Source organism: Pempheris klunzingeri, chromosome 12 (genome assembly GCF_042242105.1).
Source record: "Pempheris klunzingeri isolate RE-2024b chromosome 12, fPemKlu1.hap1, whole genome shotgun sequence".
Lineage (NCBI taxonomy): Eukaryota > Metazoa > Chordata > Actinopteri > Acropomatiformes > Pempheridae > Pempheris > Pempheris klunzingeri.
Genome location: NC_092023.1, coordinates 20,712,989 through 20,960,380, shown reverse-complemented (window position 1 = coordinate 20,960,380; position 247,392 = coordinate 20,712,989). Strand labels below are relative to the sequence as shown.

General features: G+C 40.7%; 5 protein-coding genes across 10 annotated transcripts in view; 2 read left to right on the top strand and 3 right to left on the bottom strand.

Annotated features, from left to right (window-relative positions):
- The first annotated feature begins 7,122 nt into the window (after nucleotides 1-7,122).
- ltbp1 (latent transforming growth factor beta binding protein 1) lies at nucleotides 7,123-142,299 on the top strand. Of its 5 annotated transcripts, none has more exons than XM_070840547.1 (31): nucleotides 7,123-7,710; nucleotides 19,049-19,119; nucleotides 31,334-31,670; nucleotides 44,420-44,568; nucleotides 55,343-55,510; nucleotides 64,942-65,148; nucleotides 67,444-67,745; nucleotides 71,713-71,815; nucleotides 77,965-78,024; nucleotides 85,354-85,476; nucleotides 89,157-89,324; nucleotides 93,283-93,456; nucleotides 98,372-98,391; nucleotides 98,874-98,976; nucleotides 105,068-105,154; nucleotides 105,332-105,457; nucleotides 107,221-107,346; nucleotides 108,921-109,040; nucleotides 113,317-113,439; nucleotides 116,615-116,740; nucleotides 116,848-116,976; nucleotides 119,826-119,954; nucleotides 128,110-128,247; nucleotides 131,082-131,243; nucleotides 133,639-133,728; nucleotides 134,500-134,628; nucleotides 136,463-136,603; nucleotides 138,380-138,556; nucleotides 139,370-139,531; nucleotides 141,540-141,689; nucleotides 141,776-142,299. In XM_070840547.1, the coding sequence occupies exons 1-31, from the start codon at nucleotides 7,349-7,351 to the stop codon at nucleotides 141,946-141,948; spliced, it is 4,635 nt and encodes a 1,544-aa protein (XP_070696648.1). In that variant the 5' UTR covers nucleotides 7,123-7,348; the 3' UTR covers nucleotides 141,949-142,299. The 5 variants fall into 5 exon arrangements, with proteins under 5 accessions (XP_070696648.1, XP_070696647.1, XP_070696651.1 ...); XM_070840546.1 differs by having other exon boundaries at nucleotides 98,369-98,391; XM_070840550.1 differs by lacking the exon at nucleotides 89,157-89,324 and having other exon boundaries at nucleotides 98,369-98,391.
- A 31,261-nt stretch (nucleotides 142,300-173,560) lies between these two features.
- On the top strand, nucleotides 173,561-191,604 carry rasgrp3 (RAS guanyl releasing protein 3 (calcium and DAG-regulated)). Its single transcript, XM_070840457.1, has 14 exons — nucleotides 173,561-173,616; nucleotides 174,849-174,980; nucleotides 176,684-176,831; nucleotides 179,906-180,079; nucleotides 183,642-183,758; nucleotides 183,898-184,176; nucleotides 185,262-185,342; nucleotides 185,619-185,732; nucleotides 185,878-185,993; nucleotides 186,231-186,378; nucleotides 186,891-186,927; nucleotides 188,793-188,942; nucleotides 189,037-189,410; nucleotides 190,643-191,604. The coding sequence occupies exons 1-14, from the start codon at nucleotides 173,612-173,614 to the stop codon at nucleotides 190,649-190,651; spliced, it is 1,884 nt and encodes a 627-aa protein (XP_070696558.1). The 5' UTR covers nucleotides 173,561-173,611; the 3' UTR covers nucleotides 190,652-191,604.
- A 2,930-nt stretch (nucleotides 191,605-194,534) lies between these two features.
- On the bottom strand, nucleotides 194,535-207,924 carry LOC139210475 (B-cadherin-like). The gene is made up of 18 exons (XM_070840459.1): nucleotides 207,755-207,924; nucleotides 206,606-206,720; nucleotides 204,180-204,268; nucleotides 202,155-202,372; nucleotides 201,398-201,530; nucleotides 200,889-201,044; nucleotides 200,515-200,659; nucleotides 200,108-200,280; nucleotides 199,749-199,877; nucleotides 199,087-199,272; nucleotides 198,687-198,931; nucleotides 197,614-197,756; nucleotides 197,410-197,504; nucleotides 197,146-197,278; nucleotides 196,699-196,917; nucleotides 196,132-196,262; nucleotides 195,625-195,768; nucleotides 194,535-195,536 (listed from the first exon to the last, which is right to left on the bottom strand). Exons 1-18 carry the CDS (start codon nucleotides 207,803-207,805, stop codon nucleotides 195,321-195,323), a joined length of 2,721 nt encoding a protein of 906 aa, XP_070696560.1. The 5' UTR covers nucleotides 207,806-207,924; the 3' UTR covers nucleotides 194,535-195,320.
- Nucleotides 207,925-230,093: 22,169 nt separating this feature from the next.
- Nucleotides 230,094-244,682, bottom strand: LOC139211170 (uncharacterized). Of its 2 annotated transcripts, none has more exons than XM_070841446.1 (8): nucleotides 244,470-244,682; nucleotides 236,662-236,807; nucleotides 235,945-236,545; nucleotides 233,934-234,576; nucleotides 232,737-232,804; nucleotides 232,530-232,623; nucleotides 232,322-232,440; nucleotides 230,094-231,258 (listed from the first exon to the last, which is right to left on the bottom strand). In XM_070841446.1, the coding sequence occupies exons 1-8, from the start codon at nucleotides 244,668-244,670 to the stop codon at nucleotides 230,731-230,733; spliced, it is 2,400 nt and encodes a 799-aa protein (XP_070697547.1). In that variant the 5' UTR covers nucleotides 244,671-244,682; the 3' UTR covers nucleotides 230,094-230,730. The 2 variants fall into 2 exon arrangements, with proteins under 2 accessions (XP_070697547.1, XP_070697548.1); XM_070841447.1 differs by having other exon boundaries at nucleotides 233,934-234,303.
- A 648-nt stretch (nucleotides 244,683-245,330) lies between these two features.
- The window catches only part of fam98a (family with sequence similarity 98 member A), a 5,837-nt gene continuing 3,775 nt past the window's right edge, over nucleotides 245,331-247,392 (bottom strand). Inside the window, exons 7-8 of the mRNA XM_070840970.1 lie at nucleotides 246,993-247,160; nucleotides 245,331-246,706 (exon numbers count right to left, since the gene is read on the bottom strand). Coding sequence (XP_070697071.1) covers nucleotides 246,038-246,706; nucleotides 246,993-247,160 — 837 coding nt within the window. The 3' untranslated portion in view covers nucleotides 245,331-246,037. The remainder of the gene's footprint in view (nucleotides 246,707-246,992; nucleotides 247,161-247,392) is intronic.

The following is a 247,392-nucleotide window of genomic DNA, read 5'->3' as shown; positions in this document are numbered from 1 at the left end:
ACATTACATTGAGAACAATGAGACCTAAACACAGTATCAGCCACAGTCCCATAATTCCCTCTGCCCATGAAGTAGCCATTTTGGACCCTTGACCATTTTAAAGTTTAGTTTTTAACAGCACCTCCACTTTGTGGGCACTGAGATTTAAAAGTCCTATTAAAAACTAGAGTCACACTCTGATGCTCGGATCATTTCCTGACTCCAGAGATGCTGAGTGCACACACACACACACGCTCAAACACACACACACACACTCAGTAGTAGTCAGAGGCCTGCTCATCCTGCTGCCCTGCAGTAAGTGCAGGGAGGATCACATGATCTTCCCTCCAATTTGTTTCCTCACCCAGCAGGAAAATGACCTTGACATTGCTCAGGCTTTTTATCTCACTTGTTTCTTTTTTATAGTGGAGCTTGTGTTTTATTTTGCCGGGGCCATTTTATCACAGCACACAGAGCCTCTGCCTCTGCTTTGAAGGGAAAGCCTGTTGTAGCCGACTGATAAGAAAGAAAAGGACGTGTTAAAGATAGGGATAGGGATTAATGCTATTTATGAAAGCCACTGTTCATGGATGATACAGCTGTTACCACGTGAGGGATTGGAATGTTTCTGCAATATACAGGTACTGCATGTTGAATATTAACACTGATTTTATCGCTACACTCTCCTCGTTGCAGCAGATGTCAGCATAGCAAACTGTATGACTAACCCAGGTTAGATGGCGTTAGATCCAAGAAATAACCCGTTTCAGGCCCTGCATCATCCATTCATCAGGATCAGTCAGCAGAGGTGGCTGGTCTTCTTAATGGGACTGTAAATTTCCCAAATGCTATTTCTAGATAAACCATTAAAGAGTGATTCGCTGCTGCTCTGTCATTGCCCAGAGGACAGCTTTAAGAGAAGAAAACCCAAACAGACGTGCTTGTTCTGCCTCTGACTCACTCTCCCAGAATTCCTGGTAATCCTCAGCATGCTGATGTCACCACTCGCAAAACTCACATTATGTCATATTCAGTGAACATGGGAGAAAGACTATTTTAGCTTGGACAGATTCTCATTCTCAAGGTACATCAAGGACAGCTGACATCCTGCACTGGGCGGATCTGAGGGGGCGGGTGGCGAGACCATGGAGAGATCTGTAGACTGTTAGAAGTATTCTGAACTGTTTTTCATGTTGTGTTTTAATTCACTGTAGATGATTATAGTTGAAGTTTAACAATGAGGTGTTCATTTCCACTTATAGATAGATAGATAGAAATACTTTATTGATCCCCGGGGGGAAATTCTTGCATTACAGTAGCATAGAAAAAGTGACCACCATAGTGTAATAGTGTAATATACACAGTATAAACAGTACAAAGTGTACCAAATGTAACGTGCAACCCAAATGTAATGTGCAGAGTAGAACAGTACCAGATGTAATGTGCAGGGTAACACTAATGCATGCATGATCCATGTAAGCTCATTATCACTCCATATTTGATACATCAGGCATTTGAACCTGCATCCCAACTCTTTAGTTTGATGCTGTAGGTGCACTGATAACACTAAACCACAGTGTGGTTTGATTATCTCTCTGCTCACTCTGTTCTCCACAGGTTTTATCCTGCCCAATATGAGCAGGCGTTCACATTATTTACACTGTACCCACGTTAAAACAAGCTGAATATGGCATCATTTACAGGAAACTGTTTTGCCAGTCAATTGTGTGAGCAAAAAGGGCCTCTTGAGAGTAGAATGAAAGTTGGGCCACCTCAAAACCCTGGAACTCTTTCTGAACCAGAGCATTTGTATGGCACCGTTTTGTAGGATCTACAATAAATATTTCTAAAAACCCCTATATGTACAACTTAAATGTACTCTATGTCATAGTTTCATTTATTCCCATACTAGTAAACTGGTTTGGAGCTGATGTGGAATCAGCCTGGTTGTTTATGTCATGTCTAAACCTGCACAGGAAACACGAACATCACCTTTTTAAGTTGTTTTGGTGAAGCAAACTGTGGCTTGTTTCCACAACCAACAGCTACCAAGCAGCAGAATCACTTAACTGGAGTTGTGTTTGTCTCCACCTCACAGATTTCACTTTGTTTCTGGTCTCTACCAACCCGAGAAAAATCTGTGGTTCTTCAGCTGCTCTCTAATTGCTGTGCAGGTCGTGTACAGTGGGCAGTGCTGGGTATTAAATGATTACATGTAACTAGATTAAAGTTACATCGGCAAGAATTACTTGATTACATTTTTTAATTATGAATTTAAAATCTGATCATTTTAAAGCACACCTGATCATGGCGCTTTATAGACAACAGACAAACAGCTGCAACCAGAAATGACACAAAGGAAGCAGCATCCTACATGTTACTCCTGTTGTACCAGTGCTGCCTCTGTAGGGGTCATATCAATTGTATTTTATTTGCACTGAAAATGTTTCAACATGTTTGAAAAGGAAAAAGAATATTCGTGGGTGCAGCCAGTTTTAGTACTGGCTGCACTCCACTGTTTCATTTTGAAGTAATCAAGAAGTATTCACATCAGACACTGTTTTGCCCTCATTATTACAGCACTAGTTACAGTACTGACCATGTCATTAGTATTTAGTAACCGACTATATTACACAACCTTGACAGTGGCTTCTTCAAAATGTTTTTGCAAAATGCTTTTGCAGCAGGCAGCTAAGCAGCTGCCTGCTGCCGTTGGAAGTCAGGTTAAATGGTAAATGGACCATAGCGACTTTCTGGTGTTCTGACCACTCAAAGTGCCATCATCCCAGTCACACACACACACACTGTTGGCACTGCTCATCAGGCTCTAATCTGAAGCTCATTCATACGCACTCACACACTGATGGCCCCGGCCTTAGGAGCAATTTGGAGTTCAGTATGTTGCCCAAGGACACCTGGACAGGCAGACTGATCAGACCGCTCTACCTCCTACCTTCCTAAAGGAAGTGCTGAGACTGAACAATGAGCTGAAAGACTTAAAAAAGCTCTGTAGCGCTGAGAGGGAGCGCAGAATCTAGTGATATTTCTGTTAGTTTGTCTGACACCTTTCTAGTTCCACTTGGCTGTTTGGCCTGTTGATATAAAAACCCTCTCACTGGATTAAACATAACATCCTAAAAACTAGATTGTCTTTTACTTCAGGACAATGTTGGAGTTGATTATTAAAACCACAGAAGAAAGACATGACATTCTTCTTTACGTTTGATGGTTAGAGGATGTAACACAAACCGAAGAACAACCAAAGAGCGTTACCCCTAACAGGAAAGCACCTTTACATTCAATTGACGTGTGTTTGTGTAATTTGGAAGAAGAGATTTACACTGAAACTATCATCTTAGGCCCCACCAGAAGGAGTCGCCACCGTAGTGTCTGCTGCAGCTGGGAGTTGGAACCTGCAGAGGCCCAATGTGCCTTTAGCTCTTAATGTCATTTGATGAGTTTATCATAGAAATACATATTTAAACTGCTTCCCTTAATTTCTTCTGTGTTTCGAATATGATTTTCTGTGATGAAAGACAGCAGTGGAGGATCTTCAGATCATTTATTTTAAGCACAAACATCACACTAAAAATACTCAACAGTCCAAACCTCAAAATTATTAAAGATAAATGAAAAGAATTTGAAAAGAAAAGCACATTTCTGTTAAGTCACTGTGTCAGCTGTACTTACATCTGTCAGGTAAATGCAGTGAAGTACAAAGTACAACCATTCCCTCTGCTGTGGTGGAGTAGAAGTAGAAAGTGGTATGAAAAGAAAATACTCAAGTACAAGAACCTCAAATTTGTTCGTAAGACTGTACTTGAGTAAATGCCCACCGTTACTTCCTCCCACTGATGAAAGCAGCCTCAGTTGATCTGGGCTGGTCGACTGAATGAATGAACTCTCTGCCCGCATTTTGAAACATTACATCATTTGTGATTACACATCACGGCTGCAGCCTTCCTCAGAGCCTTGCCATGTCTTTCCCCACAAGTTTGGCAAGGGGCTCCCAGCCTCCACCCTGTTTCCCAAGGAAGCCATTACACAGTCTGTCTGCGGGCTCTGCTTACCATCACCCTTCATGGTTCCAAATTCGGCTGCAGGGTCCACCACCCAGATCTGTCTCACACTATGCGACCTTCGAACAAACAAAAAAGCACACTTTCCTCTGAGATAATTGGAGGGAAAGTATTTTGGTTGTGAAAACTTTCTCACGCAACCAAAACGAGAACACATGACATCAGTAATCAGATGTAGTTGATATAAGAAATGAAATGAGGCTCATGTGGAATCACTGCTCTGTTTCGCCGTGAGTTACCCACTATTGTGCCTGTACTCTGTGGTGGAAAATGGCAAAAAATCCAAGAGGCAGGAATTTACCAAAGAGACACTCCAGGGCTCAAAACCCATGCGTGGACCATTTCCCATTTATTGGGCGTTTTACAGAAACATTCAAGAGATGCTCTTCTCCTCAGCGTACAAATGGTGCATGCTCCACTTCATAGCTACCAGACGACCATGTAGAGGAAACGAACTGCTGACCCTTCTGGAGAGCTCTGGAAGGGAGAGGGTGATCCCTCACTTTTCCTCTATGGTCCCACCTTGAGGTTGACATTTTTGATTTGGAATAAAATCTCATGACACCTCCTGACTTTCCATATAGTGCTACCACAGGTCAAACATTCATTGTTTCCAGGTGATGACCTCATGCACCACCATGAGGATGGTCGCCCCAAAGGACCACATGAGGCCTGTTCTAAAAATAGCACAACTCACCAGTGAGCTGCGTCTAAAATGTAATTTTTTTTCTGTTGCTATTCTTTTTTAATCACACTTGCATTTATATAGATTTGAAAATGACAATATCTTAAAAATAAAAGAATTAGTTTAGATAGTTTTAGGTGAACTCTGACATATTCGAGTTCAAAGGTCAGCATTGTGCGCATAACAATACGTTGGCACTGGTGGAGAGTAAGCTAGCAGGCGCAGCGGAGATGGGGAGCTGAATGCGGTTTCTAACCCAAAAAACATGGCAGAAAAAAGAAAGAAAACTCATCATTTTCACAGTGAATGGGACAAAGAGTTCTTTTTTTACTACTGTGAAAGCAAACTGCGTGTCTCATTTGCGGGGCGACTGTGGCGACGACAAAGCGGCACAATGCGGAGAGACACTTCACTACGTGTCGCAAAAGCTAGCACGCTAACTAGCATCCTAACTGCCCACCGGGAAGCGCGCGACAGGCAGAAACAGCAGCTTTGGGTAAGCAGCAGTCTTTTTTCACGAGGCCGGCGAAAAAATCCCAAAAAGCAGCTGAAGCCTCGTTTAGAGCTACACATTTTCTGATAAAGAAGAAGAAGGAGGCATTTTCAGGCGTAGAAGTTATCAAAGAAGCAATGATGTTAATTGCTAACACTGTACTTAAAGACGAGAAAAACGTCACCGATCTAATCTCCACTCTCTCCGATGGCCAACTGGGGGCATCTACGATGGCGAGACGACTGTCAGCTATGTCGGGTAACTTGGTTGAAATAAAAAATATTGAAAAATTGTGTTCAGTTCAAAAGTGTGTTCATAAAATGTAACAGATATCATTTTGTTAAATATGTCGCAGGTTTGTTCATTAGTTTAAAATGTGATAAGATTTATTTAAAAATATGAAAGTTGATTTTTCTTAAACATTACATAATTGATAACTTTTCCAAACATGATGCAGCATAGTTGATGATGTGTTAAAAGGCTCTTTGTCAGTGGGCAGTGAAAGTGGGACATTTGTTCTATGAAATGTTGTAGAAGTGATCATCTGAAAATTTAAACAATTGCTGAGATTAAGAGAAATTAAATGTGTAATATTGATATTATCTGTTTCCCACCTTGTTAAGTCATTGTTGATCATTATTGTGAGAAATCACTAACGTGATCAGTGTCTTCACATAGATGAGTATCATTAATCAATAATAATATATAACTAAAGGCAAACTGAGCAAATGTGATATTTCAGAGGAGTGTGACAAACTGGTAGCCCTTCGTATGACTCAGTACCCATGAAGTAGCTCTCAGATTCAAAAAGGTTGGTGACACCTGCTCTACACTGACCGTGGGTGTGTGTGAATGGTTGTCTGTCTATGTGTTGGCCCTGTGATTGGCTGGAGACCAGTCCAGGGTGACCCCCCCTCTTGCCCAAAGTCAGCTGGGATTGGCTTCAGCCCCCCATGACCCTTAAGGATAAGCGGTATAGACAATGGATGGATGGAAGTTCAAATGGAACTCAACCAAGCACAAGATGACATGGCCTTAATTAAATATTTGTGATTGATGAATTTGTCTTGAATTAAAAACTGCTTATTATTAGCATGTCTATGTTAAAGTGTTGATAAAGCCCTCTAATCTAACAGGACATCTACTAGATCTGTCGCTGTGGACACAGTGGGCATGCACCCTTGTTATCTAAGCTGTGGTACAAAATTATAATTTTAGCATCCCAGCTGCACTGAATTGTAGAATGCAGCTTTGAATGTTAAGTCAGGGTTGTGACACACTCCTCAGTTGTGGCCCTCTCCAACACTGAGTCGCCCAGTGCCATGGGAGTTAGTGTGTTTACACAGTCCTGCACAAAGCAGCTTTCTGGGGGGGTTTGTAAACCAGAGTGCAGGTAAATCTATAATTAGCCTGTGCGTGCTGTAGTCACTGGTTTGAGATGTTTCACTGCTGACACAAAGGAAAAAGAGAAAATGACTTAAATCTTAATGTAGCCTGAAGATAAACATGAGTGCTGATAATTCTGTTGACGTCATGGAGCTGCAGCGTCAGAGGGAACAGGGTTCTCTCTGGGCCCCCATCCTCAGTGACGGCTGCCCCCAGCTGAGCTGACTCACCAGCATACCAAACCATTTCCACTGGGAGCCTGGAGCACTTTACACAAACCTGAACAATGCCTGTGAGTGGGTGGGGGATTTGGTTTGGGCCCCAAGAAGCGTACCCCCCCCCACCCCACCCCTGACGTCACGTCTGGAGGCTGGCTGCTCGCGCGCTGACACAGTTCACCTCCAACAGAGAAACTTTGGTGGAGTTGTGCAGTCAGACCCGCTCCACGCTGCAGACACACACACTCACACACGCACACACACACACACACACACACCCAGGGAACACGGCCAGCCTTACATGCCCACTTTTATTCCCAAGCCTTCGCAGTGAGGCCGGCGGGTTTCCTCGGGTGCTGTGCCTCCCTCAGCGGCGCGGAGCTCTGCTCTTCCAGGAATATGCTCAGGAGTTCGAACGTGTCTTCCTCGTAACAACTTTTCCAAGGAGTCTCCAGTCTTCCTCTTTTTCTCCCACAACTTCTCCCTGTGCTTCGTCCTGGCTGCGGACATGGCTTGGATTAAATGGGGCCTCTTGCTGTCGCTCGGCTTGTTTCTGTCCCCGGTGCGTGTGTCAGCGGAGCAGCAGCAGAGCCAGAGCGGCTTCAGGAGGCTGTACGTGCTGCAGCCGGGGCCGGGGCCCGGGCCGGGGCCGGGGCCGGGGCCCGGGGCGGACGGCGCGGTCAGAGTCAGCTCCATCTCGACGCGGCGCGGCGCGGCGGGGCAGCCCAGCACGTACAACGTGGAGCTCAGCGCCAACTTCGGCGGCCAGGTCCGGACCCGCAGGATGGGGAACCAGGCGGCTCCAGTCCCGCTGTCCAGCCCGCAGCAGCGGAGCGGAGCGGAGCACAAGCAGCTCCTGAAGCTGTCTGGGTAAGAAAGTGTGGAGGGTGACTGAGGGGAGCACAGGCTGCTGGGAGAACTAATGCATTGACTTCCTGGCAGCATTAGACAGCCGAGGCACTGCGGGGCCAGGCGGCACCACCTCAGCCTCACCGAGCCTCACCGAGCCTCACACACGCTCCTCATTTGCAAAGGAAAAGTGGGTGAACCTCTTTGGTTCCTCCTTCAGGGTGCTCAAGCACACTGGTGTCCCATTGTGACCAGCTGCTGACATGTCATCCTCGCTAATCGGAGCAGGCAGTGTTCATTCAGAGTGTTTGCACACTCACTGTGCAGGTCAACCCGTCTGACCTGCTCAGCCCTCCGTGTGTTGGATTCAGTGAACACTGATGGTATTATCTAATTGCACATGGTGGATAGCATGCAGTGAGCTGCAACAGCATGGATACAATACAAACTGTCTACATGAGTTAACCAACTGATAATAATTGATTCATTAGTTTCCAACTTAACTTAATTAACTTAAGCTGTAATTTTAGGAAGAAAATGTACAAATTCTCCAACTTCAGTTTCTTCAGTGTGAACCTTTCCTGGTTCTGCTGACAGTGAACTGAATGTTTCTGTAGACAAACCAGACATTTGAGGACGTCGGGCTTTTGGAAACACTGATTGACATGTTGTGCCATTTTCATCACCAAATAACTGAGAGATGAATCTGGAAAATAACTGAGAGAATAATCAATAATGTAAATAATGATTATTATTAACCGCTTTCCCAACTCACACAGTATCAGCCGTAGAGAGGAGGCTGGTAGTTGTATATCTATGATCTTTGGTTTCAGATGAGGAGGCTCCTGCTCACTAACTGAATTAGTAGAATACTGCGACACAGTGAGCTGCTCTACATGTAGCAGTAACAATGGCTTGTGTTCTACCCACACAGGTGTCTCCATTCACACGGCCTCCTGACCCCCCACCTGAGGCGTGTGGGGGTCTCTGTGGCTTGATGTTTCTTTGTTGCACCTGTCTGGGTGGAGAGGTCAGTCAGTCCTCCTGGTTTGCCGGTTTTGTGACCTTGTAATTCTCTCATAACTCCACACAGCTTGAGCCTGAGCGAAGCTGTAATGGCCTTTGTATCGCAGCAGACATTTTGAGTTGTCCCAGTAGGAAAAGCACTGGTGTTACTCATCTTCACATGGATCTCCCAGTGGGACATGACAAGATGACCATGAGCCAGCATGCACAATGCCAGGGGGCTTGTTATATGTACATGATCCATACCAAAAGTTTACATGCACACAAAAACAGAACTGACGTATAATCTGTGCACGCACAAAGATTTTTATAGTTTACTAAAGAACAACTTAAACTAGGTTCTGAAAAAAACATGAACTAACTGAAGCGATATTGTGTACTTACAAACCAAACTAAACTAAAATAAAGATTTACAAGAAATGTGTGTAGTGATGCTCTTAGTCAGTTAAGTTTGAAAAGTCAACACAACCAGCCTGAAGAGGCACAATAAGTCTGTTTACTGAGCTGGGATGTCTACATGACTGCCTTCACTAAGTGTAAAGTAATCTGCCCCTGACAAATATCTCCCATATTATAAGAAATAATTAAAAAAACAACAAACTAATAAAAACTAAACCAAAACATTGTTAAAGAACAGAAACTGGAGTGAATGGAGCAGACCCTCTCTGGAAACTACCAGAAACTAAACGGAATTGAAAAAAGTAAAAAAACAAGATAAAATCTAATGAAAAATTCAAAACTATATATAACACACACACTTTCCCTTCAATCAACTTAAAACGTGTGCATGTGGTCAAGCCCATATTTCTTCCACTACACTTCCACAATTAACCAGAAATGCTCAAAGCAAATCCGTCATGAACACTGACATGAACACTGACACACAGAGCTCCACGAGGACGGCAGCAGTGTTACAAACAAAAGAAAGTTTAAGAATTGTACAGTCAGTTCAACAAGGAAGACAGTTCCTGAAACTAAACGACATCGAAGTTTATGCCAAGAAGTGCATTGCTGCAGCCAAAGTAGAGTGAACCGTGCAAGCAAGAACACAGCAGAACTCACCACTTGATATTTGTAATGCTTCCATCAATATGAACAGCAAGTTAGTGCTCATTTCTCTGGCAGCATGGCGTTTGCACAAACAAACCTCCTGTGAAACCTTGTGAAAAATGCACAGCTGTATTAAAATAGATGGATTCATAGAGAAATGTACTGTTGCTCCAGGTTCATACAGGCCTATTACATTATTAAATGGGGTTGATGGGAAAGTGAATCTGGATATTCAGCTTGAATATCACAGAAATGTGAGTCAGTCTTTTGAGAATCCCACGACCCCCCCCAACACGTGCTGGCATCATGCTTTATCAGCACTCTGGAGATCTCCAGATTGGGGAAAGTAATGAGCTGCATTTTAGTCCGTTGCAGAGCAGATTAGAACAGATAGTTCAATAATAAATCGCATATGAAAATGATTTGTCTGGCCTGTGTCCTTTTAAATGGGAAGGTTCTTATGGAGTTATTGGTGTCTACAAACCCAAACACAGAAGAGCAGCACTGGCCTGAAGGTCTATTGGGAAGTGAATATGTCATAGTTTGATATGGAATGGAATGTATGATAAGGATCATGATAAAATCTAACTTGTCGTCTGTGCTGCTAGTTTACACTCTCTCCTGAATGGTTGGACGCTCGGGTCACAGTTTCTGTGCAGGTGGACACATCGTCCTGTCAGTGCTGTATGAGGCTTTTTTGTTCAAAGTGGTGAACACGTTTCAAGGCCTATTCTGTGTCGTCAGAAGTTCTTCATGAGAAGGTGTGTTGGTTTCCTGTCGTGGAAGAGTTGCAACTTTATCAGTAAGGCATGTTCATGTTATAGCACCGTGTTTTGGTTGGCCTGTTATTTACCACTCGGGACCTCCTGGTGGCGCCGTACTGAAGCGCTACAGTGCTAGTGTTGCTAGCAGTAGGTTGCTACATTTCTGTGACTCCTACAGAATCTGTCTTTTTTTTTATTGTTCTTGATAAGAAGACACTTTGTTGTTGTACATTTCAAGACATGTACGAAGACAAGTCATTAGTTTTTCATCTTAAAGTCAAAGGAGTGATCAACTGTGACTGGCTGCCCCCCCCCTAAGATCAGTCAGCTTGGTTCAAAGTTCAACACAATGAACTCACCCGGTATGTAGAAGTGCTTGAGGCAGGCTATGCAGCAGTTACTGTACTAACTAGTAGGCACTGATAGAACAAGGCCTGTTCATTGAGAGAGTTCACATGGTGACCAAGAAGCAAAATGAATTTGTGAGCATTTAAGTCAAGTCACTATTAAAGAAACTGGACTTAGATGCAGTTTTTCCACTGTTTGACGCTGGCGCCATTCAAAGAGCACACGACCACAGGTGATACTCTGACTCCCCTCCAGCCCAAATAGGTAAACGCTTGCTTAAATATTTGATTCCACTAAACTGCCTGTATCATTCTAGAAGGGCACTGAGGCCATCGGCCATCGGTCCAGTCTGCTATGATATGCAAAGAACAGCCACTATACATGTCTGGATATATTCCCCAAAGCATAAGAATGATGTCCAAATGTGTTAGTTTAGTCACACCACACCATTCACTCTGCAGTAGACACAGACGGAGTGATAGATTTATTATTTAAAATTGGGAAAAAAATACTGAGAACATATTACACAATGGTGGGCATGTAGCAAACACAGTGAAAGACTATAGTGTGCTCTCAGGCACCGCTCTGCTTTGCTGGGTGACGTCATGTTGTAGCAAAAGTTGAGCCTGGTGTTCAACTTGTTTATCTGATGACTCTATGTTGTTCTGCTGGAGCTCTCTGCAGTGGCTCCCCCACTGTGTCACCGGAGGGGGAGGGAAAACAGGGAGGGAAGATTGCATGAAATGAAAGAAAGCAGGATGGAAGGAAGAGGAGAAAATACTGGTGTGGTGAGATGGACTGTTCTCTACAGCCTTTTTCTGCTGGCCAGTGGCTGAAGCAGCTGAGTTCATTGTTCTTTTTTTACGTTTTAACCAACCATTACTGTGAGTCAGTCGTACCCTCACCTATTGGGTTTGTTATCCGGTTGGGCCAATTGCATTTCAGTCATGCACAGAGTTTTTCAGTGAGAACGAGAAGAGGGAAAACAACGAGTAGAATACCAAGAGGCCACCCGGCTGTGTGTGGTCCGGCAGCGTGACCTCAGCTGTTCCACCAGAACCTTCTGATGTGTGATTAGTGAATACAGTTCAGCTGCTGTTGCTCCAGAAGCAAATGGCTCTTATCAGAAACATTACCAAGAAAAGTGTGTGTGTGTTCGTGTGTGTGTGTGTGTGTGTGTGTCCTTTGTTACACTGAAGAGAGTTCCAGCAAAACAGCTCTATGGTCTGTACCATAAAGCCCCCTGGGGGGCTGCAGAGGAGGGATCCTTCTGCCTTGACAATCAGAGTAAATCCAAAGACAGAACTCGTGGTACATGTAGATTAGAAGTTGAGAATGTGGTTCCAGGACGACTTTGAACATCCTCAGTTGTAAGAAACAGACCAGAGCCACACTACCTCCTCCCCACCATGGAAACCTGGAGGAGGACAGGCCACACAAAGGAACAGAGAGGGAGGGGGTGGACTTACAGAGCTTTTTTATTATCGTCAACAGGACAACATGGATTACAAGCACCAGGGTTAAGAGATTCATTGAGCCTGAGATCGCCCCACTGGACGGACGATGGCTCTGGGTGTGAGGCCTGAATCAATCAAACAATAAGCAGTAACTGTTAGAAACTTTTTCGTCCGGTTCTTATATTGACAGCTCAAGAACTCAACGGAGGTTTTTCAGTCTGGTCTCACAAGCAGTTTATTCTGGTCACAGGTCACAGGTAAAGTACTCGCAGCGCTGGGCTCATGACGGACCCCGAGGGGCCGGTCAGAGGAGCCCCCTCTCGTGTGTGTGTCCCTCTGGTGTGTCCTGTCCTGTTTCTGTCCCGTCTCTGTTTCTGTTTCCAAACATCTCATGTTTAAATGCTTGTTGGATATCATAAAGTACGTAACCATTTCTGGTTAACTGTTTAGGTTCGTGCGTCACAGATAGCACGTTCCTGTAGTGATGTTATGGTAATCCAACAGTTGGATGTTGGTTGCAAGGCGTGTATCTATAATCAAACTTCAGAATATGTTTTGCACAACAAAAGCACTACAATCAAGGTCTGTCTGGTACATTCTGGAGGTCAGATTGACATATTCTGTTCACTCTCATGAGGAGAGAGTAACTTTATTTGAGAAGGCCTGAAACATTCTATGGTCATATTAAATTCTAATTCAACAATTTCCCTTTTGACATGATTTTATCATGTCAATCCAATAAGAAGTAGGAATGTTGTGTGTATTGTGCTGTATTCTTCAGCAGCGAGTCGTCTAGCAGGGCCCCAATCTGCAAACAACCAACCACATCAGAAAGCAGCACAATTACATGGGAGACTTGTCGGCGTCCCTTTTTGGTATACCTTTACTACATCAATATACAATATGTAGGAAAGGCAGTGCAGATTAATGTGACCTATATGTGGGCAAATATGTGTAAGCTGGTCTTAAATTGCAGTTAATAGCAGCAAGCAGTCTTCCTTGCACAGTGCATGTGGAAATTTCTAAACAAAGTGATTGAACCATGTATCTAGGCAGCAAGCAAAACCTTTCTTCCAGGAGAAAACATCTTTGTACCAGGAACAGAACCTCTTTCCCAGGAGTGTATAACCCTCACATCTCAACTGGTAGCAACTCTGTAAAAAGCACAATAAGCAACAACATCTATAAGTATCACGCCTCTAAGTGTGTGGATAGCTGTATATGGGTATGTATTAAATGTTAGCAGTTTATGGTGTGTGCAGCCAAGGGCGGGATCCTCTTCATCCTGAGAGAGAAATCTGTGGAAGAGCTTCATTAGAATGGTGGAGTAATTAATAAAGAGGTGGTGGAAATTTATCATTGATGGAAGCTGTAATACATTTTAGAGGTGCCTGATGCAAGGAGTACAGCAGCAATCACAGAGTTACTGAAAGAGTTACTGCAACCACAGACTAGACTAGATAAAGATAGAGCTAATTAGTGTTTTTATTAGATTGTTTGTTCGCTTACACTTGTTTATTTCAGTGAACTTTGTAAAGCACTATGAGACACTCTGTTGTGATATTGGGCTATACAAATAAAATTGAATTGAATTGAATTGAATTGTTTTTCATGTGCCAAATGTTTTATCAAATAAAGTACAAACACCACCTCTTTCTGCTAAAAGAAAATCCAGGGTCATTTTTGTAGTATATCAGAGTGGACTTAGTTAATCATGTCCACATTTTTGTTTATAGTGACCCACCAGTAGAGAAATTATTCACAACCAACATGTCGGCTAATTTATATTCATCAGGCACACCTCTGAGAATGTCAATTGCATCTATGTGGGTGTGTGAGTTCTAGTAAAGGTTAAATGTACTTCTTTGGGTGTGATAGTGGTGGTGGGAGGTCGTCCCCAGGATCAGGGTCAGTAGTAGAGTCTTAGGTCAGGTGTAGATGTTCTTAAGTCAGTCTGAACCTCAGTCAACGTCCTGTCTTTTTAGGCCTTGTGTCAGGGAACAGTGGGTCTCATGGATCCAGTCATTCAGTTTGTCTGTCAGTCCTCTCTTTAGTGTGAGGCAGCCTTTGCTACCATGTGGGGTCCCTCCCAAGGGGGTGGGAACCAATTGAGCTTGTTGACCTCTCTTAAGGTCCAGTCCTTTATCTCTCCATGCTTGTTTTTATCGTTTATTCATTCGCTTTAACATAGTGAAATATTGTATGCGTATCTGTACAGAATCAGTGAATGGCACAGTGCCCCGTGCCCAAGTGTGGACCTAATCAAGAAGCTTCCACACAGACTCTTACCAGTCTTAGTGCTTGATCGGTAGGGTTTCCCCCAGTCTCACCACTCGTTTTAATTCACAGTAATTCTGAAACGCCCAAACCAAATTGTCCCCTTAGTAATCCATTGCCCCGACAGAGCTGCTTGTTGACCTGGATCAGGTGTTGGGATCCCCAATCAGTAGTGACTGATCAATGCCAAACACCTCATTCAGTTAAAACATCATCCAAGCAGGGGGGTTCAGCAACAGAGAAGAGAGTTACTCTGTAGTTCTTTAATGTTCTGCACACACGATTCCCTCTGTGACTTGTCATCAGGGGTTATGTGGATCATTTGTTTGTAGGGGTTGTACCCTGCTGTTGTCCTTGCTGCCATATCTGACAGCTTTGTGTGACATGGTGAAAAAGTTGTATACGTGTTTTCACAGAGTCGGTGATTGCCCGAGTGAGGACCCAAACAAGAAGCTTCTACACAGATTCTATTAGTCTGTGCGCTTGTTTGCTGGGGGTTCTCCCAGTCTTATCACTCGTTTTAATTCACAGTGACTCTGAGACATCTTAGTTTATGTGTCCTGTTATTCAGTTACAATATCATCCAGGCAGGAAACTGCCCACATTGTCATGGAAAATAACAAACTTGTCCCTGTGTCCTTGTTTGTTTATTATTTTCATTTTATTTACTTATTTATTTATTTTTATTTTTTATTTTTTATTTTTTTAATTTTTTATTTATTTTTAAAAATTCCTCACTCTCATCAGTGGCATCACTCTCATCAGCGGCATCGCCCTTGCGGCATCGGTAGCTACCCGGAAAATATATACACTTATATACAGTGAGAGAAAAGCAAAATGTCCTGCTCTAAAATTCTGGGAGACAACTCTCAATGGTTATTTACCCAGTGAGTTCTATGTCCCTTATCAGGTCAGATTAGCTGTGCTTGGACACTTATTCTCTTTTCCCTCACATGAGACTATGTGATTTTGCACTTTACATGTGACCAAACAATATTTCAATGCAATTCTGTTGTATTCAGCTTGATTAAAATTTTAGCGGTTGGAGGAACAACATTATTCAGACAACTTTGATTTAAATGTAGCCAATATGCAGAAATTCTATCTCAAAAGGTTTTCTGCTTACCATTATCTCCTCAACAGGAGACCATCTCAGAGTCTGCCAATCCGGGTCACGGCACCAAATTGTTAGAAACTTTTTCGGCCGGTTCTTATATTGACAGCTCAAGAACTCAACGGAGGTTTTTCAGTCTGGTCTCACAAGCAGTTTATTCTGGTCACAGGTCACAGGTAAAGTACTCGCAGCGCTGGGCTCATGACGGACCCCGAGGGGCCGGTCAGAGGAGCCCCCTCTCGTGTGTGTGTCCCTCTGGTGTGTCCTGTCCTGTTTCTGTCCCGTCTCTGTTTCTGTTTCCAAACATCTCATGTTTAAATGCTTGTTGGATATCATAAAGTACGTAACCATTTCTGGTTAACTGTTTAGGTTCGTGCGTCACAGATAGCACGTTCCTGTAGTGATGTTATGGTAATCTAACAGTTGGATGTTGGTTGCAAGGCGTGTATCTATAATCAAACTTCAGAATATGTTTTGCACAACAAAAGCACTACAATCAAGGTCTGTCTGGTACATTCTGGAGGTCAGATTGACATATTCTGTTCACTCTCATGAGGAGAGAGTAACTTTATTTGAGAAGGCCTGAAACATTCTATGGTCATATTAAATTCTAATTCAACAGTAACTGAAAGTTAAAGTGAAAAAATAAGTTTAGATTTAAAGGCCTCAGTGGAGTCAGACTGTCTGATGTCAGCAGGGGGGTTATTCCAGAGTTCTTTTGAACTCTGGGACAGAGAGGAGCCCTGTGTTCTGACCGTGCAATGCCCGATGGAGCATTAGGTATATGTGCAACAGATGCTGCTTGTAAAGCAGCGTATAATTAGGATCAATAAAACACTCACACTGTTGCTCTGAATTGAATGGCCCCCATGACTTTTCCTTGGAATGTTGTCTTTGTCTGTGTCATCCCTAAATGAGTTCGATGTAAAAAGCTACGTGGAAATGTTCACAGGAAGATTTTTTAACTGAATCACTTGTAAGAGATGGACAGCAGTGCTGTTTCACAGCTGACTCTCAAGTGTTGGAGCAGACACATAAACAGCCCTCCCCCATCGCTCAGACTGACCATGACACAGGTCAAAGCAGCGTTTGTTGCTGGTATCAGTGGGTCAATGTGTTTCAGCTGGTCCTCCTTCACAACCCTCCTCCCAGCTCTGGGGACCAGGCGTCTGTGACAGAGATGAGCTTCATGGTCAGAAATAGAGTCGTGAAATGTAACTTAATTTGGTCATTGTGTCATGTGATACTGTGCAAATGTAATGGTTGTGCATTAAGGTGAATGAACAAAGGTGTGTTTACTGACTTATTGACCGAATGGCTGAATGAAGTTTTTGTTAGAAGTGCTGTCCAGTCATATTTCCTTCACAGGTCCTATTTATGTTCTGCACATATCTACAACACAGCAATCCTTTATGGCCATTTCCTTGTTGGTTGTACAAAATAATCTCATCTGACATTACTGATGTCACAGATGTGATAGTCATATGATCGGCCTGTGAAGGGCTCCTCTGTCAATGCACTGTGTGATGAATTATAGGAAAGGCTTTATGAAGGGTTTGGATGGTGAGGACCGTGTCCATACAGATGGTGGGGTGAAGCACTGACCTGCCCCTGAGAGAGACTAGTATGCCCCCTTTGCTATTTATATTTGTAACCATTTGTCTGATGGTTTTTTTCACCATAAGCACCAGCTGATGGATTTTGACCTCGTTCTTTGTCTGGATAGACATTAGCGAGGTATCTTATTTAACGCTTTAGAGCATTAAGTTAACCCTTACCCTTACCCTAACCCTCTTTTGTGGTTCTTAGGAGGTTGGCTACACAGCTAACAACAAGCTAACAGTGTGCAGGGTGATAAAAGCTCAGCACTCAGCAGCAACATCCAGTGTCTGGCTCCTATAATTGGCTTTTCTGTCTCTTGTGGTAGTTTCTGTCTCCAGATAGATGGACACATCCAGAACAAGCTTCTCCTCCATTTTCTTGGTTACCAGTGTGATGAGCCACGAAGCTCTTGCCCCATCTAATATATGACTGGCTGCCTAACAAGGAGCAGCGGTGATCAGGGCCATTCTGGAAAGAGAGACTTTCAAGTAGAAGAAACAACAGCAGTCAGACCGCTGTAAATAGAAAAGACGCTTTGCGGCGTCCTGTTGTCCACCAGTAGAGCGACTACATCATCTCGTCTTAACTCTTCAGGGCACAATGAACAGAAATGTTGCCCTTTTTTGGTGTCAGTATTTTTTCCATTTACATTCAAGTTGCAATTGATTTTTATAAAATAAAAGCACACCAATAAATTAATGAAATGAACACTGATAACATGATTGATGGCCTCTTTATTTAGGTGTAATAAAGTAGATTTTTCCTTCCCAACTCCCTCCAGTTTCCCTCGAGTTTGCTTCTGTCACTATAAAGTATTCAGGGCACAGTGAGCAGGAGGTTTCTTGACACTGTGAGGGCAACATCAGTGACAGACTGTCAATAGTAGATCAGAGGCTCTGAAATTAATTACAAAACATGTCTTCCTCCTCTCTGGTGGCCCCTAGGCTCTGACCCAATCTCCTTGATGATGATGATGATGAAGGCGAGTTCGTAGGTTTGTCCAGTTTTCAACAGCCTCAGTCAGACTCAGTCAAATCTCTGTGGACCTTTTCCAAACCAAAGCTGTAGTGAAACTAAGCTTGTGAGATTCAGGTTGTCTTTGCAAGGCTAACAAACAGACCACAAAAACACTACACCTCAGCAACTTCAGCGTCACAGAAAATTCCTGCCTTCCCGATCATATTTAGTATCAGAAGGCCAAACCACATCTCCTGAGCTCTTTGTTTGGGACGGCATCAAGTCTGGAAAACATCTGATGAGAGTTGCTGGAACTCAGCAGATTTGTGCCAAAAATTAGATAACTGTGGTGGAACACAGTTAGAGGAGATGATGATGTATCTCAAACCCCCTGAACCCTGTGGAAAGCACGTTTAAATAGGTGTTGCAGACATCAAATGAAACATGATGTGGCCCATTTCTGACCTCAGATGTATTCAGAAACAGCTTCCAGTTCAAAGATCAGAAGTAAAGAGCACTGACAGTCCGGCGAGGCTCACAGTCATCCAGTCAGGGGCAGAAAGGGTTGATGCTGGCATCTGAATGAAGAGATAACTGTCCGTCATCTAATGTACAGTCTGAAATAACTTACTTGTGATACAGTCAGGTAGAGGGAAGAGGGAGGGAGGGAGCCTGTGTTCCTCTCTGTTGGAGTTGAGTTTCATGTCTGTATCTGAGTGGTTGTGTGGTTGTTTCATCTGCTTCTGCTTGTTTTCTGTTTGCAGGGTGAACGTCTGTGGAGGGCAGTGCTGTCATGGATGGAGTAAAGCTCAGGGATCACAGCGATGCACAAGGCGTAAGTGTACAGTAAACTCCTTTCAACACGGCCGTGTCTCCACATTAACACAGCCGCTGTCTGCACATGAACAGCAGGCGCTGGCCAAAGTGCTCCAGGCACCCACACCAGGTTCTTTCCTATACTTGACAACAGTTTCGACACCACACATTTTCCTCTTTCATTGAATATGTCTTCTTCATAATCTCTTCTTGTATTTGTATGTCATGAATGTAGAATTGGCATATTTACATATGCAGATTTCTCTAACTGTCTTCATAGGGAGAGTGCCTACACATTCTGGCAGTGCCATTGTATTCTGTCATTTAATTTGTACAGACAGTGCCTGCCCTGTGCAGCAGCAGTAGACAGAATTTGCTTCCTCAGAGTTTAGTATCACAATGTGATAATTCAAAAAGCTTTTAATTTGGAGGAAACACATTACCTCTGCACATTCGTTTTGTTGACTGTGCTTTATTTTCTCAACATTTGGGGCCTTTGATACATATTGTATTTTATTGTGTCACTTGAGCTTTGGTACAATATTCCACAGAGCAAAAAAATGATTTGTTCATATCAGTGTCACAGTTGTTCCAACTACACACACATTTTGTTTTCATATACAAACATTTCATAAAAGAGAAAATATTGAGAAATGATGCAATAGTTTTTAGTGTGTGCATATGCACAAGTTAAGTCAAGTCTGTGCATTTCATGAATGAGGCCCAGTCTTTAGACAGTGTTTTTTTGTCACTTGCTGCCTGCCGAGTCATGAGAAGACTCTTATTATACCATCTGACTGGCAAGAGCACGTGTCTCAGAGTGAAAAGAGAAACACATTTGAAACTGATTATACCTCTTGGCCCATACCCATTGGCAAGATCACTTTCTTACTTACAGGGTCTTGCCAGCTTATTATTTAAGAAGTAAAAAGCCTTTCTCCAGTGCTCCATCTGTTGGAGGGAAAGGTTGCTCGCGTACTCTGGAGACCAACTGGACCTCCATGTTTCTGTTAGTCATAGGTCTGACAATGTCTGACTATGTTACTCTGTGACCTTTAAACTATAGTATCAGAGGTATGTCACCTTCAGTGTGGTTAATCCACAGCAAGGAGCACAGTGCAGAAGTGTCTGACATACATTTTCCCTTAGAAAAAGTTAGTGTAAGGACAGGTGGTGCTCTAACATGCTAGACAGCCAGTAGCATGTCACCGCTAATAGTTTGCATGAGGACTGTCAATTGCTCTGACGACCCACTGTTCTGAAACCCCGGCAGTCCGAAAACAATCCTCATTCATTCCTGGCCGACCACTCATGCATTGGGCCTCCAGCAAGCATGATGTTGCCAAACCCTGACCATAGTCCCCCACACATGGAATCTCCATGTTGCTTTGCCTCGCTGCTACGAGTGTTTGCTGCAATCTTGAGTCTTTCATGCAGACAGCGAAAGCAGGGCCTGCACACTCCAGCATGGTCGGTCTCAGGCAGGCGTCTGGACCAATGGGACATTTTTCGGACTATTTGGGTTGTGGAATTATGTGTCGTTGGAACAATGTCTGTAAACCATGCTTATTTTGGGGAGCAGTTAATACCCCAGCAGAGCAGGGTTCTATAAAAAATGGATTGTACAACATAGCTAATAGATAATAACTTTTGGACTCTGTTCCCTCAAAGGTAAGCATTTGTAATCAACGGTGCAAATCAAGCATTCACTAACTCGACTTGATGTGAAGGAAAGAAATGTGGGCATATTTACTTTGCCTCAGTGAGTGAATCCAGTCATCAAGGTTCACAAAAGACATTTTGACATGTCACGGTAGGACAAATACAGGCATCCATCCATCCATTGCCTATACTGCCTATCCGTCAGGGTCGTGGGGGAGCTGGAGCCAATCCCAGCTGACTTCAGGCGAGAGGCAGGTACACCCTGGACTGGTCGCCAGCCAATCACAGGGCCAACACATAGAGACAGACAATCACGCACACACTCACACAGGCAATTTAGAGTCACCAATAAACCTGCGTGGGAGGAACCTTCTTGCTGTGAGGCAGCAGTGCTAACCAATGCACCACCCTGCTGCCCACAAATGCAGGCATAATTAACAATGTTCCATTTAGCACAGTGGTGCGGTGGTTCTTTCCCAAAGGACAGAACAATTTTAGATCAGTTTTTAGAAAATTACCGTCCTTCCCTGAACATAAAGTGTGAACCATATAAATAATGTGATTGTTGAATGAGGATTTGTTATCTCTGCTTTCGGCCCCTTTCGCACACACACTGCAACCCTGACCTTATGTAGACATTACCTGGAGGAGCTGTATGTGTGAATGCAAAGGTCCGAATCACTCACACCAGATTTAAACCTGCCAGCTCCCTCGAGCAATGTCTGCGTATTGTCCAGTGTGTGAATATCAGGAGAATTGTGGGCGTGTTGTTGCACAAAGTGTAGCTGCTTCGTACTTTTCTGCTTACCTATATACTACATTCTACTCTTTCATTGATACGTTCAAACATGTGGTAAATGGTCTGTACTTGCGTTGCACCTCTCTAGACCTTTCGACTACACGACATTCACATTCACCCATTCACACATCATTCATACAGAAGGAATCTAAGTTGGAGGAGAGTTTTCTTCCATACACATTCACACACTGAAGCTATACTTCAGGAGCAACTTGGGGTTCAGTGCCTTGCCCAAGGACACTTACAAGCTCTCTTTTAATGGCTCTGCCATGGGAAGACTTAAAAGCTCTTAAAATATCCTTCAAAATATCCAGTGTCACCAACAGCAAGTTAAATAGTTGACAGTGTTAAGTCACACATAATAATACAGATAAAGCAATGACCTATTTGTCCTTCTTTAAATGGCGTAAGTCAAACTTGTCATTGGTGCAGCAGTCAAACTCTTAAGCTCATGTTATTAATAGCTTTTAGTCAGGAATGTTCCTTGTGTTCTTCCCTGACTGCCATAATTAAGACAGAAATGGACACAGATGTATGTTAGATGTTTGCTCTCTACTTGCTGTAGAGCACAGATTGTTTTTGTTTGCTTGTGTTCTTGGCAGCCGTCGCTGACTACATGTGATTCAGTTATACAGAGCTCATCTGATTCAGGAGAAATGATCAGGAGACATTCCAATTCCTCCTCCAGACTGGATGAAGTTAAATGTCGGTGGATTATTGAATGAGTTGAATGAGTTGAATTGCAGGGCAGAATAGTGCTTTGTTGAATCCGCCCAAAGTGAAGACATCATGGTAATGTCACTGACAAAACATCTTTGTAAATTTGTGGAATTTCTTAGTTTGCTGGAAGAAAGCAGGGAAAAGTACTGGTGTATGGACTGCATTTTCCTCAATAACTGTGTAGATGTAAACTTTAATGATAAATTAAAGCTGCAAGCAGCGTTGGAGGGCCCTCACACCTCCGTGCACGTCTAGGCGTGCGGGGGCTTAGCCCCGTTGCCAGACTCCGACCCTTCCACGTGGCTCAGAATTTTCATGTATTTTGGACAGTGCGTGAAGGAGTTACATGTCACTTCCTGTGTCCCCTATGTGGCTCTAGAGAACAGCCACTAATGATGTCCTATATTCCAGTATATGAATTGTTGACTACACTGTGAAAATGTCGTGCAAATCAAATGATCATCGCCATAGACGTGTTACTTCCTGTTGCCACCAGGTGGCGGAATGACTGTGGTCAGTAATTGGCATCTAGATGTCTTCAGGCCGGGACTGTTATTAAGCATGACAAGTTTGAAAGAGATTGGATAATGTACACTGAAGTTGTAGCAATTTCCTGTTTCATGGCGAACAGCGTTGCCATGGTGACAGCGTCTGACGAAATGTCAACAGCTTCATAACTTTGCATCATCCACATCTTGAGAATGTTTGGTCCAAATTTGAGGTGTCTGTGGATAACCTGCTGAGAGAGAGACGTCCGAGAATAAAACATGCACTTCCCCTCGCCACTAGGTGGCGCTATGACTATGGTTCAAAATTGGCATATACATGTCTTCAGAGCCGGACAGTCATCAAACGGTATAAATTTGGTGAAGATAGGACCTTGTACAGTGGAGTTACAGCACTTTTAATGCTCATGGCGAAGGAAAATTTATTATCAAAATCGCCTGGTCGTCACGGCAACAGCTTTTGACGGAGACTCACGGCGTTCGCTCCAGACCAACATCAACATTTTGAGGCTTCCCTGACCAAATTTGAAGTGGATCTGATCAACTGGCTGGTCTTGAGCCATCATAATGTAAAACATAGCATTTCCTGTTGCCACCAGGTGGCGCTGTGACTGTGAGTGAATATTGACATGTAGACGTCTTCAGGGCGGGACTCTCATCAGACATGTCAAGTTTGGTGCTGATTGGATCATGTACAGTCAAGTTATTAACAACTTCCTGTTTGACTGCGAATCATGGCGAGACACTGAACTTTGACAGCTCGCCACGCCCAAACCGTTAAAGTTTTGTAGAGACCTTTAATAACTTTTCATCGTTGATGCCTTCTCTACCAGCTGACCAAGTTTGAAGTCGATTGCTTGAACCCCCTCGGACTTGTTCGATTTACGTCCCCTGTAAATGGCAAAAACTGTGTGAAAAATCCAATATGGCCGACTTCCTGTTTGGTTTAGGTCATCCCTCCAAGAGACTTTTTTGTACGTCTTGAAGAGATTCATGAACCCACCAAATTTCGTACACGTACATAAAACGCTGTTCCGGGGCTTGACATTAGGGGGCGCTACAGAGCCATTTTGCCACGCCCATTTACGAAACCTTTAAAATACGTAATTTTTCACCACCACTGATGCGTGTGCAAATTTTGGTGAGTTTTCGTGCATGTTCAGGCCCCCAAATTAGCAATTCATTGTGGATAAGAACCAAAAGAATAATAATTCCTTGCATTTCAACTATGTTTTTGGCCCCCTGGTCGCCTGGTTTTTTGCATTTGTCGTATTTTTTCATCCCCTTTGTGCTCGGGGCCTATGAGGTCCGTACACCTCTTGGTTCTTGGGTTCTGGCATGTTTTCCTCCCTTGCATGTTTTTCACCCACGCAATTCACCCACGCAAAATAGGGTCCTCGCACCGCTTGGTGCTCGGGCCCTAATAAAAAATAAAATTAAAAAATAAAGGATAAGTTTGGTGCTTTTAAATCATTTTTACATAGTTTTGGGTTCAAAATGACTGGTGGGTACAGCTTTGGAAGTTTTGGAACTGGTCCAGTTGACGACCATAACTGACAGCAGCGAACAGGCTGCAATGGCTGTAATGTAATCCTTCTGTCAAACTGGTCCACTACACGTGCTTGTTTTTGCCACTAGCCGGCTCAGATTGTAAGGATCCCTACAGAGATAGACCTGTAAGATTCTTTTTGTTTTCCACAAACATCTGTTATATCACTTGGTTCAAAGCCATCACACTCCGTTACCGTGCAGAACAGTGGAGTTGAAGGTCTATTTGTACTGTGACTGGTTAGTGTGTGTTATTGTGTGACTTTGTGGTTTTTTTAAATGGTTAGTTTGGATCCAACACAATAACACAAACTAACCAATCAAGGCAACGGTAGACCATAAACTCCTGTTTCTGCAAGGTCATGTTACTGTTTTTGTCAATGAATGAAAAAGAACTACAGATAATTCCAATGTGTACTGTGCAATGTTCCGCCTTTTTGTTCCATCAACATAATATTATTGATTAGCAATTTTTTCATCCACCCATATCCATTCTTTAGTCCACTAGTGCTGCATCTAACGATTGTTTTTGATACTGATACACTACTTGATACACTGATTAATTGTTTGTTCCATTAAGCATTAGATATCATTGAGCTCATCAAATGTCTTGGTTAATAGTCCAGAACCCCAAAATATTCAATGTATGTAATGCCACAAATGTTCACATTTGAGAACCCGAAAAAAGTTTTTAAGTTTTAGCTTGAAAAAGGACATAAACACTGTCATTTATCAAACTAGTTGCCGTTGATTAGTTAATTAGTTTTCTCTTGATCAACTAACTTAGCAGTTGACTCAATCGAATAATCATCTCCATTGTCCACATTGAAAGACATAACATGGAAAATTTACTTTTAAGCTGCTCTCTCTGTCTCTGTCTCTTTTTCTCTCTTAACCCCACCCCTCTCCAACCCCCCACCCCACACACACACACCAAGAAAAAAAAAGCCCATCTTATTTCCATGTGGGCTGGCTGGAAGAACACCTGGTAACTTGCTGACTCAAGTGGCTTGCTGCTCATTTCCCAGTGGCCAAGCCCATTACAGCTCATTATTGTGTTCATCAGCGGCACTGACACTGGACGGCCCCACACTGAATGCAGGTGTTATAAAGTGAAAGGGGAGGCACAGTAAATGTACAGCAATGTGCCCAACACCTCAGCTCATTGGGCAATGGGGGAGTCAAGTCGATTAAGACATGACTGTCACCGGGTATTGTGTCTGGATGATGTCCACACTCACCCCACTTAACCACCACTGCAGATACAAGTTCTCTGAATTACTTATCCAACAATAGAATGATTTCTTGCGACGAGAGCTAATGGCCCACTGCAGGTAGTAATGTCATTTGATAATATCCAGTACTGGTCACTGTCAATGTCAACAGGAGAGGCCAATTTGTCTTGATAAAATCTCTGTTTTTGTTTTTTCAATCCCATTTTAATGGCTTTCCTTTTTTGCAATGAAAGGGCACACTGCTTTTGAAGATAGGAAAAGCCTCTTTGGCAGAGAAATGCAAAGAATTCATGGGTTGAAGACAGCTGAGAAAGAGATTTAACACACACCTGGAGGCTGTGACATGCCAAGAAAATACAAAAAACATGTCAACAGGATATGGCTGCTACGATGGCACGAAGCTAGTTTGACAAGAAACAAACAGAATCATGGTTACTTAATAGTTGGACTGCGCTGCCATTTTGTTTAGCAATTTCTGTCCCAATCAGCTGTGAGCAGCTCCATCAACGTCACAAAAGTGGACACAAAACTTGCCATTGTTGCTAGGGACAGTTCATGTTTTTCTACATCAATGTCATCCACACTTGTCGCCATTTTTGTGACCACTTTTCATGGAAGCTAGCAACTTCATGTAAGTAGATCCTTAAAGACATAAATGTGTCAGTTGCTCATTATGTCTTGTTATATGTCAAATATCAAGGATCAGATGTCAACTATATTCTATGTTAATATTTATAATAAAATCTCTTTCTTTCCTGGAAAATAAGGTGTATCCATCAATGTAACCAATCAAGTGTGATTTGGTAAATTAACCTCATGTTAGTCAAACTTTTGAAATTGACACAGACAAACAGACAATGACATATATGCAATGCAAATAAGACGGTAGGTGGGCATTGGGCTGGGGTGTCAGCAGGGACCCAAGTCAAAATGTTGTTCAGGGGACGCCTCACAGGTGGAACTGGCCATGCACTCTGGGTCTGACCGTAAACAACATTCACCAAATGGCTTTCTGTATGTGCAAGCAGTTGTGCACCTTGTGATGAATACATCATTGGAGTCAAGTCAAACTGGAATTCGGGAGTTATTGTAAATAATTAGAATGTTTAACATGATAGGGTTTGCATAGCGTCATTGCTGGCCAGGAGAGATAAGTGTTTCTCTCGCCCAGAGGATTAGTGAGTCCCATAGATCCTCAACAGTGTTATCAGAGCTGATCTGAACTCTGAGGGCCAGCAGTGACTCAAATAATGTGGAATTCAATACCTCATATATCGATGTCATATCTTTCCACCGCTACCTACTTCTGAATTCAGTGAACATCTGTCCCAGCCTCATGCAAGGTTAAACAGGCTGTTGCAGTTACCCATAAAGTCTGAGCAATTTTCTTCCCTTCACTTTGGAATTTTAAGGTCTTGCATCAAGGCAGTGACACAAAGAAAATCATTATACCTCCCAGTTTCTGCTTCTCACTTTGGATCCCTACCACTTGAACACTTGCTCATACACACCCAAAATATTTTTAACTCTTGCAGACCCCTAGCAGGCCTTGGAATGGGTGTGGAGGGGCTCCCTGAGCGTCAGGCCCTCAATGGGTTGATCAAAAGGGCAAGGACACCAGCATGACTGATCTCTTTCCTGTTCCCAGCTAACAAGTAAATTACCATCACTTAGTCTGTCGCCCTTGTGACAGAACAGAGCTCTCATGTAGCTGACCTCCGTCCGAGAGAGAGGGAGAGAGAAAACTATTTGCAGAACAGATGGCAGCCTCAGCTCCAGGCCAGAGAGGGGTGGGGGAAATGAAAACTATTTACGCTAGTCGGAAAAGAAAGCAAAAAGCTTCGCCCAAAGTGGAAAATTAACTGTGGGGTTATTTCAAAACGCTAACATAACTTAGCTCTGGGGGGAAAAGACAGCAATGATGTCAGCTTTGAGGTAATGACTCCGTGGAGGGGGAGATAACTCAACCAATGTTAGCTGCTGAAAGTAGACTGTCCTCTTCAATGCATTCTACAATGGAGAACTAGTAAAGGTGTTCCCATGGTGAAACTGAAGACGGGTGTAGACTGTGAAAAGGAAGGAGCTCCTGCGAATCGTCCGTCAGGTATCCTTATTCCAGGCTGTCATGTTTGGGTGCAGCTGCATTGCTAGCTAACATTGGAGCGTTTCAGCCAGGGTGTAGGGATGGATGCTCCAATGTAGAGCATGCTCTCAGCATCATACAGAGGGGTGATGTGCAACGGGGTAAGCACAGCACACTTTCACGTAGCTCTCAGCATCTGAAACAACTCTTATACAACAGTTTGTATAAAGCATAATGATGCGTCATCTGGACCAGATTGCATTGGTAATAAAAAGCTCAGTTTGTGATGGTCTTGAGAAATGTGGACAACCCCAGGGGAGGTAACTTTTCCTCATGCCAGCAGATGTCTTTCGTCAGCCGTTTAGTTTTGCCTTCATTAATCATTTTCACCAATCTCAAAACCACTAATTAGACTAACAAGCTTAATGAGAAGGTGGCACACCCTCAGGGACCCTGGGGAGAATGAGAAGGACCGGCCTCTTTCTCAGTCACTTCTCCTGCCAGCTTTACACACACACATACCAACACACACACTTTCATCGCTCAAAGGGTTTTAAACCTTTAGAGAATGAAAATGATTGCACCTCACTGCTGCAGCACATTAGTTTACAGTCAGGACTTTAGTGTTTGTAGTAATAGTGAGATTACTATTAAGATAATACTTAGGTTGAGGAATGAATACAGTCAATAGAAGGTCCAGGTGTGTGTGTGTGTGTGTTATCTGCTATCAACTTCGGTTGTTTGGTTTAACCAAACATATCTAAGCAGGCATGTGCATGTGTGTGATGGAGTACAGAATGTAAACCTCTGCCATGGTGTCTGTGTGATAGGCTTTGTAGTTGATAAATGGACACCCCCATCGACTGGTTGGCCCTGTATAATTCAGGCTTTTTGCTGCTCACCTGTTCACATCATGCATCGTGCATAACCTTGGGAAAAATAAGACAGCAAGCAGTCCAAAGTTTTTAATTGAAATTGCAATTTAAATTGAATTAAACCCCAGCAATATGATTGTCATACCCAGCATAATCATTAGGGTTGGGTACTGTTTGCTTTTGAACCTTTACCTTTTTTTCAATACTTTCAATACTTGACTCTCTGTTTCATGACTAAAATGTAATTTCAGTTTTAAAAAAATCCAAACTTATCATAGTTACTTATTTAGAGCATTTTGTTATTTAAAAGTTTTTGCATACCACACAAAATAAAACCCCTCCCACCCCCTCTCTCCTCCAATACTCATCTCTACAGCCTCTAGCTTGTCCCAGGCTATCACCATTGTGCGAGAACGCTGTCATGTGTGTCTCGAAGATAGCACATGTGATATCCTCCTTATCGGTGCTGGCTGCAGACGTCCTAACATTAGCTAACACTAACAAATGCTACTCTGCAGATCAAGTGAACACTAAAAGAATGATGAAGGCTCAACAGCTACAGACCTCTTTAGATTATGTTTGGTCCTGATTAGCAGTTTTGCACAGCTAGCACTACAGCTACACCAATTTGAAAACTGATTAGTTTATGGGTAACTACCATACATAATATCCAATCAATGAAATGAATTTCATTTTGATTTGTCTAAGTACGATGTGGTTGTCTCTCTGTGTGTCGGCTCTGTGATTGGCTGGCGACCAGTCCAGGGTGTACCCCCCCTCCTCGCCCAAAGTAAGCTGGGATTGGCTCCAGCTTCCCCGCAACCCTGACGGATAAGTGGTATAGATAATGGATGGATGGATATATTTGTTTTATTCTGTCTCATTTGCATCAGCAGTTTTTATATTGTTTATATTTCTCCATTATAATTTATCGTTCCTCTGGACTAAAGCAGGCGGCACGCAATTGATCGCTGCCTTTTCCCCAACAAGCCTGCCATACCAACCTAAGAGATGATGATGTGTCACTGTTGAGTTCATACCTGGTTTCCACTGCTATCAAGTGGCCAAATAACATAAAGCAATAATGTGCATGAAAGTTTAACAGACATTTCAGACAACACTGTCCACCAGCTGTGTGTCACTCGACCAACACCAGGCTACCCACGTGAAACTGACATGAAAAATCTCCTAGATCATTTATCTAGTAGGGCTGTCACTTTTTCAAAAAGTCAAGTTCGAGTGAATTTAAACTAACATGCCATTTTATGGAATTCATTGGAACTATACAGCATAATGAACACAGGCGCACAAATGATGATATCCCTCAATGTCTAAGTGATATCAGTTGTTGCATTAAAATGCTATAACTGTGTGCTACAGACCACCTCGGTCCTTATCCCGTCTCAATGTCTGTTTCAGCTCAAGTTAAGATCTTATTTGGTTGATGCATGAGGAAAATCAGTAAGGAGCCCACCAGAGTGGATCCACAAACTGACATCCAAACTGCACCCTGTTCGAACACAACTCCATCTCCTTTACTGTTAATATGAGAATTGGCAATTCTCATACTTTTGGCTTGAAACATCTGTGTCACCCTGACCAAACAAAGGTGGAATGAAGGCTGTGGCCATTGCAGCAGAAACAATGCATCTCTCCAAATGTAGAGAGCAGCTGTATGCGTTTTACACACATGGCACAGCAGTGGTAACTTCAAGCTGTTGCACACAGAAAAGTCCAAATATCGTTTCCTCTGGAGAATCACAATATTTTGTTTGACTGTGTTCAGTGGATTTTAGTTTAGGATTTGCTGCTTAAATGCGATTTTTGCTTTAGTGGCATTACTGCAAGCATGGAATTTATCTTATCACTTAAGTTAATGAAAAACAAGGTACCAGACAGTAGGTCTAATGACAAAAACACAGTTTAATTTACTAAGAAAAACTGAAATTCCTGTCAATCAGTATCTAAAGTAACTTATGGTTACTTTCGTAAACCATGACTTCAATGCAATGCAAGAAACAGTGTGCCCCTGACGATGTATTTCGCCAGTATAAATTATTTGGAGTAGACTGTGAAATAGAATAAAACTTGAATATGTTCATCTTTCTCCTTTGTGGTATCTGGTCATTTAGAGATCAAGAGCTTGATTCGACTTGAGATATTAAACTGCATCAATACATTTGAGGTGAATGGAGCTGTGCAGCATAAAAATGACATTTAAGAAATTCAGCAGCAACATTTCTTTCCAAAGATATGTCATTATTGCTGTGGACAAGCCGTATCCACAGAACACTATGTCTACAGTTTTAAAAGAAACTTTCTAACTAGAGAAATGGTCTTCATGACAATGTGATCTGTGGAAACAACCCCATCCATCACACAAATCCCAATTTAACCCTGATTATGAACATTATTAGTCAGGATTCCAACTGGACCCAACATGTCATAATAGATGTTGAACCCATCTCTGTAACTGTAGTTTGAACCACACCAGGCAGGTGTGAAAACACTCTTCAAGGTTTGAAATAGTGATAATATGAAATGTGTGTGTTTTGTAAATTTACCCTTGAAACCTTTTTGTTGTATTGTTGATACATGTATAAATGATTGAGGTGCAGTGTGCATGAGGGTGCATTTAAAACCATGAATATTCAAGTCCAGTTTATCCATATGCTTATATCTACTTCCCTGTGTTTTCATATGTGTGACATGTAGCCATCATCACTCGTTTTCATTCTCCATCTGTTCTCCCTCCACTCTTTCTTTTCTTCTCTCTCTTTGCTCTGTCTGGGTTTTGTGTTGTAGCCAATTGCATCCCTCATTGCCAGAACGGAGGAATGTGCCTCAGGCCTCAGCACTGTGTCTGCAAGCCTGGCTCAAATGGGAAGGCATGCGAACAGAAGACGATGCCCACACATCCCTTTCCAGCAATGCCTGGAAATGGACCATCCAATGGGCAGACCACTGGTCATACTAATGGACAAAATATAGTACCCCAGCGGCCCATACCTCAGCAAGTGGCTCACAATGGTTATGGCTCTGCCCCCCCTCCGTCGAGCAACATGGCCCAGATGAAACTAACTGTTAAGCCGGCTCCCCAGCTTGTACGACCACATTACATCCAACAGCACATCCAGCAGCAGTAAGTACCATGCTTTAATTCCACCTCTTCCGCTTTTGTTCATGAGAAATCAGCTGAGCTCCATACTGTCTTCCATCAACTTCACATTCATGTAGTTGCACTAATTGACTCTGGGAGAAGGTCACTAGAACCACTCACTGTCTTCTAAAGGCTGCCTAAAATTGCTGCTACGGATTATCCTTGAGAAACTCCACTGGAGTGGTTGATGGGTATACTGCTGGGTATAGAGTGAATGTGCAATTTTAGAAACTTGATAAATCAACCACAACAAAAATCAACAAAATCACATAAAAGATGGATTACTCCATCCTAAAGACACAGAAAATCTTTTTCTTAAATGTATCAGTAAAACAACAAAAGAGAAAAGCAAGAAAACGCTACAGTTAATCAGGAAATACGTGCATAATGTTGATTTGTTCATACCCATGTGTCAATCAATCTGTAAATTAGGATTCTTGTTGACACGCTACAGGTGTGGAGTAAGCACAGGAATGGTCTGATTTCAAAATTTTTACTAAGCAGGACATCGCAAAAATATGGATGCATGCATTCGATACATGATTTAGCCTGAACAGACACCTTCAGCATTGGAGAATAAACTGTTGCATATTAGTTCTGCACGGGCCTAAACAAGATCTGAACTTGGATCGCACCCTTTAGACACCCTGACCCAACCCGCCTGTTACAAGTTATACAAGTTATATACTTACCTTAGAACTTACCTTTGCATTTGTGAATGCCATTGTAAAGTTCACTATTTCCAGCACCAGATACATTAATTTAATAGCAACCCCTGGCCTCAAGTTAACTCACATAAGAATGATTCCAGTGAAGGTTTTAAATGCGGGTAGAACACAGCACTCGAATCAGATGCAGCACAGACAGAACAATTGAAGATCAAGAAATAACCGCACAAGTAGCGTAGAATCACCTGTAAAATTATTTGAATACTACTCAGCAATTTTCCAAGCCATATTTTTTCTTGCTGGCGATTTACAAATGTTCTAAAGCCCTGTACTGATATGTGGACCTGGGTTTGGGAACCACTGCCTGAAAAGGACTCAAGTGTCCTGACGAGAAGAAGCTTGGATTATGCCTGCAGTGTATGCTTGTGTCCATGTGTGTTTACTTCACTTTCCCAGTTACAAGCCCTTATCTATAACATCTTGGCCTTTAATGTTTTGGTTTGTCTGTGTAGAGAGAGCATAGAAAATGTAATATAAGGTATAAATCCGCACAGTAGTGTTTTTGCTTCACACCGTCTCATAGTTTACTGATGGAATCCAACAGTACAGTCTCTGTCAAATATTATCCTAACCTTCATCTGTTGATAATCACACAGGCAGTGTGTTTAGTAGCACGCTGACTCTTTGACAGCATAGTCAATGGTAAAGCCTGCAAGCCAACTCTACACAACTGCTGATATGGGCACGAGGAATATTCTGCTTCTTTAAAAAAATGGACCCCTCACTGTGAACGCAGTGTTATTGTGGTTTGCCTGGCCAGTATGCTCTCATTATCACCATCCATCAGTCTAACAATATGTAGAAATTCTCCTGGCACTTTCAGAAGTTCAGTTGAAGTGCCACTAACTCCTGCTGTGGTTAACTCTTAGTTTGTTTTGCCTGTCACTACAGCAGACGACTGGAGACTGTGCGGTTGCATCAGACACAGTAAAAAGGGCCTCAACGCCTTGACAGGTCCAATCGGTGAATGTACACTCAAATCTCTGCTTTTCAGCTCAGTATTACAGCAGCATGTTGACTGAATCTCCCGGCATGGTGTCCAATTAATGTTGGCACAGATCAAACCAGACTTCTGATATTGATGAATGATATTTAAAATGTTAATGATTGCATTTTATGTGCTTGTTTTACATGCACTCTGTGAAACGTCAAGAGAGCTTTTTTATGCTTTGCACAGGCACAAGTAATTGCTACCAGATCTGTGTCCTCGAAAGCTGCTCTCAATTTGCAGAAGGGATTTATCTCTCACAAGGAGCTAGTCTTCTATTGGTTCTAGCAACAGATCAGTTTTGTCATCTGATAGGATAAAAATTTGGCCAATACAGCCCAGGTAAGGAATTTTTTATCAGATCAGTCAGGTGTGCACAAGCAGCTGAGAGAGAGAGATAGAAAAATCTGTCTAAAATCAAATAAAAAATCACGCTTCAACAGATTTTAGACAATATCCAAATAGTTTAGTTGGCTGTTATACTGACATAGATTATCCAGCGCTCTGGTGCCTACCTTTACAATATCAGCCTCTTTTGTTCAGGAACCTGTACTATGTCACAAACCTCTCTGTTTCACATTTGCAGCATTTCATCTGCCCTTTGGTAAACACTGCAAACCATGTCACACTAAATTAGTTTAATCTGTCTGTTTCACTATGTAATTACTTCTCTGCATAGATACGACTGCAGTTTACAGTTCTTTTCTGGTCAGGATAGTCTTAAGGGAAGTGGCAGAATGTCATGACTAATATGAGAGGCAATCAAGGGGTCGTAACCATAGAGTGTATATAAAGATGGACGACACAGTGCTGGAGCCGCAACATCGAGATCCTGTCCATATAGCTGCCTGACTCAATTGCAGGTTTGGATTAACTGTCAATCATGATGTCAACCCCAAATTTTTATATCATCAAATAACTAATTCAAACCAAAAATGAATGCAGTCATAGAGATATTAGACAAAATGATAGTTTGTAGTAGGTGTTGTCACTGTTGGTCTGGCAGAGGATGGTAGCAGACAGAGACCTGCATGAAGACCCAGAGGCAGCTGTTGTGGTGTGTGAGGATTTTCCAACAACTACTAAAAAGTAGTAGTGCTGAAATATTACCATAAAAGAATAAAATCAAGAAAAATATGTATATATAAAAACTGCTGATGGCCATGTGAGAAAACTCCTCCAGAGCTAAAGCATAGACAGGCTTCACCTTCAGGGCACTGATTGGGATTGGTTCAGAGAGATGCTGAAAGCCAGCCGTTTTACCCCTTAAACCAGTGTAAACCAGAGTTCAGCCAGACCTCTCTCTAGGAACAGTGTGGAGATAGGTCTGGTTATGTGAGACAGGCAACAAAACATGTCTTTTCAGCTTGGTGTTAAGTAACTCTTTCAAATCTGAATCTGAATGATTAGTGTCTTCTGCTCAGCAGAGAAGGGCAGACCACCTGTAGATGACTCCGGCCACACGTCTAAAACCATTTGTGAATGTTGTTCATATATTCTATTATACTGTACCATGCTTGCAATTTCATGTTTGCCCTGTACTCGGGCGTGATTAATCAGAAATCATCTGTGGAACATTCAAGAACATCTATGAAGATGTAGTTGAAGTTTAACGCCCACTCTGACAGAGGACCAGGCTGATAAGATGGAAAGGGGGCAGTAAGAGGAAGTGGAGGGTGATGACGCTGATCTTGAAGAATTGGAAGAATTTGGGAACACATGAGGAAGTGTTATTTGAGAACACTGATATAAGGACACAGATAAGAAAACAAATTTCCATCAGCCTTAGCAGACTTCAGAAAGGTAAATCCACCACCATCTCGAGATCAGTTTCATGGACATAGATCATTTTAGGCATTAAAAAAACAAAAAACAATGCATTGTTTTTCTGTGAGGGCGGGGTCCATGTTCTGGTCAAATGCTGCAAATACAGTGTGATGCTCTAGCCCTAGAAGGTGTGATAGCTGAGGAAAAAAGACCAGCACTCAGAATAACTCAATGCTATGTATGTCCCAAAGGAAAAATGTATGCTGGTTACTGGTCTGTTCGAACTGCACCTAGAGAAGGCCCATTGTTTCTGCAGCAGTCTGTTACCCTGGAAAACCTCTCAGACATGCTGAGATTTGTTGGCTGATCTGGAAAATAAATATGAGAAAACACGAAATAAATTGCTTGAATTAACTGAGGCACATTTAGTTTAGTATGCCGATTAAACTACCCAAGATATTAACTCTTTGGTGAATGGGGGGTTGTAATCTACATGAGTGTATAGGTGAATATTTGTGCCAGCTGGTAGGAAACTGAATTTGGTCAACATGTAATCAGAATTTCAAATAAGATTCTAAAAATGGAAATGTTATGCCCTGTTTTGTGCTATTGACAATCTCAATTAAAGTGCAATTTGAAATTTGTTGTGGCATTACATTTTGCATAGAATAAAACAAAAACTCATTTAGCTTGCAGCCACCTCAACAGAAACTATATGGAAAGCAATGATGGATGGTGGCAAATGATGACATAACAGGAACTGATGAGAATTATGCTTTTATTTCAGGTTCAAAACTTAATTTACTAATTCTAAACAGACAATACTGGTTGATTCAGATCACATTCAGTTTGACTCTAGATTTCACAATTTCAAAACATAAAAAGATCCTGTACCTTCTCTTATGACCATCAGCCCATCAGTGCGTCAAGCAATTACAGGTCCCCCCACCCCCATTGGCATTTGCCAAACATCGTGGTTGACATGGCCCAACCCTTGTAAGAATCATGACAGAGTCTCTCTGATCCCTTCAGTCGACCCGTCAGACTCAGTTATCCAGACAACAAAGGACTGACATCCAGTGCACAGATAGTCTTCCTTCCCCTCCCGGCAGTCCGTGTGCCTTGGTTGCTACATTGCTAATATGTGAGAGGGCTCTGGTGAGGTTCAGGGAGTTCATTACGGTAGACCAGAGTATGTCAGCTCTCATGGGGAAGAAGACTTGGACGACCAGAGTTAGAGGTTGGTGGTGGATTATGATTGTGGCCAGAGCAGTGAAGGCCGAGACTGAACAGATTCAGCACCCCCTTTCACACGTATATACACACACCTCACTCCCTCACCCCTGACTCACCGACCTGTTTGTGTAGAAATGAGTAAAATCTCTCTGATATTTAAAACTACCAGGCTCTTGTAACCATTCCTTGGACACCCTCCAAACTCCTCTCTTACTTTTTTCATTTAATGGCTCAGTCATTGCCAATGCACACGGTCATGCCAGATACTTTGTTGAGACTGGAATGAGATCCTGTGTTTATAACTTCTCTCTTGCCGTAACTATTCTCTCTGTCTCACAGCTCAGGTTGGAAGCTCTTTGTTGTTGCCATATTTAGGACTAAGCTTCTATAGAGGTAATACAGTACAATCAGAACTGAAATCCCTTACTGCTTTGGCTTTTTGCGGTCTTGAAAAATGCACTCACGTACAGAGCAAATAGACTGGAACTGGGAAACAGCTAGTCTGGCTTTCTCCAAAGGGAAAATATACGACTAACACCTCTAAATTAATGAACCTGTTGTATTTTATTACTGTATCTTTTTTTATTTGATTTGTACATTCACAGAAATGTAAAAAGGCCATTTGTGCTTCTGGGAGCAGTTATGGGCTGCAACTATTTCCTTGTGAGTGGTGTTTTCTGGACTACAGAACCAGCAGAAAGTCTACTGTACACTAGCTGTCCAGCCAGACAGACATGCAAGATTAATAACGACGTGGTGAAGACAGGCATTTTCTGTAGCAGCTAAAAAGCTGTGTAGCTGTAAAAACTGCTTATGATGCTCCTTGTCTGCTCTATGTCTTTGCTGCTCACACAGCTTTGTTAGGGTATAATATGTCAGTGTTGTTTTTTTAAGCCCCCAAATGTCAAAAAATGTAGACTTCTGCAAAGCCAAATTTGAGAACATCTCAAAACCTGCATTGTCTACATCAATGTTTAAACAAAGCCGATAAAACTCTTTTAGGTGGTCATGTTGCTCAGGTCAATGAAGATGGATGAATTCTTCCAGGCTGCTGAGCTGTAAACAGTGGTAATAAGACAACACGCTCCTTTTGCCTGTCTGAATATAGGTGGTACCCCCCCTAAGCCCTCATAACACTAGATGTCGGTGCGTTCACTGTACTGGAGCATGTATGCACACAGGCATGTTTGCATGCCTGGCAAGCTGTCCAGAAGGATTTACCAGAGGATGATTCTATGGCTATATAGTTGAAATGAATCATATAAACACAATACATATGTAAACATTAAGTTGGCCTATCATATCAGAGATTTGCATAGCCTATACATAGTTACATAACCTAAACAGCAGAGCTATTTAAGATTACATTACATTACATCAAGATTACATTACAGGGTCATAGAAGTGCTATTTACAAGGCTATCACTTTCTGTTTATTTATACTGTGGCAGGAGGCCTCACATGAATGGGATGAAAATATGTCCGGTTGACAAATGGCTCTTTCTGCATGTTTATTATCCCCTTTATGCAGCCCTGCACTCTTCTGCAACTGAACAACCCAGGAGAAGGCCAAACCATTTGTTCTTCAGTGTTAAACCTTTAATGTGTATGTGTTTTGGCCTCTTGACCATAACTTCTAGAGCCACCATTGGGTTGAATTTTGCACTTTAATACTTCACGGCTAGTCTTGTTTTTATTTCCTATATAAACATAATAACATAATGAGAGTGTTAAAAAATAGGTTCAGTTATTTAAAGCTGTCAATGGTCAGGTGCTGGAAATAGACATTTTGTTTGTTTCATGCATTCGTTATCTGTGTCTGTTTCCATTATCACATTTTGTTTTTATCAATACACCAACTTTTCCACCTCAGCCAAGCATTTAACATTTCTGTGATTTAAAAAAAAAAAGTCAGCAATTCCACTCTGGTTTTTTTAATGTACAAATTAAAAGAATTAAAAAAAAACAAAAACTAATTTAATGCATTTAATTTAACAGGTGGATGTAAAAGCACTTATGTCATAGATTAGATCATTACAACCAGAGCCTCGGCCTGTCCAAATCACAGAAATAGATTAACTATATGAGAGAGAGATGATTTGTGACTCGTAGTGGGGTGTGGGTGGGGGGGCACATTGTTGGAATTAGATCTGCCAGAGCCCAGTGTACCTCTACAGCTACAGCTTTTTGTAATGAGTCCTCCTGTCCATCCTGACCACTCAGAGATCCCGTCTTACTGTCATTTCAGTTAAAGCGATGCGGTACAAAATCCACACTCCTCCCTCTGTGTACAAATACTTCACACTAAATACTCAGAAAAATCAAGTAGGTAAAAAAAAAAATCTGCTCTTTGTGTTGCCCTGGACGGCGTTTCTTGTTGAGCTGAAGTGGCAGGAGGGTGACACAAAGACAAAGTGTTGTCCTGCTAATGCCCCATATTAGCTTGGATGCATGTGGACAAGTTGCAGAAACCATAATGTCCATGTTCATATATTGTTAAGACTGGAGAATCCCTCGCATTCATGGCAATAGCTGTTCCCTCTCTCTGTCGGTGAGGAATTGATCTCTGTAATTAAGTTGAGATAAGCTGCTTATCTCCACTAATGTCAGACTGCATGATCACAAATCAGAGCACATGTCACATATTTGGCGGAGTGAAGTGTTCTGTCTGTAATAAACTGGGCTGACTGTTTGTAGTTTATTTGACCCAACTGAGAAGATAAAGCATGTAAACACAATGTACCGCTGGTATTCACACTATTACTTTTGATATTAGAGGATGGAGAGGATGCTTGGTGGTTCCCCTTCCATCATCATCCTCAACAGCTGACCAGACATTGATGAGCATGCATAGATATATTCAAGTTGACTTTTATTTTTAACACACTGGCCAGCCCCCATGCCAGGATCAGGGGGCTGAAATAGACTTACTATTTTTGCTATGTACACAAAATTCATAGAGACAGTCCTATCTGGCAGCATGCTAAGACAAACAAATTCTTAAAGTTAACTACTGACAGTCATCACTGTGTTGGTGACTTCAGTAAAAAAAGACATTTTTAAAAATGTTCTTTGTAGATATCGTGGTCACAACTCTTCAATAACCAAATTCTTTCAACTTAATTGAAAAATGAATATCAACTGATATAACACACTGGTATCATCCTAAAAAGATACTATTGGTTTGGCCATAGTTTGAGGAACTACTAATGAACAGTGGCCATACTCAGTTTGGATTTATGGTACTTACAATGCAGTCCAACAGACGGCTAAAGTTGGGTGTGCCTGACCACAGGATTGTCACCTCGGAGGCCGGCGTCCGTGCCCGTTCTGAGACCAAAAGTCAGAGTGCAGATTTTTTTAGACTAAATCGCATATGTGACTTCACCTCCCACTTTTGTAGTTTCCTTGAAGCACTATAGTTGTGTTAACTGAAAATGTAACTTTATTTTTCAAACCACGAGACCACGTGACATATAATGTTTCCATGACGAAAAATGCCCAGTAACGTTACAGCTCTTGGTGCAGATGTCTGTAATGATACTGGTGAACTGGTAGGTGCCGTTGGCCACATCTGAAGGATTCTCATGGTAATGACAACTGCTGACAGTGATTTTAAATTTAAATTTAAAATGTAGTGATGATGAGATCTACATCCAATACAGTTTGTCAAATTCAGCAAATATTTCCTTATGATGTGGTAGCTGCTTGTGCTGCTTGTGCTGTGTGTGCGTTGAAAAAAAATCAGTGTCCCTACACTGCTGCTCCGTAGATTGGAAGCAAACAAAGTGGCTCGGAGCAAGTCATTCTTATCCATTACATTCAATCAGCAACAGGTGGAGCATTTGTGTAGAAGCTCAAACCTTAGTGATTTTAACAAGGTTAAAGGACTAATATTAAGATATCACAGCTCCCACAGACATTTACCAGAGTAGCAGCATGGTTACTTACATTACTTCTTTACATTTTTCAACCTGTTAGCTGTAATTTCTTCAGTCTAAGAACATCTACACCTTTACACAACCTCTAAGTAATTCTACAACTAGACTTGATTTGGTGGCTTTTTACAATTCAAGTCTTTTATTTTGACCTGTGTGGCTTTGCTTTTACTATACTGTAAAATGGCAGAATCCTCTCAGGGCACATTTGGTGCTGCAGTTGAGAATATAGTAACACTGGATGAGTCACTGCCTCAGGAAGCAGCAGTTGGAGACCAGGGAGTAAGAGCACAGAAATACCCTCTGGTATCATACTGTAACCCTCACTCACTGCTGTCCCACATTAAGATAGGCAGTGCAGGGCATCCTGCTGTCTCAAGGTTACAGACTGTATAGTCAGCTGACCAAATCCTGGGTTTAAAAGCAGCCAGGACATCTTTATTAAATGCATCTTGCTCTGTCTGTTCTATGCCATCTGTCTAATGGAGCTGAAACGAAAGATTTGTAATATGCTGTCTGGAAAAAAAGGAAATTGCATTTCAGAGGATTCTACCCTGCTGCATCACAATTAAGGCGCTGTATTGAAATAATTGTAATATGTCTGACATTTTGTCAATACTGTATAACACCACAAACTTAAGTCCCAAAAACGAGCAGAGTCTAAAAATCACCACTCTAAATCAGTCTCAGCAGACACGAAACCTCAGCTGCGGTTACGTTCACACTGTTCTCTCCCGTTCTGATTGAAATCATTCTGACTGAAGGTTTCGGGTCAACTGTTTACATGGGATGTGATCTCATTCGGTCTGGTGTTTACATGCACTGAGACATTTAATTGGAGCAGCTGTGTGACATGCAAGACTGATGAATACATCATGCATTTGTCTGCTTCAATGGCTACCTTTCAATAATAATAATTCAATAATATAATAAGCAGTTTTCAGACTGGTTTCCGATGGTTTTTAATTTATTTAATGCTTTGGTCTAAAAAATTTTGTGGACTCTTTAGAATAGATAATTATTTCTTATATTCCTACCGTCAAGGTGTCAAAGAATTAATCAGTTATGCTCAATTATGAAAAACTTGAATCTACTTTAAACAAATTAGACTCCATATAGACTTAGCTATAAAATTTTACAAAAGTTGTGTTAGTGTGTGTGTAGCCTTGGTATTCAGACCAGGTGTGACCACCATGAGCTGGATGAGACACATGGAATATAACTGGTGACTTTATTTGTGGGAATTCAAGGCAACATTTTTAAACTTTTGAGCTAGATAGAAATATCTTCCTGTCACAACTCATGTATTGCGCCACAAGACCAGGAAGATATTCCAAATGTCAGAAATCAGCTACAGAAAAGCATGGTCGTCCAGTGCCTTCTTGTGTTGGCATTTGTTACTGTCAGCCTGAGCCCTCAAGTATAGTAGCCTTTCATTGTTCACTCTCAATCAGGCATTTCATTTGATGGTGTGGTAAAAGTCCTAACAGGTATACGTATCCAAAATGGACCAGACCGAAATCCTATCGTCAGAAAGAGGGCCATAAAACAGCGGATTACAGATTTTCGGGAACAGAGGCTAGAAAGCAAGAACATGATGTAGTTCCTAACATTATTTACCAATATTGGCTAGTGGCTAACAAAAAAAGGACACTTCATGGTCAATCATGTTCATCAACACCAAACTGGGAAAAACACCTTTTTGTGGAGTAGGCTTTCTGCATTAGGACCTTGCCACGTTGAAACAGGAAAGAGAGAATTATAAACTGTTGACACAAAGTTGGGGGACCCTATTGTCTGAAATATCATTGCATGCTGAAGAATAAAGATTTCTCATCTTTGGAACGATGGTGCCAATCCCAAACCAAACTCATGTGGTACCTCCTTCACACATCGTCTTTGCTGCAAACCAAACAGCTGATCCTTGGTCTGATGAAAAGAGGTGGTCTCAGTCTGGATCAAACTGAACCAGGGTTTGATAGGTTTCTGATGTGAAACATTTTTTTTATGGTTCAGATTATCAGACCACTCAATTACTGGCAGGCTAACGTCAGAGCCTGAAAAAGCAAAACGGGCAACAAAACAAGAGAGGATTGACAACATGGCGATGTCAGACGCATGTCCATCTACAAACTAATCTATTTCAAGAATAGAAAGACACAGGTCCTGTAGGTGATGACGACAGGACATAGGTATGTCATGTATAGTTCTATATAGTTATACTGCATACTGCATGTATAGTTATAGTGCTTGCATAATTGCAAACCAAAACTAACCAAGCATACACAATGTGACAAAATGTAAACCTTGGTTCGAACCTTAGTTTCGGATGTTCTTGTGTGAAAAGCCCTCTGATTCAGTCTTATAATGTTCCCCACACAGACCTTTGTGTAAAAGCGAAAAACCAGAAGCAGGCTGCACTTTGTATTGCAGTAAAGTATTTTTTTCTGATACTAGTTTAACTGCCAAGCACCACTCTAGACATTTTGCAACACCTTAAGGTGAAGTTCAGGACTTGTGACTCAAGTAGACCTCATTGCTCCTTGTTAATATGCTGTACTAAGGTATGATATTGAACACTTACCCATGATTACTTGGGCCCCCACTGTACTGTACTTGGAGGACACATTCTTTGAAAGGAAACAGTGTTCTCTGCACATCCTCCAGCAAATTGCAGCTTTTAAATGTGCAAACAGACTAACATTTCAATGCTACCATGTCTTCATCAGATTCTGGAAACTGGATAAAGATGTGAGTCAATCAACATACAGTTGCACTCAAAATTATGAGTGTGTTTTAGCAAAATCTACAAACTTTCAGCTGTGTTCAATGAGCAACTCAAACAAGAACTTAAGTATCTCAACACAACTAATATTACAGGTGTTTTCTCCAAATTCAGCACAATATGCCACTTTTAATGACCACTGCAGTCTCAAAATTATTCAACTGCTTCTTGACAAGCAAGTATAGTACTAAGTAGAGCACCCGTTTGTTGTTATGACCTGCTGCAACCGTGATGCATAGCCAGACACCAGGTTCTGACAGCGTTCCTGAAAAATGATAGCCCATTCCTCATGGACAACAACCTCCAGCTCTCTAATATTCTTGGGTTTGTGCGCTGCAACTGCCATCTTCAAATCGCTCCAGAGATTTTCTATTGGATTCAAGTCAGGCAAGTGACAGTGACTGTGAAAGTCACTGTAGTATCTTCCACGACTTTTTCTGAGGTCAAGCCTTTGTGGACTTTGTGGTACGCTTGGGATGATTGTCCTGATGGAAGGTCCAATGATGCTCAAGCTTCAGCCTCCTCAGAGGTGGCATCACTTTTTCTCCTAGGATTTCCTGATACTTGATTGAATCCATCTTGATCTTCAAACACTGGAGGCTTCCAGTGCCAGAAGAAGCAAAGCAGCCCCAGAACATCACAGAGCCACCGCCATGCTTCACTGTAGGCAGGGTGTTCTTTTCAGCATATGCCTTATTCTTCCTCCTCCAGACATACCGCTGATCCATAACCCCATATAACCCCACCATAACCCCTGGTTTGGTTTCATTGCTTGCATCGCAAATATAATATAATATTCAATAATGAATCCAAGGGTGGCACTTGCAATAGTCAGTATCCAAGTGCTCCCTAATTCTCTGAAATGTGTGTCTGTTATAGGGCATTCAAGAACATCACTGAAGATATTGGTGAGTCCGGTAGTGGTCAAGGCTGATAAGAAAGGAACGGAGCAGTTAAAGGAAATGGAGGTTGATGTAGCTGGTCTTGAGGAACTAAAAGAATTTGGGAACACAATTAAAAACCACAGGTTTAAATGAATATGTCAAGTTTTAGGGAGATTGTCCCTTTGGTTATCTTAGCCATAAAGTGCTGAGTACATTGGTACAGAATTGCACTGAAGACACGTGCCTGGCTACTGTTGGTATCTACCTGGAAAACATGAATGATTTTGATGTGTATGGCTATTTGACTTTGCCATTTTGTCACTTTTTGTAGTGTTACCATTTAATTCAAAAGAAATATTACAAACATTGTATTTGCCAACTGATTATGTTTTTCTCTCCCGCCAGGATCCGGCCCATGCCAATTCACCCAGGTCAGAGCCAGCAATATGTTATAAAGCCCAAATACTACCACACACACACCACGCACACACAGACGCATGTCCAATCCCAACCAGAGAGGCCAATCCCCCTAACAGTGGGACACCCCATCCATGGTGAGTAATTCTCCATACAGATCAGTTTTTGAGTTAAATTTGGGTTTCATGTTAATGGTGTTCTTACAGAGTAATAATTTCAAGGGGAAACTTTGAATGAATTGTTCTGCCTTCCAGCTAGCCATTGGTTTACCTTAATGTCATTAAGGTCAGACGATTGACCTTAGAGGTTACTAGTGCCTTTGTTATTACCAAGTGGTACTGAGCTTACTTTTAAATCCAATCCACACTTGTTTGTTGGTGGCTTACCTGAATGCTGAAAGGTTCTTTTTTTCTTTTTATGGGAATCAATTGAAAACCAATGAATTCCTGCAAGGGAGGAAAAAAAACATAAAAAAAACTAAAGCCCTACAACATACTTTGAAAAGTGGTGAGCACTAATTTAAATTATACATAATTTGTAATCAATAGTTTACCACATGTATTAACACTGTTAGATTTTGTTAGGGTGAGTACTGAATTAAACTCTCTAACCACAGTGGAATGATTTATTAGATGTTTGATGAGTAAGTAAACAGAGATGAAATTGTGTACCTGTGGTTCAGATTCGACCCACTGTTATAGAGGTGAATGACTTTTACGAACCAGTATCTGTCTTTCAATTGACACGTATCATCAACCAAACAGGCTAAATAAAGAAAATAGTGTATCATTTTAAACCAGTTGTATTAGCAGTAGGAAAGTTGATGACGGCTTCAGATGTGTTCTATAAGCAATATAAAGAAATCAGTGTGAATTCAAGGATATGCAATGATGAAGGAAGACGTGGAGTTAGTTATTAACTATCTCATATTCCCGTTTGAGAGACACAGGCAACATTTGATATTAGTTTACAATGAGGTCCAGGTAATGATAATATACATACAAACACATTTGAAACCATTACAGATGGAAACCATTCAGCCACTTTTTCTTGGTCTGCTTTGACAATTAAAAACGCAGCCCCTTGTGGGGTACATGTAGCTCAGTGGTCTAAGACACATGCAGTGTAATTGTAATGTCTCCAGTCAGATACCATCTACAGACCTTGATGCATTACACTTAAACCCACAAATATGAACCTCATGGTGGTGCTAGACGAAAAGTGAGGAGATCATCAAAGTTATTGGCATTTATTCATTGGGAAGCATGGATATCTGAACCAAATCTCATGAAAATTCATCCATCATTTCTCAAGATATTTCACTTAAAGCCAAAAAATTTCAACCTGCAGATGATGACTGAAAATAAATCCAGGGAATCCCCAACATCAGCAGGCTTCATTCTCTGAGGACTGTGAATGTTTCTACAAAATGTTATGCCAATACATCTAATACTTTTGGATGCATTAAGTCCAGCCTGGACCAAAGTGGTGGACTGACTGCCATCCCAAGAGCCATGCTGCTAATATGGCTACAAAACATTAAGAATCTACTTGTGTGTCACATTCTTACTATGGTTCAGTGGCTGGAATATGTTTTTATCTGATTAGATTTCACACTTAAGTGCCAGTTTAGCTGTATGGCAAAAATGTTTCTTAGAGAAGAGAATGAAGTGCAGAGAAATATGTAAATAAACTATGGACCCAGTTCAATCAGAGTGGCATAGTGGTTATTAAAGGTGTCAGATTTTGACAAGGGACAGGAATGTGTGGAATATAAAAAGACGATGTTTCTGGTTCTGCTGCATCGATTTTGTGGTTGCTGTAATAAAATATTAATACATAATCAACTAAAAGATCAACTAACTAATGAAAGAATAACATCAGAAAAATATGAAATGCCATTTTATAATTAAATATCCATAGTTCTGTTTTCAGAATCAAACTTTGTTTATGGTGAGAAATCCTAACCTTAATCCTATCCTGGGAAAAGTGTGATATATTCCTGGTAAGTAATCATTTCAAAAACATAGAAAAACCTTCAACATAATTCATACAAATATACACATACCACACACTTGCACAAAAAAGACATCACATCTGCTCTGACATTTTGAGGCTATGGAGCAAATGTGGAGCTTGCAATTGGGTAGTAACAGGATTTGTTCAAATTGCAGCTCTAGCGGTAATGGCATAAAGACTTAAGCATTGCCTGCTGCTTGGGGCTGTCGAAAATGAATTATTAGTCTCATTTTCTGAGGGCAATTTCAGACAAAGGCAGAGAGTGTGAGATTTGGGATGGAAGAGATGGAATAAAATAACTGTGTCATCTGGGGAGATCCCCTCAATTTGCTGGAACAACAAGTGCCTGGATGGATATGAATGGGGGGAGACTGTCTATAGTGGAGACTCTGAATACCTGTTATCTAACCCACAAAGTCTCTCTGCTACTCAACAGCCTTGCCGCACAAGACACATTATCTCCCATTTACAGCTTAAAGTGGAACACAGTGGTAAACGGGTGCTGACACAAAAGACCATGAATAAACCACTGCCAGAGACCCAGAGGCTGACTTTGCATTTATTACTTCCCTGTGCGTTATTTATATCTATAGACAAATGCCTAATATACCATATTTCCCCACACCTTCTGCTATATAAAAGTTAGGTTCCTATGATGGATCCCATTGGCTTCTGGCATTCACATTTTTATGAGACACTTTCATTTCTGTGCTGCCCAAACCATTTAGAGCAGGGGGGTCAAACTCAATCCAAGAAAGGGCCAAAATTTAAAACACGGTCTAAGTCGCGGGCCAGACGGGCTCAACATTTAGTGAAGAGTCTAAAAGTGACTATTTTATTCTGGGATGTGATATAATAATATATATTTTATTCAGAAATATGAATTTAAACAGCCAAACTTACTAATAATAATAATATTTTTTTTCTTTTTTGTACTTATCTTCATGTTTTGTCTCATAGTGTCGTCTTATATTTATATTCTTTAATTATGGCCATATTAGCTCCACAAACAAGACACAGGTTTACCTCCGACATTGACAAACAGGTAAACTTTGCCCCCCACCTGCTGAGAAAGTCTCTGTTTTCAAAGTCCACTTTTCGTTTAGTCCACTTTTTGTTTAGCCATTTATTTTTGGGGGGGGCTAGCTGAAGTGTCGCTATAACAGCGCTGACGATGATGCATTGATCCGCTGATCGGTGTGTCATTATACCTGCGGGAGGAGGGGCTGCTGCACGGGTCTGAACTAGCGCGCCAGCTGTTCAGTGCATTGTGGGATTTGTAGTATGAGAGGTGCGAGTGCTGTTTACCGACGGGCCTTTGTTAATAGTCACATGAAATTATCTCGCCGGCTACCCATTTTTGGGATGGGTAGCACGGTGCCAGTAGCAGCATGAGGTCGCTATGACTACTGTCAACAGAGGAGAGGGTGTTTATGGGTCCTGTACTGATTGAGTATTAGCGGTACATGCGCTGTATAATACCGGCGGGCCAGCTCTAGTAGTCATTTGGTATTGCCTAGCGGACCAAATATAATTACTCTGCGGGCCATATTTGGCAGAGTTTGACACCTATGATTTAGAGGAAGAAGAAAAAAAACGCTTTTTGGACCAACTTTGGCTGGCAGTCAAACTCTTATAGATCTGACAGATCAACAGCTATAATTCACCAGCTCTTGGTTGGTTATTGTGGCTTGTCATAAATTCAAGGCTGTACTCCAACGTCAAACTTGCCAGTATGCATCTATGAATAAGTCAATATTTTTCAAAGAATCTGTAGAAAGCAGTTCGAGTGGTTGTGCCTCTGGCACCAGCCAGACAGACTAACTTGGGGATATTAATGGGAAGGTCAGCAGACAGAACAGTGTTGATGCTTGGCTTTGCAGTACTGCAGACTTAAGCAGACCCAGACTCAATTTCAAAATAACCTCCTCAGCTCAGTTTAATTTCAGCAAGCAGTTTGAAAATGTCAGAGAAATGGCCAGACATCAAAAGGTAGAGAGGGAAATGGGACACAGACACACATAGGAGAGGAGAGAAGGCAGCCACCAAAATTTCTAAATCATTCATATTCAGCACATTTGTGGGGAAGCCGAAGAGAAATAACTGGTTTTCCTGTATTTATATCCAAAATAATTGTTATAGCAAAGCCTTTTCTTATTTCAAGACTAGATGAAGTTCTGTTCTCTGGCCTACTAAATCAGAGCCTTGGGTGGTCTGAGTGTTCATATATTGAACCAATGCTCCTCTCTAAATGAGACACCGTGGTAGTCCCTGGTCTCACAAACACCTAATTTAAACAAGGAAATGTTGAGATATTGTGGACGATGTCTAACAGCAATTTTCTTGTGATTTTGATTTAAATTGTAATTATTTTCTACAAATGAACCTCCAGGACGGTGTTGGTTGTCTACATAGTATCAAACATCTAATGAGTGTGACTGCTATGTTATAGTTTCCACATGAAAAGGATCAAATGAAATGATGCAGTTGTTTGCGTTAAAGCTGACACCAGTTCTTTCAGGTTTTTCAATCAAATGAATCTTATTGTCCTGCCCTAGCACAAACCGTAATCAACTACAGGTGATACATTTTGCCACCTGCAACATTTGTCATACTAACTGGTAAGAGGAATGGTCAGTGCAGCAGAAGCTTGCAAAATACTTAGTCCCTTGCTTTTATCTTGGGAGTGAGGAAAGAGAAAATATTTGATTAGAGATTTGTCCCGGAGCTCGGCAAATCTGGGTGTTTTTGTTGACCTAGAACTGGATCCAAAACAGAACCACCTATGGGAGCCCCAATTCTAAATATACATGATTTTAGTTCATATGTGGTAAGCTCATGTATCGGTGACACACAAATCATTCATCATTTTGTATTTTTTACCTGTATGTGTAGGAATTAAAATTTTGAAGTAAAAGACATGCACAGTATGATCTGTCATTTCAACAACAACATAGTATTAAAGGTTGAGGCGGTGAATTCTTGTGGACACTGAACCACTTTTTATGATACATGTGTGATGGAGGAGAGGGGTTGTGCGTCCGTATATGAAGTTGGGGCCCAACCTCAGGAACCCCTGTCAAATATGTCACATCACCTGTCAGTTTGGCCTACCCAACATTGTGTTCCACTTACAGCAAAATTTTATATTTACAAATAGCACTCAAGGTCTCTGAGCCTAAATTAATGGGAATACCACGGCTGGTTTTTGCCCAGCATGCAGTCAGCACTACACTTTGTGAAAGTTGCAGACGTGTTTGCTCTTCTAAAACAGGAAGCCCGCAGCCTTTCTGTCAGCCTTGTCCCATGCGACAGACAGCCTGTCAGCAACTGGCTTTGGTGCCACATCTGGGAAAGTTATTCCCTGTCTCCCCTCGGCTGTCCCTCAGCTCTCCCACACTGCCAAAACACCCTCAGACAAATGTTAGTAGTCTTGGCCCTGACTGAAAGTTTGGGCAGAGAGGATCACCTCGCCATCACCGCAATGATCTAATGAGAATGCCATGATAGTGTACAATCAGATGATTTTCTGGGACCAACTTGTTTTAGCCTGTGGCTTTACAATTAAACGTTATTGTCCACAAATGTGAAAATTTGCCTTTGGTTTCACCATAAGACATGCCATAGAACATACATACATCAATACATACATCAAATTAACCTACTGTGCAAAAAAACTGCAGCAAAGTCTCTGGAACAACCTCTGTTGTAGTCTTAGATGCAGATAGGTGCACATAAAATCAGCACACACACCCTTCCTGTCAAAAGGCAGAGCTAAGCTGCTCAACTGTATAAAAAATCCATTCAAAGACTTTGTCACAAAATTAAGTCAGCATGGGAAAGGAGCACAAAGACCATCAGTTCTTTAGTAGTCCTGGGGTGCAAAAACAATTACTCTTAAAATGCGTTGTATACTCATACCAATACTCAATCCTGATGTAGGTGTCTTTACTGCACACACTCTGAGGCCTCTGCACTTTTATTCCCTGCCATGGGAAACATCAGAAAAAAAGAAATTACCCCCATGACTTTATTGATACTGAACATATGTTCAGTATCATCCCCCCACTAGACTCTCTTCATCCTCTCTAGCTTCTCTGCAGCCTGGATAAATCTCACCCTCAACATTTTTGTCTTTCAAGTTGATTGATGTCCGTGTTGTGTCTGAGATGTTCTCCTGACTCCCTTTCCATATGCTCGACACAACCAAAGACATCTGCCAGCAACTTATGCACCTACACTTACAGAGGCATAGAAGTTAAGGCAGAGCAGGGAGTAAGGTTTCAGAGGATTTGGAAATGTTTTATCAGCATGGTGGACTAACCCTAGCCCTGCTGCTCAGAGCCTTGTCAAAGTAGGAACTGCTTGAGAAGCTGTCGGAAAACAATACAAAATAAGTTGTGTCCTGCTCTAATTGACCCTCAACAGTAACCGCTCTTACAGTCTATTCAGCAGTTGGTGAAAGAGAGCTGTCTGACTGGCTGTTCATCTCAAGCCAAGTTTACACTACACTGATTTTCTACTTGCAGACAGCTTCTGGAGATCACAGACAAAAGTGCTAGAATGGAGGCAAGTCGTCGGTTAATACTTTGAACAGTCATGCATAACAATCAATGTTCAAAGACGCAATCTGAGAGGTACACTGATGCACCGTGGACACCCTAGATATCTAGCAGGTTAAATGTAATCGTGTGACGTGTTTTAACTGGACATCAATTAACATGTGTGCCTTGTCAAGAATTAATTTGTAGAATTTCTAACAGAGACTTGAGAACATCAGTTGTGTTGTGCAGAGGTTGGTACACAGTTCTATAAAGTGAACTGCCCTATTCGACCACTGTTCTAAATCCATATAATGGCAAGAACCTCTCAACTAAGTAAAGAGAAACAACAGTCCATCATTGCTTTAAGACATGGCTCAGTCAATCTGGAAAATGTCAAGAATTTTTAATGTATCCTCAAGTGCAGTTGTGAAAACCATCAAACCACTATGATGAAATTGGCTCTCATGAGGACCCCCCCAGGAAAGTTACCTCTGATTTACCTCTGCTGCAGGGGATAAGTCTATTACAGCTAACAGCCGCAGAATCCGCAAATTAACAGCACCTCAGATAAAAGCCCACATAATTGCTTCACGAAGTTCAAGTAGCACACACATCACAACATTATCTGTTCATAGGAGACTGCATGAATCAGGCCTTCATGGTTGAATTGCTGGAAAGAAGTCACTATTGAGGAAGTACAACAAGAGGAAGAGAATTGCTTGGGCCAAGAAACATAAGAAATCTGTACTTTGGTCTGATGAGTCAAAATTTGAGATTTTTGGTTTCACCTGCCATATCTTTGAGAAATGCAGAAAAGGTCTCTACATGTGTGGTTCCCACCATGAAGCATGGAGGCGGAGGGGTGATGGTGTGGGGGTGCTTTGCTGCTGGCGCTGTTGGGGATTTATTCAAAATTCAGGGCACACTTAACCAACGTGGCAACAGCATTCTGCAGTGACATGCCATCCCATCTGGTTTGCGCTTAGTAGGACCATCATTTGTTTTTCAACAGGACAATGAGCCCAAACACACCTCCCCGCTAGGTTAGGGCTATTTGACCAAGAAGGAGAGTGATGGAGTGCACAATCATCTGACCTAAACCCAATTGAGATGGTTTGGGATGAGTTGGATGGCAGAGTGAAGGAAAAATAGCCAATAATAATATGCTCAGCACCTCTGGGAACTCCTTCAAGACTGCTAGAGAACCATCCAGGTGACAACCTCATGAAGTTGATAGAGAGAATGCCAAGAGTGTGCAAAGCTGTCAAATGAATGATTTTTGGAGCAAATATATGTGTATTGGAAGGCACAGACAAACTATGCTGCCCTGATAATAAAGACACGATCAGAAAGCACTCATTCTGGAGCATTCTGGAAGGCAGGTGCAAGGTGTTTTTTTTCTTCTAATGCACAACAATTATAGTGAAGCAGTCATTGGCAATGAAAATGTTAATTCTTAGGTCCCTTCAATAAATGTTTTAAACATGCAGGTAAAAGGTGAGGATGACAATCAAAGATATAATTTGTCTGCTGGATAGCAGCATGCACATCACTTTGTGGCTGAGGTGATTGGGTCTTTGATGATCTTATTGCCCTCCTTCCTGCACTACTGTGTGTAAAGGTCCTCCATGGATTGAAGCTCCACCTTGGTGATGTTCTGGGCAGTTTCCACCCCCCTCTCTAATGGCTTATTTGAGGGTGGTGCAATTGCCATACCAGTGGTGATGCAGCCAGTCCACATATCCTCAATAGCGCACGTGTAGAAGTTGCAGAGAATTCTTGTTGAGTCTATAGCCGCGTTTCCACCGGCACGACTCGACTCGGCATGGTTTAGGTTGTGTTTCCACCGGCCCTAGTACCTGGTACCAGGTACTATTTTAGTACCTCCTCGGCCGGGGTTCCAAGCGAGCTGAGTCGAGCTGACAATGCGACGTCACCAGACTGCAGACCACTGATTGGCCAGGGAGCGGCATCACTTGATGAGTCATGAGAGTGACTATCAAACCCGCCGTTTTTAAAATCCCCGGAAACAGAGACCGAGCGTTTTTATTATTTCTGTGAACGAGGTAAACGGATACACGCAAACCAAACGCTCCACGTCCTTAGTTGTGTTTGTTTGTGCCGTATACAAATTACGCTACCGGAGTTTCGGCCCACCTTGCTATGACAACCCCGCCCACGTTTGAGGTGGTACCTGGTGTAATGGAAACACAACCGTACCGTGCCGTGCCGAGTCGAGTCGAGTAGGTCCAAGTCGTGCTGGTGGAAACGCGGCTCATGTTGAGCCTCTTCAGCCTGCAGAGGAAGAAGAGCCACTGTCATGCTGCCTTTGTGATGATGTTGGTATGGTGACATCAGGTCAGGTCAGGTTCTCGCCGATGTGAACCCCAAGGAACCTTAAGTTGCTGACCTTTCACCATGGTTCCACTGATGTGATGGAGGCATGTCCTTCTCCTGTCAATTCCTGTAGTTTACAATCAGCTCCTTTGTTTTGCTGACATTGAGATGGAGCTTGTTGTCCTGACACCAAGCTTTCATGGCTCTGACCTCCTCTCTGTAGGCTGCCTCATCATTGCTGGTGATCAGGCTGATACCATGTTTTCAGTAAACTTTATGATGGTGTTGGAGCTGTGGGTGGCCACGGCTATCCACCGAAGATCTACCTATCAGGAAGTACAGGATCCAGTCGCATAGGGTGGTGCTGAGTCCCAGGTCTCTGAGCTTGGTGATGATCCTGAAGGGGAATATAGTGTCTCATGTGAACTATTGAGTCAACAGCATTCTCACGTACTCACTACACACTCTTGTGCTCTTGTGGTCTAGGCGGGAGAAGGCATTGTGGAGGATCAGGGTAATTGTGTCGTTAGTTGATTTGTTTGGCCTGTATACTAATTGAAGGGGGTCTCGTGACTCAAGGAGTGAGGAAGCAATGACACTTTTGAATAACTGTTCAAAACACTTCGAACAAATGATGAAAGTGTACAATTTCAGTGTTTTGGAACCTTCTATTTACTTTTTTGCTCATGGGGTGTTCCTTTAAACAAGTGAGAAACTCTGCACTTATTTTCCGCTGCCAAAATTACCTTGCCACTCCTTTTTTCCTTATTATTTCTTTTTGGATATAATCTTTCCACAAAAGGAATTGGGCAAACCGTGTTTAGACTTGAAATTTTTGATGTCCATATATGGTCCTGGCAGCATTTCTAAAACCGCCTTTCCATTGGCATTCAGTTGTAACCACTACATCATATTAGGTGCCTCTTTAATAGTTAATTTTTGCACCTATTAGTGAATGTTTAGGTAGCCCGGGACATCTTATCCAGTGGTTTTTCCTGCCTCTCAGGTTTAGAAAACATTCCTCTGGCTGCTTGGCTTTACTCCACACGTCTGCACTCTCTGGTGTGAACAGCTGATAGCCACAGACAAAGCAGTGAGCATTGGAGACAGGGGTTTGGACCTGACACAGGGATACCAAGAACCACCACACAGGGAAGAGATATTAAAAGACTGAAAAAAGTGAATCAAATTGAAAGAATTGGAGGAAAAAGCTTAATATACCTGAAGAGATGTGTGTAAGCTATTTTTGAACAGTAGGTAGAAAGATGAAATCTGTTACAGTAATGCTGCATCCCACCTGAGTACCTCAGAGTTCATTTCGCTAATCTCCCTCCTCCTGTCAGTCGATGCTGAGGGTTGGATTTTATGCGGGTGGGGAAGAACTGGACGGAAGGGGAAAAAGGTAGATAAGCTTTTGTCCTTTGATACGTCTGGAGACTTTTACCTGATCTCTGTATTTAGAACCTTTTTTTAATTTGAGGTGCTAAAGATTCTGAACATAGTTTGCTAGATTTCAACAGTAAAAACCAAGAGAAACAACCAGACAGACACAGAAGCTGAAGGTGGCATACCTGCTGTTTGTCTGTTTTGGAATAAAGCTTGGTATGCTCATATGCCAATATCCACCTCTCAGAGACTTGTAATGAAGAATTGGAAGACATCCCAGAGTTTTGTTTGCTGACTTCTCTCTCTCCTCAATTTTTTTTCTTTATTCCTGCTCACGTTTCAGAGGCGCCACTGGATTTAGGAGCAGTGGAAGAGGAGGAGAAACAGATAGAGAGGAATAGTTGGAAGTATATAAGTGCAGGGAGGAGACACATCACAAGATTTTAAAGATTGAAAATTACATAGTAGATTTTTTTGTTGTTGTTTTGACTGGAGCCTCACCAGCAGATTGTGACGAGCTTGAACTTGCAAGTGATTTAACACTGTCCAATGGATCAAAGAATAACCGAAGTTTGTCTGCTCTCCCTCCCCTTCCTCTTGGTGTGCGCCATGTTTTCTACGGCAGTGGGCAACCATACAGGAAGGATCAAAGTGGTCTTCACACCAACCATCTGCAAACTAACCTGCATAGGAGGCAGATGTCACAACAACTGTGAGCTGGGAAACACTACCACCATCATCAGTGAGAACGGCCACGCTACAGACACCCTGACAGCACCTAACTTCAGAGTAGGTAAGTGGTCTTGAGGTTTGTTTTTTGCACATTTTGTTTCAGGGCAAATAAGTTAAAGTGACACACACACACACACACACAGTCGTGTTTCCATCACTTCAGAGGACATTACATTAGTGAACTGTAGACTTACCCTTACCATACCCACTCCTGATCTAACCCTAACCATTCACTCTCCAAAACTCACATAACCTAAACCTAAGCTAGATCTAACCTAAACCTAACCTTAAACCAAATCTAAACCTTAACATTTAATGATTTATGTTAAGGGGACTTGTGCTCTGTCCCCAAAACGGAACGCGATGATGTTAAGAGATTTATGTCCTCACAACATGTAATACCACACACACACACGTTTGTTGACATCAAACCCTTTCCCTTTTTCTACAGATAAACACCCTTCAGAACTGTCTGCTCTGATGGTGTGCAGGATAGTCCACTGCAAAGTTTCAATTATGCAAACAAAGTGATCTGATGTTAAACACAATGTTTCCGTTCTACATGTGTTTCTCTATCTGCTGTGACGTGTAGACGCCAGGCAGGCCACACTTCTTTATTGTCAAATGTCATTCCAAGTGCAATACAGTGCAATTGTACATTTTTACCTTCTGTTTGTGCTGCTGTTATGCCAAATTATCACATAAAACGTTAAAGCTGTACAAGTCAGTGTTTTGATATTCTAATGAGCATGTAGTCACTAACCCAGTTGTGCACTTCCCCTTTGCTCAATCGAGTGTTTTAGTTGCTTGATTTGGTTTGGTGCCCATAAAATCTGGTTTCTTCAACCATGTTTACAGTTGCAGCTGTTTTTACCAAAAAACATGCGATAAACCCCCTACGCCACCTACCTCCTCAGCACCAAACAACAGATAAAGCTACCTGGTGAACATAGTTGAGCATTGAGTACAGAGCAAAAAATAGTAAATATTAGATGAACATTGATCAGATGGCCAGAAACATGACACCAAATGAAAGCCAATGCTGCTTTGCTTTCACTACAAGCAGGTGCAAAAACATGTTCCAATCAATGTTGTGTCAAAAACAAATGGTAAAAAAGTTACTGTGTATTCAGATGTTGCAGGTGATGTTCACACCTTAAAGTGAAGTTAATGAAGTAGAGTGCAGTGCAGTCACTGTTCCCAGTGTTTGTTGGGCAAGAAGTATCTGGAATGTGTCTGAAAAGACAGACACTTTTAATGCCATTAAGCTAGCAGTGTCACTCGGCTTCCTGTGTTTCTAAGCACATTCCAGACTTATCTCTGCACTGGACAGACACAGATAGACATTACTGTAAATTGACACTAATATTCTCATCTGGCTTTGGTTAAGTCAGATGATGAATTCAGCCATTGCCAGCCATTGTGGTTGAGATGTGTATTCCCCAGATATGTTAAATAGAAAGTGGAAGAACTCATAAAAATGTTAAATTTCAGGCACAGCAGACTTTTCTTGGCCAATAAACTTATTGACTTCAGAGTGACCCTCAGCTTGAGTATAAAAAAGTGCTCATATTTCCTTTAGACATCCAGATGCATTGCCTGTATGTTAGGAAGCAGTTATATAATGGTTAAATTGGTTTGATGTGTCAAGTAGTAAAAGCGTTGTGTAAATGCTCTTGAGTCCATACAGTAAGGCAGCAACCTCAGGATGTCTTGAAGCAGCTCATGTGTAATGGAGCACATGACGTGGGTGTCTCTTTAATGTGTTGCATAGACCAGCATGCCGTGTCTGAACCTGCCTCAGTCCTTACAAGGAGCAGATCAGTGTCTCCGGCTCTGACACATGCAGAAACATGGGATGAGTGGAACAAGATGAATTCCTGTCTGACTCAGCTCAACAAATTAGTTTAACTGGAGTAACACCAGCTCAAATAGAGAAAAATACACCAAGCTGTTAACACTGGGTGACCCCGAAGGATGTTTTTTTCTCTTGTTTACTGGAATTGATCTGCAGTGATGTAAATGGTAAATGGTCTGTATTTGTATTTCTAGTCATTTCGACCATTCAAAGCACTTTCACATTACAACCTCATTCTCCCATTCACACAGGAGGAAGACTTAGACTTAATTACTTACTTATTACTTTTTTACCACAGTCACAGAAATGATGAATCTGTAGTGAACTCTCCATAGATTACTTCAGTTACTTAAATCAGTGCTGTCTTTACTGTGATGACTTCTGAAAAGGTGGTTACACTGGAGAGTCCAATATGGACATAGCTGTTCTTAAAGGTGGCAGTTGTTTGCCACCAGCCGTGATACAGAATTGAGTGTAACCATGTCGCCTTAACAGAGTAAGCGATGGGGTCTTGTAGGAAAGTTCATCTGTATAGCAGATTTCAAACACAAAGGATACTAAAAGTACTGTCCTATAACATGAAATACAGCATAAAAGATTAAAATACAAATTAGAAATTTGAAAAATTTTTACAAATTCAACCTATTGCCTTTTTACTGCAGTCAGGGAAATGATGACTCTGTACTGAACTTTCCAGAGATTACTTCAGTTACTTAGCTCGGTGCTGATGCATCTTGTCTTTCGATTCTCTGTTGTTGGAGCATCAAAACCAAAATAGCAAATCAAACACTTATTGTCAACAAAGCTTTTATGCACTAGCAATAGAGTGTTGTGCTCTCAACCCCCCTGCTGACTGCAGGAGAACTGAACACATTATACGACTGAGGAAGCAGAGTTGTTTGGGTTTGTCACAATCAGCAGCCATCCTCCCTGACAGATAAGTTAAGTCTGTGAATGTGGGGAGAAGTTATCCTGTAAACACCGGCTTTGGGAAAAAATAACATTAGCACGCTGCTTCTGCTGTGTGGAGGAGCTAATTAACCTAGCAGGAATCACTTGCTAGCTTATCGCTAGGTAGCACAGCAAATTCCTGTGCTGTGCAAGCTAAAATTACCGTTTTTGTGAATGGAGTCTGGTGGCTTTGAGGTGAGCAAAGAAAAAACAAGAGCAGCAGCTGTACGTATACGTTACAGAGGTCACTGCAGTAATGACGATTCTTTATTATTGAATTTGTCTGTATCAGTCAGAAATACAGAGACAATACAACAGATTTCTACTATGATATTTTAGTCTTCAGAGAATATTGCAGATTCACCTTGCACCTGGATCTGACTGACAGTGGAGAAACAGACTTTTAGTCTCATGTGCCTGTCCAGGCCTGCTTCATTCCTCCCCTGCCCTCAGTCTGCGTTCCCTTCTGTCCTCCAACTTTCTCGTCTGTGTGACAGGGTGCGGACCTTTGCCAAAGGATTGGGGAGCTGAAAGCTTATTTGCAGCTCAAAGAGCTCAAAGAGGCGAGACAGAATAAATTGTACTTGTCTTGTTATCATACTTACCTGATGAGAGAGGCGGTGAGGGAGGAGTGTTTATGATACAATGAAATGAAGGGGTGGGTCTTTTTCAACTCAGCGCACAGGCCATGATGACATTTTGACCAATTAGCAGAGACGAGCCTTGGAGATCGAGAGATAGTAAATGTCCCCATCGCGGGACTGATAAAGGAAAAGGAAAATTTATTAGAGTTTCAGCAGGTTCTCATAAAGTAAGGGAACATATAAAGTTAAAGGCTGTAGAATGTATGAAAGTGCTTTGTAATTTTAGATTGCCTTGTATTCTGGAGCATTTATAACTAACTTGATTATGATATCACAGTGACATAAACTTTCTTTTCAAAATATGTAGTCTGGTTATATGTTAGATAGATGTCTCAGGGCTTTTCACCAGCTAATCAGCAGAAAAATGCTCCCTGGGACACCAGCCCAGTTCTTCATCCATCTGTCTGACTGGCTGCATATCTGTTTCTCCTTGTCTCTTTTTTCTGTCCTATTATTTAATGCTAAGCTTAAAACAAAATGTATAAACTACTGAAGATTAAAGTTGCATGAGTTGTTTAGTGTACTCTTAGGAGAGGTACTTCACTTGAGGTTTTCAGTTTATGAAACAAAAGCTCCACAATATTTTAGAAGACAATATCACACTTTTGAATTCACTGGGAATATTATAGTTGGAGTTACTAGATCCACTGCTAAAAATCATTGTGTCCGGTGTTTTCTCAGCATTCACTCCCCTCTTGCAACAAGCTTGATGATTTCCTGGTGCTTTTTTAGCTGCACAATCAAACTAACTGATAGAGGCAGCAGTACACCAGGAACTCCTTTGTTCTGTAAAATTGCTTTTTTGGCAAAAGAGCCTGGTGGCCTTGAAGAGAGCGATATAACGGCTGTTTGTGGTGAAACAAAAAGGATCTTAGAGGTCTGTCTCTGTAGGGATCCTTTTTGGAATGTTGTTGGACACTTTGAATAACAATCTGTCTTCTGGGTGTATTTTATTGGTCGCAGTTGCCCCAATGAATTACAATTGCAGCTAGCTGGCAGCCTTGCTCACGGCTCTCGGTTGAGGTGATCTACTGGACCAATTCCAAACATTTGTGTACCTACCAGTCAATTTGCACACAAAATGTCTAAAAATAGGACCCAGACACACATTTAAGCCTTGTGTTAGAAGAGTATTTTTGGATCTTTATCCTGAAGCATACACTCCTCATTCTACGCCAATTTTCTCTTTTCTTAAAAAGAGCATTGTCAGGATCACTTTTCGTGTCACGTGTGTGAAGAGTTTGTTTCTTTGTTGTTGTTATCCCTGACCATATAAAAATAGTTTGGCAAATGTTGGAGAAAATCTAGCTCATGGCAAAGGCAGAGTGAAAACTACTTGGCCCACTGATGATAGTTTGGTGATAACAGAAAAAAGTCAGGAAATGGCTTGATACCACTTATGGCAGGGGTGTCAAACTCAATCAAAGAAAGGGCCAAAATTTAAAACACGGTCTAAGTCGCGGGCCAAACAGGCTCAACATTTAGTGAAGACTCTAATAGTGACTCTTTTATTATAGTATATATATATATATATAAAATAAATAGAATTTTAAATATTTTTTTTCTTTTTTGTACTATCCTGATGTTTTGTCTCATAGTGTCGTCTTATATTTATATTCTTTAATTATGGCCACATCAGCTCCACAAACAAGACACACAGGTTTACCTCCGATATCGACAAACAGGTAAAATTCTGTCCTCCACCTGCTTTGAAAGTCTCTGTTTTCAAAGTCCACTTTTCGTTTAGCCATTTATTTGGGGGGGGCTAGCTTAATGGCGCGTTTCCACTAGTACCTACTCCGTACCTACGCCGAGTAGAGCTGAGTAGGTACTAGTGGAAACACGCCATAAGTGTCGCTATAACAGCGCTGAGCGAGGCATTGATCCGCTGATCGGTGTGTCATTATACCTGCGGGAGGAGGGGCTGCTGCACGGGTCCTGACTAGTGCGGCAGCTGTTCAGTGCATTGTGGGATTTGTAGTATTAGAGGTGGGAGTGCTGTTTACCGACGGGCCATTCTTAATAGTCACATGAAATTATCTCGCGGGCCGTATGTAATTGTATCGTGGGCCGGATGTGGCCCGCGGGCCTTGAGTTTGACATATGTGATTTATGGGGATTATTTTTTAGATCTGAATGATTCAGCTTGTTGTATGTGTATACCATTTGGCCCGCTGCAGCCCCTGGAGGGTGGATTTAGGTGGTATTTTTCCAGCTCCTCTGGCATATTTTCTTCTAGGTGAGTGCAGCGACTCGCCAAGTGCTGAGAGCTTTCTGGCCCTCAGCTCATGCTTCCTTTATTAAAAACGCCTGTAGCTGCCAAGTCATTTTTATCAGTTCTAGTCCAGACAATATCCAATCATTTACGGTTGGATTAAAACAAATAGCTTTTGGTACGGGAGGTGAGTTGAGTATGGGAGAGAGCCAGGAAGGCTTAAAGGAGGAGGACAGGTGTAGCACTTCATTTAGATGAAAGTGGCTCTGCCCTACATTTTATATACAGTAGCTCCTGTGTACTGTATGTGCCATCAGCAACAAACTGGTTTTTGCAGGTCTTTAGGTAACTATTTTACTAGTTCATGCACTGTCAAAATTAGGCAGTGCACTATTATTCTTCATTCTAAGACACTCCGTGCTTGAGAAATAATGACTGGCTTGGATAGGATTTAGTCTGTCAGGGTACATACAGGCTGCAGAGATTTCTGCAGAAACTTCTCAAGGCAGAAAAACACTGTGCAACCTCCTCTGTGTATTCGCAGGAAGAAAAGGTTTAATGTACATTTTGGTTATGTAGATGACAGTATGTAATTATCTTATTCTCCTATAAAGATGCGGGAACTAAAGAAAAGTGCCCTTTGCAGGAAAGATGCAAATATGACACTATGATTGAGATTGAGTCCATCCAAATCAGATTTTAAATAGGTCAGTGCGTTATTATTCAAGTAATTTACCTAGAATTCCTACTGCTTTGTTTTGACTGCCATTATTACAGATGGAAAGCATGGTTAACGTTTATTATGGAGAGCACAATAACCATTTTCATACTATGTTACATATAACTATGTTACAGACAAATATTCGTCCATGTCAGTTCCTTTTACACCTCACAGTGTTTTAAAAGAGGCTTATACACTTATTGGTCATTAAATACCTAATACGAAATAGAGTAGAACCACAATGTTTAACCGTATAATTGCCATTGTGAATGTTGTCACCTGAACATATTCCCAGCATCTTGCCTGCTACAGCATACATCTGTGCTCTGTATAATTCCTTGGGCAGTTCTCGTTTGAGAAAGGGGGAAATTGAATTACAATACAGCCAATCAAATCTTTTTTTTCCTAACACTTGAATCTATTCATTTTTCCAAGTTCATCAGAACAGTGTTAAAAGTTCAGATAGCAGCAATGACAAAGGACAGAAAAAGTCAGTCAAATCTTCCATTAAATGCTGACATCAGTGTTGTATCACAGGCAGAGAGAACCACATGGTGCCGGACAGCTGCTACACAAAACCACAATCTGCTCCCACATTTCCTGCTAAACTCTCCTTCTTTTCTTTCTTACAAACATGAACACACGTCTCATCCTGGACCTCAGGTTGTTCAACGAACCACCAAACAAACATTCACAGGGAAAAGTGCTCCAGAGGGTTTATTAGCAGCTCAGCTGCAGCACATTAAACAGCAGATTAATGTACTTGGAAATGTCACTTGGGTCTGGTTAAATGCTTGTTTGCTCCTTCAACACCACTGACAACACGCTCTCAGCATATGACGTGAAGGCTCCAGAGCAAGTCTGGTTCCTCTGTTTCCCCAGCAGGTCGTCCACTCATGAGAAGATTGGCGGTTCTATTCCCAGCTCATCCAGTGCACATGTCAAAAAACACCTGGCCAAGATACTGAACCCTAAATTGCCCAAGAGTCTGTGCTTCGGTGAATAATGTGTGTGAATGGTTAGTCTCCAACTGATGAGCAAAATGGCACCTTGCCATCAGTTTGTGAATGAGTGAATGTGAATGTAAGCGGTCAAAAAGACTAGAAAGTCGCTATATAAGCGCCTACAGTCTATTTAAAATAACACATTGACATTGTTCTTGACTATAAAGGAAATTATTAAATGCGATTTCAATTGGACTTCAAGGTCTGAAGTGGTGTAGATGTGGCATTCATTGTCTCTTTAGATGAGTATATGTCTGCACATAACATCATAACATCAAGTCACCCACTGGGTCAAGATGTGTTTTAAAAAGGCTGGCGTTAGATTTTCCACTCCATTGTTTCAGTCGTTTGAAGTATGGAAGTGCAGCGGCGGATGAAATGGGACTCAGTCTACCTACACAACAAAAAATGACTGTTTGTCCCACATCTTTACATAGATCTGGCTACTGGATACTTTCGTATAAACTATTAGTTTTTTTATAATTTAATGAATAATATTCATATTCGAAAATCATGGCCCATCCCTTGTTTGAAGCCACAAAATCACATTTTTGGTAAAGTTGTGATTAGAATAGGTGAGAAAACCAAGTGGCCACCACCACAACTAAGCATTGATCTGCCAATCACATCACAGCTTGAAGCGGGGGGAGGTTGGCCTGCAAGCTAAATATATGATACCATAACAACCCACGATGGATGACTGTCGGGTGATGTAAGTAATGGCTGCTGCACAGGGGTTTTGCATGTGAATCATGAAGTATCACTTTTCTGTTCACAGATTTGTGTAATTCTCATCTGACTCTGTGAGGTCTGAGTTTCTTTGGAAAGATGAGATAAGAGGAGAAGAGAAATATATCAGTACTGGAAGGCATGTCAAGTAACAGCAAACAGAACAGTACATAGATATGATTATGCACTAGATTGCAGTATTTCTTCCACATACAATTATTGCTCAAACCATATGGAACAATGCCACATTGAAGTGAATATGGTACATACATATGTATATCTTCACCTCCTTTGCACTGTGTGTTAAAACGTCTTTTGGCCACAGAACAGTGAATTCACTGTGTCCCGCTGCTCACTCTGGCTTCTTACATAAGCAACACACTGCTGTTTGTGCTTGGTTTATCCCCTCTGGATGAAAGAGTGCTGCAGTCTGTTCCATGTGTGCATAGCTGACACCTGTTGCGATATGGTGTGTTCATGGGCTGTGGGAACTGCAACATTTACATAACAGATAATACCTGACGTGTCGTACCATGAAAATCAACCTCTCCTTAACCTCTGGTGTTTCTTAGTGTCACCTATTACAATCATGGAATGTACTAACTTGGATTATCCAGTTTCTCACAATGGCAATAGTTTGTACCATTCCACATGCAATCAAGTTAAAAACAACAACAAGCAAAAAAAAAAAGCCAAATTTCCATCGTGTTTTTCCACCAGTTGACCTTTAAATGAAGCCATCTTGTTGTTTGTCTGCCTCTGCAATGATTTCATTGCCCCCGACTGGACAATGAGCATCGCCAGATGTTTATCTCGATGAACCAACTCCTAATATTGATACAACAATAGTGGTTGTGATCATGCATTAATTCAAATGTTAAAGAACTCAGTAGTAAGGATTATTTGAAGTGGGGTTGTGTGAGATACCTATCTGTGGTTATTAAGTAGCACACTGACTATGGATAAGTACACATACCATTCCAATAACCCACACTGTCCCTTTAACATTTAGATGAAAAGATGTCATTCTTTTCATGACATGTATGATTGCTTCCTGTTTATTTTGATGTGACTTCTGACAACAAAGCCTTTGAATGCAGTGTTGTTGGATGGCAGACACACATCCTGAATGCATCACAAAAAGTCACACAGACGTTTTACTTTTTCCCATCTATGTTTATGAGTGTAGGGGCTTGACATACTTAAGCCTAATTATTGACAGATGTGATTAAAAGCCACGCAAATGCAAATCTTCACACACTCTCCAATGTGTTGATAATGGCATGTCCTTTTTGCGTTTATATTTGTGTGTGTGTGTGTGTGTTACTACATCATCCAATACATCATGTTCTTTTTTTTTCTCTTCGTAGTTGTGTGTCACCTGCCATGTATAAATGGTGGCAAGTGCAGCACAAGGGACAAGTGTCAGTGCCCTCCAAGCTTTACTGGGAAGTTCTGCCAGATGCCTGTTCAGAACGGACGCCAGCAGAACCAGCAGACATCAGGCAGCTACAGCCAAACTCAGGTCCACTCTACACATACACTGCCTCTGACCTACAGCAACAGCCAGGGTCCTGGTGAGTGAAAGGCATGGCTGTGATACCAGTAGTACAATTAAAGGCTAAACAAGTGCTTTTTTGAGCTAGATGGAAAATGTGGGTGGAAAACGTTGAGGAGCAATGCTTTCCTTTACTTATCAGTGAACTTCCTCTAAAGGATGTATTTTTTAGCTCATTTACTACAAGTCATGCATTGCAAAGACTGCATGGAAGGCTGTGAAAAGCACAATTCACAAATGTGAAGTACTGTAGCTCTGGAGTGGAGATTACTTGTAGTAAATGGACTAAAACATGCATAAACATTAACCAAGTAACATAACCCCTGTGTCCTAAAACTGCTTACTGACCAGAAACAAAAGACTGATTGAACAGGAAACGGATACATTCTCACTAAATCATTTAAAACTTAGAAAACACACGACCCTTTTCATTAATAGATAGAGAGAGCTTTACATTCAGTGTTAATCACTGCAATATTCTCCCCACCCTGAATTAGTGGGTCTGGATTTTGCAATGTTGTTTAGATTTTCTCTTTTCTCTCTGGTGCAGTGTTAGAATAAGCATACTTTTACAATAGCTGTACAGTGTCTGTAAACTGTCCGCACTTTATTTGTACATTTTTGGTTTTTAAAGGGTCATACCAGTGATTTAGCATTACACCTCCACGAAATGCAGCTCCATGAAATACACATAAAGGCAAGATATAGCAATAGCAGTTGTGTCCTGTTACTGTAGGCGAGTCTCAGATGAGTCAAACTTACTCACCCCTTGTTTAAGAAAGTGCAAACACCTCTGAAATGACTCATTTGGAAGATTAACGGACAACCTGGGCCCCATTTTTACATATGTTGAATTAGAAATTACAGACTGGTATAAATACTTTTGGAATTGTTCTAGTCGATCAGCTCAGCTGGCACCACCCACGTCCACTAATAAGACTCGTTTTTGCCACTAACAAGTGTTTGACAACATGATGGAAAGGACCCCTACAGAGACAAACCTATCAGTTCCTTTTTGTTTAGCCACAAACGGCCATTATTTCACCATTTCCATTGACAAAACAGTAATTATACCCTGCAGAACACGGGAGTTGCTGGTTTACCGCTGCCTTGATTGTGAGTTTGTTTTTGCTATTGGTTGACTCTGGTATTCTAAAGAGTTAGTTCAGATCCAAGCTAACATCTTAACACACTGAAGGCACAGCAGCTTGACTCCAGTGATACATGCGCTGTGTGCTGTTTTTGTCAATGGAGTCTGATGGCTTTGATTCAAGATTCAAGATTCAAAGTGTTTATTATCATGTGTACAGTGCAGAAACGGGTTTCCCTGTACAATGAAAATCTTACTTTGCCATCCACACTGAATGCCAAAGAGTTTGAGAAGAGAAGAGTTGAGCAACAACACTGCTGTTTCTGGTTAAACAAAAAGGATCCTATAGGTCTATTTCTGTAGGGATCTATTCTGTGATGTTGTCAGTAACATTGCATAACAACCTGAGCCTGTCAATAGCAAAAATAAGCCCTGTTAGTGGTTGCACTTTGAGAATTTGATTTGCTCCAAAGGATTACGTTACAGCCATTATATCCAGTTTGCAGGTTGTTTGCGGTTGCCGGCTGAGGTGGTCTACTGGACCAATTCCAAAACTTTCTGTACCAACCAGTTCTGCACCACAGTTCTGCAGTGCATTAAATCTACAACACAACATACTGTAACAACCAGCTGATCTACCATAGATCTAAACAGTTCCACAATGTTAATAAAGATGCTATTATATATATATCAGACTGCATGTGTCTAGAGCTGAAACAATTAAGTTGATTAACAGTTGATTAATGAATTGTCTATTTTCATAATTGATTTGATTTGATAATAATTAATTAATGATAATTTTAGTCATTATTTAAAACATGAATGCCATACATTATCTAGGTCTAACTTCTCCAATGTGACAATTTGCTGCTTTTCTCTGTTTTATAAACTGAATATGACATTTTAGAGTCAAAGCAATCAATCAATCAAAATAATATCATAACATCAAAATAATAACAGTTAGAATACAACTATAGTACTGACTAATAATTTAATGATTAATAATTAGCAATATGGTAACAGTGACCTAATGAATATGGTGAAAATACTCAATAATCCAATAATCAATAGTTGCAGTGCAAGACATGGAATAAATGGAAGAAAATCAAGAAGCTGAGTTTTTCACAACCTATTCATGATGTTTTTTTATCTAGTTAGCTGTCCACTGCTCAAAATGACTTTCCAACAATTATATTCTTTTTCTAAATCTTAAACACCATCTAGTTTTCAGCCCCAGCGTTGTCAACATCCACATCAAACATCCTCCGGAAGCCTCTGTCCAGGTCCACCAGGTGTCTCAGCTGGACAACTACCACAACAATGGCCACCAGCTGAAGGGCCCCCAGTTGGGCACCTCTTCATCTACCAGCTACAGCTACCACCACACAGAGAGCAGCCAGAAGATCCAGCACCATGGCTACAATATAGTTTATCCTGGCCAGCATGGCTACCAGGTCCCCCAGTACCAGCCTGTCACCTCCAAGAACACGCTGGGTCGCTGCTTCCAGGAGACCACCGGGAGTCAGGTACGCTGCCAGGAAAGTCTACTGTATGTTAGCTCAGTGCACCTGAACACCTGATTGAACAAATAAGGTTTGTGTAACCTGTTGCAAATGAAATACAAGTTAAGTAAGTTAAAACACAACATAAAACAATCAACCAAGCCTCTCAATAGTATTGGAATATGTGTCATAATAACACAAGTCTTCAACTAAACTACAGCCATAGGTTCTTTGGTAGTTTTCTCCCCCACCACTTCTCTTTTCCCTGCCAATATCTGTACATATGTGATGCATATGTTTCTTGAAGGGATTGTGATGAAAGCTGCTGTTGGACGGTCGTGAAATTTTATACAGACACTTATCATTCACAGAGGATGGATCTGTTGACTTTTTCACTGTCACGTCAAAAACGTTGACATTTTTGGTTGTCGAAATGTCTCAGTGACTATTGGATGGGTTGCCATGAAATTTATGTTAGAATCTATGAAGCGCCATCATCTGTACTTCAAAAATCAGTGTGTCCAATACTTTATGCCCAAATACCTGCAGCACTTATTCCCATCAGCCTAAACTGTAATTAGTTTTTTGTGCAAATTAGCGAATGTTAACATGCTAACAGGTTAATCTAAGATGGTGAACATGGTAAGCTTTATACTTGTTAAACGATACCATGTAAGCATTTTTAGTAAGTAAAGTTTATTTTGTGTAGCACTTTTCACAGAATAAAGTCACAAAGTTACAGGAGTTAAAGAAAATAAAAACAATAAATATAATGAAGTCATAAATAAGATCATAAAAACGATCAAAGAAACAATCAGCCATGAGAATGAACAGATATAAAAACACACCAAAACACCCCAATCATATCCCATGAGCATTAGACAGCAGGAGGCGAGGTTGAATAAATGTTTTCAGCTGCTTTTTAAAATCATCAACTGAGACCTAAAAAACCTGAGACCTGAGACTGGAGATCTAATGTCTGAAGGAAGGCTTCAAAAGCACGTTCACCTTTTGTTTTTAGTTGAGTGCGAGGGACTGACAGCTAACCCTGGTCAGAGGATCTCAGGGACCTACTGGTGATGTATGGATGAAGCAGCCCAGAGATGACCATGCAGGGCTCAACATGTAAAAACAAGACCCTTAAAATGAATCCTGAATTTGATGGGAGGCCAATGTAAGGAGGATAAGATGGGTGTGATGTGAGTTGATCTGTTGGACCTGGTTAGCAACCTTGCAGCTGGGTTCTGGACCAGAGATGACTTGCTGAGGCAGGTGATAAGGAAGTTCCGATTGTGAAACAATGGGCCTAAGTTTTGCCATGTTTCTTAAATGAAAGAAGCATGTCCTGGCCAATGATCTGATGTGTTCATCAAAAAACATGGCATGATCTAATAGAACACCCAGATTTCTAAGCTTGTTGAAAAGCTAAAGAGAGGGGGCCAATACACTGGGCAACCTTGGATGCTACATTATCTGGGGCGATAATAAAGACCTCAGTCTTGTCTGCATTTAACAGTAAAAAGTTATTTGCCATCCAGTTCTTAATGGCAGACAGACAGTTGTTTAAGACAGCCAGTTTCTTAGTCTCATCGGGTTTAAAGATATACAACTGAATGTCATCAGCGTAGCAGTGATAAGAAATACCCTTAAAACAGGAGATAATATCTTCTAAGGGAAGCATGTACAAGGCAAATGATATAGGGACTAGGACCAAACCCTGAGGCACACCACAGGAAAGAGCAGCTGATTGTAGGGACATGTAAGGACCAAGTGACACAGATAAACTCCTGTGATCTACAGTATTAAATGCTGCACTGAGGTGCGCTGAGGTCCAGCAGCACCAGCACAGAGCATTATTGTGAGCATATGAGCATGTTGAGGTTAGCATTAATCAGCACAGCCTCACAGAGATGCTAGCATGGCTGTAGACTCCTAGACTTCCTTTTCAACAAATGTGTGGCATCATAGAACTTTAATAAGACTATCTCACATAAACTAGCCACCTCAGCAGCCAGTAGCCATGCATTTACAGTGGGGCAAAAAAGTGTTTAGTCAGCCACCAATTGTGCAAGTTCTCCCACTTAAAAAGATGAGAGAGGCCTGTAATTTTCATCATAGGTACACTTCAACTATGAGAGACAGAATGGGGGGAAAGAATCCAGGAAATCACATTGTAGGATTTTTAATGAATTAATTGGTAAATTCCTCGGTAAAGTAATTATTTGGCCACCTACAAACAAGCAAGATTTCTGGCTCTCACAGACCTGTAACTTCTTCTTTAAGAGGCTCCTCTGTCCTCCACTCGTTACCTGCATTAATGGCACCTGTTTGAACTCGTTATCAGTATAAAAGACACCTGTCCACAACCTCAAACAGTCACACTCCAAACTCCACTATGGCCAAGACCAAAGAGCTGTCAAAGGACACCAGAAACAAAATTGTAGACCTGCACCAGGCTGGGAAGACTGAATCTGCAATAGGTAAGCAGCTTGGTGTGAAGAAAATCCTGCAGTGCCAGACGTGTCCCCCTGCTTAAGCCAGTACATGTCCAGGTCCGTCTGAAGTTTGCTAGAGAGCATTTGGATGATCCAGAAGAGGATTGGGAGAATGTCATATGGTCAGATGAAACCAAAATAGAACTTTTTGGTAAAAACTCAACCTGTCGTGTTTGGAGGAGAAAGAATGCTGAGTTGCATCCAAAGAACACCATACCTACTGTGAAGCATGGGGGTGGAAACATCATGCTTTGGGGCTGTTTTTCTGCAAAGGGACCAGGACGACTGATCCGTGTAAAGGAAAGAATGAATGGGGCCATGTATCGTGAGATTTTGAGTGAAAACCTCCTTCCATCAGCAAAGGCATTGAAGATGAAACGTGGCTGGGTCTTTCAGCATGATAATGATCCCAAACACACCGCCCAGGCAACGAAGGAGTGGCTTCGTAAGAAGCATTCAAGGTCCTGGAGTGGCCAAGCTAGTCTCCAGATCTCAACCCCATAGAAAATCTTTGGAGGGAGTTGAAAGTCCGTGTTGCCCAGCGACAGCCCCAAAACATCACTGCTCTAGAGGAGATCTGCATGGAGGAATGGGCCAAAATACCAGGAACAGTGTGTGAAAACCTTGTGAAGACTTACAGAAAACGTTTGACCTCTGTCATTGCCAACAAAGTAACAAAGTATTGAGATGAACTTTTGTTATTGACCAAATACTTATTTTCCACCATAATTTGCAAATAAATTCTTTCAAAATCAGACAATGTAATATTTTTTTTTTCTCATTTTGTCTCTCATAGTTGAGGTACACCTATGATGAAAATTACAGGCCTCTCTCATCTTTTTAAGTGGGAGAACTTGCACAATTGGTGGCTGACTAAATACTTTTTTGCCCCACTGTACATGCTAGTTACAAAACAGCATGTTTTCTACCCAACTGTAAGGAGACTGCAGATCATTATTCCATGATTCATGTTCATCTCTATGGACACAGTAAAGAAAGAATCTGAAAAAAAGACCTGTTAGGCATGCTGTAGATTAGTGCAACACTGGAAAGCACAAAGACTAGAACGGGCCAATACAACAGACTAATTTATGCTAATGTAGCCAAAACAAAGCAATATGTCAGCCATCCTGGGTAGTTGGTAGTGATATCAAGTCCTGGAGATGAGGGATGTAAAATAAAGAGCAGATTTATTGTCTCATGGTAAAAATTCTCCACTGTGTCAAGTTTAAGAGAAGGTCTTAAATCATGAGTCACTCCATCACAAGGTCACTTTTGGCAGAGCAGTTGTTGCCATAAAGATAAGGTGCTGTCAGTGAGGCAGCCTGGAGAGGAAAAGAAGCGTGTTCTTATCTTCATGTGTGGCCATCTGACTGGGGGTGGATGAGGTGTTAATGTGTGTTGGGTATCACACATACAGAGGAATCAGACAAGACTTATTCACACAAAACTAATAATTCATCCTCCATCTGTGCTACTGTACCTGTGTGTTGCAGTGTGGGAAGGCTCTGCCAGGTCTCACGAAGCAGGACCAGTGCTGTGGGACCATTGGGACATCGTGGGGTTTCCACAAATGCCAGAAGTGTCCAAAGAAACAATGTAAGTACAGCTGTTTTTCTCAGAGGTTGTTCCAACTTTTTGCCTCTGTTGGTTCCTGACTGATTTAAGTCATTTCATTTCCCTTCATACCCCGAAACATTTGTATGTATGCTAGGTAAGCTGTTTGTGGATGTCAGTGATGTTTCAACAGCTTGATAACAAATAATATGAAAGGCCGTTGCTAAATCCAATTTTTACTATATTATTGTATATATTATTTACTATATTGTCATTATTGAGCAGTGTGTCTTCATAATGGAAAATCAGGATTTTGTATGTTTATCATCTATATCATCATCATTATTATTGAAAATAATGGTTTACTCCTGTGCTTACATATAGTACATATTACTGAGTCAACAATCATTTAACAACATCAGAGAACATAGTTGTATAATTTTGCCTGCTAATTAAAAGAGTCATCAGTCAGTTAGTGAGTGTCAGCAGGTTTTAAACCTGTGGTTGGGGGATGCTTTGTTTACATTTGAATCATAAATCATGATGTTTGAAATAGTATTTCAAGCTGACACTGGAAAGATATTTTGGTACCAATTCCACAGAAGTAATGAACAGATAACAACTGACCTTGTCTTAACTTTTATTTTGGGACTATTGTATACTGTCCATACTGTAGGGGCTAGGTAGAATTCCTTTTTAGAAACGGTTGCTTATTTTCATCAGAAGTTTATGAATATTACTAAACGTAACTAAATGAAAGTTTAATTTCTAATCTACTTACCTCTGAATCTGTGACCTAGTGTGAGTTCAGGCAGCATTTATGCTCATAAAATGTTAAAAGACAGTAAATGACGTCATACATCATCGCGTGTCATATGTGTGTTATACATTAAGACCAGTTTAATAAATACTAGTCAGTTTATGAAAAATGCTGTGTAATATCCTCTGTTGCTCCGTGGAAGCTTTGTCAAGTCTGCCAAAATAACCCTGATAACATCACCATGATTATGCTCAGACTGCAAATACAAAGCCTGTGTTACAAACTGGGGATGTGATGTTTGAAGGCAGAACAGGGACGGATGTTGCGATGGGAGATGTAGATACAGAGGTCTCTGCTGCTCAGTTTTTAGAAATGCTTTTATACTTTATTTCTGTAAAGTAATTTTCGTTATGTTAGCCACTGCTGTGCTTTTATTTAGCTGCACTGCAATTCTTGCCTGTTCCAAAGTTGCAGCCATGTGTCCAGGAGCCACTGTGGTACTGTGTATCTGTGTAACTGCTGTATCAACTTTCATAGCAGCCTCATCACCTATTATTTCTCACATAATCTTTGGTAGCAGTCAGAATTAGATCTTCACTCACAGTGTGCGGTTTCTTTGCACAGGTAAGGTAATATGAGGTTAAAAGGACCAGCCTCAGGGCTCGGTTAGGAATGTTCTGAGCTGCTTTAAATCCCTTCCCTGTTAACTGGGTGCTCTCATTTTGGAAGAATTTCACAGAAGTTTTTTTCTTTTGTTTGTCTATTTTTGTTACAAGTGTCTTAGCAGCTCTCTAAAAGACGGAGAGCGTCTCTAAATACAACTAACATTGCTAAAAGGAAAAGTTACCAATTGAAACATAATTTATTTGACGAATCAAATGTAGGCTCAACTCATGCTGAAAAACAGTCAGCGAAATGTCCAGCAGCCTGGAAACCTAGACACTACAACGTGTTTTTACAGCTCTGTGAGTGTCTCGCAATCTCTTGCTTCAGCTAGCATCTGGCAAAATAAAGATGCTGAGCCAGAAATATTATGTGATCATCGTGCTGGACCAGATATTAAAATCACTGGTGACTTTGAGCCCGGGAGTTATTTTCAGAGAGGAAAAGCACTAAATACCTTGGTGGCATACAGTGTTGGCCCCTGCTCCACAGGTTATTTCAGAGAGATTGTTACCCAGCTTAACTTTATGTTCATGTGCATGTGTGACGAATAGTAAGAAAGGGGGTCGCCAGCCTTATGTGCTTTTTATGTAGTAGCTGTCTGTTCAACCGTACTCCTTTAATAGAACGATGGAGCCTCTTTTTGAAGCCAAAGCGACTTGATGTAGAGCACGAAAATACTCTCTAGTGTAAGAGCTTCAGTATTTATGACTGAGGAGAGGGCTGGTGGGCAGTTTCATATGAATAGCTTAAGAATAATTTAATTAATAGATTAATACATAAACCTGCTGTATATAATATATACAGCAGGTATGATATGTAATGTATTATGCACTGAAAATACATAGATTGCCATTAGCCACAGTGGTTAACAACTGTTGGTTGAAGCACTTTAAGGCTTGGATGGACATGAAACTGTAGCAGAGTTCATCAAGTTCATCAGTGCAAAACGTGCTTATCTTGATGTGGGGCATCATGTCATATACTCAGTGTGCATGTTTTGGTGTATTTGCATCTGTGTATAATACTGCATGGTAACTATACTTAGATTCTATATGTATAGGAATATATTGTCTGTTTGTAGAGAGGCCGTGTGCTGCTATGTTCTGTCAAAGGCTCGACAAATTTCTGTCAAGGGAGACAATAAAGGCTCATCAAATCTAATAGAACACATGAGCAGATGTCAAAATGACATGAGGAGGAAGGGTAGCCAAGGTATGTTTGGGTAAGAAAGATCCAGTCACTGAACCTGAAATAAACTAATGTGAAAAATACATTCAGCATTAAAATAAATTCATTTTCAGATTCTTTGTCAGTATTGGATGATTTCTTTAACTTTTGTTGTGCGGCTTTGTTGCAATGACAAGGATGTTTGAATTAGTCTTGGCGCTTATTCATGCCTCTCACTGGCTTTTTCTCCATAGAAAGAGCAGCTGCGGCTTATTTGTATTATAGTGTTTAGACCGATAACCTGATTTCAGTGTACACACAGACAAGTTATACTGGAATGAAGAGAAGGACCGATATGAGGTTTTGGTTGGTCGGTGAAGGTGTGGCAAGGTCAGTCCCTTATGTATTCTATTCATTAACACGTCCACACCGTTCACAGATGATTTAGATTGAGAGCAAGCTCCCATTTTTGGTCATACCATCTTAATCAGCAGTCATTCGTGCCAGCTTTTAGCCCACATTCCTCATAAACACCATGAGAGGGACATTTCAGTCTTACTCTGCACATATTTCAGTGCGAGTCTCTACAAAGCCAGAGGTTTGTTCGTCTGTCTGTTCTCCTCAGGAATGGCATGGGCATGAGTTTAGATTTATTCCTCTTTACAATGAAGTGTGAAACAGTCCATTGTGTGCGGAGACACTGGTAGCTGGTAAATAAATTGGCTTTATGGGTGAAACAAATATCGCCTTGTTGTTTCCAGTTGAGCAAAATATCAATCTGCTTTCAGGTTTTTGGTACCACCTCCCCACTGGTGCCTTTGTCCACATTATAGCAGGACCCAGTCTCTAACCTGCAGCAGAGAATTACAAGTTTGACTTCACAGTCTGTGGATTATTGTGAGCTACTGGCTGTCTGAGCAGCTTTTAGCTGTGCAGCCTCCAGCTCCTTCTCCAGGTCTTTTTCACTTCCAGGTTAACAATAATTTTTTCTTCACTATATTATTGTATTGGCCAGTATATCGGTATATTCTATATGTATACGGATATATTGTCTGTTTGTAAAGAGGCCGTGTGCTGCTATGCTCTGTAAAAGGCTCGACAAATTTCTGTCAAGGGAGACAATAAAGGCTCATCAAATCTAATAGAACACATGAGCAGATGTCAATATGACATGGACAATGTCCATAAAACATGAGGAGGAAGGGTAGCCAAGGTATGTTTGGGTAAGAAAGATCCAGTCACTGAACCTGAAATGTCCCACGTCGTGCGCACATGTAGCTGCAGCACGATAGCGTGAGAAGTCAAAATGTCAGTTTTAGTCAATTTTTTTTTGTCAATTTTAGCTCAGCGTGAGGCGAAGAGGAGCCCAGGCTAAATCTATCAACTCTACAAATTTAATTAACCATCTAAAGATCCGTCATCCCAAAAGTGACGACTTGAGTCATGAGTTTCGACTTTAAGATGTACAGAATGAGCTCGGGATGCTGATTACTAGGCTGCAACAAGATGCCTTTTTACATGATGCAGAGCCTGGTGGAACAGAAAAAGGCTTAGGATGCGTATGCTGCTGATTTTGATCTCCCAGTGACACTGATGGAAAATCAGTGAGGAATTCTTGAAAATATGATCACCATACTCGCCCCCTTCATGCAGATGCACAGGATTCTGCTGCACATGTCATCCCAGCGGTGGTGCCACTCACACGGCTGCTTAGCAAGAGAAGTGAGTCAGACAGCGGTGTCCACACTACCAAAATCCCCCTACTGGAAGCTGTCCTAGCGAAGCTCTTTATTTCATTGCAATCATGCTTGATGCACGCTGCAAAGATCGTTATTTCGGCACGGATAAGAAGGAGGGGCACGCAACCTGCTACTGAATGCCATCAGCGATGATAGTGAGCATGGAGATGCCAATATGGTGTATTGACACAGGCTGTAACACTGCTGGACATGTATGACGAAATCATAGAGGGGACTCTTCTTGGAACATGCCTCCACAAGCGAGGTGACATCACAGGTAATAATTATACACTTTATTTGTGTAATACCTTATAAATAAATACCTTATAAAGATAGTTGTTACTGGATGTAAGTCACCAGTTCTATCAGCAGTGCATGCACCTAGTGCTTAACATTGAATACATATTTAAAGTAAGACTTTTATGAGTTAAATAATGAAGGGGAAGGCAGAAAAAGAAAACTGTGCTGTCTATTGTGCTGATAGTGCTCTCAGGGAAATTTCATATGCTACTGTTTTTTTTCTTTAAAGGTACATGTATACCTGGGCGAAGCCACCATTCCCCCAAGCTGCAAGTCCTTTGGAGCACTGGAAGTCCAACTAGGCCTGCTTCCCTGTTCTTGCCTGTGCGCCCAGCACTAGTGCTGACAGCGAACGGCTGTTCAGTGCTATTGCCCACGTTCTAGACCAGCAGAGAAACTGCATAGTTTGTGAAAAGGCAGAGATGCTAATTGTTGTCCAAAAACACTTGCCTCTCATGCTGGACTCAGGCTCATTCACTAGCCTTTAAAGAGAGGCTGTGTTCTCACTTAAGGCTAAAGCACTTTATTTCTATTGCACTCTTTGATTTTATTTGCACTATGCCGATTGAGCCCAGATTTAAGTTTATAATTTTAGATGTGTAGGCACATAATGGGCTCCTGTTTTTAGTTAATTTTGAACTGAAGCAACTGTCTGTTAACCACATGTAGCATACTAATTGAGGCACATTTACTGTTATTTAATTTGTATTTAATTGATTTACAGTTGTGCAAGGCACTTTTCATATGTTCAATGTGAATAGAGAATGTATCTATTTTTCCCAAGTTTGCCATGGTTCTGGGTATTGCAATGATCGTCTCAGGGACAACGTCACCCATGCTGTTATACGTAGGATAGGATGTACCTTACTTGTTTTGTTTAAGAGTAATTGTCTTGAATAAATATGGCATTTTCAACATAACTTAAGGTTGAAGTATTGTTCTTATTTTGTGCAACATATATATATATATATATATGTGTATGTATATATATTCAGTTCATATATATTTTTGAAGTAAAGGCAGATTTAATTTTACCAGCCCATTTAAAATTATTGATCAAGGACACATTTTTGAAATATGATCGAGCAAAGAATTTATTATTTTCTGGCCTCTAAATTCATTTCAAACATTGATTGGATAGAGTGAGACAAGGGATGTCCCAGAAGCCAGAATCTACAGTATATGTAGAATGATGTAATGTATCATGGAAAACGTTGAAACAAAGTGCTGTTTGAAACTGATCTGAAAGGATCATGCTGAAAATCTACCTATTCCACAACCAAAAGGGATTTCTGAAAATTTGAATTGTTTTGTGGGTGAGTTGCGAGGAAAATCTCATTTAACACTCTGATTTGATATCTGATGATACTTATATTGCCATATTGCTAGAGAAACACGTGTGTATTTTAGGAATATGTAGGAAATCAAGACTAAATTGAACCTGAACTTGTAAAGCACTTGTTTATGATTGTTTAATCATTTGTTGAATATCTGAATGAAAGACCTAACATGTTTGCGCCCATCTCTTTCTTTTATTCTCTACTTTCTCCTCTCATCAGCTATCCCTCTGATAGATTGTCCTCAGGGTTACAAGAGAATCAACAGCTCTCATTGCCAAGGTAAGAGCTTGTGCTTTTGTTTGAGCCACGCTATCGGCATGGTCAGACCAAAATATCTGAACAACTCTCAGGTCCATTGTTCTGAAATTTGGTACAGATATGCAGATGATGATTCCTAATAACTTTTCCTCCACCAGTAGCTCAGACTTTTCACTTATTTTGTGAAATATCTTAACATCTACTTGATGAATTTGCCCAAAAGTTGGTGCCAACATACACTGTTCCCACAGGAGGAATCGTGACTACGGTGATCTCCTGACTTTTCAGCACCAAACCATGAGGTTGACATTTGTGGTTTTAAACATATCAACAACTGCTAGGTTGACTTATGCCCGCCCTCAGAATTATAATGCATCTGTGCTAGTGCCAGGCTCGGACAGAGGCATTGTTATTGGTTTGTTTGTTTGTCCGTCCGTCTGTCCATCCCATTGCTGTGAACACCATATCTCAGTAAAGCGTTTAAGGAATTCTTTTTTCATTTGGTGGAAATGCCCACTTGGGCTCAAGGATGAATTGATTAGTTTACTGGTCAAAGGTTACTGTGGCATCACCACATACATTTTTGAAGAATTAATATCCTAATTATGAAAACATTTCCCATTAATGTCCAGAATGTCAAAGGTGTCAACTACTTTGTCACATCATAATGTTCTGCACTGTGGCCTAACAGCAAGAGGGTTACAGGCTTGAGCCTGCTGGATGGCTGGGACCTTTCTGTATGTTCTCCCTGTGCTTGCATGGTTTGTCTCCGGGCATATAAGCTAAATCCTCTACCCCTTCCCATTCATTCTATCTGGACATGAACAGGAGTCAGTTAGCAGCATCAGATGTGGGGCTTTACAAAGCCACATAGATGCAGAGAAAAGATGAATTCATTATTTCTACTTGAAATGGTGAAGAATAACCAATGAAAGCTGTACTGGCCATTTATGAGTGCTGACGTCACTTTATTCAGCCATTCAGGTGAGCACAAATGCTACAGGTAGTGTTTGAGGAGGTGGTCCCAAATGCATTCAAGTTTGAAAGTAAGCACTTAATTTTATCACGTGATTATAATTCAGAAGTTATAGAAGCCAAAGCACCAAAAGACCTGTACAGACATACTGCAGTAGAGGCCCATTCAGTAAAAACTGACTTATTGTGAGTAAATGAACTTAGATTGGTTCACAGTAAGATGTAGATATGTTCAGTTTGAAGAGCTATGATTTTCTTTATTAAGTTTCTCAGAGAACATTTTGTACCAAAAAGACTGACTCAGTGTTCATACATGCATGACTATTGTCACTCAGCAATTTTATGCTGTTCTATTTGGAAAGTCATTCCTCACAATAATTTGTGGTTCTTTACTGCATCAATAGAGGGTGCTGGATTCACCGTCACCACTAGTAATGTTGGTTCAGTGCCATGTTATTCATGGTGTATGCCAGGTCTGTGGCTGGAAGCGGAAGGGCTCTGTATGGAGAGCGAGAGGGCCTGCTGCCGATTCAGACTGCTGCCAGACGAGTGTATGTGTGTGTTTCTATCCCTCAGGGCTTGCTGGGACTCCACCACATCCTTTACTTCTTAATTATTATTGTGCAAGTGTTGGACAAAGGCCATTATTGTATTAGCACGCTATGGTTACTCTGTTTGTCCATATTCATATGATCTCATAATCAAAGCCTTTGTGAAGAATGATACAACTTTTCGAGACTTTATCAGTGTGTCATGGACCCATCATACCCTGGGAGCAGTTATCCATGTGGAGCAGTTTTTTAAGATCAGAAAAAAATTCCAAACTGCTCTCAGTACCACGCTTTTAACACTGTTAATCTGTCATAAACTGCCCTATATGATGCACGCTGACTCTTTCCTCACCTTCCTTTTCCTACAGTTTACATTTTCGTCCCTACATTTGACCCTGTCTACACATACACCATCATGTTTAGCTTTATCTGCTGCAACTAATAATGCGAAAATATTATAACTAAAAGCTTTAGCCTTAGGCCAATTCATTTTCTCTCAAGAAAATGTCAACTTGTCCTGCGTTTCATGGAGAAGTCTGGACTATTCCTTCTCTAATCTTTATCAGTTAAGCAGGTAAAAGGTCTGGAGCTGATTTCAAGTGTGGCATTCACATTTGGAAGCTTCACAGCATCCGTTCAAAGGAGTTCTCAATGCAAGTGAGCAAGGGAGAAGAACAATTTACTAGAATATGTACCGTAAGAAAAGTTTAAACTCCGTGTACTTGAGTGAAAGGCTGTCCCCCGGGTACTTACAGTTTTACTTGAAGCTATCGCAGCAAGGGTTAACCTACCAGGGTTGGTCTACAGGGTTGTTTTGAAGAGGAGGGTCAGTGCAGAATGACTGATAACTGGCTGTCCACAGAGCAGATGACAGGACGTACTCTCTGACGCACATCCCATTCTTTCCTCTTGGGTACGCAGTTTTTCCCTGTCCTGCTGTAATCTTACAAAAGCTTATGTAAGATTAAAAACTGCTTGGATTTTAGTAACAGGAGAACACGAAGAACCTCAGCAATAAAAGACCAACCAAGAAGGCTGTCAACAGCCTATTAAACCATACTTGCTGAAAAGCTTGAGCTCCCTTTCACCTATAAACTGGATGTCTTTGTGGGATACAGACATGACTCATAGTCTGTTATATGGGCCAAGTGTGTTCTCACTGAAGGAATTTGACTTGATAAATTCACAGTGGAATTTCAAAACACCAACAATGGATGATAAAACAATTCTGCAACATTCGACATGCTCGTAGCGTGTCTGTAGGGATGGCAATATCAGTCTGTCAGTGCCAGTAGCCACTTGGGTCTAGACTGAAATACCAGCAACTATTGGATGGATTGGTTGTTAAACTAAGATGGTGAACTTGGAAAACACCCCTACCTGACATCAGTATTTCAGCTTTATCATTGCAAGCATCTTAGCATGCCGGCCTTAGCATGTAGCTTAGCTATACCTAAGTACAGCCTCACAGAGCCACTAGCATGGCACCAGAGTCTTCGTCTTGTTCGCTGACAAAACTGATCACTGCTGCAGGTAAAAAGTCAAGAGAATTGAATAATGGCTTTTCAACTCTTTTAGATCACATCCATGATCATACTGGATACCAATCTAACAATATCCAATCATGTTTTCTTTATGTAAAATGAAATGTGTTGTGTGCCTCCATGAGCTTCAACCAACCAATGTACTGTATGTATCTGAACAACGGCTCTGTCATAAATCCTTTTGTTTGATTTCACATGTAATCAGACACGGGAACAGATATGTAGGTCATATAGAGGCAACAGTATTAAACTGATAAAATATGATTGGTCTACTTGATACGACTCATTGTTTAACAAATTCAAAGGAAACCAAAATGATATGATTCATACCACCTGGTATACTGCTTATTACCACATTTAATTATCATCTTAATTTAATTGTTAGAATCTACATATGGATGTACCCAAAATAATGTTTTGTGCAGAGGTTGAATGGTGAGCAGAAAATCTACCTCTTGGTAAGGTGGCTTTTTGTTAGTTACCATCTCTATTTCTTGGGCTAATGTTAATAAATATTTTTTTTTAAATGTGTCACAGCAGAGGTAGCACTTGTAAAGTGATTACTGCTGATGCTGCATTCACACGGATTCAGGTAGACGGCAGACAGACAACACCTTCTGGTGTTGTTAAAGCTGCAAGCAGCATTGAAGGGCCCTCGCAAATGTGCGCGCGCCGGGGCGTGTGCTGCCGCGGACGTGGCCACGCGGTTCGGCCAAGGCTACGTGAATTTGCGTAACGTCTGCACGGAAGCCTTCACGGAAGCCAGGCGTACATCATGCCTATCGCATAAATCTGACCATCTTTGTCACGAGAGACTGAGAGATCCTGTCGTCTGTGGCTGTTGCCGTGACCATGAGGCAATGAGGGCACGTAGATGTCCGTTAATCCTTAACTCTTATCCAGCATTTGATGTATGGAAGAATTAGTCAGTCAGTAAGAATGTACACAAAACACGTATAATTCAAAGAACCTGTGTGTTCATGAGATGAGATACTATAAGATGTTCCCTTAATAGTGTTGCAGTAGAGTAACACACACTGAAAACACATTTTTAACTCCTTCCAAAGAGGTTTACATCCATTAGAAAGCCAGTATTGCCCTGTGGTGGCAGATGAAATAAGTACAGAATAAATGTTGGTATTTCTAGTGATTTCTGAGCCAAAGTTGTTTTTTTACCATGCATGTAGTTACACTGAAAGAAGAAAGATTGTCAAAGAAGCATCTTGGAGGATTTAAAAGTTTAAAATGACCACAATTCAGGTCAGTGTAGTTTGTCTGCTTGGAGCCTCTTTTTAGAAAAAAAAATTATAATAATTTTTCTGTTGGTTTTAGGACATGGACCCAAGTGACTTTTTTGTAGGTCTTGGCATTGGCCATATACACAGTGAATTTGAAACATCTGGGTGAAACAGTGTGCGGGGGCTGCTTTGTTACATTTTTGAAAAAATACTGTAGGTGGCGCCGTTGAGCCGTTTTAGCAAATCCAGACTTTTGAACCAGATCAAATTACTCATTTTAGGCCTCTTGATGTTTGTGGCAATTTTCGTGAGGTTTGAATCATGCCTGGCCGTTTTACATCAATCACCAGTTTTATGGCGAAGGAGGTGTGGCCACAGGGACAGCATTTCACGAAAGCTCACAAGCTTCACAACACAGCATCATCAAAGTCTGGGGAATGTTTTCACTACATTTGAGATGATTTGTTGAAGTTTCAGCTGTGCTTGGACACTGTACAGCAACTTTCCATCAACTTTTTGCTCTGAAAACGAAACGCCACGCCACGGCCACACCCTTAAGAATCTACTCAGACTTTTGATAACTTTTCATCGTTAATATTATGGGCACACACACATGAAGTTTGAGGGAGATCTGATAAACCCCCTTGGAGTATTTAGACCATTTACGAACCCTATTTATGGCCAAAAATCCATTCAATTTTTCACTTTATTAAAAATAATAAATTTCCTGTTGGGTTTACAACGTGGCTCCAAGAGACTTTTTTGTAGGTCTCCTAATTCTCTATATACTCACCAAAGCACATATCTGTAGGTCAAACGTAGTGCGGGGGCTGATTTGTTGAAATGTTGCAGGGGGCGCAGTTGAGCTGTTTTGCTACACCCAAACTCATAAACCAGATAAGATTATTCATTTTAGGCCTCCTGATGTGTGTGCAAAGTTTGGTGAAGTTTGAATCATGTTTGACCAGTTTTAAAATAAACATAAGTTTCATGGCGAAGGAGGGGGGGCTACAGGGACAACGTTTCACGAAAGCTCACGTCCTTCGTAACAGAGCATCATCAAAGTCTTGGGAAGGTTTTCACCCAATTTGAGGTGTCTGTGGTTAACTTGCTGGGAGATAATCATTCGAGAGTAAAACGTGACACTTCCTCCCGCCAATAGGTGGCGCTATGACTATCATTGAAAATTGTCCTGTACAGCTGTACAGACCCGGACTGCCATTCAGCACAGGAAATTTGGTAAAGATAGGACTTTGTGTGACCGAGTTATGGGTGATCGAAGTTTCATGGTGAAGGGTCGCACTTCGCCGCCACGCCACACCCCCTCCACGTTGACGAAAAGTCACAGATTTTTCTCCACAGCTTCATCTAAGATGTTAGGATCATTTGACAGTATTTTGAAGTAGATCTGCTCTTTTGTCTCGTCTGTGGACGCCACGGCGTAAAACATGACGTTTCCTGTTGCCACCAGGAGGCGCTATGAGTGTCGGTGAATATTGTCCTACAGATGTGTTCAGGGCCGGACTGTCATCAAACGTGATAACTTTGGTTCAGATATGATCATCTACAGCCGAGTTATGATCCATTTCCTGTTTCGTGGCGAAGGCTAAACTTTGAGGCTCCGCCCACACCATGCCGTTCAATATTCTACTCTGCCTTTGATAACTTTTCATCATTAAGTCTTCGACTACAACATAGTCAAATTTCAGCTTGATCACATGAACGGTGTCGGACTAGATCGATTTTTTATAACCCCAAAAATGGCCAAAAATCATCAAATTTTGACACATTATGCAAAATACTGGACACCCTGTTCCTGTCCCTGTAGGGTCCTCGCCGAGTGTGCCACTCGGTGCTCGGGCCCTACTTATTGTATGGATTACATTATTAACATAGCAGCATACAGCATTATTGCATGTTTGTGTGTGGGGAGCTATGTAACACCCAGTTGTAAAGAATAGACAGCAAAAAATTATTTTAACTTCCAGGCCCATTCTTGTATTCTCCTCATGCCAATAGCCACCTGCTGAGCCTCAGTACATTTAGGTTAACAAATACGCACAAACAAAATACATACCCAATGCACAGCCAGCCCAATTCAAGGTCCACTGGTGGTCTTGTCCTGTGTCACATGGTTGTTATTTCATGAACTGTAGATGTTACAATTTCCTTGTTTCTGAGCACTTTTAGGATTTCGTGTTCAAGTTAGTATAAACAACCTTTCAGCAATTCAGGATGACATTCACGGATGACAAAACATGATGAAGCAAGGTGTGTCCGTCTCTTCAATAGCAGGGGTACAGCTAATATACAAAAGGGGGACTTATTTCAGTCTCCCTCAAATCTGTTGCCAGTGCTGGAAATGCTCAGATGGTTTGCACTCGCCCAAGAATCCTACAGCCTGGGGCCCATACTGCATCAAGGCTCCTAATCAATAACAGTGTGTTTCCACCTCTGCATTAAGAAGGAAACTGTACTTAAATGGCCAAAACAACATTGTGATATGGTTAATTGAGGTCCTGATGTCCAAGTCCCCTGATTTTGGTTGTGGACTTCAAATATACCTGTGGTAAGGATGTGACAATCAAGTTCTTGTGGTCCTTTATATTGGGTAACTAATGATACCTATAATCTATGTGTTTTCCCAACCCAGACATCAGAATAGAGTCAAGTGCTGGTGAAACCATATCAATGTTGTGGAATGAAATGCTCTTGGATTGGCTTTATTTTAGCTGATAACTCCATTAAATCAGTAAAATATGCCCAGATTGGCCCCAACACCGAACCTTAGAAGTGGCTAGGGATATCCCTGGTCTTTGGAAGTCTTTTTGAAATAACATGCCTTTGCAAAGGCACACAATACTCTTGGTTGTTTAAATTATTTTTCAAATGATTAGAAACGTTGAACCTGGAGTGCCTTCATAGATGAATGGTTACATCACATGCTGCATGGTCACAACTAAGTAGTGATATTTTCTTTGTCCTATTTTGCGGTGTTAAGAAATCCTTTGATTATGTTTGTCATTTTTTGTTAATTCACAGATTTAGATGAGTGCCAGATACAGGGCGTGTGTCCAAATGGAAACTGTCTGAACACCGTGGGCAGCTACAGGTGCATGTGTAAATCCGGCTACATCCCTGACCCCACGCTCACCACATGTATATGTGAGTCCAACAATCTAACATTGTCTATCACAGTTTCTTTCTCTCCTCACTTTTTTGTTGACTATCATCTAAACCCAGTGCATTCAACATTGCTCTGTCAGAGTGAGCAGAAATCTTATTATTGACAGAAATGAATGTATTACATTTGCATGCAGGTCTCCGATGTGCCGATTTGCTCATATAAAAGCTTTCATATATGCATTTGATATTTCCTATCACTTAATGACAGAACATGGGAAATATAAGTCATTGTTTCCCCCTACCAAAGTACAAGCATAGCAAAGGCTGTTATCAGTGCTGCTGAAACTGAAGTGTGTGTTCCGTGATGTAATACAATGCATGGTTAAAAGCATGGTGTTAATTGTATAATCAGATTCCCCCATAAGCATGTACTGCAAGGCACAACATACTATTTAGCCAAACTCAACATGTCTCATATAAAAGAACAAGACAGGACAGGGAGGACGGGGAGATAACAGAGACCATGGGGAGAACAGAGAGAAGATATAGTTAGAAAACCAACTGCTCATGTTCAAATGCCAAAGTAATCAATCTTGAACGTGATTGATCACAATTTCCCTTAGTGTTGACATGTTGTGAGCATGTGCTCCCCTGGTTTTGCAGTGCTAAAAGTTCCTCTGTATGTGTGTGTCTGTGTGTGTGTGTGTTTGTAGGCTCAGTCAGACCAGCATTTAAAACTGTAAATATTCTGCAAAGTCAACTCCTTTCAAGGGAATTGCTGAGATCAGTGGATTTACTTGTGGGCCGAAGAAAATGTGAGCTAATATTTTATGTGGAGTTCAACTATGGTGAATATTCCTTCCATCCATTGTCAATACTGCTTATTCTTAATTGTTGCTGGGGGCTGGAGACAATCCCAGCTGACATTGGGTTAGAGGCGGGGTACACCCTGGACTGATCGCCAGTAAATCACAGGGCCTGTGGTGAATATTGGCATACGAATTTGTATTGTTGATTTATTAATCAACAATACAAATTCGAGCTGTCTCAACAGTGCTTACCTTTGACAGGACAGAGAGCTGAAAAGTCCAAATGGAGAGAGTTATCGAAGCCTATTATCTTATGTCTTGCACCTTCCCATTTACTTATGAATATGATATAAATCACATCACGACCTACTGGACAATTCCAAAGGTTTTGGCACCAACCAGCACTCTATTTTTGTAGCTCTATTTTTACATATTTCAAAAATACTGTAGTTAGCGGTTAACTGAATAAGCACGGTAGTCCCTTTCCCCAACTTTGTACACAAGGGTATAACAAAGCACACTTTGGGACAGTCTCTCCTAAATGGCAATTATGGTGTAGCCCTTCATGTTGTGCACAAGATAAGTGACAGAAACAGCTGTGTAAAGAATAAAAAAATAGTTAAAATCCTGTCTACTGTCTCACCAATGCACAGCTGGACAACCACTGCCTGAGGGAGGTGTGATTGCCGTTTTTTCTTAGGTTTGGAAAGTTGTTTTGGATGTTATACAGTGTGACAAGCACTTTGGAGCACAACTGAGGTGCTGAGTCAGAGTTAGTTTTCGTTGAGGACTGTATTTTAGTTTTTTCCCCGTTAACTTAAGTCCCAATCAGACATGGACTCCCTAATGATGAAAAGCATACCCATAGCATGATGCTACAACTACCATGCTGGTTCTTGGCAAATGTCGTGCACATTAAGACCAAAGGGCTTAATTTTTTTTGTCTCATCAAACAGAGACATTTTCCTCATGCTCTCACAGTCTTTTAAGTGCAGTTTGGCAAACTCAGGCTAGCTGTCATCTGCCTTTTACTCAGGAGTGGCTCCATCTACTCACTCTGCCATAAAGCCAGACTGGCAGAGTGCTGCAGGGATAGTTTTCCTTCTGGCAGATTGTCTCATTTCTTCAGACAAACCCTGTAGAAAGAGGCCACTGATTTCTTGGTTATGAGCCTGACCAAGGCTCCCCTTGCCTATTTAGTCATTTTGGCCAGATGGCCCACTGTAAGGAACAGTATTGGTGGTGTCAGACATCTTTTATTTCACAATTTTGGAGTTTACTTTGCTCTTGGGAACCTTAAATGTTTAAACTTTTTCATACCTTTACCCAGGACTTGATGTCCTCCTTTCTGGAGGTTTATGTCAGGCTTCTTTGACTTTGCTTTTGATCAGACATAGACTGTGAATTGTGGGACATTATATAGACATATAGACACACATATGTCCTTGGTATGGTGGCACCTTAAGAAAACATTAAAGTGATTGTTCAACATTTTGGATTCTATGCCTATTTTCTGTCTTTCCAAGAGCAAAATTAGAAGATGGATATCAATCTCATGTCTGTCTGTTGAGTATGTAGCTGGAATTAGCCAAGTTTTGCTTAAGTATTTGAAACAGAGAAACAACTTCCCTGGATCTACCCATGGTTTAAAAATACAACCTACCAACACCTCTAAAGCTCACAGAAATGTACATAATGTACTACAGTTGCTTTTTCTAACGACTTTAGAGAGACTAGAATCCAGAAACCTGAGGAAAGTTAATGTGCTCTAAGTATTTATTGGTTACAGCTGGGCTTAATGACACTTAGGTGCGTTTGCTAGGTTTATTGTCAGTTAGCAGCACCATTTTGATTTAGACTGAAATATATCAGCTACCTCAGTTGTTCTGTGTCCATCATATCCACTAAAGAGAAGCGTGTAGGCACTGTCGTTTAGACCACGCTGGAATGGGTGATGTTAAAATGTTGAAATGGTTTATTACAGAACATGTAGAGAACAAGTGTAATAGCAAACGTCCTCACAGCTGTATGGTTAAGTGGTAGTTATGTGATACAGAAATAAGTAAGGGCCTGAATGTTTATCCGTTTGCTTAACTTCTTCTACAGTGAGGACACTTGTGAATCCTCTCTGTCTGTTTTGTTAGCATTTATGTAGCACTTAAACCATCCATGTGGCAACGTTTTAGCTGAATTAAAACCTCAGAACACTCTTTAGCCAACCTTTTTACAACAGTCACTCCTGATGTTTTCAAATCTGATTATTTGTTGGGAAAATAGGTCAAGTATTTAACTAGTGATTGACTCCAGGTAGTGTCTTTGGCAAAAAGGAAACTTGAACTGAACAGTCTTGTTCCATTTGGAGGTCACTGTTTTGTCTGTGATTCACTTACAAGTTTCCAGCTGGCATTTTGTGAAGATGTTGGAGTACACCATAAGACTTGAAAAACATAGACTGAGCCAAACTCTCCTGCATGCCTTCAACTGAGCCAGTGCTTGACTTCAATAGTGCATGAAGCATTGGCATGAAAACATAGATTTTTGTTTCCATGTTTTTCTTATAACATGTTATTTGTGCTTTGTTGTGTCCAAACGTGTTTCAGTGTTTCGTCTTCGGCTTTAATCGTTTACATATAGTTATTTTTGCCACCACAAAATGTGTGTGCCAGACTTCTCACTGTAAAATATGTGTTCTTTATACATTGGTGTTGTTTTAGAAATAGTTTAGTTAGGCTGTTTGTAGCAGAAGTTTGTTTAGGTGGGAAGGGAAGGTTGCTTTGGTGAAGGGGACCTCTTTATTTCTCCACTCTCTGTCCTCTCTTTCTCCCATGTATATGTCTTCTACACTTTGGCGCACCACTTCCTACGCCTCCCCCCTCCTCCTCTTTGCCCTCCTCCTGCGCACCTCTTCAGCCAACACGCCTGCCGTCCAAGAGGAGAAGGGGGCTTGCTTCCGTTTGGTCAGCTCAGGGAGGCAGTGTTTGCACCCAGTGTCTGCCCAGCTGAGCAAACAGCTCTGCTGCTGCAGTGTGGGTAAAGCCTGGGGCCCTCATTGCGACAAATGCCCCCCTCCTGGAACAGGTAAGGCCCCCAGCCATGTCAGATGTTTATCCTGTCTCAATAGGCGTTTTCGGACCGGAGCAACATTTGGTGAACCCTGCCCTATCCCCTGTTTGCATTGTGTCCACACTGCAAGAACTGGGAACAAGGAATTGTAGATCTTATGACCTTTTAAGGGACTTTATTAGCTCCTACTTTAGAGTAGGTTCTCTCCCAGCAGCAGAGTAACTTTGAGTTAAACAAGTGTATGGTGAGCCAATGCAGCAGGAGCAACTACCATCTTTTAAAACCTGTGTGAAGCCATGTAAGCAACTGACAACACAACACACAAACAACAGCTCATAACAAAAAGGCAAAAAGGCAAAGAAAAGTAACGATTGTGAAGTCCAGGCTTTACTGAGCGATGAGGAAAATACAACATGATTTTTACTCATCAAAGTGTGTCTTTATTATACCCACTGGTGGCTGTTGGATGACTGCAGTGTTCCTATTGGTGGTGTGAGTGCAAAATGAAATGAATGAAAACAATCCCTTGAAGGTTTGTAGTTGTTGGGGGAGCTTCCCAGTGGGCCCCCACAGTGAGTCGCCACAATTGTTTGGTCCGAAAATGCCTAATGAGAGAAGGCTCCAAAATTTCAGCCCAAAACGTTCCTTTCTCACTTGTATGAAGAGAATATCATGCCAAGCACCATTCAGACAATCGTGCAGTTTAGTTTTTCCTTAGTTTAGTTTTAGTTTGCAAATCAGCAAGGGTTTGTATGTCAACACAATTCACAGAACTGTGTCCTGTGAGACTCGGCCCCTCCTTAAAGTTAACAAGTCAGAAGAGTAGAGGAACTGAGTACCAAATTTCTAGACCACGACTTACTTTCTAGGCGTGCATCCTTGTTGATGGACAATCCAATGTTCAATATAACGAGTCACAATGGCCACATTAGTGTCACCTCTAACATCAACAGTGTCAAGTGTTGTTCATTTATTGCTGTTTCTTTAAGTTTGGTTGGTTAGTCAGTCAAACCTCAGTGGTTGGATAACTACTGCACAGCAAACTGAGACTTCCTAAAGTTGCCAACCCAGCTGTGAACATTGAGGTTTTAGGTCATTAGTTTTTTCATGTAGTGGTAAACAAGGCCATGTAGACTTGTTGTTTTTGTGAACGGTTATTGGTATGGCAATTCTTTCTTATAGGAAATGTTTGGTCTTGAGATAACACTGTTAAAACTGCTGACAATCAGTAAATATTCTACAAACTGATCTCCATGGAATGCTGTTTTAAATTGAATGGGAATTTGAGTAGAGTTATTGAAAGGTACAATATATAAAGAGTTACTTTCAGAATTAAGAGGTGGGTTTCACGATGGAATGCTCACATAATGAGAACTCACAACTTTTACAGTGAAGTTGAAGTATCCACAAAAAATGATGTCTTTTATTGCAGTCTTAACTAAGCCAGTACTATGCAGTAATAAGCTCTGAAACATGGAAGTAGATATCCATCAGCGCATTTACTAAGAGCAAGAGCCAATACTGTACTGTATTAAAAGGTCAGATATGTATTTAACTGATGTGTTATATGTGAATATAGTATAAGAAAAAAGAAACCATTCTGTTTTCAACATTTTTACATCATTACAACAACAAAAAGATCCTATGTGTGTCCCATTCTTTCTGTCTGCATGGATTTCACAGCTTGGCTACCTTATGGCTTTTAGAGTTGCTTTTAGATTACATAAGCAAAGCCTTTTGCAGTAACTGTTATCACACCCACTTTTGCTACTGTTCTGTTTGTTTTATTTCCACACAACTCATTACGTCAGTACAGTTCTGTCAATTCAGGAAATTGTTGTTGGTTTCAGATAGTGTCAGTTGCAGCATCCTAACCCTTGTGGCAGGCACACGTTTACCTTTCAAGCTCGTGTTTTGTCAGCAGTTTGTTTTGTGATGATGTGCATGTAGGTTTACGTGGAATAAACCTGTAAAGTATAAAGGTTTACTTGAACTGCTGATGCATTATTTCATGATCAAAGAAACTAATTAGAGTGCTTAGACAGAAGTAAGTTTTGTCTTACAGTTTGTTGATGCGTTAAGTTTAATGTGCATGTCAGTTAGAACTTAGCTGTTCTGTCTAGGGATTCAGACACTTGTTCTTTCTTGACAAGATCATCATTTCTTTGTCCTCATGTTAAGAGTTGCACAAAAAATATTGTATTCTTGCGTGTTGTTGAAAACAAGCCACATATTCCATTATGCAAAGGTATTTATTCCTGGAACAAGCACAACCCTCTTCTCTGCCAAACCTGAACACTCAGCCCTGCCAACATTCTAGGATGCCTCTAAAGGTACTTCACGCAGAAATCAATGCTTGTCTCGCCAGTTCTCAGATGTACCAGCATGATACAGTACTGATAACTGCAAGTGCAGTATCAGTACTCAATTCTTTTAAGTTATTGAATAGATCAAAGATTATTCTCAGCAGCATAGCTGAAATGCTAGTCGATCCCTCTATTTACTTACATTTAGTTTGGAAGCTTCAACAATAACACTTTATAAATGAATAACATGAGGTGACTATTTCCTCTTGACCGTAAGGAAGTCCATTCAAACATAATAGACACAAATAAACACATATCAACAGCTGCTCTGTAAAATCCATTCAATGCCATATGACTGTCATGACTGTCTGCACCACAAAACTGTGGGAGTGCTTCTTTTTTGGGCAGTTTTAAGGGGGGCTATAGTTAAGTCTAATTCATAAGAAATCTGCTCAAAATGAATGATTCAAGGGGGTCAATCATATCTATTTATGCACACTCCTGGAAATGGTGTTCACCTTTAAGGCAGTGTAAAATCACTTACTTATGCAAAAATATTATTTTTATCAGTTTTATTATAACTTTGAAAGTAATGTGAAGCTATACAATACACGGTAATTTTAGCTTATCAAAGACATATTTGTATCAGCACATATGATATCACCAGAAAACTAACAAGAAATTGCAGTGCAGAATGACATAGTACCAGACTGTGAAAATAGTGTCTCGCCTGATGGTTTATTTTTGATGGTAGATGCTCTTGAATCACAAGAAGCTGGAGCTAGTGGACAAATGATCAGACTCACTGAAGTTGGCGTTGTACCTTTTAAGTGTAGCTAAAATAATGTATTATTACTAAGGCAAGAGAAACAGATTTCAGATGGACGTCAAAAACAGATCAACATCATCAGCCTATAAATTGACTTAATATCAGGAAACCCCAGTTGTTCCACTTCAGTTCCCCATGAGATCTCAATGAGAGGTTGTAGAACAATGAAATACATTACTGGGTTTCATGGGCAGCCCTGTCAACTGTTCAGTATGAATCATTTTAAATAAATAACTAACTCAAGCACAAACTTAATCTGCCACACACAGCTGTTTAAGGAGGATGCTAGCCTGGAATGACAATTTTTTGCCTTTCAGTTCTTCTTATTATTTTCTCTCTTTTTAGATGCAGTTATCTCCATAATATTTCTCATCATATCTTATCATGTGGGAGATATGGTACTGGAAAAAAGACTGTATTTTGTTTGACAAGGCTACTGTGGAGAAACACAATATGAACATTGTTAATGTCATGTTTTGTAGTTGTATCTATCTTAAACCATATTTTGAGCCACTAAGTTAGAACATTCAGAGCATATTCCTAGAAAGAGTGCAAGTGTTTCACAAGAGGTTTTATTCTTGTAACATTTTGAGTTTGTTATGAGCTCAAATTGATATAAATTATATTAGAATGTGTGCAGTGTGTAGCTCCATAAACTACAATCTTTCCAACCAAAGTTCTTCATATATAGCTAAATATAGATATATAAATATAATATATATATAATATATATATATATATATATATATATATATATATATATATATATATATATATATATTTGTAGTTCTTATTTTCACTTGTATAATAAGCACTAATATTTTTTTTCATCATGTAGCTAAGTTCAAAGAGATCTGTCCTGGTGGAATGGGCTACACTGTTCTGCCAAATCCATCTGTCATTAAGCCAGTCACCATTAACCAGGAGCCTATTGACCCGCCACCACCCCAACCGCTGCCAACACCTGAGAAACCAGTGGAGGCTTTTGCGAAACCAGAGGAGATTATACCAGGTGAGTCTCTACCATTTAATATTACCGGTGCATATTCAGTTGGCTTAGCTTAATTTGATATGTGTAGCACAGGTGAAAACCTTGCCAACTTTCTAACTGTTTGGAATACAGGTTAATGAAAATAAATGTTAAACAAGCTCAAAACAATGGCAGGCCCATATTTATCCATTTTTGAGACATTTGTCCATCTCAGGGTTGCGATGGCAGCAGGTTTGAGCCAAGCTGCCCAAACATCTTTTCACACAGTAACTTATTTCAGCTTATCCCAGATATTCCTTGGAATACCTAGTCCAGCTCAGAGATGTAACCCCTCTGTTGTGCATCAAGGTCTCTCTCACAAGTATGTCATGCCCAAAACATTTATAAAGGGAAGTAGCCAGGAGGCAGATCAGCTGCCTGAACCACATTTAGTGTATCCTGTCAATGAAAAGGATCCAAGGCCCAAAACCAAGGCTATCCCCAATTATTGGAGTCCTCACTTGTTATCACATTTGGCAACACCAACCACCTTGCAGAGAAACCTCTTAACCACTTGCATTACCAACTTCATGGTCCAATATAAAGCTTGCATTGAAGCATCTGATACTCCTAACTGGCTAACGATCTCACAGTCTTTTTTATCATGACTCATGAATTAGATCCCAAGATAACTGAACTGCTCCACTTGACAGACTGTCCTGTTCTAATTATCTAAGGTAGGCCATAGTATTACTAGGGAGACCTTTGGCCTTTATGCTAGACTTGATGTTAGAACATTTTTGTAACAGTGCATTTATCTCAGTGTGTTTGGAATGGTAAAACTTAAATATCTTTTGTGGGCAACTCATAATACAGTTTAACCAGCAATGGGGCAAGCATTCATATAATCAGCAACTTAGCAGCAGCATTTTCTACAAGATGTAGATGAGATGGTGATTTTGTTAATTCTTTGAATTACAATTATAACAATATACAATATAAACTAATATTTTAGCAAATTAGAGCAAAGCATATCAAAGCAGAGCAACAGTTGACCTTATTGGTCTTATGCCTGCCAATTTCTTTTTGTTCCATTTCCTTTATTGTCTCCTAACTTCTGCTCACTATCACTGGCTACAGTAAACACAAGTCAGAATTGTCCTGATCAGTTCAGACATTCTCCTGCTTATTAGGAGTTCATATGGCTTTTAGGCACCACATCCACAGCAGATACCAAAGTAAAAGACGAAAGACGATCTTTGGTGCAGAGTTAACTTCTGCCTCAGTCTGGCTCAGTCTTCTCATTCTAAATGATCACTAAACCAGATTGTTTTTGCTTTGTTGGAGGCTGATGTATCAACATGAATTAACCAACTATGTAACATGTAATATATATTTTATTGACAATTTAGTGTTGAGTAATCAGCTTGTTACAAAATAATAAGACCACTCCATAGAAAAACTGGATTGTTTGTAATAGTGTAACTCAAACCAAATGTGACTTTATGGTTTGCACGAAAATATATTATATTAGTATACGTTATGAATGGCCAAACTCAGACAAATTCTGTTATGATCTCATATTGTGAGACATTTACACATTAGAAAAACACACATACCGACACAATTTGACTCTAACAGAAACATGGCTGATCCTGGCACCTCAGTACTGATCTAACCAGCACTGCTATGTGAATAGTGACTTGTGTCTCAAGTGTCATATTTTTTAGCAGCTCTGGCAGTCCATAATGGTAGATATTTGCTAAAATGCATACACAGGATGACTGAAAGCAGCAGATGTCCACTTACACAGAGCAACATATTCCCACTTGAGAAAGGAGGTTACAAAAATAAAACAAGAGATCCTGAGAACTTTCTTTGTTGCTGATACACACAAGGTTCATAGTTCAACAAGATTAATGTCCCACACATCTGCTCAAAATAAAGGCAACAGACAGGGTTTGGTTGGTTTTTAGTTTTGCTGGTTCAGGTTCAGTATACAAGCTTAACAGAACCTGACCTTTGAATACTGTGTAGCTTCACACAGGACAGACAATAATGTTAGCCTTGTTACCTTAGCCCTCCAGGCTAAAAACCAAGATCAGCTGGGCCGCTACTCTCTCATTCACGTGCTGTCATTATGTTCCACTCAGGAGAGGCAGCGCCATGTGGACAGGTATGAAATATATTACCGTCCTGGTCCAGTTTTATGCTGAATATCAAACCAGTTAGAAAATGACAATGACAAATACAAAACCATAATATGTCAATTTTACAGCGCATGCACACTGGTAAAAGGGGAACTGTTCCCCAAGTCAGAGACAAAATTGTACAATTCTTTGTGTTCTATTTCATTTTCTTTTCACACATCTGGTCAGCAACTGAATCTCTCACTGCTTAGCAAATAAAAAAAATACTGGGTGGTGAGTGCTACTGACTGGTGGTGTTTCTGAGCTGGGATAATACTTTTTGTCAGTATCACTCAGTATCACTTCTTAAATCATTCAATGGACACAGATTTGATTTAAGACTTAGTTTTGTGTGACTCACACAAATTCAGACTGAGTTTTACAAATTACATTTTGAACTATTAAGTATTAAAAAGGTTTGTGACAGTCAGTTGATTAATAAATCAACTAATCTCTTCAGCTCTGTAACAGTTTCCATTAAGGGGCTTATTAAGGTGTTTGTTGCATTTGAATATACCAAGTGGACAGAGTCAGGCTACTGTTTTAGTTGTTTGTACGGGCAGTTGCCAGCGTGAGACTTGCACTGGATTTCTGCTCATGTTGGGGAGACACCACTAGCTTTCAATTGGACATCAATCTGTCCCCAAAGAGGAAATTTGCAGTCTAATTTTGTCAATTACAGAATGTATTTTTAATCTGAATTTGAGCAGGCAAGTACAATAATGATATAGTAAGTAAATTACCTGCACTGTATTAAAGGAGTACAAATGTCTATGTTGTCCAATAAAAACATATACAAGCTCAATCTTGAACCAACTAACCAAACATCTCTTCCTGCCCCCGTCACTCAAAAGAAACACTGATTTACAGATGTATGACAGTTTGCCCTGTGAGTAACCAAAGGTTTCTTAGGTGGGAGAAAGTCTGAAAACTTGTTGTTGTTAGTAGTTCTAGTAGAAGATTGTTCTGTTGTTTTATGGCCATAAAACCTACAGTTATATTCTTCAGACATTAAGACATTAATATCATTCAGCTGTTTTTCTTCTGGCGCGCTTCCTTGTGACTGAACTCAATGTACTGTCAAGAAATCAATATCTGGGAAGGATTGCATTTAGTCAATGCAGAGGGAGACATGCAATACTTTTTTGTTTTTTTCTTGACTGAATGATAAAGAAACAAGTGCTCATTGCTCTCACCTTTTAAGTGTTAATTTATCAGCCCCACCATGTCAGTGACCCAGTGAAAAATCAAAAAGTCAAAGTCAAACACTGTTGGATGAACGACAATCTCACTTACAAGTACAGCTTCAAAGCAAAACCAGAAACACTGACTTATGATCCCTCTTGCATGTGATTAGGAACCCAGATCTTAAATGAAATATCCCTCATGTGACATTTGTTTGTAGAGGACAAGGATTAAAGTGCTTTGGCTCACTTCACATTCCCTTCAAACACAGCCCACACCACAGCCCTGGAGAAGAGGGACAGAGAGAGGGAGATAATCCTGACTGAGAGGGAGAGGAGCTTCACCCTCTCCTGTTATTATTCAGGACATGCTTGGCAGCCACCAAGGGAAGGAGAAACTTTGCAACATCTTAGCCAAAGCCAGACTTTGAGTCCAAATTACTGTTAAGCTTCTCTGGAGCAGAGGAGTACAGAGTTTTCCAGACACACAGGATAGGCCTCAAAAAACAATCTGACAGAAATCCACTACCCAAAACCTGTGTAGATTAGTGTTTGGATACCACCAGATAGTAATGTGGTGCCTGGCAGCTGTACACATTGGCATTTAGAAGAGATGCAAGATTTTTTGTCTGTAGTGTTATATTTTAGACCTAAGGATGGGGTCAACAATGTTTATGACCTTTTCACAATGTGGAAACTTATGTCTGTGAATAATTATATGGCATTCAGTAAAGGGATTACTGTAAGAAAGCCCTGGTATTTATATAATGAAGCTATTTTACATAGCTAAGAAAAATTGTAGATTAGCATCTCTTTGCATATCGTCTAATAGTTATGGAGGGCCATACAGGCTGTGATCGTAGAAAAATCATTTTATGATTTTTTTAAATTTCGCAAGCTGGATTCTTATGATCATCTAATTACACTTTAACCTGCAGACAGATGTTTAGATTTGTACTTAAAATAAATGTAGACCTAAAAAAAGTTTTGAGATTATCTTTGCACCTTTACATTGCAGTCAGATAGCCCCTCTCTGGGGAACAGATGCCATTTTTTCTTTCCCTTTTCTTGTATCAAAGCCACCTGACTCCATTGACAGAAGCAGTCATTTTTCATCTCAGAACATGGGAGTTGCTAATCTGACAGCAATGTAAAGCAGTAATATTCAAAATATAGTGTGCACTAAACACATTTTTTTAGGTGGGCCTTTTATTAGGTGGTGAAAATACATGTTTTTTGCTGCCCCGGTCCACAGTAGTACATTGCTTAGCGTCTGGGGCAGGATTCCTCCCCGCTCATCCAACTGGGGGTGTGCTGATTACAATCTAATGTAACTTATACATTGACTATGGATAAGGACCTTAAAACAATCTATCTCTAACTATCCTTTTAAGTGATTTATTGTATTTATACAAATGTGTTTCTGCCATTAAACCTACCTCATCAGTATGAAAGTGGTGAACATAATAATTGGAACATTTGCCCGTAACCTTGAAACCCAGTTTCCCAAGATAGTTTTATACAGTTAAGTATGTTACAAATTTACATTTTAAATTGTTTGTTTCTTTTTTCTGTGGTCAGTAGCAACAACTGCACCAGACCAGGTAGGTTGGGCACTTTAAAAAGTAAAAATATAGAAGCCGTTTGCATGAACACAGACACTTCTCTCAGCCGCTGAGGAGTTGCAGAACCACCTTTGCATGAAGTCAGCAATCTTGCTGCATGACTTTGAGCTGGTCAGCACTGAGTAGTGAAACAGTGTGTAAGTCTTCAATGTGTATATGTATGCGTAGTTACCAGAAATAGATCGAAATTCTTGACTCTCCCAAAAAGAACCCAGACAGATGTCTATAGAAGTGACAGACAATTATGCTTTCCGGCTTGCTCGCTGAGCTGTTTATTAATGCTGTTTTTAAACTGCAGTCAGTTGCCATGCAAGCTGAATGCTAATCTGCTTCCCAGCAAAACATCTGTATTGCATGTCAGAAGTAGTGCGCAAAGCTGAAATAATTACATTTGGACTGACAGAAATGCATACAGTGCTTTGTTGACCTTATCTCTTTGTATTGTCTGTGTCTTGTTGAAGGAGCTGGTAGTCCCTGTGGTTAATAATAGGCCAGTAGTTGAACCTATCCTGCCCCAGCTATCACCAGGTGTATCTACTGTCAAGATCGAGGCAGCCTTCCCAGGTGTTTGCTTCACTACCCTTTAAACCTTGTGGTGCAGTGGGCTGTTTAGGACATCTCAGAAGTAGCTTGTCAAGCTCAGAGCACTTTGTCTTACTCAACTGTCTCCAGTTCAACAGCACACTTATAATTTTAGTAAAAATGTGAGACAAACTATGCTAATATTAAGCTGGAAGGAAAGCTGAGTGTACAGCCAAGAGCGACAAAGTAAAGCTCAGATGTGCAGCTGAGTCTGCTGCTGACAAGTGGAGCCTAATGTCCTAAACAGGCCACCATACTCTTTTTACCATTGTATAAGACAAAGTAGATTGAATATATTTTTATATTTATATTTATATTCTCATTCATACATTTTTCATTTATGCCATTTGTATGCCTCCTTACAGTGTTTTATGATTTTGAGTCATGTTATGCTCTCAGAATGGCGTAGCTTCCTTAGTGATGGAGCTGTCGGTTGTCTCAAGGTTTAGATGAGTTTACAAAACTCCACTTCTTCCTTTCTCGTCCCAGTATTAGATAAAGCCAGACTGATAATGAAAAGTTTGTTTCATAAAACGTATAGGGTTGTTAATGCATACCATTGTAAACTAATTTACTTTTCAAGTAAGAGAACGTGTCCATCACCCTCCGCCAAATTGGTCTGACAGCCACAAGGTTCATGTCCATCACTCATATTCACTTTTGCAATGCACGCGGTGGCTTCACGGGCCAAAACACAGTCAGGGCACCTAGAATTATTCAAAAGCTGAGTACTTAAAAGCATAGTAACAAAGTAATAACTGTTTGCAAAGCAATGTAAGGATATGGAAGGGGACCCGCTTTCTATGTAGATATAAAAGGTTCATTCTAAGCTAACAAAATCACTACAATGTTACTACGACTACGTGTAGTTTCAGGTGATTATACCCCACTGAAAGCAAAATTATAAATGCAGAGTGTCTATTTACATTAGGTCCTATCACACATTATAATAAGAGTAAATTCATATTCAGATTAGTGTAGATGTTGTGGAGGAATGGTTTAGTTACAGGCCTTTACCCCAGGAAAATGGCTTTCAAACCCTGCGTGAGACCAACTATAAACTACATTTATTTATTTTATTTATTTACATTATTAAGATGTACTCAGTTTTCTTGTTATTATCAGTTTAAGTCGCAGTTTGGTTAGATTTAGGCATTTAGGCACATAGTTAGGTTTAAGAAAAGACCAGGGTTTGGGTTAAAATAATAAGCCAAACACAAATATAAAAGTGTACATTAAACACAAAGCATCTTTCCAACATACACCAGGGGGTAAATAGCCACATTGGTTATTTACACCAGGGTGCAAATTGTGTAGATGACTATTGACACCCAGGTGCAAATAGCATCTGCCTTACAGATATTCAATTTCTGCCAAAAGATTGCCCTAAATCCTCCACTCTGCACCTTTAATACCTGATATTCAAGATTAGATGTGACTTAAAATTCACATTTTCCTCTAAATCTAAAAGTTCCATTTAACAATTTTACACGACATACAACATTCATGGGTTGTTGATTTATTATCAGCTTGTAGTTTCATAACTGTTTACATACATCACTAGGATGCGCACCTCTTCAGTCATGCTGCCATGACTGTGGCTTTCAGCCAGAAGAAGATGTCATCAGGTGGCGACCGACTTTCATTGGGGGTTTCGGCGGGTCAGCAGTGATGGCCAGTCACTACCCATCTTCTCCTGGCCTACAGCTTAACTTCTCCCGTCTGTTCCAAAGCCAACAAGAGGCTCTCTCTGCTGCTTCCCCCAACCTGTGGACAGCTCTCTTTCACTCTCCTCCTGCCATTCCCAGTGCTGTGAGCATCTTCCACATAGACTGTGCCGACTATGCCTCTGCAGCCGACCTCCACTGGGAATAGCCAGGCCTGCCAACCTTTGTCCCAGCTCTGGTTGACCAAGTCCTGGTACTTGGTGGCTTTCCTCTCATAGGCCTCCTCACATCCGTCCTCCCACGGGACCGTCAGCTCAATCAGGATGATCTTTTTCTTCTCCTGGGACAATAAGACCACATCTGGCCTTAAGGATTAGTTTGGATGACTGCGGGAAAAATCAGCTTTCTCCCCAGGTCCACCCTCATCTCTCATGATGGTGCTGCTTGTAGGAGGCGCTTTTTTGTCCTCACAGAGGAGGATGGCTTCTCCCCTGCCCTGACGAACTGGATCGATGGACCTGGTCTTACATGGATCTTCTGCTTTTTTGTTCTCTCCTGCTCCAATATATGAGCACTCTGAGGACCTTGTCGTGGCACCACCTGTAGCGCCCCTGGCTGAGGTGCGTCTTGCATCCCGCCAGTGTATGCGCCAGTGTGCCTCTCCTTCCGCATAATTTGCACAGAGGGTCCTCCCTCAAGCCCCACCTGTGCAAATTGGTCGGTGTTGGCAGTGTATCGTACACTGATCGGAGCAGGAAAGAGATGCGGAAGGGCTCCAGTCTCCACAATTCATGCCACATGATCTTCCGTTGAGGTAGGTTCCATTTTGTCCAGGCACCTTGAACTCCAAATTCCACAGCTCTGGACCAGCGCTGTTCCTCCTCCAGGTTCCGGACCTCAGCTTGGATCAACTCTCTCCTCTGCCTTGGGCCTGCCTTCCCCCACTGTTGAAATGGGTGCTTCCAAGTCCCTGTCTGCCTGTACAGGGATTGCTGACGATGTCTCTGTGCCAGAGACACAGATGTGTCGGCTGCCCACTTCCGTCCCGACCTCGTTGTTATCCCTGCGCCACTGACCTTTCCATCTCTGGAGCATCATCACTGCCCTGCACTTTGCCACCTTGAACTCCTCAACCACCAATGATAGGGGAAGCTGAAGCTGCCCAGACCTGATGTACAGTCCTATTGGTGTAAAGCTTGGCGGGATCCCGAGCCACCGGCTAAGATGTTTATTCACCCTTCTCTTTACTCCCTCCACTGCTTGTCATGGGCACTTCATAGATGGTTAGAAGCCACATGAGCCTAGGTAGCAGGCCATGTTGGTAAAGCCAAGCCTTGAATTTCCCTGGTAAGCCTGATCCCTCGATCTTCCTCAGACAGTCATCTGCTTGCTCCCCTGTTTTGCATACATTGGCTTTGTCAGAGAGTGAGGCATCGTACCACTTCCCAAGGCACTTTATTGGATGTTCCACGATTGATGGAATGACCTCTTAATGGACCTGGAGCTGGAACTTGCTTGTCACTATCCCCTTCCTGATCACCATGCATCTCGACTTCCTCGACTTCCTTCCTTAAATGTCATCCTTGCCCATGACGCAACATCTTCCAGTGTCTTAAGGATCCACCTTGCTTGTATGTGAGAAGAAGTTGCTATTGTAAGGTCGTCCATAAAGCCCCTAATTGGAGGCTGATGGGTCCCGGACTCCATAGCTGGCCCCCTAGCTTCTTTTTCTGCTGCTGTTATGAGCAAATTCATCCCCATGATGAACAAAGTGGGAGAGATGGTGCAACCCGTTACAATCCCCTTTTCAAGGTCCTGCCACTGGGTAGTGAACTGGGCCGTTGTAAACCTAAACTTGAAGCTTCCAAAATAGCCTGTGATCATTTTCCTGATATGATGAGGGATGTGGTAGTGCTCCAAAGCTGTATTGATGAGGTAATGGGGTATTGAAGCATATGTGTTGGCCAAGTCAAGCCAAACAACTGTTAGGTTGCCTTTGCTCCCTTTGGCCTCCCGAATCAGCTTGTTCAGGACGTCCGTGTGTTCCAAACACCCTGCAAAGCCAGGGACACCTCCCTTCTGAATGTACTTGTTAACTAGATAGGTGGTCATCCTTTTAACCAGGACCGAGAAGAATATCTTGGGCTTCAGTGCTGAGGAGAGAAATGGTGCGGAACTGGCTAATTTCCGAGGAGTTCTTTTCTTTTGGTACAAAACAGCCCTCTGCTCTTTTCCAAGATGATGGGATGATGCCTTTTGCCCATATCCTCCGCAACAGCTTCCAAAGCCTGCGGAGCAGCATCGGACATCTCTTGTATACTTTGTATGGTATGCTGCTGATCGTGCTTTCTGTACTACCTCTCGGACTTCTCTCCATACCGGTTCACCGATGTCAAGCTCTTGCTCAGGGTTTTTAGTTCTGCCGATCTTCGGATGTGCACTTAGGGCCTGGCCCCTAAGGGTGTCACAGTGGCTCTCCTCAAGGAACTCTTCCACAACTTCCTTAAGGCTTATAAGTCTCCCTGATCGTGCTTCGCCCAACAGAGTCTTAGTAAATCTGTACGGGTCCTTTATAAACTGAGCTTGCTTGGCCCCTCTCTCCCTCCTCAGTCTTCATGACCTTTCAGCCCTTCTCAGCCTGCATAGTTGTACTCTTAGATCCCTGGTCAGTTCTTTTAAGCCCTCCTTTTCTTCAGCACTCGCCCTTTTGAACTGCTTATTGAGGATTTTGATCTCCTGTCTCAGATGCAAGATCTCTCTTTCCCTTCTATTGAGCCGTTTTCCCGATGCTCTGTCGTTGCCCTTTCTTTCCACTATACCAAAGCGCTCTCTGGCCATGTTGTAGACAATTGTTGTCATGCTGTCTATTTTCCTCTCAGCTGTTCCTGCTAGCGTGGCTTCTAGGACGCTATCAAGGTCATCTGTCTTTCCAGAGTCACCAAGCTTTCGTGGTTGTCATCCAGCCTTTCCTGGAAGTCACCGGTTCCCCAGGGGATTACTATTTACATACATCACTAGGATGCGCACCTCTTCAGTCATGCTGCCATGACTGTGGCTTTCAGCCAGAAGAGATGTCGTCAGGTGGCAACCGACTTTCATTGGGCGTTTCAACCCTGAACCACAACGCCCTCCGGTCAGCGGGTCAGCAGTGATGGCCAGTCACTACCCATCTTCACCTGGCCTCCAGCTCAACTCCTCCCATCTGTTCCAAAGCCAACAAGAGGCTCTCTCTGCTGCTTCCCCCAACCTGCGGACAGCTCTCTTTTGCTCTCCTCCTGCCATTCCCAGTACTGTGAGCATCTTCCACATGGACTGTGCCGGGAAACCTCTGCAGCCGACCTCCACTGGGAATAGCCAGGCCTGCCAACCTTTGTCCCGGCACTGGTTGACCAAGTCCTGGTACTTGGTGGCTTTCCTCTTATAGGCCTCCTCACATCCGTCCTCCCACGGGACCGTCAGCTCAATCAGGATGATCTTCTTCTTCTTCTGGGACAATAAGACCACATCTGGCCTTAAGGATGTTTGGGTGACCGCGGGAAAAATCAGCTTTCTCCCCAGGTCCACCCTCATCTCCCCACAATAATATTGTACATTGAGAGACACTCCGGTCCTCACATTGGGCACATTACTAGGTTTACCTGCCTGCTAGCAATCGATCCCTGTTTGTCTCCAGAACAACATGCAGTTTCTGGATTACCAGCTCTATGTTGTTCATAATGCCAGCTTTAGTTTCAGCTTTACCCTGACTGTGCTACCTTGGGAGATTACTGATTAGGTGACTGGACTGAATGTTTATGCCAACATGACGAGTGTTTGGTTGTGACTGACAATGATATCATGTATAATCCATGCAAAGAAAAAACAAAAACAGCTACAGCTCGATTGACAAAATTTGTCATGGCACATTTCTCAGAGTATGACACACAACATGAATAAGCTGCAGGTGACTTCACCAACCCCACTTTTTGTTTTGTTTGTTTGATGGTCACAATGAGATGGAAAATGTAACAGCGAAAGTAGTCTGTACAAGGCAAATAGGCTAAAAAATGTGTGCGTTCATTTGTAACAAACTATATTTTTATCCTTGGAAATTTAAGCTGTGCAAACATGATTTGACATATTTTAGGACTCGTGGATAGGTAACGAGATGCAACCATGGGTTTCCTTAAATAAAGAAAACCAACTGTAATATCCCCTTGGATTTTATCAAAATGAATGAGAGATAACCACCTAATCTTCCCAAGGCAGGTTTTAATAGAAGCGATGTTGCCAAAGTAGTCGCATTAAATATTTTATTTAATTTAATCAATCAAAGTACCATCTTTGGTGAAAAAAACATGTTGAATCAATGAAATGTGTACTGGATGGAATGAATGGCTATTGCCGTGTGTTTTTTGATTTGGTAGAGGTTGTTGAGAAGACCTCTCCACCTGCACCAGTGGAGATCCTCCCATCTAATGCAGGCCAGGACATCGCTCCTACCCAGTCAGCTGGTAAGACTAACTTCTTCTTTCCTTTTCCTTTCTTCCTTTTTACCATTTCTTCCTCTCCTCTCCTCTCCTCTCCTCTCCTCTCCTCTCCTCTCCTCCTGAATTTAGCTTGACCAGACTCCACATGAATCCTAAACTGCTGCTGTATTAATACACTCCTCTGTCTCTCCTCTGGCCCAGAGGTGGATGAGTGCCAGATCAACCCCTATATCTGTGGCCAGGGGGTTTGTTACAACACAGCTGAGGGTTACACCTGCCACTGTGATGAGGGATATCACCTGGATGGAGCCCAAACCACCTGTGTAGGTGAGGAACCCAGTGGACAAATGTCATCCTGTGCATGTCCATGTCAGCAGGTTGGCCTAACTAATAACAAGCTTTGAGCTTCAGGTGCACTATTCCCACCATGCGCTGCATTCAAACACTTGCAGCATCACTGTTCCCCATCATGCTCAGATTCTAGCCTATTATACGAGCCACATGTTCCCCAACTTCTACTGATCATTGTTTTGGTCTCTGACCACTGACCTGATTTCCAACTTACCAGGAATTCCAGTTGTTTGGCAGATTTTCCTCTAGACCATCTCATGTACGTTAAGTCATGCAACTCCCATTTGTACGTTTAAGTCGAACATCTGTAGGCTTCTGTAATTTTGTAATTGACAAAAATGGATGAACAGAGGAGGTAAGGTAGCTGGATGGTCTTGTTAGGTGAGGTCTACACATTTAGTGGCAAGGAATGTGGCAAGGAATGCTAATGTGTTCACACTAGGAGCGACAAGGTCATATCATACAAGTCATTTTCAATGGAAGCCAGCGTCATGGAGCTCCAAACAGATGTAGCGTGATGTAGCTACAAACTTGCTGCATGACACACTACAGATAAAGTTGAGCTGACCTCAACTTTTTTCAGTACTTCACTGATGCTGGGAATCGTCAACCAATCAGATTTTTTGTTTCACCAGTTCTCCTCCCTTTCTCTTTACCTGCAAGTGTGTTATTTAGCTAGCTGACACTGTGCTAGCTAATGTTAGCTCATGTGTATTGTAGTGTACATGTACGTGTACATATGCAATGTTCATAAATTAAGATGGTACACAAACTCCATGGTGACATAACCACGTCAACGAGTGCTTGAGCAACACATGAACAGTGACAGTGGACTAGTAGTGTGAACACGGTGCAAAGCCTGACAGAAGCCTGTTTCAACTCCACAAGAGCGTTCATTCAAAATAAAGCTTTTTCCTTCACATGTTATAGTGAGGAGGTCAGTGAGGTGAGGTTTGTGTGATATAGACAGTATAGAGCATTGCTTGACACATTTATTCGGCTGTGACTCAATCGGAGGGTCGATGATTCAATCCCTGGCTATAAGTCTACATGCCGAAGTCTACATGCCGAAGTGTCCTTGGGTAAGACACTGAACCCCAACCTGCTCCTGAAGCAGCTTCAGTGTGTGAATGAATAGTCTCCTTCAACTTAGATCCTCCTGAGTGAATGATGTGTGAATGGATGAATGAGGATGTGATGTAAAAGCGCTTTGAGTAGTTGAAATGACTAGAAAGGCGCTCTACAAATAAAGACCATTTACCATTTATTCTTTAAGTTATTAGTAAAGCCCAAGCTCAGCACAGGGCAGTGAGCGTTTTTTTCTCTCTATGGCATATGATTTTTTGGCATTATTTATAATAATGAGTGTCTGCAGGCAACAGTGAAACCTGGTGGAGGTTCCTTGCAAGTTTGGGACTGCATTTCTGCAAATGAAGTTGGGGATTAGGTCAGTATTAATGGTGTCCTCTATGCTGAAAAATACTTATACTTATCCATCATGCAATACAATCAGGGAGGCGTCTGATTGGCCCCAGATTTATTCTGCAGCAGGACAACGACCACAAACATACAGCGTCAATGTCATTAGCAACTATCCTCAGCATAAAGGAGTCAAGAACAAGGAGTCCTGGAAGTGATGGTGTGGCCCCCACAGAGCCCTGATCTCACCATCATCCAGCACACTGTATCCCATTGTAAGCTGATATAGTCCTATGTTGTGTGCTCTGGTGTGTGTCCAGATGTAGATGAATGTTTGGAAAGCCCATCTTTGTGCTTTGGCGGTCGCTGCAAGAACACAGAGGGCAGTTTCCTGTGTGTGTGTCCGCGGGGATTCCTTGTTGATGAAGAGGGAACCAGTTGTGTTGGTGAGCATATTTTCATGCGTCTTTGAAGGAACATGCATGCACACTATTTTTTTTCGGTTTTCTTTGCTCACACATTTTGTTTTTGAAATGAGAAATGACTTCTCATTTCAGCATGATAATGTTTGATATCCCCGACAACCTCTTTAATCTCATTTAGCTACTTGTTAGCAACATTTTTAAGACACTTAAATGTTTCAAAATTCAAGAGTAGGGTATTTACTGACATATTTTATATTGCGAAACACAATGTGAAAATATCTCAAGCTTGAATTATCCACACAAACTTATTTTAGGCATCAATCAAAAACCACTCAAAAAAATCTACTGACTTTGAGACAATGGAACCGCAAGTGCAAAGATGTGAACTAATTTCTAGGTTTTCAGACTAATTTCTGCAGCTTTTAACTACCCAAAGTATTGATCAAATTGAAATTGTGATGCTACAGCGTTGCCTAACAGAACAAGATCTTTATGAACCATCCTCTGGGGTTCATAAACTGAACATCTAGACCAAACATTTAGGCAATCAGGCAGCAGTTGTTCAGATACAATCTTTTTCAGGACCAGAGTGTTTGATGAATGTATCAAGTATTAGGACACTATGTATACTATGCACAGCTACTGCCTCTGCCACTGGACAACACTTGGTCAAACATATGCTCTGCACACTAACAAGTGTACACTAATAGAATTAAAAGTCAGTGGAATTTTGTACAAGATCAGTGACCACACTGTTACCAACGTCGGCACCACCCTCTTCCCTGCTTCTTCCCCCTTATTGGTATATAAATATGAGGCACTCTGTCATTACGTGGTTTCCTGCCATTTCAACACAGCTTTCCCCACCCACCAAAATGATACTGAATTAGTGCTGTGAGGGCAAACAGGCCTGATAGTTATTTCTCCAGAGCTGCAATAAAATCTCTTCTTGTCAGCTGCGGAGGATGAGGGATCCGATTATGACTTCTTTGAGTGGTTTATATGGATGTGGATATGCAACCAAGGTATCTATTAATAATATCAGTACAAAAACAGACTCTGCAGTAGGAGTCTGTAAGCATAGTTTGGAATCCTAAAAAAGGGATTATTACACTGGGAAGCCAGGTGAACCGACCTGACTTTCCTGCCATACATATTTGACTCCTAAGCCTGTCCAAACTAGTGTTATTATTCTATAGAATTGAAGTACTTCACTTTAAAAAGACCTCAATTCAGTTAAAGCTCCAATTTATCAGCTGTAATACATCACAAATTCACCACATCCTCCATCCAAAAGATGTTTGTTGTGTCAAGTCTGAATAATGGTTGTGCTAGTTTACTTTCAGATATAGTTAATAATAATGATTGGGATTTTGTTAGGGCAGTGTCTCTTGACATTATGCTCATACTGTTTCTGTGGCGTACGACTTCTGTGCAGTATCAACATTCAGACACCTTTTTAAAACCTGAAAACTACATTATCTGCAATCAGAGGTGGTAAAAGTACACACATTCTTTAGTCAAACAGATGTCTATATGCTGGATACTGTGGTTACAAAAATGTAGTATTATTATTATTATTTGTTTTTTCACAGATATTGATGAATGTGTGAACAGGACAGTCTGTCCCTCTGGTATCTGCTTCAATGAGCCAGGAGGTTACAACTGTGGCTCCTGTCCTAATGGCTTCTTGGCACAGGGAGGCCAGTGTGTAGGTAAGTCTCACAATGTGTGCATCTGTGTCTGTCTTCAGTTCATTATTGATTCCCTTATTAATTCCAGATCAGTTTTCTTTGTGACAGAAAAGGAGGCTTACATAGGTCAACACAACTGAGTATGAACATTTTAGAATCAGTAGATAAAAGGCATGCATGTACTCGTGTGTACCCGTGTTTAAGTGTTGCATACATGGCACTCCTAGAATTTAAGCCCATGTTGCATAGAAAGGTGTTTCAGCTTATTGCTGGTGTTTCCGTCCTTACTTGAAATGGTAATTTTTCAAACATAATAACCAACATTGTCTCTTTCTTCCTCTCTGTCAAGACTCCTTCTTGTTGCAAGTTTCCAGCAGCATAGATGCATGAGTTTGATGTCATTGTCTTGCTTTGATAAAAGGACTTGATAAGACAACTGGAACCAGTTCTCAATCAATCTTTATTTATATAGTGCCAATTCATAACAGTGTTATCTCAAGACGCTTTCCATAAAGAGCAGGTCTAGACCAAACTCTTTAATTAGAGAGAGACCCAACGATTCAGGAATTCAACATTAAGGATTCAAGAATCCCCACATGAGCAGCATCAGATATTATATTAGGACACAGTGGCAGGAAAACCTCAAACAGAACCAGGCACAGAGGGGGGCTGCTCTGAGAGACGTGAAAGACAGACAGAGACAGACGGAGAGAGAGAGAGAGAGACAAAACAAACAGCAACCAAAATAATAATAATAGCAACTATAACAGCAGTTATAGCAGTCTAACAGCTATAACAGCAGTTATAGCAGTCTAACAGCTTCTTCCCAGAAGCTGTTAGACTGCTGATAGACTGTGATGTTCTTCTCTTAGTTCTCGTCAGTACACGAGCAGCAGCGTTCTGGACCAGCTGGAGAGTCTTTAAGGACTTATTGGGGCAGCCTGATAATAATGAGTTACAATAGTCCAACCTGCAAGTGACAAATGCATGGACTAATTTTTCTGCGTCATTCATAGACCATATGGGCCTGATTTTAGCAATATTACGTAGATGGCAAAAGGCAGTTCTAGAAATCTGTTTAATGTGGGACTTAAAGGACAAATCCTGATCAAAGACAGCTCCCAGATTCCTCACAGTGGAGCTGGAGGCCAGAGTAATGCCATCCAGAGCAGCTATAGTGTTAGAAAATGTGTCTCTAAGGTGTTTAGGGCCGAGCAGAATAACTTCAGTTTTATCTGAGTTTAGCAGCAGAAAGTTGCTGCTCATCCAGGACTTTATGTCCTTAAGGCAGACTTGGAGTTTAGTCAACTGATTGGATTCATCTGGCTTTATTGATAAGTATAATTGGGTATCGTCTGCATAACAGTGGAATTTAATGGTGTGTTTCAATAATATCGGTCCAAGCACCAAACCTTGTGGAACTCCATGTCTCGATTCCCATCCCTACTTATGTGGGAGAATTTCCTCTTTCTTTTTTACAAATCATGTTTTATTGTTTGATTTATCAGGTACATCGTTAAAATACATATTATTTTGTGGGCAGCTAAACTTATAAAGGTATGTATGAGAAGTGCCATGTTGGCATTAAGGTGTTGACGGCCTACAGGTGTATTTATCGTGTATAATTATCATTCTTATATTGCATACATTGCTGTATATGCTGTTGTGTGAGGTGGAATTGTCATTTTCATACTTTTATACGCATTGTATACACATCTAGGGACAACAGATGGATACTGGCAGTGTGCTATATCTGGTGCAATATGTTTATTGTACGCTGTTCCAGTTTTACATAAACTCAAAAGAGAACATATTTGTTGACTTGAAGAACAAATAGCAGCAAGTAAAGCAGACTAGACGATTACTAACAACTCCTGGGACAAGCCAGGCATAAATACATCTGGCATAAATAAATAACTGATAGTAGTTTATATTTATTTTTCTGACATCAACAGGCGCAGATACTGTACAGATAATAAATAAGCTGACACTGAGTTTTACTCCTCAACTATACGTAGCCTCCAATCTCAGTTATTTGCCATGAATTTGCCAAAGTTAGATTACATCCTAACCTTATGGTGCAGAATGTCAAGCCATCAATACATAGAGAAATCAGCCCAGGAAGTACATGCAGGATAGACTACAGCTATCGAGCAATGAAACCAACGAACCATTCCAAAGAACACACTATGTGGGCCCACGTTTTCCTGGAAACTAAAGGTGTGCCCATCTCTCCCCTTTCAGTAGTTTGTTGCTCCTGTATCCCATCTGACACAGAGGTTAGCTGTGAGGTTTTGACTGTTCACACACCACACAAGGCAAGCCAAGCCACAGCGGGGTGGCAGCGAGTGGTGGTGGTGGCAAGAGGAAATAATTAGGCAATGCAACAGAGTCCTTTATTGAAGTTTATAACCCGGCTCACAGATGTTTACTTGACACTGCCAAACGCAGGGAAAAGGCACTTTTCCTAGACTGTGTCTGTGTGTGTTTGTGTGTGTAAAATGCTCATTATTTTGCTCATGTCTTTTGACCTTTTGTTGCTCAGTGCTGGTGTTCTGACGATCTTCCTGAAACAGATTGACCTGATTGTTATTGACCTGCTTTTACTGCAGACATCCCATTTACTCCATTCTAAATAAGTCAAACATTACAGAAGTTTATTTTCTGTCACAGTGTTTGCTGATATCAATGCAGACTTGACATAAACCTGGGTCCAGTCTTTTTCCTGCCTTTGTTTCCCACCAAACAACCTACCTGTAATGGGCTGATGAGAGGATTCAGAACTGGATCCAGATCTGCTAAAATGTTACTGAGCCCCATCCCGAGGTGTTACTGCTCTCTGGTATTTCTTTTCTCATAATTAGCCATGACGCATGCTAGTTATTGAATGATAAATAAAGCAATTAACTCAGTCAGTACAGTGCTATTACAATTGATGCAACTGCTTTAAAGTCTTCTAAAATAAAACCCAAACCGTTGACTTTCTGTATTTGAGATTTTAAACATTGATATAGCAGCAAACAATGATGAACCACTGACAGATACAGTAAAGCAATGGTATGTTTTGGTAGCCTGGCCAGGCATGTGTTCATGCATGTGAGTCCCCCCTGTTAGCAGTGTTAGAGGGATAGCTCAAGCTAATAAGTATGTTACTTGGATTCAGGTCACAGAAACAGCTCCTTACCAAGCTGAAAACATGACTAATGTTACTAAAATAACTTTGTACTGTAAAAATCAATATTCCAATCAACAAAATAATATCCAAGATGTCCATCCTCCTGCTTGTCAAGTGTACCTGCTTTACCTCGTCGCTTGACATTGTTCACAAAAGGGTAACTTTATTCCGTTGCTTATCTCACGGGACACTTTCCCTGTTTGTGTTTGGTCTGACATGCTGGTGCTCCAGTCTAACTATTAATGACTTTGAGTCATCCCAGAGCCGCTGCTGGAATATGCTGCAGAGCTCATACTGGAATCATCAGACAGCCCCACTTTAAGCCACAATGACTCAGCTGTTGGTCAGAAACCCTGGTGGTCAGTGCACCCCTATAAATATAAACTGTGTAATAACTGCAAATATCAAGTGCCATGAAAAGAAGTTGTTACCTCATAAACATGCATTAGGTCTGGGCAGTGTTGGCATGAATGAAATTATGACTTTACCTTTCAAAAACCTCTTTTCTTATTTCTCCATTTTTGTTCATGCATGTCATACAGAAATGTGATCAGACTGGAGCCATCACTTCCTGGGTTTATAAATGTTCTACCAGGCCTCACACAAAACCAGAAGACCTTTTCGGAGTCCCGCTGGAGCTGTTGGAGCTCCTGGCTCTCGAACAACAAATTATGGAATTTCAGCATTTACTCTACAGTTGATTATAGCACCTGATGAGCAGTTATTAAAGACCCCTCAATACTGCCATTGTATAGCAATATAATTTTGACCAATTATAATAAGCCACTCCAATTCCTCTGCCTGTGCTTACCTGAAGTGTTTAGCCCTCAAGCATTTAATTAGATCAACCAATTGCACCATTCAGACTATAAATCACAGTCCTCAGTGCTTCCACGGTGTATGAGATGACGTTTCAGTCAGTTATTCACACTGTTCAAGCCGATTGTTCGTTATTCTTTGCAAATGGCCTTTATAGCAATTAACTTCAGTATAAATGTATTAAGAGAATTTACTGCACTTAGCACATTGTTTATCTGCTAGTCAGGAAAGTGAGAGAAATCATTTTCTTTAAGCTTTGCATTCTGTTGGTGTGACATACTTCCATTGTTTGTGTCCTTACAGATGTAGATGAGTGCCAGGATCAGCGGGTCTGCACTAGAGGCCACTGCCAGAACACTGAAGGCTCCTTTATCTGTCAGTGTGGCCCCGGCTTCAGAGTGTCCCCGGCTGGAGACCATTGTGATGGTATGATATATAGTATTGTCAGTACTGTATACACATTTCAATCAGAATCAGAATTCCTTTAATAATCCCCAGGGGGAAATTGCTTTTTGTTACACACAGCTCCAAAAAGAATAAGAATAAGAATAAACTTCAAACACAAAAGTAATAATAATGATAATAATAATAATAATGATACAAATAATACCACTACTACTAATAATAATATATAACAACATGTACATTCAGAGTGAGGAGATGTATTATGTAATACAAGGATACATACTGTAATATTAATCATAATGATGATGATATTAAATGATATTAAACCGTGTTCATTGAGTAGTTTTCAAAACAACAGTTGAAAAGGGCTTTGGAGTATAAAAGCAGCACATCACAGTGAATGTAATCAACAAAAGAAGTAGACGTGGCTTCTGGGTCTGAAAAATTAAGCCAATGCGAAGTTTCTTAAACTGGCATTCTTTCTAATGGCTACTCAGCTAGTTGCAAAAAACAGTCTGACTGTATGGAGGTCTCTGAGAAAATGAGCCTACTCTCCACTTGATTTATTAGCTCAGTAAACATTTTCTAATGAGTGCATGGTCTCAGTGGCTAGTTTCAAAATGCCAAACTCAAGGCCTCAAAATGGCCGTCCATCAATCAGTGTGTGATGTCACTGTGGTTACATCCACTTCTTATATACAGTCTATGATAACAAAAATCATTTTATTATTTCTTGAAGTTTTTTCTATGGCATATTCATGCATCTAATGCAACACAAGCTGTCTCACAGAAAAATAAATAATAATGACATTTACAACAAAACAAGGATAGATCCAAAGAAATGGGATACATTTAGATAAAAGACAAGATATGAAAAAAATGGTGAGGAAAAACACTTTAGTAGAGAGCAATATTTGAACTATAGCACTGATTTAACATCAAGCTTTACAGTCCTGTAAATCCTTATTATGAAATATACATGATCGTTGTGTTTTAACGCAGTTTGAAAGCAGGAACCATTGAATTTGTCCTCAGTGGTGTATACATGTGTTTGTGCAAACTAACTGAATTTTCTGAATTGAAGAAGCTACTGAATTCATATTATCCATCTCTTGGTGTCCACTGCCTGTCCACAGGTCAGATTTATTTCATTCATGTATGCATGTATGTCAATGAGAATGTCAGTACCTCAGCTTCGGAGAGGAACCTGAATGCAACAGTAGGGTTGAAATTGATAAGGCACACACTGCAAAATGCTGTTACTTTTATATTTTCTTCTTTGTTGGTCTTTTTTAAAAAATGGACATGAATCAAAAGATGTGATGTCAACATTTTTATTGGACATTTCTGCCCTTCAGTCTAACAGCAGCAAAAAGGGCAACATTCTGTTGCTCTTATACTGTAGGTTGAAAATGTAAATGGTATTCATTAGCTAATTATTCAATATTTTGCATGTTAGCATCAACATTGAAATCCTTTGTCTGTTATTGCTGCTGCTCTGATGTGCAGGTTTGTTACAGATGTTCAACCGGAAAACTTGCCTGCTGATACCTAACCATGTCAATCAATCAATCAATCTTTATTTATACAGCGCCAATTCACAACAGCGTTATCTCAAGACGCTTTACATAAAGAGCAGGTCTAGACCAAACTCTTTAATTAGAGAGAGACCCAACGATTCATGAATTCAAAATTAAGGATTCAAGAATTCCCACATGAGCAGCATCAGATATTATATTGAGCAACAGTGGCAGGAAGAACTCCTCTTTAACAGGAAGAAACCTTGAACAGACCCAGGCTCAATGTGGGTGGCTTCTGTAGGGGTCCGCGTTGGGTGGCAGTTGGACAGAGAGAGAAGAGAGAGAGAGAGAGAGAGAGAGAGAGAGAGAGAGAGAGAGAGAGAGAGAGAACACAAACACAAACAGCAACCAACGTACTAGCAGTGACTATAGCACTAACAATAGGAATGTGACTAAAAGATTAGCAGTATGGTATTATTGAAAAATAATACCATACGACGATCTGCAGCAGTGATTCATGAAACCAGAGAACCACATCAGCAGGACCAGAACCCGGATCCACAGGAACCTGAGAGATGAGAAAGCACAGAAAGGCTCCGGGGAAAATAGCAAGTTAGAAGCAGACATTGAGATGAGACATAATGATGGAGAGGAAGAGGAGGATAGAGAATAGAGGAGCCCAGTGCACCATGGGAGTCCCCCGGCAGTCTGAGCCTATAGCAGCATAACTAGGGGCTGGTCTAAGGCCTGAGCCAGCCCTTTACTATATGCCTTGTCAAAAAGGAAGGTTTTTAGTCTACTCTTAAATGTAGAGAGGGTGTCTGCCCCCCGAACCCAAACTGGAAGGGGGTTCCACAGGAGAGGAGCCTGATAGCTGAAGGCTCTGGCTCCATCACTACTTTAGAGGACTTTAGGAACCACCAGTAGGCCTGCATTCTGGGAGCACAGTGCTCTAGTGGGGTAGTACGGTACTATGAGCTCTTTAAGATATGATGGAGCCTGACCATTAAGAACCTTGTAAGTGAGGAGAAGTATTTTAAACTCTATTCTAGATTTTACTGGAAGCCAGTGAAGAGAAGCCAGTACAGGAGAAATATGGTCTCTTCTTTTAGTTCTCGTCAGAACACGAGCAGCAGCGTTCTGGACCAGCTGGAGAATCTTTAACAACTTATTGGGGCACCCTGATAATAAGGAGTTACAATAGTCCAACCTAGAAGTGTCAAATGCATGGACCAATTTTTCTGCATTATCTATGGATATGATGACCATGTATGACTTTATGCATGAGCTATACTGTTAGTTCTAGTAAAATCAAACCATTTCAGGTAAACTTTAGAAGGGTAGTAAAAAGAATTATTTAAAAAAATACAAATTAATATATGAATTCATCAATGAATAGATCACATAACAAACCCATAACAAACACAAAACAATCAATAAGTAAACGTGGTGTTTTCAAAATAAATGATAAAGTGCAGCTTTAAAAGAGAAATTGATGGCAGAATTCACAAATTGACTTACAAGGCTTTATTCAGACATTTGGATGTCAGTCAGTGGAATGCTTTATAATCATTTCCATGGCACTGTGTATGGAGGAGCACTCATTAATGTACTTAGACTTACTTTTATGACATCCTCACAATTTGTCTCATAGGACTGATGTTTGTATGTTCCAGATGTGGATGAGTGTTTAGAAGAAGCCAGACCCTGTGATTCTGTGGGGGAGTGTGTGAACAACATGGGCTCCTACACCTGTACCTGCCCAAGAGGGTACCGTCAGATCAATGGCATCAGCTGTAGAGGTGAGCGCTGCATCAGGGTTGTCACCACTACATGAGTTTGATGCAGGCGTATGAACACATACATTATACACACACCTCTTAGAAGATGTCTGTCTCTGTCCTCCCAGATGTTGATGAATGTGCGGACGAACCAGAGCTCTGTTCCCCCCATGGCGAGTGCCACAACACGGAGGGATCCTTTCTTTGTGTATGTGAGAGTGGATTTACTGCCAACCTCGACACGCCCTCCTGTGATGGTAAGATGCAACTACAAATGGAAATGCACAAACACACACACGCTTAATTTCCATATAAATATTATGTCTTAAAGATCTCATTGGAGCATATTCAAGATAAATCCTTTTTTATTCTTATTTCTTACCTAAAGGTACTATGTGTAACCTGCAGAAAATCCTTGTTATTGCTGAGACCGGTGGCAGTTCAGTGAACTGCACTCAACATGCTGTTGCTTTCTGACATGATATACACAAGACTGAATGTGATTACTGACAGCATGTTTTATTTTGTTTGGACCATTGGCTCCAAGACAGCAAAACTGTGTTACTTCACTGTCAGATCGACACCTTCTCTCGTTAACTTCACAATAAAAGCCCTAGACATACAGTCTGCATAAGCGCTCACCAGAGGGAACTCAAATTTAAGGAAATCGCTTATAAGAAGATTATCTAGATTTCTGTTTTGAAATGACTTTATCAGCTAACGCTTCAAAGCAAACCATGCCAGATCCATGCAAGGTAGCTAGCTGGCTAACCTTAGCTTAGCATACAGTGTTGGTCACATTCCAGCCACGTGGGCTTCACCAGTAAAAACCTTTTTTTCGTGCTTTTGTGGACTTTGTGTTGGTCATGTAGTGGTGCTGTAGTGGAGTTGCACAGGTAAATGTCACATCCATTGGATGTGGCAACTGAGAAAGTTGGGGTGTCTCATTTTTAAGTTACGCTATTAGCTGTAACTGTAGCTGTAGATTGTTACACATAGTACCTTTAATGGTCCTGATGCTGAGGGTTTGTAACCAACATTCCTCAATCAGGAGGAAAGGAAGCATTTGTTGGGGACTATTCTCAGCGACAGATCATTTCACATATGGTGCTCTACTGAGTATTTCTGGTAGGAAATGTATGGGATTAAGTCCAAATAAACTTCAGTGTAACAGCAACAGTGTCAACAGCAACTGCAGTCTAATGGTATTTCACGTCTATTTTAATTCATTTTATATAAATGTATTCATTTTATCTCTCCTCTGCAAACCACTTCTATTTTTCTAGTGCTTATTATAGTTTATTTCAATAGTGCTTATTGCAAATTTCTCCAATGTGGGACGAATAAAGGTTTATGCTATCTTATCTTATTACTGTTGAATATCATTCTAATGCTTTTCTTTGCAGCATAAAGCACTTTGAATTCCCTCTGTGTTTAAAATGTGCAGCATAGATAAAGCTGCCCTGGACTGCCTGGTTGTCATCACCTCGTCTCTAGGTAGTAACAATAAGGTGGTATACTTTGAGGTCCTGAGGGTATTCTGCTAAGTATGAGCCTTATTTATATGCTATGCACATTATTTGCTTTGTGTCTTGTACTCCATGTTATTGTACAGTATTACAGCTTCCTTGAGAGTAGAGTGATTCCCCCAAGTCATAAAAGATATTTAATCTGTTTTCACCTACATTTCTGATGTGAGTGTTCCTGGCTGAACTATATCAGGATCCTCGAAATCTTTCATCATCATCAGATATTTTTTACAATAAGAAGACAGCTTCTTTGTTTATCAGCTCAACATGAAGGACTGAGCTGGCACAGTCCGTACTGCTCTGGCTCCCTTATGCTGGCCTAAACATAATCCTTCATTTAACACACAAGCACTTTTAAACTTTATTCTAGATAAATGCTCCTTCAATATCAACACTGAAGTCAATGTAATGTAATGAAAAGCAGTATTAAGATATTAACATATAATTTCCTTTTTTGAAACTCTACACCCACATAGACGTTTAATTTGTTCATATCTGCTCTTCTTTTTCTGTCTGTATCTCCATCCCTTAGTCTATTTCGCTGCCTTTGAAAGAAAGATGTGTAAAAAGTCTTCTCTTTCTTTCACATAAATGCTGCACCCATTGCCTCCATCATGGCAACAGTGTCTGTGCCAGAGCTGTTTTAATGCCCTTTCCTGCCTCAGAAAAACCAGAGAAAAAAGGGAGAAAAAAGAGACGAAAAGAAACAGACGGAAGCCTTTGAGCTGGCTGTCTAGACAAGGAGGGATATTTGTTGCTCTCTGCCTCATGATTTATGCAGGGGGCTCAGACTCAAGTGTGTGTGTATGTGAAACAGAGAGAGAGAGAGTCTACCTTTATGAAACCAGTTAATGCATGTCTTTTCACACTAGCTGCTCTAATTGCACTTGCTGTTTGATCCACTGCATTAAATTTTTATCCTGTCGTGTCACTTCCCTAATCTGTTTGGAAGGAAATACACAGGAAACACAGGATAGTCTACAAAACAGTTAGCTTTCAATTGTTTAGCGGCTGTGGCTCAGTGGTAGAGTGGGTCGTCCCTCAATCAGAAGGTCGGGGGTTCAATCCCCAGCTCCTATGGGTCAACATGTCGAAGTGTCCTTGGGCAAGACACTGAACCCCAACTTGCTCCTGAAGCAGCTTCAGTGTGTGAATGAGCATGAAAGAATAGTCTCCTCCAAATTACATTCCTCCTGTATGAATGATGTGTGAATGGGTGAATGAGGATGTCATGTAAAGCGCTTTGAGTAGTTGAAATAACTAGAAAGGCGCTATACAAATACAGACCATTTACCATTTAGCAGATGTTCATATACTATAGTTCAATTTAGTCAAGTGAAGTCCATTTTTTTGTAATGCTCAATATCATAAATCATACATTTGCCTTAAGGGCGTCTGTACAGTACACAACACCCTCTGTCTTCAGCCCCTTGATTCTTCGATTGAATGTGTCATCAACAAAAAGCTAAGGTATTGGACAAACAGATAATACAGAGGTTTAATGAGTGAAAGGATGGAACAAATCACTACAGAAAGTGTTATTTGACATTTCTTGGCTTTGTTTGTCTGTTTTCCAGATATTGATGAGTGTGGGCTCAATGAGACACTGTGCGCCCCTCATGGCTTCTGTGAGAACAGACTGGGTTCCTTCCGATGCCTCTGTGACCAGGGCTACCAGGAATCCCTGGATGGCCAAGGCTGTGTGGGTAAGTGTTGAACTTATGATATGTGTATGCAAAGCTGGAGGTATTGTATAATGGTGTATTCTAGTCATAGACTGTATATAAGAAATGGATGTAGCCAGTGGTAGTGGAATGCTGTTTTGAAGCCTCGAGTTTGCACTCCCACTTTAAGACCTAGGGAGCAAACGTGTTTTTGATCAGACAGTTTTGCTATTTTTCAACAATTGAGCTAGTTTGGATCAAAATCAGTTCTATTTGGCTGTATCATATGTAGTATGTGAATGAAAAATTACATTTCCTGTCCTTAACAAAGCCGTTTTCTCATATAAACTCCAGCCAATTTCTGGAGAATCAGGTCCGGACATCTGGAGTTGGCCTGTGTGTAGCACACAACCACACAGTCTATGCACACAAAGTCAAGACACACAAAGAGAACTTTTACCTGGGAGACTAAGGTTCGAGTTCCACGTCACTGTACAGAGGTGTCATTGATATTTTGTTTTTACACACTGTGTGTGAGGGTTAAGATTTGACAAGCATACTATAGGGTTTAATTTTCTAGGGTTTAAGGTTAGAAACTGAAATGCTTGTTGATGATGTTGACTCAGGTCACCAACACAACAAAAGCTTGGTTTTGAATAAAAAATATGTCCAGGTGAGTTAAGTAGCTTTGCAGTTTCTCTTGGCAAACTATGAAAAATCAGCATTATGTTACTCAAAGACATTTAATTGGTCGCTCACTGCTGAAACTAGAACAGAACTAGAGCAGCTTTATTGGTCATGAATTAAGGCTCTTTATTGTAGGAAATTGCATTTTCAGGTGTTAATTAGATGAATATTTTCCTTCCATTCCTCCCCTTATCCATTAGTAGTTGTGCACCCCACTTTAAACTAGAACTAGGCACCCATGAGGCTCGGGATACTCTTGAGGGACCTGTAGGATGTGCAGGAAAATGCTTCAGTTATCCTGAGCGTGACTGTGATCCCAACGTTGTTATACTGTATAGATACAGTTTTACCAGCCCGTTTTCTTGTGGACCTGTAAAGCCCTTTGAGATGATGTACTGTGATTCAAGGCTCTAAAGTAATCTAGCTGCACAAACATTAACTGGAATTAGCCACAGGTGCTGCTTAACTATTTACAACATTCAACACAACCACACAGCCTGCTTTCGTGGTAAATCTACAGACACAACCTAACAAACCACTGCAACACATTTAGATATGTCAAGAAAATTAAGTTTGCATCTTCAATCATCCCGCTCATGATTGTGACCCGGCGCCAATATGTATTGTTACATAAACATGAACTTTAAACAGCCACAGCCACAAGCCTTTGGTTGACGTTATGGTTAGCAGGAAGCTAAACTATTAGCAACATTCAACATATCCTCTCACTGCTTGTTTTCATGGTAAATCTACAGACACAACATATGGATGTACACTGCTCAAAAAAATTAAGGGAACACTTAAATCACACATCGGATTTCGATGAAAACCAAATACTCAAGATCAAAATCTTTACTGTACATTGTGGAATTTGTTGAGAAGAAAATGATGTAACAATGGTCAATGGGAACCAAAATCACCAACAGACTAATTGCTGGATTCAAAATCACACCAAAAATTTAAATTGCAGGCAACTCAGTGGTGTTTATGGCCCCCACGTGCCTGTATGCACTCCCAACAACGTCTGGGCTCCTGATGAGACGGTGAATGGTGTCTTGGAGGACCTCCTCACAGACCTGGATTAGGGCATAAGTGAGCTTCTGGACAGTCTGTGGTGCTACTTGGTGACGTCGGACAGTGATACATAATGTCCCAGACGTTCTCAATTGGATTCAGGTCTGGGGAACACAAGGGCCTGACAGTGACATCAATGCCTTCGTCATCCAGGAACTGTCTACACACTCTGGCCACATGAGGCTGGGCATTGTCCTGCACCAGCGTAGGGTATGATAATGGCTCTGAGGATTTCATCCCGGTACCTAACAGCAGTCACGGTACCATTGGCGAGGTCTGTGCAACCCTCCGAGGACATGCCTGACCCACCGCCAAACCGGTCATGCTGGGTGATGTTGCAGGCAGCATAATGTTCACCACAGCATCTCCAGACTCGTTCATGTCTGTCACATGTGCTCAGTGTGAACCTGCTCTCATCGGTGAAGAGGGCGGAACGCCAATGGCCAATTCTGGTGTTCTCTGGTGAATGCTAGTCAAGCTGCACGGTGCTGGGCTGTGAGCACAGGTCCCACTAGAGGACGTCAGGCCCTCATGTCACCCTCATGGAGTCTGTTTCTGACAGTTTGGTCAGAAACATGCACACCAGTAGCCCACTGGAGGTCATTCTGTAGGACTCTGGCAGTGCTCCTCCTGTTTCTCCTCATACAAAGGAGCAGATACTGGTCCTGCTGCTGGATTGATACTCTACGGCCCTGTCCAGCTCTCCTCTTGTCACGGTCGTCTCCTGGTATCTCCTCCATGCTCTTGAAACTGTGCAATGAGACACAGGAAACCTTCTTGCGATGGCACCTATGGATGCTATCCTATTTGGGGGTCATCTTGCTGTTGCCTCTCCAGTGCAGCTGTTGTCACTTTCATTTGCACCAAAACAGGAGAAACTGATTCACAATCGCTTTGCTTCCTAACTGGACAGATTGATATCCCTGAAGTTTAATTGACTTGGTGTTGTACTGTGTTTTTTTGAGCAGTGTATTATAAGAGGTCTGATAATACACCCATAACACAACCTAACCTAAACACCGAACACATTTAGATATTACAGGACAATGAAGTTAGCAAATTCATCATTCTCTTCTTCTCTTAAACTCTTTGCTCATATTGACTCATGTTTTATTGCCTTTATTGTCTGCCTCTCTGTCATTCTTCTTTTGTTTGGGTCTCTATCTGCCGTGAAGACAGTTGTAGTCAATGCTGGAATAAAAACTTTTTCTGCAGGACTCCTCCATTGAATCAGACTTTCACTGACATCTGAAGGGATGTACATGTGCATCTGTTTGTAGGACAGCCAATAGAAATGCTTTCTCTCTGTGATTGGCTAAAGCATCCCGTCATGGGCTAGATTTTCTAAAGCCTGAAGACAGCGAGGAGGTACAGAAGCCTAGTTTTCTCTCATACCACTTGAATTACAACATGCTGAAAGGATATTATGGAGTATTATGGAGTCCAGTTACACCAAAACTAAACTTCCTACTGAATCTTTAAAAGGCAAAGAAATGAAAGTAATAAAAAATCTGTTCAATCTGCCTAAACACAGTGTTAAGTAAAAGAGACAACAAACATGAGATTAGCCTGCTAGCAGCTCGGGTTGGGTGACTTTTATTTAGACATCTTCCCAGATATTTGTGTGAGGGTGGCTGTGGCTCAGTGGTAGAGTGGGTCGTCCCTCAATCAGAAGGTCGGGGGTTCGATCCCCAGCTCCTATGGGTCAACATGTCGAAGTGTCCTTGGGCAAGACACTGAACCCCAACTTGCTCCTGAAGCATGGCTTCGGTGTGTGAATGAGTATGAAAGAATAGTCTCCTCCAAATTAGATCCCTCCTGTATGAATGATGTGTGATTGGGTGAATGAGGATGTCATGTAAAGCGCTTTGAGTAGTTGAAATAACTAGAAAGGCGCTATACAAATACAGACCATTTACCATTTATCATCATCATTATCGTCATCATTTGTGGTTAACTGCCAAGCATTGCTTTGAAAAAGTTCAGCGTTACCAGTAACCAGCATGAAATGAAACTGAAATTGTTTCAAACATTTTAACTGCAACTTTTGAACACAAGTGAACATTTTACATTTTCTTCAATTTGGACAATTTGGACTTTTTTGTTTAATAACACATGTCTCACATAAAGGTGTTGTGGGAGGAAAACCCCCAAATTGGGCCAGAGACTAAGTGTCAATCTTCTCCTTCCAGGTTCTAAGTTTTTCAAAGTGTCAAAAACCAAAGAGTCAGTCTTCCAAATAGGAACTGGGAGACGAGTTCAGCGCAGTAGAGGTTTATTGTCGACAACAAGCCTGAGACCTGAACAAGATAAAATCCTGACAGTTCTGACACACAATGGAAGGTTCACTTCTTCTATAGCCCAAAATCAGCAGAATGATCTCATCTGCCTGTCCCCTTGCATCTGCACCCAGGCAATTAGAATATACCACACTTTACAAGGAGTTTGCCCCTCAGGCCTTAATTTGACCTGATCACTTTGACATACCCCGGAGAATTTCCACTGGGCAGTTATTATTTTTATTTATCCTACAGCACCTCCTGTTGACACAATTAGGTTCCAATTCTTCCTTGATACATTTTTTAAAAGCTAAGTATTCGCTCCAATTTACAGCATTAGGTTATTGGGTTATGTATTTAAAACAGAGTATAAAATGTAATATTTGGTTACATTCTGGTTACATTGCTTCACACTCATTTTGATTGTTTACATGTTCCATCACCTTTGTTATCTGATCAACCCTCCTGTTATACTAAACCATCGTGTTACCAATCTTTATCAATTCATACTACATCTTAATCAACACTTAATCAATACATTATATTTACATTATGTGATATCTCAATATTTGATACCACAAGGCCTGGTTTTCTCTTTAGCTTAGGCAAATCAAGACCCCAACCACTATTGTAGAGTTCTGGGTTTTACCCCTCATATTACCTTTGGCCTTAGTTGTTTCTCTCAGATAATCTTTGAAAGCCACATCGCCAGCTATTGCGGACACACCATTCCAATGAGGAATACATGGAATTAATGTTAAAAATCAGCGGTTTTCCTCACGTTTGGTTTGGAATGAGTCTAAACTGATGGGTGCTGGTGGTTTCCACAGACTAACTGGGCCCCTGCAGCTCCCATTTTGTCTAATTTCCTCCAGCAGGAAGGACTGTCAGAGCAGACTTCCCCCTGCTGAACCCTGATAGAAAACTTCCCCAAACACACTCTCTCAGTGACCAAGCCCACCAAAACACACATAGACACATAAAATACGGAGCTACCAGCACATTCTTATTCACATACTTCAATACAGCATGTGCTTTATACACAATTACACACACTTCCCATCTGTCCCTTGGCAGTGCTGCTGGGTCCCACCCAAGTTCAGTCCAGCCAGCTGCCTCCTCTCCACTGCCAAACCATCACTGTACTGTGGCTAGCACAGATGGACTCACTTATACACACACACAATCCTTGAAAACCAACAGTGGTGGTGTACCACTAACCATTCAGAATGCATGTCATCTCTCTGTCTTCCTTCCTTCTTTCCTCTGCAATTCTTCTTCACCTCCATCCTATCTCTCTTCTTCTTCTATCTAATTTTCCCAAAGCAACCCAACATTTAGTTGGCCTCCAAAGGTTTGACAGTTGTGGGGTGGTAGTGGTGGGTAGTAATATGCATTACATTTACTCATGTATTTGAGTCATTTTAGAAATAAACTTTACTTCTTCATACTTGCCCTTTAGAAGTAGTGGAGTGAGGGGAGGGCGTGAGTGGCATAGAGTGACAGTCAGTGCCAGCGGAGCAGTGGAACAGTTAAGGGGTAAATGTACAGTTTGGTAAGAATAAAGGCTGCAGCTTCCCAACAACAAGGTAAAGCTCCTGTGTGCTCTTTTGCTGGCAAGTGCTGGAAAAGTGAAGTAGGAATCTACTTCTACCCTATAGGAAGACAAACATCTCCCCTATGCCTTCAACTACGGTCACTCTATGCGCACACACACACACACACACACACACACACATGCACATATGCAGACTGCTTCCTGGCCTCTCATTTGAGGCTTCAGTAAGTGAGGCCTACTCATGTAATAAATTACTGACTACCTTAGACTACCTGCTGTTAGTGCGTTTCAATAATACTATACTGCTAATCTTTTAGTCACACTTCTGTTGCTAGTGCTATAGTCACTGCTAGTACGTTGGTTGCTGTTGTCTCTCTCTCTCTCTAAACGTTAAAGGAGAGTTCTTCCTGCCACTGTTGCTGTTGAATTCCTGAATCGTTGGGTCTCTCTCTCTCTAATTAAAGAGTTTGGTCTAGACCTGCTCTTTATGTAAAGCGTCTTGACATAACGCTATTGTGAATTGGCGCCATATAAATAAAGATTGATTGATCGATTGATTGATTAGGTTTTTTAAGAGCAGTCATTTTTGAGTACTTTTATTTCTACTTGATTTATTTGTTCTTGGTTTCTGATCCAAAGAGGGTGAAGTTCTGTTCCTACCTTTTACAGTTGGCCCAATCCCCAGTCAAGATGGTGGCAGGTATTATAAAGTATTCCATCCTCCCAACCAAACTAGTTGAATATGTCACTTCTACAGAGACTTCTGCCTACTCCCCTGGAAGAAGGATAGCAGCAGTTTTACTACAGTGGTTTTGCTCCATTCTGAAGTGCCATTGGAGAAATGATATTTATTGATCGGTCCAGAAGAAGCGATGTTGAAATTATTTGTGGTGGTTCAAATCAAAGGCAACAGTAACGGGATGGCTCACTCAGGTGTGACTGAACGCAGCATAACCAACAATAAGCAAGCCATTTCTGAACAAGCACACGCGGCTCCGTTGGCTTTGGACTCTCAGCAGCTGACAGTTCAGTAGTGTTCCTCTATATTTCCGTCTGCACTGTTTCCAAGATGGAACACAGCTATCATAGTTTTTTGTCCTTGCTGTTCTTTTTAATTCTTTTCATGTACTCAGGTCAGACGATAGATGATTCTGTGATCCCATGTCTGTGTACACGTGGTGTTCAGCTACAATTCATCTCAAGACATCAGGCCAGAACCCCCCTCCTTTGCTTCTAAAGCCAAACTTAATGGATTTTGCCATCTCTTCAGGGGTCTTCCCTCTTGTTTTGTTAACACTGGGAGATTTTTTGAACAATGATCTGGCACGTGTTGTCTATCAATATGTGTATTTTATTGCAGCTAAACAATTTGTCAATTATCAAAATGTAGTTTTCCAAAAAGTTTTCTCTCTGTCTGAATGCTGCACGCTGTAAATCTGCAGCCAGAGCCAGAGGGTGGCTTTTACAGTAGAATTAATATGAAAAATGAATAGAAATTAATAATCCGAACAACTACAGTTGTTTATATGAGTCGACAAGTCCAACACTCTTTTATATCATCATTATTATCATATTGTCGTTTATTGTAACTTATCATAATGGGTGTGATACAGTAGATGTATTTTCTTTGCAGTACATTATAAATAATGTCACTAATAAAACATAAAACACCAGAAAAGTTGGAAAAGAGGCAATGACGCACAGAAATAATGAGCCCCTTTATTCTGACATCTCCCACACAATTAGAGAATTCTGAGATATAACCGGTCTAATGTGGGCAGAAGTGAGAGCAGCCTCATGCTCCTGTGATTTCGTCACATCACACAGTGGACAGTCATGTGGATCGGCACTGCGCTCTGGGGCAGCACTTCTCATCAGAGGCTGCACATTTGTCAACATATCTGTCCTGCTGCCCTCAGGTGGCTGACAGAGGCAGTTTTATTACAGTGTAACACAGCTACTGGAAGAATCCCCTCATCATTTCTAGAGCAGTACAGACTGATTCACCGACTGCTACAGCCATTCCAGATCTGAGGTATGCTTCAGTTTTAGCAGTGGAGCTTTCTCCTCAGGCCATGAGTAGACACTGTTAGACCCAGTTTCCAATAACTTTATGTAGACACCAATAACTTGGTGTCTACTTGGTGTTAACTCACAGAAAGAAAAACATAATGCAAGCATAGATGAAAAACAATACAGATGTAAAACAGCAAAAACAAATAAAAACATCACAGGGATCATAAATAGGAGAAAAAATAAAGTTAAAGATATAACAAGGCAGCAGGAGTAACATGATAAAACCCAGAAACTTATATTGAAGAATTAACAAACCTTCCTATTAAAGAAAGTTTTAAGGGATTTAAAAGTTGCTAATGATGTACCTGTCTGGTGTCAGTTGTGTTTCACAGTCTGGGGGCTCTTCCACTCTTCCACTAAACTTCGGCTGCTGACCTTTTTGCTTTCGGCTGCTGAACCACCTCAAGCCTTGTTTGTACACTTGATGATGCAAAGTCATGTTATTTCTTGATGTTTAACAGGCTACGGACGAGGCCATTTCAAAATAACATTTATCGATGTGGTCTTCTGTTCTTGTCCACAGATGTGAATGAGTGTGAGCTGCTGAGCAGTGTGTGTGGCGAAGCCCAGTGTGTGAACGTTGATGGCTCCTTCCTCTGCATGTGTCCGAGCGGCCAGGAGTATAACGTCATGATCGCCAAGTGTGAACCCATTCCCACAGGTGACCCCCCTTCAGCTCCTGTACAAATGAACAAACAACCAGCAGACATCAGGGTGCACAACTGGGCTGACGTCATTTCTCCATGCAAGGATCAGAATCAGAATCAGAATCAGAATCAGAATCAGAATCAGAATCAGAATTACTTTAATAATCCCCAGGGGGAAATTGCTTTTTGTTACACACCGCTCCAAAAGAATAAGAATAAACTTCAAACACGAAAGTAATAATAATGATAATGATAATAATAATAATGATACAAATAATACCACTACTACTTATAATAATATATAACAACATGTACATTCAGAGTGAGATGTATTATATAATACTAATAATACTACTACCACCAACAATAACATATAACAACATGTACACTCAGAGTGAGGAGCTGTATTATATAATAATAATAATAATACAAATAATACCACTACTACTAACAATAATATATAACAACATGTACACTCAGAGTGAGGTGTATTATATAATAATAGAAATAATAATGATACAAATAATACCACTACTACCAACAATAATATATAACAACATGTACACTCTGAGTGAGGAGCTGTATTATATAATAATAAATATAATAATGATAATAATAATAATAATAATAATAATAATAATAATAATAATAATAATAATAATCAGGTGAGTCCAGGGTCCTCTCCTCTCTCGTGGAACAGTTCACGTACTGGATGAAGTTGGGCAGTGCCTTTGCCATGGTGACATGGTTGAAGACAGAGATAGCAGTGAGTGCACTCAGGTGTAGAGTCTGTACCCGGGCTATGGCGGAGTGGATGACGTCACACGCCGAAGGTGGCAGAGGGAGGAATGTAAACAGTCACCATGACAACATGTGAAAACTCCCGTGGCAGGCAACGTGGACGAAGACCAACAGCAAACAGTTCAATGTCCGGGCTGCAGATGCGCTCCTTGATAGTAATATGAGCAGGACTGCACCACCTGTTGTTCACCAGAACGGCAAGCCCCCCTCCTTTCCTGGTCGGCTCGAACAGTTTGGAAGCCACCGATGGAAACATTGTCATCGGGAATGTCCTGATGCAGCCATGTCTCCATAAAGCACACTAGACTACATTCCCGGTACTCCATCTGACTCCTGGCTAACGCTGTTAGCTCCTCCATCTTGTTTACCAGCGATCTCACGTTGCCCATAGTAACGATGGAGAGACAGGGTTTATATTTCTTTTCCTCCATACGCCTCCGTTGACTCCCTCTGGTTTCTCTCCTCCGCTGGTTCTTCTTTCCTCTGCAATCTCGATGTGTTTTCCTCCACAATTCTTCTGGAATTTGTGAAGATCTCGTGGTCAAGATGCCAGCAGATTTCAGAGCGATCAGCTGATCACTCCTGTAGCCAAAACAGCTACCAACGGCTACCAAAGGCCACCCGGCAGAGTTAAAGTAGTACTTTCACAGCAAAAAGATGACAAGAGCTCTCTCCACCAGCATGTATTGGAGAAGGACCGTCTTAAAAGCATATTACAAGCAAAAAAGTAGAACAAATAATTATAAAAAGATAGTTAAAAGTAAGAAAAAATAAGAAAACGAGCAGGAGCATAGTGTGAGTGGATAGTGTATAGAATAGAGAGGGACAGAGATGCAATTCAGTTCCTTGTTATTGTTAAAGAAGACCAGCAAGTTAACAGAGTTTTAACCTGTTACCAATACAGGTTGAACTACTTGAACCTATATCATCCAAATTTGAGGACCTTCTGTTATAATTAAAGATGAAATGAGTGGACCTGACAGGACTGGAGCTTGACCTCAGTTCAGAAAAAATCCTCCAATTTGCCCACACAGAGAGCTTGTCACTTAACCTTTCTCTGAACCAGTTGAGAAAAAAATCTGCTGAGAAATTAATTGGCTCCCTTGGTACATGAAACATTCCTATTGTATGAAATGCAATTGTAAAAAGTTTGGCTTATTTTTCTGTGGCAGCAGTGCACAAGGAACAGACACAGATGTGACCTTTAGATTATAGAGGGCCTGAAAAACTTTATATAGAAACGACTGACTAGAAGCCATTGCTGGTTGGACCATTGGTAATTAAAGGGACAGTTAAGATTATTTGAAGTGGGCTTGTATGAACCTACAGTAGACTGATTTCAGCACACCCACAATTTGGAAGAACAGGTAGTGTACTGCTAAGTAATGTACCGCTGTTACCAAGGGAAAGCCCTTTGATGGGTAACTGAAGCTGTTCTCTTTGCCTTTGCCCCAGACTCCATTCACAAAAAACTTAATTTTATCTTGCAGAAATCTTGTGGTCGACTACTGCTGCAAAAGTTTAGTTTGAGGCAGCAAGGTAAAATCACTGTAAGGTATAACTACACTTTTTGTCAATGGAGTCTGGTGGCTTTGAAGAGAGCTAAGAGAGAGAGAATGTGTTCAGTTCCTTGTTGGAAAGGGCTGATTCATGGCAGTGTAAATTAGTGAAAATATTCTTATAGTGATTGCACTTAAATTGATCTTGAGTTTTTTAGGTGGGCCTGCCCTGTCCATAGCAGTATGTTGGTTCGCGTCTGTGCCGACAAACCTGCCTGCCTCTCCAAACTGGGGTGTGCTGACCTCCATCTACTGTAGCTAATACACTGACTGTGGATAAATACCTCATTCATGCATACTGCAAAAAAATCCGAATTATCCCTTTAAGGTTTTCAGGAGGTCAGATCTTGCACATGACATCCACACACTGATTTGATTTGTGTGACCACCCCAGAGCTAAACAAGTTTTATTTTCCAAGTGATCCTTGTACCATCATTGCTCATTGTGTTCATTCTTCCCTCCCTTTCCTCCTTCATTCATCTTGCAGTGCCGTCAGTGGAGCGAAAGGAGTGCTACTATCATCTGAACGATGAGAACCTGTGTGAGAGTGTTCTCACCAGCCATGTCACCCTGCAGGAGTGCTGCTGCACGGTGGGGGCTGGCTGGGGAGACAACTGTGAGGTGCATCCATGTCCTGTCAATGGCACTGGTGAGTTAGAGCGTGGTTCCAACCTCTTCTTTAAGACCCCCCACAGCCCTGTCAGGTGAAGAAATGTGTTCTTTTGAATTTATCACAAACATGATGTATTTCATAAATGATGTAACAACACAATTTAATATTTCATGTACAATTGTTACAATATATTTTTTCATACACTGAAAGCCAGATGGTGACACGACATAACACATAACTGCGATGTTGGCAGTTTGATTCCATCCGTCCGTCCATCCATCTATTTTTATATGGCGCCAATAAAGAGCAGGTCTAGACCAAACGAGAGAGACCCAACGATTCAGGAATTCAAAATGAAGGATTCAAGAATCCCCATATGAGCAGCATCAGATATTATATTAGGACACAGTGGCAGGAAAAACTGCACAACAACCAAAATAGCAGCAACTATAGTACTGACAATAGTAATATGACTAATAATTAGCAATATGGTAACAGTGAAAAACATGACAATAGTTAATATCTGAATAATAATAACATCACGATCCGCAGCAGTGATTCATGAAGCCAGAGAACCACAGCAGGAGAACCAGGACCAGGATCCACATATCATAACGTGAGAGATGAGAAAAGCACAGAAAGGCTCCAGAGAAGATACCAAGTTAGTAACAGACATTAAAGCCAAACTGGAAGGAGGTTCCACAGGAGAGGAGCCTGATAGTTGAAAGCTCTGGCTCCATCACTACTTTAGAGGACTTTAGGAACCACCAGTAGGCCTGCATTCTGGGAGCACAGTGCTCTAGTGGGGTAGTACGGTACTATGAGTTCTTTAAGATATGATGGAGCTTGACCATTAAGAGCCTTGTAGGTGAGGAGAAGGATTTTAAACTCTATTCTAGATTTTACTGGAAGCCAATGAAGAGAAGCCAGTACAGGAGAAATATGGTCTCTTCTCTTAGTTCTTGTCAGTACACGAGCAGCAGCGTTCTGAACCAGATGGAGAGTCTTTAAGGACTTATTGGGGCAGCCTGATAATAAGGAGTTACAATAGTCCAACCTAGAAGTGACAAATTTATGGACAAATTTTTCTGCATCATTCATAGACAGGATGGACCTGATTTTAGCAATATTACATAGATGGAAAAAGGCAGTTCTGGAAATCTGTTTATGTGGGAGGTAACAGCACTCAGATCTAACAAGACCAGTACAGAGAGAAGTCCTCTGTCTGATGCCATAAGGAGGTCGTTTGTAACCTTCACCAGTGTCTCTGTGCTATGGTTCATCTAAAACCTGACTGAAAGTCCTCAAATAGACTATTAGAATTTAGAAAGTTACACAGCTGGTTGGCTGCTACTTTCTCCGGGATCTTGGACAGAAAGGGAAGGTTGGATAAAGGTCTATAGTTGGCTAATGCACCTAATTCCTCCCACAGTCCAAAGACATGCAGGTTAATTAGTGACTCTAAATTGCCTGTAGGTGTGAGAGTGAGAGTGAGTGTGAGTGCTTTGTCTGTCTCTGTGTGTTGGCCCTGTGGTGACCAGTCCAGGTTGACCCCCCTTCTCGCCCAGTCAGCTGGGATTGGCTCCAGCTCCCCCGCGACCCTGACGGATAAGCGGTGTAGATAATGGATGGATGGATTTGCTTAAATGCTGATGGAATCAATCATTTGCTGGCAACCTTTGTTGCATGTCATACCCCTATCCCTCTTCTACAGTTTCCTGTCTGCCTCTGCTGCTGTCATTGTTTAGGTTGGTTTGATTAAGTTTGCATTTGTATTACAATAGTGACATAGACCAGACATGTCAACCATTTACTCATTACTCTAGCATTACTCTAGTATATATTCGTTGTGTTTTGTTACTTCTAAACCATTTCTACATTAAATGTAGCTGTTTAGACTTCTCTCAGGTTACAGATGATTCAATATATTGCTATGTTATATAGCTATAGTGTAGTATAGTTATTTCTTTTCAACTTGTCAGGTTTTTTCAGATTAGTTGAGCTACACTATATAGGATATGATATTTCCATGTACCCCCTGGTCACTGCAGAAGTGCAAGGCTACTTGTACCCCTGGTTGGGAATCACTGAGTTGGGGGAGGAGGAGTAACACAATCTGGACAATAACACACATATACAGTCAATATCTTTACCAAATGCACCTTTGGCTGTATATCAGTAACATAGAAAACCATCAGAGTCTAAAAGCACAATTTTGTGTATCCACTGCTTTGGTAAGAGTAACTAGTCTTGCATGCTGTACCCCAATCAGGATTGTCAGAATTGGGATGCCAGTTGGAGAGAAGGAGCAGTAACATCAGTGACTTTCTGGAGTGTCCGCTGATTAAGCAAACTAATTAAACAACAAGGTACATGTTAATCAGGGCGATGGACACTTAACCTCCAGCCTTCTGTGCCTGTTCCCTTTCAGGCCAGTTCAATCAGATGTGTCCATCTGGAAGAGGTTTTATTCCCACTGCAGACTTGCTGTATGGAGTAACCACAGCTGACAGTTACAAAGGTAAGACGCTGATATCACGGTAAGTGCAGACTTACACTTCTTACACACTTATCAGTCAAACATTCATGTTATAATGCCTAAGTTCTGCATTCTGCTAGTAGTGAACTGCAGTTCCTTTGAGTTTTTACACCTACTTTGCACCACATCTGTGTTCCACGTGTCTTTTTGCACAGTTTCAGTTGTCCTGTTGTGCATCATAGAATCTACTTCGCTAAAAGGATTTTGCTATGTAGAACCGTAGTAGTAGCTTGGTAGTCACTTTTATCCATTGTATAAGTGCAGGACATTAAGAATTAGAGCTTTTAGATCAGTTCTGTTTATCAGCTGATATTAGGTTATGGCAGTATTATCAGTATCAGTGCATATGTCAGCCAGTAAGTAATAAGTAATATCTAGTGTTTTTCCAACAGAGAGCACTGAGTAATTGGCAAAACTGTGAAATGTCCTGCTCAGTACGTATCTCCATCACAATAGTTAAAAAAAAAGAAAAGAAAAAAAGATCAAGATTTTACTTCACTATAGTACTACTATCATCCAACATGTTATTGTTTTTTTTTTAACCTCCCAAATATCAATATCAGTATCAACCTCAAAGATCCTGTATTAATCAGGCTGTGGCCTGATTTCTGATGTGAATTTTATACACGTCAAAATTTCACCACAAAAATTCCCAAAGTTCAGCAAAGAAATAGAGTTCATGTCATATTTCCAATGCAGAGAGAATGATACAAGGATAAGATGTTCCCTTCCCTTCCCTGTGCTTGTTTGCAGATGCAGATGAATGTACACTGTTTGGTCAGGAGGTGTGTAAAGGAGGCTTCTGTTTGGATACGGTGGGCAGCTTCGAGTGTTACTGCAAGACCGGACAGGACTACGACCCTGTCAAACTGGAGTGTAGAGGTCAGTGTGATGCACAGCAGAAAGAGAGGCAGTGGCTGTATTCAGAATGGCATACTGACGGATTATTCAAACTAAGAATGACATCACATTGAGTATGGAGTGCGTTTCAGCTTTATAGTATTTGGATTTTGTGTATGCGAGAAATGCCCAGATGTATACTATAGCAGTAAGAATGTCTGAGTGTGTGCCGTGAGCTTATTGGACAGACTGAACTGCCCCAAAATGCATTGCATCTCCTCAGACCGTCACAAGCTACAAGGCAGACAGTTCTAGCACTACAGTGTTGCTGGTGAGAGGCATGGTAGGATAAGATAACTAAGAATGATGGTGAAGAGTGATGCATGAAACTAAAAGCTGTAGTGATAAACTTCGCAGGACAGAAGAAACACTTTGGGGAAGCAGAAAGAACCTTTAAGCTTCTGAAATGAAATGTATTAGAGAAATGTGCTGTTAAATCAGATGTTGCGTATGAATGTTCTGCTCTCCCTGCAGCAGACTACAGGGGCAGTTGGAATTATGTAAAGTGTGGTTGTGTGAGGTTCTTATCCAGAGTCAGTGTATTAACCACAGTAGATGGTGATCAGCACGCCCCCAGTTTAGAGAAGCAGGCAGGAGACCTGGCACAGATGCTAAGAAATATACTGCTGCCAGGGGCATCAGAAAAACGTATTTTAGCCACCTACAAAAGGACTGTGTAAAACATCAGCATCACTGTAAGTATATGCTATATTTAGAATATTTTCACGGCTTCACTGAGCCAGTTGACTCCATTCACAAGAGCAGTATTTTTACATTGCATAAAATGGGAGTGGCTATTCTGCCACTGTCTTCATCAATTAGTTTGAATGTGCTAATGTGTGACTTTGGTGTTAATGAATGGTTGGTTCAGATCTGAACCTGTTAGTTTATTGATTGAGGCAGCGGTAACAACGTAAACTCACAGTTTTTGTTAATGGAGTCTGGAGGCTTTTAAGCAGGTGAAGAGAAAATAGAAAATGGCTTCAATTACCGATCCAAAGGGTTGTCTGACAGCAATGTAAAGCAGTAAAAATGTTCTAAATATAGCTAAACACCATCATCTACTGTAGGTAGTACATTGACTATGGATAAGTACCTCATACAAGCCCCCTTCAAAAAAAATCCAGACTATTCCTTTAAGCATCACTAAAGTGGACCAGGATAAAACCAGGTCAGCACTGCGCTGATCTGTTACATTAACAACACATCAAACAGTCAGTGTAGCATATAGAGCACAGCAGCTACTGTAAAGGACTGATGTCTGAACCAGGATACATTTAAACACATTTAAAACTTGCCCTGAATTGCAGTGTTATAATTTTGCTGTAAAGCCTCAAAAACAGGATTCTGGTTGCCACCTCTGTGAATTTCCAAAATACTTTCACACTACATGGCTAAATGTCTGAAGAAGACTGTACACAATGGTTGCAAAGGTTAGAAATATTTTAAATTCAAATTATTGAAATGGAAAGACTCAAGATTTTCTCTTTCTTACAACTCTTCTGAGCACCTTTGGGACTTCTCGTGTATGCTGGCTTAAAATGTAAGTGTGGGAATAGAAGAGGGTTCATTTTCCCAAAAGACTGAACCTGGTGGCATTATTTCATAATGAGAAGTTAAAGCAAATACTGTTGTCTTTTTCACTAATCTCACTATAGTTCACTGTGTGCTGCTGCTGTTTTCAGCAATATAAAACTGTATGTATGTATGTATGTGTGTGTGTTAATGCATTGGTCCATATGTGTATGTATGCAGATGAAGTGAAGTCCTCTGACTTTTTCCATTAAATGTCTCTGTTGGCATTTCTTTCCCGTAGATATCAATGAGTGTCTGGATGAGTCGGTATGTGTTGGTGCTCAGTGTCTGAACACAGATGGCTCGTACATGTGTTTCTGTACACATCCCATGGTGTTGGACCCCAGCAATAACCGCTGTATCTTTGTTCCTGAGGTGGCTGGTAAGAAAGGCTTTTTTTTTTTTAATATCACATAGGCACAGTTTAAGCTAAAAAAATCAGCGAGAGGCTGCATTGGCAACATTTCCCTCCAAGAAAGTCTTAAATTTACAAAAAGGAAATGTAAATTCTTGTAATCACTATATTACAGTATGTATTAAGTATTGTCAAGTCTTTGCAATATTTCAGGAAAAAGTTTGACCTCAAAAAACAACTTCCTTGGAAATCACTAACACTTGAAGTACATGCAGCTTCTCATGCTTTGGCTGTGCATTTCCAGAAGAACTAACAAGTTGTCACTTTTTAGATTTCAGTAAACCATTTGTTACCTTCTGCCTAAATTCAGCCATCTCCAACCATGTTGTTCGAGCTTGTTTAAGTGATAGAAATTGTTGAAGCTGATTAACTCATACTATGACAAAAAACTGACTAGAGGCTTCAATCGATGCTCCATGGGGGACAACAGTATGAAATATGAACTATGTGAAGTCTGATGTACCTCGATTGTTAAGGTTGCTTCCGTGATCAGTCTTATCCTCTGCTGGGTGTACTAAAATGACTCCATGGCCAAATATGGTTATGCTGCTTGTACCACAATTGTGTAGTCCTGAAATCTATGCACGTTGAATGGATACCTTGACCTAAATGTGACCTGGGGAAGCTGTATACAGATTCTGAGTAAGGAAAATTCTTCCATGGTTGGCAACACTTTCTGATAAACTTACTGGAAATATAGTACATCTTTTACAGGACACAGGCCACACTCCCTCTATGTTGTAATACGAGCTTCTCTGATGTTAGCGCATGTGACTCCATGAATCGTTCAGTAAGCAAACCTGGAGCACAGGAAAAGCTGCTGCCCAGCGACAGACTAAAAATGATAAATAATGACTAAAATATTGTTGAAGTTGATAGAAAGTGATAAGAGATGATGCATAATGTTGGAAGCCACACATCAATAAATAATAAATAGAAAATTGTCAAAGACTATACTAATACTTTATTAAATGAGCTATTTCTTTAATGAAGTTTAAATATACACTGTTATAGGCTATGCATAACTCACAGTGTGGTATTATGGGGAAATACATTTCATACTTCCAAAGAGAGCCATAAAAACTCTAAACAAAGTGCAATGGAGCGCTAAATCAAAACACATAACGTGACTTATTTAAAATGAGATCAGACCGTGATGACTTAAGGGTAATATGCATGTGTAAAACACAAAGGGTGTGGACTGATGTGAGAGATGATTTATTTGATTTGAAGGGGTGAGTTTATAGAGAAGCTGTAGCTAGGAAATGAAAATATGTAGCACACTGTAAATTAAACACAGTTTAAAAATAATTGAATAAACATGTGCGATCTGAATGGTGCATCAGCGTGCATCACAGTGTCTTTGTGATGTCACAACAAGCTGTAGCTTCTGGTTACACCTCAGTCTGTAGAACATGTTATATTGTTTTGTACTCTAGGATCACAATCTTAATTCTAAAGGTAGAATTAGTAGAATTTTTCCATAAAAACAGTGAATAGCTATATACAAAAATAATCCCTCTCAATTATTAGCGAGTGGCAGTGTATGGATCTGCCCACCTTCCGAGGCCCATGGGTGGGGGGTTCTCCTGGTGTCGTTGTTGTTGTTGCGTTTACAAATCCTACTCATTCTGCCTCCGAGGACGAGGACTGATTCAGTGTCTGTTGCTAGTTATTGAAATGTTAGTAAGCTTATCACACTGTTGTACAGTAATGGTGTGTGTTGTATGTGTGTGTCTGCAGAGCAACATGAGGTGGAGCAGATAGACTACCAGGGCATCTGCTGGCAGACGGTGACAGAAACCATGACGTGCACACGGCCGCTGGGTCCCAACAGGAAGACCACATACACAGAGTGCTGCTGTCTATACGGCGAGGCGTGGGGCATGGACTGTGCCCTGTGTCCGCCCAGAAACACGGGTACACGCAGCACACCTTCCACATGTAATGTTGGGGAGAATCACATCCACCATAACCTAGATCTGTGTGTCTCACATTGTATTGTAAGAGCTGTGTTTGCCAGCACAGGAACTCACTCTAAACACAAACTAGCTGTAGAGTATTTGCGGCCTCCATTAAAAAGGGCAAACTCTAATTGTAAGCCCAGAGATGAACGTGAGGCAAACAGATGATTTGCTGTAAACATAAAACCGTCATTTCTTGTTTGTGTTTGGCTTTGAATCTACTGACTTTTCTCTCTGTGAGCTGTGGGACGGCAGATGGCATAAGTGGTAATTGCAGGTGTGTTTTTGGGCTTCATTCATCCAAACAGTGTTGCTGCTGTGTGACTTCAGTCACTCTGCACTTCTTTTTGTAGCGTCAGTTTTGGATCTTTTCTTTGTTTAGCCATAGTAACCATTTGCACGCAATTATTGCAGTTTTTGTCTGTTTATTTGCACACTGCAAAGGAAATAATGCAATGCCATTTGTTCAAACATGATACATGACAAGCTTATAATAGTAACAAAGTTTTAACATACATCGTACTAACCAACCTTATTAATTGATTACATTTTAATATTGGACATTGTCCACTGTCACCATTGCATTTACCCCTGCAGTGAAATACAATACATACCCTAGTCTGTGGAACCAATGATTAGTCAATGATTAGTCAACTGTGGGTTCTAAGACCTATTTTTCATTATTATTATTATTATTATTATTATTGGAACAGCACTGGGCAGACCTTTCTCATTAATGACCTCTGTCTTCTCTCTGTCTCTTTCTCAGAGGACTATGTGTCCATGTGTAACCTTCGGCTGGGTGACGGGCGGCGGCCATACGGTCGTGACGCCCTTGTTGCTGCCCCAGTCCATGAATACGAACTGGGCTCAGACTATTCACCATCACCTGAGCAGCAGGCTTCCCTGCCGTTTTACGACAACGAGGAGCGTGAGTATATGTATTTTGTACATTCTTCCTATTAACAGAGGAACGGCACTGAAACACAGGATGCTTTTATTCTTCAATCAGATCTTCAAACAAAGACAAAATGATGGAGGAGGAAAAAGAAAAAAGGCAAACATTGGGTCTAAGGTCTAAGGCATTGGTGACGACACCAGCACCTTTCAGAAAACTTAAGAAATTCAAAAGTAGAGGCACTCAAAAACAATTGAAAAAAGACACTGGTTGAACAAATACACTTTTCTTGCTCCAGACTGATATACAGTCAAGAGGAAGTGATGAAGTACTTCATTATTCTTAATGATAAACATGATTCTCAGTACCAGGTCACTTTATCATCCTAAATGGACACAGTTTTGATAGAATACTTGAGTAAAATGTTAACCTTCCAATGGTAAATCTGTTTTGAAGTTAATTGTCAGTTTAGGTGTTATAGGCTTTTAGATAGTTGATAGTTACTTGAACCACAGATGACAAGTTGTGCGCTCTGGGAAGAGTTTAAAGAAAAGGTAAATCTACTTTCATCGATACATATATAAACTGCAAGACAAAGTGCAGCCTCCAAAAGGACTCTAATGTTAAATCCATACCTCTCTAAAACAGTGCCAGAGAACAGAGCATGAACAGGCAGGATTATTGTGTTAGTGCATTTGTTTTAGCTCAGTGTACCTAATGAACTGTGTGTCTGTGAGTGTGTATTATAGTGTGTATTGAGTGTGTAATATACTGGGCATCTGCAGTTATGAGATCTACAAACTGCTGTAAGTGAAGCAACATGTGTGCTGCACTGCTGCTTCAGAGCTTTTTATTTTTGATCATACCAGAAATAAACAGGCTCAGACACTGAACACAGAACATTGGTTCTTATGTGACATTGCTTTGCTGCCATCTTGTGACAGTAAAACGTACAACATGTAAGAATCGGAGGCGATGATGGTCCAAGGGTCTGCTGATCCTGCAGTAGTCCTCAGCTGGTTTTTTTCCCCCACAAAAGCAGATGGCAGCAGTGGTATTCTTACTTTTTGTTTTTCTTGGGATCAAAGCCAGACGAGACATGCACCCTGTTTTGTGCTGATCCTCCTCCCAGTCTTTGTGTTGGCCTTGATGGGAAAGATGTTTTTTTTCCACTGGTCTTTCACACTTTCCATCTGCTATTGCAAAAGATAACTCAATTTACAAACCCCTCCCCAAAATAGACATCTATGGGGAGGCGGGTTTCAAAGTGTGACATTGTGGGCCCCACCGGAGGATGAAGGAATCAGATCTAGTACTTAAGTAAAGGTAGCAGTGGCACAGTATAGAAACATTTATTTATAGTTTTTTAATAAGTAGATCAAAATATACTAAGCACTCAAAGTAAAAGTAGTCATTATGCAGAGAATGATGTCTATCACATTACTGGGTAATAACTAATAGCTGAAGCTGCTAAAGGTGGAGCTACTATGAACTACCTTATATACTTTTTCTGCAGGGTAGCTTGTGTATTAAGCTAAATGGATTTTGTCTGGTATAATTATTCCCAGCTTATTTTTATGTTGGGGATAATCATGCTCCAACAGTTCCCCCAATGTGAGCATGGAAGTATCATGTCGACAAGGAGTCAGTTATTTAGCTCTGGTCTTAAACTCCTCAGTTTTATAGCCTATATTCACTTTGACAAAGAGCCACTATGAAGAGTGAGCTGAATTATGTATTTGTACTGGACCCATGGATGTGCAGACTGTCACTGGGTTACTAGCCAGGCTCTGGAGGTAAAAGGAGTACGTTTTTTTTCTATGAAGACAACTTATCATTCACGATGAATAGTGTTGGATCTGGATCTGCCTTATCTGAACAGGTCCTCTTCTACTAGAAAGCACTCTCAAATATTGCCAAATCCAAAATGCGTCATGGTAGAGTGTGGTCATGGCTGTGACTCTTCTCCAGGAGAAGTTTTTAAATCATACTGTTGACCTGTTGATTTCAGAATGATCCAACTTGTGTGTTTGTGCTGCAGATCCACGCAGGGCGTTTGAAGGTTTGCAGGCAGAGGAGTGTGGAATACTGAACGGCTGTGAGAACGGGCGCTGTGTCAGGGTTCAGGAGGGTTATACTTGTGACTGCTTTGATGGATACACCCTGGACCTGTCCCGCATGGCCTGCATCGGTAAGAGAGCAGCTACAACTAATACAAACAGAACTTGACAACATCTGTCATGTTTTGATGTCATTTCTTTTCTGCTCTGTCCACAGATGTGAACGAGTGTTCAGAACTCAACAATCGGATGTCGTTGTGTAAAAATGCAAAGTGCATTAACACAGTGGGCTCCTATCAGTGTGTGTGTCTGCCGGGCTTCACTGCCTCTGACAAACCCAACTACTGTGTGGACGCAGCAACACGCCAAACACTACCACACACACAGTGAGCATGGAGGGACACTAGGGGTTGACACGAGACACTAAAACCACACGCACAAGCTTGTATTATTATACTTGTGAGGACATCCACTGACCAAATTCAGTCACATTCACCTTAAAGCTAAACTTCCTGGTTTGGTTCAAGTGTCCAGGAGCTCTTCCAAATCCCAAAACACCTCACAGCTGATCATCAGCAGCATACTGGAAGAAAATTGGAGATTTGGGGGTCATATAGCAAAACCAGGGGGTGTACCTGTAAACTGTTCTAGATCTGTTGAGAATCTTTGCATAAAATCTTAATTGAACCTCCAGAACCTAAAGCTTAAACTTTGCTTTTGAATAATAGCCTAATTCTTATTCTAATATTACTCCATAATTTAAAAGCTAATCCAAATCCAAATCTTCTGTTTACCAGTGTCAGTATTTCACTCACTTCATGCCTACAACACTGTGGATTTTTACAGAACTTCTGTTGTATTATAGTTGTCATATTTTTTTCATTTTAGTGCTTTTCCAATATGGATGTTTTTAAATAAATATCATGACGTACACCTACTGTTAATGCCTAATTTAGTAAAAAATAAAGAGTTTAACTTTTTTTCTGGTTTCTTTGGTTAAAGGAATAGTTCAGCATTTTGGGATACACTTAGTTACCAAAAGTTAGACGTAGTATTTAATGTCTGTGCTCTTTTTACCGAGGTAGCGCATGGAAGCAATTAGCCTAGCTGAAGCATTAACCCAAAAATCTTCCATGCAAGGAAGTTGTTTTTGTTGGCTCTAGTGGGCAATCCTCATAGGAAGCCTTTTTAGAGGTGTTTTTGGTGTCCATCACTTGTGCGCCTCACAGAAACGCAAATGAGTCCAATTAATCAATCCACACTGCTGTCTGTGAGACGAGCTGTGAGTCTTACACAAAACTTAGTTAGTGTGGCATTAACGACACATCTCACTTCTCGCTCACTTCTCGCTTCCTATGTGGATTCCCAGTAAGACATTTTTACATTTATAAAACTGTCGTGAATTAAAAAATGGATAAGAAAGACTAATAATTGACCGTACTTGTAATTTTAGGTGGTTTGTCAACAGTTTTACAGATGTCTCTTCTATAATGTTGGTCAATGGAGAAAAAGCTTTTTGAGCAGCAGGGTTCTTTTTGTTGCAGTACTGAGTTTGGCCACTGACATAGATTGGCAAACAAGACTGAGTGGTGCTGCTGCATTAAATCATTTTATTACAATCATTGGAACTATTTTGAAAAAAGCTTTTCAAGGTCATTACCTTGAAAATATTTAGCCTCTTGCATAAAATGGCACCAGGTACATGTAGGGAGGGATTTAGGACAAAGCCAATAGCATAGCAATAAATCTACGGTCACATGCTGGTGTTTAGCAGCTCTTGTATTCACCGTATTCTTTCTGTGTACATTAATAAAGAAATACAGACCATGTGTTAGCATGGTTAGCATTAGTTTTGCAGGTATCTAGTACAGAACCAAAGTGTGCAGATCATACTTTTGCCCTGATGACGAAGCAACATCAAAAAGTCAGTACAGAGTGATTACAGTTCATCCTCTGGGGAACATGAATGTCTGCACCAAATTTCAAGGCAATTCACCCAACAGTTGTAGAGACATATCACTGAAGACCACATTAGCCTATTGCTAGCACTAGAGTAAAAGTCCAGAGATGACCACTAAAGTCATTAGAATTCATCTTCTGCGGAACATGAATGTCTACACCAAATGTCTGGAATAATAGTTCTGAAATATCAAAGAGAAGTAAACAGGAAGGACTACAGTATGCATCTGAGAGCTACATTCACAATATAGTTTGTTGGCGCAGTATTATCAATGAAGAGGGCATTAAAATAGAGGGAAAACCTCACCTTTGAGGAAATCTACTGTGGGACCTACAGTTTCCATATGCACACCGCTGCCTTATTTTTTGCTCTGAAAACTTCAATGGTAAAACAAACTGTGGTCTCAGCAAGGTTAATGACAGCTTCACAGGCCTTGCACCTTGTCACAGTTGCTAACATAGGATTGGACAATGGCCCCTTTAGGGAGGGGCTTAACAATAAGTGATTACTGACCAACCGACATCTGGTCCTTAAAAGTATAGAAATACAAGCACACACACATAAAAAACACACACTTACTTAATCAAAGCCCATATATTCTGCACTGTATAAGATAAACACTAAATGAAACAAACAGTAATTTACTTGAGATGAAGATTCAACTTAATCTATTATGTGGTGCCTATGTGGGGGATAGAAACACAGAATTGTATAAAATATATGTTTTGTCTGTTGCTTTTCTAAGTTTGTTTCTTATTTTGTTTTTAAGTGGAGTTTTATGTGTGTTATAAGAGGCCGTTTTGCTCATTTAACGTATCGACAAACCCTATGGACTTGTGCTGGGGGATCTAGTTGTTATTTTCTACCCAGTCAGACTGATTGTGGATATTTAATTTTGTGATGAGGCCAGCTGTCTGCTCCCTCTCTTCCTCCATCGCCATCCCCCTGTCTGCCATAAAGAAAAGCTTGTTTCTTCACCACAGCATTAATATGCACAGTGTGGGGTATTAAAGAAAGTTGCTAATGTAAAGTCTTTGGAATAATGGGATTTTGTCTTTGTTTTGTAAGAATGGTATAATTCAATCATACAGAATAGTTACTTGTTGTCTGGAACATAAGACAATGCCAAGTTCCATGTTTCTTACAAAGCCCTGAAAGACTTTTTTGTTCCTCAGTATTCCTTCCCTTCTTTGTCCCCTTCTGTATGTTAAGATAACTGAAATAATTTTTTATTTTTCATACTTCTCTAATCTGCGTTTCACTGCAAAGTCTTGCCAGGCTGCAAAGCTGCTATGGGACAGCGATGGGAGAGAAGACTTGTGTACATTTAAGCAAAAGAGTGGAGACAACAGCTGATGTATTTGTAATTTGTACATGAATAAATAGCTTTTTCTATGAATTCATATTACAGTGTACATTAAACCCCTTGGTAATAAACCACAAATTGTGATATTTACATCGGCTGACCTGTCAGTTTTTACAGTTTGAAACATGAAGCATTGGCAAATACTTTTCCTGTTGTTCACGCAGTCATACCTTCAAACAAAATGTGGTGAAGTTCATCATTACAAAGTTTTAAGACTCTGTTTTCAATCCATCCTTCATAACTTCCAGTTAGCTTCAATTAGTCTGAAGTTTGTGTCTTCACTAATACTGATTCAAACGTAAAGGGATAGTTCGGATTATTCGAAATGTGGTTATATGAGGTACTCTGTGTCTTACCTACAGTAGATGGCAGTTGGCATGCCCCCTGTTTGGAGGAGCAGGCAGGGGTCCTAGCACTGTGTCGTACACTATACTAAGAATATTTTCACGGCTTTCAGATGGCCCTTTTCAACAGGGAACTGAATCAGTTCTCGAGCTTAGTTTGCTACAAAAACAGTAATTTTACGATGCCAAAAATGGGAGTTTGCTTTGCTACCACTGCTTCAATCAATGAACCAAAAATCCAGATTCAAACCAACCAATACAATAATACGAGCATACTAACAGATGGAGGCAGCAGTAGACTCCTGGCGGCTTTGAAGTGAACAAAGAGAGAGAATGGCTTAAGCTCCCCAGTGTCTGACATCTGTCTGGCAGCAATGTAAAGCAGTGAAAATATTCTAAATATAGTGTACACTTAAACTGATTGATCTGATTTATTTAGGTGGCTATAATTTTCTGCTGACCCTGTCCATAGCAGTAGCTTACACTGCTTAGCAGGCTGGGACTCCTGCTGACCCCAAGAACCTCATACAACTTTCCTTCAAATAATCCAAACTATCCCTTTAAGTGTAAAATGAAGCGATCAGGAGAGTTTCTATGAGTCTGCAGCAGTGTAACTGAGAGATTTTGACCATTGAAAATAACATGTTACAACTGGCGGGGTCCTTCTGACAGAGAGAGACAGAGCTACAGCTGATATAACATGCTGTCAGCAGGTGTTCATATATATTAGTACTAGTGCAGTGCCTGTTAGGGGCGTGGCTGTTTGAAGTGTGTGCCCATTTGTAAGACTCAAATTGCTGCATGTAGTGATCTCGAGGATCACTCATCTGATCCACTTGCATGCCTTTGAGTCTTCAGAGTCACTTCCACTAAGTATTGAATGGATGAAAAGTTATCAAGACATGCAAAGCACAGTCACGCACTCACACAGACAAAGACTCTTTCCTTTACATAAAATGATGCTGCTATAGTGCCCCCTATTGGCCAAATGGCACCACATTTTTCATGGTCACCAAAACATCAGGTCTGCATGATCTGCATCTTACATTGCACCAAATGTGACACTGCACTCCCTTGGTTCCTCAGCTACACACCACCAAGTGTAATCGGACAAAAGGTTCTTGAGAAAACTGAAGAACACACACAGACAGGCCAATTTACTGTTAAATTGTATCAGTTATATTGATTGATATTCATGATTATGTTCATGTGAATGTGATCATACATTAAAAGAAAGTAGAGAACTGAGAAACTCAGATGCATGAAGAATTGTTTTTCAATTGAATTGTACCAGCCTGAACAAAATATCTTGTGCTGAGGCACATAAATAATAAATCAGACCACAACAATATCCACAGGAGAACATCTCCTTGGATCGTGACCTTGTTGTCCTCAGTGGTAGCTACAGCTGGTTTGTTGTTGTTTTTGCTAAAAAAAAAAAAAAAAGAAGTCTGTGTTATGTGTTATGTATGGCCTTTACAAAACCTTGAGGAAGGAGCTAGTGTTTCTGTTTTTATTGTCAGTGGCTTTTAGTTAAGCCAAAGTACAGACACACAGAGCCATCGACTGGAAGTCATGCTTTCATAGAAACTAACTGGTCCCTGCCTCCATTGTAGTATCACTCTGTCTTTATACATCCATGGTTTCACAGGAATGGATTGGAGAACTGGACTTACCAGGAGAATCTGTCTGTGTCTGCATTTGTTTCAGTGTCTGTACCATTACAATAATTACCTGGCTTCTTGTTCTTTTAAGAAAAAAAGATTGATAGACGTGAATTAATGAAAACGGCCATGAAACCTCATCTGACACTAGCACCTTAAAGCATAACTTCAGTCTTTTTAGACCTGGGCTCTATTTTTACATCATTTGAAATTACTGGTAGGTGCAAAATGTTTTGGAATTGAACCATTAGATCTTGCAGAGTGAACCAGGCATTACTGACTTCTAACTGTCATTCACAACTAATATAAGCAACGTTTCAAGTTTATGGATTAATGATCTTGTCTAAAGAGTAGACTGTTGTGTTCAGACACAACACAAAGTGAATGAATTCAAAGGGGCCCTATTGCATAAAAATGCAATGGAGTGGATATGAATAGATTTTCACTTTCACAAAAACTTGACCACAAATTTCACACTAAAGTTCCACTTTATGAACATACAGGGAGAATGGGAGGAAAAAGGAAAGAGCTGGAGTTCCTGGTTGGTTTTTGGCTGAGGGTGCTGGTGTGTGTTTGTTTTTGCAGACACATGCACTATTCACAAGGTCACATGCCAGCCTTATCATCGCTCCACTCTCTATGAACAAGCTATCAATAGCATGGAACTTTATCAATGACAAAACCGCAAAATAAATGAAAGCTGTACTCAAGATTTAAGGATGAACACATGTCCAGTTTTCCCCTTTGACAAAGAACTTGACAGTATGAGAGGGACGACTGTCTTATAGGGCATGCCTTGTCTAAGTTTATTAAGGCTGTGTGAGTAGAATGTCAACCAGCTGGCACTGCTAGGAAAGGTCAGGGCATCACTACAGTCAGTAGGATGCAGCTGCTGGGCACCATGAACATCTGTACAAATAATGATATTAAAATCTATTTGTATAGCACATTGCAAAACACAGTGTTACCAAGTGGTTTACAGAACAAGATAAAAATAGTTTACACAGTCAAGGTAAAAACACAAAGACACCTGATGAAACAGGTTGTGTAATAAGAGTGTGTAATAAAACATTAAAGTGATGAAAAGATAGAATCTAGACAAAGAATAGATTTACTGTAATAAAAAAAAGGCTTCCTGTAAAAGTAGGTTTTGGTTTTGAGGATGACCTAAAAGATGAGTTTGCTAAGCTTCCTCAGGTAGGGAGGTCCACAGCTGTGGGGAGCTGTAGGAAACACCCAGTTTCCTTTTATAGTGAGGCAGTGAACGGGTAGCCATTAGCAAGCATGGAAGCGAAATGACAGGATGACAGGATGAAAAGCATGGCTGACTCCCTGAAAATGATGAAAATGTTTTGCCATTCCACCTTGTAGGTGCTGAGACATTTTACTGGATGAGTAAAGACGTCGAGCTAATGGTGGAGCTGGATGATTAGTCAAGGTTCAGCAAAGTCAAGGAAAGTTTCTAACATATCATCAATTCTTTTTCTAGTTTATATATTTCAGTCCAGTCAAGTGGGGCCAACCAGTATTACCATCCCTAGAGCCACACCATAAAGTCCATTTAGTAGCTGTTCTGTAGCGCTCAAACATATCGCATGCTCTCCCTCAGCAAATGGAAGCTTCCCAGTCACCATGGAAGTGTAGATGTTAAATCTCCAGTTTTTTGAGCACTTTAGGGACTTATCATCTATGCATGACATAGTAGCATATTGAAAGTGTATACATTCTGATGAGAGACTGAGCAACAGCTGAATTTTTAGCAGAGGAACATGTTCATGTCTGTGGCTCAGTCTGCTCCTCCCCTCTGTCTCTATCTATAACAAGGCTACTCTGTGATATTTGCGGAGCTGTCCTGCACACCAACCTTTGTTTCCAGTAAACTCAGAATCTATTTATAGACTGTGTGAGTGAAAAAGTGAGGGAGAGCGTTTGTGAGAGACATTGGAGAGAGGTTGGAGTTAACCTGCAGCACTTAGTTTTTGTGTATCAGTGGCTTGATTTTCATGGCAGACATCAGCTGGCAGTTATGTTTGTGTGGATCACAGTAAGGTAAGTGCAACCTCTAACAAATGTGTGTCTGGGGAGGACAGAATTTGATTTTGGTTTTTAACTGCAAAACTCACTTTTGCAGGTGATAATGTTGACTTTTTAAAATTTGGGTACATTTCTAATGTGTTTCTACACTGTAGAAAGCAATCAGTAGATTTTCAGTGGTTAAAGTTTGCCTGTGTTTGATAGTTGGGGAGCATATAAAAGCCAAAAGACCTAAACCTTACCTTTCTGGTCATTGTTATCCTTAACAAACCTCAAATCAGATGGACAAACATCTAATCCCACTGGTAATTTTGAGTTTTCTGCTGCTGCAGTAGTGAAAACATATGAGGTATAATGTGTTTAATTTCCACTTTAAAATGTCTAAAAATAAATAGGTCTATGTTATATATTTTGTTGAGCTGTGTGCTTTCACTAACAAAAAGGTTTCCAACAATATTCAAACCCACAGAAATCAATCACTAGATGATAAATCAGAGAGTGAGGAGGGAAGTCAGTGAGCTAGCTAGCCACTCTAGCCACACTATATCATGACAGATACATTTCCACCGCCAATGGTGATGAAAACAACAACTATGATCCCCACTGCTTCAAAATGTCATCAAACTACATTCTTTATTTATTGTTTCTGAGAGACCCCTGGCACCAGAAATGACATATTGTACATTTAAATACTTAACTCTATTCCCAGTGCTTAATTCGCAGCTCAGTCTTCGATGGGCTATTTTGTTACAGCAGTTGTGGCCTTTTGAAGTCAGGGATATCAGTTTATTATTTCTGATCCTAAAATACAAATGAGCAGAAGTGACTCAAAATCATAATCCATATAATTCAAGGTCCCATACCAGCAGTAACATCAGTCTGTTAAAGTGAAGAGTACTAAAGTAAAGAGTCAAGCCCCTGAACACCACACAATTGTAGTGGGATGCATGATTATATAGTAGAATAAAACTCATGTCACTGGACATAGATCATAGCAAAGCTGAACAGAAATGTTAAGTTGACTGGTAGAGGCTAATCGTTGCACCAGGTTGTTCTAGTTGAGAGAAATAAATTAGTTATCAGTATTTATATTAACAGTTAAAAAATCATTGATATTAATAACTATATATTTATATTAATAATATTGAGAGAGCAGATGGTGACATGGTAGTACACACGTTGTAACCCCTGGCTGACAGAATTAGCATTGAGATCAGAGTACACGGGGGGCTGACTGTATGCCCAAGCTAAAAAGGGGCCCTTTAACGACAGTTGAATGAGTTGAATGAGCAGGTAAATGCCTGATAAACATCACTGGCAGAGACCAAAACAGAAATGGAAGAAAACGTGAATATAGGACTTAGGACTCAGGTGGACACTAAAGTACAAATGCTGTTACAGGCAGCCTTCACCAGACATATTTCACTTAGGCTGGCTGCGTAGCCACTTGTGTTTCACTCATACTTAAGATGTGGAGCTACAACTGGAAGCATAGTGTCACACCTTCTGTTCTCTTGTGACTTGCATGTACCTAAATTAATAGTGTATTGTACACTGTCAAAACACCCCTGGCTCAGCACTTCTGGTGTGGACTCTGACAGAGGGCCTCTGCTGCTATTGATGCTCCTGGAGGGCTGCTGTCACCACCCAGCTGACAGTGTCCCTCTCAACCTGCATTCTTCTAAACTTGCATACCATCATCAGTCGCAGCCCAACATGTAGCCGTGTCGACATGTAGCCAAGAAAAGTCCAACTGAGCTGAAGTGTTCTTGCTCCACATGTTTCATCAGAAAGCACTGCAAAGATGACCTGTTAAGGCCAAACTGTCCAGAAGCATGTTTGCACTTAAAACAAGCAAATTTGGTAGCCAGTCCTGTGAGTGAACTTTACTGGATAAGATGTCTTAAAATTGGTCAGGTCAGGCTGTCAGACTGTCATTAAGCACATACAATCTTGAAAATATGATTGAAAAGAATCATCTTTAGAAATGTAGTGAGCATTCTTTGGGTGTTTTATAGACATGCCCTTTGTATCTAATGAAAAGCAACTTGATGAAACTGTTTAATAAGACAAGGCAGGTGACATTTACTTCAATTAAGTCAAGGATCTTCCTAAGTAACACTAGGTAATCCATTTATACTAAAAACAACAGCTAGATTTTAAATCTACATATAAGATTATTACACGATTATTAAATCTGCAGTTGACTTGTGTATAGCAGAATGTATTTCACACCAACCAAGAGCCAGACTCAGCTCTGATAAAATTTTGATCCTAGTTTTCTTCCATTACAATAGAAAGTGATCTCTTCATGGCCAGTATGGACAAGAACTATTTCAATGAAGATATAGGTGTGGGAGTATGGATACACTTTAAGATTGTAGGATCTTTGCAAGTTTAAAATTTGAACTAAATCTGATCTTTTCCTTGCAGCTGATACATTTCATACATGTACATCTAATTTTATTGGATTGACAGGAAACATGGGTAGGCATCAGGGGTACCAGCTTAGACTGGTTAAAATCTTACCTATCTAACATAATTTTATCAGTAGTGGTCGGTGATGCCTCCTCCTCTGTGGCCCCTCTGACCTGTGGTGTTCCCCAAGGCTTCATGCTTAGCCCTCTGTTTTTCCGTATATTCATGCTGCCACTAGACTAGATTTGTACCTCACTATATTCAGAGTTACATCAAAATATCATGTCACACTCTCAGTGGATACAAAACACAGCTTCTTGGCTTTTAACAAATACTACAAGACAAGATTACTATCATATCATGGTTCACCTTCCAGCTACACTGCTGAATTGCTGCATGAGCCTCAGTACAGTTCTAAGCAGTTCTCTTCTGGTTGTCCCTTAGTTCCGGCTCAAGATTAAAGTTGACTGGGCTTTTGTCCCACAGCTCTGCGACTCTCTGTCCAAGAATCTGAGGCTGCAGAATCACTGAAATATTTCAAATCACTTCTTAAAAGTTATGTTTGTAAAAAAGCTTGATATTAACGCTGTCACTGCTCTGATCACTGTCTGATTTTATTCGCCTCAGTCCTGAAATGTTGATATCAGTTGTTAATTATTATTATTATTATTATTAGTAGTAGTAGTAGTAGTAGTAGTAGTAGTAGTAGTAGTAGTAGTAGTAAACAATAAATGAAATTGATCAACTTTAACCAATTTCCACTTCATTTGACCTTATACTAAAGGACATGCTAAATTCCAGTGTCCCCAAAGTAGCTACAGTCCCTTGTTGTAAATGTGTCTGAGACAAAAAAAATGGAGTTCAATTCTTTTTGTCCAACCAGGCAGCAGGATGTGCAGTCAGTGTTTTTGTTTAGGCAGATATTTTTAGAAGCCCAGAGAGACAAAACAATGTGTACAACGTCATTAGAGTGGAATATGGGATGGGTTGACCCTCTCACACAAGTTCAGAGCAACAATGTAGACACACACACACACTCCACCATAGTTGTGAAGTGGCTAGGTAGAATATACTATAAAAGAAATACTATCAAAATGTAATCACATGAACCCTGCCAACCACACATTTCATTGGATTTTTAAGGGGCGAAGTTATTATGAAAGTTGGTGGGATTTGAGACAGGAAGACATGCAGAAACAAACACGAACATGCGCGCAAGCATATTGTGATACATTTCCTGCTCTGCTTTTTTCCATTTTACCTTGTGTGGTCCCTATATTTAGCTCAGTCCAGGGAAACCAACCAACACAGGCAGGAAAACTAAGTTGGGAAAGAATTGAAGGAAGTCTAGTGGCCATTTAGACAAACAACTCAGACACTGGGATCAGTGTTGGCTGAATACACAGCAGTGCAGCATATGGCTAAGACAGACAAAGGGGCTTTAGAATGAAAGAGGGCCATTTGAAGAAAGAGTTAGGAGATACTTTGATCCAGCACTGACGAGTGAAGAGCTATGTTGAGTTTAGTAGCAGCCTTGTGGATCCAGTTGGATTTGGGTTTTGATGTGCATTTGAACGGACAAAAGGTGGATCTATTCATGAACATATCTAAAAGGTGGATCCATGTGGTCTGCTGGTAGATCTTGGCTGACTGTCTCAGATGAGGTAAGGATGTGGTTGGCCAAATGTCTAAAATATCTCTCTGATATCAGCTGCACCATGGATGTTAATGAGCTCTAATAGTATATTGTGTGATGGTTTGATTATAGCTGCATGTGTTTGATAGTCTCATGCTAGTTTTATATCCCATATGATATAAATACACCAATTGCAGTACAGTATGCATAGTAAATTATGTGCTAGCCAGTTACCTACCCTCCCAGATGAGGAGAAATGTGGAGTGAGGTCACTTAATAACCCCATTCTAATGGACTGTATGTTTATTGTCAAACATTTGCTACAGGCTGCTGTTTTTTACTGTTACAGCACAACCATGGTTCATTGGTTAATTTATCATCTTTTGTCTTTTATTGTCTGGTATTTAAACCGTCACGCCTTTACATTTTGGGCATGGACAGATGATGGCTTGTAGTTATTTTAAATCTGAGACACCGTATGCACACTGATAATTTTGCACACTTACTAAGGTGACAAGACTGTTTTATTGGCTCTACATGTATGTTAATTATCTCTGAAACATATTGTTTTAATTGCAAGAATGTTTCATTCTCCACAGCGGCCTTTCAGCATTCAGTAGTACAACACATCTGTGTTTTTTCTGTAACTTATTTGTGTAAAACGGGGACCAAACAAAAGTCAGGGGGGGTGCTACAGTGTATACAGTGAGCCACACATAATGACTTTGGAGTATCTTTCTATCTGTCTTTATGACAAAATATTAACTTTGTACAGGAGATACAGTATCTCATGATTTGCTGAGTACATTTCTGTTCATTCATTCAAGACAAACTTTTTAAGGTGTAATCAACATTACAGCAGGTAGAAAGGGGACCTTTGTATCACATTGGCATTTGTCACTTTTCATCCTCACCCCCCCATGTGCAGAAAACCTACTGCACAATGTGTTTTATATGCTTTTGTGTGATTTCAACTGATTGGAGCACTATCTTTGTAGCTGTGACATATGTAGTCAGGCTTTTCTTACTCTCAAAAATGTACAGTCAGTGGTAGTTTAAATTGCACCAAAATTTATAAAACAATTCCATTTATTACAATTCCATTTACTTTGGCACTAGATATAAAAAGTGTGGTACTGAAAGTAAAGTTTTGCAGTATTGCCCAATATTGATGTCATAGCAAGTAGCAAGCTTGAGGATCTCAGTGTCCTTGTATTTAGCAGCACCTTTGGAGGTAACTGCAAGTGAGTTTTTCTTTTATCTTTTTGCACAAAGTGTCATTGACTACAGAGTCATCAGTCTTTTCTGTTTGTTCGACCAAAGTAACCGTTTACTCACGATGTTAGCGGAGAGTGGAGAAAACAGTACACCGCTTTTGCCTATTTTCTCTGATGGACCAAACTCTGCTGGGTGAGAGACACCACTTGCTGTTTTTCCCTGGAATGTCAAGTCAATAGCCAGTTTGTAATACCAAACAATAGTGCAAATGCAAGCGCTTTTGTCAGTGGGCCACAGGCTCAAAAAGATTCCCACTTTAAGTTTGAGTTACCTGAACCTAAAGCTGTGGCTTTAATGCTAACACTGTATTGATCAATTGACCAGTCAACACATGGAGGTCACACTGACCTATCTATTGACAATTCCAGTAAAGTTTTTTGGACAAGACAGCAGCATCTTCAACAATTGACAACAAATGCTATGGAAGCTGAGAATGGCCGTGCTTCAATTATTCCTTTTAATGCTGTTGTCTCATGATTATGAGTTAATTTTTTGTTATCACAAGATTAAAGCTTGTTTTGTCATGACATCAGGTGAATTTATGTGGTTAAATAACCAACTCTTTACAGGATTCAGACAGGTACAACTCACAAAGACACTCTAAAACATTGCTCTGTATGCACAGCTCCAATTCACGATTAAAATCAGAAATAATCCTTACTCAGAATCAGAATCAGAATTACTTTAATAATCCCCAGGGGGAAATTGCTTTTTGTTACACACAGCTCCAAAAGAATAAGAATAAGAATACACTTCAAACACAAGTAAAATATAATTACAAATTATTACACAGAGGTAAATTACTGCACCAGGTGAGTCCAGAGTCTTATAATAATAATAATAATAATAATAATAATAATAATAATAATAATAATAATAATAATAATAATAATAATAATAATACCACTACTAATAAAAATATATAACAACATGCACAATCATAGTAAGGCGCTGTACTATATAATACCAATAATACTACTACCACTACTACTACTACCACTACCAACAATAATATATATGTACACTCAGAATGAGGAGATGTATTATATAAATTATAATAATAATGATAATAATAATAATGATGATAATAATAATAATAATAATACAATATATACAACAACATGTACACACAGAGTGAGGAGCTGAATCATATAATAATAATAATGATAATAATAATAATAGTAATAACATACAACAACATGGACACTCAGAGTGAGGAGCTGAATCATATAATAATAATAATGATAATAATAATAATAGTAATAACATACAACAACATGGACACTCAGAGTGAGGAGTTGTATAGATTAATGGCCACAGGCAGGAATGATTTCCTGTGGCGCTCTGTAGTACAATTAGTCTGGCACTGAAAGAACTCCTATATCTAACCAGCACTTCATGGAGTGGGTTGGACACATTGTCCAAAATAGCTCCCACTTTGTGAAGCATTCTCCTCTCTCACCACCGTTACTCTGCAAGTTGACTGGCATATTGTATGGAAATCAGTGGAAAACAAGAGCTGCAGAGTGTCACACTCAAACAGCCTAATGAATTCATTAACTGGGTATTGTAAATGGGCTTAAATATTGTACATCCCATAATGATATATCCTCCAAAATGTTAACAGGAAATTCTTTTGATTGAATTTTCTTTTGATTGCACTGGAAATAATGTGATTCAGTGCACTCATCCTGTCCTTCAGTGCTGAGTCTTTGTTCCATTTTTCATTGTTAATGTGAAAATTATGTGGAGTGTTCTATAAAAAAAAGTGCCCTCAGGTGAAGAGGCTTTAAATGAGCCTGTGCCTCAGTGCTCTTTGAGAGGGACGAGTGTGTTCAGATTTTAGGTTTTAGGTTTTACTTACCCAATGCAGACAAGTGTCTTGTGTATATTTTTTCTTTGTGAAACACGAAAAAGAAACAAAATGTTGGTACCTAACACTTAATACCGTGAAGCTGTGCGCTTTGGTTTCAAGAACATGGCCTCACCCTGCAGAATGTCAAGTGTCTCTGTAAAGGGCATCAGAACGGTACAGTGCACACAGCACTGTCAGTAATGTGCATGTGAATTTGTATGTCAGAACCATTCAAGTCTGACTACTAGAATGTTTAAGGAAATAGTTTAAGTTGAAGTTTCATGTTTTTGTTCCTGTTCTACTCAACAGAAGGATTTACTGCTGTGAGTTTGTTCCAAATGTCCTTTGCCATAGACCTGGCTTTTATTTATGGCTTTGCATGGATGTATGTGGAAGGATTAAATAGGTCTGACTTTTTAGGTGTCACTGTGACCTTCTGATGACACATCGGATTTACCTCGCTGTCTCTAGGTTGACACAACTGATGTCACTTCCTCCAAATACACAATCCTGACTCTTGTGTCACACACACAGTCAATAAATGACTTCACTAGTTTGACAGCATGGCTCGTCAGAGAATTTAGTTCACACACGCACAACTGCAGATGTACACATAAAAAGGAAGCATGGACAACATTGTGTGCGAACAAATCCCCAAAACTGCTCGATTAGAGTAGTGGTAGAACAGTAAATAAAAAGCTCTGATAAGCTTCCTGTACCCTAACTGCAGAGAGAGAAAGTCAGCAACTATCTGGTGAATGTAGCGGAGCATTTAGCAGCTAAAGAGACAGATATTTAAGTATTTGTGGAGACCAAAATAGAGCAAAAGGGAGAGTAAATATTGGACTGGAAAAACTTTCACTATTATCTTTTGCTTTTTTTCATCCATGCCACTGGTACTCCAAATAAATTCCTGGTTCCACACTCACTTTGACAATTTGTGGTTGGGACACAAATTGTCAAAGTGACATTTAACACAAGAAACAGATATATGATATCAGATATGTATCTACACCATTCTTCAGTGTCAGTGGTTAATTGTCAGTTTCCTGTAAAGAAATGATAAATCATAATGCCACTATGCTGCATGCTGAACTACAATACTAACAGAAAAAAACTTTAATTGATGTACAATCTAATCATTACCTTTCAGTGATTTCTACTATGACTAGTGCGTTTTCACACACTAGAAAACCAACTCAGTCTCCTGGAACTTTGTGAAATAGTCACAAAATTCTAATTAATAAATTTGTGTCTGTGTCCCTGAGCACGAATTTCAAACCAATCTATTTCTATGGGATTATGTTTTTGTGTCTATATCACATCTTTTTTCCTTTCAGTAAGACGTCTATAGGGCCTGGGAGCACAGAAACTGTGCTGTTATTTCTCATTTTATATTCTTTTTTAAACTGTAACCGCTGACTCAACATTTAACATGACATTTTTCCTCTCTCAGTCCGCGGCGGTCCGGAGGGTTTGCTGCTGGTCAAACACGTGTTTGATTAGTCAACAATATGAGCGGTTTATGCTATGACCATCCATTTTAATCAATTTCTCTGTCCATCCTGAAAAATTATGTTTTGTGGAAATGAGGGTTTTGGGATGGCGTTTCTTACAGTTTACAAAGTAGGCTTGTAAAAAGATTTATCGAATATATAAAATATCTAGTAGCTGAATTAGTAATAACATTGCATATAGATGATCCATGATTTAATTCAGTGATGTAAACAATCTAATAGTATCATAGTTATAATAAAAGTTTTGTAACGTTTTGTGTTCGTCTCCATATTGACGGTCCATGAGGCTCATTGATAATGATGCTGCTTTTGGTATGAAAAACGGATAAAAAAGCTTGGCTGTTAAGGACACTGTTGTGTTTATATGTTGAGAGGTGTTTAACAGGAAGTGGCGACAGTGAGGACAAGCTGAGCGTCTTCGCCTCTGGAGGGAGAAATTAATTAAAACGGATGGTCGTAGCATGAACCGGTCATATTGTTGACTAATCAAACATGTTTTTGACAAGCAGCAGACTGATCAAATAAAAAGAGGAAAACAAGGGTAACATCTCGTGATTATATGTTGAGTAATGTAGCAGGTATAGTTTAAAATTGAATATAAAATGACAAAGAACATCACAGCTTCTGTTCGCCAAGACCTACAGGAGTCCTACTGACAGGGAAAAAGATAATCCCACAGAAATACATTGGTTTGAAATTTGTGCTCAGAGAAACTCATGTCCATGGACACATTTCTTGTTCATCTAATACTGACACCCCTGTCGTTATGCTAACAATAAGAAATATCTGAAACGCACTAAAACTACTTGGATAGGTTGGGTTAAAATAAGAACGTTAGCCTTGTAACTTAAGTTTCACTTTCATTTCACACAGGACATGAATCCTGGAACCCCAGACATGAAACCTCCATATGCGGGATTTTAACCCAGTGTAATATACACTACACTTGGTTCCTTGTCCGTCAGTATCAGCCACCAAAGATGACCTGAAAATGAGAACTAGCCATAGCAGAATGGAATACAATAACTTTTCTACATTTTCTAGATTATTGCTGAGGCTCTTAAAAAGCAGCCTTTAAAATTTGTGTTCAAGAAAATAATTACCCATGTTTATGATGACCAATCAATGGCAATCAAGCCAAAGACAATAGGACATTTGGCAATGTCAATGGATTTTTTAAAATATTTTGGTTATGTTCTGTTATGAAGCTTTGACTTTTAATCATTATCAAATTACTAGTCAACAGCCAAACTAGCTGCTCTAGATGAAATGTTAAGGGACCACCAAAGTAATTACAATTCATCTTGAATGTGTGAACCATAAGTCCTGGCTATGTGTTCAATAATTGTTGAAATATATTGGTCTGGACCAAAGTGGTGGACTGAGCCACAGGCAGACCATCACACTGGCATTGTTGTTCCTAGAACCATAGGTTCAGCTTACAGACATGGGCATGTTTTCAAAGTGATTGGAGGATGTGGTGACAGGGATTAACAAATACTGTATTGTATTGTACTGTATTGTGTATTGGGAAATATAAAGGATTTATTGAGGATGTACAAATATGTACAAAAAAAAAAAAACTCACCAAAAAGCCACGTTAAAAGATGAAGAACATTTTGGGGGTCACTTTTTATTGCTTCAGTTACATCTTCTTAGAAGGTAATGAAGCACTGTAGGTGGGAGTAAACAGACTAACTAACTAACTAACAGTGGAGGTTATGGACTCACTGATGAAGCACAACATGTGAGTAGCTGTAAACACACACACACACACACACTGCAAAACTCAGAGGCCATCTGCTTAAGCCGTCCTACTAGCTGTCTGAACTCAAGGTCGATGTAACATCTGTCTGCAGCAGCAGACTACACATGACTCCAACCTGTCTACTCTGCTCTGATCATATTCTCTGTTAATGCACTACCTGTTCAAGCACAGAGGGAAATTTGCTTTACTATATATATATTTAGATAGTTTACATATAGCCTGATAAATTACATAACACATAATGACGTGAAAAAAACCACACTGACTGACTATTAACACATGAAATAACACTAATCTGAGTTACACATTTTTTCTATATATATATATATATATTAAATAATCATTTTCCACCTTGGTGTTACTTTATTAAACAATTTTTATTTCTTTTTTTTGTGGCCTTCCTCTCATCAAAATTAGGATTTAAGCACGTTGGAATGGTTAAGATTAAGGAGGGTGTTAAGAGTGATCGGTGCACGGCTCTCACAAGTGTAATAAACCTGATGTGTATTTGTGTGTGTGTGTATGTGTGTAAGGTCACATGACAGGACTGCTGCTGCTCCAGGCTGCTGTGTTTACCAACAAGAGGAGGAGGAGGAGGTCATAGTGTAGTGTAAGCTCCACCATGAGAGTCTGTCAGCCCGTAGCAGCCTGCAGCATCCAGCAGCAGTTACAGTTATCTCAGCGAAGGGACTGATCTTTAGCCTCGATGGTTGCTCTCATGCTGCTGTTAAGGGGGTAAGATTTGACTGCTTGTGAAACATAGATTGTGTATTTTCTCATCTGTCTGTGTCTGTGTGTGCAGAAGGAATGAACAAAACAGCTGTTTTAGTTGTAGCAATGAATTCATTTTGTGTAATTGTGGCTGTCAGAGTTTAGCTGAAGCAGTGCGTGTGTGGTAAGAAGTACAAGTCAAAGCTGGCTACCTTTTCTTTTACTTGGTATCTTGTGAACATAGACGTTAATGTGTGGCAGGGCATTTAGGAGCAGAGTACTGTGTGTGTGTGTGTGTGTGTGTGTGTGTGTGTGTGTGTGTGTGTGTGTGTGTGTGCGGGTGTGTGTGTGTGTGTGTGCGGGTGTGTATCTTTGCATTTGTAATCTACTTTCTGTCTGACTGTGCATCTGTGTGTGTGCACCTACGAGCAGTGTGTGTCACTGGACTATGTGCAAGCACACAATGACGCATCCGCAAAACCAGAGGCAGAGACACAGTGACCCATTGTAGAGGCAGAAAAGCACAAGTCATGCTAAAGGGCACAGCTGACTGTAACATGAACAGCCGAGTTGTGAAATCAAAAGGAGGGGAAACATAAGAATGTGTCCGTGTGTGTGTCCCGTAGCAATTGACATATAACGCATTAATGTTTGACGTACCGTGAAAGCAGCGTGATGTCCACAAAGACTACATGAAAGAGAACACTGAGACTTTCAGAATGGCCTGTTTGTTGTTTGTGGGGCATCTCTGCGTCACACTGTCAGTAGCAAGTGTTGTTCCTTTAAAGGCATAATATAATGTGGATATTTCCACATTGAAATGTTTAAAACTGAGAAGATCTATGTTACATATTTTGTTGAATTGTGTACTTTAGTTTAGTAATTGTGTATTAGCAGAAATGGTTTAAATAATGTGCAAGCCCATAGAAGTGGTTTCATACCCCTATACCTGCTCCGGCTGGTAAAGGCAAACACCAAGATGACACCTTGGAGGAAGTCACAAAATTATATTATCAATATCAATGTAGCATTGTTTTCAGCCACACCATATATGTTTTCAGAATCTTTGCAGCTATCACAGAAATCCAGTGGAGACATAATCATTGATATGATATCTACATATTGATAAAGCTCACTACGATGTCCTACTATGACAAGCAGCTCATGCTGACCACCATTACCAAAGAAATGCGTACGGTATTTTTACAACTTTACAACAATGTTCAACACACTCATGAAGCTATTTTAAATAGGATTGTTTTGACCTGATAACAGCTACCCTATCACATAACGCTAGCTACCATAGCTGCATGGTCAGTGGATTCATCCAGTGTTAATAGTAGAGTTAGCCAGTCAATGCTCAGCTATTTCATTAGAATGAAATGACATAACATAAATAAACAAGACTAAAAGTAATGTGAAGAAAACATTAATACAATAGCTCATCCGTGAACATGATTTCAGCCTGAGTCACATCAGATCAGGTCAAAAAGTGCAGCCGGTGTGAAAAGAAACAATAGCAGCATACGGTAAACAGTTAGCAGCCTATGAGTGTTCAAAATCAGGATGAAATAGTTTTTTTGTGCCTCGCTGCAATGTTACCTCAGTCTTGGCTCGTCCATCTTATTGGAAAGACATCATATGTTTATGAGGAGGATGGACAGGGGCAGACGTTTGTGTGGCGCAGCCTACAAGCTCAGCTCAGCTACAAGCTCCCCCCATCTGCCTCCCAATCGGTGTCTTCCTTCTGGGATCGTCGCCCAGACTGACCTGTGATCTCTGCTGGTATCTGCTTGCTGTCAGACACGAGGTGAAATTGCATATTGGCAGAAATTACATATTGTGCCTTTAATTGTCTAGATTTTCTTTACTTTGTTAGTTTACTTTCATTTGGAACTGAGTCAGATTTAAATGTAGGTCTCTGCTTAAGTCAAAGCATAAATCAAACAATTTGATACAATTTGATTTATGCTTTGACACATGCTGTGACCTATATTTAAAATCACATTCCCTTCAGACGCCTCTTTTGTCACATTGCTTATGACAAGTCCAACAGCAAACACAACGACAAATGAGTCCTCTCCCAGTAACAAGGTTTAATGAGAAGTCAGCTGTCATTCATTGAAGAAATGTCCCTGGATTCTGATGTGTGGTAGATGCTGGTTGTTGTTGTTGTGAAATTCTGAAGTATTGTCTTGCAGACTCTCAGAGAGTGTAACTCACCCGTAAGTGTGAATGTGTGGGTGTGAATACCCCCCCAACCCCCTCCACCCGTTTCCACCCATCCCAAAGCATTCTGAATAGGCTTCAGCAGCCTGCAACCCTGGGCAGGGTAAGCTGTGTATAGAATGGATGACATAGTTACTACAAATGGTTTCTGTGAGCATGCTGCAGATGGCTACTCGTACCACTGGAATTTACAGTAATTCATAAAATGAAATTGTTCGCACTGTATGTCTCTGCAGTAGAGCAAAGGCTTGTTGTTGTGATACACAGTAACACAATTATCTCATTACACGTTATTGTGCTTTTATTGATGTGGTATTTTCACCAAACAAGGCTTACATTTAGGATGATACGGAAAATGCTTTTACAGAAGAAACAAGTCTTACAGTGCAGTGTTTAGCATAAAAGAAGCAATGGTTGTGTTTGTGCCCGGCGGGAAGTGGGCCATGAGGAAAAAATACGCAGTTGGGCTGAAAGTTTTCTGAAAGATTCAAATTATTTCCTGAGAATATATCACTCTTAAAACTGGGATTGTATTCTAAACACAAAACCGATCATTTGGTGTTTGTTTCAGCCAATCCCAGCTGAAACTGGGCAAGAGGAGGGGTCCACCCTGGACTGGTCGCTCACGCTTACACCTACGGGCAATTTAGAGTCACCAATTATTTTAACCTGCATGTCTTTGGACTGTTTACTGTTTCACACAGTACAAAACTCCACACAGAAAGTTTCAGGGCTCAAATCACAAATCTACCAGTCAGCAGATTCAAACCTGGAAACTTCTTGCTGCGAGGCAACAGCGCTAACCGCCACACCACCATGCTGCCCTGAGACTTTGAAAATGAAATGTCAAACAGCTTTTCCATTTCCATTTTAATATGGTCATAGAAGACCCATATGAGTATGTGAAAATGAAAATGTAAATTGAATTTCTTTTTACACTGTTATTTGAATGGATTGGTCCCTGCTTTGAAAACATGATAGCTATTATCTTATTAACTAAAGCTTATAACAAGGACATTAATAGAAATCTTTACTGAAAAGGGCTGCAGGTGACATTTTTCCCTTGACAGTCAATCTGATGATCATTTTTTGAAATCATTGATCAATAATTTGGTCTATTTAACGTCTAAACATAGTGAAAAATGTCAGTGAGAGTTCTTCAATCCAGGGGCACTAGGTGGTATTTTCAAATGTCTGATCAACAGTCCAAAACCCAAAGACACAATGACATGATAGAAAGAAGTTTGCAGTTTTGTCATCAGTCGAACTATTAGTTTGAGTTGTTATGAATAAGATGCATTGCTTTATATAAAATTACATAATGGTATATAAAAGTAGTTAAAATAGCTCCACCTTGACCAGCTACAGCAAACTAATCTAGTAATTTATATGACAAAAAAGAGGATAATAACACTGATATTCTTCCATTTTTTACTTTTACCTGATTAAAACTTTACATTTTTTATTTAGTATTTTAACATTGTTATATTGTTTAAAGGATCTAAGTACTTCGTCTACTACAGTCATCTTTCAAAAGTATGAGACTGTGCTGTTCTTTGCTTGGAGGGTCAAAAAGTCAACAGAAGTCCTTTTGCTTTCTATCTTGGTTAGCCAGCTGTATGCTCAGCACAGACAGTGCACAATAATTGGCTGCCCTCTGAAGCATGACATGGTAAGCTGTACCATGACATGGTACAGCTTTAGCGAGACAAAGGTCACAGTTCATGAACTCAAAAACTGTGATAGGCAATGATCATATATTTTACATTGACAGTCACGATGTTATTGGTTTGCTGATCCAGATGAAATGATGAAACTCTCATCTGATTTGCTGTTTCGCCACTGCAGTGTCAGCTAAGTCTGTGGAGAGGGAGACTTTACTCACTGCACAGACATGGGTGTTTGGAATGAATGGCTACTATTGCACCGTCTGGTGAACTAAAAAATATGTGGTTTTCCAGGTAGCAAAAGGTAGATTTTTAGCAGCCGTGGCACCTCGTTAGTGTGTGCAAATGTAAAAGCAGTCATGACTACTTTGTCAGGTGGTTAAATGTCTGTCTGTCCATCACAACCACGCAACTGGCTGATGTACTTTTAGCAGCTAAAGAGTTTCTGATTGAGTTGGTGGAGACCAAAACAGAGCAGAGCAGAGTGAATATACCTTACATTCATCAGGTGGCCAGAAGCACAACAAATAAACACTGTTTTTAATCCATATCACTGTAGTGATACAGTATATAGCTATTCAAAAGTTTTCTCGTATATGCATGGGTTTTGATGGCATAGTTGCACATCAGTCACTACAGTGGAAGCTACTGCATCATCTCATACACTGAAACCAAGATGGTCGACAGACAGCCAGAAACACCAAGTTGCTCATTTTTTTCTGTTCAAACCTTCTATAAAAAGAAACCTTTGTAGGTAAGAAAAATATGGTGACATCAAGTAACATCTAAGGATGTGATAATGCATGAAAGGGATAAATGGGCAACTGTTTGCTAATCACGTGTGCTTTAATATCTGGAGCTTCAAGACTTACCAATGTCTTTGAATCAGATGAGTAGCTGGAACCGCTCATAAATATTTTGCCATATGTTCTAGAGTGGGGTATCTTTGGCTTTTCCTGCAACTATAGACAGTTACTTGTAGCCATATATCTAGTTATCAGTTAGGTTGTGATCATCAGTAATGATAACAAGCAGTCACATTTATGCATCAGTCCAGCATTGATGGTGAGAAAAACAGCGAAATAGTTGTTTCCATTCAATGCAGTAGCTTCTCTGAGATTGCTGCTGATAGGACACACATGTCTGCATCGTTGTCTGGTAGAAGGGTTACATCAGATTACTGCTTTCGCAGAAATACATTTGGTAGAATTACTCCAAAGGCAAAGGCTATTTCAGAGTGCTCTTAGTATTATTTATGAATAAGAACTTTTTGGTGATGTAAGTACTGAAATCATCAGACACATTAGGAATCACCACATCTAAGCATCTAGTCCCTTTTAAGATCTTATCCATTTACACTCAAGGAACAATGCCTTCATTCATTCAACTGTGTAAACACACAGACAAACATGGACACATTGATTTCTGATGTTGACCCAAGCGTCAAAAAACAAATAAAATGTTGGCAAGTGACGTCTTTTGTGCCTCACCAAGGTGATGGCAGCTGATTACAGAGCCATGAACAAAGTCTGTACCCCAGCTCCCACAATACACTGCTAATCCTCATTCAGCTGCTTGAATGATGTGGTTGGCTGCTAATCCTACGATACAGTTATTACAAGCAACACAGCAAAAATTGATTTAAGGTCAATATCGTATTTTTAAAAGTGCAATATGTGACATGTTGCATTTGGAGACAGAAACTGCTTGACAGGAGCAAAGAGGTGCTGGTCCTTTTCTCTGTCAGTAGTCAGGATTAATTAACAAATTGACTTTTGGTTGCTTTGTGAAAATCTTGCATCTGCACAGCAGTATCAGAAAAAACTAAAAACTGAAAACTGTTTGATGTCCTGCTCTGAATTATATACTTAGAAGTGACGTATGTGGGCAATTCTATGTCCTAGAAAATACATTTGTATATAACGTATTTATGTTGTAGTGACAAATGTAATCGCTGCCTGTCTTATGTTCAGAGATGTTTCTTTGAGTGGATGAAACACTAGCCTTCATTGGTCAGGAGGTGGTCTGGGTGCGTGGCATACATACAAAGTGCAGGGCTGTGACACCAGCATTCAGGCATCATGTCCACTCCTGTCTGTGGTTAGATTTAGGCAACAAAAGCACTCTGGTTAAGTTTAGGAAAACGTCATGATTTTGGTTGAATATTAATAAAGAAATTTGTCTCAAGTCACTGCTGACATTTTCTGTATTAAAGGATAGCTCTGTTATTTTTAAACCTTGCTAATTTTCCTTATTTTATGTTCAAAATGACTGTTAGGATCCTTTTGGCAACCTACAGGACCAGTTCAAAAAGGTTTTGGCCCAGGTTTTCAAATACTGGAGTTAAAACAGTCCATGATCTTTCTCTAAATTTAACCCAGTGCTGTCAGTGACAAAACATAACCATAACCTAGAATTACCACCTTGCCACCTGCCCGTCAAGTTGTAGTTTCCATTAATGTCTTTTCAGACCCAGGATGAGTGTTACCAATTCAGTATACAACTAAATATGAAAGTGGTCATAATATCCCCCTCTGTTCCTGATGTCATTGAATAATTGCCAAGAAAATTTAAATGGCAGTACATTTCCTTCACATCATACTTTGTGCTGTAAATTAGTTGTACATAAACATTTCATGGACAAAAAAAGTCAGTGAGACAGCTTTAGAGTAAGACCATGTGTGCATGTGCATGGAAAATTAAATAAATAGAGGAGCAGGTAACACTCGACTCATCTCTGGACAAAACTCTACAATGGTATAACCGAAAACATTTATAATACATGTATAAATGTTAAAACATAATGAATGCATACTGGAAATGAATACTGTCAAATTTGAAAACATAATTTACTTTCAATTCATATACTCCAGGTACATGTGAAAAAGACATGATATTAAAAGATGTATTAAAATATTTTACAGTATTTGAAAAGATGCAGTGGAATATTTGCATTTTTTGCACTTTTATTGCAAAATACACATAATCATATATTTTTACTTTATATAAATACATTTGTCCGTGCCTATGACTATCAATTTCTCGCATTACTATACCATTTATCCAAAAGAAGATGAAAAAAATCAATTGACAGACACAAGGTGAATATGTCAAGGTCACCTGTTAATTTCATTATTTTGTTTTGAATAGTCGACACGAACACAAGCAGAACCTAAAATATAAATTATGACTCTAATTTATGAAACTACTGCTTTGTTTCAAACAAAGCCAGAATTTGCATCATTTTGTGCACATATTTGTTCTTGACTGTATGTACTGTCAGTGTTGAGGAGGAGACTAGCTTGTCTTTCACTTGCACCTGTTAGAGGAGAGATTCTTCAAATAACGCTTAAATTATTTAAATTAAAGGGTCTCAGGAAGGACTGTAAATAAGAATGCTAATTGTGAATGTAACTGTTTTTTACCATACAATTAAAGATTCCTTGTTTTTTTTGTATTACAGTATTACATTCTACTGTAAAAAAAAAACAACAACATTGAAATAAAAAAAAACAAATCAAAATCACATCTGGCCACAGTAAAGAGAAAATACAAACAGAGAAAGTTACAGTTTACCTGTAGCAAAATGTCGTTTATACTACACCAGGTATTTTTGAGGAGTGCAGCTCATAAGGAAATTGGGAGAAAATTCAAAGAGTTGTTTTTGTAAAACAACTTAATTCAATCTTAATTCATGTTAAAAATGTCAACTCAAAGGCAATGGAAGTGTATGTTACACTGAAGAAGAAATTATGTAGAAATTGATGTGATATTTAGTCTTATACATACTTTATTGGACTGGTGATGTTCTGCTGATTGGTATATTTGCCTGCTGCATCTCCTGCATCTGCACCCTCAAGTGCAGGGTAGCCAGTTGGATCCACCCTTCACTGATGTTGAGTCACCAGTTGGGAACATCTCACCGTCATCCCCTGCAGCTGACCCTGTCCCATCTTCAGAGCCACAACCAATAGCTTGCCCTCTCAGTCTCCTTTGCCATCTTTTTGATGGTTCACATGGCCTTTTTGCACTTTGCAGCCAGTTCCTGAGTACCTGAGTCACTTGAACTTATATGCTGCTGGTATACCCTCCCCCCAAAGTGAGTTCTATGATGAGGACCTTCTTGGCAGCTGCAGACCACATCATAATATCTGGCCTGAGAGCTGTCTATGTGATTACTGATGTGAAAGCTTGCATTTCCAATGCCATTCCTGGACTAATCAGAGATGTCGTCTTTTCCGTGGCTGATTTCTTTTGGTTCTCTTCTGCCTTGATGAAAGGGATGAGTGTCTGATCGTGACTTGAGGAGTTGTTTTCCCCCACCCTGCACTTCTCCAACATCTCTGCCAGCCTCCTCGGCACCTGGTTGTGCCGCCACCTGAGGCGCCACTGCACCAGTGCGACCTTGCACTCTGGCAGTATGTGGCACTCTATCTCCTCCCAAACTACTGGGAGAGGTTACGGGGACATAGAAGGGTGTTATATGTTGCTGGATGTCTGCCCAGCTGATGCCTCTGCTTGTGGTGGACTCCCATCGTGCCCATCCTCCCCGCTGGCCCTGGGACACTGCCTTGATGAGGTAACACTCCTGCTCCACTCATGTAACCTCCATGTTACCATGGTTGACCACCTCCTTTGCTCCCTTGTGGCTTTGGATCAGAACTGCACAGGTTCTTCCCAGGCCATTTCTGTCCAACTGTCTTGTAATCTTCTCAGGACATCTTTATTCCATTTAAAAATGCACTCCATCTCCAACACAAGCAATCAGTGGACCCTGGCCTGTTGGTTAAGCGGTGCTCTTGGAGTGTAAAACAATATAAATTTGATGCTAGTTAATTATGAGTGACTGTGTTCACAGCTTGTGTTGCCTTTACTTAGTTTGATCCAATTGTTTTGGGTGAGGTTTTGTGCTGTACTGGCTGTACTGTGCAAATATTGTTACTCTACAAAGTGTTTGCTGTTAATGTGTGAATGGCACAGGTTTCACATTCAGTATGACAATGGAAAATTTTCCATACACCATTGGCAGAGACAGAATTCAACCGGCCTAGGTCCTAGTGTACATACTCCACCTCCACAAAGTTTGTGACTTGACTTTGGTCCCCTTTCATAGTGAAGCCTTTAATATCGCTATGCAAAAAATGTTGCTGAAAACTGCCTCCTTTGTCTGTTTTTAAAAGACACAAATCAAGATCAGAGTAGCATTGCTTTGAGGTCAAACTCATTTTTGTGGCTGTCAAAAGGGGCTGCTTAAAGCTATTAGATTAATGACACAACAGATGGACAAATTTCATTTCAGATGATTCCTATGATATAAAGATTTTCTTACTGATGACTGTCTCTCTCGTGCTTGCAGGAAAACCCTGATTGGTCCACAGCAGTGAGCAGGAAGTGTTAACCTCTGTCCTTCACTATGGGATCATCCACATTGGGAAAGGCAGCATCTCTTGATGCCCTCTTACATGAATGCATTAATTCATTTGGTGAGTGACACGTGTGACTGAATTGCAACCAAGTCTGGATCACCTATCAAAAAGCAGACTGCTTTTCAGCAACTTTTGCATTCATAACTAATCTTGAGACCCTGTCTTGTAGAGGGACCCAGGGTTTATTACATTTTAACAATGTAATAATGATATATTGCATATATATATATGAGCGGGTAAATTTTCAGGAAAATTTTCCATTAGTTGAAAGGTCGGTGGTTCGATCCCCCCCTCCTATGAGTCAGCATGTCAAAGTGTCCTTGGGCAAGACACTGAACCCCAACTTGAAGCATAGCTTTAGTGTGTGAATGTGTGTGAAAGAACAGTCTCCTCCAACTTTCCTTCCTCCTGAATGATTGATGTGTGAATGGGTGAATGAGGATGTGATGTAAAAGTGCTTTGAGTGGTCGAAATGACTAGAAAGGCGCTCTACAAATACAGACCATTATATAGTTACATTTTTTACAATTCAGTTTCAGTCAACTTCTAAACAAAAAATGTTGTGAGACACTGGGGTGAAAGAGGGTCTCAGTTAAGTGTTTAACTGGCATTGATCCAGTCCTGACAGAATGTCCAGCCTTCATTAGTGTCAGTGAACACTATATTCCAACAGCCATAACATCCCACACAGGCATATTCACTTAAAAAATAAGGATGGCAATCTGTATTTTTCCTGTTTGTAACTCTCATAAACAGACCTAAAACAAAGTGTTAGTCCAACTCTTACTACTCTCTGACATCCATACCTGGTGTGTAGCTCCAAGCCCACTGGCTCCTACTAACAACATAAATTTTTAAACATGTGTTTAAATAATTTTTGGACAACAATGGAGCTCTGTGGCACAGAGGAGGAAGATATACCTGACTGTGATACACACAATATATGTGTTAGTAGTAGATTCATTCATTATTGTTTGGGTCTTTACATAAGATTTGCTGGCAAGAAAAGTATATAGTATCAACAGAAATGTCCTTTAAGATAAGAAAGCTAGAGGACAACATGATTAGGCCTCCGTCATTGACATTATAGTCTGTGTAAAGCAAATTCAGAGATTCATTTCTAAACATATCATACATGTTGGTTAGCACTGCTGCCTCACAGCAAGAAGGTTTCAGGTTCGAATCCGGGTTTGAACCTGGGGGTCTTTCAGTGCCTGTGCTTGCATGGGTTTTCTCTGGGTACTCCGACTTCCTCCCACAACCAAAGACATGCAGGTTATGTTAATTGGTGACTCTAAATTGCCAGTAGGTGTGAGAAGTTGTCTCTGTGTGTTGGCCCTGTGATTGGCTGGCGACTGGGATTGGCTCCAGCTCCGTGACCCTGATGGATAAGCGGATGGATATGGCATCTTGATGACTTACTGGTGCGTCCTTAGCTCCTCCCACAGCACTATATAAATGAGTGTCTCTACGTCGGAGGTGGAAGCGCAGGGAAGGCAGCAAAGAGCAGGCCGAGACGCTAACCTAGCTTTACCAGTGTAGTCTTCTCACTGCAGTCAACCCCACCTCAATAACCTTGATAACCATGGCTTGTGTTGACTGCCCCGTTGTTGCAGAAAGGTCTCTCATAGATCTCGTAGTCTTAGATATCATGTCAATATCAGTTTTGTTGAGTCGATTTCAACTCTTGACAGCCCCGTTGGCCCACCAGCCTCCCCCACCCCTGCAAACATGGTTAAACAATGCACACTACTGTCAGGGGACTCGATAGGTAATAGAGACAAACTCGCAGCAGCTGCAGATGCAACTACACTTGCATTTCTAGCCCACTAACAAGCCTGTGGCTAATTTTTATTTATTCATTTAAATGTATTATCTGTAGTGGAGTGCCCTATTTCTAGTGTGCATTGTTTAACTCAGACCATAGGACTAGTGAGGTTTAAAAAGTGGGTCACATTCGGAAGGGCGACTGGAGTCCCTTATCATTACCGTGCGTTGTTTAGCCCTATTGGTGTGGGTGGGAGAGGCTTGCTGGCCAATGGGACTAACAACGGGTCCAACGGGTAGTGAGAGCAAGCGGTAGGGGGCCAGGAGCTGCGAGTGCAAGACAAGACTAGACTACACAAGACTACATTTGTGCCCATTAACAAGCCAGCCAGCTAGAGTGCCTGTGATATCCAATGCAGGGCTGATAGAGAGAAGCTGCTCTAACTCACAGACAAGTCTCCCTAGAACAGACATCTTGTCTGCAACCATACTGTCTAGGTCTATCACAGCAGTCAGCACAAGCCATAGTTGGCTTAAAAGTTGGCATAAAGAGACTAAATTGGTAACACTAGGCTAGGCTAAGCTAACAAGGCTACCCCAATCACCAAGATCGGTTCAAAATAAACATCAAGTCTAAAGTGATATAGACTTAGCAGCTAAAAGTGCCAGTGGAGCTATGAAGGACTATACGAAAACAGAGAATGAACATATTAAAACAGACAAACAAGGAGGAAGACAGAGTTAACAAAAGCTATCTATCTCATGGAGATCGTCTTCCTAGTTTCAGCACTTTCAAAGCAGAGAATACTGCTTATTTTTTATGTTTTTGAAACCTAATTTTATATACTTGGCCATTGTTTTAATCATTCTAATTTGGCTTGGTAGTTAACATTTTTCTGTGCCATGACAAATTCAAAAGACGTATTTACAATTGTTTTACATGGACTTTAACATAGTGCCTGCTAATTACTGTTTATGATCTCTTCACAGATGACAGTGGGGAGCTGCAGGCCAACCTGCTTCCTCGTAGCATGCTGCTGATGCATCGCTGGTACGTTAAATCATCAGAACTGGCGGGAAAACTACTGATGATATATCCCATCTGGCAAGACTTCTGCAGGAACTACTAACACACATTAACATGGTGCTTTATGTTCCGTTACTGCTGTATTTCAGATGGCTGAGAATAAGTACTTTGAATTCAACCCACCAGTTAAATGATTTCTCACATCTTTTATTTTGCTCAAGGAATTCTAAATAACCCTTTGAAGTGAAGATGCGTAGCAGTTGATGCTTCATTTTAATGCCTGTCCCTCACCTTTTCTCTTGCTGTGGTGCTGTTTGTTAATGTAGAATGAGCGGTATTGATCCTGGCCTAGATCAATGTCCTTGGAGCTGCTCACGAAATGGTCTGTTGTGCTGTAAGACAGCAATAGAGCAGCTATATCCTGTTTTAACCTCCTTAATGTACTTTCCCTCAGGTGTCACCACCAAAGATTAATATTATGGAACAATCGTGATCATGCTTTGAAAAAAATAATTATGTTGACTGTCACTTGGAAAGAGGAAGCAAACAGTGCTCTATAATAACGTCACCTGACTTCCTCCTTTGCTTCCGTTATTGTTACTACAGCTGCTTACTAGAGGGCTTTGTCACTTGGACATAAAAATATGTTGTTTTAGGGGCTAAAACATCTGAAGCTACTGTTGATCGGAGGACTGTCTTGAATATGTGCATGATAGAGACAGAAGAGATCAGAGCAGGAAGAAATGAGGGACAAAGGAACACTGGAAAGCTTTTGTCAAAGCTTTGTTTATGTGTAGAAAGTGCTGTATGAGTCTGCATGTTCTCCCAGTTAGGGTGCTCTCTGGGTGCTCCAAGTTCCTCTGACAGTCCAAAATAGTGGTGGGTCGTTTACCAGTTTTGGTGGCAATCTTAATCTTTTATGTGGACCGACTGAACCGGGATTTGTCATTATGGGACATTTAGGCTAATTAAAAAGCAGCCTACATTCTCCAGTCTATGGTCTAAGAGTTCCTACTTGTTCCAAATGGCCACACTCAGTAGGGTCAAGTTATGACATCTTGTACACAGACAAAACACACTGATTCATAAAAATCCTCAAAAGTAGTTTGTTCATGTAGCAAGTGACGGCAGTTGTTGGCTAGCATTAGCCATTGCTGAAGAAATGCAGTGAGGCAGAAAGATGCAGAGGCTGTCCAGAAGCTTGTAGTTTGTACAGTGCTGTAATGGTCATGAATGATGTGAATTCTTTTTTTAATGTGCTTATTTATGATGTATTTCGGTGTGGTAGTTCGTCAAAATTTGGAAAAAGTCCTTGACTTTAGCCCCACATATCGTGACTGCAAAGGCGACAGCTGCCAAAGAACCAGGCTGAAGATTTGTTATTTAATGAGGTAAGGTCCATCCCAAACATTGAGACTCTTCACTGTCAGTTCATCAGACTCTGGGAAATCTAAACCCAAGACCACAGAAAAGCCAAAGTTAACTTCAGTATTTCTAATCCAGGGCTCTATTTTTACATATTTGTGGTCAAAAATGACCGGTAGATACAAAGCATTTTGGAAATGGTCCAGTAGATTGCCTCAGCTGGCAGTGATGAACAGCCTACGATGACTGCAACAGAATCCTTTGGAACAGCCCCAATCATCGAAGTGCATCGACTGAAAGTGCTTGTTTTAGCCAATGACAGGCTCAAATTGTTATTCTAATTTTACCTGCATAACACCAGTGTGACCTACTACAGTCAGTTTGTTATGTGACTTTGATGTATTAAAAGGTTAGCTAGATTCCAACACAATATCTGTGTAACACACAATAACATAAACCAAACTAACCGACCAAGGCAGCAGTAGACCAGCTACTCCAGTGGTCTGTGAGGTAAAATGACTGCCTTTGTCAATGGAGTCTGGTGGCCTTGAGAGAGCAATATTAAGCAAAAAGGATGTTACGGGTCTATCTTTCTGGGGATTCTTTCCATAATGTTATCAGACAAAATACTCTGAGTCAGTCAGCGGCAAAACAGGCAGTTGATGTACTTTGATGATTTGAGTTGCCCCAAAGGATTACATCACAGCTATTGTATAGCGTTTGTGGCTGCCATTTGGGGTTATCTGCTTTTTGTACCAGTCATTTCAAACCCAAAATATGTTTTTAGGCTTAACAAAATTGCAAAGTTCTCCTTTAACCTCATTTGCACCTCATGACCCATTTCCTTGGGTTATTAACACATGGCTTACACATACAACCACATACAATTCCTGTTTATGCAAGTTTAAGTTTTCACACTTGAAAAAGGCCTCAGGTAGTTTTCATGCTCACAATACTAATTGCTTTTGTCATGTATAATGACTAACTCTTTCAAGGACAACACTGCTCTAGATCAGGGTTATGAAGAGTGGTGACATCCCACAATTCCCAAAAACCTATAAGTTGTAAATGTGAAACAAACTCAAAGGAGCTTTCTGCACTGCAATACAATGGTACGACTTACAGGGATTATTCTTTGGTTAAATGGAAAGTTCTTGGGAGCTGAAATGAGATGTTTCCATTCTGGCAGAGATTCATTGTGTTACCATCTTTTCAGTGTTTATATATTTGCTGCTCAAATCCACATGTGTGTGCTCAGGTACTGGATAGTGACATTCCCTGCAGAGTTCAACCTGGACTTGGGTTTGATCCGGATAACAGAAGAGTTCAGAGATGTGGCTGCTCGGCTCGGGTGTGAGGAGCATTTCAAGCTCCTCGACATCTCTACCATGTAAGACAACAAGAGCATACAAATGCACTTGTAGAAATTACTGACGGTGATATATTAACTTTGCCAACGATTACAGTAGTCCTCACCTTATGGTAAAAATAATCTGAATTCCAGTCTTATCCTCAAACCAGAGTCCTGATCCTTAAGTATAAATGACAAACCCTCATGAATGAGTGGTAAAACATCTCAAAGGATACATGATGTCCAACTGCTCCATATTGCAGGACCAACAGGACTGAAAACCTACATAAACATAGTGAAAACTACTATTTACCTTAAAGGAAGTGGCAAATCATGACCCCAGAGCCTAGGCCTTCAGTAGGACCATGGGAGTTACTGGGCAGTCACTTGTCAATGAAGCAAAGTGACTTTTGAGAAGAACTGCCAGCTTCAAGTTAAAATCACATTTCTGGCTCAGGGACACTGAAGAAAATCTATATGGGATGTATAGGTTTGCAAATCCTTTTTTTAATATACCTTGTAGAAAAAAGCTACTTCACCAACCACTGTAAGGTACTGCTAGGGATGTAAATCACTAGTTTCATAATGGTACAATATTATATTAATTCTTTGTACGACTTTGGACGACATTGCAGTTGGTGCTCATGAAAAAAGAAAGTGTCAAAGAAATGGATACAAACTTACAATAAAAAGCAAAGGGGTTCATCAGTGTGGTTATATTCATGTCACAGACAAAAACCAAATGGTGTTTGGACACGGGCTGTGCTAACCTTACAATGCAGTTTCTCCCTCTGGTCAATCTTTTACAAACACTCAAACAATTTACAGACACATCAGTGTCACACATCACCAAAAGCTGTATAATTTCATGACAGAACAGAAATGGAGAAAACCAAGTGATTATGCAAAAGAATTAAGTACTCCCCAAATGAAGAATATAGTCTCTCCAACAGAGCCCATCCTTTTAACAAAGTGTGCAATGCCTTCTGCCAATTCTGTGCTCTCCTCATGTCCACTATATGGTAGTTCTTGCTTTCCCAAAAACACCAGAGTGTGGACAAGGTGTCTCGGAATCTCCCTGTTAGTCAGATAGCAACTGAAACTGCTAACTTGAAAATGCCTCTTGTAGCTCTTCCTAGCTGATGGTTGACCTTTAATATATTTAAGATAATTTCAAGGTATCTTGAAATTGGAGTTTCAATTAATCCCACAACAAAGCCTTTTTCACTAACCTCTGCCATTTCCTACGTGTGAGATTCAGCAGGGTAAACACAATATTCATTGTTGACTTGTTTTCTTCTCACTCAATCACTGACAGAAAATGTTGGGAAATTCCACCCACATCAGCAAAATATAACGTATGGCTACGACAACTGTCAGTGCCACATTCTTGCCCGCATTGGCCCTGTCTGCCAGGGGGAGTTACTGATTCACTCTAATACCATCAGAGGAAAAACTGTGATTGGAATACTTCCATTGTTATGTTACCCTACTGTGAGTCCAAGTTTGTTACAATAATCTAGAAAGTATTACTATTATTTCAGTAAAAAAGAACAAGCAAATAAACAATAAAATAATTAGGACTATGAAAATTCTCTCAATATTTTCCTTATCCCTCACTAAATACCTTGAAGGTCCAGTATCCTTTTAAGTTAAAGGACTTTACTGGTGATTCTGTAGTTTTAGTCTTTTGTTTAGAATCCATAGAAGTCATTTGCTTTTTAAAATTGTTCTCCTTTTAGTCCATCATATGACTGGATGCGTAAGTTGACCCAGCGGAAAAAGCAGGCTAAGAAAGGCAAGGCCTCGCTGCTGTTTGATCACCTGGAACCCATGGAGCTGGCCGAGCATCTCACCTTCCTGGAGTTCAAGTCCATCCGGAGGATATCAGTATGTGTACAAGCAGCTTTGCTTTTTCATCAACTATTCAATGATTTTGTCTTTTGCCATACTAACGCCAGAGCTCCAGGGTCAGTCAGTTCTTCGTTTGGTTTGGTCACTTTGGTTCATACTGAAATACACTACTCACAAAAAGTTAGGGATATTCGACTTTCAGGTGAAATATATGGAAAATGTAAAAAGTTAATGCTACAGTGATATTATATCATGAAAGTAGGGCATTTACGTAGAAGCATGCAATGGTAATTTTATTCATCTTAAACAATTTACCACAACAAAAATTTTCAGTGTCTCAATAAATTGGGATGTGGCCAAAGGACGTCCACTCCTCCGTCTGAGGACTTCCTGTTTGAAGCCTCGCAGTGGCGAGGTGCTGCTGATCAATTGTTAGGTGTCGTCTTGGTCTCATGATGTCAGAATGTGAACAGCATGATGAGAAGGACTGTTTAAATACCAATTCTAACTGAAGCAGGAAATGTATTGGTCGATTCATGGATCAAACCTGTTGTGAATTTTGCTGTTAAGCTTCTTGTTAGAGAACAGCAACTTGTGCAAAAAGTACTGAAACACTGAACAGTTGGACATGCACATTCAAAAGTTTAGAGAAGGTCACATTAAGTTCACCTGGAAAGTTTAGAATGCATTTTAGGTTCATCCTGAAATTTCACCTGAAAGCCGAATATCCCTAACTTTTTGTGAGTAGTGTATATCTATAGCTGTCGGATGGATTGGCACGATGCTTTTGTACTTCAGTTATGGCCGACAAAGAATGAATCCCACTGACTTTGGTGATCCAATGAAGTTTTCGTCTACCGGGAAAGTATCTCCATAATCATTGGACAGAGCATAAAGTTACAGCAGACTCACCACGGTACTGTAATCATTTTGGCCATCTTTGAACTATTCTTCCAGCTCCACCATCAAGGTCAAAATTTCATTTTGTCCAATGCTCTGTTTTATCACCAAATACCTGCAGAACTAATGACATTTCCATCAGCATCAGCCCTACTTTGGGTTCAGAGCTAGTTAGTAGCATGCTAACACACTGAACACAGAAAACATAAACTGCTTAACATTGTGCATTGTGCATTGTGAGGATGTTAGCATGTTAGTATTTAACTAAATATACAGCCACAGAGCTGGAAGATGAAAATTCATTATTTCTACATCAACTATTGAGAATAATTTTTAATATAATATAAATCTTCCAAGATTAAAAAAAAAATCTGTTTATTAAAGGATAAGATGTTTTTAGTGGAATGCTAGAAACTCTAGCTAATATAAAGTAATATACTTGTGGTCCTGATGGTTACACAACAATGATACATGTTAAAGAAAACCTCATGAAGAGTGAAGGCTATAGTGGGAACACATTTGGTCTGATATGATCCACTCTCACAGAAGTAAGTGAGTTATATCCCTCTTGATTCTACAACCTATCAAGCTTTTTATTAGCGTTTTTCATAGCGAAAGCGACGTCATTATCAATGAGCCTCATCAACCTCTTATATGGAGACGAACACATCTGCTTTGCATTACGTTACAAAACTTTTATTATTACTTTGATACTATTATATTGTTTACATTACTAAATTAAATCATAGATAATCTCTATGCAGTGTTATTACTAATACGGCCGCACTAGATATTTGATATATTCAATAGATCTATCTTGTATCCACTTTGTAAACTGCAAGAACTCCCATTCAAAATTCTCATTTTCTAGAATACCAGCTTAAATATCTGACATTAACCAACAACTAACCTCTGGATTACGATGCTGCTTCCACTATGAAAAACTAAATAAATATAAAAAGCTTGATTGTTTCTCTATCGAGGAAGAAATAATTAAAACTGATGGCCTTAACGATAGTTCGCCACATTGTTGAGCAGGACACTGTTGTGTTTTTATATTGAGAGATTTTTAACAGGAAGCAGCAACAGTGTGGAAAAGCTGAACAGCTTTTGGTGTTAAAAACTGACAAAAATCATGATTATTTTTTCATTCATAAACCGCTCGTATTGTTGACTAATCAAATACACGCTTTGACCAGCTGCAGACCCTCCAGAACACTGTGGACTGATGTGGACTGATAAAATAATAATGGGGAAACAAGGATAGAACCTCATGGTTAAAGTCATAGTGGTTATAGTTTAAAAATAAATATGAAATGAGAAATAACAGCACAGCTTCCGTGCTCCCAGAGCATGTGATGTGACAAAGACGTGATATAGACACGAAAAGATAATCCCATAGAAATACGCTGGTTTGAAATTTGTGCTCAGGGACACGGAAAAAAATGAGAAATTTGTGTCTATTAAAATTTCATGAATTTCATTTCCACGAACTTCCATGAGACTGGGTTGGATATGACAAGTAGGCTAGCTAGGGGTTGCTAACGGATAATGTTAGCTAATGTTAGAGGGATGCAGCACATGCAGACGTTTGTTAAAGCTAGGTTAAATAGGATGCCTTTTCATTAAGTTGTACAATCATTTTGAAGCCAAATGAAACACACTCCCTTAATTGGGCGAACTATTTGAAAAGCTGCTGGGAGGCTGAACACCAGCTGCAGAGCCTTAATGTAAAGCCAGCTGACCTCTTGGTGAACTGCCTGGTTTCCACTGGTCAGGTGGTTGGTGGGAACAATGGCAACAAGAAGATCAAAGTTTATATACAGGACATTATTGGTATTGTGTTAAAACAATGAGCAGAAGAAATGAATAATTTCTTTGTGCGTTATGAGTGTTTGCCCTTTAAATGTAATATAGTGACGGGCAAAGCGGCAGCCACAGTTCACACAAGTATTAACAAGTATTTTTCCACACTGGGCCACGTCTAAAGATAAAAGATTAGCAAAATATCATTGGTATCTCAGTGTTCCTGTGGCGATCTTCAATCCACCATCAGGCCATATTTTCAGTTGGACATAAGATTGCACAAATTTTACTATACCATCACCTTCACAAATGTTACTTTGGCTTTACATTGGCTTTAGGGACCCTTTGAGCCTGCAGACCCTACAGCTCAAATATGATTCAGTACCATTCTGTTTTGTCCTCAGTTCACTGATTACCAGAGCTATGTGATTCACGGCTGCCTGGTAGACAACCCGACTCTCGAGCGCTCCATTGCTCTCTTCAACGGAATCTCGCAGTGGGTCCAACTCATGGTGCTCAGCAAGCTAACACCTCAGACCCGCGCAGAGGTCATCACCAAATACATCCATGTGGCCCAGGTAAGAGCGAGAGGAGGCAGCATTACAGTCACCTACAGAGTGCATCCATCTCCAGTGTTTTCAGGGGAGGTTTTCAACCAGAAACAGAGCCCTTCTGCCTGAAATGCACGTAGCAGAAAACTCTGTTTATCTAGTCAAATGCAACAGTGATGTATTGTAGCCTCTCATTGACACAACTCCCTTAGCTACAGTAGCTAGCATGTTTGCTTTTCATTTTTAGATTCCTAATCAGGTCACAGAATCAGATGGGTCACAGAATACAGAGTAACTCCTGTAACCTTGTAAGTATGAGAAATATTCTTCTTATGATATTAACGGGCAAGTCAGAATTGCAAAGCAAGGTCTATGATGCTGTTCACTGTGGGACCTGAGAGGCCTTCAGAGGCAGCAGATCATTACTGACCACTCTCAGTCAATCAGCAACACATCCCTTTATCAGCACGTCAGCCTCGTATTTGTTTTTATGAAGATCGTCTACCATCGCTTTGATGACATTTTGTTCTCAGTTACTTTTCTCACATTAATGAGAAAACTTACTGATCTTATCTTTATGATAGTTTCTAAAATCAGTAACATCAAAACAAAACAAAATTCAGTCATTTTTGTTTTGTTTTTACAAAAGGCAGCATAGTTGATGCTACATTCTGTCACAAACATGAATAGGTGCACTCAAGTTATCCTTCCACCTTAAAAGCCATCTCATTAATATTCATGTTAGGTTAGGCAGGTAGATGTTGCATTTTCATTGTGTGAGAAAGACAAAGAGCCTCTCCATTACTCTACATCAGTGGATCAGCGTCCTAATGACGCCTGAGATCCTGTCTGTTCTCATGTTTGCAGACGGGCTCCTGAATGGAATCATTTAACTCTGAGCGCTTATGGTTTAATTTTCAAGAGTTAAGATTTACTTTTTTATGCATATTTTAAAAATGCATATTTTTTATGCATATTTATGAATCGATAGACAACAAAGAAACAAAGAACCTAAAAAATATACATTCAAATGTAGAAATAATTAAAATACCTACAGACATAGACAGGTACCAATGGATTCCATTGTCTTTATAAAAGCTTTACAATTAGGCAGAGACCAACAGAGGGGGGCAGAGCACATCACAGCTTTGTTTACCCATTTGTACACTTGGAAGAGACATAAAAACATCTAGCAAACTCAGACTACAGTCAGATATCTGCAAATGTATGATGGGAGTTTACCCAGAAGGGCTTTATAATGAACAAGCTGACCCACAGCTGGTCAGACACAGCCAGCCAGCTGTGGGCTTTACAGTGAGGGCTTTAACACTTGTAACAATCAATCGTAACAATTAAGAACCAGTAAGAAATAGAATAGAATCGAAAGCCTTTAAGCCTTTATAGTCATGTAAGAAGGTTACAGAGACGAGTCTTCTTCTGGCCTCCTCATTAGAAGCAGGACTTCTTCCTGAAATAAAAGTTCAGTCTCAGCTTTTTGAGGGTATTATTAGATATTATTATAAAACAAAGACACTCACCAAGATGTTTACTAGAGACAACTTCTAACCTCCATCCATGAGCAACAGTAATGTCCCCAGTGTTCTCTGGCAGTTTCTTAATATTAATATTATCTAAATTTGACCTCTAAAAATCATCGCTGGGCCAACTTATTTCCATGAAGCACCGACATAATACTCAACCCATGGGCTTGTGTTATTTTTTATATCACTGTGGGGATATTTACCTCAGTGAACTTTTATTGGATCTGATCTGCTGTGGCTTTGTGAGGCTTTGTTACCAATTATTCACAATATGTATATTTTACAGCTCTGCACATTTTGACAATTAACAACCCTAACTCCAACTAACACTCTAACACAGAGGATAAATCACCATACTTTACCATATATACTCTACTTTGGGTAAATAATCCAACGATTATATAAAGAATATGATAAGTAGAAGGTAAAACGCATATCACTGGCTTTGTCTCTTTTGTGGTGCAGCAAATCAAACAGAGGTGATACATGTGTGCAGGAAGTGACTTCTTTTCTCTGGAATTTCTACTGCTTGGAACTATAGGCACTATGGGTATGGGCAATAGTAATACCAATGATAGTTATCTTTATGTAGTTGTAAAGTACTTTTAATGGTTAAAACAGGATGAAAAAAATGTTAAGACACGAGGTGAATCATATGACAAGTACACCTATTGTGTTGGTTCTATGTCATTCAATGTTTTTTCTTTATTCTTTATTATTTTCTACATTGTAGATTAGAATTAAAGATATCGAAACTATGAAGGAACACATATGGGATTGTGTAGCAAACAAAAAAGTGTTAAACAAACCAGAATATGTTTTATATTTTAGATTCTTCAAAGTAGCCGCCTTTGTAACAGCTTTGCACACTCTTGGCATTCTGTCAGTCAGCTTCATTTAGGTAGTCACCCGGACCCATCTTGTTGTTCCGAGAGGTGCCGAGCACTTGCTGGCTTCATCCCAAACCATCTCAGTTGGGTTTAGGTCAGGTGATAGTGGAGGCCAGGTCATGTGACTCAGCACTCCATCACTCTCCTTCTTGGTCAAACAGCCCTCACACAGCCTGGAGGAGTCTTTGGGTCATTGTCCTGCTGGAAAACAAATGATGGTCCCACTAAGCTCAAACCAGATGGGATGGCATGTGACTGTGGTAGCCATGCTGGTTAAGTGTGTCTTGAATTTCACCTTTTCTGCATCTCACAAATTGCAGGTGGAACCAAAAATCTCAAATTTTGACTCCTCAGACCAAAGTTCAGATTTCCACTGATCTGATGTCCATTCTTATGTTTCTTGGCCCAAGCAATTCTCTTCTTCTTCTTTCTCAGTAGTTTCTTCTTTGTAGCAGTTCCACCATGAAGGTCTGATTCACGCAGTCTCCTCCAGTCTGCTATATTTCTGTAGGCTCTAATCTGAGGTGCTGTTAATATCTGGTTTCTGATCTTCCTTTCCTGAAGGAAGAGCTTGTTTCATCAGAGCATTTGATGGTTTTGGCGACTCCACTTGAGGATACATTCAGAGTTCTTAAAATGTTCTGGATTGACTGACCTTTATGTCTTGAAGTAATGATGGACTGTTGCTTCTCTTTATTTAGTTGAGAGGTTCTTGCCATGATATGGATCAGAACAGTAGTTGAATGGGGCTGTTCACTGTATACAACTGTGTACTAACCCTGGCTCTGCACAACACAACTGATGGTCTCAAACAAGTTGACTCTTGACAAGGCGCACATGTTAACAGAAACCCATTCCAGGTGTCGACCTCATGAGGCTGATTGAGAGAATGCAAAACTGTCATTGAATCCATTTATTAAATGCTGGTTTAAAGTCTGCAGGTTTTATTTTAAAAATATGTGTTTTGTTCTTATAACAGATGTCATGAATTCAGTTATAGTGGTGACATCGTCATGTTAATGGGCCCTGCACACTCTCACTAATCTGACCAGAAGCTTTTGCAGTAGAACAGAGCAGCACAAGACACAGATTATGTTTGATGGATAATCAATAAAGAAGCAACTGTGACCTTTTCAACACGCCGCTCTCTGTCATCAGAAACTTCTGCAGCTCCAGAACTTCAATACTCTGATGGCGGTGGTAGGAGGACTGAGCCACAGCTCCATTTCTCGACTAAAGGAGACTCACTCTTATCTCGCTCCAGAGGTTGTGAAGGTGGGTCGGAACCATATGAAGTACAGGAATATGTGCATTCCTACAGCACATGAACACACAAACAAGCAGAAAATAGCCAAGAATTGAATTAGAATAATACCAATAATAATTATAACAATACTTCCACTACCTGCTGCAGATCTGGAGCGAGATGACAGAGCTGGTCTCCTCCAACAACAACTACTCTTGCTACCGAAAGGCCTTCAGTGAATGCCAGGGCTTTAAAATCCCCATCCTGGGTGTGCACCTCAAGGACCTGATCGCCGTGCATGTGGTCTTTCCTGATTGGGTTGATGAGAGTAACAAGGTGAACCTGGTGAAGATGCATCAGCTCTACGTGACCTTCAACGAGTTGGTGTCATTGCAAAGTGCAGTGGCCCAAGTGGAGCCCAATATGGACCTCATCTACCTGCTAACGGTGAGGGATTACCACTCCATAGGTAGTGTCTTCAAGTCTTCTAGCCATCATCCACAAAGTTCAGCACAGCTCTTTCTTTGAGTGTTTGTACGGCCCACATCAGAGACTGTGAATAATAAGACTCTAAAAAGGATCCGTGTTGTCATACTTTCACACATTCGCATGTGCATGAAGAAGATGTATAAGTAGGAGAGTGTGTTTTAAAGGATTTATATATTTTAAAACTGCAGGAAGACCAAAAAGGTTCATTTAGTTCATTGTAAGGACAGTGTCTATTCTGTGCTGTCGTGGTGACTAAGTCCTACACGTTAGCCTCTTGTGGCTGCTAATTGTCTAATTGCTTAGATGTGAACTCAGAAAAACGATATTCAGTATTTTGCCAGTAATTTATATTATAATGCATTAATTTTCTCACTAGAGTTCATACTCAGTGCTTGCTTGTTTGCTTCTTTTGCTTTAGCAAATACAAGTGTATGAACTTCAATTACTTGTGGCCAGCCTCGGCCTTCATTATATACCCCTAGTGCTTGGGAGGAATGTTACACTCTAAAACAAATCTAATACATGACTCTAACAACTCTCTGGAACCAAAAGTGACAATTTGAGGTCATTCTCAAAAGAAAAGTAACATACGTATAAAGGCACATTTTAGACATTAAGCTCATACACTTATTCTTTGGATGTTTTCTCTGGTTGCCAGTCAGAACGACAACAAGAAGTCACTGCACACAGCAAATAGTGTCAGCACATAACTCCCCGTAAAACCATGTCTTGTCATTTTAACATTTCTGTTTATGGACAGATTAAACAGCAAGATATAACATGAATTAATGCCCTGCAGTTTTTTTTTTACCTTTGGCCAGCTGGCCCACTGATTTCACTGTTTATGTTAAGCTAAGCTAAGCTATTTGCCTAATTTTAGTGTAAACAGTTTAAAGCTGTGTCCAGTCACTTTTCCTTAGCATCAGCCAGAATGTTGTCACCGACACTACAGCTGCAGTTAGCTCCAGATGACTAAGACTAATGAGATGGTCAGTGTTCACTGATTTTGAAGCTAACTCTATCCTAACTCCTTGTATTTACAGCTTTCTTTAGACCTTTATTACACAGAAGATGAGATTTATGAGCTGTCATTGCTCAGAGAACCACGTAACCCCAAATCATTGGTAAGTTTCACCTGGTTTGTGTTTTGTCCACACAGAATGTGTACAGTTTCAACAAGCTTGAAATTTATGTTGAAAGGTTAAAGACCCTTTTGAGCTGTAGCATAACAGTTCTTTTTGACAACTTACAAATATTTTTACCTGTGCTGATATTTTGTCTTCAGGGTAAGAAAAATATGACTTTTCTGCCACCGTGAAGCTGTTTGTAGCATCTGAAAACTGTACTCAGGGTGTAACAGAGTATTATTCTGATCCTGTGGACTTAATCCTTCTTCACAGCCTACCTCTCCAACAACCCCAAACAAGCCCCTGGCCCCACTGGACTGGGCCTCCGGGGTCACCACCAAACCAGACCCTTCTGTGGTCAATAAACACATCAGGAAGGTGGTGGACGTGAGTAGACAGCATCCTACTTCAAATTAATCATGCCTACAGAATGCAGAAAAACAGCTGCTGGTTGGATGGATGTAGAGGTGTGTGTGTGTGTGTGTGTGTGCATGAAATATTATTGGACTAAATTGTACTTGTCTTTGGGAAGTCCGTATTCAGGAATTATGACCATGACCGTGATGGCTATATTTCACAAGAGGACTTTGAGAGCATCGCTGCTAACTTTCCATTCCTGGACTCCTTCTGTGTTTTGGACAAAGATCAGTGAGTTTGGAGCACAAAAAATCATGAATGAATAATCAGCTACAGGATCTGTATTTTCCAGGTCAGCTTAGTCACACCATGATAACATGGAGTGTCTGATAGCATATTTTTTGTTGACTCTTGGGTTTGAATAACATGATCCACTTTGACCTGGTAGGTCTGGATCACCTGGAAGTGACACTCTCTCTTTGCTCTCATCCTCTTGTCTTTGTCCTCCCTGTCCTCTCTATCTGTCAGAGATGGATTGATCAGTAAGGATGAAATGATAGCCTACTTCCTTCGGGCTAACCCACTGCTCCAGTGTAAGATGGGCCCAGGCTTCATCCACAACTTCCAGGAGATGACATACCTGAAGCCCACCTTCTGTGAACATTGTGCTGGATTTGTGTGTATCTCTAACATTCTGTCCTCCTTCATTTTGCCCCTATCAATGGCCTGTTTGAGCCAATCACACTCTGAGGTCACAAACCAAATGATGTATTTATGTGGCGCCTTTATGAAGACAAGGTGCTTGCAATACAATAAAAATACAACAACAAAATAAGAATATAACAACACAGTAAAAATACATGGTAATATGTGGAAATTAGATGGAAAATAAGAGATGGTAGACCAGAGAGACCAGTGTAGCACAGTAGAAGAGGGAAGATTCTAAGCTAAAAAGGGACGTCAGATTCTTTTTAAAGGTGTTTACAACATACAATGCAGTCAGATGTAACAGGCACATACATGTTAACAGAAAATGTTCTGATGACTTTTATGTCTGATGACTTTTATTTCTTTGTGTCGCCCCCCCCCACCCCCCACCCCCCCCCACCCCCACCCCCCCCACCCCCCCCCCACACACACACACACACACACACACACACACACACACACACATCTCTGGACCTGCAGCTCTGGGGAATCATCAAACAGGGCTACAAGTGCAAAGGTATAGTCCCATGACATTCTTCTGTAAACCACAAGGAAATGTAAGAACATTCATAATAATTTAACATGTAAAAGCAATATTATGCAACTATTTTACCTAGAAAAAACACCTTTAGAATCATTTTGATGGTACACTGAGAGGGAGAATGGCGCCACGTTCATCACTATGTAACTAACTCATTCTTCAGCTATCTACTGTATAAGAAAACGCTAGCTCGGTATTCTCAGTATGGACATCATGGCAGAGGCAAAGAAGATGCTGACAGAGGAAACCATGATGTTTGTATTCACTAAGGCACTGTAGAGGTGCCAAGTCACAAAAAATACCTGCATAATGTAGCTTTATGGTTATGGTCTTAGTAAGCTGAACTGAGCTAAAGACAGAAAACTGAATCACTACAACACAGTAAAAGCAAGTAAAGTAAAAACTGAAAAATAACCAATTCTGGGGAAAGCAATTCTGAAAAAGTACATTTTCCAGAGCTCCTCTAGCAGGTCATCCCAGAGTCCTCGAGCTGTGACGGCTCAGGCTACTAACCTACTTACAGAGCTCTGCTGGAGGATTCAGTTAGTGATATAATCATGGGCCAACCCCAAATGTGTTTTAAAAGTAATCAATCCAATTTTAAAATCAGTTCTAAAGCCTGCAGGTTCTAAAGCCTGCAGTGATGTTTTAGCATCACTGTAGAGATGCTAAAACAGGGAGTGTGTGGTAGTAAGAACAACAGAAATACAACAGTGTCAAGATCTCTCTTTAGGAGAGATGTTTTGGGATCTCACCCCCTGTGATGAGATGTCTTTTTCATTCTCCAAGTGATTTGTGGCCATCCCATAATCTAGATTTCCTGTTTTTCTGCCCAGATATATAGACTTTGGGAGCTCTTCAGCTTTTCCTTTAACAGAGTTTCACAAGGACGGAGTAACATGCAGACTACTGACTACTGAATGGCCATCAGCACATGTGCTTTTCAGTAATGGAGCGCTTGCAGGTGTACCTACAGTTGTATGCTAAAAATAATCTTTACCAATTTATAATGAACATATTTAACAGTCATAAATATTTAGCCAGTGAGCTATTGTGGTGGTGATGTGGTGTACATTATAGTATGGACTAGTATGTAGTATGTACTGCTACTGTTACTACTAGTATAATGATTTACACAGACATAATGTTAAAGCATCTTCATTGGTGGAAGCAAAGAGTAGTATTGTATTTGCCTACTATAAGAGGCGTGGCTAATTAAAACAGCAAAAAAAATTATATACAGAAATGAGAGGATGCACAACAAACAGTACTTGGAGCAATCTCTTGTCAAAGAACACAAAATAGATACCATCAACACTTAGTGCTTTATTAGTATTTTACTCCCTTGTGGTCTAGATTTACACAGAGAGATTTAGTTGTTATAGAGTGTCTATTTGCACTTGGATGTAAATAACCAGACAGCAGCAACTTTGTGAAACCGTCTGTGAAAATTACTTGGTTTGGTTTAGGCATCAAAATTAGGGACCTGTTTTAAAAAAATAGAAAAATAAAATTTTTGAGAAAGAAATCTTTGTGGTACATCTCTGACATCCCAATTACTTAAATATAAAAACAAATCTACATTTCTTCTCCAGGTCTCTGGAGGATGAACACCTGGGTGTAAATAACATCTGCCTTGGATGTATTTGCCCAGGTTTGGGGCCAATTTGTGTGAACTGACCTTTCCAAGAAATGTGAAACTGAAAATATCTTTCAGTGCTGGGGTTTTCATACACAGTCCCTAGAACATGCTTCCCATCTAGCAACCAAGACCAAAAGTACCATAATGTGCCTGCCTTTTGTCATGCGTATAAGCTGATGTGTCTACGCTCACTTCACAGATTGTGGCGTTAACTGCCATAAACAATGTCGGGAGCTGCTGGTTCTGGCCTGTAGGAAGCTGATCCGCTCCAGCTCTCTGGGCAGTGTTTCTCCAGCCAGACTGACCCACAGCTCACTGCCCAGCAGCCCTGCAATGCCCACCTGTAAAGGTAATTCTCAGCATTTACTGAAGCCAAACTTTATTCACACCAGGACTTCTACTTCTATTGATTTGTTTCTAATTTCTTGTGTTCCCTCCTTCAGATGAGGATGAGGTGTTTGAGTTTCCATCTGTCACATCACCAGGTCCAGCTCTGGACACTCAGTCCATCACCCTGATGACCGGTTCAGCACAGAGGATCTCTGTGCGCCTGCAGAGGGCCACCACCAGCCAGGCCACCCAGACTGAGCCCCTGTGGCCTGATCACAGCTGGGGGGCCACAGACGGTGGCTCCCACACTTTCCCCAAAATGAAATACAGGACTCAAAGGAAAACATCTAAAAATAAAGGTTTTGCCCGCTGGGAAAACCAGAGTGAGGGGCAGCACCAGGCAGCCTCCTCACGGAGCAGCATTGACGCTCAGAAGTCAGGCGTCTCAGGAGAGCTCATACAGAACGGGATTACACACAGGCCGAAGGTAATGGAATGGGTGGCTGTAGATTTCTACTTTAAGGTTACATGTGTAACAGCAGTTATGTGGGCGCTGTAGCTTGTGGTTCTGTGGAAGCTGAGCAGGAAGGCAAAGCTTTCAGTTTACCAGTCGATCTATGTTCCAGCCCTCAGCTATGGTCATGAGCTCTGGGTAATAACCAAAAGAACGGGTCTGTGGATAGAAGCTGCTGAAATGCGTTTACTTGCAGGGTGTCTGGGCTCAGCCTTAGAGACAGGGTGAGGAGCTCAGACATCCAGAAGGAGTAGAGCTGCTGCTCCTCAGTGTTGAAATGAGCCAGTTGAGGTGATTCAAGCATCTGGTCAGGATGCCTTCCAGGGGCCTCCCTGTGGAGGTTTTCCAGGTACACCCAACTAGGGAAAGACTCCGGGGCAGACCCAAAACCTGTTGGAGGAATTATATATCTCAGCTGGCCTGGGAACACGATGGGATCCTCAGGAAGAGCTGGAAAGTGTTGCTCGGGAGAAGGACGTCACTATAGTCATGGAGTGGAACCTGTGGAGGTGGAGGCGCTTGTTCAGACATGAGAATGGAAGTCTATTCTTGACCTATTCTTGATCTTGGTAGCTTACCTTGGCAAAATAAAAAGGGACAGTTTGGATTATTTGAAGTGGGGTTGTATGAGATACTTATCCATGATCAGTGTCACACAATAACACGAGCAAACTAACTGGTTGTAAAATGACCTGGAGCCTGGTGGCTTTGAAGTGGGTGAAGTGAAAGAAATAATCTGAACTATTCCTTTAATTCAAGGTCCACTAACTAGTTTATCTAACTAGCTGATTATCATGAAATTATTGTTATTAGTCCAGATCTCTCTCCCCAATATTTGTTTCATTTCTTCTGATTGAATGTGCACCTTGAAGAACTGCAGAGAAACACTTCCTGGACTGAAACCTGTGGTGATACTGTTGCTTTAGGTGAATGAACTGCCTGCATTTTGTGATTCACAGTATTTGATCTTATTTCATGCTTTGTTAGCAAGAACAGTGCACAGAAGAGCAACAGTAAACATTGCTGTAGCCAGCAAGCTATTAATCACGAGTCCCTGGACAGGTGTGTGAATAGGGCAGGAACATGAGAGCAGTAATGAAGATATATAGTATACAGGACATCATTATTCTGCAACACAATGAACAGTGGTTCAGTTAAAATGCTGTTTTTTCAAATATCCATGATTAAATATCCTTTTTCTCCAGGACAGCTGACTTGGTCACGCTGTTGAGTCCCGGGGGTCCACAAAGACCCTAGCGGCTGGGACCGGGAAGCTCTTCTGCCTGCGGGACATACTGGGCTGCCTGAGGTCCCCCCTCAGTGACCTGGAGTTATCATGTCCTCCTCAGACTTCAGCACAGGCAGAGAGACACTTGGACGGCGTGCAGCTGCATGGGATTACTTAGTGAGTGGTCACACAGATGAAGGAGAGGAACTCAGTGGATGATGGACTGACCCCCCTGCTAATGATGCCTCTGCCCCCGCCCTCTGTGCTGCCTGATCAGCTGGGGATCAGCGTTGGTTACTAAGACCCAACTAAGGTTTGAGTTTTAATCCCAGATGTACATAACATCAGCACTTGAAAGAGTGAGAAGAAACATTTTCTAAACTTCAAGTGTGGAATGTGTTAAGTGAAGTGGATCAGTGCCGGCCAGTTACTGTATGTGAGCCAGCTTTAACATCCAGGTGGGGTACATTATGACAAAGGAAACAGGAACACAAACTTTCCCCTGCTCGATCTGAAGAAGGCGACAAGTTCTCAGTGGTCATTTCTCCAGTCGGAATGATGGTAAAAAGCACGATGGATGTGGGAGGGTGTGCAGATGATTGTATGTGGAATCATGCAAAAAAGGGAAAGTCAAACTGAAAGTGAATGTTAAGGGAATGTAACCCTACGCCATGGAGGACGTTGATGATGGCTGATTCTGCATAACCTTGGATTATGTTCAGTGATGTTTTTGAGTGTTCATCACCAATGTTTTTTTAAATTATTTATTCATACTGTATTTGCACCTGCACTGTGGCTAACTGTCCGTTTGTCTTAAGGGTCAAATATGACCCGCTGATGAGCTTTCAGCCTGCAGTCTGATGACACGATGATGGACATTATCAGGGATGGAAGATTTCCAATGCTGAAAAAAAAAAACAAATCAAACATAGAAATGTAGTGAGAAACAATACACATTGTTGGATGTATTTCCATGTTATGTATGTATTTACTGCATCATAATTAAATGAGAAACACTTTTTGTCTTATTAACTAAATGTGTTTTTTGTCATTGTGCCACATTGATCAAATCAAATCACAGATACCTAAGTGTGTGTTTGGACAGCACCCTGCAGCACAATCCATCCCTCACCACCGTAACTGTCAATCACAAATGTACAGTCTACAGGACTGTATCTCTGGCTGGGGAGCCCACAGGAAATTTTTAATGTGAAACACTGTCTGTCATGGCAGCCATCGGCTTGTTTCAGCAAGCCCATGGATCAACAAAAAGAAAGGAAAAGCTCCAGTGCTTTGTATCTTTGGCACCATCGGGGCAATGGCTACGTTCACACTGCAAAAAAAGAAGCCAAAATCCCACAAATCACATGGAATGATTTGGGTCAGTCTGGACAGTCATATTGGATTTCATGACATTTTTACTGCTTTCTCAGTGAACCTCGATGAACGACACCTTGCTGTGAGAGTCTTGTAGAAAGGAGCTGACAAATGCAGGTAAAAGTAGCCCCACATCCTGGGGGCTACATTTTGGATGAGATCCGTTTCTGTGATGCCATTGACGCCACAATCAAACCCCTCCTGGCGTCCACATACACCTCCATACAGAAGTAACAGCCATTGTGTTACAAAGGGCCATAAATGAATATTTGTCTCTCTCTGTCTCCTACTGCTTATAAATAACTTAGAAATGAAACCACGGACTGCAGATGCCTCCGTGTTTACTTCTGTACTACAGTATGCTGTGTGTGTGGATGTGGATCAGTTCAGGACTGTGACCAGTTTGAAAGAATCAGATCTCAGCGCTGAATGTGAACTGAGCACTGTGGCATGCAGTGTGAACCCAGCATGTGTTACTTCCTGCTCAAATGCAGCACACTTTTCTGTGTTTTGGTCTGATTTTAATGCGGCCCAGAAAATTCTTGTCACACTGTGAAACAATGAATACAGTAATTAAAGACAAAAGCTAGCAGGACTTTGTCGCTCTTTATACTGTGTCACCGGCCTTCCTTCTTTGTGTTATCATATTTACCACTAGTACCACTCGCCTACGTTAACATTGTTGTCTTAACTGGTTGGGAAAATGACCACTGTTTTTGTTTTTGGTATGACGACGGGCTGACAGTTGTGTTGTGAGATTAAACTTGACATGAAACAAAAGGGTTTTTGACCAAATGCCATTATGAAATAAAAAGACTTTTGAAATGAAAGTTTCTATTAAATCTATTAATGAAACTGAATCAGCGAGTCAACATTTTATAATACTGGAATGAGGTTTAGTGAAATGATTGTTCCATGAACATATTCCACACAGTTTATTCAAGACATTATTCTATTACTACTTATTTATTCATTTACTGTTGTTTGCCAAACAGCACGGTGGTGCAGCGGTTAGGACTGCTGGCTCCAGCCATAAGCTGTATAGATGTTGAACGCCATGGTTCCAAGGAAACCATTACTCCATTATTGGTAAATGCTTCTGTCTTTCATCCACTAGTTTCCATTCATTTCAGTGTGCTATCAAAAATTCAGTGATTAGCGTGACACCTTTCTACATGGTTAATGTGCTGCTGGAAAGCTGATGAAACAACAGAACAGTGGTGGCAGAAATAGGAGTGAAATGTGTTTAAAAGCATAAAGCTCTAAAGGTTTACAGTGCCAGTTGAGTGTGACATGAAGAGGCGCATGGGTCTGACGTGGAGGACAGCAGGTCCACTTGTGTTTGACCCCTCAGTCCAATCAGAGCTCTCAAAGGGAGTGCTGCTCGTGCCTTGTACATAATGGAACAAGTGAATGTCTGAATGATTTAAAACTAGCCCCCAAAACTTTTGTTCCCCAGATGTATTTTTCTGTACAGTTCAGCGTTTTTACAGATATTTTGAAGGTTTGACTGTTCATGAACAACAAAGTAGTGGACTGTGTTGAACTGATGCAGTTGACCTGGTTGAATATTGTCTCTCAGCCGATCACAGGAGAATATAAGACTGAAGCCTGCTATATTGGAATCTAACCTAGACAAAGAGAGGCATTATATCCTTACACTCGAGAAGCTGGAATAATTTGATTATCAAAATAGTGTACATGTTGTTATATGTTATTATTAGTAGTAGTGGTATTATTTGTATCATTATTATTATTATTAACATTATTATTACTTTCGTGTTTGAAGTTTATTCTTATTCTTTGGGAGCTGTGTGTAACAAAAAGCAATTTCCCCCTGGGGATTATTAAAGTAATTCTGATTCTGATTCTGAAAATAGTCCCAGACAATTTCCAAAAGATGACTCCTGATGGTTACTAATAGTGATCCCGTCACTGGATCCGGGCTGATGTGCTGCAATGTTGGGCCCATTTTCTGAGTACATATGCATTTACTCCAAAGCTTGTTACTGCCAGTTTACAGTCAGACCACAGAGCCATTGTCATTAACTTAGAATGAGCCTTTACATCAACAAACAGAATCTGTCTTCTTCCATGGAGTCTGTCATGTTGCATCTCCATGTTTCTACAGCGGCCCACAGTGGCATTTTGAATTTTGAGGTGTGAACGGACTGGTTGGAAGATGAAGAGGATGACCCCTTTATATCAGGAGAACTTTCGGAACCCAATTTTGACAAATGGAGCATCACACTTATTTACCTAAAGGCCACCATAGCCTGTCCTGTTCAGGAAGGGAGGGTGAGTTGCATCTAGTTACCACTAGATGCCACTAAAGCCTACTCAAAGACCTGCTAGTTAGTGGCACAGCAGCTCTTCATGTCAGCAGTGCGGTCATGAGCCCACCCCCTCCACATACTGTCTACATTCTGGCTATCTGTACTGTAGTGAAAGTTGCCGGTTGAGTAAATAATAGACCATTCACAAATCCAGCATTGTATTAAGACAACTTTATAAAAACTTCTGAAGAAACAAAGCGTTTGTAATAAAGTACCTTTGGAGGTTACCTGCAGAAAGTGTTCCAATTTTACAATGTGATAAATACATCAGCTGAACAGAAACATTTTAAAATGCATTTATTAATAACTCATTGACCACGCCTTTGGAGGGTCATGTGGTGTTTGCTAGCTACCTGGTCTTCACCTTGATCATCTGTAATTTCATCCTCAGATACACAAAACAATTCCATTTAACTGAAGCAGTAGTATAAACTCCACAAAAAAGCTCAACAATGTAGAAGTACCATATATTGCCAAAATTAGACAAATACTACCAGTGCAACTGCACAAGCATCTGTGCATGTCCAGTGTCTCTCAGTAAGCTACAACACAGGCTAAAATATCCACACAAAATCCATAAATCAGCACAGACTGATGATGCAGCTCCAGAACTCAATGAGCAGAAAACAGAGAAAGCATTAGTGTTTAGGCTAGAAATCAAACAGAGATCTAAGTGACTGGCTGACAGAGCTTAACCATTCAAAACGGGAACTCATATAAAAAAAATAAAACAGTCATCCTTTGGCTTGTGAGCTGTGGCTGTTAACAGCTGACAGGACTGCACTGAAAGGTAAACCACAACCCCAACACAAAGAAGGACATCTGTGCGCCTATAAATGTCTGGCTGACCGTAATTTCCCATTCATTCACCACTTCATGCTTTCATCAATCTAATGTTAACGCGACCGCAAGCGCATCCACATCGTTTGTTCTTTGGTAAATTCACAGCATGTCGTCGTCGTCTCCTCCTCCATACATGTCGGCCAGTTTCTTGAAGCGGGGTCCCCATTCGTTGAGGCAGTTGTAGTCCTGATCTCCGCTGCTCGATGAGTTCAGGGAGGAAAGGCTGCCTGCGTCAGAGCCACCGCCCTCGTAGTCGAACACCAGCAGGGAGTCGTAGGGGGGTGCTGTTGGGTCATTGTCGGCTGCCTTCAGGTTCTGGGAGCGGAGCAGAGAATGTGTGTTATTTTAGAATGCAGAATCAAGCAATGATTCATTCACGTTTACTCTGGGATCTTTGACTCACATCATCGATGAAGTTGCCGATTTCGTCTGGATTTGCGGGGCGAGGCCGGTACTGAGGAGCCTGGGAGAAGTTTGGCACAACGTCGTTCCTGAACACCTCGGGCCGGTTGTCCAGGCCGCGGTGGAGAACGCTCAGATCGTAGTCCTGGTGGAGGACAGTCGGGGTTACAAAAAAAACATTTGGGCCAACAGTTTGGTCATTATTTCTACAACAAATGTAGTTTGTGATTCTAGTAGTGATGTTTTTATACGGAGGATATCATCTTCTGACATAGACAAAGGTGTGATCCACACTCCTCATGCACCATTTTAGGCCCACATGGGCTCTGGTTTTCATATGGTAAATTTATGGAAAATGTACTTCAGTATTTCCAATTATGCTACTTTCTACGCCATTACAGTGACATTGTATTTGATGTCACTACCTGCATCTACAGCTGTAGTTACTTTGCAGCCTTTGTGCAGCCTCTTGATAAAGAAATCAGAGCCAACCTGCATCCTGACTTACCTGGTCGTCTTCTCCACCTCCCTCTTCATCATAGTAGTAGATGTTGTCTCGGACATCGTCGTCCTGCAACAGAGGCTCCTTCTGCTCTCCTCTTCTCCGTCTCGCAAACAGCAGCAGCAGCAGCACAAGCACTGAACATATAGAGCACAAAGCTTAATATGACACCCTCACACAATTCTGTCACCACAAGTCTAAGCATTTCCCCCAGAGCAGACAGCGGAAAGCCGAGCTCGGGTCTGCCTGTCAGCAGAAGAGATGTGAGGTTCATAGAACTATGATGTTTTGAAGAGTTAATGTAGCCAAACATTACACAATCCTTATATAAAGCTTGTGCTTTTTGGTAAAAAAGTGTGCAGCAGTGTTCAGATCACTGAGCATCCAGAGTTTCCCCCGCTGCCCACAGCTGGTCCAAACAGTGACAAGCTGAGTACGATCACTTCCAACCATAGACGTGATGCAAAGCTTCATGGCTTCTCTTTACCTTCCAAGCTAGAATTTACATCTACAGTCCCTGGAGCTACGATAACAATCTTTCCATACTCCACTCCAATAAAAGATCAGACTTACTGAGCAGCAACAGGATGCCTCCCAGTATTCCCAGGATCAGGGGCAGGTCGGTCTCAGCTGCCCTCCCCCCCACACACACCACTGTTTCCCCTTTGCAGTCACACACTTCAGCCTGGACGGTGCTGTCCTGCTCCAGGCCCTGGTTATCTGAAACCCTCAGGACAACAGTGTAAATTCCACTGGAAAGCTTGGTGACCAATTGTAAGATGATTCCCGTTTCTGCATCAAAGAGGAAAAACAGAGGAAAATTGAGTCATTTTGTCTAATTCCAAATACTTTCAGAGAAATGCTCTAAGTGAAAGACCCATTTCATGATTATCTCTGTTTCCCATAAATTAGCACATCTTGGTCTAAAACTAGCCTTCTTGTAGTTGCATTAGTTTGTGGCTCGTGTCACCCAGGGAGCTGAAAAGAAATTATCAAGTCGTGTATTAGTAGTTTACATACTGTTGTCGTTCATCCTAGCTGTCCAGTTGAACTTCGACGTGCCCTGTAAAGAGACGCTGTATGGAGCAGCAAATCCCGGTCCATCTTTATCGGTTACCGACAGAAGCTGAGGAGGTGATCCCTCCTTACACACCTGAGAAAACACACAAGGTCAGATTCAAGCATTTGTTTCTGCTCATCATGTTCCTGCACTACAATGGCTTTATATATATTTGCATTGAAATATGAATGACACCTATTAAGTGTTTGGAAAGGGAGACACACCTTGATTACACCTCGTTTGTCAATGGTGGGTGCATTATCATTGACATCTTCAAGGTGGATCACTAGAGTACCAGTTCCTGTGGCTGGGACTTCATCTGGCAAGATGACAGACAAACACACATCAGGAGAGCAAAAAACACTGCACTACAGCAGTGCTGAAAACCAGATGACTGTTTACAAGTGTAAATCTTGCCTCCCACCTACCGTCATCATAAGCACCAATGAGTGCTGTGTATTTGTTATCCCTGACGAAGGAGGATTCTCTGTCCATGTCTCTTTTGACTGTGATCAGACCCGTGTCTCTGGCCACGTTCAGCCAGCCTGCACGGTCCATAATTATTTTATACCTGGACATGAACAAGATCACAGACACATGTAAATGTTATGCTAAGCAATACTACGACTAAAATGTTTCAATAATAATTTGAATTGCATTCAGGTAATATTTACTGTGTGTTTTGTTGGACATGTATGCAATTTATGCTAGAGACACTAAATAGCTAAACGCCAATGAATGTGTTTGAAGCCACACAAACAAACTGCAAAGCAAAGGAATGACTGAGTGTACAATTTGTATGGTATCAGAGCTACTGACTAGACAAGTCTGAACAGATGATGTGTAGGACCAGCTTGGGGCAATTGCATTTCTTTTGATACCATGTTTTCTTCATTTGAGCAAATCAAATTAGCAAAAAACTAGGATTTACAAACTTTTACAAGACATAACATCAAGTAAATTGCTTCTGCGCTTTATTACTTTATAATATTTAAGATTAGGTAAGGCACACCCATCAGTACATGGCTGTGCCTTACCAAAGTGTTGACATAGGATGTGCTGGACATTACAGGTTAGAGAATTTGCAGCCTCTACATGATGGCAGATGGACTGTGTTTGTATAGCATAAGATTGATTGATGATTGATTGATAGCAGCTTACTAGTCTTTGACCACTCAAAGTAGTGTAACACAGCATTCACATTCATAAACTGAAAAGTGCCAACTTGCCCAGTATCTTGCCAATGGATACAACAGGCGCCCCCTTTATCATCTCTTATCATGCTCACTGAACTCTCCGTTACTCTTACCTTTTATGCACTGTAATACCGTCATCATTAGCACGCTTAGAGGTTCAACAAAGTGCATTTATCACCTAAACATCTGAACTGGTCACCCTAAATCAACATTTTTTCCCCTGATTTTATTTACCATCGCTAATCTTGTCTAACTGTGTTAGACAAATGTTCAAGGTAAAAAGGTACAACAGAGTTTGATCTTACATGACTTTCTGTTTGCGTGCACTGTCTGGGTCAGAAGCAGTGTACTGCACCACTTCACTGTCGATAGCCAGGTCCTCCCGCCTTGACACAGTCTTCTCTATTGGATTAAAGATTGGAGCTTCATTGACGTCCTGCACAGTCACCACCACTGTGGCGGTGGCAGTGGGCAGTTGAGTAGCAAAAGGAACCTCATTCTCCACTGCAACCAGCAGAGTGTGCGTCCTACTCTTCTCAAAGTCAAGACCCTGGTTGGATGGAATAACACAGCAACACACCATATAACTCATTCTGCTGTACAACTAAAGCCCACAATCTTAACCTTAATTATTTAGGTAACAGTGATTTATTGACATGTCACAATTGTACATCGTGGCAAACAAATCCTTGGTTTGCTTCCTACCTTGGCGGTGGAAATGATTCCGTCTTGTTTGTTACTTCCTGTTTTTACAGAGAAAAGTTTTCCAGGATCACCCTGGACAATTGTGAACTTGGCGTTCCAGGCTGGGGAATGTGCCTCATCTCCATCGGTTACTGATAATGTAATGACCTGAGCGTCCACTTCATTTTCCGCAACTGTTGCCTCATACTGGGAGAATTAGAGGGATGTGTTCAAAGTACGGGAATGAAACAGAGAAAGCAAGGACTGTTAAAAAGACTGCTACTGTTGCTTCCTTAAGTTTTTTTTCCTCTTCCTCTTATGGTATAACTTCGATCATTTCTTCCCTGTACAGCTACATAATTCTGTTTAATACAGTTAACTCACTTTAAGCCAAGAGGTGATTAAAAACTTGCCCTCTAAAATCAAGTAGACCTTTTGAATGTAAAATCTGCCCTCTAGTGTGAAATGTATGGTTGAAGGTGTAAAGATGATTTGATCATGCCCTAAAACTTCCAGGACCAAACCTGATATCCAATCCTACTTTAACTACAAAGGAAAATAGCAGCCCATTACATTACCAAACATTACATTAGTAAGCTACTTAGCTATTAAAATGTCCGTGTTCATGTTTTAGAGCAGATTAGATTTGTTTACTCAGAAGACTACAAGTACTTTGTACTTACAGAACGCTGAGTGAAGACAGGAGCGTTGTCATTGCTATCTGTGACAGTGAGGATTACTTTGGCCACTGCAGACGACCCCTCTCCCACCATGTCTGCTGCCTGTACTTCCAGAATGTACTTTGGGTATTTCTGTTGGAAGAGACGCACAATTAATCAACTGCAAATGTGCAAGCTTGAAAACTTAACAAAACTCAATTTCAGTTGGTGGTGATGTGGTTGTCTGGTCTGCACCAGAGCTCACATTCAAGCATTTAAACCTGTCTAACTGAACAAAGTCAAAAACCAGACTAATAACTAATCATTTCACTAGTTAGTGTGAAAGTGTGCAGAGACAGGTGAAATGCGTTTCAAAAGCTCACCTCTCTGTCTAGCCCACCACCATCAACTCTGATGACTCCAGTGACTGGGTTGATGACAAACAGCATGTCACTGGGCAACTCTGGAGCCTGGCTCAAAATACGGTAACGCAGATCAGAGTTGTCAGTATTTGGCTGGTCAAGATCATTGGCCTCCACCTTTATCACCTCAAAACCTGGAGACAGAGAAGTCAGATGTGGAAATTAAGTACAAAGAATTCTCAGAGCACTTCATTTAAGAGGTAATGTCCACAATAAAGCTGGCCTCTGTGGAGTATTCCCCTAAAGTGTTAAAGCAGGTCCAGGACTTTTTGATATGAAAGCATAGAACAAACAGTAGCAGCTCTATCCTGCTCTTTGACTTTTACAAGAGCAGACACCTTTTTCACGCTTAATTAAGATGACTGTACCTTTTGGTGAGGCCTCAGGAACATTTCCCAGGAAGGTGCTTTGAATGAAAAAAGGTTTGTTGTCATTCTGGTCAATCACGTTCACGATAATATCCATTGGGGTCTCAGCGTTTCCTAAACCATCTGCCACAGCATGCGCTTCAAACTGGAAACACAAACACATTTGTATTATAATAAGTCCATTGTGTATAACTAGAATATGATTGCGGGTGATGTGAAGCACATCCCTACCGTGGTTTCACACTAAATCACTGATCTGATACATAATCCATCATGAATGTTCTGTGATTAACCAACTTTATGAAACTGATTTTTGTGCAGTCAGTTCTAACACAAAGAGCACATGTACAAAACTAACATCAGAGGGCGCTTACCCTGTACTGGTTTTGCCGTTCTCGGTCCAGTGGTTGTGTGAGATACAGAGTACCACTGTCCTTGTCCATGGTGAAGAGTTCAACTGGATCCTTATCAGCTCCTGGACCAGTGATGCTGTAATAGATCTTCTTTACTTTATCGTCACTGGAGCGGATCTGGAGAAAACATACGCAGTCTGAGTTCTACCACTCTCACTGACAAATGTTAGAAGTATTTAGCAACATTTGTAAAGTTATTATTGCACTAACTACAATAAGGAAGCAGTTCAGAGGTCTTTGACGTATGCAGTATATACATTTCTGGGGTACAGAAATTTAGTGTGTGCCTCTTACAATATTCTATATCCTGTTATCAACACCACAGGTTAATGGATAACAGAGCATATATATAAGTTAGAGCCCAACGACTGCGGCGGAAACCAACATGGAGACATCCTATGTAGAAACAAATATTCAAAACTCAGGTCAGTATCACATTCTTATTCACAAGGGACATCATTTCCTCTTACTTGAGATATTTTAAGAGGGTAGGGTCCCCTGTCATTCTCAGCAACATTGATGTCAGGAATAACCCAGTCTCTCTTCCTTCTCTTCAGCCCGCCAACAGACTTTGGGAAAAGCAGGACAGGCACCTGTGGATCGGTTGGGGGGGGGGGACACTTTGTTAGTTTGGGGTGGAAGAGTATAACACGCCTAGAAAGAAACTGCGAAGAAATGCACAAATAGTATCAAGCATTAATATAAAAATACTGATTACGGCAATCTGTGAAGTTCTGAAAATGAACGCTAAAATGCTTTACTCTACTCTACTATGAACTCTAGCACCTGTTTTGCGTCCTTGAGTGTTTGTTTTGTGGGTTAAGCGGTCCTTGGTCTGATAAAGTTTGAGAAACAATGTTTTATACAGTCACTGCCCTGATTTCAGCTTCTTCAGCAAACATGCCCCCCAGCATTTCAGAGCAAGAAAATGGTTAGTTCTTTCAGCTTTTGAAACCTAACTTTTTTTATACTTCATCTCATTTGGATTTGGCTGAGGTGGTAATAACATGTTTCTGTAATATGATAAACTGGAAACACATTTATTATTGGTTTGCATGGAAATCAGGTCTTTTTCACTGACAAACTGCCGATTACAAGGTCTTACAAGGTCTGATGCATGTGGGACCTGCAAAGAATATTTTCCATATAATGCACCGTTTCAAAAGAGTTTTATTTTATACTACAAATGGAGTTGCAAGTTCCCTTCATCTCAATAGCGTCTCTGATCCTACCTCTGTGTGAGAGTCCACTTCAGTAAGGTGATCCTGATGGTTATGGTGTTTATGGTCTCCGTGGCGATGCTCAACATTGTGGTGGTGGTTCTCATGGTAGTGTCCATGCTGAAGTACCCTGACAGTAACAGTCATTTTACGACCTTGGGAGTCCAAGGAGTGGATGAGGAAGTCCCTTAATCTTCCTTCATGGAGAACAACCTCTCTCTTGACCTAGAAGGGGAAAAACACTCATCAGTCAAGGCCAATTTACATTTTGGAAAATTCTCTAGATGACCAAATCAAACTGTCAGTGATCAACAACAGTGTTGCTGTTCAACCAAATCTCAGCTCAGGTCAATATGGTATGTATGTAAAGAAAAAGACGAGAAAACATGTTGGGGTCTCAGAGCTACTGCTGCCACATCTTGTGATTCACATGGATTCTATTCAGTGTAAAAGGAACCACCCAGACATCATCCAAGTTGAGTCTAAATGGTGTGAATGCTGCATGTTCTACTGCAAAAAAAAAAAAAGACTTATTTCCACGTCACCTTTTTTGGCACATAACTCCTTCCACAGTTTAATGTAGAAGCGTCATTCAAACATCAAAATGTTCAGCTTATTCAGGACATTCCCGCGATGACTTTTCACCTTTATGCCATTCATAATTTCTGTGAAATTTTCCCCATTCAAATTAATGAAAATATACATTCACCTAGAAACCCCATTCAGACATCAAAATATTCCATATCACACACAGATTTCAAAAATGAATTGAATTTTCATCCCTCTTCAGATTTTGCATTAGTGTGTATGTAGCGGGATGTTCAGAGCTAGAGTGGATGACATCCTCACTAGAGTGCAGAGGAGCTGTAAAATCATAAACATTTTGCCTTTAATTCGCTCACACGCCCACAGTGTCTAACTCAGACTCACAATTTCTACATCAAAATGTAGGAAAACTTGTGCTTGTCACAGAAATGTGGCCACAGAAACAAAACAAAGAAAAACTTACTGTTGGCTGTATGAGCCTACCACCTGCCACACTGACTCCCCTATTAACAGAGCACAAATTTGTTCAGGAGATCGTGTTCAGGAGATGCTCTATTCTCCAATGGTACATTTAAGCAATGACAGTGACTGCCTTGAGCTAAAATCTGGATTTTCAGAGGTGCACCTCAGCTGAAATCCCAATAAAAAGACCTGTGAGCGCGCGCGCGCACACACACACACACACACACACACACACACACACACACACACACACACACACACACACACACACACACACACACACACACACACACACACACACACACACACACACACACACACACACACACACACACACACACACACACACACACACACACACACACACACACACACACACACACACACACACACACACTTTGACCAATGACCTGAGTCATTTAATGTAGGTTCACAATAAAGTAACGTGTCAGTCCAGGACTGAGATGGCTGTCAACAGCAGGTGGTGGATTCTTATCGGATGTGACGGTGCATTCAAGGGCAGTAGGAAATCCCAGCGCTCAAATCATGGATCCTTAAGCTATGAACTACTACTTGGGATTCTCAGCTGAAGGAAATCAGTTAACTAGTGAAGTTAAACAGTACATCAACAATATCATTCAACTTCTGAATCATGTTCAACCTATTCAGAATATTCAACTTAATCAAGGGTTGAGGTCAATTTCAACTCCTCTCTACTGATTTGTAACTCAAACATTGAAATGTTCCACGTTTCATAGTTTCTGGTCGTTATTCAACTCTTAAATCCCATTCATAGTCGTTAGAACCTCATTCATGTTCCTTCAGCTGATTCGTTATTCAAGTCAAAAGCCGGCAATCCAGTTTGGCGTTGGGAAGCAAGAAATTGCATTCTCTAGTTTGTGTTGTTACTGCATATCTGATTAAAATCAACTAGATTGTGAACTAGACTGAGAATTTGTTTCAATCTGGTTTGTGAGCATCAGGCATTGAAATTTTGCAATCAATTCTGTTATACTCTACTCACCCTCAATACGCCGTCTCCCTGCACCATGAAACGTGTGTCATCACTGCTGAAAGGAAATTTTGTGCGGTCTGTGCAGTCCGTAAAGCCCACTGGGATCGAACAGAAGAAACAGTTATCCGTTACACATGCAGCACAGAGAAATAATTGGCAAATCTTCAGTACAAAGCACATTAATGTACACCCTTCTGCAAAAATGATAATTCTACATGCTGTGTCACTGCTTCTTCCACGAAAACGGTGACAAAGATTAAATCTACATCTCTTACATACTTAACAGGTGGAGACCAGTCTGGATCTAGGCCAAAATACTAGTTAAAGGGGTCTGGAACAAAATTACACTGGTGATGTGAAAGCCAGTTTGCAGTCATTGAGCCCACCCTCTAGTCACCATAATTAGCAAGATTATTGTCTGCTCTCATGAGCAAGCTGTGGTCGAAAAAGTGAATTAGCATGTTCAAAACTAGCTGATAGAAAAGGAAGTGCATTTAAGGATGAGTGTTTGAGAAATGCGCATTCATTTTACCCCAGAGAAGCACAGTGGACATACAATGGCCATAGAAGTAAGAGTGGTAAAACACACTCAAGTCTGTGAGCAAAGGCAGCATGGAGTTTTTGGGCCGTTCATGCATGGCCTCAAATCCAAAAGTTTTGTGGATTTCCAGCTGCAGGACAGAAACATGACAGTGCTCAAGGTCTGTGGTGTATGCCTTTCAGAGGAAGCTGGAGGTGTAAAGCTTTCACATCAAGTCACATTCAAATACTACTATTGGTCAAAAAGTTAAAATGAGTCAGATAAATCTATGCTCTTCACACAAAACACTGCTTTATCTCACGTAATCAGATTAATTAGAAATGGTGCCTTTTAGGTGTTTCTCAAGAGGACGAAATAAAAAAATCAAATAATTAAAATTGAACTATTTGAAGTGTTTGTGAAACTAATTAAAAACAAATGTATAAATGTCCACAGTAATGTATTTCTTTAGATTTTAATGCAACACGATTGCTCAATGCAAAACTGCAACTACACCATGTAGTATGTGAGCCTTAAAAAAGGGTTAGGGAAAATAAAAACAAAAAACCTCAAGCTCCATTTTGGAGCTGCGCCTAGGTCAAAACCTTCCTGATAATAAGGAGATGGGTTCCTTCAGTGGTCAGTTCTCATCTCCAGTATTAGAGACACACCGACTGTGGATGGTAAAAGTCTTTCCTGTCCATAGTCCTTGTTGGAAATGTGACATGATGAAAACTAAAATGAACTGACACATTTTTAGAGAGCTAAAAATAAACAGAATTATGAGAATGATTCTAAATTCAATCATTTTGGCTTTTTGTTTTACAACGATGGCCAATATTACCTCAATATATCTCCAATCACTGCATTTCTTTGATTAACTGATTAATGAATAACTGTATAATGATTAATTGAAACACTTGTCGCAATGTAACCATGCAGGAAAATCTCTTCAAAGCTAATATGTAAAACAACATTTTTATAATGACAGAACTTGACCAAAACATCAAACTGTCTTGGCTGATAAAGCACAATCTGATGTTGCCTCTCTCCTGCTAAAAGAGTCACAGCACCACCTGTTGTCATACTCTGTCCAGGACGATGTTACTACACATCAGCTACAACACATACAGACAGCCCTAACACAGCATCAAACTGCTGATCTAGAACAAGCAGTCCGAGTGCCTGTCTTCACTCTTACTCCAAGGTAGCGCACAAGCTGCACTCGGTACAAAAGCTCTCAACTTAGACTGCTGAATTTGGTTTTCAGTCATGCTGCAGGGTGGAGTTTAACTGTTGAGGAAGTGTTAAGGCTACACAGAGCAAACCAGACGTTTCACCTTGTGTTAAAACAGACAAGCAAAAGTGTTCCAATCAATCAAACACCTAATCAATTATCCTAATAAGACAGCTGAGACAAAAGAGAACAGTGGAAAGCATTCTTGACCCAACAGCCATGCAAAACTACAGCATTTTTCCAAATCAGTGACAGTCCAGTGGAAACATAGAAAAAACACATATAACCACTTTCAGTAAACAAAAATAAAATTAAGCACTCTTTGTCTTTGAGTATTTGACACCATTTGAAAAGCGAGGCCTGCTCAACAGGCTTGGGGACATTGTTTTGCCCGGCAGCATTATAAGGTACAGACTGTGAGCAAGTTGAGACGTGTGGTTGTTTGGGCTGCATGTGAGAACAATGTGCACAGCTAATCCGTAGAAGGCCACCTTTAGAAAAGACTTTAGAAAAGCTAAGGGGCTTGATCTACTGCTGTAACCCAGGTCTAGCTGTCTCCATAACTAAAATGCTCTTTCTAGATTGTACAATCCAAAATTATATCCATATACACATGCACATATTCATTCAGGTTCATTAGGCAGTGACAGAAAGAACAGCTTCATGGTTTATTCTTACCTCTGCCCAGTCTCATCCCAGGCATCAGGTGCTTTCTGGTCACTTTGAAAATCAAAAAATCTGACTGGAATCCAGGTACACATGTTGACTCCTCAGCAGTAGCCAAGACTGAGGCCTGGGGAGGAAAAACAGACTTTTAATTTATCATAAGCCAGATATGTGGAAAATGTGCAATCAGCAGGCTACCAGGAAACTTCCTCAATTTGATTTTATAGAGTCAGCTTTAAGGCATTCTGTTAGTGTGATGAAAACGGTGTTCAGCCTCAGTAGATAAACAAAAGTAACTAACAAATGTCTAGTTATGCAAGTAACGTCATCTACAAAAAATAGTTGCTATTTTAGGAGTTACAGTGAACTTGCATATGATTTGAAACGATCAAGACTGCAAAGGCGGATTTAAGTGCTTTTGACTGGGGCCCCTCGCCAGGACCCCAATACACTGGCACTAACAGAACAGTGGTGGGAACGGAATGCTAGAGTACAGCACCTGTGAGGGAGGACGGAACGTTTATCTCTAGGGTCTGCGGGGTACCCCAGGGTTAATGAATGATTCTGGAAAAAGGTGACACCCACTAGTGTGAACTCAGTGTCATTTTCGGTCAAACCGAAACGTGTCGGATCGGAATTTAACCTGCCGACGACGTCATCAACGCAGCAAGGGCGAGGCCCGTGGAGACCCACGGACTTCGAGGACAGCAGGAACCCACATGAAGAAAATGGCGATTTAAAACGGCATAGTTGACACAGTAATACATTACTTTAAATAAAAAAAATTTTTATTTAAAACCTGTTCATCAATGCAGACTTGTTACATGCACAAGGCAGAACTTGTTAACTTACAATAGTTGCTGTTGTTCCGCCATTAACACCCGCCCCAAACACCGACCTCGGTCAGTGACACGAATAAAAAAGATTTTGCTTAAATAAAAGAAAAAGTTGCTCGCTGCATAACCGAGAAACTATTAGCACATTACCAGAAATGATGAGAGAGAAACAAAGGTCCCTAGAGACAGGCACCCAGCCAGTGTCGGGCCAGACAGGAATAAGTAAGGTAACATATGAAGTGCTTTTAGTGTTTTAAACGGACACAGACAGAGATTAGAGGAAGCACATTAAAGAGTCACGGAAACACACAGCAGGAAATCCCACCTGAAGAACGACGGTTAAAATGGCCAAAACCGCGAGCCGAGCGGTCCCCATCTGGCTGGAAGTCCTCCTTTTGATACTCCTCGAAATTCAGCGGGGAAAAAACACAAAAAGCCGTGTAATTAAATATTTCTCTGTTAGTTCCGAGTCCTTTTCGTAGTCTCTTCTTTGTCTCGTGCCCTCCTAAACGTAGTTTCAGTCTGAGAGTTCAGCTGCGCGAGGCGAGCCGCCGCAGGTACTTTCAGGGTGTGACGTCAGCTCACAGGTGCGCGGGTTCCGGGTTCCGGGTTCCTGATATGGGCAGACGGGCCGGGACACAGATACCGGTGGTTTCTGCTGTTTTTAGCCAGCACCGAGCTGTAGCTGAGCTTAGGGCAACTTTCTGTCTCATTTCCTCTTACTGGCCATCACTAACCACCACCCCCCACCCACCCCCCTCTGTCAGTTCTTCAAATAATCTTTATTGGCATGACTAATAAAAGAAACCAAACCAGATTACCAAAGCAGAAGTGGTGAGAGAGGCACTCATATCTATAACTCAACTAATAGTGATAATACCTCACGGTAAAAAGAATCATTTGCTATAGTGAAAGTCCTATTAAATATGACTTTGACATCAAAATATACTTAAAGTACCAAAAGTAAAAGTGCTCACCATCAGAATGATATATGCTAAATTATTGGATTACAGTTATTGATGTGTTCATCCCTTGGGTGTTGTTAAATGTGGAGTTAACATACTGCTGGCTAACTTGTGCCTTTCCCCCTAAATCCTCATTTAAATAATATATAATAGTAATATTCATCTTTCATTTCTTGGTTTTATTTGTTAACCTGAATCTACAAAGTATCTAAAGCTGTCAGATAAATGTAGTGGAGTCAAAACTCTGATATTTGCCTCTGAGATGTAGTGGAATAGAGCAGAAAAATACAAATACTCAAGTAAAGAATAAGTATGTCGTATTTGTACTTAAGTACAGTACTGGACTACATGTACTTAGGTACATTCCTCAAATACAAAGCCGTACAGAAAATAATTAACATTGACAAATGATTAACAATAAATATGCAATGATGTGCACAATCATATTATAAAATGATACAAATAATAATACAGTTTGAACATTAGCACAACATTCAAATTGTATATACAGCATGTGTGTGATTTTATACTCATGCTTTGAATTAAAAAATCTGTCCTCAAATGAAGTCAAAAATGTTTGTTAAACCACAGCAATAGAAGTTTCCGGTTCCCCATTTTCTACAGCTAAAATCAGATCACTCAAAATAATGAGACAGGACAGATTTCACAATGTCGTTCAGCTACATTTAATGTGCTGTGGCTCACACTTCCTAGTTTTGTATTTCATTGGTGTTTATTTTACTTAGTTTTTAGTTTTTGCTTTTACATTCAAATTAATTTCAGGTGAGTTTCCACAGTGAGTTTGCTTGTTTCAACTGACTTTTTATTGTTTTTATTTATTATATGATGTAGGGTGTGTCCGTTTCTAAACAGTTTAAGTAATTCTTTAAGAGGAAGAAGTCCACATTCTCTGAATCCAGCTTCTTTGTCCCTGGTTTCTTCACCCCACAATGACAGTAAACTAAATATCTTTGGGTTGTGGACAACACAAGACATTTGAGGATGTTATGTCTGACTTTGGGAAGCATTGTTTGATATTTTTCACCATCTTCTGACATTTGGACCAAACACGTAACTAATTAATTGAGGCAATAATCAACAGATTAATTGACAATATAAATAATTGTAAAGTCACATAGGCATTACAAATAGTTTTAGTGAACTGCTACGTAATAATGTTGTATTTACACAGTAAACAGTTAAAGCCCACTGTTAGGCAGACAGACACTCCCAAGACACACACAGACTTCTTGCCTGTCAGAGAAAACAGTTGTCAGTACACTCCAATCCAACCAGTACAGAGCTGATATAATAACTGCTAATAATTTCAGGATGTGTATATTCCACTCTCTTGTCTGACCTCTGTATCCAAACTGTCATTCAGTAACATCAATATTTAATCCCTAAGAGAAGAGCACTTCCTCCATCCATCCATCCATCCATCCACCCCTCTCTGCTCCTGACTGTGTGGATGTCAGCTGACTGAGAGTCCACTAGGTTAATAGACTGCACTGTGACCTGATTTGCAGTCATAATGTCTGAGGACTACTGACTGCATCCCACTGTTTCAATCAAATAAGATCAAAACAAAGTGGATAGGCTATAGAGTTGTCCTCTTTTTCACTGCCATACACTGTACCAGATACTGAAATGCTGTGTATTTGCATCATTTCATATAGCATTTTATGTGATCCATTATTTAGAGAGTCAGCGAGGCCAAATTATTACAGTTACTTCAATAGTTTCAGTGCATTTTTCTGCAAATACTTAATTTTACCTAAGCAGGAATTTTCATGTAGGAGTTTTACTTTTAATCGAGTATTATTATATTATATGGACAGCACTTCTATGATCTGAAAACTTCTTCCACCCCTGGTCCCAACCAACTTGACCTGGATTACCTGGAGGATGTGGCCGACAAAGGTGGGTTCCTCGAAGGAAACTTGAAAGCCAGGCTAAACTTGCTATTCCTCCCCAGTTGAGACAGCCTCACAGAGATCCAAACTAATTGTGTGTTCGGGTAGTCCTTTCAAACTCTTCAAAGAGTAGGGTTGCCCCTGGACTGTCACACTATGTAGATAACACTCAAAAAACATGAGAAATTTACATGAAATCTGACTTTACACAATGAATTCCCTTTAAACACATAATGAACAACTGACATTGGGCCACAAGGTTAAACTGTACTGTGGTAGACACCATATCTAGACCGACAAGAACACCTCTTTGTAGCATGAAGAAAGAAAAGAAAAGTAGTAACTAGTAACTAGTTGTTAGCTAACGTGGGGACAAGCTAACAGGCAGTGGCTAATATTGTCAGTCAAAGAAAAAGGAGTTAGGAGCACATAAACACATTTCTGTCACTTGTGGTTACAACACAAGGAAGCACTCATTGCATACAAAGCATAAATGGGATTAATGCAGACAATCTAAGTGAAATTTTGCTAGCTCAGCATTTTCTTCCCTCTCAGCAATGCTAAAATTAGCTAGGGACCAGAAAACATGATCATTAACTCTTTAATGTTCAGTGTTAAGAGAAGACTTTCTTGGACACACCATCTGTGTGCTCCTGGTGTCTGATGAATGTATGCTCTTATAACTCTTAGAATTGTAGCAGGGACTTCATTTTAAGGAGCTAGCAAGTCCTTGCTAACGCTTATCAGAATGATTCAGCAAACAGTTTGACAGCATGGCTTCAAATGTCACTAAACTATTAATGAGAGCAAACAACAGCAAAATCTAAATGTACTCACTGTGATTAGCAGCAATCTGAAGCTGCTGTGGCTCTTTTTATGAATTCTACTTCCAGAACTATTTCTGCTAAGTGATATTAAATAACACAACACCTAAATACTGATAGATAGGCCTACCTGATTATTGCAATTTTCACATTACTGTGTTCAGACATGAGCATTCTTTGTATAGTAACACTCTATTTAGCACTAACGGTCTCCTCTGTATGTCATTGCTGAAGTTGCATTACATTTCATAAATTGGGAGCCATTGTAGTGTGGCTCTAAGGACGGGTGCTTGGCCAACATTCAGCCTCAGTTGTATGTTTAGATTAACATTACGTTAGCATGCTAACATGCTAAATCTTTCTGCATGCTGATGATTCAGGTGTTAGCGTAGCCTATCTTCTGGTGCCACTCTCAGACCAGTTCTTGTCCGTGGCAGTGGGCAAAATATAAGACTACTCTAGTTGTCTCCATTTTTCATTATTCAGCAGTTTTGTTTTCTGGTATGAGCTCGACCATGGCTGCTTCTTGTATTGTCATTCGACTGATTCACATGCACAGACTCTTAAAACAGCCTAGTATGGAGCTGTACTTTCAAATATTCCTGTGAAAGATGTGTCCTGTTCATTGTTTTTGTGAGAACCACCATGTGGAATTATTATCCCACTAAACAAGCACATACAGTAGGCTATAGTGACTATATAATGGGATACTTAAAAAATAAAAATGAATGTATGCTATGAAAAGATGGAGAATGCTCCCAATGGCCTTTGTCCTAATATTACTGAATACTTAAATGTAATGTACTTGTTGTGAAATATCACTAGAGTCATGGAGGTAACAGGAAACATAACGTGTTTGAACACAAGGAATAAGAAAGTAGGAAGGAGAACTGTGAAATCTGTCTCAGCAGATCTGAGATTGGAGTTCTTAAGAACAGTCATTTCAGCTGTCCCTTTCATCGTAGGCATTCTACTATATAGTCTAGAATCTCATGCTGCTACAGCCTCAGAGTGAATACGTGTTAAAGACTTCAAAAAGCTATTAAGTGATGTTATCTTCGGCCCTTCCCCTCCATCAGTCATCCATCCTTCCCACAGAAGGACAGAGGGATGTGGGGGCTGAAGAATGGTTGGTCAGTTTACAGTGGCCACCACTTAGCCAGTGAAAAGGGTCAGTGTGGGACAGAGAGGGAGGTAAAGGAAGGAGGGAGGCAGAGTGGGAGGAAGGCACTGACCAGTGTCAGATTACATTATTAGTTTGTTGAGTTTAAAGAGGGAGTGATTCACCTCCTCATGTGGGATCATGGGTGTAATCACCAGTGGTGGAAGAAGTACTCTTTCACTGAATGACAGAGTCTGCAACCTCTTTTATACACAGATTTGGTCATATTTGTTGAAATTCTCTGTAATCAGTAAATCTAATGGTTTCACACAAAAACCAGTAACCAAAAACACACTTAACACCTGCTCAGTTTCATACACGCAACACCAGAGGTTACAATGATACTGTGGAATAAAACAATCTAAACAATCCCTGCAGCATGATGGCAGAGACACCACGGGCTCTATGTCATCTGGGTGGGGTTCAAATTTTATAGAACTGGTCTGTTTGTGAATGTACACGTAAGGTACTTTAACGGCTCCCAAGTCAACAACACTGTCAACAGTTGGTACTTTTTTGAATTAATCTTTTGCAATAAAACAATGTTCCTCCCAGCATAAGTCAGTATAAAATCCATCCATCCATCCGTCCATTGTCTATACTGCTTATCCGTCAGGGTTGTGGGGGAGCTGGAGCCAATCCCAGCTGACTTTGGGCGAGAGGGGGGGTACACCCTGGACTGGTCGCCAGCCAACCAAAGGGCCGACACATAGAGACAGACAACCATTCACACTCACTCTTACGGGCATGTCTCTGGACTGTGGGAGGAAGCTGGAGTATCTGGAGAAAACCCACACAAGCACAGGGAGAACATGAGAACACCACACAGATGAGCAACACTTAACATAATAATGTACACATATAACATATAATGTTTTTTCAGTTTCACATTAGACCAGTACCTTTGCATCTTTTGGCATGGCCAAAAACAGTGAGTGAAGAATCATTTAACCCTGAAAGATCAGGGATTTCTACTGTTATGTGCTTTCTGTGGATAACGTTAAACTGTATTGCTTTGGTACGATTGCAGGCTGAAATGAATTGAACATGTACTGGAATTTTACTTTGTGCTGGCAGGAGTGTTTTCCTCTGAGCCAAAAGTTCTCTGATGCAAATCTGACATATTCTCTGCTAATTACATCAGTGCCTCAGTGGGGGCACAGCATGTCAGTCAGTAACAGAGTAGTCCTCCTGTCATCCAGGAAAAAGACTATTTCCTATTGAGGGGTAGTGTTCAAGAGCGACAAGGCTCAGCCCACCTCCCTCGCAGAAGATTGATGCTTCACATTCCAGAAGCCTTTTTTCATTGCAAACGTCCCAGTCACTAAATGTCCAAAATCTTTGCCCATGCAGGTGGCGAGCACTCAATGAAATAGTTCCTTGTCCATGAGAACCATGAGGAGTGCCTGGTGGCTGGAGGAGTGCCCCCACCCCTCGTCTCCAATAATATAAGTCACCTGCTAGCTAGCTAGCTAACTGAGCTATGTTCCACGCACAGATATAACTTTCCTGGTGTGTTTTATCCAGTGCCTCCTGGTCCTTTTATCAGCCAGGAAGCCAAAAAACAAAAAGAGAATGTCTCATTGACTGCTGTGCATTATTTTCTGAAATAAGGTCACATGGCAGTCCACCGAAGTGCCAGGACTCTATCTGCAGTAGCAGACACCTACGCCTGAAAGCCATTGTTTTAATAGATAGATGATGCCAGCAATGTTATTCCAGCTTAGAGAAGGACTTGACGTGTGCAGCATTTCCTCCACTCCAAACCTGACCAGTTATTGCTGCGCACTGATCAAACCAAAGGGGTTTAGAGTACAGTTGATGCATCCTCACTATAATCCTGCCACAATTTGCTTATGTTTGAAATGTGTCTGACCTTGTACATTTAACAGTGATTTTCTTATCTTTACAATAATAATACAATAACACGTTATGCAACCATCTAACCTGCCCAGCCACTGTGTGCAGACTTCCCAGATAATTAAAGCTAAACAAACAATGTTCTCTTCTTGGCCTTTGTGTTGACAGCATCAACATTCCTCTGGCATCTGATGACCTCTTTGTATTTTACATGCAGCTGTTCAGTTAGTAAAAGCTATGATAATAACCAGCTAATAACCAGAGCTATAGCACTCTACCAAACACCTTATTCCAGTTGAACAAGTAACCCACTGACCTCAACTGTGTTTATTCTAAGCACATTTCTTATCCGTTGTGGGAGTTTTAACAGTAAAATATTCATTCTGTTTCACCCACTTTCTCACACACATGCAAACAAGCCTCATGTCCTTCCACTATCAGACTGGAATGTGTTACAAACTCCAGATGAACTTGAATCTGGTTAATTAGTAGAGAAAGTGACTGGTTGGGAGTGGCCATGGCACTAGAGGAGGGCCGAGGATGTTATCTATGTAGGAAGCACTTTTAAAACAGACGTTACACAGTGGCCGCGTTTTACAAGAGGAAGAATACTCTCACACTCATGCTGCCCTCAAGAACAGAACTGTAATAACTGTGGTGCATGCTAGCATTGTCACTATTATTGTATTATTCTATTTTTAATACATATTTTTATATATTTATATTTTTACTTTGAGATTGAAGTGTCGTCTTGTTCTTTTTGGAGCTGTGTGTAACAAAAAGCAATTTCCCCCTGGGGATTATTAAAGGAATTCTGATTCTGATTCTGATTATAGCTCATATTGCCTTGCTAGCATTAGCATTTAGCTGAAACAATTGCTGTGCATGCATACTCTGTGCTGCTGGATTCTAGCTTTGTTGTAAAGTAACTGGTCATGATCAATGAGTAACTGTGCTGAGATCAGATTAGTGGAAGGCCTGGTTTTCTTTCACTTTTGATCTTCAACAACAAAACACTTCACGAAAGAGAAAGACAAAAATCAGAAGTCGAGGTCCACTTAACTTGTTGACTTTTTAGTCGACAGCTTTCAACCTGATCTCGTGGTCTTAGCTCAGCTGCATAGAGACGGCTCAGATGTTCATCTGATCCTTTTATCTCTTGTCTTTCTCTTGTCAAACTGCTACTTCAAGAATGAACTTTCACATTCAACAAAACAGATCAGACAAAAAGTCAGCCTGTGCTATCATTTAATATAATGTGTGTTATGTATGACGCTGGTATGGTTGGTCACTATTGGCGACTATTCACTGAATGAAAATATGTAACTTATGACTGCACATAAAACTGTAACTTGTTGGACTGTTTCATTTGTCAGGAATAAACACTCTGCTCCTTCGTCTGCTTTACTGCCCAGGAGATTGTCAAGGCCATTAGGTAAAGGGACATCATATCAATTATTAACTGTCGGGTCAATGTTTAGAGAATCTGGTATCTGCTGACAGCAGTGTGGAAACACAGAGACTGGTGGATTTAAAACAACAGCACTGAGAACATTTAATATTTCAAGAGCTTAATGAGAGTTGTCAAGAGAGAGATGAGTCCTCAACTAACAGTAGTTTATGTAATAAAGTATGTCGTTTCTCATTTTGGCAACATGCATACTACAGATATCCAGTCAATAAGACTAATGACCACTCAATTAAGTCATGTCATCAAGGTTCAAATGCAGTGTCGTGTTATAGTAACGTTGTAGAGTTGTCACTAGTAATTAGTATTCTTAGCTGATATGCATGGCGTGGACAAAATATTAGAACATGCTTCAGAATAACACCATACAGTTCAGCAGCAGCATGAAACAACAACTGCCAAAATGAATTTCCATCATGTTGTCAGACACTTGAAAAAACAGTCAGAACATTTTAGCACACTTTGACTGGGAGCAGTTCCCCCAAAAGATTATATTACAGCCATTGTAGCTCATTCTTAGCTGACAGTAAAAGCAATCTACTGGATCAGTTCCAACACTTTTAGAACCTACCAATAAACTCAAATATATAAAAATGGGGCCCAGGTTTAAAAATACAAACAAATTCATAATTGGAATTCATAAAGCAGATTAATTATGAATCCACCTCTCTGAGCAGTGATATGATAGTAGGTGCCAGCAGACGTGCTCAGTTCAACATAGTGGGACAACAGGAACAGCGCCATGGGGGGGCAGTATATAAGCTCCCTGTGTCCCTGTGTCTGTGCTGGTGGGGCTGGAGAGGAGACCATTGTTGTCTATCTGTAGGCCTGCAGCTGACTGCAGCATAAAAGCACTTAGATCATCCACTAACACTCGACTTCCTGTTAAAAGCCCATCATCAGACCATTCATAAGCTTTTAGTTCCCATCAAGTCGTTTTGCTACTGAAGCCTTTCACTTTCCGATTAGAGCTTTGCATTCGCATAACCACAGTCACATGATCGAAGTGGCTGCACTCACAGACACAAACCAGTTCAGCTTTCACTATAGACAAGAGTTTAGATGATATCGGTTCACAGTGTGTGTGTGTGTGTGTGTGTGTGCGTGTATGTGTGTCTGTGTGTGTCTGTGTGTTTGTGTTTGTGTATGTGTGTGTGTGTGCGTGTGTGTCTGTGTGTGTTTGTGTGTGTCTGTGTGTGTGTGTGTGTGTGTGTGTGCGTGTGTGTGTGTGTTTGTGTGTGTCTGTGTGTGTGTATTTGTGTGTCTGTGTGTGTGTGTGTGTGTGTGTGTCGGCAGGGGACAGGTCCAGTCATGATAGCTTTTCCTGGAATGTGTGATGTGTTTCACCTGAAGTGGAATTAACGCAGTGGAGGGAGGGATGGGGTGGGGGGAGAGATCTTCTTCCTCCTCCTCTTCAGTGATTGTTTGAGCATTTAACATTCTTGTTTACTGCCCGACCACTAAACTACAGCAGATGAAATGACTTGTCTGCATCCATGGATGGAGGAGTAGATTTAAAATGGATGAGTTTATGCCTCATGAGTGAAATGCACAAATGTCTCCAGAACCTCAGATAATCAGTGCTCCATCCAGGGTGGGGGTCTGTTAACTGAACCTCCTCCAAAACCCCAATCACACACACAGATGTTTAGTTCAGTCAGCAGCTACTCTTTGACCTTACAAAAACTTTTTAAATCCACTAATGTATGATATAAAACTGTAACAGAACTAGTCATGTCCATGATCTGCAGAGTCCATGATTGGAATATAATTCTTTCACAACTGTTCCTTCTCAGGACTTGTTCACACCTTTGCAACACTATCCTCCTTTCTAACTCATCGACTGTGTTATCAGCCATGACGGTAAAATACACCCAGCTGCGGCATCAAGGCGATGACAAAACTACATCCTCTACTTTACACGATGATTACAAGACCTCTGTGTTTCCTTTGACTAATGCTCTATTTTATATTAACTGTCAATAAAAAAACAAAGTTGGCTGTACCATGCTTATATTCAGGCCTGAGTACTGGCTGTAGTTATTTCTTGTAGTATTCCATTATTCTGGTCACTGTTGATGCCTGTGTTGAATTCTATAAGTAATGTTTTCAGTTATATATGTGCAAATATGTGCATGTTATCACGTGTTCCCATTTGACCTATAGACTAATAGACCGTGCAGGTCAAGCTTTTTTGTAAAACAACAATTGGATGGATTTCCATGACATTTGCTACAGATATCGATGGTGCCCAGAGGATACATTCTCAATCAGCACCACCATCAGGTCCAATTCTTTGGTTTACAATCAAGTACCTGTAATACTAATGAATTTTACTATTTTAAGTTGAGTTGAGTTTTAAGATCAAACTCTTTAATTAAGACAGAGACCCGACAATTCAAGAGTTCAAAATGAAGGATTCAAGAATCATTAAATGAATACTATAATAATAAATGAGTACAAACCTCACATTTCAGGGCAGGCTCTAGTTGCAGCTGTACTTCACCCCATGTATTTCACTATTTTAAGTTGGTCATGAGAAGAGAACATTTCAAGTTTTAAGATGACCATGATAATGGAAACCTGTTTCAAAAAATCTTATGCTGTACAAAGTAGTCAACAGTATAAAGAAATTGGGAAATTGGCATCCATAATGACACTGTCATGGTGAGTTAAAGGGTGGATATACATGAGTGACATACTCTGATGCTGTCCCTCATTGCAACTTCCTGTTTGTGTGTGTGTGTGAATGTGAGTGTGTATCATCCCCCTGAGGTCTTGTGAGTCATGCTGTGATGAGCCTATCAGTCATGCTGTGATCAGGGGAACTCAGACTGAAACCCTGTTGAAAGATCACTCCCACTTGTGGTGGACGGGGACTTCTCTCATTTCAATCACAAACATAGTGTGTCTCCCATTGTTGAAGAGAGATGAAACTCTGTCTGAAACTCTGAGATGAAACTCTGCCTGTCTTAAAGGGTAAAAGTGAGTTATTTGAGATACTTATCCATACTTATCCAACCTCACCCTCAAAAGTGTGCACAGGTACATACTGACAGAAATGTGTGTGTGTGTGTGTGTCTGTGCGCATATACACACAATGTAATGATACACAATATCAATATAATCAAAGGACATATAATATGATATAAAGCACTGTGGAGTGTTGGGGTGTGGGAGAGAATGAGCTCTGGCAGAGGCAGATGTGTTGTGCAACAACAAAACCTTGTCCACAGATTACCTGTTGACTATGTTTGAGGTGTCCCAGTATTGTTCTAATATCTGTCAGCCAGTCAGAAAGATGTATCTTCATGATCATGGTACACTGAGTTGGAGACAAAATGGCCGTTAAGTTTAAATATAACATCACACTTGCTGCATTTTTGTTGTTACAATTCTTTGGGGAACATTAGTTGGGAGCCAAAAGTCTTATGACTCACAAGTTGCTATTCTGGTCATGCTGATCCAGCCACTGTGACATTAGCCAATGAAGACAGACTGGTCTGTAGCGCACACATGGAGAAGTGTCCAGATATGAGCATGGGTTTGTGCCTATTCCCACACAGGCCATAAACTCCTGAGATGAGGGGTTATTTCCTCTCATGTGCTATGTGATGGGAACATCTGGTTCCCTTTATGCCATTGTTGCTCCTTGGACATTTAATAGATATATATGTAAATTAACCCTTTCAATGCATAAAGGTCACTACAGTGTTCAGCTATTCAAAAGCTGTTTTCTTGTATGTGCATGAGTTTTGATGGCATAGTTGCACATCAGCCACTACAGTGGAAGCTACTGCATCATCTCAAGCCAAGCCTTTGCAAGTGAAAAAAAAACAAGATGGTCGACAGACAGCCAGAAACACCAAGTTGCTCATTTCTTTCTGTTCAAACCTTCTATAAAAAGAAACCCTTGCAGGTAAGAAAAATATGGTGACATCAAGTAACATCTAAGGAGTCATGCAATTGCTACATTTTCCAAGTATTGATTTTATATTGGGAGGAAATTATGATTAACCACATGTCCACTGAATTGTACATCATGCACCACTAGCTATATTTCAACTACTGGACATGTAAATATATCTTTATAAAATTTGGGTTGAAAAAAGTTCAAATCTTGTTTTTCATGCCTAAAGATGAATAAAAACACTTAGTAAAAAAGTCCTGACTGAGGTTATCATAATTCATGCTCAGTCCTCTGTGCCACAGAGCTCCGTAGTTGTCCTAAAACAGAATGGTATCTGTTGCAGGAGACGGGCAACTGTCAAAAATCAAAACACCTCTCTGCGTGGATTACCCCTCTGTGGTTAAATTAGGTTTTTGATTGTGCCATCTTTTTGTTCTGACAGCAATTTTAGAGCTTCTCACAAGCAGACAGCAAACATGAGCAGCAACATGCTGTATGTAGCATCTACACTGGCATCAGGTCAGTGATGACTGTAAGGAGAGAAAACCAAAAGGATCAATCAATCAGTCAATCAATCAATCTTTATCTATATAGCGCCAATTCAAAACAAATATCTCAAGACTCTTTCCATAAAGAGCAGGTCTAGACCAAACTCTTTAATTAAGACAGAGACCCGACGATTCGAGAGTTCAGAATGAAGGATTCAAGAATCAGTAAATGAATACTATAATAATAAATGAGTACTCTGCCAAACCTCACATTTCAGGGCAGGCTCTAGTTGCAGCTGTACTTCACCCCATGTATTTTCACCCCATTCTGTGCTGGCATGCTCAGTTGGGCTTACTGTAGCCTACTTACTTGTGCTTATTTGTGACCATGGGGATAAAACACCAACAGCTGAATCTTTAGCGTTCATCACACAGTGCGTTTTTGCCATGAGGCCAAAAGTACAGCTGTGTGGGAACCAGTGTGTTTTGAACTATCGCTGGTTTAGGAACAGTCAGGCCACCACACTGAAACAGGTCAACACAACATGGTGTCTAGCCATCTAGACTTCTCACTGTGGTGGTACCACAGTACAGCTTTAGCATAGTACCAAGTAACCTTGGGTGTGTGTGTGCAGGTGTTGGGTGTCTGCATGCACGTGCAGACTGATGAACCAGGCCTGGAAATGTTTCAGAAAGCTGTACAACATAACAGACGCCACATTGCCCCTGTTAATGATGGCACTGCAGTGGTGAAGTGGCCCCACAGCACACCTCTCCTGCAGGCCTGACTTGCCCCCTCTCCTTAATCTGAGAACAACAAGAGCTCTGCAGATGTGGCCTCATTTGTAACGCTATCCTGTTTTGATCATTCAGTGGGAGCTGATAACAATCTTTCATTTATTATCTATTTTGCTAAAGACTGGATGAAGCATGGTGGCCTTTTTAATTATTGCTGTTTTATTTAGGAGATTAAATCTTAAATTATTGAAGTAAAGAAGTCAGATATGCAGTTATTAAACCACTTCTGAAAAAAACAAATCTGGCACCTGACATTCTTGCTAACTACAGGCCTATATAAAATCTACCTTTCCTCTCAAAAGTCCTTGAGAGAGTTGTAGCTAAACAGTTGTGCCAGCATCTACAGGACAATAGTTTATTTGAAAATTTCCAGTCTGGTTTTCGAGCTCACCACAGCACCGAAACTGCTCTTGTCAAAGTTACCAATGACTTGTTATTAGCTGCAGACAATGGACTGGTCTCAATCCTGGCGCTATTAGACCTGAGTGCAGCTTTTGACACTATAGACCACAGCATCTTACTGCATAGATTAGAAACTAATCTAATGCTAGCGGATCTGCCCTCTGCTGGTTTAAATCCTACTTATCCAATAGGTACCAGTTTGTTAGTGTTAACCAACGATCCTCACCATGTTCCAAAGTTATCTACGGTGTGCCGCAAGGGTCCCATCCTGTTTACACTATATATGCTCCCCTTAGGAAACATAATCAGAAAGCATGGCATTAATTTTCACTGCTATGCTGATGATACTCAGCTCTATTTATCAATTAAACCAGATCAGACAAAGCAAATGACCACGCTAAGCGCCTGTGTCCAAGACATTAAAACTTGGATGACAGTCAACTACCTTTTACTTAATCCAGAAAAGACAGAGGTGATTATAATAGGCCCTAAAAGTGTCAAAGACTCCTTAACTGACCAGATAGTCACCCTGGACGATGTGAGGGTAGTCTCCAGCACTACAGTTAAAAATCTAGGAGTTTTATTTGACCAAGATTTGTCATTTGCAGCCCATTTAACCAGGCCTGCAAAACAGCCTTCTTCCACCTGGGTAACATCGCTAAAATTAGAAATATGCTGTCTAAGAATGACGCCGAAAAATGGATCCATGTGTTTGTTACATCCAGAATCGACTACTGTAACTCCCTGCTTGCAGCTTGCCCGAAAAGTTCTGTAAAAAAGTTTCAACTTGTTCAGAATGCAGCAGCAAGACTATTAACAGGAACTAACAGAAGAGAGCACATCACTGCTGTGCTACAGACCCTCCATTGGTTTCCAGTCGAGTTTAGAGTTAAGTTTAAAATCCTCCTTCTCACTTACAAGTCCATTAATGGTTTGGGTCCAGCTTATCTTAAAGATGCTCTAGTGCCGTATCAGCCAATCAGATCTCTTTGTTCTCAGAATGCTGGTCTATTGATGGTTCCTAGGGTCTCTAAGAGTACAGTAGGAGCTAAAGCCTTTAGCTACGAAGCTCCTGTTTTATGGAATCATCTTCCAGCTAGAATTAAAGAGTGTGATACAGTCTCTACATTTAAAATTAGACTTAAAACCCTCTTTTTTGAGCAGGCTTATGGTCAGGTTAATTAATAATTAAAAATTAATTAAAATTAATTAAAAACCAATCTTACCCTCAGTTCAGTTTAGGCTGCCATAGGAGCTATAATGCTGGGGGAACTGCAGTACACTGAGCCCTATCTTCTCTCACATCACTTAGTCACCCAGTGTGTTCAGTGCAATTCACCCTGTGTCCCTTTTCCCCACTCCATTTGGGGGGAGTGGCTACTGTTTCAGCTGCAGCTGCCAGTGGTCCAGAGACGACTGGACCTGTACTGACAGCTGTTCATCTGTGCCCTGTCCTGACCTACTGACTGGATACCTTCCTCACCCATCCCCTCTCATCAGCCATTGGATGTGCGTTTGTCCAAGGCTATAGCCTGTCCGTCCTTGGGAGCTGGATCTCGCCTTCATTGTGGTGCTCCCGGAGGTTTCTCCTTTCCCACTGGGTTTTTTGAGTTTTTCCTTCCCAAAGAAGGAGGGTTATAAAGGGCAAGTGATGCCTCGGACTGATCCATTGGCCTCATCGACTGTTGGACTCTTTATTAGATTGTTTGTTTGCTTACATTTCTTGTTTATTTCAATGAACTCTGTAAAGCACTGTGAGACAACTCTGTTGTGATATTGGGCTATACAAATAAATTGAATTGAATTGAATTGAAATCAAATAAAATGTCAGTTCAGTCAGATTATTAGGCCGGGATGGATCACTTGCACATGCTTTCATTTTATATGTTAAAGGAGGCAACAATAATTGTTATAACCCTAACCCTATTATTTTGACATGCACTATGCACTATGCACTACTCGATATTACAGTATTTATAGATGGAAACATGACCCCAGTTTTATTCAAACATTTCTGGGATAAGGTCCAGATCTCCAAAGACCCTAGAGCACAAAACCACTGATGCTGGAGGGCATTCAAAGTTAATGATGCAGAGAGAAAGTCAGTGTATACAATGACATCATACTGAATACTGCTCAATATTCATTTTGCATTCATTGGAATGGCCCAAGGGATTATTGTCAAATTGTTATTAACAACAACTGACAATGATTTTGGAGCGTTTCACAAACAGAGAGCAGATATCAGCACCAACATACTGTATGGCAAAGCAGCCACAGCAGCTCCAGCTGTCTGATGGGGTGCCACAGTGGGTCACATGAAATAACTGATAACTCCCTAAAACACCTCAATGTATTTATAGACTGATACACATGAATAATTAACAGATAAAAACAATGACAAGCTCCCATCCTACCACAGATACTAGTGCATTGTGCATATGAATCATGTTTAAAAAAAAAAAGAGAGGATCATTATTAGTTTAAACTTTCTTCTAGCTGATGGTTTTTTATTGTGCCTGAATTTTGGGGGTGCTGTATTTTTGGGGGTGCTGTAGCCCCCTCTGCACCCCTTCTTCCCTCGTCCATACACGAAACTCTGGTTATAGGGGACAGTAAGAGCAGTCTTGGGGTACTTGAACACATCCAAAGAATGTCTCTTTGTTCTTAACTCCCCCTCTAATCCCTGGAAAGGTGAGGCCTGACAAGAGAATGCCTGTCTGCTGTTTATCTCAGAGAAAGCTCCTGACCACACCCTTCATCTTAACCTCTCTTTATCCCAACTGTGTGTTTAACTACCAGTCTATTGTCATGTTCCTGAGGGTGTGGGTGTGGTTCCTCTTTAGAATTGCAGTCATTGACATTAGTAAACACAGGGAGCAAATCCACCTTAAAAACAGAGAACAGCAGTGCACCTTAGTTTAAGTTTGATCCAGTAACCCATAGTGATCGTGAATAAGATGATAAAAAGTACAGAGTCTTCAAGTAACCAAGGTCTGACCGTTTATGGCTAATGCTTTCAGTCTTCCCCAAAGTTTCCCTCATGCTCAGACACGTCTCTTCTGCCAGTAAAGCTCAGAGCCGAGATGGGCGGGGCGTCCTCTATTCCAATGCAAATAGAAGAGTGCGCACACACACATACTCACAGAAGCAGGAAGATGCCCATGTCATAAAACAGTCATTCTCAGTCAGGCAGACTGCAGCAGGTATCAACACACCCAGAGGCGGCTTCACAGGAACCACTGGTTGGGTATTCATTAGGCACAAAGAAATAACAACAACACACATGCCCTTATCGCAACCGTAACGGCAGGTTTGTTCTTCTGTAGAACGGGGGGGGGGGGCTGAAGGGCTTTACTTTGTAGTAAAAGTGTATAATTAATAGATTTATATTATCAACATAAAGAAAGAAAGAGACACACTGGACAGACCTTCATGTCATGTGCAGACAGCATGTCATCAGTGGTGTTGAAGAGTAAGAACCACAGCAGACCAGACCCCAGTGACATGTGCAGGTACATTTACCCCAGCCTATAATAGAACACTGATGTTTCATCTTCATCTACCTAGATGGATACCCATTGGTATTCTGTCAAATTAATGCAAAACTAAATATAAAGTTCTCCCTTTAGATACCTGATTTTTTTTTTTACGAAAAGGGTAGGTGATTTACAGAGCAGAAATCCTACAGCAGGTGGGGTGTGGGTAATGTATGCTGAAGGTGCTGTAGGTTTCAAAAATGCTCAAAGAATCAACTTAGCAAAATGTTTGGTGAGGAGGGAAATGTGTCTAACCTGAAGGACAAACGGGAGGAGAAACACTGAATGCAAACAAAAAGGCACCTTTGACTTTCTTTACCAGCTACTTGTTGACTTGGACTCCAGAGTTCCATGCTTGGCAGACACACTCAGCCTGTCTGATCTTGTCTGCTGGAAACTCCTCTTGGTTTTATGTCTTTGGGGTGTTCATGAGGTTGGTGAGATGAACCATTCCATCTGTCTGTGGCGTGGAGGGGAAAGGGTTCAAAGCTCCACAGGGCTGCAGAGTAAGGTGATGATTCTCAGTGGGTTTGGCATCAGGAGAGAAAGGATCATGTCATTCAGGGATAATATCAAATACAGCCTCATCCAGGTTTAAGTTGATTATTGCTCTGTATGTTGGCATCCTGGGAAGGGAAGTTTAAAATCAACTCGTTACTTGAAGGTTTGCTATGCTCTCTTTTCAGGCAGACTGTTTAAAAAGGACCTCTGAGTGAATCCCTGTGCAGGGTGCATGGACTGCTAAAGTCTGTTGTGAACTGAAACTGACATCTAAATGAAAGCAGGACAGGCAGCAGGATGGACTTTACCCTCTTTAAACAGGCTGCTACAGACGGTAGGTGGCTGTGACTTGCAGTGGCGCACAGGCAGGAATGCAGCAAAGCCTGAATCATCAGAGTAGCGCACTTTGTTGTGAAACAGTGTCTCACTGAGAGGGCATCATTTCATGACAAACCTGTTCAGCACTGTGATGACAAAGAATTCCTGCCTCTTCTCTAGAATTGAGGCGTTGTTGTTTTAGCCAGTGTTGATTATTTCTATCATTTCGTCATCGCTCATATTTCACTGTTCCCCCGCCACAGCCATGTTGAATGCAATCGACTGCTGTGCTATGTGCTGTATGCTGTACATCCATGCATCAGTCTCCATCTGCTGGTAAACCATGAACAGACAGCCTGCTAGATATTCTGTATGGCAGAATGGGCCGTGTGCTGTATACTGTATGTTTATGTTTGTAATGTTTCTATGCAGCAAAAGGGAAAATGTACTCTGTTGTTAATACTACTTTGCAACGCGAAGGAAAGTGAATTGGTGTTGTTTGTATATCTGTCTGTTAAGTCTGTATTATGGTGTAATGCTGAGTCTGTCCCTGGGGGTCTGGGTTTAAGTTGGCTGATATCAGATACAATAATAATATCAAATACAATGCTTTTGTTGACAAAACAGAGCGGCTTGGACTTACTCATATAATACTGTTCCTTTGTGGTGTACAGTCATTTGGATACAACTCCAGTGGTGGAATGTAACCAAGTACATTCACTCAAGTGCTGTATTCAAGTACCAGTCTGAGGCATTTGTACTTTACTTGAGTGTTTACCACTACATAATTTGCAGTATTACACATGTGAGCAGCATGGTGGTGCTGTGGTTAGCACTGTTGCCTCACAGCAAGAAGGTGTGGAGTTTGCATGTTTTCCCCATGCTAGTGTGGGTTCTCTCCAGGTACTCCGGCTTCCTCCCACAATCCAAAAGACATGCAAGCTGGGTTCATTGGTAACTGCCTTCATTGGTAAATTGCCCGTAGATGTGAGTGTGAGTGTGAATGGTTGTCTGTCTCTGTATGTGGCCCTGTAATTGGCTGGCGACCAGTCCAGGGTGTACCCTGCCTCTCGCCCGAAGTCAGCTGGGATTGTCTCCAGCTCCCCCGTGACCCTGACCGATAAGTGGTATAGATAATGGATGGGCATTGACACATTGCTCTACATTAATTTTTTTCCAGCCTTACTAATTTACATACATGCCCGGTCTTATCTGAAAAGATCTTAAGTAAGAAAACATAGTTTGTACAAAATTAGACTGTTCTTAAGGAAATATTGGGAATGGGCACTCTATAGAACTGTCTCACTTTTTTCTCATGGATTTTGTCAAGTGTTATGCAGAACTAGACCGGCTGAACCCACAATGCAGACAGACACTGAGACGAAGGTTAAGAGACAGGTACGTTTAAACACAACTCGACAGGGGGAGGAGACCAGGAAAGGCAGGCTGGTGGAGTGAGGGACTGGACCGGGGTGGAGACCAGGGGGAAGCAGGCTGGAGATGAAGGAACTGGGCCGGACTAGAGCAGAGACCTGAGAGAGCAGACTGGAGAGGGAGACAGGACCGGGACAGAGACAAGGAACAAATACTAGCAATAGGGACTCTGGAAACAAGGAGCCTGAAGTAACCATACGGAAACTGGACAATCTGGCAATGAGTGAAAGGGTGAACTGAGCTTATGAAGACAGGGGAGGAGTAGGTGGCTGGATTGCTGATCATAAACAGGTGCGTGGAGACTGCAGGTGTGTGGATAGATGACCTGAGTAACCCTCCTGACTCCACTCCGGCAACAGACAGGGGGAGACAAAACACACAAGAGGGAGAGAGACAGGGGAAGCAGGAAAGAACACAGGATCATAACATCAAGAGCCCTCCATCATTTTGTCTGTAATCACAAAGTCACTCTGGATTCACTGACTGTAGGCAAGCACGATGAACTCTGCTTTGCTACTATTGCATTCTCTAGAGATGATACCACTTCAAAGTACGTAAATGAATACAAGAACCAGAGTTTGTCACAACATCACTTTATTATTTCAAGCATTAAAACCTGCAGCCTCTGAGATGTTAGAATTTCTCTCCTTACCTCATGAACCCTCACATTATTGCACATAAACTGTGTGTACTATGCAGCAGCTTTTGAGGTCTTGTCTCAGTAGCCGACCTGGATTATAACAGGATCTTCAAGGCCACATTTTTCTCAGAAAATTGAGGACATCATTCAGCTTCCTATTGTTACTGGACAGACACACATTAGAGAGAATCCTTTCTTATTCTGTTTCCATTAAGTTCAACCCCTCAGCAGACTGCATATTGGACAGTACAGCACAGATAAGAGCTTCATGTTCCTGGTCGAGCCTGTCACATCTCATATAGTGTTTTCCACAGTGCTGGCTCACTGGGTTGAATGCTGTGTTGCCATCAGACATCTACCTACAAGCATAGAAAGAAAATAAATAAATAAATAATACGTAGAGTTACAACAGAAATTATTTAACCCCCATTTCAAATTAGGTGTATTGGCAAAATGTACAAACTTTCAGCTGTGTTCAGTAAACAACTCAAATAAGAACAATTACAAGAACTAATATTACAGGTGGTTTCTCAAAATTCAACATAAAATGACACTTTTAATGACTACTGCAGTACTGCAAAATGATTTAACCCCTGAATAGAATCCCTCATAAGAGCACTCATTGGAAAATCAGGCGTTTCTACCACACCTGCTGCAACTAATCAAGGGCCTCATTGGTTGCATCAGATGTGCTTGAGATAGAACACATCAAATACCCGGACTGGCTGGGGGGGGTTCTTCATAGTGATGTTTGGTTGCATGCTAGACATATGGGTAAGTCAAGCAAAAGTTAGAAAGAGTTAGAGGAGATCATTGCCTTGCACAAACAAGGAAAAGGATACTAAAGAAATCCTAGGAGAAAACACCATGTCGTCTGTGAGGAAGCTGAAGCTTGGGTGTCACTGAACCTTCCAAGAGGACAATGATCCCAATCATACCTCAAAGCAACAAAAGCAAAAGGGTGCTCTGCTTGTCAAGAAGGGGTTAATTTGGAGACTGCAGTAGTCATTAAAAGTGGCATATTGTGCTGAATTTGGAGAAACCACCTGTAATATTAGTTGTGTTGAGATATTTCTATTGTTCTTGTTTGAGTGTTCATTGAGCAAAGCTAAAAGTTTGTACATTTTGCCAATACACCTAATTTGCAATGGGTGTTGAATAATTTTAGGTGCAACTTAGTCAGAATACAGACTTTGACTCCTAAATACATGCCCATACTTTAATGTAGGTTTACTGTACAGCATATGTCAAACTCAAGGCCCGCGGGATAATTTCATGTGACTATTAAGAATGGCCCGTCGGTAAACAGCACTCCCACCTCTAATACTACAAATCGCTAGTCAGGACCCGTGCAGCAGCCCCTCCTCCCACAGGTATATTGACACACTGATCAGCGGATCAATGCCTCGCTCCGCGCTGTTATAGCGACACTTATGGCGCGTTTCCACTAGTACCTACTCAGCTCTACTCGGAGTAGGTACTAGTGGAAGCGCGCCATTAAGCTAGCCCCCCCCCCAAAAAATAAATGGCTAAACGAAAAGTGGACTTTGAAAACAGAGACTTTCAAAGCAGGTGGGTGGTGGAGTTTTACCTGTTTGTCTGTCGGAGGTAAACCTGCGTGTCTTGTTTGTGGAGCTGATGTGGCCATAATTAAAGAATATAAATATAAGACGACACTATGAGACAAAACATCAGGATAGTACAAAAAAGAAAAAAAATAATTTAAAATTCTATTTATTTTATTGAGGAAAAGTTGTTGAAGTTTGGCTGTTTAAATTCATATTTCTGGATAAAATATCTATTATTTTTATATTATATTATATACTATAATAACAGTCACTTTTAGAGTCTTCACTAAATGTTGAGCCTGTTTGGCCCGCGACTTAGACCGTGTTTTAAATTTTGGCCCTTTCTTTTGAGTTTGACACCCCTGCTGTACAGCATAATTCATGACATTATTTTATGTACTAGTATGGGCCTTTAATATAGCGTTACCTACACTAGGCAACAAATGAACAAAACCATTAAAAAATTAAGATTTGATTAGACTGTCTATCAACACTGTTGGGCTTCACCAGAAAATGGTGAGGTTTCTGTCTTTTGAACAACGGACTCTCTCTCTGAACTCAGTCCTTAAATTTTCACACAGAGGTGCTAAATGCACCCCTGGGCCCAGCTTTACAGCCACAATTGGCCAATGTGGGACACATGACCCTACAACCTCAGGCCACAAAACCAGATCTTCCCCACTAAACTCTCTTTTCTGACCTCTGTCCTGGACAGAGGAGAGACACCCTCCCTATTGTTTGTTATCTAGTCACACTTAGATTGTTTATGATTGACTTATTGTTTTAATAAATGTTTTAATCCATGCTGTCCTCTTTAATATTGTACAAGAGTGAATACTGCCAACCTCTACTCTGTGAAGAATTTTTTCTTTTGATCTGGAATGTCACCACAGGAGACTTGTGGTTCATCTTATATTTCAAACAGAAATGCAGACAAGTAAGGAAAAAAAGAGACTCCACTTTGAAATAAACATTTTATTTCTACCTCTAAAATTGTGTTGGTCCTTAGAAAATATGCAAACAGTAGCAATCATATTGAGGATGAATGTGTAGACAAAATAATTCACTCATTAACATTTGTTTTTAATAGAAAGAAGAACCAGGATGTAAAGGCATGCTAAATTGATATCAATTTCATCTGTAGGCAGAGATCAGTCGATGTGTTTGGAAGCAGCTCTATCAAGAGTGGAAAATTACACAAGGAAAAACTCAAAACCTCTCCCCGCTTCCAATCTTGGCACTAACTATAGGTAAGACCCATTTCTGTACCGGATGCACAAAGATAAAATCGATACTAATCTTCTCTTTTGACTATGGCTGACAGACTGTTGGAAGAATGAATGGAAGTGCGGTGACGGATCACTCCTTGAGGCCTACCTCCCTTGTATGACCACACCAACAAACAAGGACAGGCAAGAGAAATCAAAAGAACGTGGTTTCCTGGACTATGATGACTTAACAATGTGAAACATCATCTCAGGTCTAGATTGGAAACTGACAATACAACATTAGGACTTATCCCGTTTCTCCTTCTTTTTTTTCTCCTTCTTCTTTTTCTTTTTAGGTGATTTTGTTTTAGGTGTTTTTCCTTTGTGAGCATCACTACCATCACTGCTTTCATCTTTGTCTTTGCTGTCTATGGATGGCTGTCCCTTGCTGTCTTCCCCTTTGACTTTGCCATTGCTTACAATGGCTTGCTCCTTGTTTACCTCCTCCTTGACCCTGATGTGTGGCGGAGGTGTCAGCCCATGGGACACCGTTATAAGCATCCTCTCCTTTCTCATCTCCTCTTTAAGGGAGATGTTTTCCTGCCCAGCCCTGTGGGATCTGTGGTCGTCAAATGTCCTAGTTTGATCTCTCTCATCCCTCCAGTCTCGTTGGTAGTCTCTGTGACTCCTGTGGTCTCCTGTGGAATCTTTACGGGTACTGTAGTCCCTGTGATCTCTCCTGTCTGAGGGGTGTGGGTGTGGTTTACTGCTGCTGCTAAAATGGTGTGAGTGCCCTTTGTCTCCAGCATGCTTATCCATCTCTGTTTTCTGCAAAAAAAACAAATAAAAAGCAATTTGCAGCAGAGGATAGATAACCTAACAGTCTATAGCCACTGTGGGGCTTAGATGACACTAATCCCCATAATATGCAAGTGCTGGACAACAGCCTATTAAAGCTAGGCTTCCTTTGACAAATTCATAAGAAATTTGCTCAATACACTCAATGTTTTGCTGTTACAGTCTCATTTAGTCTGCAAATAGAATTAGATTGTATTTGGGGTGGTAGCTAACTGGGATGGGGTGGAGGTAGACAGCAAGCAGCCCAGAGTAACAGTAAATGCTAGCGGAGCAGAGGGAAAGGTCAGCAATGAAGTTGTCAATATGGCTGCAAAATTGTATTTCAAATTATATTTGTGCTTTAAAACATTCAGAGCGTCATACGCTCAGGCCTAACAATGCCACTGATTATGATGATTAACTCGCCCAGCTGTCCTCTCTGTGGGGAAAAGCCAACAACAATCCACACATAATTATGTTTTGATTTAACGGGGCAAGGTGGGGCTGCATGCAGCTCTGCAATATAATGAGATTTTTATCCATTTTAAAGAGCTAAAAAAACCCAAAGAAAATCAATATGTGGTGGTCAATATTGGCTGTCACAAATAAATCAATGTATAGGAAATACTGGATCTGGTATGAGCATAAAGTCATGGTAGCTATGTTTCTATCGTTAGAATAGCAAACTTTGGAAGATATTGTTGCCTATTATTGCATGGGCAACTCAAATGGCTCAAACAGGCTATTTTCAGATGCAGATTGGTCCACATTTGATGCTCTAGTGAGTATTTGGGCCAGGAGGATGGTGTATGTGGGATTGAGTTAAATAAACTACAGTGGGTGTTCATGGAGCATGTCACCAAGTGCAACTGTGTGGTTCTGTGGTGCTTTTGGAAAGCAATGGCGCTCTATAGCACAGAGGAAGACGATTTATCAGACAGAAACACACGCAATACTTGTTAGTAGGGATTTGTGAACAATAACACAAGAACACAAAACAATGCAAAATATCCCCAGACTTAGGTGCACAGAGGTTTATAGGGAGTATACTTACACTGCCACAATTGCAATGGCGGTGAATGGCTGCATGGTTTTCAGCACTACTCAAATCTCCAATAAACTCCTCACACTTCTGGCAGTAAAACCCAATTACTGGTGTCAGAAATATCAATCCTACAAATGGACAAACATATGGATTATTATCATGGGAATCATAAAGACAAGAAGCACTGGATGACTACCATTAGAGAAAACTGCTTTACCATCCTGTTTCATCAATCCCTCCAGTTCTTTCATCAAGGACTCCATTTTACTTATTCTGGCTTGTTTCTCTCTGAGCCTTTCATCGTCACCTGCCTGGGAAACATAAGAGACAATTTCAAAATTAAGCGGTTCTGCCACTCTTCAATATGTCCATTTTTACCACTCAGATGTTGAGTCGTCAGTGATGCATCTTGAAAATCCTTTACCTTGTGTTTATTAGAGGATGTCTGAGGCATGCCAATGTCATCTCTTTTTACTCGCTTCTCCTTTGTCGCTTAAGGAAGAAAGAACAACATAATACTGTATTCTATGTCAAAAGCATTCAACAATTAGACAGAGAAGATAAATCAGGCCAGGTGGCATCAGTTTCCAACTTAGTGGGTACACCTCCATGTTCAGCTGTCCTTGACAACTAGAGAGAAACAGATTCAAAATCAACTTGGCACATCTTCTAATTCTAAATAACTACTATTAAGCAAGTAAAGACACAAAATGAGCAAGACATTAACCACGCATCCACTCTTGATTTTAAAGATCTTGTTTATATCAAGACGTTCATGTTAGTGTGAAGCTGACATTCTTCTGGATTATATTTATTGTCAAATTCCATAAGAAGAAAAAAACAACACTGTGTTAGTTTGCCCCTCAACACTTTCTGACCCTCCATCCTTGCCTGTGACAAATATGTAGCTTCATTAAGAAAAAGGGATTTTACAGTTTTAATAGACCTTAACAGGAGTAAATAATGAATTTGATAGGGAGCAACAGGTGCAGCAACTACAGATTACTTTCATAATCGAATAATCTGTCAATAATTCTCTTGAGTAAGACTTTAAAATATTTAAAAAATGGTGACAAATGTTAATCACTGTTTCTATAATGCCAAAGTGACGCCCTCATTTTTTTGGCCCACCATCCAAAGATATTTAGTTTACTACAATAGAGGACTGAAGAAACCAGAAAATATTCACATTTGAGAAGCTGAAAACAGATAATGATTCATAGCAATCATTCCATTATTGAAATTGTTGGGAATTATTTTAATAGTTGACAACTGATTGATTAGTTGAATACTTGTTCCAGCTCTACTACAGCAGGATGATGTATGTTGGATTGACTCAAAATGAAGTTGCGTGTGTGTATTCATTGTAATAAAAAAACTTGTCACCCAGGATAGATGGGATTAATTCCTTGTTGGTCATGTGATTTGAATCTCAAACAATTTGTAACTGCACATATTCAACTGAAGAAGTTCAAACTTTTGACATAAATAAGTGAAAAAATAATAAAACCAATTAAAGTTGATTGCAGTGTGAAGGTTAGTAAATATAAATTATTTAAAAACCACAGTTCAGCAAATTGAAGGATTAACTTGAATCTTTGGCTTCATGCAGAATTCTCACCTTTGATCAGTGACTGTAGAGACTCAAGAGCTTGCCGTACATTCGGGTTACTCAGTGCTGGCAACGCTAAGCCTGCTGCTGATATGTCTGAACCAGGATATGCAGGAGACAGCTGTTTCTCTTCCTTCTGCCCCTGCATCTTCACCATGATATTGCTGATGTCCGTTGTGCCCAGATTTTTTAATATGTTCTTGATCTTCTCAGTCTCACTGCTGTCCAGACTGGCAGAGGCTAAGCTTGAGGAAGTTGTTTGAAGGGGTTGCTTTGGGTCACGCAGATCCCCAAAGGTACTGAATATGGACTTGTTCTGATGCTGTTGACTAGCAAGAGCAAGACTATCCATTTCCTGTAGTTTGGGATGTTCTCCAATCTGGGAAAAAGCTGCAAAAAGTGTGGTAGAGGACTCACTGATTTGTTTTACCCCAGTGTCTTCGCTCCCATACAAAAATGACTCCTCATCTTCAAGCTCATTAGCTTTCTGGGCTGCCGAGTCCTCTTGATTTTGCACCTGGAGCCAAGAGAAGTCACTGCCTACTCTGTCATGGGGAAGGAGCATACTATCATTTTCCAGTGATGTTGAATTCTCTTGACTGTCATGCTGCTGAGGTCTTTCACATTTCACGTTCGGACTTTCATTTGAGGCCTGTACAGAAGAGATCACAATGATGACATACACTTAACAGATGCTAGCTCCTTCACTTTGTGATCTTGCTTGGCTACTGATGACATGTTTTGGGAATTAATGACGTACAGCTAAGTCTATGCATGCAAACATTGTAACTGCAAGCATTCCCCTTAAGTCTCATCTGAAACTCAGGAGATGAATGAAACCCACAGCAAATAAAACAAAAAATATTTGTCATCCATTATCGATCATTGTCAATAAAAATAAGCTTATTTCTAAAATTTCAAATTCAAATATATATTCTATGATGTAGGCATTAAGAGACACATCTTTACTGCCAATTCTCAGCTTTTCAATTACACTCATCAAACTAGCAATGCTGACCTTAAGTAGCTGGCACACCATCTCAGAAAGTAACATTTTATATTAGTGTTTCAGTCATTTCTGCCTTATTTACTGACATTTGAAGATAAATAATTTCTTGTCTGTGGCGGGTGATCATTATGTCACTAGGGCTGCAACTAATTATCATTTTCATTGTCAATAACCTGTCGTTTATTTTGTCCATTACTCTATTACTTGTTTAACTAAACAAACTAACTAAAGAATAAAATTGAGCTGCTGCTCTCAAATTTATGTGCCGTGACATGCTGCTGTTTGGTAAGCTAACAGCACAATGGGTAACATTACGTTTGTGACAACTATTTTTGTTTGAGTTTCTAGGATTGTGGCATTTAACAGAGTTGTTTATTGTCAGACTGAAAAAGTTAAGAGAGGATGTCAGTCAGCGGTTGTGTAATGAACAAACGAGAGGCCGCGAAGGCCATCGCTAATTGTGAACTACAGCAGTATTCTGGCAGTGTGCATTCATGTGATGTGGGGGCTTTGGAGGAAAGCTTGAAGGGAAGGGTGGTTATTTCAGTTGATGCTTTCAAACTCGAGCTGCTCTTGCTACTTTCTCCAATTTTACAGACCCTGTCTATAAGAGATTAATCATTGCAGCCACAGAGAGCTGCAGCCATCAGATTTTGAAGTCACACAGTTACACTAAGCAGGCCACAAACTCATTTTCTTTTACCACTAGATTATCTTAACAATAGCACAAGATGCACTTCTGTTCATGGTTTATACATCCTAGTTGTCGAGCCAGTAGTTTGCCTGGAATTGTACCTATATAGATAATCATTTCTTTTGGTAGAGCTGTACTGTACAGAACTTTTTGCTTTGAATGGAACTCTTGTGTTGGATTTGTATTATGTACTCTTAGTGCTCTTAGTGAGACCTTGGTGTAACCAAACGGACCACCAGCAAAAGTCAAACTTTTTCTAGAGGTTTACAATGATAAAAGAATGAAACGTGACATTTTATAGAATGAATGAGCTCTACCTGAATAGTGAGGATGGCGTCTTTGAGGCTAGGCAACCGCTCTTCCAATTCTTTGCTGTCCATGACTAGCTTCAGTCCTTCCAACAGACTATTCCCAGCCTGATTATTATTGCTGCTAACACTGCTGCTGCAGCTGTGACTGGGGCTCCTCTTTCTCTTTTTGTCTTTGCCACGGCTCTTTTCACCACTACTACTTCGCGACTTGGACCTTCTGACCCGGCTCTTGCTCCGTACATGGCTCTTCTTCTTGCTTCTGCTGTGGCTCCGACTCCTCTTCCTACTATGAGCACTGCTTTTGCTTCTAGCTTGACTCCTGCCACGAGCACGGCTTTTGCTCCTTCCTCTGCTTCGACTGCGTGCTCTGCTTTTGCTTCGTGCTCGGCTCTTGGCTCGAGATTTCCCCCGACTTCTGCCACGACTGCGACTACGGCTTTTGCTCCTGGTCATATGCCTCTGGAATTCAAGGTCTGACTGGACTGCGTCTTTCAGAACTTTGGCGGACTTAAATGCATCAGCCAGGTTGTATGCCATGTTCCCTTTGAGATAGTCTGGGAGAGGCTTGTTAGCTGCAATGCATCTCAGGAATTCCTCACCAGCATCACTGAAAATCAACAATGCGTGTGTTTCAAACACCACACAAACACTACATGTACAAGTGCAAGTGTTGTGCTGCAAGTTTAGACTGAAGAAAACATTAAATTAACACATCTCACATACCTGTTGTCTGGAGGATGACGGTCCACAGGAGTGATATTCCACTGTCGGACCTGAGTGTGCGGTGGTTCTGCAGGAGGGACGATCTGCTGCCTGCCTCCCAAAGCAATCACTGCACTACGGTCTATGGAGAAGCTGCTACAGTGGGGCTGAGAGTATTCAGAATTCATGTTATAGTACTGTACAAGACAGAAGTGCAATAGCATATTTAAGATAATACTAATTTGATTCACAATGCTTTTTGAAATTTATAAATCAAAGTTTTGGCTTTATATACTTAACACTCATATACTCTACTTTACTGTCAATCAGTCACATCTTGCCTCAAGTTTTATGCTCAGCAGTTTCAAAATGCTACTCATCAGAAATAAATAGCACTGGTGGAGGTGTAAAGGTACAGGTATTTGTATAGTACATTTTTGTTGTTACAAGTATGTGTTCTGACCGAATGCAACATTATTTCAACCACTAAACATGCAGAACATAACTTTAGACTCCACTTATTCCCCCTAGCAAAATGTAACTTTTTCAAAGAGTCGATTGTTCAGCCCCTGCACAACCCATGGAACAATTGCCAGTAATTAAGTATCTTAAATTCGGCCCAATACACATTCAGCAACACACATTCAACAGATTCTTTATAAAAGTCCAGTTATTTTTTGCCCCATTTTGTTAAAAGAACACTGTAGTGGAGGAGGTGCACATCAGCTATGTGCACCAGGCAGAAATGTGCAAATTTTAAGTTTAAGATGTTTTCATGTTTCCACGGTCAGCTAATGGCCAATGGCAGTCATCTTCAATTGATGCCTATGCAGGTCACATAAAAAAATGTATGAATCTACTTTCTTATACAATTTAGACAACAGCAATCAAATGCAAAAGTCACTGTCATGGTTCAACAAAACAAGCAAATATCAAATTTGCAATGAGAGATGGGGGTAGAACTGGTCCACAACATCAGACAAGCTTCAAAATCCTTAAATCATACTTATATATACCACTCAATGTGGGGGAAGAGTGATGCCTGGCATAGTGACACAAGAGCAAAATCGACTCTTTACTTGCTGCGGAGGGCCTAATCTTTCCCCACAATCTTCTTCAGCATCATGCCTCTAATTCAATTCCTGCTGTCAAACTTATATGAAAGCTGCGTTCGTTTGTCTTTGTATGTTGTCTGGAGAGGGAGATTAAAATCTGCTTTTTTCAGCACTCACATGGACAGCAATTCAAGATAGCTGCCAAACAAACCCTGTGGGCAATTAGTTGACCATGGCAATTTAAAAAAAAAATGGTTGCAAACAAATTCCATGCAAGTACATGGGAACCGATTTATTCTACTAGACTATTAAATAATAATTGCTAATTGCTATGCACCCTTTTCACCATACAATACAAGGGTGCATTTCCATGGCGGCAGTATTTGAAGTGGAACAATGTGTACCAGTGATGGAACCCAGGATCACAATAAAGACCAGCAAACAGGTTTTCTTTTAACTCTGATATATTTTTGTTGTAACACTTGCCTTTGTGAGATAAGACAAAACGCAGCGACAGGAAGACATTATCATATGTTAGCTCACCTAGTGTAAATGAAAGAAATGATACAATACATATCATCAATTGTTAGTTGTTACATGGATGTGCAAAAGTAAAATCCCTTATTTCATCTACAGTTAAAGTCACTACAAATATCTAATCGACATTTCTATCCCGCTTAGATCTTCAGTTTATAGGGGCACTGGTTTTAAACACTGCAAAAATGTCTTAATGCCTTTTCAGCCAACAAAAAGGTTTGATGGATGAATGATATCTCAGTGAATGGAATGGAGTTTTGAATGGACTCACAGCAAAGTTACATGGATTCAGACTTATTCAGACTTCCAAGCAATCCATCTAATAGACTCTTGATGGTGCTGGCAGAAAGTGCTGGAACAAAGTACTGGTAGACCAACATAACCATCTTTTAGGCCCAGTCCCAACAGCATTTAAAATGGAATTTAACATTGGTGAACTCTGACATTCAAAAGTCCTGAGATTGTTAATGTTGACAATTCAAAGAATGGCAAGTCCCAAATGGAGGAAGATATCACAGATTAAAAGTGTTAGCAAGTTCATTAATAAGTGGAGAAAACTCTCTTCTCTAACTCTTTACTGAAATAAACGTTATACCAATCATGTACTGACGAAACATTTTTTTGACCGACTACCTCTTGCATGTCTCCAATTTGCTAGGTTGTTAATGGTTAACCTATAAGCTACAGTAGTTCATCAACTAGTCATGCAGTGGTACCTATGTCATAAAGGCTTGAGAACCCTGTATTAAACAAAGACATGTATATAACCCTAACCCTAAAGTGAGTTTTTCAACTTCCTAGAGTGGTTGGGCCTCTAGAGTCATGCTGCCAGGATGGCTAAAAACAGAAAACAATGCCATGATGACACATTGGGAAAAACAAACTAGACTAAACCACTTTGTAAACAAAGCAGAGATTAGCAGCTACAAATGTAATGGATTTCTCTCCACATCTGAAGCAGCAATCATTAAACAGCTCTGAAAGTTGGTTTTGAATGCTGCTTCAAAAGACATATTTATCTTCTCTGCTTTTTTTTTTTTTTACTTCAACAAGCGGTCTCGGTCTTCATAGTCAGTTCTGGACCCTCCGCATATAACTCTGCTTGAAATTAGTTCAACATAAAATAGAAGACACAATCAGTAGGAAAGGGTAAACAAGTGCAGCAAAATGAACCAAATATAACATTTACTCATTTGGCTGAGGGTTTTATCCAAAGCGATGCACAAATGATGGAGACTCCAAATCACAGTGAATCAGTAGCGTACTTCTCTGAATCAGCAATCTTTTGTCTTCTTTTTACAGCTATAAAAGGATGCTGCAACCACCTCTCAGCCGGCTCCACTGACATCTCCACTCTTTGATTGCTTTATATTTTTACTGCAAAATATGGGAAGCAACATAAAACATTATTGACCACATATTGGATTAATTAAAATGTGTCACAATATCATCATTTCCATTAAACAAAAAGTAATAAAGTAAAAGTGGACATTTATTTTAGGACAGAAATACTAAAAAGTATTGACCACTAATATGTGCAGTTACACAGCTCCGTAAGATAGCATAAAAGTGGAAACTTGCATAATAAGTAGCATTGGGAAAAAACCTGGTTCACAAACATCTATTTTCCTAAAAAAGGAGCAAAAAAGGTTCTACTCACCCATTTTGTAAAGCAGGTACAAAAACCACTAAAGCAAAGGGGCTGATCTGGACTGTGCTGACAAAATTAAGCGCACTGTCTGTCATCATGCACCTGAAATGGCCGCGGCAGTATGGTTGTCAGGAAAATGTGCAGTTTGTAAAAAAATAACTGGTAGCCAGGAAACGTAGATGAAGTTGCACACACACACACACACAGAAATGGTAAAACAGCACCCCCTGGGTTTGTAGCCACAGATGTACATGCCTCGTAAGTAAAGTTATTCTTTATATCTCACCACTTACAGCCACAGAAACTTACAATCAAATCAGTCTGTATGTCAGCCTCATATGTCTGAAGAGGAGCTTTTAGCTACTTTCAGACTCTCTAAACAGTATGTTTGTTGGAGTGTTCTGCTTAATCACTTATGAACCAAAAAGCTTAATTACTTCAGACATTGCACTTAAATATAAAAATGTTCTTTGTTATAAGAAATATTTATTGCTGAACCACGAACCACAGGCCCCAAAGAGGACACTATCAAAACCAAATAGTTTTACTGTAATCCTGAAGTGTCGTTACAAAGTGGAGGAGCTTTACATCAGCTATGTGCACCTGGCAGAAATGTGCGTCACTGCAACTACACAGTAACCCCTTAACAAACAACTACACTACTCACAAAAAGTTAGGGATATTCAGCTTTCAGGTGAAATTTCAGGATGAACCACCACCAATACATTTCCTGGTTCAGTTAGAATTGGTATTTTAACAGTCCTCCTCATCATGCTGTTCACATTCTGACATCATGAGACCAAGACGACACCTAACTATTGATCAGCAGCACCTCAACACTGGAGGCTTCAAACATGTCCTCAGACAGAAGTGTCCACTGACCTTAGAGGGTCACAGAGTGTCATCAGCAGGTTGCAACAGAGATACAGAGACTGGAAGAGTCACAGAAAGGAGAGGAGTGGACATCCTTTGGCCACATCCCAATTTTACGTTTACCCTCGTTTACCCTCCACTGTTGTTAGATTTTCTTTCAATAAATTGTTTAAGATGAAGAAACTACCATTGCATGCTGATACTTAAATGTCCTACTTTCATGATATAATATCACTGTAGCATTAACTTTTTACATTTTCCATAAATTTCACCTGAAAGTCGAATATCCCTAACTTTTTGTGAACCCTGTATATAGTCTAGTAGGAGAAATAGGTTCCTCTGTACTAGCATGGCATTTTTTAACCTGTTGTTCTGTAATGGTGTCTAGTTGGCAGCCATCTTCAATTGATGTCCATGCAGGGAACATAAAAAGACGTACAAATCTACTTTTTCATACAATTTTGAAAACAGCAATCAGTGACAGTGACAGTCAGTGACATGGTTCAACAAAACGGGCAAATGACAAATTTTAGGCTCATGACAATATAACTTCTGCCATTTTTTTTCATAAACAGTTTTCTGTAATAGCCAAATAAAACTAGTTTATTCAATTGCAAGGTCATTAAATGGATGGCACCCAACTGAGGATCATTGGGCTGGAGCTCCCTCACCTCGACACACTCTATGCCAGCAGACTGAGGAAGAAGGCCAGAAGCATCGCACTGGATACCACACACCCTGGAAACCCCGTTTGAACCACTTCCGTCTGGGAAGCGGTTCAGAGCATTGAAAACCACTATGACCAGGCTGAGGAACAGCTTCTACCCCAGAGATGTGGCCTCCATCACACCCCTCCCCCCTGTCTCCAAGAACTCACAACCAGGACTACCTCAGCAGCCTCTGAGCACAAAGAGGCCAAGTTTAACATACTGCACTATCTTTGCACAATCCCGTCACTATATTCACTTTTTCAAATGCTGCCATTGCACTGTTTGCACTGCTCTGTATATATTGTAAATACAATACAAATTTTTGTACGTACACACGCACACGCACACACACACACACACAACGAGGTGTCCAGGTTGCACTGTGAGGTGTATTATATGACTATTGTTGGTATGATATATGGGAGGGGTCAGACGAAATCTCATTGTACTTTGCTGTATGATGACAATAAATCTGATTCTGAAATGTAACTGAACTTCAAAGTTTGTGACATTACATTTGTTGGTCACATGATCCCCTTGAGTCACTCTCCTCTCACAGAGTTCAGTAATGACATATTAGACAACAGATTTTATAGATTACATGCATCACACACTACTCACAAAAAGTTAGGGATATTCGACTTTCAGGTGAAATATATGGAAAATAGTTAATAGTTAATGCTACAGTGATATTATATCATAAAAGTAGGGCATTTAAGTGGAAGCATGCAATGGTAATTTCTTCATCTTAAACAATTTATTGAAAGAAAATCTAACAACAGTGGTAGGTATACCACAACAAAAAATTTTCGGTGTCTCAATAAATTGGGATGTGGCCAAAGGACGTCCACTCCTCTCCTTTCTGTGACTCTTCCAGTCACTCTGTATCACTGTTACAACCTCCTGATGACACTCTGTGACCCTCTAAACTCAGTGAAAACTTCCGTCTGAGGACTTCCTGTTTGAAGCCTCGCAATGGCCAGGTGCTGCTGATCAATTGTTAGGTGTCGTCTTGGTCTCATGATGTCAGAATGTGAACAGCATGATGAGAAGGACTGTTTAAATACCAATTCTAACTGAACCAGGAAATGTATTGGTCGATTCATGGATCAAACCTGTTGTGAATTTTGCTGTTAAGCTTCTTGTTAGAGAACAGCAACTTGTGCAAAAAGTACTGAAACACTGAACAGTTGGACATGTGCAAAAGTTCAAAAGTTTAGAGAAGGTCACATTAAGTTCACCTGGAAAGTTTAGAATGCATTTTAGGTTCATCCTGAAATTTCACCTGAAAGCCAAATATCCCTAACTTTTTGTGAGTAGTGTATATATTCATTTGCCTTCATATGGTAATGTCAGTGTCAGCACAAACAGGTGAACTTTGTGTTCAGTACCAAAGGTAGGACTGCCCTACCTTTACCTTGCTAGAAATCTTCTTCCCATACCTGGTGACATAGTGTCAAAAGACAGCAGAAACCATCTCCTCTGTGGACATGCAGCTATTGGTGTATACATGATGTGCTTTTCAATGTCAGTAAGAGTAGATGAGGAAACAACTTGTAAAATGCCACAAGCATGCTTACACGTCAGCAGTACCACTGTGAGAAATTGGCCTTGACAGAACTGAACACTGAAGACCAAGAGATGACTTCAGTGTCAAATTGAAACCCCATATATTATCTGAACATGTTTTGGGCTTAAGAAGACGATCAACAAAGTCAGGTTTTAGGCAGAGCATGCCTTGCTATTGCAGCTACCATACAAGGAAACACTACACATCTATTCCAGCTAGGGATGTTCATAATTAACCATTTAGCTGTTAACTGGTAATCAGAATGTTAACTGATTAATACCATCAGTTTAACAGTTAAAACTGTCATTATTGCATATACAGTGCTATTACAATGTATATGCAAACAATATAAAACAGCATTAATGAACACAAATGAAATAGACATGAGACAGGGGGAATTATGTGGGACACATGCCCCTCTGCACACACCAGGGTAAAAAAATTTGCAAACTGTATGAGACACTTTTTCCTTTGAAAAAGCATCATGAGGCTGTGCATGACAATTGTATGGCTAAATGTCCGACTACCAGTGTGTCAAGAAGGCTAACTACCTTCTGGCAGAGATCACTGACCAAAATGTTTGAGGAGCTCATCTCCTTTTGAATGAGATTCAAAACAGCACCACTAAAAGTGACCCAAACACAGCCATACTCCTTGTGCACTTCATTGTGTGCTTTGGCACTGTGACTGAGGGGGTTCTGCTTATTTTTCATATCTTAATGTTCATACCAGGCCTGATATTGAGCTTTTGTTCCATTTTCAGATTTTAAGTAAGTCGTGATAATAACATTACCTGTTTACAAGGCTTTATGTCAAGGTTTATACAATTCAACATCTAAATAGAGATGTTATTCATTAATTAAATGTTATTCTGAAGCATCAATTCATGCATCAGTTCATCTCAAGAGTTTACCTGTTGACTACATCCACTACTGTGTGAGCTCAGTGTGTCACCACGTTCCAACCCTAAGGTTACCAGGCAGACAGCTGGACATGTGCTTAGATATCGTTTGGGTCAGACAAACCCAGCTATATGTATGGATTTGCAATGACTTCAGAGTTACGACCATGGACTATATATAAAGAAACGTATCTTTATGAACACTCCACAGTGAAGACACGGAAGAGTGTTTGACACCGGGACGGTTACCTTTGGGGTCACATTTGTCCAAAAATGCGACAGACCGTATGAAAAAACGTTTGTTTGATACATACACTGTATTAAAGAAGATTCTTCTTATATACAGTCTATGCTTTGATACCAGAAATGCACACATTACACAGTAGCTAGTAGCATGTGTAACGCTAGCTACTTCTCGCTGAGGTCTGTAGCCGGTTTGCTCTGTTAGCATCACTCTGTTAGCATCACGCTAACCAGACCCGTATCTGCAACATAGACAATAGCTAGCTAAGTTAGCCTGTTGGGTACGTACACTGATGAAATGCCCTCTTGGTGGCCTGTTGTGGAGAAAATGGCTATCAGGTGCTGGGGTCGAAAATGTTCCACCAGATCGTGACGGCAAGTGTCCAGGAGGAGGAACCCCACAGGGGCCCCTGAGTCCGAATGGAGGGCCATGGGGAGGTGGAGGTCCGAACGGCCGCTGTCCGTGCTCCGGTTTACCTGGGCGGTACATGTTCGTGCTAACTCCTGTACCACTGAGTGAACAAATCAGATTTGTGGGGCACAAACAGTTTCCCCAATAAATGTGGTTGTCTGTCTCCACACAACTTGCTCAGAGCCTGTCTACAGAGACTGTGACTTCCGGCTACTCTCACAACAGCGACGCAGGTATATCCGCAGTAATTCCTTCAAACTAAAGGTCTACGATCTTGTCAGTGGTTTCAGGTCTTTTATCTTTTTATGTTTTAAACCACTTTTTATAATCTACATCTTCATATCTTAGTGCTACTGAATTTGTATAAAATACCCGACATAAAATATATAATATTCTTGAAATATTCGTACAAGCTGAGGCCCACTCCTTCAAAATAAAAGCTCTTCAAATTTTTCTTCAGCTGTGTGTAATCAACTTTCAAATCTTAATACATGTATGCTTAAATCAACTCCAGCATGTAATTTAGTAAATATTCAAACTATAATGCCTACTATAATATACTTTTTTGTGAACTGCCACATGTGCTAAGATTTTTGTGCCTGTGTAAATCTCTATCTTTTGTAAATTTAAATAAGCTGCAAATTCTGCCTAATAATTACCTAGTCAGTTTCTGTATTAATGCCCAAGGGTAAATTGACATAATTGTATCATAGAATGAAAAACTCATAATGTGCTCGTCTCATATTTTATTGCTCATTCACACATCCATGCAAACCTTCTAGCATCCATATTTGTATGCACACAATTTTCCATGAGCAGAACAAGGTTACATCTTTTAAATAAGTAACAAAAGGAGATTCCAGTCAAATCATCTGACACAAAATCTAGACTGGAAAGATGAAGATGTTTTCAAGTAATCAAATTCAATTAAACTATTAAGGATTTCAAGAATCTACACGTAATAATGATGTGCACTTCTAGTGTCAGATACACCATAGGTACACTAACACTGGAATCTTCTGTACCTTTCCTGCCTTTCAAAAAATGTTCAATATAAGGCTAATTAAGTGTCAAAATGAGGTCAAAACAGCAGAGTCCAACTTACTGACTAACCATTTTTAGCAGAGCTGTTGGCTTGAATACTTGTGTTGAGGAGGCTGAAAAAAAAAAAAAAAAAAAAAACACACCAGTATGAAAAAAAGGACTACATTAGAACTGTCCCCTGTAGTAAAGCAATAATTCCAAAACTGTGATACAATATCTGTATGTGTATACCAGATCTGTCCGTTTATATAACTTATGTCCTAGGTCTTCATTTAACATTTCAGTCCATTTTGAAACATGCTGAAAATTTAAGATTGGATGATAAGGCATTTAAAATCTGTTCACGCACAATAAGCAGTCGATCTTTAGTGGACTCTGCTGCGATGCCCCACACTGCGTCTTCAACTAGTGTAGTGCCTGCCTTGATTAAAGCCAGCTTGGTTGTAGTGCTGCCCACCGTGTTGGAAGAACTGTTCAAACTGTCCTCCTTGGTTAAAATTCTGGCCCCCTCTCCCTCCCCAGCCTCCTCCTCGGCCTCCTCTTCCCCTGCCCCCTCGACCTCCTCGACCCCCGCCTCTCTCCTGATGCCAGCCTCCATCTTGGTGGTAATTGTCATGGTAACCACCACCACCTCCACCACATCCTCCTCCTCCTCCTCCTCCTCCATGGTAGCCAGGGTCGTGGAAGCCTCCTTGGTTGTTCCCTCCTCCATAACCCCCCCTCCCCCCCCCACCCTGATGTCCTCCTGCATCTTGATAGTGGCCCTGGTTGTAACCCCCTCTCCCTCCTCCACCTCCGTCTCCCCAGCCTCCCTGTACCTTCCCCCCTCTGCCACCTGCTCCTCTACCCCCCCTTTCTCCATGTCCTCCTCCGCCTCCTCTCTCATATCCTCCACGGCTGCCTTGGGAGTAGTGATCATAGCCCCCCCTGCCGCCTCCATGCCCACTCCCACCATAGTGTCCTCCACCTTGGGGAGCATCCTGACGCTTCTGCCAGGAGGGCATCTCTGGAGGAGGGGGCTCAATCTCACAGGGTCGCCCCCCCCTGTCTGGTACTCTGCCCATTAGAACCTGAGAAACAGATGTGTTAAACACTGTGGTTCAAAGGGAAGCCAGAAATCATGAAGCACAGACAGACTGACACATCAGTCTTTTGGACAATAAAACAAATATTAGGTATATTTTGTAAGTGGAGGCACACAAGGCTCTTTGTCATAGAAATGAAATATACATGACAGCCTTTATTGCTAAAAAACAGTAATCGGTGATCGGAATTCTTACTTAAAAAAACAGAATGGATAACGCACGAAACAGAAAGAAATTATTGTGACTACAGTGCACGCTGTGTTTAACCCACCTTATTAATGGCACAAGCAGTCTTCTCTCTGATCTTGCCGCTGCTTGTGCGTAGGATCTTGGAGAGGTCTTGTCGAACAGCAAGAAGGTGGGCAACAGAAATTTTACTTTTGGTGTTGAGGGCAGAGCGCAGTGGCTGGTAAACTTTAGCCAACCTTTCAGCATGCGTCTGTAATGAGACCAAAATAATCAGAGGTTTGGTTCATTTTCGGAAAGCAATACATCAAGTATGTCAGTCACGTATTGTGCAATGGGCTGCATATTATGTGGTTTGCAACAATAATTTGTTAAGTAAACTTTTTGTTTTTAGGTTCTGGTGAATGACATTCATGTTCCAGTTATCTGCATGTAGTATTCACTTGTTCTATTGCAGAAAATAGGTCCAACACTGAAATACTGAG

Coding starts and splice junctions, on each gene's coding strand:
- ltbp1 (XM_070840546.1), top strand. CDS start 7,349: ATGGCTTGGATTAAATGGGGCCTCTTGCTGTCGCTCGGCTTGTTTCTG. Junction 31,671..44,419: donor CAACAGCACATCCAGCAGCA/GTAAGTACCATG, acceptor CTCTCCCGCCAG/GATCCGGCCCATGCCAATTC. Junction 93,457..98,368: donor ACCAGAGGAGATTATACCAG/GTGAGTCTCTAC, acceptor TTCTGTGGTCAG/TAGCAACAACTGCACCAGAC.
- rasgrp3 (XM_070840457.1), top strand. Junction 185,733..185,877: donor ACATCAGGAAGGTGGTGGAC/GTGAGTAGACAG, acceptor GTCTTTGGGAAG/TCCGTATTCAGGAATTATGA. Junction 186,379..186,890: donor GTGAACATTGTGCTGGATTT/GTGTGTATCTCT, acceptor CTGGACCTGCAG/CTCTGGGGAATCATCAAACA.
- LOC139210475 (XM_070840459.1), bottom strand. CDS start 207,805: ATGGGGACCGCTCGGCTCGCGGTTTTGGCCATTTTAACCGTCGTTCTT. Junction 204,269..206,605: donor TGGGATGAGACTGGGCAGAG/GTAAGAATAAAC, acceptor GTTCGATCCCAG/TGGGCTTTACGGACTGCACA. Junction 197,757..198,686: donor GCACGCAAACAGAAAGTCAT/GTAAGATCAAAC, acceptor GTTCATGTCCAG/GTATAAAATAATTATGGACC.
- LOC139211170 (XM_070841446.1), bottom strand. CDS start 244,670: ATGTACCGCCCAGGTAAACCGGAGCACGGACAGCGGCCGTTCGGACCT. Junction 236,808..244,469: donor CAAGAGGGCATTTCATCAGT/GTACGTACCCAA, acceptor GAATACTCTCAG/CCCCACTGTAGCAGCTTCTC. Junction 231,259..232,321: donor GCCATTGCAATTGTGGCAGT/GTAAGTATACTC, acceptor TTTTTTTTGCAG/AAAACAGAGATGGATAAGCA.